Below are 267,154 nucleotides of genomic sequence, written 5' to 3' on the forward strand. Positions count from 1 at the left end.
ATGATTAAATATTTCGATCAGTGAATGCAGGGTTGAAGGTGTTTTTAATTTAACAGAGATTTTAAAAAACTCGAGCACGCTGCTCAAGTCTTCCTTGGTATTTATCCAGAGATTTAACCTCTCTTAAACCCTCATTGATTGGATAATAACTGTAAATCTGACATAAGGCTGCTGCTTCTTGAGAATAACAGAGACAAGGAATGTTGTGCTTCCGCTGATCTGTGGGTCTCGATCCGATAAAGATCACTCCGACTATCAAGCCCCTCGGTCTGTGTTCGGAGCCCTGCATTTTAATGCTGGTTTCATAACTGTGCCTTGACACAGGCGCACTCCTCCATGATAAACAGTTATGTAATGCAAACTGTTTTCTATGTGTTCTGTCGCAGTATTCTTTTCTCCTCAGCATCCAGTTTGTCGCATCAAATCAAATCACGGGTGAATTTATAGCTCCCCCGTACATTTTGCATTTTACACGCTGCACAGTTGAATTATGGTACATTCTGTACCAAGCAGTTTCATAATCATTGCAAATATGTTTTTTATTTTTGGTTGTAAGTCAGATTTTATAAGGTGTAATCCACGTCACATGCATGTTGGGCTGTTTGTGTCGTATTTGGTGATAACTTATAATGGTAACAAAAGTGAGATTTGCCCCCCCCAAAAAAATGACATTTAATTTTTTCCCTTCATTCTTTTTGCGGTTTTTCTTCTGTGCTCCTCCTGCCGTTGCTCTCCCTATCACTCCAGTGCAGGATGTGGTTTCCATTGAAGAATAATGTCCCTGTCTGTCTGTGCTGTTTGGCGTGTTTGACACATTCATGTCCAAAGAGCCCATTGTGGTTGTGTGAAGGAGCAGCTGAGCTGCACTCGACAGACCCCTTTTCTTATTTATGTGCTATTTAAAACTGCACCTTCACATCAGTGCAAAAGACTGGTGGGAATTGATTGTACTTCCTCTTCAAGGATTTGACTTTGCTCTGTAGAAGTTGGAGTATTTGGGGGATTTGGCCCCGTCTTTTAATGATTTTTGTCTAGATTCTCTTTTTTTTTTTTTCTTCATAAGGGCACGCTCTGTGTTGACATCAGCATTGCGACTCTCCTCCCAGACTTCAAATTCCAAGGTACCAAGAACTAAAAGACTGATCTGACCAGCCCGGAGCTGCTCCATTGACGACGTACAATGGCAGAAGCCTTAATCACCCCGTTCGCTAAATGTTTCACTGAAATTTAATCCAAATCCAAATGAGCTTCCAGGCTCATTTTTTTCCCTTCCCAGAAAATGTGCCATTATCCCTATGAAACTGGAGGACAGTAGATAGTATATGCAATCACCACTTTCATGCTTCCCAGAACATTCTCTACAGAACCGTAGTATCAGTGTGACAGTCTTTGCTCAGATTTGCATTTAAGGATTCTCATTAAAAATGACCCAAGGCGTGAGAGTCAGATTATTTGATGCGAAAACTGAGTTGAGTTAAACAAACTAGTTCAGGAAATGTTCAGCTCCGTAGCCTTGCAGTCACCGGCCTCAAGGCACGTTCAGATAAAACACAGACACAGAAACGGAGGAGCTGTCCTTTACCAGCTCACCTCTCAAGCATGAGTTTGTACATTAGACTCTCGTAGGATCTCCCACGGCTGAGCCAGAATACTGCCACTGTATTATACAGATGCCCGGAGGCAAAACAGCTCAGATCGATCCGAGGAATAAGCAAGTCAAGACCAAAGCGTTGATGAAGCAGACATTGATCTGACCGATCCCACGAGTCTGTGGAACGGCATTCGTGTTTCTCAAGTGCTTTTATTTCATTCCTCTGAAATGAGTCGAGTGTCTCTCTGCGGGCTCAGCAGGAAATAAATCTGAATTTACAGAGCCGCAGCGTTTCTCCTATTAGCTGGTAGGTATTGTCTCTGCTCAGTGACACTTTGAAATTGGCCAGATCTTCACAGTATTTAACAAATGGGCCACAGGGTTTTAAACCAGACGAGCAAGAGAAACACATTGCAACGATTGCTACAAAATATTAAGATATAAATATTTTCTCATTCGTTACTGTCAAACTGCCTGTGGTACCACTTTCTAATAAAGCATACTTTACTCTAAGAGTTTATTAGTCGTCAAGATTTATTAATGTTAATACACGATTTAGTAATATTTAGTTATATATTAAGTGTCAATATCTTTGCATGTGTATTTATGTCCCTGCAAAGTGATTATTGCTGGGTTCTGGACTGTTGGTCAGACTGTACAAGACATTTACTTCAGACTCTTGTAAACTGTGGAGGACTTTTTTTCTTCTTGTATGCTTGTTAGGGCAAAAAATATGAATAGAGATTAATAGAGAAAAGGATCAGCAGATTAATGGATGGTAGGAAAGCTGCAGCCTTAATGGTATCAACCGTCTCATAAATGTCAGAGGCAAATAAAGCAAAAAAAGTCAAACCATTAAATATATTTGTTTACTAAGCCAGACAGTCTTGAACACTCAATGCCCATTGCTATATTAAATCCCACATTAAATGAACATGGGGAAGAAGAGATATAACCTTTTGCACTCCCCCGTGTCTTACTGATCATTACTGATTCATGAGAGTTAATGAAGGGGAACATGTTTTCTATGAGGGTGAGTTTACAAGTTCCTCCCGCCATTTGTTTTAATTCTCACCCTGGCGGCAGAATATTGAAGGTTTGCAAAGACTCTCCTCTTAAAAATGTCACTGAGACATCCGAGAATGTCCTGGAAGGCTCAGCCCTTTTTTAAAATGTCCTCCGCTCCAGTTCCCCGTCTCCGTGTGGTTCAGGGGTGTTTGGTTTCATTCGAGCAGAAACTGATTGGCAGACCGGTGAGGAGGGGAAGCTGCAGACTGACGCTGATAATGAGCTCTTCACGTTTGTAACATCGGGCGAGACGACTACAGGGGACTGATTGGAGACTAACCTGACAACACTAGAAAATGAGTGTGACCGCTGAAATCGATGGCTCTGCCACGACCTTGGATGGAGAAGCCTTTATCTTGTGTTGGAATGTAGAGCGCAAAACAATAAAGATGGAGGAACACAAATGACATGTGGTGAAAAACAGTGGAAACACCAAAATGTAACTAGACTATTATTATATTATACACTCAGTTGTCAGTTTATCGGGGGACACAAGGTTATCAGGTGAGGGCACACGTCTCATGTGCATTAACGTCTTGAGCAGCAGGTCGTAAGTTCCACTCCCGTCCAGCCAGATCATCCATTGCATGTCTCTCCACTACTCTCCCATCCCTTTGCCCATCTATCTCAATCAGTAGATCCAGGTAGGATCTATTGCAGAACTGTAGCATTAGACTTCATTAATTCAGCTAGTTGTTCCTAATAATCGGAGTGTTTTTGAACATGTTAAACCTAACTGCTGGAGCGGACGTGATGTAGTTGTTAGAGTTGTCACTGGGCATCTGAGCTTGTCTCGAGTAAATCTCTGTCTCCAACGGTGGCAGCCTGTGACAACGATCAAACCCCTGTAGGCTTGTCATCCGGTGCAAATCCCATCCAGTGCAGTTTAAAAAAGACAAATTGAAATGCCTATTCCTCCGCAGCGTAACCCTCAAAATGCAGTTTCTCAAAATGCCTTGTTAAAACACACATCTTCTGGTTCTGTTCCGACCTCTTCTGTCAAGTGCGCTCCATTTCGACAACACAAACCACAGATGTTTTGATTCCCCACCTCTGGGGGTTTGCATAACCATAGTGCAGCAAGGACCCGTATTCAGTGCGTAAAAAGTTAACAATATCCCGGAGGAAAGACAGGCTATGGAAGGCAATTAGACTGTTTGCCTGAACCCACATTTAAGCAGCCAATAGTTTGACACTTGAGAGTCGGCTCTTATTAGATTCCTGCACTGTTGTATCAGTTGCTCCTGAGGATGTCAATAGATGGATTCGCCTCAGTTGTTTGCTTTTAAATGAGTCCGAGCACAGGGGGAGGCTCTGGATCCGCGTCGTGTTTATGTCGGTTGACTATCCTTTGAGGTTGTTTGTGTCTGAGCGGGTCCAAGAGGATATGCACCACTGCCTACGAGCATGGCAGCCACATCAGAGGCAGCGAGATTAGACACTTCGTTGTTGTTATCGTGTCATGGTGATGGAGTATAGTGTACACCGTGGCTTTAGAAGTCCTAGCTGTGCGAGCCTGGGCCAGCGGACAGCCGAGCAGCCTGCGGGCGGAGCTGCGCCCACGGAGCCGGGAGGCTGCGGATTTGGAAGGAAGTCTGAGGTCGCCGTGGCTCAATCTCATTAAAAGCACATTAGATTTCCACCTTCCCCCTGCACCACCCACTCAGCGACAGGACCTGCCCCTGTCTGACTCTGTCTCATCGAGAAGCCCCTCCTACGCCATCATAAGCGCGCAGATGAGAGGGCAGGGCTCCAGCAGGGGCAGGAAAACCCTCCTACAAGTTAGTCCAGGAGAACAAAAGTCAATGCTCATAATTAGCTTCATTACAGCAAAGTGCATTGACTGCACAGTTGTACAGTAAACCTTCTGTAGTCGCGAGTGTGCCAAGAATTGAAATCAATAATATTTGATTCAGCCAATGAATCTATTTACAGAAAACTAATTATTAAATATCAATCAAATAATCGGTTAATTGTCAAGCTGAGAAGGTCGATCATTTACTGGTTACAGCTACTTTGGGATGAGGATTTTCTGTTCATATCATTTTTAATTAGGCTTTTGACTGTTGGTCAGACAAGAAGAGCCATTTGAAGATGTCATCTAACTTTCATGGTAAAGGGGGACATTTTTCACTATTTTCTAACATTTTAATGACTCAACCTGAGCTTCCCAGACTTTTTGGCTCATTATCCCCGAAACCTGAGATATTTTTACTGTTACTTGTAGCATATATCTACAGGTAGTGGCCCAATTTACCAAAGAATGGAGAGGAATGAGGATTTTAAATACTTTATAGGGGCCTGAAGATGTTAAATGATTCAATAATTCATCAGCAAAAAGTATAGTTTATAACAAGAAGATTAATATATATATAATTTCTGAACTATTGATCATCTCACAATATATATTGCAGTTTCTTATAGGGCATTGAAACCGTAATATCATTTACCTTAATCGTGAATAAATAAATTATTAATTATTGACAGGATAACAAAATATCTAGATCAGCTTCAGCATTATGCAACTGCTGAGGCTGATCTAGATGTTTTGTTCTGTACATAATTATTGGAACCTTATGTGGCCAGATGACAATGTTGAGTCCAACAGACACAACAGATACAGTGAGAGTGCAATGAGGAGGGGGGAAAAGAAAAAAAGGCCATGAAACACAAAGAGCATGGAAGTGAGCGGCAATGAGCAAGCGTGAGGATATGAAGGAGGGAGAGATTTATTATAGCCTACTCCCGGAATCAATAGTCTTGGAATCACAGCCTCGGTGCTACAGATCTTTTTCTTTCCCCCTAACCGAGCGGAGAGGGTGACTGATGTCGAGAGCGCAGCCTCCCAGACAGAGAGAGATGCGAGGATAATCCTCGCTGTGCCTGAGGAAACGGGGACGAGCAAAGGCAAACAGACTAAGACAAAAGACAGGGTCGACTTCAGGCCGGTTAAACGCAGCGCTTTTCTCTTGTTTGTCGGCTTTTTTAAACAAGGTCTCCCCACACTTCCACCTCATCGTCGTTGGTTCGGCAGATGTCTTCGCTCTGACTTCCTCCGAGTCTAAATGCCAGTAAAACAAAGGGGGCTAATGCACTGCAGCAGGGTCTCTCTTAACCACTCCAGCAAGTCCTGCAGGCAGCTGCATTATAGCCCCCATGAATATTTGACCACCTTCTGGTATGGAGAGAACATTTTGTTTCATATTGCCCTGTGATATCGGCGAGGCAGCGAGGGTCACAGTGATCCAATCTGACAGGTGTGATAGTTATAGTGGTACCTTTCTCGAAGATGGATTCACCTTAAAACTATTGTGTGAAGTCATCTGGAATGAAATAGATGATCACTTGCCTTTATCACTCTTGTTTCTCTCCCAGTTATGACCCTCTTCAGTGTGTTCGTCCATCCATCATCGGCCCGTTTATCCTCCTCTCTGTCCCAAACAATATCTCCAAAGACCTCCATCAAACTCTGACAAAACCTAAAGGAAAAGTTATTGAAAATGCAAGTATTTGCTTTTTTTGGCTGAGAGATTCTGTTAATGAGAAGATTGGTTACTACCTTTGCATGTGTACAATACATATAATTCTGCTGGTCGGCCAACTTTGCTTTGCTTAAAGACTGGGAACTCCTTTCTTGGTTCTGTTCAACTCTAAAAAAAATACCAACGCGTCTCAAATTCACATGGTATAGCTTGTTTAATTCATACGAAGCTAAAGTATAAAATCTACAATTCGGCAATTAGGTTCATTTGCCAAATAGCTGGCTGCTGGCAATAACTTCATATTTAACATGAGCTGTTTTCAGACATGAGGTCTGAAAGCAGTTATATCGTCATCATGCTTCTCAACTAATTCTCAGCAAGGAAGCAAATACCAAATGACAAACCTTCCGTGTTTTGCTGCAGCGGTGCAGTTTGGTATTGATATTGATAATTTTCACTGTCTGCTACACAGCCCTTTACTATTTGACGAAAAACTTTGGACCAGATGAGATCCATTTGTGTTTGATCTGACAAGCACGATGTATATGGGCCAGATCCGGGCCGTGGCCAGAAGATACACACAAAGCATGTGGCCCAAATATGGGCAGGATTCATTTTGCTATCACAAAATACTTCAGACACAAGTGACCTGGTTTATGAAAATCCAAACAAAAGGATCCATATCCTGAACGCTCCTGAACCTCTCCTGTTTTCAATGGGTGCATCTACTACCCGGCTCAGAACAAGGTGACTCATTTGTTTCTCATTGGCTCCGTCGGCAGAGCAACTTGTTTACTTTTGCCTTTTTTGCTCTGATTTCCAAACACTTGGGAGAGAAGTGATTCCCGGAAACTGAAAACAGCTGGTGCCATTCAGTTGATGACATCCAGCCCGAGAAGCCAAATCTGCTGCTTGAGGGACTCGGACCAAGACACATTTAAGAGCAAATTCTGTGCATTATTCATTGCTACACTTTATACACTCTTATGATGAATGCTGTTTCTTTTTTTGCACACTTTGCAGTGTGGTACCTCATTACAGAGCCTTAAAAATCAATAACCTCTGTATCATTATGTAAACTTTGTTTGTTTGGAATGCGGACCGCTACAATGAGGAATTAATAAACTTTTACCTCCCTCTGCAACTGTTGCACATTTGTGCCTCAGAGATCCAACTTGTAAACAAAATGAACGTTGTTTTTGTCTCCTCTGTCACAGTCTGAAGACCACGCTGAAGAAGAAACTGTCTGGTGATGTGGTCAACCTCTCGGGCATCCCGCTGTCTGGCCGAGACGTCCACCGCGTGGCCTTCTACCTCCAGAGCAGCAGTGACGCGGTGACGGCCGTGGACCTGAGCTTCACTGAGCTCCAGGACGAGAGCTTGCGGCTGCTGCTGCCCTACCTCGGCGGCCTGCCGAAACTCACCATCCTCGCTGTGAACGGCAACCGTCTGACGATGGCAATCCTGAAAGACCTGACGGAGACAGTGAAGGATCCAAAGAAGTTCCCCTGCCTGGCCTGGATCGACATGGGCAACAACGTTGACATCTTCACCGTGCCGCAGCCGCTGCTCGTGGCCCTGCGGCGCCGCTTTGGCCTGCGCAGCAGCCTCCCCACCATCTATGAGTACAGCGAGGCGCAGGCGTTCAGCCGCTACAATCCAAACCTGGAGACCTCTGTGGAGGAGCCCAGTCTGTACGAGGAGGGAGAGGCAGAGGAGGACGATAGAGAGGAGGAGGTGGACAGGCTGGAGCTTCAAGCCTGGGGCTTTGGAGAAGTGAACGTGTCAAAAAATGTGCCACTGCACTTCTGTGGGAGGTGATCGCCCGGAGCTGCGTTCTCTTGGACTGGCAGCCCCTTATCCTCCTCTGTATCACCTGGCCCCGAGTGTAGCCTCCTGTGTGAGCAGGTGTCACTGTGGCAGAAGATGCTTGCAGTGATGCCCGTTTCTGAAAATAACTTTGAAAATAGGTAACTGTATTGTGATTCCCCCTCCGGATGCTCTGACCCGCTGAAATCCAGCAATGTGATGCGGACCGCTCTGTGTTTGTACAGACAGATTGACTTCACCTCCGTCCGTCCGGGAGAGGTCGTCGGACTGAACTGACGAGGCTTGCTGTTTCCCGTCGCTTAATGTTCTTAAAGTTTTTCTGCACTCAAACCTTGAAGCTTCCTAATATCTGTCACTATCCACTGGGGCAGCTGGGGGTTAAGTGCCTTGCACAAGGGCACCTCAGCAATAGCTGTTGAGGGAGAGAAGGAAGCGTTACTAATTCATTTATCTAGTCTGGCCTTTCTTACAACTTTGCCCCCGCTGCCCCCTTTCTGAGAAAAATCAAAGCAACTACTGTAAACATCTTCCTTACGAAATCAAACAGTTTAATTTCAGCTGATATTTTTGCTATGACATACAGTGGGGTTCAAAAGTCTGAGACCGCTCTCCAGTTCAAGTGAATTTTAAATTAAACACCAATGCAGATTATTTTTAGTCAGAGCTCACACCGAGATTTTGTTCACATCAGATGTTCTTCCAGTTTTGCCTCCAGTTGGGACACAGCAATTATTCAGGAATTGTTTTTTCAGATAAACTGTGACTTAGGGTGAATAAATGAAGCTGGCCAAAAAACATTTTTAATGACGCTTCAGTACACGCTGATGTTGCAGCCGCGCTGAGAAAAGCCAGATGCAGACGACACAGAGAGTGTTTATGCGAGAACCGCTGATGAACTGATCACTGCCTCGGCCGGGTCTCATTAGGCCCCTTCAGTCACAGATGGCGAGCGCTAGATCTATATTTTTTTCCCCGGCAAATAGGACTAGCCCCAGATAACTTTGTCCACTGGTGGTTCATGAATGATTCTATTTATGGTTCAGACCTTAAGCAACGAGAAACATGCCCATGCTGTTTTTAAAGGCACACACAGATTTGATAATGACACGATTACGAACCGCTCTTTTATCTTCTCCTGTGATAGTCTCCACATAAATCCTTGTTGTGGCATGAATAAATTGCTATAGTTTCTTTGTGACTATTCTTTTTTTTGTTGTTGCTGTTGTGTAGGTGTCATCTTTTAGTGCTGTTTTTAAAATGTGGACATGACTGTTTACTGTGGCTCAATATCAGATGCCACAGACAGAGTATGTTTATACAATCAGGTCCAAGAGTCTAACACCACTTTCCCATTCACTTAAATAGGAGAGTGCTCACAGACTATTGGACCCCACTGTAAATACTAATACATCAATAAATATCTCATAAATTTGAGTGTCTTTTGGGGGGATTCAATAAAAAAATTGTTGCATGTGAATGCAACTCTGCAAGAACACACACTGGATCCTGCCTACAGATATATTTTCCCCATGCTGTTATTCAGGAAAATCTGCTTATTTGTGTTTACAGGGATGTTAATGAACAGGATGTTGGTGTGTGTGTGCGTGTGTGAGTGTGTGTGTGTGTTTGTGTGTGTGTGTGTGTGCGCGCGCGTATGAGAGCATAATTAGAGTGTGCATCTGTGTGCATGAGCGTGTTTTGGACATGCAGAGTTAATTACTACCTTTGACCATAGAAATGAAATGTTTACTAATTAGCACTTTAAGGACATCTGCGTTCCTGCATACACAAGCTTTGTTTTTAGGGATTGCTGTTGTTGTTGTTGTTGACGACATAAGAACATACGGATTCAGTCACATCCTATCGCCTTTCAATGTGATAGATAAATCCTCAGCATTCATACAAATCACTGCCATGATGAAATCATTAGTAAATATTATTTAATGTCGTCTTCATGGCTCATGAAATCATGTCTCCCTTTTTAAGGGAAAACAATGTTTGCCTGCTGTTGCTTCTCAAATAAACATGACTTGAATAACAATAGCGTTTTGTGGACTCTTCTTCTTACACTGTCTGGGCATTATGAAATAATAAAGTTGTGTTTGGCAGCAGATGGAGATTCATTTATTGATGATAAATCTCCATCATTTTGATTTTGACTGCTGCAGGTTGTAAATCTTTTAACTAGAAAGATATATTTTTGGTGGTTATGAGGGCACATCTGAAATGTATTAGTTGAGCTTTTTAATAAATAAACGTTAAACTTGCATTAACCCTGGCAAAACTGTGACCTTTAAAACTTGGTAAACTGTTGCCTATTTACTCATCCAGCCGGTATAGAGCTAAATTTATTTGTTGTTTATTTGTTTCATGTTTCTGTCCATAGTAACAATAAGTTTTAGTTGTAGAGCACTTTTCTTACCAAAGTTACACAGTGCTTAACAAAAGGATCAAAAACTACAATAGACTTAAATAATTACATTAAAATAACATTAATTAAAATTCACAGAAATGGAAGCATTTCTGCAACTACAAGGTCTGTGCGAATAATCTTGGTATCTATATAAAGGTAACACTTACAAAAAAAAAAAAACATTAGTATAAATGTTACTGGGTCCGAGTAAATGAAAATGGAACACAACATAAATAAAAGATTTCATGTCTTCCTAAAAAAAAAAACTGAGTGAATATCCCCTCTGTAATCATGCAGATAAACCCAATAAACTTCTGAAAATTATCTGTGCCAGTAGGGACGTGTTCAGACAGACTCTCCAAATTGGAACAACTTGGCACAGCTGTTCCACGTGATGTTTCATGCGGCAAAACTCGTTTAATTTCACTTACTCTCTGTTAGTGTATTACATCTGTTTTAACAAAGACGAGTGCTCATCTGTCTCTTAAAAACGATCTTTGCAGTGCTGCGTAATGACGTCAGAGTCGAAATCCCCGTCAACAACACCATTCGCTAACTTTGAGAGGGGCGAACACGCTGTGAGGAATTTGATTGGTCGAAGCCGGTTTACGTTAGAAACACCAGCTTGGCGGCAAACAGCGCTGGAAACAGGCCGTTTAACATCTCAACGTGATGAGTAGCCTTTGTGCTAGCTTAGCGGAAGCAGATCAATGGATCACAACACAAGTTATCATGACAAAACATCAAAGGTAAGACATCATTTATGTATGTCGCTGTTTGATACAAACGTTTTTTTCTCTCTCTTCTTCGGCTACTTGTTCGATGACGGTTGGTCGAAGAGTGATACGACTAACAACGTTGGCATCTTCGCAGTCTGTGATATATGTAGCATTGTTAGCATGAAGTATCATGACGTCATATGTGGACATGGACATGTGCAATGGTTGTGTTTATGCCATGTGCTGATTTAGTTGCTTGGTGTTTGAAGTGTGTTTTTAGTTTAGGTTAAAACTGATGGTATTGGCGTGTAGCAGAGTTTCTCCCCGTCTGTGCGCATGCTGTGTAGCTAATGTTGTTTAATGGTTAGCATAATTAGATGCGACTTGTCTCAACTGGGTCGAAACCGAAACCAAACGTGGGCTCGTTGGATTAGGGCTCGGTTGTGTAAAACATTAAAAGTCATCAATGCGAAAACAAACATCTGATGAATCTCCTTTAGCTCTTTCCTGGTCTCTGGTCCTTCGGCAAATCTCCAGATACATAGCTGCCATGTAAATGCTCCGCTGTGTCGATCAGCTGGTCACTGACTCGGCAGGTGCTGCTCACTGGAGTTTTTCTTTTTGAGCTTTAATGAGCTGAAAGACAAAGCTTCATGGAGATGAGGGGAACTGGAGAGTCTGATGAGGATTCTCTGTGTATGAATCACTGCGACCAGCCGCTTTCACATTACAAGCAGTTTCAATTATGTAAATATTGATTATAGGGAAAATGAAGGGACTCCCACACCCACTTTCCTGGAGATGTGATATCTTTAATGTTTTTAGTTGTGTACGTTGTTGTGCAGGGTCCCAAGAATATTTTTGCTTTTTGAAAATCACCACCAAGGCTAAAACGTCCAACATATAACAATCAATCGATTTTGATTTCATATCATGTCGTTAAACAAAGAAAGGTGGGACCTGCTCTCACATTTTATGTTGATCAGAATAACTTTGTCCTGTATATACTCGAACCTACGTCAGGCATAATTTGGATATCATAGCTATGGAGGTTAGTAATTGCTTTAACCCTTCAGGGATAAATTGAAGTACCCATGCACCTAGTTTCCATGTCAGCATCTAATATTGTGTGTGTGGATGAGAACGGTGCCCGCCCTGTATGGACCTGTCAGATGCAGAATAATAGAAACATCCTGCTGACTTGTAGAAGCTTTGCTAGCGAGGCATTTTCCTGTTTGCAGGGGGAGAGCCTGAGGCCATCCATCTTCTACTCCCGTTTGTCCCTCTAAACAGAGGAGCGTCAAATTACACTGGATCGGTTTATAGCCAACGCTGAAACAACCTTCCGACTGATAGTGGTTCACATCCTTCACGTCTGTGCAGTCTGTCAGAGATAAACAGTGTCTCAAAGCATAAATATAAATGCGACAAAGCATATACTCCAGGAAATGTTATGTATGTACAGTTAAGTACAGCTTTGAGGTACTTCAGGAAATGTTATTCTCAAACTTCACATCATTTCAACAATAACTGTCTGACGACTTTTACTTTCGAAGTAAAACAGATTAATATCATATCAATGCTATTTGGTAGGGAGGGAAATTTATATAATGTATCTCGTGGGCTGTGGAAACAGCCCTGTTTTAGCTTGATGACAAAGGATCTCAAGGTGATATTTTTAAGAAAAGGGAAGAGGTTATAAAATGTCATTTAAATTCTCTAAGAGCACGTAACAATTCAGATTAATTAAAAGCAAAAAAAATTGCTTAATACTGCAAAAACTGAACGTGAAAATATAATGTGCTGTACTGCCAGAGTTAAAACTGACAAACAACAGCAAGAACAGTAAAATGGTACTTACATGTGAATTTGATGCCAAACTTTGAAATGGAGATTTTGAGAGCACGTTCCTCCACGTACTATACACTTAGACCTTTTGTCTTTGCTAAAGAGTTTTGTTAACAACTGGCATGTGCAAATGTTAAGATGATTAACTTTCCTCATTTAAAATTCTTTGCATTGATTTTTTTCAGATACACTTGTTTCCTAAACCAATGGTTCAGCGAAGTCACTTTTCATTGCCCTTGTTATCCGTGTGGGATGACCAATATCAGGCCACGTGCTGGTACACGCTGCTCGGCGATGTGGGAGGCGGAGGGAATGTTTTCTTTCGCAGTGCAACCGCTCACAACCTCCCTTCCCTGCAATAAAGAGGAGCTCTGTTAATACGGCGTGAGATTATAATGCAGTTTGTGCTGGCTTCTTGCACTGCAAAATACTCCATCACAAGTAAAAGTCCTGCATTCTCAAATGGACAGAAGTATTGTCAGCAAACTACTTAAAGGTTACGTACCATACATCCACTGCCACTAGATGTCGCACTTCATCGGCCACACAGGCTGGGGGGTCAGTGGTGAACTAACCCAGAGTCACAACTGACTAAAATGACCCAGTGTACAGCAGAGCTGACAACAAGAAAAAAAACCTGTCCAACTAGCTGACGGGCAAACTGGGAAAACTGGATCCCTTGCGTCCAATCCTCAGGTTGACGATCCTGTCAGTGTCTGTGGCAACGGGTGACGCCATTTGCTACTCTAATTATAAATGTTTACGTATTTGCCAGTAATGCCAAGTAGGTTGTGACTTCTCCAGAAATATAAATCTTAAATCAAACACACGATGAGCAGCAGAATCTTTTGGAAAGAATTCATGCGCCATCTAGTGGCACTTGTTGGCAGCACAGAACAGCTCCTCACCGTGTGTGTGTGTGTGTGTGTGTGTGTGTGTGTGTGTGTGTGTGTGTGTGTGTGTGTGTGTGTGTGTGTGTGTGTGTGTGTGTGTGTGTGTGTGTGTGTGTGTGTGTGTGGGGGGGGGGGGGGGGCAATGTACGTTCTGTTGCTCATATCTCACAAATCTGGAGACAATCTTGTTGGACTCGCTCCACCATTTTTTAGGAGCCAAAAATCCCCCTACAAAGTCTGAAGTCATCACCTGCTTCTTATCCAAGCTTGTAAAAACGTGTTGAGTCGTGTGTGGGGGAAAAACCCGATTTCCTAGTTGATATGTTGTAATGTTCAAATGTAGTTTCCATGACGTGGCTGCCTCTGTCATGAACTGCACAATTGGAAGCAGAGTTTAAGAATTGGACGATGCATCGGCTGAGTTGTGTAACTGCATGAACATTGGATGCAGCTGTGAGAGGAGGAAGCACTGACGGGATGAAGCGTGAGAAGAAAGAAAGTGTTTGAGAGTGTGCTATCTTAATTATTACGCTTCACTTAAATGATGAACAACTCTGAAGCTGCGGGGCTGAAACACCTAGGTGATCGATTGGCAGGAAAATTAGTCGATAACAATTTTGTTAATTGAGAGTTTATGTAATTGATTAAAACAAAATTGCCACGGTTCCAGCTTCCAGTTTTATATTATCATAAATGTAACATGTCAGGGGTTTCGCCAATCGATCAGGAAAAATAAGCATAATGAAGACGACACCTTGGACTCAGAGTAAATATGATGGGACATTTTTAACAATTTTTTGTCATCTGATAGTCCAAAAGATCTCTCCACACGGATGATGTATGTGTGCAGAGTTTGACACTAGAAGGTTGATTTCTTGTTACTCATCTGCTAAAGAGAGAAAAGCTCCTCTGTTGTCCCTCTAAATCTGAGTTCAACACATATAGGCCCACATGGGAGTGTGAGACATCAGTTAAACTTCAGATATGATTCAGTATGTGTGTGTTCATAGATTTTGGACTTTCCCATGAAGAACGGGGAGCAGATGTGATGTTTTTTTTACAAGATAACTGCATTTTGCGGTGGGTGAAAACTGAATGAAAACAAACAAAGATGCAAGAATAACAAAGGTTCGACACAAACAGGAAACAGATCAACAGACTAAGAGGATTCTCTTAACAGCACAAACAAATCACAGACGGACAGAGGGAGAGAGGGGGAGAGAGAGGGGGAAAGAGAGGGAGAGAGAGGGAGAGAGAGAGAGAAAGAGAGAGAGAACCTCTCTGCAGACTGTACCTTTCACCCACTGATGCATTCAGAGTCGATGCTGTAGATGTAAATGAATCGATATTTTTTTCTAAAACTTATTTTTATAATCTGCCATCCTGCCTCTGCTTTAGATTCATTATATTTTGTAGCCATCGCTAAAAAGGAGCATATTAATGTTTTATGATGTCACACACAATTTCATTCACCTCACTGTATTTGATGTCACACATCTCAGATTTCAAAACCTGGGCAAATAAAACCTGATGTATCTGCATTGCATGGCACTGTTATAAGTGGGGAAAAATAAGTTACATAGTCACATTCGTCATCTATCTGCAACTGGTTTTTCTGGAAAAATAATTTCACATGTGAGAAAAGAGTTTGTACACTTCCACATTCCAACACAACTTTGATGTTTGAACCCTGTGGGGGAATATTCAGGCCCGTTCCTAAAGCTCTAAAGTGTGTCACTCTTGGCCGGGGGCCACTACGGATCTTTTAATGTGGCTGTGTGAAATAAAATCCACGTAATAGCGCCACTGTTTGATGTCTACTGGAAATGGCAAGAGAATTTAAAGGGACTCGGGCAGAGCAGCAGCGTAATACAGTAGTTGCATCATCGCTGGTCGTGAAACAGACACCTTGCTTGTACTTTTGTCTCCTGCACAACTGCTGCAGCAACTACGCAGCCTTTGAATTCTGTGTGATTTTTTGGGATGCATTACAAAGCAGGAACAACACGAGGGGCCTTCCTCCCCCTGCGGCTCAGCAGTGTCTGAACGATGACAATACCGATGATGCAGCGCTATCTGCTGCCCCCTGCTGGCTCACAGTGGGTCGCACAGGCGCTGTGACGGAAGAAAACCCCTTTAATCTCCTCACTGCAGACAGCAGCCTCCTGTGCATACAGTACATTACACGCACGCGCACAGGCACGCGCACATGCATATGCAAAGGCTTAGTGGTTCGGTGAAGAAAAATAAGATTGTAGAGGCTTTTGCTTTTTGAATAAAACAAACAGAGATTACGTTTAATATCATGATGTATCGCTTGATTTTGCTTCCAGATGGAAATAAGACAATAATAAATATAGAGGCTCACGTTTATAAAGCTATAAATATATTTGTCCTCGCAACTAAGTCGATTATTTAAATTCCTAAACCTGAAAATAAAACTAAAACTAAAACTAATAAATAATAATATTAAAAATGAGCCAAATTTGAATCAGGGCCGCTGCAGCTGATCGCATTCCACTCACCACCACGCTTATTGTCGACTGGACATGTGAGACCGAGGCTGTGTGAGGATGGCATGACGCGTCCGTCAGGCTCGAACATGCGTCTTTACGCACGGCACGGAACGCCCACTCCGGCGACATGTGGAGGCGGATTGGCTGCTAAAGATAACGGCGCCTCTGTCCGCGCCGTGGTTGGCTGCGGCTCCGTTGGCCATTACGTTATGCCTACACTCCACACACACACACACACACACAAGTCGGGGGAGAGGGAAGACGTAATGGTTTGATTCCCCGTGCACTAGCCATGGTCGTCGTCCTGACATTACTCGGCAAATTCCTCACACGGGAGGCGCAATGAAGGTACGAGATATTCCACCTGCAATTCTTTATTTTATGGTGCGGATTCACTAACGAGGCCGACTGCTGGGGGGGGGGGGGGTGCTGTGTTTGCGCACGATGCTGCACCGAGAGGCAGAGGAATGCCTCCATCCTAATGTCAATTCGTGTTGTTTGTGTGCACTTAGTGGCCCTTGCGTCAACTGGCCTGCCTTTTAATGCCGAATCGACTGTTTCGTCGTGGTTCTGCCACTTGCCGCCGCTGCTCCTGCTCTTTTGTCGCTTGTCTTGGCGAGCGTGCAGCCTCGGAACCGCTTCCCCGCCGTGGTTCCGATAGACAGTAGGTCCAGTGTGTTGTCCCTTTTCTCTCTCTCTCTCTTTTCTTTATTAATGAGTCCGGTTTGACCTCCACCGGGATGGTTCAGTGGACTGGAGCCGGCGGAGCGACGTCCATTCATCGTCGGGCTCTTTAATCCGCTCTAACGAGATAGAGACTGCGGTCATTGAGAGAGTGCGGGGATGTTTGGGAGACGTCTCACGGTGCACAGAGAGAGGGGGGGGGATCACCTCTCAGGTCCGAGCTGTGTCAGGTTTCCACCGGGGGTCTCCTTCCTCTCTCCGTGGTGGAGGCTGCAGCAGCAGCACAGAGGAGAGAAGGTGATGCTGCGTGTTTCCGGCAGCTCGAGCTCAGGACTCGATCATAACCAAGATGATGGGCGATGATGTCATCGGTGCGCTGGTGGCGGCAGGTCTGTGCCACACGGGGAAAGGTTACAGTGCAGCAGGACCATCGTCACCGTCATCATACATCATGGATATCATCATACACAGGGGAAAAATATGGTGCTGCTGTCTGATGCATCTGACAGTTAATCACCTGTTATTGTTGTTTAGTGATCGGATGCGTCCTTTTTAAAGGTGACAGGCCTGATTTTGAAAAGTGAACACAGTCCATGCATTGACTCATTCTCATTCACCCTCTACTGCTTTGACGTACAGGGACTGTGTCTGAGCATTTATTATGTATTTATTTATTCAGATATCGTCCTGTGCCAGAACAGAGGGGTTCCCCCAAGCACCCACTGTAAATACTAAACACTCAGTCTGACAAAATTAGTAAGTGTTGCTATTAATTTGGGATGCAATAAAGATGACCAAATGTATCGCTTGAGTTGGATTGATTCACAAGTACCTCCTCAATGCAGCTGCAATAATTGCAATAATTCTAATCTTCACCTTCGGTTTTCAGTCAGGGTTGGAATTTTAGGAAAAAAATAATGATTGTTATTTTGTATTTTTGCTTCCATATTTGTAAATTACAGAAATGAGAAATGTCCCTTAGCTCCCCACTTTTTATCATAAAGTTCACTGCAGAACTATATATATATAAGTATAAGGTTTGTGGAAGACAAGAGGTTCTTAACCAGGGATGTAGCCCCATGACTTGATCTATGACATTTCATAATGCATATGCATCTATATATATATATATATATATATATACATGGATGCAAACACGTATCTCTGCTGAGATTATAAGATGTCACACTCCACAGTGGCTCATACCTTATTCCAGTCTGAGCCTCGGTTGACTTAGGGGCTGACTTCTAAAGTGGATGAAGAGGTCTGAAGCTATAAAGAGAGTCCGGGGGGCGCAGAAGATTTCTGGTGGTGGTTGTAAAACAGTCTGGTTATGCTTTAATATTCCAGGACAATCTCTGCAGCAGGCAATATCTGCTTGCATTGCTGAACCCAAAAAATATTCTCCAGGCTAAATCCTCCCCACGTTCTCCTCTGCCCAGCGGAGTTAACTGTTTAAAACTGTTATTTTTTCGCAGACAAAAATCCAAACTTAGCCGCTAGCCGGGGTTTATGTGCATATCTCTCCAGACTTCGCTGGGTGTGATGTCTGCAGGCTCCGGCCTCACATCACTGAATCGCGTGCAACCTCGCGCCCAATTGAGTGATGTTTTTCTAAATGAAAAATTACACTTTGAGTCTTATCATTTTAGACAAACGACAAAAAGGCTGAAAATGAATTTGTTTATTTTCAATATTGCTCCCCCGGTCTGAGCAGCCGGGCAGCCGAAATTCACTTGTCACAGCGTTGAGTGACATTTCCAGAGAAAAGCGGGACTCGGCAAACAGACAGAGGAAATGAAATGTGTGTGAGAGAGACAGTTCATGATGGAAATATGACGATGATGATGAATGATGACGCTCTCTACAAAACCCGCAGTTGTTAACACTGCAAGCATCACAATACTCTCACTTTGATATGTACTGTATCCGAGTATTGATCGCTATATCATGCTTGGTGGACATTGCCATTACATAGAGTTTGTAATCTGTCAGAGATTTTGTTTTACAGTATGCAGTCCTCCATCAATTTAGCACTGTATACCAACATTCAGACTAAAGAGGGACAGCGTAAAAAAGGATCACAATCGATGCCACGAGGCAATTTATCATGTGGTAGTAGTTCTCCCCAAGACCTGATATCACACTTTGATGTGTAAAATTTATGGAATTCCCTTTAAATAGCTCTATTTGGATGTGGTGGACACGTGTTGCACCTCAAGGACAATGGATTTATACAAATATTTGTTTTGATTTGATTTATTTTTTAAGCATTTCTCTTCTCTCTTTTCGAACCTATTGTGTTTAGATACAAGAAAGATAGAGTATGGCATGTGACAAAGGGATGTGGATGCTCCCCGTTATGTGGTCAAGTGCCGTAACCATTAGACAATCAGGCGACCTGGTTGTTTTCAGGTGTTTAATTCACTTGATTTAATAGACACTGACACTTACGATGCATTAATGACAAATCTGTGAAAGTGAACATTTTGTGCAGTAAATAAATCAGTGTCTCTCCATTCCTGACTCCTTTCAGTTCTAGTTAAAGGCTCCAACCTTCACGTGACCCACTTAGATTTTCTCTGGTTCTGTCCCGTATGGTTACACCATGTCTGTGTCAATACAGTTTTGGTGTTTTGATCCTCAAGAGTTATTTTTTTTATGGGGTCAGATCGCTGTTCGTCCACACAAGGGCCCTGAACACTGCTGATTTTCCTTCCGTGTGTCTAATTAAATCTGTGCCACAGTTACTTTTTGCTGCCTTTGCCCTCTCGGGTTTGTTTGTGCACAAACTGGGTCTCGGTGTGTTCGCTGTGTGACAAAATATCACAATTATTTGGCTCAGACGTGGCACTCAAAGTGTCCAGAGGTGATTGGGATGACAAAATAGGTTATTACAATGCAGCACTTGCAGAGGTGTGTGAAACACAAACGATACAACGAAGAGCAGTGTTAGTACATGTGATGTTTGCTCTTGTCACTTGTTTTGCCCGGGACTCCCTCCCCGTGGAGCTTACAGTGTGCTAATTGAAGTGACAGAGGGATCTCGTGCTGCTGGCTCGAAGCCAGACGACACCGTTTTCACTGGGAAGACAACTGCTGCGGTAACGCAGTAAATATTCCTTTTTACTGGCTTCACTCCCTCACGAGGAGGGTTGTGTCTGACCTGCAAGACTTTTTAACATCTGAACATCAGGTCAAGTTTAAGCCTCGGGCAAACAATTCAAGTGGTTTTATTGTGCGCATATATAGAAGCCAAGGGAGAAGCCAGGCGATAAACAGAAAATGTTTGATTACACACTTTTAGTCATGTATCAAACAAAGCAGACCTTCCACCTCCTCCACACCGTGACTCCACATATAGGGCCTTGTTCCTAAGATTACGTAACGGATCCCTAAGCAGATGGGTGAGGTCAGATCACAGGGTGTTTGTGACAAGTCGAGCGCAGAGCGCCGCCTTAAGGAGAGATGTGGCAGGACCGTGTGAACTCCATCACCTTCTGCACGGGGCCGGGCAACCACAGAGGGGCGTACATTATGCTCATGTCAGCTATTGATTCTGCAGGCTGGGGAACAACAGAAGACATATTCTCTCCTCGCTGACCTCCCCCTCCCACCCCGTCTCATCAGTATGCTCCAAGGAGCCGTGGCTCCCATCACGCCATCTTTGCTCCCTGTCTCTGGCCCGTCTCGTGCTCGGCAAACACGTCCGACTGATTCTCTCCGGGTGGGCTCTCGCCGTTACTTCACAGGCTGAATACTCTGACTTAAAGGTAGTCTGCAAGTTTCCTTAAGGACATCACAGAGTCAACACAACATGCCACATCTTCTTGTTTTGTTCTTGCTCAGACTCACATGCTCGCACATCATCTCGTTTCCGCGTGGCTTCATTTGTTTATCAGATTGTAGAAAATAATGCAGCGGCTGAGACTTTTAACCAGCAGATCTCTTTGGAGATTAATAGAAGCTTCTAAGGGTCTACTTCGGTCTAATTATCTCTAACCTCGAAGGGTCTTTCTAAAGAGCACTCTCGATAATGTGCTGCCGGTCTCTCTCTCCCCCTCCCTCCTCTCTTCCTCATCCATTCTCTTCCTCGTTTTACTCACTTAACCCTGTAAGGGACACCATCTCCCCGAGCCACACAAGGAAAAATATAATCTGTGATTGTAATAAGTACATTGTCTTCTAGTTTCTTGAAAAATAAAGAGAAATGACCAATGAAAAGATCATTTCATACAGGACATGAGGCCACTGAACTGTTTGATAATAATCATTTGCTCAACCTATATTTGAACAGGTGTTTCAGCAGCAGCCTTCTCTCCGAGGGTGTAATTTCCTCCGAGGATGAGAGAGGCATGTCCCCCCTGACTTCATTCACTAAAAAAGTTGCCTGCAGTTTTTATCACCATGTGCTCACGACATTTCAGGTTTGCAGTCAGTAGTGAATCATTTGACTTTTTCTTGCCCTGGATTTTTCTAGTCTCAGGCGACATACGAGCTGCCCTACTTTGTTTTGCGGAGGTTGTTGGGAGCCGAGCGCAGATTGCATACACGATCCAGGACTGAAAAAAGTATGAGAGTTATTTACAGATGATTCTCCCAAAAATACACGAGAGCCGATCATCAGAGAATAAAACCCATTGCTACTCTTTCTAGTTTAGATAGAAATAAAACATAATTTATATATATACACAGATCCCAAAATGTGCAAACACACCTCTAATTTGGTGGGTTTAGTATTTTGAAATTTTAATAAAACGACTTGTTGTATACATGCAGAAGATTCCGTTTAAGTGCAGCAATAACAAATATGGAGTTCAGGGATTAAATAATGAATAAGTAGAAGTATTGTTTAGCATCAATGAGGAGCTGGAACAAGCTGATTCATAATCATAATACATATGATACTGTCACAAAGTGTGGATTAAGGAGATTTTCTGACCTCGAAGCTGTGTGCAGTATATGATTCATTGTATGCATACCTGCAATGTTTATGTGCATGTTTTGATGCATGCCTTTCATTATTTACACTTTGTAATTATTTTAATATTACATATGCTTTATGTTTTGTCCTTTTCATGTTGCATGTGTTTTATTTTGACCTTGGGAAGCACTTTGTGCCTATTTGCTTCATAAATAAATAATAATAATGATTATTATTATTACTATTAAAGAGAAAAAAGTGGAAAATGTGTATTATATTTTCAGTGTCTCTGTTTGTGTTTTTTCACAGGCGGGGGCGTCGTCCATGTGGGCGTCATGCTGCGGGCTGCTGAACGAAGTGATGGGCACGGGCACAGTGCGGGCGCAGCAGCCAGGCTTTGGAGCAGGGGCGGGGCCCTTCCGCTTCGCCCCCAGCGCCGGCTACTCCACCTACCCACCCACCAGCTCAGGGAGCGCTGGGCAGCTGTGCAAGGCCTGCGGACTGGCCTTCTCCGTCTTCAGACGCAAGGTGAACGAGAGTTGTGCCGCGTGTAAAATGCTTTCAAAGACCAGTGACAAGTTCTTCAATACTGTTTGAAGCAGTAATCTACAGTATGGTGGCATTCAGCAACAATGGGAGCTGTTTTCTAAAATTGGAGACAGCGCATATGATGTTTTTGTTTTTTAAATTTAAAATCTTATGTTCAGAATTATTATACCAGCTGCCTGTTCCCCCCCAAGGTCGATGCTACAGTGCTACATTCAAATCAACTTGCAGTGACAGAACGTGCTTGAATAATCCTTCACATTCCACATTTACTCAGCGTTTTTTTTGTGTGTGCGCGTGTGAATTACGCAAACATTGCGTGCAGTTGTGAGAGGGACTGCTCATTCATGATGCATTCAAGGAAACACTGACATCCATAATTACTGATTCACTTTCTGAACAGTGACCTTTTTCATTTTAAAGTCTGCAAAATATATTTTTTTAAATTCAGTGTGAACCGAATCCAACAATTGTAAAGGCTGCATGTTGTTTTTCCGTCATCGGGTTAGGGTTAAGAGAGATTCAAGTCATGAATGTGCTTCATTTTGGGAGGTTGAAACAATACAATACACACCCTTTTCAAGAGTTAACGGAAATACAAATAACAGGAAGTTATTTCTTGAAGTAAAGTACATTTACTCAACTACTATATGGAAGTACAATTTGGAGGTACTTGTACTTAACTTGAGTATTTCCGGTTGATGTGACTCACTACACTTTACTTTTTACTCCATCGCATTTATCTGTCAACGGCAGTTACTACCTTTCACATTATCAGTTGCTACCATTTCCACCAAGGTTTGATATTTGTTCCAAATGTCTTTGATATTTTCATTTAAATCTTTCACCTGTGCAAAAAGAGGTTAAAGTATCCTTTTATTTTTAATCTTATGACCTCTCATATTCAATCCTGTGACCCTTGGGGGCCCAAAGGCTGATGGGAACCAGTGAACTAAACTAAATCAAGAAAAAACGAAGCTCTGTAGTTAAAAGTAGCTCCACCTTCACGCATAAAAGTTAAAATGCTGCTTACACATTCTCACTTAGTGTGATTTTGAATAAGGGCAAACAGTGTTGGGCTGTGTAGAGGGTTGTATTGGTATTTTTGCTCAAGTAAAACATCTGCGTATGTCTTTCACTACAGCTTGAAATTATAATGCAGCCTAAAAACTAAAAAGTCAGCTCAGGGAATGACAGTTAATTATCCCGTCAGGAACATACACCATACATATTCATCCTGGTATTTCCAGGAGCGGCCCATGTCAGAGTGTAACTGTGTCTGTCTGACAGTCAGATGCTTTGAGACACTGATGGAAACGCGGCAGTGCCCGCGTGCCCTTCCTCTGCGCTCGCAGCTTCAGATCGCACTATCGTCATCCACACACCGGGTGCCCGTCTGGCGGCGCGGGTCGATTCCCTCGATACACACGTTTGTGCGTGAGCGTGATATTTCCGGAATGAAAAGAGACGTGGCGGAGGATTAGCAGCAAATGACCGAAGGACGGTATCTGCTGCGGTGGAAATGTGCTCCTGGTGGACCGGAGCCTATGTGTGCACCACTGATAAGAAAAATGTTTACAGCCGTGGCCGACCTGCTTTCCAGCCCATTTGAAGTGTCAGTCCACTCCGCTGCTCTGCACCCGGAGACAGTCTTAAGCCTGTAAAATGTCAAACATCCCCAGGAACTATAGACAGTTTACATCTCTCTTCGTTATCCTTTCCTGGAGAATGACTGAGCATACAAGAAATGGTTTCTCCATTATTATTATTTTACATTTCCCAAGATCTTAAAAATGCATTTGTTCAACAGCGCAAAGATATTAAGTTTAGAATGCTAGAAAATAGCTAAATGCACCGAAAGCTGACATTTGAGGCAATTGATAAAAATGTCATCATGCTGGAATTCCACTGAAAATCAATACATTGTAAGTCAGGATTATCGCTCAGTATTAATCAACAATATCTTGCAAGTAAAACCATGGGTTGATCAGTTATTCTGGTGCAAACTAAAACATTGTGAACAGAAACTGCAGTGAGCTCAGTTCCATCATATGACCCATTTTCCATAGCTCAAATTAATCAAGTCCCTGCCATGGTTAATTTATTCATCTAAAGTGACGTGGAGGATTAATAGTTTAATATGCCAACAGAAGTCCGACATCGGGGCCTACTTAGAAATAATGAAAAACTTCACTTTCTTAAATGACATGTTTTGATGAATTTACTCTGCAGATGAGTTTGGTTGCTTCAGTCAGAAGAAAAAGAATCGCTGAGCACATCACGTCAACCACTGACTGTCTTCTTCTCCTCCTCCCTCCAGCACATCTGCTGCGACTGCAGGAAGAGTTTCTGCGCCCTGTGCTCGGTGCTGCAGGAGAACCTGCGCTGCTGCACAACCTGCCACCTGCTGCGCGGCACGGCTTTCCAGCGGCCGCGGCTCATGCAGCTCCGTGTGAAGGACCTGCGGCAGTACCTGCTGCTGCGCAACATCCCCACCGACATGTGCAGGGAGAAAGAGGACCTGGTGGACCTGGTGCTCTGTCATCAGGGAGCAAGGGAGACCCAGAGAGCGGTGTTGGAAGAGGACGACGAGGAGGAGGAGGACGAAGACGAGGAAGAGGAGGACACGCATGAGGAGGAAGAGGAAGAGGAGGAGGAGGAAGGGGGAGATGACACAGACAGTCTGCACTCGCACGCTGCCTCGCCCCGCTCTGCCACGCGCTCCGCCTCTGAACAGTCAGTCCTCTCCGCCTCTCAGGGAGACGTGCTCAGCCCAAGTGACAGCTCAGGGACCACCAGCCAGGTCTGACACACAGCTAACGTTCACACACACACACACACACACACACACACACACACACACACACACACACACACACACACACACACACACATGCATTCACTCATCCACATATGCCACACTTCCTTCACATCCGTCCTCATTCTATCGAAGACAATTAAATTCAAAGGTGAATCTATTAACAAGTTTCTCCGTGACGGCTTTAAGTCAGGCGAAGGCTTCTTCCTTTCAACTCCCTGACAAACAAATACCCCTAATGAAATTTGTCTATTTCATTCCTTTCTTCTTGTCTTTTACTTTGGCTCGTGGTGATTTGTGTTAGTAGTGTTTCTCCATGAAAATCCACAAAATGTGTCGATTTGATTTCCCTCCACTGACATTGGAAAAAACTCAGCACCACTGGCTTGTCTGATGTCCACGTGACATCTGGAAACAGCTGTGTTAGCTCTGCGTGCGTGTATGTGTGTGTGTACTTGTACTTCTATCTTTGATTTATAGGTTAATTGTTTAAAAGTTCACGTTGATGGTTAAGGGTTGGGTGAGGAGCTTGGGGGATGCATTATGTAAATCAGTGTCCTCACAAAAATAGAAGTTCAAGTGTGTGTGTGCGTGCGTGCGTGCGTGCGTGCGTGCGTGCGTGCGTGCGTGCGTGCGAGACACAGGCTGAGTCTGTTACGTAACAGCCACACAGGTTGAGAATCCCCACAGCATCACAGCTGCAGCTAAACAACACAAACACTATGGTCCAACCCTTTTTTTTACCCTCCTCTTTGTATGTCGGCTGTAAGTGTATTATTACTAAGGGATGTAACGATTCTCCAAAATGCATGGCTCAGTTCAGACCTACATTTATTTTTTTTTTTTAAGTCACGGTTCGGTTCATACATTTGGGACTCTGCATGTTCACTGATGACTTGAATGCACCGGGGGGGTTCTGCAGTTTCAGGGTGATATCCATCTTGAGCTAATTAAACTAGCCTGTCTTTTACCACGGGCGTGATCGCTCAAACGTAATTGGACCAAAATAGTGACATGACACATGCAGTTATGTGCAATGTGAAATATAATAATAATAATAGAGTTGCACTAAGTAGATCACATAAAAGCAGTTAAAAGCATTTATGATAAAATAGATGGAAAGAAAAAAGGAATTGAATTGAATTGAATATAAATAGCTGGTTAAAGGGGCAGTATGCGATTTTGAAGAGAGCTTGTTTCTTTCTCCTTGTTGTTGTTGTCATTTTACTGTTCTGGCCAGGGACCCACGACCTCAGGTACTGACCACTAGGCCAAAACTACGGAGCGCAGCGCCACCCGCTAGCACGTGTCTTAAGGTGTCGACGACAAATGATTTTTACAAACTGCCATCGCAGTGTTGTGAGGTGCAGTCTGCACCATTTATTTTTATTTGATGTATGGAGCCTGGGCTGAGCCGAAAACCCGTATTTTTTAAGTATTAGCTGATTTTTACAAACAGGATACTTTTAATACTTGTTAATGATAATGATAAATTATATTCTTTCAAACTACAAAATTCAAGGACATATTTTTTTTTTTCCGCATCATTTGACATTGACACTCAGGCTGTAAGCATGTTGGTCCCACACCACACACAAGTGGAGTGATTTGATAATTTGGGTGATGAATCAGTAAATATTCAATGTTTCAATAGGCTGAGCAGCTGTGACAAACTTGAATTGACTTGAGTGTGTCGATTTCCACCTACACAGGAGCACGAGGATACTCCAACAGCGTCCCTCTTGAACCTGGAGCCCACTGAAAATATCATAGAGGTGTGATGTTTTTTTGGTTTTTTTTACATATTTACAGAACTGAACAGTGTCAGTATCAGTCTTGATACTAGAAGTAAAAGAGCTGTTGCTGCTCATTTAGTGACTCTAGCACCTTTTCATGTTGTGAATTGTAGGTCAGCCCGGCGACACAGAGGAGGATCAGGGCGTCACTGTCCGATCTGGACAACGAAGCCGCGATAGAGAACCTCTCCGTCCGCCAGCTGAAAGAGATTCTCGCCAGGAACTTTGTCAATTACTCCGGCTGCTGCGAGAAGTGGGAGCTGCTGGAGCGAGTGCACCGACTCTACAGAGAGAACGAGCAGAACAGGAAATCCAGTAAGCGTTTTCCATTTTTTTATACAACTGTTTGACCTCTGGTTTTCTATATGATGAAAATAATAACCATTTTTGTCTCTTTTTTTCAGTGGAAAATGTGAGCATAACTGCAGGTAATTGTGCTTTTGATTATCATATTTGAGGTTGTGATACGACATGATGATATGTGACTTACTTGCCTTGTCTTATGTAACGCACAAAATCAAATCTGTTTTTCGTTCGCTGCTTCAGCGTTGTTGTTGTTTTTTATATTTATGGACAAATCCGTTGTTTCCTAAACTAATAGATTTTCTTTGTTATTGCCTTATTCTTATGTTTGAAGTGGTTGCATATCCTCCACCTCTCTGCAACAGTGGAGTTGGAGGTAAGATGTTTTTTTGTTTATTAAAAGCCACCTCTTGCATATCCGCCATGAACAGATACTGTACATTGCACTGATCATCTCACAGTGATAAACAGCATAAGCATGCCACAGCCTCTTGATCCTTCACATCATCCTGTATATTATCATATTATGGCCAATTGAGTCATTATCTCCCGTCTTTATCGGCATCTCCACGTTCCATCACTCTTCTCCCCTTTTCCATTGTGCATCATCTCATTCCATCCTGGAGAACGGCCTCTCGTTCCGTCATTAACGCACTAAGAGCTCTTACCTCTTGATGAGTCATCGTATTACTTGGGTGGCAGCGTGTCTTCGTCAGGTGTAATTACATTGTCAGACTTGCTCAGCGCTCTCTTGGTTGATAAGGGCTCGACGGTCACATTAACAGTCAGATGTGCCGGGACAGTGGACGGACTGCTGCTCTATTGGCTTTTTTAGAGAGGCGAGCGACAGGAGGCAGATTTAAGCCGGCGAGCGGATCAGTCAGCTGTCAGACATTCAACTCCCATTATCCAGTGCCATGATTGATTTGTGGCACTTGAGAAAAAATGTTTTTGTGTGTTTAGTTTTCTATAGTTATACAGATATATATAGTTCTATAGTTTTTTAATCAATTTAATGCTTTTGATAAAACATTCTCACCAACATGTCCACCGAGTAGCTGTTCTGTCACTCTCACATGATCTTCATCAGCAGACGGAGTTTTTACTTCTTGTCCATGGTGACTCAAAGACCTTCAGGTTCAGTTTAATGTTGTTGAAATGACTTGTTTTATATCTCAACTCAAATTGGAGATCTAAAACCTCTCTGACCCGTCTGCTGTTTTTGTTTTTCTTAATACCACTAAACCAAAGCCGTTTATGCGTAGCACATGTGGACATTATTAGATTTGGACAATGCTGAAAAAACATTTTCATAAAGATTTGGACTTAATGGCTGCAGTAACCCACTGGAGAGGAGAGATTTGGAAGTGAGACTCTCCAGCTGGTCACAGTAGAGCCCGGCAGAGGTGAACGATGTTCTGCTGAATAACCCTCGACTGCGAGAGCTTAAGCTTCGTGCGACATCACAACATCACTGAGCATCCGCACAGTTTGTTAATGAGCCTCGGAGAGAGAGAAGCCGTTGTCAATGGAACATAACTTCACATTTCCGTCCACAGATGGTGTCAAGGCTCAGCTGGCGGCCGACGAAAACTTGTGTCGCATCTGCATGGACGCCATCATCGACTGCGTGCTGCTGGAATGTGGTCACATGGTCACCTGCACCAAATGTGGCAAGAGGATGAGCGAGTGCCCCATCTGCAGGCAGTACGTGGTGCGGGCCGTGCATGTCTTCAAGTCTTAAAACTCTTGAGCGTGTGCGCGTGGCGGAGCCGCCCCTCGAGGCGTGTGCACGTGGCCCGAGCTCTGACTTTCTCACTGAGGATGAACTGCTGTGCATGACGTCTCGCAGGGCCGAATGCTGCAAGCAGGGCGCGAGCAACTTCCCGGTCTTTGAAATCAGACGGTTGCCTCTGGCCTACCACGGTTAACCCCCCCCCGCTCATACTTACTCATGTTCCAGTCGCACCTCTCCTCCCTGGCGGACAGTCATCAGCTGCACCGGGACACTCATTCTCTCTCTCCTGGGTCTGATAAACACACAGCAGAACCCCTGCCATCACTTTCTACTCGCCGTTCTGTGTTTAGATTCTGCTCACAGCAGAGGAGAGGAGAGGACAGTGGTCCTGTGGTTACTGGGAACGTGGATCGGATTTGTTCCGTGCGGTGAAGAGAAGCAGCGCAGAGAAAAATATAAGATCCCAGGGTTTGAGTCAATACGGTTTACACAGTCATGCCACATGACACCGTGTCATCTCCCTCAGTGTTCTTTAGGATGTGCAATATCAGACAAAAAAAAAAAAGAGAGACTTACACGTGTTTTTAGAAAATCTCTCTTTGTTCATTTGAGCACCACATGCACCGAGTCGTCTCGCCTCACGCGCGGGAGGCTGTGAGGTGCCAAACATTCTGCCTTTGATGGATATTTGGGTTCGAGTTTCACTGTAGCTACATGCATCTCATAACCAGCGAGCTTGGTGTGATAGTTTACTCTTTTTTTTCTTTTCCTGTTTTCTCAAATGAACTTCTTGGAAAACAAACATGTGTTTGTGTATACTTTTCGAACACCTACTGTGTGAATGGGAGTTGCCATTTTTTCCCGTCTAAAAAATTCAGTGCACAGATGTGATTTCTGCCGACAACACGAACAGTGTAACCGCCGCTCAGTCACGTCACACGCAGCGCTGCATTTACTGTTACATCGACTGAAGTGTGAAATAGACAGCAGTGCGACGTAAAACAAATCCAAACCTGTTTACTGACTTTTCCCGAGCTTTCGACCACAGTTCCCGGTCTTCCTCGGCGGATAGTTTCCTCTCGTGGCCCGAGGTGATGACATATGACTCTCCAGGGGGGAGACCATGAGATGCAGCTCAAAGAATTTTCAACTATATTTTGCAGACTCACTTCCTCTTTAATTTCAAATAACTTCCACCAAGCAATACCGTTTAATTTACAGGTCGAACCAAGTGTCGATGTTTCATTGTGTCGTCCGTCAACGTAGAATCTTAGCTAACAGGTGCTACTTCCTCTTTTCTGAGTGTCAACGTCAACATACCTTTTTCTTTTGTCATGTTGTCGACGCGTCCTTCCAAACATCCATCACACAGTGAGAGGTAGAAGACTCCTGGTTTACTTTGACCTTTGACCTGTTATGCAAATGAAACACGTTTTGTTTTTTTCATGAGATCCAGTTAACTCCGATGTCTCTAAAAATCCGTGTGTACAGTATGCCTGTGGTATGTAAAAAAAAAAAGAAGCTAATTTGCTGTTAAGTGAATCGCATACCGTAGATAGTTTATATTGTTGTTTACTGATAAGTTATTAAATGTATATTTTTCCATGTACCTGGGAGACGACATGATTTAAAATTCTAGTCAGTACAGAGGTTTAAGAATAAAGAATATACTGTTTTTTCCAGAATGTATTTCTGCTAGTTTTGGTCAGGAGAGTTCCTCAGTCCTCTCTCGCCATTAACGTTGCGCCATGGTCTCGCTTCCTAGCAACATCTCGTTGTCGTCCGCTTCGGATCAAAAACTGACACTGACACCGTGCACTGTAACAAACACTGTAACTCTGTAAGTCTGCGTGTTGATGCTGCTGTTTCTCAAAGATGTCATTCGTGGGGCAGCTACAGTATTATCAGAGTAGGAGGGTAACATGAGCACTCATAATCCTGGATCTTTATATTTTGGAATGTTGAACCTTTTTATTTTGGTAAACAAGAGAAAATGATTTATTAGATTCAATAAAATGCAGTACTACAAACCAGAACGTAAAAAAAAAAAATGCTCTTTATTTTAGAACCTGCCACACGTTTAGGTTGGTTTTGTTCGGACCACACTGCACCTGGCATGTTGTACACTTTTAAACTAACTGTTTTAATCTGTACGATTTTTATTTAACAACATATTTAAATACCATTAATGGTGGGCACCTTTTTTTTCCACCTGACACTCAACATATCTACATTCTGTTATTTCTTTTCCACGTGTTAGTGGTGGAGTCTGCCATCCCTGCCCAGGATTCACGCGTTCTACATGAGGTCATCCACTGACCACGAAGGTCGGTGGTTCCATCCTTGGTTCCTCCAGTCTGCGTGCCTAAGTGTCCTTGGGCAAGACACACTGTGAATGGTGTGTGACAGAGAAAGTGCTGTGTATCGAAGACGTGTATGAATGTGTGTGTGTGTGAATGGGTGAATGTGACTTGTAGTGTTAAGCACTTTAAGACCAGCCAAGTGCTATATAATTGTTGGATGTAGTATTAAATCAGTTGCCAGTGTTAACACGGGAACAGAAATCTTAAAAGTTTTTTTTAAAAGACCAAAACCACACACAGGTTCAGTATTTTAAATGAATTTAATATCCCAAAGGTTGACTTAACTTTTCCTAGAAGCTTTACATGTACATTATGTACAAAGGAACATTTACATTCACGTAGTAAAATATTTAAATGAGACACGGTCGTCTAATAAAAACAAATATGATTTAAATGTAAACCCATCCACTGAACTGTATCAACTGCCATTCAAAAGCTACACAAAATACTCCCGATAGCAAAATCTGTGATTTCTGTATCACGTTTAAATATTAGGATGATGAATACCGGCACACAGTAAGAACAATACTTCTGAAAAAATGCTACAAAATGATGCCATAGGTTGTGTTTTCTTGGCGGGGACAGAAAAGTAATAAAATTAAAAAACTCTTAAGAAACAATTTTTAAAAAAATGTCTTACTGGAATGTGTAACTAAGAATGAAGAATATACAAAAATCCCTTTTTACAAATTTCTCAGGAAATATGTTTTTGCAGGCTCTTCACATGTGTAGGTATAAGATGTATGGACATATGGAACCTATGAACCTCTCATGTCATTCTGTATTTCTTATGTTTTGCCTTAAAACATTTTTTTCTCTACCTTGTGGCCAGGATCCCATGATATTGATTTTTCTAGACTGATATACTAATATTGTCTTGATATGTTTTACATAAAAGATAAGGTTGTCTTTCACCTTTAGAAACCAGAATACATCACTAAGCTTTACTCAAATTATTGGAGTCATGGGTTTTTGGGATATAGCGTATAAACAGGGTCATGATGTTAAGAAAAGAAAAAAAAAAGAGTTGAGGAACAGTCATTTTACATTAATCATTTGGCCTCTTGTCTGTTTGACTGATTACACCTGAGCTACACCGTCTCATCTAAAAGATTTATGCAAATGTATTACCCTATATTCCTGGGCTTTGCTTATTCTTTATTACTTGCATAATTCAGCACTCTCTTTTTTAACATGGGGGTTCTGCTAAGGACATGAGTAAACAGATGGTGATAATATTTAACAGTTATTAAATCTACTGACTGTGTTGTAAACAGATTTCGTCTCTGCATGCAGCGCTGAAAACGCTTCCTTTCAACAACACTAAAGACTACATCGTGATGACGGACACCTTTGTATGCAGGTATGTCGTAATATAACTAGGAGCCGTTAGTAGAATTAGCAGAACATATTGAGTGTTGGAAAAATAGGCTTTATACACATCCATATTTACTGTATCAGTGCAAATAACATTTTTTAAACGTTTTTTCTACATATCTCATCCACAAGGACAAAGCAACATAACATGTAGTCTTATGAAAAAACAAAAATGTACAGTACCTTTGTCCATTTACAAACAGGGCACTGACACGTGTAATAAAATATAAAAAACACACCCACACAAACACAAGCTACCAGCCAACAGACTTTTGCCTTTCAACAATGACGAGCTCAACATTAACCGATTATCAATTTCAATGGAGTGACACTGTACACTGGTGCAGTCAATACTGCACATACATGTATGAAACACTTTCTGATACAAAAATATTACTCTATGCAATAAACTTTACATTGGAACAAAAAATAGTCTATGGCCACCGAAAAAAAGATAATCAAGATACGTCAATACAAAGAAATAAATAAATTATCAACAGGTGCAAATAACAAAAAAAAAAAAAATTGCAATATTGCCTTCACTGGACAAGATTTCCTTTTTTTTCTTTTCTTTTTTTTTTTTACATTCGAGCTTAGCAGCACAGTTTCCCTTTACGTCCGGCTGCACGGAAACAGGGAACTTCCTCACGTCTGGACAGAGTTCTCCGGGAGCACACGGTCGTCTGCTGCCTCCGTGTGGACAGTGGCTTCACCGCTCGTAAAATGTCAAACTGTCCCCCGCGCTCCTCTGTCTAGCTGATCTTTTGCAGCAGTTTCTCCTCTATCAGTTCAAACTGCACGCTGACTGACATTTCTGCGATGAACTGGTCGCACCCTTCCTTGGTCACCTGTTTGCAGTATCGCAGGTCGATATGACATATGCTTCCGCAGCGCTTGAAATAGGTCAGCGACTGGTCTGTGACCCTGTTACAGACTGCACCAGGAGAAATTTGGGTTAGAAGACGAGGAACAAATGATGCGTGATGGGACACCTGCACTGACAAAAGCCACGACATGGATTAATCAAACCCTCTGGGATATTTTTAGGACATGAAATCTAAAAGGCCTGATAATGCTGAGCAGTGTTTCGGGTTGGATGTGGAGACTGATGCACACAACAAAAAGCCAAAATTCCTTTCAACTGTTTCCATTATGGCCCATGATTCAATGCATTTCACATTTAATGGCAATCCTGAGAGACAACAAGTACACAACATGATTCTTTTTAGCTTTTTGTGCACTTTCCAGCGAATGGTAAAATCAATGTTTATGTAACTTAATACCTCTGATGGAACAGTTTGAAGTAACATCACAAACTACAGCTTCCAAATTGTTCATGAAGTTGAAACAACAGCTCTCTAGAACAGTTTCAACAAAAACGTTAAAGATTAAAGTCCTGAAGATGGGATTCATTACAGGCTAATTCAACAGTCCTGTTTTCCTAAGGTGCGCTACATAAAGTGGCGGTTTCAGTTTTAACAAATAATTCCCTGCTTCCTCCCTCACAAGTTTAAGTCTCTCTGGGCTGATTTCCCAACCGTGCTAACATGATATGACACAAGTCGCTGTCTGGAAGTGAAAACTAGGCATGTGCTTTGGAGAATGTTCTGCAGCAGTGTGTGTAAGTATATGATATTTGTTTTTAATGAGGTAAAAAAACACCAGTGTGTGGTCCTTCAGCTAAAGAGATGACACTTACAATATTGAGTAAATTCAAACTTCAGCCCTGAGCGGAGGCAAGTCAAATGTGGGCAGACGCACAGCCAACAAAGACAGGCCCGTACCTGACAGGTTGATGTCAGTGAGCGAGTCTCTGGTGGTCGTCCCTGCGGCCGTCAGGATGTTGACAGACTGGTCCGTCACGTGGTTGCAGTAGCTGAGGTCCAGCTTGGACAACAGGGGCATGTAACGGATGATGAGGCGCAGGGACGTGTCCGTGATGTCCAGCCCCGCCAGACGCAGGTCCTCCACGTTGCGGAGCTTACTCCTGTTGTCTAACTGACCTACAAAAGGGAAGGGGATTAACAGTGGGAGAGAGAAAAAGAGGGCGTTTACTCTATACAGTCAACATTAAAGTGTGTCTGACTGTATGAATTAGATGTCATTATAATCATGGGGAGTCTGGTGATATTCTATATTGTTCTTGTGATCAACAAATCCCACGAAAAGACTTAATATATACAATTCTGCTGCTGTTTATACTTAATATTAACAGTGAGTATTGTTTTAAGAATTGATTTTTAAACTTCTGAGGAATCAGACTTGAAATGTCGTTGCCTGTTTTTAAATCATCTCTCAAAACATACTTTTACCTAATTGTTTTTAGGCATTTCTTTATCATTTGTTTTTAAGGTCAGGAGATTTCACAACAACAAGAAAAGATATTGTCAGCCTTATGCTTTAAGTTTATGTGCAGATCAGAATCAATATCTTACCATTGTAGAACAATCCAGACACTTTGTGTCTTGACACTTGGCAACAATTCAGATGAAGAATCAAAATGTACTGAACTCATTCTGTCATGTCTCATACTAACTCATCCACTGATCTCTCGTACTGTTTAGTCAGAGCATGTGAGCAGCAGGTTAGTACCTGGTCTGTTATCTGTGGGAGGCGACAGCATGTCCCTCATCTGGGCGTCTTTCAGTCCCTCGACCCACTGAACGTCCAGAGTTCGCAGAAGGGGACAGCTGGACGTGCAGAGAGCAGAGACGGCCACCCAGGAGCATCCCGACAGCAGCAGCACACGCAGACCTGCAGGGTCAGCAAAACAGCATTGTGTTAACTCCAGCTACATTTGTTGTGTTCTTTTGTAAACTCTATTAGGTGTTATCTACGGGGCCACGAGCTGCAACACGGCACACTAAATATAGCGCTTATTTATCTCACATTCAGCCCCGTTAAGAAATATGCCCCATTTTTTTTAGGTTTTCTGTCTCCAGAGTTTTTGTTAGTCTGAGGTCACAACATCAACTCGCACAGATGCAGTGAATATTAATATCTAATTAGGTAAATGATCCAGCAGAGAGATTTACAAGTAAAGGGGAAAACCAATCTATCTGGCACATACACAACACACACTGCACGAAAAGTCTAAAGTGAACCATCTGAATTCAGGAGCCTCCGGGGAAACAATTATCCATATGGAGGAGCCATATGGGAGCATGATACCGAAACACTTGGCTCATATTCAAAAAGTTTACTGGAGACAATAGTTACTCTAACTTCTTAAACACATTTTTATCAACACTAGAAAAACATCAGTGTAACTCCCAAATTATACACGTTGATAAAAGCGCAAAAGGAAAATGAACTATATTTATTTTACCATCCGTGGTTAAATACATGGTTAATCGGCTTAAATGACTGCATGTGCTAATGGATATTTATGTAAGGTTGTGTCAAAGTGAGTCGCCACCTCTCTGTAATTAAGCTGTCAAGCTATATTATTTTAATCGTCACTAAGAAGCTGCCGGGTACAAAACTGGAATAATAAAACCCTCCGTTCATTCCACTTATTATGTTTTCATAACAAAGAATAATTATTTAATGAGATAAACTGAATTTGAAAATGATCCTTTTCAAAAGGACTTCTCGAGCTGTGGTGCATTGTTTAGTTTTTGTCTCCCTGTGATATTCAACAAACACAAAAAAACACAACAATGTCTGCAAGAGCACTTCCTGAATGTCATCTTCTCCTTCTCATGTACCGGCTGTTGATAAAAACACAAGTACAGTGCAGTGTTGTCACCTGGCAGTCTGTTGATCAGCCAGCTGAGCTGCTTCTTGGAGATGTTGGTCCAGCTGAGGTCCAGAGCGACCGGCTGTCTCCGGATGATGCCGCTCAGCATGAGAGGTGTGATGGACTTACAGCGGTTCAGGTTGATGTGCTTCCAAAGCCTCTTGTCACAGCACCTGGCGAGACACGGACACTTTCAGGAGGGCCGCGTGACGAAGTGTGGCCGACACGTTTGCACCTCTCACAGCACATCGTGTACTCACCATCTGTTCCAGGTCCTGCAGACGCGCATGCCGACACAGAGGTCTCTGTGAGTCAGGTGGCCGAACACAGCCATCCACATCTCTCGCCGCATCACGTGAGCTTCGTCGTCGTTCAGCGGCAGCCTGTCGGGCGGGGGGCTGATGGGAGGGGGCCGGATCACGTGGCGCTCCATTTGGATACATTTTGGCGGGGAGCGGCAGGGGAGCGGCCGGGGGCAAATCGGCGTGATTGGTGTGCTCCTGTTCCAGCCGAGCGGCGAGTAACCCCGCGGCGTCCCGTTCACCTCCCGCCCCCGATGTCGCAGCCAGTCGCCCAGGTCGCTGCCGCCATTGTTGAGAGGCCATCTGGGCTTCTGGTCCTCCCCTTCGTTCTCAGGCTCAGCTTTTATTGGCCTGTGGTTTTGATTGGCCAGACACTCCTCCGTTTTCAGTGGCCGTCTGTTTTGACTAGCCACACCCTCCTCCAGTTTAAGGGCCCTGCGGCTCTGATTGGTGGCCGAGTCTTCTGTTTTTAGTGGTTTACGGTTCTGATTGGACACAGAGTCCTCGTTCTTCACCGGCCGTCGACTGTGGTTGGCTGGACTGTCCTCTGCCTTCACCGAACCGTGGTTCTGGCTGCTCAGACAGTCCTCTGCGTTGGGAATCTCCTGTTTGAACTCTTTGCTAAGCTCTTTGTTGGGGAGGCGTCTGCGCTGATGGCGAGCCTTGTGCTGGGCAGAGCTCCTCTCCTGAGCGTCTCCCGACCCACCGCTCGGTCCAGCTCTGGGAGAGTTGGAGGACGACTGGTCACCTTCTCTGGCCACAGACGTCCTCAGCAGCGGACTTAACAAGATCTTGGCTTTGTTCTCTGCACTACTGTCTCTCTCTTTTTTCAGTGTCACCTCTTCCTCTTCCGTCTCATCCTCTTCTTGAACCTCATCGTCAAATTCGTTTGTCTCCTTCAAATGAATCCTGTCCAAGCAGAATCCATCTTCTTCATGATCCTCCTGCTCGTCTTCTTCGTCACCATAATCCTTCTCTGTTTTGATTTGACGAAGCAGTTTTGGCGTCATGGGATCATCAGGTTTTGAAAGTTTCTTCTAAGAAAGAAAAGAAGGAACATCATTTTTTTTTTTTCCCGCAGTTTTACATTGCTCAGTGTGTAATTGAGAATATACTCTAATTACAGTTTTTCATGTCAAATGACCTGCTAGATGTGTCTGACGTGTTATAGCACAAGGTCAACAAGGTTCTGGTGGAATATCTGCATCTTTTTGCAAATAGTTCCAGAGTGTGTTGTAAACAAGGTCACAATAATCGATGAGGGTATTACCTTCTTTTTCACAACAACAGGTTCATCATTGGTGTCAAAAAGTTTCCTCTTTTTCCGTAGTGGGTTGTCCTCGAGCCTCGGACGGGGTGTAGCATCCAGAGACAGCAAGGGGGGGCGCTTCTTGGGAGGCTCTTCATCTTTCCTCTTTGGGATTTCTTCCCGCTCTGCCTTTCTCTTCACAGCCGATGTGGTGGTCAAAGCAGTGACGACAGTTGCCGTGGCCACCATGGGAGGGTCAGGGTCCTCTTTTGTATCCCGGTTTAAGCGCGGTTCTTTCAGTAGTGAGCCAGGAAGGTTTGAAGCGTATTTAAACCCTGGCCCCCTTTTTTGCTTTGAGGCCAAAAGGTTAGAAAAAAAGAGAGCACAACTTTATTTTACTGGTTCTGAGAATCTGACGTACAGTCAACTATTTAATCATCTCACGATTCAGAATAAAGTCCATAGAGATGCTTACTTTCCCTGTTTTCCCAGCATGGTTGCACTTAGGGCACTCCCAGCAGTTTGGCAACTCATCATTGACGACTCCATTTGAATCTTTGACCTGGAACAAATGGAGCGTACACAGACTGCTGTGAAAGGAAACAAACAGCTCAATCATGCAAATAAAAATGGCGGCAATAGTAAATTACCTTGAGACAGTTTGGATGAACAATCTCGTTGCAGATGGAGCACTCCATGAGCATGAGGTTAAATTTTTCTTCCTCGTCCTCCACGGTGTCCTCCTTCCCGGCCTCTCCACAGACCAGACAAACTGCTGTGTGAGGCAGCACAGGCTGGAGACAAAACACAGGGTAGAAAAAAAGAGAAGGTTTTAGAAAAATTCTTCTCGTTGACCAAGTTGACAAACTTGCCAACCCACCGCCTCCTGATCCTGTCACTTACGTATTATCCATTCAGCTGAGTTCTATAACAACACTGTTGGCTATCTGCATCGTTTTGTGTAAACCATCTGTGGACTGAAATCTATATAAACACTACGTTTTTTTGAAATGTGAAGCAAAACGTGTTACAGTGATTTCAGAAAATGATATGGTTTGTAATCGCCTACTCACATCACTTAACTTACAGGCCAGAAAATTTAAAAAACAATCTGATTGATGAGATACTTATGTGAAGTTAAATGACAGTTTATATGGTAGAATACGATAAAGTTTAGTTCGTTTGACTACTTAAAGAATATTTGCTCTGAAAGCCTTTTATCGACTTTTATCTAATTATATTCGCCCCGAATCCAATTTTGTCATGAACTTTCAAAAACTTTGAACTTGTTTGTTTCAACTTGTTTGTTAACTTTTGTCAGTAGTAGAAAAACAAGCCAGATGAATGGGATCATGTGGCACTGATGAGGCAATGATGCCCTGTAGAGTATCCTCACATCAGGAGGGTTAAACACATTGGCATATCTTTGCTTAAGAACTTAAGACCACAAGAGCGGGGTATTGGGACAGATGCCACTTTACAGTGATCAATCATTCAAACTGAATCTATCCTGTCGTCTTTCTACACGACCCAGTCCTCACTACACGTCTCTGTCCATGGTGCTGAAACACTCAAGCACATGCTCCATGGCCCTTGGTGAGTCCTGCTCAAACTTCTGCTGCTGACACTACTTCTTGCTTTCTTACAACAACTTGTGTAACTACCACAATAAAATGAAAAAAAATTGCACCTAGCAATCAGCTAGCTACCACTCACATTGTACTGCCCTAACAACCATGTTTAACACTGTGGCAACAACCTCACAACCACAGACATACCAAAAGGCAAGTATTCAAAATGAAAGGAACCAGGACCATTAGGCCACCCTTAAAGGAACTGTTTGAGATGTTGGGAAATGCATTCAATGATTGATAACACCACTATAGCTGTTCACTAACAAACAGTCACTTACTGCTACCAGCTCCTCTAAAAATCACTGACTAGTGTGTATTTTAACAATCAATAATTTGTGAAATGTGTAGGTGTTCATAGGCACATGATTATTTAGATTTTTTTACCTTTGAACAGTGCCAGGCTAACCATTTCCAGACTTTATGCAACAAGAAAGGGTTTTTATCTTCTCATGTTTCACAGACTGTCAAATTGTCAAAAAGTTCACTATGAACAAGGAACTTACTGCGATGCACTGCCTCATGATGCAGGACTGCTTCATGCGCCCCGGCCCGCCAAACTTCTTCATGTCTTTGCAAAAGTGACACTCCCCGCATTCCGTCCGCATGCACGCCTCACACTTCCGACAGCGGGTCCTTCTTCTCCTGGCACCAGATGTTCCCCGACTCGCTGACAGCTTGACTGCTGACGCAGGAGAGGCTGCCATCTTGGGTTTTGGCCGATTGGGAGGCCGAGGCTAAAAAGGATGCGGAGGATAGAGTGTCAGGTGCCTAAAACCAATAGCCAACAAATATAACACAAGTGGATCTAAAGATCTGATTAATTTGTTTAATGCAGTATTTTTTATGTATATATATATATAAATGTTAGTCTCCTACCTATTAGGTATGCTACTAGAAATATATATATAAACTAATACAATTATAATAAGTGTATTAATATAAGTGCTATAAGGTTTATTAGGTTTAAATAATAAATGGTCATCAAACTTTTCTATTTTTTTTTTTTAAAGCAATATGGCCCAATAACAAGCACTTACAATAACGTTATATAATTAGAGTAAAACAAAACATTACAGTAAATTCAGCTGGGGGTTAGTTTTATGCTGGATGTAGGTGTTACTGCCATAACCTGTCAAGAGCAGCAAACATGACCCGCATCTATATATGCATACACATAAAATATATTTCCTCAATCAAACGCAAACCTGATTAAAAAAAAAATAATAATAATAGAAACACGCTGTGGATAAACACATTATTCGCGGCTGTTAAAGCACAAGATCTGGGAGAAAACAAACACATCAGGAGTGTCCCCAGAGGCATCTTCCAGATTTAGCACTTCACTCGCTCGCATGTTTCTACTTCAAAGAGAAGCTGCACTTATGGCTGCGTTTCTCACATGGATCACTAGCACCCATTATTCTGCAGTAGGGGGCGTGCAGACTGATTTATAACAGTACACGTAAAAAATGCTCTGATTAATAGAAGCAGGTCATGGAGATGAGACGCCTTTGATATGCATCATTATTGTTCTTGTGTTATCTAGTTTTTGCTTCTTTCCCAGCCACGGCAAGGTTTTGGTTTTTTTTCAACATGAAAATCACATGTCAAAATACTGCCAACCGTGCCACTAAGAAAACATGAGGCAATGTGTGAGATGAAATGAACAAGGGGGAGTGAAACGACACCGCAGCTCTCGGCAATGAAGATCAGATTTCTTTAGTTACATCGGCAGTGCAGATTTTTCCTGGCGTCAGCATAGCAACAGCCATATCCCGTTCCCTAACAGAACGGTCTATGACACACAGACTTGTAACCAATAAGAACAGTAATGAGACCCTCTAACAGAAAGAAGAAAGCCACCTCACTCTAAGTCATATTGCAATAATTTATTCTAACAATAGCCATCGAATAGACTGACACAGGCAGTCAGATATATGGTTGCCAGACAGGATTAAAGTGACATATTGGGGAGGGGAGACTGTTCTGGGGGAGGGGGAGAGGGGTTTACAAACAGGATGAACACTGAAATGAGCAAAAGAATCCCAGCACTGTGGTTTAAGCACCAAAATCTATAACCCCCGTTTTTCCCAGGTCCAACTGTCAGCATACAAATCGAACTTATGATCAATCTGCTTTACTTTACTAATTGTAATTTGAAATATAGGTTGAGGGGGTTATAATAAAGAAAAATTCAACCCAGGTCCATATTGTCCCCTAAGTCTCCTCTGAACCCCCCACCATCTGCTATGTGGGTGATCGCGAGAGCAGATATCCCTCTGACGGAATTAAATAACAGGAGAGGTTGACAACAACACTACTGATGGAATTAACTGCCTCTCAGATTGGGTAACTACCCTCTGTGGTGTTTCTGCAACAATATCTTGACAAGAAATCACAATACTTGTCGCTATTTCGTCAGTAATTGTTATATACACACACATGTTTACAGCACTTAGTGTATACATGTGCCGCTTTTGTGCAGTAACAAGGACAGTGCAAGTGACCATGGGAGTCATTTCTTGGCTCTTCAAAGCTCATTCAGCCTCTGATGTTCACCGACGCAGCCCTGGAACCTCTTGAGTTACTGTGCAGAACAGTGGAAATCAATTACTGTACATGTTCTTCACATCACCCTAAGGACAGAGCGTACAGATTGAAGAAACTGGACAAATTTTGGCGTTTTTTTTTTTTTAAAGCAGAGGGAATTTAAAATTAGATGGCTGGTTGCAACAGGAGTACACCTGAAGTCTTCATTGACATTAGCAGCTTTTAAGGATATTTCTCAAACTACTGTGATAAAAAATAAATCATAATTTTCTCTTTCTCTTGTCTTGGAAAATGCCAGGAAACAATTGACTTGGCAAGAAGTTGGGTTTGTGAGTTCCTGTAGGGATTACTTTCCTGATAAGCTTTAGAGGTGGCATATGTTGTGAAGCTGATGCTGCATGTGGAAAAAAACCCACACAAAAACATGTGATTGCTTCAGTCCACATGTGTTCAACCCATATTTTACCAGTGAGAAAAGGACAACTGGATCAAGTGTTATTGTACGCCAACTCAAAAAAAAACCTATGGTGTGTAATGTAACTCCAAAGCAGGGAGCGGTGTGTCAATAAGTTCAAACTTTAGTAATATGAACATCATGTTTTCAAGATGTTGAGAACATATTGTGCAAGGTGCTCCACTGTTGGTTTGACTTTTTTGGAGCTGCTGTGGATATTTTTAATTGATGTTCAAATAACTTCATTGTGACACCAAGAAAATGTGCATTCACACGACTGCAACAAACGGAATTGAAAATAACTTCAAAAGAGAAATGGATTCAGCATTTTCGAACACAACTGTGGTCACAACATTCATGTGAAGGGGTGTGGTTCAGAGTTAAGTAAGATAAATATTTAATTTAACAAACACGTTTCTTGCTGTGTAAGCAAGTCTCATCTCAGATCAACCTGACATTCACACTTAACAATATCAACTAGATCTTTTCATAATGACTGCCCTCACACTAGGACAATAACATTCACAGCCTCTGCTTTTACAATCAAACCATTACAGATTAATCTTCTGAATCTACGTGAATTCCCATTCCTCTGCTTCTCTTCTTTGAAACAACCAATAGCAGCCCCGAGGCTCTGAGCTGTATAAACACAGCCTTCTCCTATTGCTGGATTTACTGGACAAGAACACACAAGCATGCACACACACACACACACACACACACACAAACAAAAGAAAAACCTACAAAAAAACAAAGAATACAAATCAAACACCAGAAGGTTGACTGAATGCTTTTCTCTCCAGGTAGCTCCATTTACTCGCTGCCCTGTGATGCTGCACACTGCTCTGTCTGAGACCAGCATTCCTCTGGTGGCCTCACTATGCCTGCCTGCAGGGGTTTGATGTGCTAACCTGCTCAGAGTCTGAGTCGTAGTCCTCATCATCAGCGCTCAGCGACATGGCCATGGCTGGTTTTCACACACCGTCCAGCTCACAGCAAACTGACATGGCTGCAGTCTCCTCCTCCTCCTCCTACTCCTGCTACTGCTGTCTGGCCTACAGCCCTCCCCTCCCGCTCCAAAGCTCCACAATACCACAAGCAGATGCAGGAAACACAGACGAGCCTGCCTCATTAATATGGATCGACTCCCTGAGAGAAGAGGAGGGGTCCTGGGAGGTGCGGGGCCAATGGGAGGCTGCAGTGCATCAGAATATGTACCGGGGGGGCGTCTGCCTCCGTCCAGTGAAAAATGAAAATGCAGACATGGTGTTGTCAAATTCATGACGAGTGTATCACGGGAGGAGAGAGGAGAGCGGGCTCGGCGCAGCCAATAGAGCCAGATGGCATCTCATTACAAAAGGCAAACACAAAGAGGCCCCATGACCAGCAGCTGGCCTGTGGAAGGACGGGTGGGGGTGATCCAGAGGGTCCAACAAATACCATCCTCCCTCCTGTTGAGGCACAGTCCATGTGTCGTTCGGACAATAGAGTCATGACATGCTACATGCTGACAAGCGTCACTAGTTCAACTTTATATTTGACCTCTTTTTAGCTGACTAACTGTCTAACTGTCTGAGGACAAACTCTATTTTTCACCACCCCTACATTTATTTCTGCAGTAGGTGATTTTCATATTATGAGGAAATTGAAAATGAATACTCCACATCATAATTTCAGTAATTAGTGCTCTTACTCTCTAACCCCTGGATGAAGGGGTTAGAGAGTCATTGTAAACTTTTTATTTCCTTTTCCCATTTTACACAATTAAGGCAAAAATCTTGATTGTGACCCTCTCAGCGCCTCCCGCTTAGATCAAGACTCAGTGAAATCAAAGGATAAATTATATCGACATCAAGAGCCCTTAAAACCTGAAGACGTGTTTGCAGCTTCTCACAATATTTACATGTACTTCGCCTAAGGAGGTATTCTGAATAGAAAAATTATGCCAAAAATAAACACATGCATGAGTGGCACTTAACTAATGAGTATTAACACCGACTGAATAGCATGACAGAAAATGCCTCTTTTTAAATTGCACAATCATAAACGCAAGGTTTATTGTTTTCTGTAAAAACATTTATGCCATTTCATGTAAACTGTGACACGAACAGACACCACGTTAGCTTCAAATGTGACAGTAAACATGTGAGCTGTGAGGTGTGGATCTGCATTGGGTCCCAAAAATGTCTTATATAGTTGTTGTTCATGGGAAACAATTTTTTACATTGTCTACAGTTCACTCAGATGCTCGTTTTGTGAAAAGTGAGAAAAGGAAATTATCTTCACTCGAAAGGGGTAAAGAGGATTAATGTCAAGCAACAGAGAGCTTTACACGCTGCCTATTTCTTTATGATGATAAAAATGTACAAAAATGTACGTCAAGCAACTGATGCATAACATCAAATCTGTCAATCAATTTGGAGATATCAAAGATTATCTTGTTGTGTGAGGTGATAATCAAGCAACACTCTACTGTGTATTAAATATCTAGTCATTCAATTTTTTTCATTTACTTTCTCATCAAAGCAACACAATAAGTACAAATGGCATCAGAAAGTGTCGCAATACACACAAGGAAATATTCTTACCTTTATAGTTTTCTTGGGCCAGTACACCACAGGAAGTCCAGTGATCGCTAATTTGGGGTCATCACCAGCATGTTCTTTTAAGAGAACCTAGACGGCCACAAGGGACATAAAAAATGAAAAGAGAACCGTGTCATGTCTATTAAACGTGTTATATTATGTAAATGAATGTGTGTCACTCAAACAAATGTCATGTCTTTTTTATTTATTTCTGGGTTTTTTTACCTTGATGTCCTCCAGCAGGGCTTGTGGATTGTCTATTCCCTCTGGGACACATTTCTTGTTTTCGGGGAGCGACTCCAGCTTCTCCACCAGCGTCCTCAGTCCACTCAGCTCGAACTCTGTCAAATGAGTCCATTTATTCTGAGACTCTGAGGTCGGAGAGTCAGATGGGGTTTTGGGGAAATCTAGAGAAGCAGAGCCGGGATTGCAGCTGTCCTCGGAGTCGACGGATAGAACTCCTTTGAGGTGATGGCCCCTCCCGTGGTCGGGAGAGCAGGGGCCCTCCGGAGCAACTCTGTCCGACTTTTCACCCTGGTCCTCCCTAATGTGATTCTCGCACGAGTCCTCGTTCATGTCCTGGCTCCTTGAGTCAGAGGACGGGCTCTCTGTGTTTGCCTTTGACTCATAGTCTGACGGCACATGATAACAGAGAAATTGCACAATTTAATAACTTATTGCACAGTATGTCTCCACATTGTTTTTTCCCCCCAGTGATTTCAGGTGCAGAGAGATGTCAGAGAACGAATTATATGATCAAGCAAGGCATCTTTTTTTATGTCCAACAGTAATGAGGATATTTTTTTCAAAGACACTAGAAGCAGATGGGGAATATTTCCTACATTTCATATCTTAACTAGTGTTAGCTGGACTTTAAAAACAGGCTTGTACCCTCCAGCAGAAACAACACTAGAGATGAGTCTGCCTGTTTTCTCATAGTTCGTACCCCACTCCCCTAATGATTTCAAAGGTCTCGGTTCACAGGATTAAAGCAGTGAAAACATGGTACAGAATTAGACTTGGAAAGAAGGATGTGTGTTGAAAATGATGCCGCAGAGCCCGTTAGAATGCAGCAGGACGGATTGAGATCAGAAATATCATTCATTATTAACATCTAATAAGAGATTTAGTAACTTGAGAGAGCTAATTACAACTGCAGAACTAGATTTTAACAGTACCCGAAGGGCACGTGGTGCGCGAGAGATGACAAAAGAGCTTCACTCTTCACTGACCCATTAGTACAGGCTCTTTGCGGATCTCCAGAGAAAGGTAGGAGCGCTTGGTGAGGCAGTGCAGGTATCTCTCCAGGACATACCAGCAAATCTCATAGTAGAAGGGGAAACGAAACTTGGAATGAACCTGACAACAGAAACCAAAAAAATATGTATTTATATGCATGTTATTGTTGGTAACCCGATTTCTTAAATGCTAGTAGATAGTTTTAAAAAAAACAATTTACTTAATCGGTGTTGCTCGATTTCTGTAGGCATGAACTGATTTTGAGCCCATGTATACACTTTACATGTGTACAGGTGTATGACAGAGACAGGAAATGTATTGCTGACAACAGTGTGAAGGGATAAATAGGCATTCGTGCACAAAAACAAACTAAATGTGATTATTATTCTATTCAAAAATCTAACTTTAAAACTGTCATGAATAAAGTAAGTAATCTTCATAAGTTAAGATAAACCAGTATCTATTGCTATCTGCTTCTGAAAGAATAAAATCTTATTTCTAAAAAATATTTTTAGCTTTTCAATATAGAATTTAGTGATAATTATTAAACCCTTTCTGTCTATTTAAGGAAAAAAAATTACAATTCTGAATATTTTCTGCATCAACAGGTGGCAGTAAAATGTTTTTGTTTCCATTTCAAACTCTCTAATTACAACCACGACCACTGCCCCTCCATCCCTCTTTCCCTTTCAAGCCAACAACATCTCACAGGACATAAGTAAGTTTGGGAGCAAAATACCATCCCAACTTTTACATTTTTCTTCATCATATTTTTTCCCCTGCCAAATATGTTGCCGTTAGACTCTTCATCCCTTTTTTCAATCTCAATTACATTAAATCCTCCTCTGGTTTGCTAAGAAATGAATTTATCCCAGGTCGTGTTTATCCTATTAGTCAGAATTTAGCCACACAACAATGCAGCCTCCTACCTTGGTCCTGTTCTCTATCTCGTGGATGGTGAGCTGCATAGGGATGTTGAAGCTGTGCAGAATGTTGCCTCCAAACACCAGTGTGTCCTCAGGGGTGTAGACGGCATGAATCCACCCTTAATAAAGCAAATGTAAAATACATGCATAAAGACAGAGACGGATTATAGAGGATTCATCCAAATGTATATAGCTCAATATACTGTTTAATGGTCAGATAAAACTTCATGTTAGATTAAGTAGCAGCTAATCTATTCCTCCTGGTTTATTTAAACAAACACACCAGACGGGATGAAGAAAGTGTATCCTGGCTTAAGCTCCACCCTCTGGCATCCATCAACTCTGTCTCCCAGGAAGATGTCACTCTGCTTGCCTGACAGGACCCAGTCCTCATACAGGGCAAGGTTATGAATGGTGGGAGGCACCAGCCAGAAAACCTGAGGAGAGGCAGAGACTCTTATTTAGAGGAGAGATACTGTATGTGCAGACTGGATGGAGGAATCAAATCAGGAAATCTCCTTTGACGTTCACTGAAATCAATTACTAAGTGAAGTTTTGTGGCACTAAATATCAGATATGTTTTGAGCAACTAGAATGAACTTACTTTCTGTCCTTTGAATACGTGATACCAAACTGATGTTCCCCCGAAATCGATGTGGAAATCTGTGTAGCAGCCCTTCACACTCATCAAACAGTATCTATGAGAGAAGATTATATCCAAAAACGAATTAAAAAAGCACAAAAAAGCACAAAGTAGATAGTTAGGGTCTACAGCTTTAACATTCATGAAAATATAAACAAAAAAATAAAGAATGAAAAACACAATTCAACCACTTAGAAGGCCGCAGCATTCTCAGTTGTGTTTTAACGAAAAACTTTAACTACCAATAAAAACTCCTTCAGAAATCACTCACGCCGAGAACTGCAGCATGGAAGATTGTTCTTAATAAGACACAACTCCACCGGAAATTAATTGGGGAATCGTTAGCACTCCAAGACATAAATGATTCACTAATTTAGCTAAACAGAAGCAGCTCTATTCATTTGGTTCATCATGTTGCTTGTTTTGAGTTTTTTGCTTTTACTTAAATTACCTAACTCACTGCCAATCATTTTTTTCAGATAACCTTCATTCAGCTCTAATAATAATTATCCATCGACAAGTGACTTTTTGCACAATGTACACGATGTACACATGTGAGCATATCTTGCTCTGAATAAACCAAACTGTAAAAAGTATATACATCAATACAGCATATTAAATTCATGCCCAATATTTTGCACCTCTATGACAGAATGATTATATGCTGAAGGAGGGTGGAAGACAGCAGGGAATCTTTCAGGCAACATAGTGACAGGCAGCAATTTACAGGGACGCCTTCAAACATCAGCCTGCTGATGTAGAAATTGCAAAAGTAAAAACTGAAAGATGGAAACACCAAGTATTCCTTAAATAGTAAAAATACAGATGACTGAAATGAAAACTGCTCATATCTGCTCATATTTATTGGCTGAAATGATGATGGAAATTTGATTCTAAATATTGGTAAAAAAAAACCTAATCTTTAGTTATTCCATCCTGCAGCCCAATGCTACACACAATTACACACCTAACCTCAAAGAACAGCGTTTGACAAATATTGTCAGAATCATTAAATATGACTCAGGAGGGGGACAGAAAGGAAAATAGTGGGATTAGTGGGGGGCCTCTGTGTAATGGGAGGAAATACAAGGTTAAAAGGAACGACACGATTGGTTTAGATTCTTAGCTGTACTAATGCTGACAGCTGATTGGTCGAGAGGTTTCTGTGCAGTCAGACCACAGCTGTTAAAGATCGTCCTCCACCGTGGAAAAAACTCTGCTGCCTAGCAACAATCAGGAGCACTTACAGGAGGCGGATAACACTGATAGTATGCAGCACTCTACTGTTATGGAGAAATAAACATGATGTGCAGATGGCAGAAGAATTTTCATTATATGTCAAAGAGGAAGCAATTTGTCCAAGTGTTACAACATGCTCTACTATGTGTCGCTTTTCACTCACAGGTTGACTGTCTTACAGCTCCTTAAAGCCAAAACAGGAAAACTATTCAGTTCATTCATACCTTTGCACTTTAGGATACTTCATCTCCGAGATTACATTGGTGGCTTCTGTTTGGCTTTGTTTCAGGTCAGGAGGCCACATGTTGTCCACCCAGTCAACTTGATCCACCTGTGAGAGCAATGAGAACTTCACTTTTAGCCATTAATCAGAGTTTGTTGGTCAAATTTCTTTGAACATGGTACCAGATTTGTCACGTTAATAAAATCCCTACAGAGAGTGTCATGTTATGTTACCGCTGTGGGTCGCTTGATGAGGTTCTCCAGCTTGGTGTGGCTGAATTCCAGGCTGATGACATTGAAGAGTTTGTCCCGCTCTTCCTCTGGTGTCTCGTAGTATCGGACAAACTGAGCCATGCTCATTTCAGAGCCTTTCTGAGTACTCACGTCCATGACATCCACGGACCGACGACTGCCTGCAAGAAACAACCAGGACACCGGGTGGAATTCACTGACGAGCACTACCACCGTCATTAACATGTAATACAATCTGTAGGTTGGAATAAATAAAAATAATTACATGATATTTGAGATTTATACACAGAAAAATTTTGTATTGTTCATATTTGACAGATTACACTTTAAAACAAGATGCACTGAGAGAGCACAGACCTGCGCCAAGTCTGAGCAATCCCCCACATGTATGCTTTTATTATTTTTTAATGCTAGATATTACTCAAAATGTCAAGCCTTGTGGCAATGATGAAGAATCATTAAAAAAATAAATACTGGATAGAGATCCCAGAATTGAATCACCTGTTACCATACTCAAGACTAATGATTGATAAAAGGTTCATGCATATCTGCCCATAACGTTTTGAGTAATTCTGCGAACAAACAACCAATCAGACAAACCAAACAGATGACATAACCTACTTGGTGGAGGCAACGACTTCAACGTCTCATAAATGCCTGTAATTCACCATATTTTCCACTAGATGGCGCAACGACACCCCAATCCTGCCTTGACTTTAGTTCTGTAAGGCTTCACTTTCCAGTCAAATTCATATGCATTAGAAAATAATTGCAGTTGGGAGATTATAGATAGAAAAATACATATAGTTTTTAAAGGAGAGTGGACATGGCAAAACATTACGTGTGTGCGCTACATCAATAGCACTGTAAAAAGGATAAACAATAAACAAATGTCAGTATTACCACCGATACAAAATATGTAATTTATGTTATTTATGCACAATGTGACTACATTGTTTTACTTTTGTATTATGTCCATCTTCCTGATTACTTGTAGCAAAACACAGAAGTTTTTTTGTTTTTTTAGACACTTTCTTCCACTAGTTTCCACATGTTTTTGAACTCATCTTACTTCAGGGATTTGATCTGGCATGAACATTATTATGAAGCTCACTCACTCTCTGACTCTTTACTCCACCACCTCTTATTTGCTGGATAAGATGCTGGGACACGTTCCGCCTTTCAGATACATGAAAGTCTAGGTGCTACATCAGTAAAGCCTTTTTGCATTAACTTTAATGTGTGTGTTGTTGTTGTTTTGTGGCGTTCGACTTACCGACTAAACCTTTAATTTCACTAACGGTGAATTCTGGATCAGGCATTCTACATGAATCAAAGAGAGTGAAAGGGGATATTCAATTAATCTGTTAAAGGTTAAAAACAGAATTATACAGCAAGTATCATGAAAGAGTATTCTTATTATTCTGTAAACTGCTGATTTCACAGAAATGGTTCCTCACCTGATCCCTAGTCCATCTTTCTCTTTAAAGATGAGTGGGACCCTGAGAGCCTCCCTTTGCACATATTCATAATTGAAGTCTGCAACACAAAGCATGGGGGGTTTTAAGAAATTATAGAAAAGAAACTTGGAAAAAGGGTTAATATACACGCTACCTATCTTTTAAAACAAAAGAATGAAATACGATGTGATCTGTGATGTGATTCGTACATTACCTTTCCCCTCCATCGAGTGGACAAAGTTTGCATTGTAACTGTCACTGGCGAGCTTCTCCTCCACACTGAAACCTCTGATGTTGGCGATTTCTTCGACGTCGGACAGGTCCTCGTTTTCGTCATACATCCTCCGGCAGATGGAGCGCTGCCATTGGGAAAGAAAAAACAACAACAACAACAACACGCATATGACAAAAGTGAAACACGCGTGGAGAGGGAGAGGGAGCTCTCATGCCTCAGAGGCCTTTCTCTGCACATAAACACACTGTGTCACTGAACACGCGTTTTCATATCAAACTTAACAACATGATTAAGGGGTCATGGTTTTTTTTTTTCACAGAACATCACGTTACTATAGCAACACCATTTCTCCCTAAATGTGACGTCAAGTTCCATCTAACGGCACTTGGCTTGGTTCGAGACTGCGGGTTTGCGTTGGTACGTTATCCCACCACAACCATCTCCCATGTGAAGTGTTTTGCAGGATTTCCACTGATGCATCGTGTCTTGACGAGCTGCACTATTACAGATATTAAAGTTATGACACCTAAAATGGTGGCTCCGTCCCTCTTTTCCCGACTTGAGCAGCTTTTAGCGCCCCGACGAGCATCCCAGCGTTCATAGTTAGCTCGGCTAACTAATTAGCTCGCCTGCCAGTCTCGCCTCGGAAGCTAACGATAACACGGCGGATGGTTACACACCAGCCTGCGGCCGGACTCGGCGCACGTCTCCGCGGGCTGAGCCATCGTCTCTCCCGTCCAGCGCTTCCCCGGGCCGCTCAGTGTCGGGGGGTCATCTTCGTGCGTGGCGAAGTTAGAGGAGCACTTAGCACGCTGTTCGGGTTCAAAACAAGGGGAACCATGTTTTTGTGTATTACGTCACCGCCAGGAACCAAAACATTGTTGGACGGCGTCACATGGCATGTCAGCGTGTGCACCGCGTTTGGGGTTTTTTCACGCGCGTTTACGAACACATCCATCCACATATATGTGACATAATCATTGTTTGTTTGTGTCCGAAAAAAAAACGTTACGTTTAATTGAATAGTGGGGAATATTTAAGTGTGTGGGGGGGGGGGCAATGACAACAAGATTGTTCACGTGAAATTCTTTTTTATAGTTTTCATTAATTTCACAGTAGTAATATTTTTCTTATACGCTGGACGACGTGCATGACGTGTGTTGATGTAATGCTCAGTCCAACTGTTATTTAAAAAAAATAAAATTAATGCACATTCAAGGCGACAATTACACCATTATTATCGCACAAACGAGCCAAAGAAGTAGGAAGTAACCCCCCGTTTGAACGTGGCCGACTGTTCACTCAGCAGCGGATGTTGTCTCGGGTGCGCACTGCCTTGTGGGTAATGTTGAGGCGCAGGGCACGCGCCGGAGAGACTGCTGGCGAGAGAAGAAGAAGAAATAGCTTCCGCGTTTCAAGGCGAGGGTAAATGTTTTTTGTAAGTGAACACTGCTGGCATGTTGAACGTCTGCTTCTGTCGCGCCCCGTGAGAGTAGCGAGGTAACTGCCGCCGGCCACTGCTCGTCCACTCCTTCTCTCGCTCGAGGTACGACATGAGTCTGAACGAGCACTCGCTGCAGGCGCTGTCGTGGAGGAAGCTGTACCTGAGCCGGGCCAAACTGAAGGCTTCCAGTCGGACGTCAGCTCTGCTTTCTGGATTCGCCATGGTAACGCTGACTTTAAACGTCTTCCCACCACTTCTTGTAGATGAGATGAGTCAGATCACACTGTACTGTAGTAACATGTGTATAAAGTTGTGTGTTGCCTGTTCTCTTCCTCTCCAGGTGGCTATGGTGGAGGTGCAGCTGGACAACAGCTACCCATACCCCCCTGCCCTCCTCATTGCCTTCAGTGCCTGCACCACGGTCCTCGTGGCCGTCCACTTGTTCGCGCTCATGGTCAGCACCTGCATTTTGCCCAACATCGAGGCCGTGAGCAACGTCCACAACCTCAACTCCGTGAAGGAGTCCCCGCACGAGCGAATGCACCGGCACATTGAACTGGCGTGGGCCTTTTCCACGGTCATCGGTACTTTGCTCTTCCTGGCCGAGGTGGTTCTGCTCTGCTGGGTCAAATTTTTGCCCATCAAGCCCAACAAGTCCAGCAATAATACAGTTTCATCCGGCGTTGCCGCTGCGATTACATCCACCTCCATCATGGTCCCCTTCGGTTTGGTCTTCATCGTCTTTGCTGTGCATTTCTATCGCTCCTTGGTCAGCCACAAGACGGACAGACAGTTCCAGGAGCTGGAGGAGTTATCCAATCTTACCAGGCTTCAGAATGAGCTGGACAACAGAGGGGACTCTTCCATGTTGCAGTCTCCAAGTTCACATTTCCCATAGATTAGCACAGTGGAATTGTAGAACTCTGACTCCTTGGGATTTCTCTAACCCCCCCCCCCCCCCCCCCCCCCCCCCCCCCCCCCCCCACACACACACACACACACAGGAATGAAGATGTATATCTCTCACTTTACTTGTTGTGAAATTTTACTTGTGAAAAGTTTGACCCACTGTGAACACACAAAATCTGCCATAGTGCATGTAACTTGAAATTGTGACGTCTTAACTGTGATAGTTGCTTGATTTATCTCTTACATTATGGCAGATACATCTGAACAATAACTGGGCATCCTGTCTGTTGCCTGCTGCGTTTATTTATCAGTCAGTCAACACTGAATTTATTAATATACATCACCTTGTTGTGTTTTTTTGAACCACCAGTATTCAAATCCTTCCTTCTTGTTAGCTGTGCACATGATTTATTGTGAAGTTCACCACTTGCATTTATGATGCCTGTTGTTTGCCAAAACTTGAGTATCGACTGAGAATATTTGCTGACATGTTGTAGCACAGGCTGTAGTGCTATAATAAACACTTTTTTACCAAGTGACACTCACAGTTTCTGTGTTAAGAAAATTATTTTTGATTTTGCTCCTTGAAAACATTGTGTATCTGTACAACTTAAATACATCCTTTGACAAATTAAGCACATCTAGAACATATTACATTTGTGAGATTTATTACATCAATTTTTTTAATAGATTATTGACCGTATGATGTATAACCATTGGATGGTGAGTTTTCAGTTATTCTCCTGATTCTTAAAAATTCTGACTCATTACACATACTGCATAATCACATTTTGACTTCTGTGGAACACTTGTTGGTATTACACTCTCCTCTGCTTCATTTTGTTAAAACAGAGCCCTCCACTCATCTCTTATATCCTGAATTAGTATGTTGCTTTCAACATGCGTGCTGTTGTGCTTTTCCATCAGCAAAGGTTCTTCTAACTTGTTTCAAACTGCTGATAAAGCTGAGTCAGCAGTCTGTATTGGAGGAGGTAGAAGTTCAGATGTGGCTGGAGATCCATTTAGAAGTAAAGCAGGATGGGCTGGATGATACTTGTGTACAACAGTAGGAGAAGATGGGGGGATACATAGAGTTTTTTTAAGTGTCCGGATGACAGATAGCCTTTGATCGCTCCTTTTTTGTGTGTCCTTTCTGTGCTGTTCAAAGTTGTCTGGTGTTAGTCCAAGGTATTTGAAACTGTCAACTGTTCCGACTGTCTTCATTTCTCCCACTTGGTAAAGTGGGAGAGGATTCTGTGCTTGTTTTTTGTCAATATATGTGGTGGTGGGGTTGAAAGTTGTTGTGAATCCTCTTGTTGTTGCTCATCAATTCCAATCACAGTGGGCTGACTGGGCTTCCCTTAAAACCAACTCCACATCCAGCAGGTGTATCTTGAAAAAGAAAGATCAGGTTCATGTTAATCCTTAATATTGCACTGGATAAGTGTTTTCCTGTCCAAGATTATTATGTTGTGTCACTTAAGTAAGTGGGTAAGTAAAATCACATAACATTGAATTCAATGTGTGGTTGTTATAGTAGCCACAGTCATAATACCGTACATGTGGAATTGGATACTTTGTCGGTGTTGGTGCTTGATCCCTCCCAAAGTCAGACAGGGTTCCACATTTTGCAGAACCATCCACCCAAAAGCCTTCATAAAGTTGACCCTTGTCAGAATAGTAGAGCTTTCCATGACCGTTCTTCTTGCCTTCTTCCCAGGCGCCTTCATACCAGTTTCCATTTGCTTGGAAAGACAAGGATTCAACGTCACCATCTTTCTCCACTAAATTACAGTCTATCTTTGATAAAAATTCATGTAAAGCAAATTGTTCTTACCAAATCGAATGGTGCCCTGCCCATGACTCTTAGCCCTCATCCATTCTCCCTCGTAGATATCTCCATTCTCATAGTACATTCTTCCCCAGCCACTCCGATTGCCCTCACTCCACTCCCCTTCATAAACTGCAGAGTTATTGTAGAAGTATGTGCCAGAACCCTGAGGGGATAGAAAGTGTTGCAAAACATATCACAGTATACAACATATATAATTACACTTTGCTATCATGTGCATATATGGCTATATATCAGATACGTACATGCTTCTTTCCATTTTTCCACATTCCACTGTACTTCTTTTCATACTCCTTTGTCTCTGGCAGCAGAATGCTGTAGGTACCAAAGCCATCTGGTTTTCCAAATTGCCACTCTCCTTGATAAATGGCACCGGGCTTCTTCCAAACCTGAGTTCCCTTTCCTTGAAAAGATTTAAAGGCATTATATCAATTAACTATAGTGTAATTGACCTATATAATGTACGCCACAACTTCGTTTCTCACCATGCTTCTTGTTGTCCTGCCACTCTCCAGTGTATTCATTTCCATTGACTGAGAAAACTGTGTGCCGCACTGCACGCTTTTGTGACTTAACATCCACCGGTTTTGAGAGTGACTGTTTGATTTGAGATGTTTTAACATATGGCATAGCTGGAGGGAGCCTGACTAAAACATGAGGGGAAAAAAACACGTTAAGACCCAAGAAGCTTTACAGTTTAGCCTATTTTTGCCCCCAATATTTACAATAACATTACAAAAGGAGAAACTCCACATTGCCGGAAATGCAGGAAATGAATGCAGCCAACTGTCTACACAATAAATAATAACATCTTTTTTATTGAGTTCATAAAGACAGTGCTGATGACGTGCTGTAAAAACAAGAAAATATGGTGCAGGAACTCACATGTATCATCAAGTTAAATGAGTTAAGAGCAGGTTTTCTTCAGGGCCATCTCACGGCGATGTGTCCAGGACTGTGTTGTATTCCGCCTCCAGCTGCTTGTAGACACGGAATAAAACCAACAAAACAGGCTCGACCGCGAACAGCGTAGACTTTATTAACTGGAGTCCGGCATGTTGTATCCATAGCAACACAATTGCGCACCGTGATTGGTGCGGTGTACAATTCAATTAATAGTCCTTTTTAAAAAATCTTTGTTAGATGTGTCACGAAGACCCAGCTGATACGTCATTTATTTTTTATTTATTGGTGATACATTTGCATTTGGCATAACTTTATTCTCCGGGTCGATCGTGGTTCATGTAGCCTATACAACAGTTGTCGTGGCAACGGTTTACGCTGTGCGCATGCCCGTTGATGAGACCGTCTGAGTGAGGAAGTTGACGACTGATACCATGACAGAGGAGGAAGAGAGAGGAGGAGATACAGAAGGAAAGTCGACAGAACATGAAGTTGTGGATTGTCTGTCACAAGGTGATATAATGGGTGTCTGATGTGAAACTCATTTCAATGGAGACACATTCATGGGTGTTGATGTTCATTTGTTTGTTGTAGAGACAGACAGACTGCAGGTGATGGAGAGGCGAACTACACTGCATGAACTGTATCTGAAAACTGTGTGTGGAAGAAAAGGAATAGTCCAGTTAACTTATGTTAAGATAGATACATTTAACTGTTTTCCCAACAAATGATTGATGGCTGTGAAGTATTCTGTTTCTACTCAATAACTTACTAAAACTTTTACTAACAACTACTGCTATTTTTAATGTCACAATTCATAATTAATCTGGAAAGTAAACAAGAGTTTTTCAGGTACACATTTTCAATTTTTTCAATCTTTAAAACTTTGACTGAAAATAAGGTGCCAGAGTGCGTAAAAAAAATAAAAATAGAGCTTGTTTATCCAAAAGAATAGTGTGTTTAAATAGTAAGATTATAGTATGATTATTTAACATTTAGCTCTTTTGTTTCTGTGCACAGGATTGGGTGGTGATCATTTCCTGTTTCTGCTCCTAACTCGAGTTTGAAAGAATGGAAGAGGAGCTTAAACCACAAGAGGACATTGAATCAAAAGACATTCACATGATGTAATTCTTGATATGTTTTTGATATATCATGTTGATATATCAAATTTCACGTGCCTTAAAAGGATAAGGACACTTCCATGAGTAGCATCAGAAGGACTAATCTGGATGTTACTAATCTCTGCGCAGGCCTTCTTAATATGATACGAGGGGAAATTCTCATACCTGCCAGTTAACTCTGTTAGAATAGCGACAGCATGAAAGGGATATTGAACGAGATGAAATGTAAACAATTTGACCACATAACTGAAGGACAGGCTTTAAATAGCATCTGACTTTTAACATCATGCTGAGGGTAAACTGTCAATACTGTCCTTCCCTCTCTGTAATCTGAAATGTATAGTTGTACTTTGACCTTCAGGGCGTTTCTTGTTGTTGCTCATCAATTCCAAAAACTGACTGGGGTTCCTTCAATTCCAACTTGAAAAAGAAAGATCATGTTTATGTTAATCAACAATATTGCACTGGATAAGTGTTTTCCTGTCCATGATTATTTTGTTGTGTCATTTAAGTGGTGATAATTGTCTCATTAAATTCAATGTGTGGCTGTTACAGTAGCCAGTCATAATATCGTACCGGTGGAATTGGATACTTTGTCGGTTTTGGTGCTTGATCCCTCCCAAAGTCAGACAGGATCCCACATTTTGCTATTCCATCCGCCCAAAAGCCTTCATAAAGTTGGCCCTGGTCAGAAAAGTAGAATTTTCCATTACCGTTCCTCTTGCCATCTTCCCAGGCGCCTTCATACCAGTTTCCATTTGCTATGAGACAAGATAGAATGTCAAGATTTCAACTTCACCATCTTTCGTTTCAAGTTAAAGTCTATTCTTGATATTTAAAAAATTATGTAAAGCAAGTTGCTCTTACTATATTTAATGAGGCCTTGTCCATGACTCTTATCCCACATCCATTCTCCCTCGTAGATATCTCCATTATCATAGTACATTCTTCCCCAGCCACTCCGATTGCCCTCGCCCCACTCCCCTTCATAAACTGCTGAGTTTTTGTAGAAGTATGTGCCAGAACCCTGAGGGGATAGAAAGTGATGCAAAACATATCACAGAGTACAAGTACACTTTGCTATCATGTGCATATATGGCTATAAATCAGATACATACATGCTTCTTTCCATTTTTCCACATTCCACTGTACTTCTTTTCATACTCCTTTGTCTCTGGCAGCAGAACGCTGTAGGTACCACAGCCATCGGGTTTGCCAAATTTCCACTCTCCTTGATAAATGGCACTGGACTTCTTCCAAACTTGAGTTCCCATTCCTTTGAATAGATGGATAAACATAAACATCCTACTTGTAGTGTAATTCATCGATATGATGAACCACAACCAGGCGTTTACAAATAAAACACAGTCTCTCACCATGCTTCTCGTTGTTTTGCCACGCTCCAGTGTATGTATTCCCTTTGACTGAGTAAACTGTGCTCCGCACTTCCGATTCCTCTGAATTAACATCCATCAGTCTTGTGGGATTAACTGCAAACGATGAATGTACGAGTCATCCAGCTATACCTCTTAATAAGGTGATGTCACAGCAACGCATGTAGATGATAAAAACACACACACACACAAACATGTTAGTCCCATAAAGCTTTGCCTGTTTTACCCCTCAACGTACAATACCATTACAGAGGAAGCTAAACCTCTATACTGCTCTATGCAGCTAATGTGGGAAAACACATTAACTGTTATTTTTATTAATATTATTAAATAATATTGTACAGATCATGAGAATAGTTTTACAAAAACATATTCTTCACGATTCATTAACGAATAATTGTATTATCTTTGTATTTGTTTTAATACAGAGCTGATGAAATGTCCTGCAAAAACAAGAAAATATGGTGCAGGAACTCACATTTAGCATAAAGATAAAATGGGTTAAGGCAGGCTTTCTACAAGGCCATCTAACTCTTGATATTAACCTGAGTAACTAAATGGGGATATCAAACACTTTTCACTTAAAGCAAAGTGAGAGTACCTAAGCGATGTGTCCAGAGGACATAGGATGAATTACTTTGACTCAGTCGTTTTATAAACTCAGGTATACGCAGGGCTTTGATGTCTTTGATTGTGACGTGTCTTTGTTATTCAGGTGTCTTTGGTAATGACATGTCTTCGATACCTTACATTATTAGAAGAGAAGGATAGGGAGTTTATTGTGAATTCACATACCATGCAGGCATATATTGATGGTCACCACAGTTAGGTCCAGATCTACACAGACGCATCAGAGAATTTAGTGAATAAAACTTGACAGAAGTCGCATTTGTTGTTGCAGAATTTCATCTCAAACAAGGGGGAAAGGACCAATAACGAATCATCAGTTTACACATTAGAAATGCTTGCAACATTGTTAGCCGTGCAGTGGGTAGAGGATATGAGACCATTGAGAGCAATCATCTGATCAGACTCAAGCTCATCATTAGCCAGTTTAAAGCACAATGATTCCAACAGCGGACCAGACATTTTGATAAAAGTTCAACATGCATTATACATTATTCAAATGATGTGTCTGACAGTCATTTTGTTACGGGCACCACCAGCACATATTGATACATAAGGAAATGAAATGGCAGATAAGTTTGCAAAAAAGGCCACAGAATAATCACATTGATTTAGCAAGACAGAAACCAAGAGTATTATTAAACAGATTGAAGAAAAAGTGGCAACAGCAATGGGAGAATGAAAAGAGAGGACAAAGGTTTTATAGAGTTCAAAAGGAAAGTTGGAGAAATGAGGTGTGCAGAAAGGAACAGGAGACAATGCTATCAACACTTGGGTTTGGACACACCGGAACTAACAGTACACTATTCAAAATAGGTAAACATGAAGAAACAAGAAGAAACAATAGAGCACCGTCAGAAATATGACGCAGAAAGAAGGCCTCTGATTTAAAACCTCCCAAAGATAAAATAATCTACATATTACACAAAAGAACTAAAACGAAGGCTATCAAGTCATATTTCAGTATCTTAGACAAACTAATGTAATTAAGAAGATATGAGTGGTTTTTTGTGGGGGGGGGGGGGGGGGGTTTGTGAATAATAGTGATGCTGTTCCACACTCCACCAGTTGGTGGCGGTAATGCGCCAATGTGTTGTTTGCCAACCGCCAAAAAAAAAAAAAAGAAGAGCGGTCGGTCTTGAGGAGCTCTCCTCCTTCGATGCTTCAGATCAGCTGCTGGAATCGCAATGTCCAAACCGAAGTTCCAGACGGAGTGGGAGGAAATCGACGAGGAATATCAACAACTGCAGGTGACAGAAAGGACCGCGAACGAGCACGTCGTCCCGGGCAGAGTCGTTAGCTGTAGTGTGTCGTGGACTGGCAGTGACAGCAGACACTGGCGGGCTGCGTTAGTTTGGCTGCATCTTTCCCACTCGCCATCCATTCTTATGATGAGCCTCGAACGCAGCATCGAGCCCATAAACAGCGGTATTGTTATGGAAATCTTCGGTATGGATGATACTTCTCTCTTCTTTCTTTTTTTTGAAGATGCTAACGTTAGCAGGAGGTTGCTAGTGTGTTAGTATGCGGCGGAGAAGCAGCTACAGTAAGTTAGCTAACCACACACACACTGCAGCGCTGTACGACTGGTTGTTGTAAATCACTGCCACTAAAAGTCACTTACAGGTCCGTGAACTGCACGTGGCCGTTACTGTTGCTTCTGCTCGGGTGAAGGATTTCCTAGTTCCCACTTCCCAGGCATCATTACCACGCTAGCTCGTCTTAGCTAGCTGGCTAAACGTGAACACAACACAATACAGACAGGAGAGGATGAGGCAGGTGTAGCATTAACTTTGAGCTACAAAAGGCGTCATGTGGTCTGTGGGGCCGCCTCGTCCTCTCTCTCTCTCTCTCTCTCTCTCTCGTCAAGCATCAGACAGATAATAAAAGAAATGTGGAGCTGCTCCACAGGGAAACATGATGAAAGTGACTTGTCAGATGTCCTGGGAAATTCACCCCCCCCCAGTGAAGATCACATGTGTTGGAGAATAACTGATGCCAGATATTCCACCTGCACAACAACAGTCTCTCTCAATTCATAGTCAGCTGCACGCTTCCATTGTATTATTGTTATTGTATATCTTTACAGTTGTGTCTTTTCAGGGTTCAAGTCCCAAATCTCTGGTGTCAGTGTGTTTGAAGTGATTCCAACCTTTTGTTTGATTGACCTTAGGTGAACCTCTTGAGCGGTTACGTCCCTTTTCAGTTGACCGTGTGCACGTTGACATTGCTGCTGAGGGGGACAAACACGTGACCATGTGATTTACCTACATTGCGAACACATTGGTGATCACGGTGGGATTATCTGTCAGTTTGCTTTTCGATCTGAAAGGTCAGGATCTCTTTCTGCGTTTCTCAAGTGTTCCAACCTGAAAGCAGATTGCAGCTCGTGTAGTTTAGGTCCATAGCCGCCGAGAAACATTCTCCGGTGTTCCAAGTTTCTTTTTAATTTAGTGCATGAGCCAGTATTGTTTTATTTTTAGGAGCTACACATCACATAAAGTGCAGTTTCTACTGAAAGACGCAGTTGACAAAACACCTTTTGTTTAGGCCACTTCCTCCCATTGAAGTGTTTGAATGAAACATTGATAGGTCTTAGATTCTTCCCGGTCCCGCTCTGCGTGATCCAATCCAAATCTTTCTAGAGTCAAGGTGTGACAGTAAGTGTTGGAAGTACTGTAAAGTCAACAACTCCAAGGCTCCTGTGGGGAAAAAATGGGGAACCGGTGGTCTTGTCTTCCAGCGTAAGAGCATGCAAACAGGGATTGATGTGTCACCACCACATAAGAGGCTCGGACTGTTTGTATTGAGACAAAAGGGTGAAACAAGATTTCACAACGTGAAGCATTTCTCCATCCTCGCTGAATAGACACACTGTTCGCCGAGAGCTTGTCAGCGCTGTCCATTGAGAATGTTTAGAAACGCTCTGCAAAGATTTTTTTTGTGAGATGAGGACACATTTTCACTCTTTAAATTTAGTATTTTAAGTAAATTATGACCAAAAACTCTTCTATATTGATTGTACTCATCCTTTAACATTACTTTTGACATTTTGTTATGCGAGCTGATCAACGTTCCAACACTTACAGCTTTTAATTTAATTTACTTTGTGCATTTGTTTGATCCCCAGGAAACTCACAAGATATACAGACAAAAACTCGAGGAGCTCACCAATCTTCAGTCAACATGCAGCAGCGCCATCAGCAAACAGAGAAAATGCCTAAAAGACCTGAGGCACAGTTTGACCAGGTATGTTATCTCTCTATCAGCAATGCAGGACACCACATGTTCTTTTTGTTCTTGTGTTTTTTTTGGCTGACATACCACAGTCTGGGCGGCGCGGTAGTGGGGTGTGTGAGCCACTGTCTCTTCACAGCAAGAAGGTTGTTGGTTTGAATCCAAGTTCAGACCAACCCACCATCCAGTGGAGTGGATTTAGTAACTATTTAGAAGGTAGAAGTGAGTATGAAAGACGATATTTTATCAACACACAAGAAAGTGATTGTGCAACAAGGGGAGGAAACAGTTTATGATCCATGAATATTAATGGAAGGATATTTTTTTTTCTCTTTTCAAATAATTTTATTTTTTAATTATCTCTCAATTCGACAAGTGTATCATTCATAGAGAACGTCAGAGCCGTGAAACTGTTTGAAACAAGGTGCCCGAGCGAATCAGGTCAGCAGAGTCAGTGACCTCCTTTTAATCTCTTGTTCATATCAAAGAGCTTTTCATTCATTATATTGACAGCCCATATTACTTGATGCTAATAGGTCTCTTTGGATTTAATTTTCATTATTTGCTGCCGATTTTGCTGATGATTCTGTAATTTGGTTTTGTTTGTACTACAGTGAAAAAATACTGTAAATTATTTAAACTCGGTTGCCTTGAATGCCCCGCTTGTTTCCATTTGCTGCTGTGTGACGCAACTCGTAACATGGGTTTGGAGAAATAAAGATTATTATTATTATTATTATCATACTGAATCTTATCACGTGGAGGCTTACGATGTTCTTCCTCTTCATGATTACTTTTCCCCTTACTTTGCCTTTTCTTTACAGAGGTGCAAAAACATGTGACGAGAAAGACCTGGAACTGATAACGGACATCAGAACGCAAATCAAAGAGAAAGAGAATTTCTTCTTTGATATGGAAGCTTATTTGCCAAAGAGGAACGGGTCAGAACTTTTTCCATGTCGCCAGTTCATCACAGACACTGACCCTTATTTCTCAAATGTATTTTTATAATCATGTTGGGTTCTTTTGCTTCCTGTCTTTCCAGGCTGTACCTGAATTTGGTCCTGGGCAATGTGAACGTAACGCTTCTCAGCAACCAGGCAAAGTAAGAGAAGCATTGAGGGACAGCCTGAAAAAAGACAGGTTAAGATTCTGGATTTGTGTATAATTGTTGTCCGCTGCTCACTTCTCACCTCTCGTCATCTGTTTATTCACATAGATTTGCCTACAAAGACGAGTATGAGAAGTTCAAGCTTTACATGACAATAATCCTGATGTTTGGAGCCATAACCTGCCTCTTCTTTCTCAACTGTCGGTGAGTAGTTGAATAAATTAATGTTGTCGATGCTGCCACTTATCCAAGAGTGGCTCACCATTTAATATTACCTCTGTTTTGTTTAGTGTCACTGATGAAATCTTCAACTTTTTGCTGGTGTGGTACTACTGCACATTGACCATAAGGGAAAGCATCCTCATGAGCAATGGCTCCAGGTGAGTTGTGACATCCAACCAGACTGACTGCAGCTGAAACCGAGTTCTTGTTCTTGTTTATTTATACTGAAAGTGAGATTGCTGCAGTGTTTGCAGAATTCCCGAGGTTTACAGTTCTAGCGTTTTTTCTTCTTTCTTTTCTCCGTCTCCTCACAAACTCTGCGCGGTGTCCAGGATCAAGGGCTGGTGGGTGTCTCACCATTATGTGTCCACCTTTCTGTCGGGTGTAATGCTTACCTGGTGAGTTTTTGCCATTGCATTGTTTGAACTGCACATGTAGATATTAGTGGCTACCATGAACGTGTTCATATAATTTTTCCTTGTGACTATTCAACAGGCCAGAGGGGCCCATGTATCAGATGTTCAGAAGCCAGTTTCTTGCTTTCTCCATCTATCAGAGTAAGAACTTTGAATCCGTTTGCGAGATATGGGACAAAATTAGCAGATGGTACACTACTTTGTATTTATGTGGGCTTACTGAGGCTTGTGTGACAAAGGGTAATGTGGATTTTAGGTAACAAGGGTTTCATCATAAGGTTCAGACGCCGGCTGTAGAAGGAGAACTGTTGTTACAGTTGCGTCCTTGTCATCTGATACAAACTTTATTTGCTATTCAGCTAAATGAAAACCTGAATGTGGGACTGCAACTTTGTTTTCATTATCAGGTGATCAGCCAGGTATTTATAGAATAGAGAAGTGAAGTCACATCGCACTGGTGGTTACGCTTCAGTACATCACATGTGGACTCATAATGTGACAGCTGATGTGATGAGGCTTTCTGGTCATGGTTTTGGGTGTTGAGACGTCACCAGATCACAAATTCAGCCTAAACTGAGAACGTGAGGCTCTTTGTTGTTTTGTTTTTTTAGGACATAATGAAACCTTTTCTGTGTGTAAAGCTTCACATCACAGTCTACTGTTTACTTTTTGTTTTTGACTGTTTCTGGGGGACGGTAACTTTGTTTTGATGATAATGATGAAGACACACATAAAATAGATGATCTGAGATCTTCTCATGTCGACTGTGCTGTAAATCTGTGAATCCATTTGTCCTCCAGGCTTCGTTCAGTTCCTGCAGTATTACTACCAGAGCGGCTGCTTGTACCGGCTGCGAGCACTGGGAGAGAGGAATCAGCTGGACCTCACAGTGGGTGAGTTGTGGGCTATTTTCGGCGGTAGTCATTTCCATCACTTGAACTCTTGAGCCTTCTGGAACACTATGTCTGAGGGGGAAATAAAATAGGGTAAAGGTGAGAGATGGTGGCGACAGTTGCCAACACCAGTGTGCTGCCACACAAAAGATGTCACGGTAACTGCAGCGAGGCCTCGAACTAAGAGGGCACAGGGATCATCTGAGTCATAATGGTCCAAGGTCACTTGTTACAGTGTTCTGTCTCTGCAGAGGGATTTCAGTCCTGGATGTGGAGAGGCCTCACTTTTCTTTTGCCATTCCTCTTTTTTGGTCATGTAAGTAAAAAACCAAAACTCTTTTCTTTCTAATTTTTGTTTAAAATCACACTTCAGCTTTTATCGCCTTATTCCAGTCATTTTTAAACCAGGAGGTAATTATCTAAGGTCATGTAAGCTTGATGTGAATTTATATGTCGGTATATCCTATTTTTGATGTGATTTCTAATGGCTCAGGGAAATTAAATGGTCTTGCGTCTATTTTACACCTGTAGCTGTTTCTGGTCAGGATGTACTAGTTTTAAGATCACGTAGTTCAACAAACATTTTTTTCAAATAGACTCACTGTACCAGCCGAGGAGAAAGGTGTGGATCAAATGAAAATTGGCTTGTGCAAGAAGCGTTATGAAAGATGATGTGTCCTCTTCCTTTGCAGTTTTGGCAGCTTTACAACTCAGTGACCCTGTTTCGCTTGGCATTACATGAGGACTGTAAGGAGTGGCAGGTAAGGATCCCATCGGCACATCCACTGCCATCCAATGTCTAGAATAGAATACGTTTCTGTATCCGAGCAATGTCCACATAAGCACATTTGGGACTTATAGTGGACACTGGGGATTTCGTCTGTTCTTTTTTTATGGCATTTTATCTCCCCCTGCTTCAACTTGTCCTTGCCCCGCAACATATCAAAATACAGCTATAAAAATGCATGTCATCATTTGTCTTGAAATTAAACTTTCCTCTTTTTTCCCCTTTTTGTTCTCTTTCAGGTATTTATGCTGGCGCTGACATTTCTCGTCCTGTTCCTGGGAAATTTTCTCACCACGGTTAAAGTCGTCCACCAAAAAGTTCAGAAAAACCAGGAAAATGTGCAAAAAAATGACTGAGACATTGCGCTCCACAAGACACCTCATATCCTTCCAACGGCCAGTAATTTTTGAAGTAACGCACACAATCGGTAGTGAGACTGAAGCTCTTGGTCGATTAAAGTGGCGGCGGCCCGCCAGAGTGTCTGGGGAACCGGCTCTTTCTTTCCAATGACTTGTTGTTTATGTCGCTGCTCAGGCGGTCTCAACACAAAGCGTTGTTCACCTTTTTCTATAGAGGAACAGGCTTGTTGCTATATATCCTGTGCATATGAAGTGGGTGGAAGAGTGTATTTTTATTTGGGTGTTTGTGTCAGTGCATGAATGAGAGCCTTTGTTCAAATTGTATGCAACACGTGAAAGGAGGTAGGTAGCATCAGTAGGACAGATGTGTGACAAATTAAAGGATAAATAATGTGTTTAAGAAAGGTGTTGGGCAAACCCAGAACAGCTTCAGTGTGGCTTGGCATTGGTTCTCTGAAATCTCCTGGACGGATGAAACACCATTCCTCCTAACCATATTCCTTCATGATGGTTCTGGAGAGAGCTGCTCAAAATCCCCCCTAGGTGTTCAACTGGGTTGAGATCTGGTGACTGCAAAGGCCATAGCATCATTTTCATACTCAAATCGTTCAGTGGATCTTTCGTGACGTGGGGGAGGGGGGGCATTGCCATCCTATTTCTCAACTCCTTTTCCCGGTTTCGCCTTAAATTTGTCACCCGTCTGTAAATTGCCTTTTTGAAGACTTAACGTCTGTCATGCACATACTTCATACTTCTGTGAAGTAGTAAGAGTCAAACTGTCCCTGGCACCAACAAATGTGGACATGTTCAATTTGGCACTGCGCTTCATTTGTGGAATTTCCTAACTTTTGTTATGTATGGTTCTCAACTGCCCATTGTCTATTTCACTGCAACGTTTTTTTACCAAACAGGTTCAAATTTTTTTTAAAAACTACACAAAAACTGATACTTGACCATCAGGTAACCTAAGTTACCTTAATTTTCTTTTCTTTTTTGTGTCTGGAGTCAGTGGATTTTTGTAGTTGTCATTCTTCCCTAGAGCGAGTCAGGACGACAAGGGATTGCAACACTTTTTTTCCCTTAAGGCATTGTTGCAAAAGTTGCCTCAACTTGATTTTCTGGCTAAGTCACGCACATAAAGACGTCCTGTCACTCAAAATAACAGGGACGTTTTCTTGTGAACTCTTTCCCTAGCAGTTACACCTTTATGTTCTCAATAGTATTACGCTAACAGATTGTAATATGTACATAGGTTTATTATGTTCCACTAATGGTCTAAATTTTCACCTAGAGGAAAAGCTTCTTTTTTTTTCACAGAGCACTACATTTGGAAGAAATGTTCACGTTCAGAGTAACACTTGAAATCCACGTGCAGTTTTTTGGATTTGTCATTTCTGTGCTGCTATGGTTCCCGTTTTGTTCTGTGATGTTGCAGAAATGTTTTCTGATCAAACGCTGCTATTTGCACTGGTACTGTACAATACATGATGACTAATGTGCTGAATTTTTTTCCCCTCATTTCAATTAACAAACTAAATTAAATATTTATGATAATTACATCTATGGCCGGTTCTGGGGCTTTTGCGCTCCTGCACAGTAGTTTTTGTCAGGTTCACATTTCATTTTTGTTTTTCAGGGGGTTGGGTGGGTTCAAGTGATCAGCTGTAGTGGTGTCAGGGTCTCTGTTGCCTTATTCTCCCTCCAGCCCGTCACAGAAGGAAAAAAAACCTGCTCTTCTGTTTTGAAAATCCAAAGATGGTGGCAACACATTTGTCTTTTTTTTCCCACCCTCCACAACACAGTCATACTCCTGAATCGAATCAACATATTTTTTTGTGTCACTTTTATTGAATTTAATAGAAAATGGAAGCATGTTAAGTTACAGACCAAAATGTTACATGTAACGCGTGAGCTGCCAGGATGCACAAAACAATAAAGACTTCCATGTTTTTAACGATGTAGCTGATGATAAACGATGTACTTCATCAATCCTCTCAAGACTAACTGGTGCCTGAATATGATCAGTAACAAGAGACGGTTGACAATTTCTGTGTATGTTGTTGTAGAGACAAATTAAATGCCTAATTTGAAAAACAAAAGCAGCAATTTTCTGTGTTCCAGTTGCTCCTGATTCAACACCCTGGTGAATATCTGAGACATACAGTAACTATTCATTTGAATGTTGCATTTGCAGAGAAATTCTTTGACGCTTTCTCCAACACTAGTGGGCGCTGTTGGTAAAGATTAGAGCTGTGCTTCATTTGACAAGGCTTCAAAACTAATTTTAGCCCAGTGGTTTCTTCTTAACTAACCCTGTTCTTCCCCCTCAAGACTTAAAGCTTCAGTACCATTTTCAGTGACATTTTTAAAACAATATTTTATCAGGTTTCTTTTCCACCAGCAGATTTTAAACCACATTCGAAACTTATCTTCGAAATATCCAATTAGACTAGAAAAGAGCTAACTGTACTAATTCCTCCAATAAATATACTTTTTAATAAAACACTGCTTTCCAAGCAGTACAATGTTTTGCATTAGAGAAAATGATTAAAAAAATAAATCCTTAAACAAAAATTAGAAAAATACATTGACCAAAGGCATTTCAAGTTAGCCCTTTCAAATATCTCCATCCTGCATCTTCTTGCAAAATTGTCTTTCCTGTTGCGTCATTATCATTTGACGGTAAAGGGAGACAGTCATGATTCAGTGGGGCCCACGCATGCAGGGACGTGTCTGAATGTCCGGCCGCTCTGAATATGACACACCTTGGCACTCACCTGCATAGTGGGGTCCTCAAGCCTCCATCCTTGACTTTGACTTCAAAAAACCACACATTTCTTCTTCCTCCTACAGTGCCTTTGTTTTCGACCAAAGGCCAAAGCCGTCTTGGCGGCCTCTCTGAAAATGTCCTCTACGTGCTCCTGGTACTTGGCCGAACACTCGAGGTACAGCTCTGCGTTCATCTGCTGCCCAGTCTCCTCACCCTGAATCCAAACACCAACCCAACATTAACACGTGTGACTGTGATGTAAAGGTAATCAATACAATTACAGTAACCTTAAAATCAAAGGCCTGTTTTATAGATAAGCAAATGTCTGCAAACGTCTTCTCTCTTTACCTGTGTGTACGTGATGGGAGCCAGATCCAAGGCCCTCAGTTTTCTTGCACACTCCTTATCCTGCCTGAGGTCAGTCTTGCAGCCAATCAGGATGACCGGTTTGTCCGGACAGAAATGCTTCACCTCTGGGTACCACTGAATTTACAAAAAACACATTAAATGTCTCACACACCGGTTCAATATACAATGCTGTATATGTCAACTCTTTGTAACATAAGGATCACGTTCTCTGAACCCATTTCTCACACTGTTTGTAAGTTGCATGCACGGGGTCAATGTCCAAGACTGTATGAGTTAATCATAGCTCAAAGAATGCAGCTGACAAACTAGACTCCAACAATCATTTACAAACTGACTTTGAACAGCAAACCTGAAACTCCTGTTGAACGGTGACATTCTCGTTCCTGTTTGCCTGTATGCCGAACTCGACATGTTACTGCTCTGTAGAAATCTTTACCTTTATCAGGACGTTCTCAAAGCTGGTTGGGTTCGTCACGTCGAAGCAAACCAGAATCAGATTGGCCTCTTGGTAAGAGAGTGGCCGTAGTCTGTCATAGTCCTCCTGTCCTAGAAACAGGAAGGTGCGACCTATGTGTTAGCTGTTTAGTCAGAGTTTATGGGTGTAAATTATTGGCAGTTTTTAAGTGGTCTGTTTTGTATGCAACAATCTGAACATCCCCACGCAACATGTTTCAAAGTCTGAATAGATGAATGAAACCACATCCTGGCTTCAGCTTCCTGTTCCACTGATGTAAGGCGCCCTGTTGCAGTTTTACAAAAGATAAGTTGTCAAGACACTCTGTCACTGGGTTTCCTGAAATTGAAATTACTTTTAAAAGTTCCGTTCACATAGGAAACTCATGTTTTATGTCCCACAGAGATAAAACAGGTTGTGAAATTGGTGAAAGTTAATGTTTAAGTTGCAGTTTAAAATCCACCCTGTTGCCAAATGAACACCTCAGCTTACCACAAATAAAAAATGACACTGTTTTCTGAAACTGTATGTGCCAAATATGAACACACTTTTTTTCTACAGAAACCTTTGGTGTTTCATTTTGCTTCCACCCAAATAACTACAGGAACTCGGAATGGCAGCCTGACTTGTGTTTACATGTTCTCTCGGTGCAGTCATCTCCACGGCAGCTCGCGAGAACGCTGTCAGTTCCTGAAAGATGATTTAGATGATGCTCTGACGTTAACCACGACCTTTACCACTTCCCCCTGTGTCGCTCGGTGCGAGAACAACGAGATAAAGACAAACCGCACAGTGCTGAGGATGTCTGAACTAATGTCTGAAAAGATAAAAAACACGATAAAATAATTCCTCCCCCAGGGGCAGTAACATCAGCTTTGACCTCTGAGTCAGTATGTGTGCTCTTTATGTGCACAATGTTTCTTCTCCACCCGGTTGACACGGTGTGCGGTTCAACAGGCTCCAAACCCCCGGTCTTTTCACATTATGTAAAACGTTCTGATCCGTGGATGTTGAACACGGAGCTGATTTGTAATCAAGAGGCTTACCTGCTGTGTCATATAGCTTGAGTTTTATCTCTTTTCCTCCGAGAGAGATAGTGGTGACATATTTTTCAAACACTGATGGCGCATATTTCTGTTTTTGAGACAAGAGAAAGATGACATTTTTTTTGCGGTAAAGCTTTAAATTGACTTATTCTTTTATCTGTCAAACAACATTACATTTTTTCATTAGTTTACCCTTAAACACATGGAAATTTAGCTCATTTTTGAAGAGTAATTATTAAATTAGGTTTGAAAAGGGTCTGATCAGTTCAAATTTTAAACGTTATTAGTCTTTCACAGCTCCTCTTACCTCTGGAAAATCTCCTTTCGCATAAACCAGCAGAAGAGATGTTTTCCCGCAGCCTCCATCTCCGACAATCACAATTTTGAGCTCCTCTCCCTGTTTTGCGATACCTTTACCAGTCCCAGGACCGTTTTGTGTCATTTCGACCTCCACACAGTCAAACAGGTGCCAGGCAGGACGGGGCTGAAGAGACTCCCTCCAAATTTAAGTTAAATACATGACAACGCCTGGTGAATCTATATTTTGAGAGGCTGAGGTGGTTTGCAGGCAGTGTCATGATAGAGGAACAGAAGCGCCTCATCTTTTACCAGGCACAGCTCGCTCTGTTCACCACTTCCTGTTCCTGTCACATCGAAGCTCTTTCCAGTTGACCCCCCACAGACTCGTCTCCTGTCCTGTTACCCGTCTGCTCACTGAAGCAGCATCTCTGGGTATGAATAATGCAGCAGCGGCTAAGCTGCACATGTGATGCATCTGAGTCTGGCTGCTCCTACTTCCTCTAATGAATGTGCTGTCCCTTTTTCAACGCTATGGGGTGGGTTTACGCGCTCCGGAGTCCTGCCGCCGTCCACAGAAGTGTGCATGTGTGATAACACGACAAATGTTCCTTAATGCTGAGGATAGGTCAGCAGGTTTTGTTGTCAGGGAAAGTAATCGCAGTAAGTATCTTAAGATTCTTAACTGTGAAGTCACGTGTGGCCTAGAGAGATGCTCTGGTGACAGTGAATGGGTTCACTCACCAACACAATACAGGTAAAACCAGTGCAGGTCAAATGAAGATGAAGCACAAAATGATAACGTGACCCTTAATAAACCAGCTGCCTCACTTCTTTCAGAATCATTATACTGTATATGCAATACTGTATATGCATTTTGCCTGAACCTTTTCATTTTTATACATGGATCTTTATGGAAAACTCCTTTAAACATGACCCCATTACATATCATCTTGTTATAATATAGAATGATGGAGAGATTATATAATTATATTGTACAGAAGTATATAATTATAGAATTTCAGCTGATTGAATGTATACCTCTGAAAACATTATCTGGCAATGTTGTTATTCGATTAGATACAGATAACGGTGTGTTACAGATAACTGAGGTTCCATTTGTGTGATTAATTTGAATCCTCAGGGGAAGTTAAGAGGAAGATGTCATACGTCCATGTTCAGTCTGTTCGGCCCAACACGGTGGTGACATCACAGGTTGGGGCGTCAGACTACCCTATAGACTACAAACTACTCTCTCTCTCTCTCTCTCTCGTATCAGCGTGTGACGTACGGCATCTTATCAAGGAGAGATGAGCAAAATACAGTAACCGGGTCTGAGATAACATTCAGACTGGATGTGAATTAACATTACACTGCAACACGGTGTTTTTTAGAGGGGAACTAACCACTACCTTAGGGTGAGACGAATGATAACATGACACTAAATTAGATATCCCTTCGACACAGCGTCAGTTCTCTAATCCGGCATGAATGTTTCAAATCAGGGTTAGATCGTGTGCGGCTCAAACCCAACATCCAGGGTGATCTTATTAATTCTTGCCTTGGAGTTAACATTGGTTATCAAATTACCTGGATGCCCGGGAATTCTTTTTAACACTACATTATATGCAGTAAAGAACATTTTAATCTTAGGTTGGGAATTGTTTTAGCTATGCTAACAACCATATGGTGTCAGGAGGAGAGAGCAGATCATAGACATTGAACCAGCATAATCACGGGACACAAAAATGGTTGGAATATTATTTTCTCATGTCATTGAGGCAAACGCAAGCAGACTGGGCTACTGAGTCAAATTTAAAGGTTACATTTCAGCGGTCACTGGTAGGGCGTGTAGAGCAAACTGTCTCTTTAAGAGGATAAGATGACACTGCCCTTTGCCTATTTTAAGAAGACACACAGTCTGAAAAGTATTTATGCCTCAAAACACATGCACACACACACACACACACACAGTAGCAAGTGAATCAGAATTTTACCTCCTCCAGCCGTGTGGTCCTGCAGCAGGAACTATATGTCCACTGTGTTTTAGTGTGGTGTGCTTTCAATATGTCATGAAATACTGTTATAGACTAGGTCTAAAATCCATTTTAGAATGTTCATCCCCAAAAATACAACAATCTACTTCAGTTTCCACAACAACAAAAACATAAAGATGAGTGTATAGTCTATTTATTCAAACACCTTAAAACAGACAGACAGAGTGAGAGTATTGCCAAGTAAGAGACTAAGACACAAACCATACTGTGGAAAATTACACTAACATGCGAATATTTAAGAACTGGAAGAAATAATCAAATATACAGTACCACCAATCTGCATGGAACATCCTTGTGCCCATAAATATTTAAAAAAGAAACCCTAACGCACAAAGCGCCGAGGATACCTGCTTTGAATCAGAGAACAATCCATCAGAATAAAAGGCTGGTCATACAAAGAAAGACAGAGAACATGCATTGTCTGCCTGGCTGGTTTTCTGACTGCAGAGAAATAGCCACACACCGTTCTCATGTGCCCCATATGCTTTCACAGTACGTATTTCGCAGCAGAGGCTATGAAAAATCCCTGTATAATAATAATAGTAATTGCCTAATTTAAAAAAAAAAAGAGTGCTTGGTTGACTCACTGGCAGCCTGAGATATGAATAACTCTATAAAGGACTATAAAGGATATTAAAGTGTCCTGTAGGTGTACAAAATGTCCATACATGTAAAAGCCCCCCACCCTTTTTCAAATAATAAACAAAGAACAATTGTCAAAAAATTGTTGTTCGCCTTGCAGAGAGAGACAGCTGTCCTGCTGAAGAGAGGCCAATCCTCTGTGTGGAATATTCCAGTCTGTCAGCAGCGCGCAAAACTGAGTGGCGCAACCCACCGGGGAGGAGTTTTTTTTTCTTTTTTTCTCCTCTCAAACCAAGGCCTATAAATAACCCCAGTATGGCATTCGAACAGAAAGCCCCTAACTATAATGTTAAATGGTCACTTTTGTAACACAAACCAAATCTTGACAAATTGGTCGCCATCGCACCGGGACAAAAAAACAAATACACGCGCATTTGGAGTGAGGGAGTACTGAAGGTTCGAGAGAGAGAGAGGGGGGGGGGGGGGTTGTAGCCTCGTGACCTGCAAATGGAGGAATGCGCGCACTTGGCAGCCGGTGCCTGGGAGAGGAGAACAGGACAAACAGGCCTCGACTTAACACCGAAGGCTTTCTGTGTGTCCTCTGAACGCACAGCAGAGTGCGTAAAACAGGCACCATGTAGTGTCTGGAGACCCTTTTACGCACGCTAATTAAAAAAAAAAGATATTCTCCTCTCTCCTCCATGTTCAGCTCCTTCTACGAAAAAAACCCGGAGGTATCGCATCTTGTTTGTCATAACTGGCCTTCAACTCAATAAAAAAAACAAAAAAAAAACACGATGGTGCACCCGGTCTTTGTCTGGATCCGGAGAGAGCAGGCGCGGGAGACCGGATCAGCCCCCCGGTGATTATTCTCACCTAGATACAAATCTACAGGGCTGCTGCGGCGGCGGCGGATTCCTGTTGACCTTATATGGCAGTGTGGGGGAGCTGCACCACGCTCCGGCTCTCATGGCAACCGTCCAGAGCGCTCGGATTACTGCTTCACGAGGGCGAGTCAGCAGCCCGCCAACCGACGAGCCTGCGCGCGCTTGGCGACGCTTCCTCCCTCACTTTCGACTGCTTCTTCTTTTCTTTTTTTTAATACTAATTTGTCAAAAACATCCACCATTACGATGGGGGGGGGGGGGAAATCACTCATGTGTAGGTTGGTGCTTTTGAGAATCGCCGAGAAACGTCCCTCAGCGACAGGCTCTGTCTCTCTCCCCCCACCGAGCCTCACCCAGTTATGGCGCAGGCACATTTCACAGCACAGTGCTCTCCTTTGTCTGTGAAGAAGCCATTTTGAGACAGAGAACAGGCAGAGAAACCATTTGAACAAGTAGCCTACGTGCCAATTTTCAGGGTGTCTTCGAAACAAATGGAAGCAGTGAAATAGTACAAGATTTCTCCCCCTAAGATTCCTTTTGCTCGTTTTAAGACGTGGATTACATGGTTTGAATACTAACTGTAAGTCTACAACATCAATCAAATAAATACTGTTTACAGCTTTTTTCAAAAAAGAAAGTTTTGATGATAACGTTTGAATCAACATTTAATATCCTTTGTGTTGTCTTGTCCTCCATGAGAATATACTTACACGTAGACACAGAAGACGAGAAACATTTCAGTGAAATAGCTCAAAATCCATTACCTCTCAAGAACAACATTTCCTTGTGGTTTTGAACTGATGCAGCTCAGTTAAGAAATGTCGAAATGGAGGAGGTTATACTTGACTGGAATCCTGTCTTCAAGGAGAGAGAGCGTGTGTGTGAGAGAGAGAGACGAGATGGTTTGCATATTGCCCACACAGATGATGCTTGAAGATGCATATTCGCTGGCAGAGGCAACTGGTTTAGAAAAGAAAAAAGAGTTTTTCAAAGAGCTCTATCTGTCGTGCTAATGGATTCCTTCCTTCACAGGAGACGCTCTCTCGCCCCTTATCAATGCCAATATTAGAGGATCCGAAGATGGAGCTGAAAACATTCCTACCCCTGCGTTTAGGCCTGTTCACTGCATTTCACCCAAGTGCTGAGGTAAATATCTTCACCATGAGAGTTTTCCCTCCATCTGTTTCCTCCTACGTTTGACAGTCCTTTTTTTTTTTTTTTTTTTTTTTTTTTTTTAACTCTACTGTACTGTAAAAATAAAATTAAAATAAAGGCTACCTGACTGCTGGGCTTTAGAAATGCAGATATACCCTTGAAGCAAGGTCAACACGTCGTTTACAGTCTGGACGCATTTGGTCCATAAAAGCCAATTGGGACAGCACGAGTCCTAACCGTGTTTGCGGTTGTCTCCACGGTTGTAGGGTGGGTGCAGCACGAATCACCAGGGTAATAAGCGTTGCTGTCTTAAGAGGAAAGTGTCTGAAGTCATTAATCAAAGCAGAGGGAGATCAGTCAACAGTCAAAAATCGCAGGCAGCACAATAAACTAGTTTGTAAAAAAAAAAAGAGAAAAAAAGGAGGGGGTGGTTAGTTATGCATGGCCTGCTTTGTAATATTTGAAAGGCAAAGGTATATAAATTGTAGGCTGTATATTTATATGCCAGCACACCAGTGAACATATTGAATTAAGCCATCTGTTAAAAAAAATGCCACCATTTCTGTGCTCAAATTGATGATAAGCTCAGTGGATAGATTGACAGAAAATACCTTTAATACAATAACACAGTAACTGCATGCCTCACATTTTACATTACTAGATCATCAAAAACTGTTAAAAGTATTATAAAAGAGTTGAACTTACTCATTGCTACCCATATCCTAAAAGGCCACAAGTGCAATGCCAGCAATCAGCCATTACACCTTTTGTCACTTTAAGACTGTGTTTTTTCCTCTCTCTCCTCTCTCTAATCTCCCAAAACCATAAAGCTGTTTATTCACAACATTTTGGTTTTCTTTTCACTTCAGAAATATAAACACTGTTGTATGGGTGTGCCATGGCCTAGTTAAGACAAAGATGGATTCCAGGCAAGAGGAAAAAAGGCTCAAAATGTCACAGGCTATTACATCCAGTACATTCTCTTCCTTCTTCTCAATCCTTTAAAAGGAGGAATCATAGTTTTATCATAGTCCGTGAGAGATGAGGAAATCAAGTGTAAGATCCCTTTTTGGAACAAAGGAAACCCCATATAGGCCATTGAGTCCTGTATTTGTTTGTTAGGAAAATGGCTGCCGAGCGCGCTCGGCCCCCTCTCTCTGCTCTCTGTTGAAGGACTCGTGAGCCGTGCCTCTAATAGCAGACTGCTCCTCTGCTGCTGCGCTCTGATTGGCCCGCCGAGCCGCCGCTGTTAACCAGCCAATTGCCCGAGTACTGCAAAAAAACCACACACCAGGCAATGTCAAACAAAACCCACTTTATCCGCCTGTATATGGCTCCGGATATTCATATGTTTATGTATATGTGAAATAAAAAAATAATAATATTTTTTATTATTCTATTTAAAATTCCTGTAAAAAAAAACAAGGACGTACACACATCGGTGCGGCACTAGTTTGTTGGAGTGGATTAATGACTGACAGACATGCACATGCAGCGTAACAAAATCGCCGCATTCCGACGGTTATTAACATTTATCGTGCGCGTTCAAGTCAACGTAGGACAACCGAGCTTCCTCTGTTTGGAGCTTTCACGGTAACAGTTAGCGAATAGCTTCACAGCAGCGGACCACACACTTCTTATTATTATTTTCGTTTTAAGTTATCCGCAAACGACCGCGAGTCTGTACACAAAAACCTAAGGGCAGACTGTTTTTTATGAGTCCTCCGCGGCGGTTAGGAGGATATTATTGACCCCTGTGTACATCTTGTGTTTGCCATTTGGGTTAAATGCTGTCGGCAGATTCGACACACATACACAAAAAATGAGCGGTTTTGCGACACACGCCTTTTAAGCAAGCCCTGCGATATTGTGATATAAACACTCCGTGTCGGACATGAAGTCGCTTTACGCTCGGTGATTTTTAAACGCGATTAAATGACCGGCGGAGGGAGAAACAAGTTCGCGGCGAAAGTGCGACTGGCGTCTGCGGTGGGCAAAAGCCTAGCGGTGTATTGTGGGAGAGACAGGAGCCACAGACCAGAGGCACACAATATGTGTTGGCTCTCGCCGAAAAGGAGGCAGTATTCTTCAAGCTAAACCATGTAATGTAAGCGGCGAAAGGAAAGCGATTTTCGTCTTTTCATCAGTTAGAGAAAAAACCCCACGCGATCGGACGAGCCATGTCCAAGCCGGGGGAGCGAAACAGGTTTAACGAAGACCATGGCAGAAAGCAGAGTTCAAGTAAGCTTGTTCTTTTTTTTCTTCCTCCTCTTTCTCCAGCCCTCCTAATGCCTGTTTCCCGTAACTGGGATCTGTTCGATCCCGTATTTCGCCCTCGCTCGGGTTCACGTCCCCGGAGTCGTGCATCTGTAGCGTTCGGCTGTTTGTAAAGTGTCGGGGGTAACGGCTGTAACGTTCGCAGTAACGGCGACCGTGTTTTAACGGTTGCCTCACGAGCTCTGCTCCCCTCTCTCTCTCTCTCTCTCTCTCTCTCTCTCTCCCTCTCTCCCTGTCGCCCGCCTGTTCGATCCAGGTCTGGCGAACGGCATGGACAGTCATCCCGTCTGCGGCTCGGCGGAGAAGCGGAGTCACCACTGGAGAAGTTACAAGTTGATCATCGACCCGGCGCTGAAGAAGGGGCCGCACAAGCTCTACCGCTACGATGGACAGACGTTCAACATGCCCGTAAGTGGACCGCGACGGCTACAATAGTAACCGAGCAGCCGACCTCCATGACGGGGGCTACGATGTGGCCGTGTCGCCGGGGCCACCGGGGCATGCTCCGGCTCCGGCTCCGGCTCCGGCATCCGAAAGCGGCGCGCCGGGAGCCGTCGTCCTCGAGCCGAACACGCGCCCCGGTTCGCCGCGTGCGGGACTACTTTTGCAACAAGTTAGTGGAGTGTGAGGTTTGGCGGATGAGATGGATAACAGCATTGTGCCCCCCCCCTCCCCCCTCCCCCTCTCCCCCCACAGAACCCCGGGATTCCACCGGTGGATATTGTTCGAGACCCGAGGATCGGCCGCCTCTGGACTAAGTACAAAGAGACGGATCTACCGGTGCCGAAGTTTAAGGTACATTGCTCTCGACGAGAAGGTTTGGTTCTTCCGCATGGGAACATGGGGGGGGGGGGGGGGGGGGGTTGCTGTCAGAAGTCGCAGACACACCCCCCTCACTCGAGTGAAAGTGTGGTTGTCAGACGGGCCGATGCATGCTGCAGCCGGAGGTTTGCATGTTCATCGTGCACCGCCGTGGCACCGCCGTCCTTATCTCAGCTGTCACAAATGACCCCACGCGGTGCAACACTAGCCCGAGGCCCCGCCGCGACGTGAACCCTTCTCCTTCTCCTCCTCCTCCTCCTTCCTCCAGATCGACGAGTGCTACATCGGGCCCGTGCCCCCGAAGGAGGTGACGTTCGCGCGGCTCAACGACAACATCAGGGAAGGGTTCCTCACGGACATGTGCAAGAAGTTCGGCGACATCGAGCAGGTGGAGATCCTCTACAACCCGAAGAACAAGAAGCACCTGGGCATCGCCAAAGTGGTGTTCGAGAACGTGAAAGCGGCCAAAGTGGCCGTGCAGTCGCTCCACAACACGTCCGTCATGGGAAACATCATCCACGTGGAGCTGGACCCGAAAGGTAAACACACCCACAGTCGCGCTGCGGTCGTGGAGCGAGTCCCTCGGTGGGGCTCCGGGGACGGCTGGCGTTCGTGAAACCCGCGTTTCCTAAGGAACGTGGGGAAATTGAATTTCATTGAATGTCGCGCCTGATCCCATGAGGCCAGAGCCGAGGGGGGGGGGGTGCTGCTCCCTCTGTGCCTCATGTCGGGGCTGTACACAAACAGCTCCTCACCTGTTTTCTGTTCCAGTCGCGCTCTAATAGAAACGAGTTTCTCGGTCAGTAGAGCTGCAAACGTCTCTGTCGAGTCTGGCAACAGTTGTTCGTGTTTGACTTAACACAAAACAGCAACGTTAGTTCCTCTCGATGCAATGTTAAGTAACACCTTTGCACTTTTCATCAGAGAAATAACGACTTGTTGTTTTTATTGTGCACTGGTTTTATTGCGTAAGTGTTTTGACTTAAATTATTCTTATGATCCTATTTTCTTTGCATAACGCGTGGCTGTCTTCGTAAGAGTGATGCATTTTGTGTATAATATATACACACACATTTTTTTTGGGCCATGTTATTATTGCATGTCAATTACAGAACCTCCATGCATTGCTGATAATCTTGTACATTAACAATATTTACCGCATTGTGGTTTTTCACACTTCACACAATTCATTTTTAGGTAGACATTAACGCTGTTTGCAAACTAATAAGTTTACTCAGAGAGGAAACCATTTAATGTGTGTCATGTGTAGATTTTTGGTTTGTTTATCTACCATTGAATATTCACTGTTTTTACAGTCTTGCCTAATTGGTTTTGATAAAAACCCACTGGCATTAAACCCCTTCTGTAAACCTGGCATCATGTCCACTCATGTTTTTTGCTGTGATGCAGGTGAGAATCGCCTGAGGTACTTCCAGCTCCTGATGAATGGCAGCTACACTCCCAAGACCCTGCCCGTAGGCGGAGAGGATGCCAGGGACGTTTCCCCTCGTAGCCTGGCAGAGGCCATATTGGTAAAAAACAACATTGCTATTGCCAAAGTTTTACCCGTGGTTTATCACAAACCATGACCAAAAACTGTGACAATCGCTGTCAGATAATAACACATTTTTGTACAGTCTACGTTTTTTAACAAGGTCCGTCCGGAGAACAATTAAATATTATTGTGTGAATGCGATTACTTAATTGTTGTTACCTTGTAGACTTGTAGAAATGAAACAATTTGCTGACATACTCATCTGTAATCCATTTTATTGGTGCAGCAGGTGGTGGAGTAGAGCAGAGGAAATGTTGCCTGTGGACTGAAATCACAAAGTCACTGAAATATGCACTTTGGCCTTGTAGCATGAGATCCCCCAGGCATTGTGCCTACATACTCTTATCCACCAGTTTGGCCTTTGAAATGATCCTTACAGGTGTACACTGTGAAACATACCTATTAGTCACTTTTTTTTCCTTCCACAACTGCATTGATGTACAGTAGCTTTTAAATTGCAACCTGGAGACATTGATGTAGCTTTGTCCTGACCGTGTTTGTCTCTTCTCAGGCCTGCGAGCCCATCCGCAGGTTGTCCGAGAGCAGCGCCGGATCGACGGTGCCACCCAGCAGCTCCACCACTCCTCTCTCTCTAGAGACGGGCTACTCCAGCCTAAGGCAGGACACGCCGCAGTCCCAGGGAACCCCTCATACCCCACGCCAGACAAGTACGCCCTACTCTCAGGACTCCAACTACTCCAGTCGTCAGTCCACGCCTGCTTACCAGTCCAGCCGGCCTGAGAGCTCCGGAGGATACAAATCCCGGAGACACGAGAGTAAGTTCCAGGACGCGTACAATCGCAGACCGGAGAGGCCGCAATACCGCAGCAACATGTACCGGAGTACGACATCTGAACAAGCTCCCTTCAAACAGCACCAAGCCACCCCACCTGAACCTCCACCCTCCACCCCCCCTTACACTTACACAGCGCCTCCCCCTGCTACGCCAAACTTCTACCAGGCTCCCCTGCCTCCTGCATTCCCCCCGTCGGAGCCTACCTTCCATCACCCAGCCCAAAGGGAGGGTGAGTACCTCCGACCACCTCAGCCGCCACTGGCAGCTGCCACTGACTTTTTGCCCACCAAGGAGAGACCTGAAACCCCTCCGATTCCCGAGCCCCCACCAGAGCCTGAGGCACATCCCGCCACCCCTCCTCCTCCTCAAACACCAGAACGCTGCCCTTCACCTGCCTCCCCCACGCTGGATCTAGAGCGCAATAGCCTGGACTCCCGCATTGAGATGCTCCTCAAAGAGAAAAGGACAAAACTGCTGCCTTTCCTGGAGGAGCGAGATTCAGACACCGAGGTGCGAATGGAGGGAAGTCCGATTTCCTCCTCGTCCTCTCAGCTATCCCCAATTCCCCCGTACACGAGTGGCTCTCAGGGTGGCCCACAAAACTCCCGTCCCCAGAGCACGGGCTTGGAGGATATCAGTCCGACGCCGCTGCCAGACTCCGAGGATGAGGAGCCGATTCCCGGAACTGCCTCTCTGGTCAAGAGAATGAGTTCTCCTGTCCACGAGAAGATGAGCAACAGTGACCTCAAGGATGGACACTTTCGATGCCACACTCCCACTGATAACATGGAGATGGTAAGACACAGTTTTATTGATATTTATTTACAAACAAGTTCCATGTGTTAAGCTTGTCACATTTAGCTGGAAGCATCATCCTAAGGCGGCAAATGCTGCTTAAAAATGAGCTGACATTAATTGTCTCGATTGGTTGATTGTTGCATTGTGCTGATGTTTACGCTCCGTTGTGAATGACAGTTACACGGAGGACACAGGAAATGAAGTGTAGTTTCAGTGCAAGGTGGTAGTAGTAAACTTTCCTTTTTGTTTTGTTCTGCTTTGTTAAGGAAATTACGGTTTCACAGTTAAGGTACCGCCAGGAAAGAAGAGTTTGCTCTTTAATTTCACTACTGTTGTGTTGTGCAAATAATGAAAACAACTATAAAAACAGCTTTTGCCAAAGAAGTTCCTTTGAAAACATGTATTTTTTTTCAACACAATAGTTTCTGAATATGTAAACTTCAAAGTAAAAGTGCTGAAATTAATTATGCATGAAAAGTTTAGCACGCATAGCTTCACATTCATGTGAAACTGAGCTCCTGGACTGTAGTCACAGTTACACAATCTCGCCTGTGATGTTGTATTTCTACTCTTCCTGCTTCGCTTTGAAGGGAGAAATAAGAGCTGTTGGGGAATCGCACACTCTTGTTTCCTCTTTCTAACACTCGGCAGCACGCGCTCGCTCGGAGGAAAACACAGCTCGGCTGTTGGGCCCCATTCAACACCGCACTTCCTGCTTTTGCTGCGCCTGATAGTAAGGATTGGCCGCAGCATCTCTAAGTGTCACATTTCAAGTTATCACAAAGCAAATAGAGCAAACAGGTCATTTGAGTTACGACTCAACTCCCCATGCTGAGTTAACTCCGCTTGGTTTCATCTCGACAGCAGAGTGGTGTCATTTTATAAAAAATAAACAAAAGTGAAGAGAGTTTTGTGTTGTTACGTTTAACTGCACGAGTCTCTTGTTCATATTTGCTGCTATGGTTTTAGGTTCACACATTCTGATGCCTAAACAAACAGTGTCGTTTGGAAACATGCTGACCAGCGACTTGGGTCAGTTGTGTTTGACTGTGCTAGTGTGTAACTTAGAACTTTGAAGATCAGCAGTAAAATGCTTGTTGCTTTTATTGTGGATCACTCCTCAATACTTTTTCCCGCCGTAGTGACTGAATGTGTCCCTGGTATCGAAAACAGTCACATACTTTACTTTGGCATCCTATTGTTGTTTACAGACAGTGTTTGAGAACTTTGTTCATATTGGCACTGTAAGTAAAAATCAGGGTTTGTTTCAGCTCCAGTATTGAAAAATGTCAGGGGCAGATTTGACAAAATAATCTTACTTCCACTTACTAGCTTTTAACCAAGGTTTTCATAAGTAGACGATGTTTGTTCAGTTTTTCATGGAGATGAAATAGGCAGGTGATTGCACTCGTGTCCCCTGTGAAAAATAGATGTTCACTCAGCGCAGTCCTGACAGCCTGTCCCCTTTCTTGCACAGAGTCATCAGTCGTCGGGAGAAGACATGGAAATCTCCGACGACGAGATGCCCGGGAGTCCGATCGCCAGCGGGGAGTGTGGCAAGGGCATTGTCGTCAACTCTGCGGTGTCCCCGATGCAGACCATTCCCATGCCTCCCCCCGGCTTCCCCCCTCTGCCGCACCAAGCCAGCTATGCGATCACGCAGCACCACCTGGCCGCTCACTCTGCTGCCGCGGGACATCCCGCTCACCTGGCCGGTCATCCTGGAGTGCCTCACCACATGCTTGCACACATGGGCCCCTACCCACATGGCATGATGCCACTGGTGCAAATGGAGCTAATGAACTGCTTGCGGTGGGAGCAGTGGAGCACGGTTCCCATGTCGTTCCAGATGCAGCAGCAGATGCTGAGTCGCATCGCTCAGACGAGAGGGCCCTACCCATACCCACATTTTATGGACAGTGGTGCATCAGGGCCGTTTGCCGGGCCGTACCAACCCGTGTCCCTTGGTGCTGCGCCCTCGGCCGGCAATGCGGGGGCACCCGAACAACAACAACAACAACAACAACAATGGCAGCATCCCATTATACCAAAGTTCAACCCTACTGTTCCTCCTCCTGGATATGAGAGTAAAAAAGAGGATCCGCACAAGGCCACTGTTGATGGTGTGCTGCTGGTCATCGTCAAGGAGCTGAAGGCCATCATGAAGAGGGACCTCAACCGCAAGATGGTGGAGGTGGTGGCGTTCAGAGCCTTCGACGACTGGTGGGAGAAGAAGGAACGTTCGGCAAAGGTAAGACTTCCATGTCACCTCAAGATAAAAATACTTTTTTTTTTTCTTCATGTCAAATATATTTGCAACATGTCAGGTCCATATTATGTGAATTATTTATATATAATAGAGGCCATGGAGTGTGGTGACACGAGTGTCATTCAGTCTGGCCTTTTTTGCAGATTGTTAGATTATTTGACAAGTGCCATAACAAACTCAGGCCATCGTCCCTTAGACTTCGCAATGTGCATTTTAAAGACAAATCGATAAACTGATGAACTGATGTTGAAAATAAATCATGCATTTGCATTTAGATGTGAAGCGGCACACGTTTCATAAAAACTGCTCTGTAGACTGAATTGAGTTAAAAACACAACAAAACCAGAGGGGTGACTGACTTTTGACTAAAACTTATTTATTGAAACTGGCCCCTGTCTAGTTGTTCCCTCTCTCCTTTGTGTGTGTTTGTGTGCAAATGCTTATTATCTGGTACGTTTGTCGTTTAATTTTAAGAATCTGTCGTCTTGTAAAGCACTTTGTGACTTGCTCTGTGAAAGGTGCTATATCAAATAATCATTACTCGCTCACTGACACTACCTTGTTGTGTTTGCCAGGCATCCTTGACTCCGGTAAAGGGTGCGGAGGGGAAAGAGGAAGACAGACCCAAACCCAAAGAGACGATGGGTTCAAGTCTGCTGGAGAACTGGAACAAGGGCGAGGGACTGGGCTATGAGGGAATGGGGCTGGGAATCGGTTTGCGAGGCGCCATCCGCCTACCCTCCTTCAAGGTAAGCCTTTCGATTTTTTATTTTGGTAAACACGGAAAAGGAGGGAGCCTCTTTAATTCTCAAACTATTGCACTGCCTGTCGGTGTTTAATGGTCACATGATGATGTGCTCAGGTGAAAAGGAAAGACCCACCGGAGGCCGTGGCAGCAGGCGACAGTAAACGGGCCCGTCCCTCCACTCCAGTAGACGACGAGCTGGAGGATGAAGGTACAATGCAACAACAAATGCAAATCCACGCATCTCTCTATATTCTTTTCGAAAGCTGATATATCTTGCGGTTTATTCCTGTCAGACCGGGATCGAGACCCAGCTGAGCTCCCCTTGGACGATTCGAAAATGGACGCAGATGGCATGGCTGCAAAGCGACGGCACTCGCGGCCGCTCGAGCTGGACAGTGAAGGAGAGGAGGAGGGGGACACCTCAGGGAAGGAGGAGGAGTTTCTGTCCGACAGGGAGGACGAACCCGATGAGACAGAGGCCACAGACCGGCTGTCGTCAGACAAAGTACGCCTTCTCAAAAAATTATTGCTAATTGTAAGTGATGATTATATCATCGGTGCATTTCTAAATAAATTATATATCTGATCATCTCGTAGGAGAGTGGCGACGAGGAGGATGATGATGAAGACTCGTCCAGTGAGAGCGCTTCCTCCGATTCATCTGATGAAGGTACTTTAAATATCTGACAACAGCAGGCTCATTTGGTGCGTTTCCTGTAATTCATCATTTCTCCGCTCCGATTCATCCAGAAGCCGAGAGTTCCACTTCCTCCAAGGACAGCTCTGACTCCTCGGCAGAGAGCGCCGACTCGTCCGAGCACGAGTTGAGCTCAGAAGAGGAGGATGATATCGAGATGGGAGTGAAAGACGCCGAGGTTGATGTCAAAGAGGCCAAGGCGTCCTTGTCTTCTTCATCCTCAGCATCTTCATCTTCCGATGAAGAGGACGGGGAGGCAGAGGCAAGGCCACCAAGCCCACCTGCAGGACTGGTCCCAGATAAAGAGGAGAAAAGGAGCAAGGATATGCTGAGCAGCAAGTCCAAACGAAGACCTCCCAGTCCTAAGGAGGAGCCAATGGACGTGAAGCCCTCATCACCTAAAGGCGTCGCAGGTGAGCATCTTCTTCTGATTCTGTATCAATCATGTGAAACATTTCAAAGCTCAGATGAAGTAAATCTGTTTTCTTGTCTTTGTGGTCAAAGAGCGAGAAATCGGAGAGGATAACATTCCTGTAGTGAAGTCTGAACCTCAGGAGCGTGTGGCGAGCCTTCGGCCGCCCACTCCCACAGGCGCCGCCCCCGAAAGTGACCAGGAGTCAAAAGCCAAAGGTAAAACAGAGCCCGAGGAAGTAGCCTGCATCCCCAGTCGATTAGCCCCACCCACCCCAGACTCAAACACTTCTGTCCCCAAACCCGCCTCCGCATCTTTAATGCACCTCCCTCTTCCTCCTCACCCTGTGGTAGAAGGTCGCTCCCTCCTTCATCCGCCCCCTGGTCCCTTACCTGACCTCCCACAGCGGCCCAGGCTCCCCACAGACGAGGATATCCCCCGGACACCGGGTAGGGACCTGATGGACCGTGCCCGGGGTCTGGGGAAGTCCCAGAGCACGGACACGGTGCCCAACACACCCGGTAGTGATGCCCCACTTACAGGCAGTAGTATGTTGCTTAGCTCGCCTCACATCCCCGGTAGCCCCTTCTCCTATCCTGCTCAGTCCCCGGTCCTCAGTGCTGGAGTCCCCCGCACTCCAGGAAGAGACTTAACCTTCACCCCTGTCTTCCCCGACCCCACAGCACTAACTCTTAATAGAAAAGCATCCTCTGAGAGCCTGGATGATAGACCCGTTTTTAAGGAGCCGCCCATTAGTGCACTACCTAACCAAGCCCTGTCAGCTGGCGCAGAGCACTCAGCTAGTGTCCCTGAAGATCTGCCAGCCGGTCTCAATGTAGACGTCCCTTTGCCATCAGACACCGCTACATCCAAGAGGAAACCCGGACGACCCAAAGCCAAAAAGATCCCAGCCACCTCTGCGGCCGACGAGTCCCTCGAGCTCTCGTCGGAGTCCACCCCTCAGACCAACGACACGCATCTGGAAGATGTCGACGTGCAAACGGTGTCCGCCAAGTCGCCAGACAACCCAAGCCTGGACTTCCGGGAAGAAGAAGCGGCGCCTCGGACGGTCCTGCCCGCCGAAGACGGCTTCGTGTCCTACGAGGACGAGGCGCCCGTGGTCGTGAAGCCCGCTCGGAGGGCGCGGCGATGTTGGGAAGAGCTGCTGCTGAACAGCCTGTCCCCCGTCACCACGCCTCCCCGGCCGTACTTCAAGCGGCGCAGCAACTTTGAGGAGGTGACCATCCTGTACGACATCTGGAACGAGGGCATAGACGAAGAGGACATTCGGCTCCTGCAGATCACCTATGACAAGATGCTCCAGCAGGACAACGGCAATGACTGGCTCAACGACACACTCTGGGTCAATCACCCTTATATCCTTTACTGCTTAACATCTGCTGATAACTTGTTATCTGTGACATCATTCTGTATGTATGTCACCTTTCAAAAAGTGTCACTCCACAAAAGGGAGATATTTTACAAATGTGACAAATCATTTCAGGAGATCAGTTCACTTCTAAAAAAAAATTGTTATTATTGTCTTTTAAAGTTGTGTTGTTCCCTGTGTATTAAATGGCAGCCCCCTCTGGTGGTGAAACTGAGGAACTTTGTGAGCTGGGATTAACTGGCCCAGTATCTTATGAGCTGTAGTGTTGTGGCATCCAGCTGTGGCCTTTTCAGTTTCTTCCCTTGACTTCCCTGCACCTACCCACGTTCCCGGGGTGAAAAAGAAGAGGAGAGACGACGGAATGAGGGATCACATGACCGGCTGCGCCCGAAGCGAAGGCTATTACAAGATCGACAAGAAAGACAAGATCAAGTACCTCCAGAGCACACGGCTGCTGTCGGAGGAGCCGCCCGTCGACACACAGGTAGGCGGGAGATCACAAGTAGTGATGTGTGTGTGTGTGTGTGTGTGTGTGTGTGTGTGTGTGTGTGTGTGTAAAACCATCAGAATCGGACTATGTGTTGACCTCTGACTCCATCACCTCTGTGCAGGGTATGAGTATACCTGCGCAGGTCCACGCCTCCACCAGAGCTGGCTCGGAGCGGCGGTCAGAGCAGCGGCGCTTGCTGTCCTCTTTCGCATGCGACAGTGACCTGCTGAAGTTCAACCAGCTGAAGGTAAAAACCAAACAGAAACAAACAGAGCTTTGGTCAACAATAAGCACAGACTGTTGCTGATACGATGCAGATATTCAATAACTTTCTCAAATTTTCTCTTTCAGTTCCGTAAGAAGAGGATCAGATTCTGCAAGTCGCACATCCACGACTGGGGTCTGTTTGCCATGGAGCCCATCGCCGCCGATGAAATGGTGATCGAGTATGTCGGTCAGAACATCAGACAGGTGAGAGGCGGTTCACTTTGAAGTGGGGGTTTTGTGTGCATGTATTTAATCCAAATGTCAATCAATCTAACTCTAAAATATAGATAGTACAGTTACAGTTAGTATAGTTCGGCATATTTGCTTTGATCAGGATAACCAGGGCTGTTTGAATATGTGAATTCTGAAGGTGTTAATATGAGACTTCATCAGAGAAGAGAAACACAACTGACCAGTGAAATCATGGAGGGTTTTGATTTATCAAGCCATTTTCAGACACAAACTCCGCAACATCTGTCTTGCCTCGCTCTAATTCTCAAATAAAACTGTTAGTGTAAATTCAAAACTGTGTAACAAAATGACAATCTTCATTTCCAGGTGATTGCCGACATGCGGGAGAAGCGCTACGAGGAGGAGGGCATCGGCAGCAGCTACATGTTCCGCGTCGACCACGACACAATCATAGATGCTACGAAGTGCGGCAACTTCGCCCGTTTCATCAACCACAGCTGCAACGTAAGACAAACCGCCGCATGGTGCTGTTGTGTAAAAGTAACTAATTGTGTTTACTCAAGTACCTCAGTAGAGACTTGAGGTACTTTGGACCTGAATTGAGAATTTGCCTTTTCCATTTACTACACTATATTTCAGAGGGAAATATTGCTCTTTTGCGAAGTTGGGGGGAAAACATCCATTAGAAACATTTCAACCTGCAAATTAACTGATTTTAGGAATTCTAGTGCAGCAACCTTCCTTATTTGTCTTGTTTTGAAATAAATTCATGTCAAAAACTTTAAAATATCCTTACTATAATTAAGTTTTTAGGACATTCAGACAAACGTTTTTAAGATATTTAAGAATTGGAGGTTTTTGCCGATTAAACTGCCGACCACCTCCTCAAGTATTTACAATCGCCTTGAACTACTACAACAAAAATGCTGCTCACATATTCATGCATCAGTTATTAAAATCCTGAAAGGGGCAATATTGCACGAGGAGTACTAAAACCTTTTTTACTACTTTTACTTAAGGAAATGATAAGTGTATTTATTCCACTACCGTTCATGACCATGAACGTTAAACAGAATAACAGCCACAAAGCAATCAAGTGTGTCTGTTGGTTTTCTCTTTCAGCCCAACTGTTATGCGAAGGTCATCACCGTGGAGTCTCAGAAGAAGATCGTGATCTACTCCCGGCAGCCGATCAACGTCAACGAGGAGATCACGTACGACTACAAGTTCCCCATCGAGGACGAGAAGATCCCCTGTTTGTGCGGGGCAGAGAACTGTAGAGGAACACTGAATTAACGGGTCGGGACTGAGTCGGACGAATCTCCAACAAGGTGAAGAAGCTTTTTCCCCCTAAACGTTTCTTCTGTGTTCCCCGACACACACGGACTCCACGACCAGTCCTCAGACGAGGAGGAGGTGAAGATGGGAAAAGAAAAACCTGGGAGTCACCTGGAAAGAGTTAAAGCTGCCTGTATGGAACTCTTCACGTATTTAACTCTAGAATGTTTACGATTTATGGTGCTCTTGAAATGAAAAAAAAGCATAGTTTTTTATGTATGCCAGTGTCCCAGAATTTGAGGAAACACTTGACTTGCTGGAGCAGCATCTCCTCCCCTCTTCTCAGCGTCGGACAGTATTTCATCATGGCTCCTTCCACTTTGAGTCCTGGTTTGTACAGTTTTACACTTTTTTTCATTTGTCTCATAAGCTTTACATACACCACAGGTGATACAGAAAAACAAAAAAAAACCGACTCACATGATCAGCTGCTTACTAACAGTGTTTAGACGCACAAGCCCACCAGGGAAAACACACCTCGCTGTGGGGGAAGACGTGGTCGCCATCTGAGCAGATGGCAGATGACGCCGTGTCCACACAGCAGCGGGCAGGAGGACGGCGGCAGCGACGCTCCGCCGCCGCTGCCGCCGTCACGGACTGAAATCCTGCGTTATCGCTCCTACCTCCTCTGAACTGGTTTTCTCGGAAATAAATCAAACTGGTGAAAAATTCAATGCAACAAATAATGGATCAGTCCTGCCACAAAATCTTGATAATTTTTTTGAGGGGGAAACGACACCTGCTTTCACCAGCCACGACGTATCGCGCTGCTTCCTGTTAGTTTATGCAAAAGTTAGAAGATGAGCTGCAAAATTTCGTATTGATGATATTCCAGTGTTTTCCAGTTTTTTTTGTTTTCGGTAGATCTCGTCCTGCCTGTTTACTTCAAAGACGCTGTGTGTGTGTGTGTGTGTGTGTGTGTGTGTGTGTGTGTGTGTGTGTGTGTGTGTGTGTGTGTGTGTGTGTGTGTGTGTGTGTGTGTGTGTGTGTGTGTGTGTGTGTGTGTGTGTGTGTGTGTGTGTGTGTGTGTGTGTGTGTGTGTGTGTGTGTGTGTGTGTGAGAAAATGTGAGTGCACTGCCCCCTGTAGGCCGACCAATTATACAGTGCAAGAAAATGAAGATAGAATCCAGCGTCCACTGGGGCGGAATCTGAACATTCTGCCCCGGTGGAGTGTGTTGGGGTTTTAAGTGCCATACGAATGTGCAAAATTCTTTGTTTTACCTGCGCAGACAGTTGACGGGTAGAAAAGTCACTTGCCGCTGTTGTCACACACACGTGCACAGAGTCGCTGCCTATTTTCTCACCGTGGTGATGGTGATGATGTTTCCGCTGCCTTCACCTGTACCTGAGGTCTCGTGCCTCATAGATTCCTCTTCAACTGCGACACTTATTTCTCGACCAGTGTTCTAATGTTCCCTGCGAGACACTGGCGTTTCTACGACTCGGCGGACGTTGACGTTTGTCCGCGAGGGTTGTTCATTCTTTATAAAGTCGATATTGAAAGAAAGAAAAAAACCAAGAATAATTGTGAGAATGCACTCGAGGCTTGCACTTCTGCTTTCCACCCTCCTCAATCAGCCCGCTCCGCTTCCCCCCAAGACCAAGTCACTCATTGCTTTTTCATTCAGTTCGATTGATGATGGAGATTTCCTTTCTTTTTTTTTCACCAGTGATGTTGATGTTGTATATGATAACTTGTACAGAAGATCTAAAGCGTTTTTTATCTTCACAGGGTCAACACTTAAGACGCATCTTTCGCTCTGTTTTTGTTTGTTTGTTTTTTTTTAAACAGAAGACTGAGTATTTAAGACTATTTTTCAGGGATCAGTAATAAAGGAAAATCCGAGGGTTTAAAAAGTTTATTTAAAAAGAAAAGGTCCACTGTGTATGGGAAACGTCTCCACCTCCCTTTTGGAAAGATTGTTTCTTGTAGAAACGTCTTCAGTTTTCTGCCCATTTGCTTTATAATCCTAAAATGTGTAAATACTGTTACTGTGAATACTATATAAATATATATATTTTTGTTCCCCTGGGATTTGCTACACGAACACAGCTCGGAGGTCTTTGTAACATATGAGATGAGTGCTGAGCTGGTAGCAGGAAATTCAGCTTGTGTCAAGCTTTGTTTTTTTATTTCCGTTGTAAATTCTATGAAAATTTGTTTGCGGTGTTGAGAAAAAACAGGTGCAGAATCGGCATGGGGAGAGGATTGAGGAATCAGCCTGTCTCATGTCTATTTATTACACAACAAATGTATGAAAAGGAAGAGAAAAAAAATGGAAATAAAGCGATTTTGCATACATCCATAAACAGTTTTCATGAGGCATTGATTCACGGTTGATGGACTGAGATGAGCCCGCTCAGCCTGGCTGATGCTGGATTTTCATGAATGAAAACAGTGAGCAGCAGCTGACCAAGGAAACCTCTCCGTGTCGGGTTGGTTTGATCGAGGAACCAGGTCATGTGATTCACTCCCTTCTGGCAAAAGGAATCACGTCCAGGATGTTTCGTACACACACACACACACACACGCACACCACAGGAGGAGAATTTGCGTTGCGTCCAAACTCCATTGATTTCTAGAGCTGTGTGAAGTCTTACAAAGGGCAAGTGTGAAATCCACTCTCAGATCCTCGAGGGTTCCCAAATCTTCACCGACAAATGGCAAGCCGAGGTGCAAGTGGGGCGGAAAGTCACCAGTTTGATCCCAAGGAAGGATGAAACCCTCAGACTGAGGTGTTACTCGGGCATTTCCTCCCCTGGTTTTAGCTGTGGTAATTAATTCAATTACTTTTGTGCTTGATCTCAGGGAAAAATCTGCACCCTGACATCACCTACGCCCCAACGCTGGTCTCGTGTGTGTGTGTGTGTGTGTGTGTGTGTGTGTGTGTGTGTGTGTGTGTGTGTGTGTGTGTGTGTGTGTGTGTGTGTGTGTGTGTGTGTGTGTGTGTGTGTGTGTGTGTCGCCCCGAGTCCGTGACAGGAGGAGGATGGTGTGACCACAGAGAGGATGGGAGAGTCAGCCCAGAGAGGATGGGAGCCCAGTTCCACACTCATCTCCATCTGCTGAATGATATCAAACGCACCGACGGAGGAAGACCCACATGAAAGAAATCTTTCCCAGTAATCACAGTAGGTCTTTACTTCATTTTTAACAGGAAATAGTTTCACTGCTTCAAAACATCTTGACAAGAGTTTGGTCAGAGACTGATGTTCCCAAATGGTCACAGCACTTCTGTTAGTGTTATGCACTGAAGTAGATGATCACATTGTCAACTGTCAAACTCACACCAAGTCCCTCAGTTGTGACTCATCATAACTTTGATTTAAGTGTTCACATAGATTTTCCATTCGACACCTGTGGTGGCCTGCGGGGTCGTTGTGTTGTTTTCACATGTCACGCCAATGTTTCCACACATTTACAACTCACTCGGGCCTTTTTTACATCATTCGCACATCACTGCCTCGCGGAACTGGCAACAAGGCAGGGAGAGAGAAACAAAACAAAATGTCTATCAATATTCAGAAACGACAGCAAATGTGACACAGAATGATTTTATTGTGTGAATACAGACAATTCTTACAACATGTTCAATAAAATAAAAAAGTTGTGAACTTACACTGACATTTAAGTGTCAGTCTATGTATCATGATTTTATATTTTATTTGCATACTTGAAGTCTGTCTCGGCACGATGCTTAGTTTACATTGATGCAGATGGGTCAGGGCGAGATATGTTTAATAAATGTTCATGAATGAAAGAATGGTTTGCATGTTGGATGTAGGGGAGACGATTCTACTGTATTTTTTATTTCTGAAAATACGGAAATAAGCACTAAGAAAAATATTTGTGTTAACAAGAGCCAAACAGACAATATGACTAATGCTCACTTTTTCTACTTAGTATTTTTGGCCATGCAAGTGACACAAAAATAACTTGTCGTCTAGCGCCACCATCAGGTTCATATTTTATTTTGTTTAGTACTATGTTTTATGACCAAAAGAACTTGCAAGGAACATTAAAATTCCCATCCACCTCTATCAAAATTATCTATATCTTGTTTTTTTAAATGTATTTTCTTTTTAAATCTTTAATTATTAACAAGCTTTAATTTGAATGTTTAATGTTCAGCTACAAACAAACTCAGACCCAAAGTCAAATGAAAACTACCTAATATCATAGGATAGTGGCTTTTTCAGAACAAGCTACTGGACGGTGCAAAAGGCCTACAGTAGTAAATTCTCACATGATGGTGGCCTACCAGTGATCCATATTTCACATTATTATAAACTGTTAGTAACGCCTAAAAAAAACCCCTCTTTTACAGCAAAAGAAACTTGTTTGGTGTTTTGTGTCGTGAAAAGGAGGGGGCTAGAGTGTAGAGAAGAAGCTTCCCAGTAAAAACATCTGAAGCAGCTGCACTGACACAGCTGACCCGAGGGGACGACCGGCCGTCCCCGTGAGGAGTCTGGCCTCTTTGGACGCGGAGATGACGCGACTGAAGGTGGGGTGAACGTGCCGGAAGTTGTTCTGCAGGGGCGTCACCTGCTCCGCATCCTCCTTGGTGGAGAAGATCTGCGACGTAAACTGAGCCAACTGAGGGGGGAGGTTGGAGGATATCAAATAATAGAATTAATTCAAAGCACCCAGGAAGCCATTTGTCATTGAAAGTCTCCTTCTGAAGGCGTTAACAAACCCACTTGTGACCATGCGATATAGATGGGGACTTCATACAGAGTCCACACGACCACTTGCGAACACGGAGGGGTGGTGAGGCTGCCGTAGTAGCGGTAATACTGACTCATGTTGTGCTTCGGCAGAAGGCTCATCAGAGGGAAGGGCTTGATTTTAGAAGTTTGGCCTTGGGGGAAGGACACACACACAGCAGTGATGATGAGAACAGTTGTGCACAACAACGCGAGCAGAAGCGAATCGGTGTGCGTCTCCACGAACCTTTGTAAGCGACAGAGGAGAGTTTCTGTGATATGTGTCCAAAGTGCACATTGTCTGCGTAAACCACCTGCAGGCAAAGACGAAAAGCAGAGTGAATTCACATGGAAGCAACTACAAAGTCTTTGACTATTTCAATGAGCATCCACAAACGGACATCAATGAAGAACCCAAGAACGGCCAGTCCTGTCGGATCATCCAAGGCTGCCGTCAGATTCGGATGGATGGACTTCATGCTGACCACATGCATCTGGAAAATGAACACAGGGAGACATCAGGGGCACTGCGACGGTCTGCTACAGCACTCGGTCTGGGACAGTGTAGAGCTGTCTACTGACCGTACTGTACCTCCATTGGGTATCTGCGTCTGTCCACTGTGTGCTCGGAGCCATTGGTGGCCGGGCCTCCCCAGTGGAAGTGCAGCTGGATGGTGTGGTACACGTCCGGAAGACCTCCGCCACTCACTGACATGCCACTGCCGACCTGCAGCGCGACTGAAAACAAAGTCATCAACCAACGCCAATCGGCAAAAGAGCGGCAGTAATACACAATGTTCAGGAAAAGGCGCTGCAGCGTATTCACCGGAGTGTCCGTCGTTCCTCAGCGTCCAGTGGCCCGTTTGGACGGCGTCAAAGCCCTCCAGGTGTAGAGGCCCCAGAGAGCCATTTCTGGTCATGCGGTGATCCAGGTTGATGGGAGAGTGGTGCTCTTCAAGTAACGGGTGACAGGACGGGAACAGGTCTCCCCAGGCGTAAGGATCTGAGGACGGGAAACAAATACATGAGCTCAAATGAAAGACCAAAGGTGTATTATCTACACGGGGTCCCATGATGAATCTGTTGGGTGTTGAGATGATTAATGCAATAATCTTGGAAACAGGCCATTTAGTAACTGCTCTGGAGCTTTTGACCATATCACAAATTCCTCCTTAGCAGATGGAGTCTTCCCTGTTGTTACTGAATTACAGAGCTCTCGTCCTTGTTGGCTTCAAGGTTGAGATTGAATTGGGTTTCTTCGCTGTTCCAGAGCTCTCGACCATAACATGCCCCATTGCGCAGAAGTCACAAAATTGCACACGGGATGCTCATATGTTTCTTTCTTATTTCGTCAACGACTGTTTTCCAAGGAAAACATCTGCCCATGAAGAGTGTGCGGTGGGATCAGAAGCTCCAACAGCAACTAGATGAAGCAACAGCTACTAAATGGACCTAGTGGTGAGAAAAGTACCCGTGTAGAAATGTTTTTCATTGTTTGGTGTAAAACACTGGACAGTTCAGTCCAGGGGCCTGTCGCAGCAGAAACTCTCTTGAATGATTTGGTCACAAAAAGCCGAAATTGTAAAACTTCCCGGTCTATTTCAGTAGAATAATGTTTCCCGTTGGCCAGGGGTTTATTGCCTGGTTAGCATTTCTTTTACAATGATTTTTTTAGTAAGAAACCATAATCTGTAAGGAGCTGTCTGCTTCTTAAAAAATAATAATACAAAAAGGGTTCACAGGTTACTTACCACAATGTGGCTCATCGTAGCAGTAGTCCTCTGCAATATGAAAAACAGCTAAATGTTGACAAACATCATTTTCCCTCCCCTCCAATTGAATATGCGCGAAGGAAAGAGAAATCACAAATGGAAGTATTGTTTTCGTCGCATGAACCTAGAGCAGGTCCCTCACCAGAATCCGCGTACGGAACGACAATCACCAGGAAGGCAGCGGTCCAGATCATGGTGTGGGGTCCCGCAGCCGATGGCAGGCATCAGTATCTGAGGTAGACTGAGAATCGGTGCAAACCGCCGACTTAAATACCGACTGGGGGGGTGAAAGCCGAGTTCCACTCTCTCCGGCCTGATCGGTGGACTGTGTCATTGCCAGTCTAGTGGTCTTTTCTGATCAACAGGCTCATTGATGCAAAGACAGCTTCAACCCCCCCACCACCACCCATCGCTGCTGCCAGCGTCGATGCCCAGTGACTAGTAACAAGGCACATTCATCTCATGGGAAAGTCAGAGGATGTGTGGCGTTAGGAAGGAACAAGTGCATATTTATATGGCTCAGCATCTCCAATGACAGTTTTAATAGGATGGAAGATGTCGCAGGAGAAATTCCATCCTATCACTTGCTGTTCTGATGCAACAGTTATAATGAGCTTTCCTTTTAGTTTCAATTATTGTTACACAGCGGCAAAGATTTAAAGCACTGAAAGGAGAACCTCCGTTTTCTAAATACTTTGAATGTGCTGCTGAAGTGTTGTATTTTTTAAAAGTCTGGTGAAAATCTAGTTCTAACATCGAGTCCTTTGAGTGAACGGGGGCAGTATTGAAATGTTATGATGCTTTCACATGAACCTCCTGAACAATTTTTGCACCTGATTATTCAATAATCATGCTGCACATGGAATAAAGGTTAAGTTGCATGTATATATATAAATATATATTAATATATATAAATTAGAGCTGCAACATTTAATCAATTAGTAATCGACAACTATTTAGAAAATCGATTAATCAGTTCAAGTAGTTTTTATGGGAAAGAAATTCTCTGATTACAGTTGCTTAAATGTAAATATTTTCTAGTTTCTTTGCTCTTTTATGACAGTGAACTAAATACATTTTGTGTTTGGACAAAACAAAACATCATCTTGGGTTTTGGGAAACACATTCAACATTTTTTTGGACCAAACAACTAATCGATTAATCGAGAAAATAATCGACAGATGAATCGATAATGAAAATAATCGTTAGTTGCGGCCCTAATATAAATATATATTGGCTATTGACTACTGAAGCGGTTGCTCTGCTCCACTGTCTCATAAATCCAATCACGACTCGACTGAACAGCTCAGCTGGGAGTGTTGCGTCTCTGCCATCCAGCGATAGATTGTGTGATTCTGTCACTACTTGGCCCGTGTTGAACAAAGCCTCCTTTCTCCGGCGACAATGCCCCGCAGCAGGGTATCACTATCTCCGCTCCGCCGGCTGCCTCGTGAGTCACTGCAGCGGGCGGTCACTATATCCGCTTTCTTTAAATTATCTCAATCTTTTGACTGCCGTGGATTGGATTTATCCCACAACCTCTATCTCAATGTTGGGGAAGGAGGGAGGGGGGATTTCCCTGCATCCCACCTTAATCCTCTTTGACATTTGGTCACGACAGGGGGGTGATTTCTTCAGTGAGTCAAAGGACTCACAGAGCAGCTAAATGTCATGATCGATGAGGTGCAACGTGAGGTCCAGTATGTGTTCATAGCCACTGACACACGAGTCGTCCTTCGTGGTGCAATTTATTTGGCATTTTGATTAGATGTACATCTACCTCAGAAAAACACAAGCCCCGCCCGCCCGCCCGCCTCCTGCAAAAGAAGCATTTTGTAGTATTTAAAGAAATAAACAGACAATATAAACGGAGCCTTTGTCATATCATACATAAAACGTTTCGTATCCAATGAAGTTAGTTCTCACGCCACCGTAGTCTCGCTCAGAGACTACAGTGTGAATGCTGCTGTTCAGGTCGTGGGGCAGGTTTTTGGATTTGTACAGATATTTCAAACTATACGTCTTTGAACTTACTGTACAGGACACACGGTTTAGCTAAAAATATTTCCATCAAAAATAATAATAAAACAAAAAAAATATTAACAAATCTCTCAGCATGCCAGAGGATAAAATCATGCACTGCAGGTCCAAACGGCAGATTGAAAAATAAAACCAATAATACAATAAAACAATCTCAATGGGAGAAAGAAAAAAAATCAAACCCAGACCAGTACACCGTCTCCTTTACACACATGCAAGTTACTTTTTTTCTACAATTCATGAGATTTTGTTTGATGGATAATCCACTGGGGATTGTCAATATGCCAAAAAAAGGGGGAAAATAGCAATAACAATAATAAAAAAAATCAAGAAAATTCAAACATGATTTATGCGGACATGCACAGTCATTCAGACACATTTACAACAGGTCTGGAGTCAGATCACAAGTGTGTTGAATGCTGGTGGTTGTGGGTCGTCTCCGACTCTCTCGACTTATAAAAATTCATCATTTAAAGTGAGTCAAACGATTGTCGTCATAACAAGAGGTCTAACTCGTTCCAAATATACAGTTTACACTTTTTCTTTTATTCAAATTTTTTTTTTGAACTGCAAAACCCACTGAGAAACAAGAACAAGAACAGACTCGTCAACACCAAAACAAACGGTTCACATTTATAGTCAGTGACATCACCTTCATCAGTGGCTGAGAACAACCTCAACAACTGAGATATCAGATGTACTGCCCGAAGAGAGAGAAAAACACACACACACACACACACACACACACACACACACACACACACACACACACACACACACACACACACACACACACACACACACACACACACACACACACACACACACACACACACACACACACACACACACACACACACACACACACACACACACACACACACACACACGTCAGGGAATGGAGGGGCAGCATCCAAATGTGACAACTGACAAATTAGTTTCCAAATAAACAAAACCTGATTTAATCAGGGGATGAGTCAGTAAACAAGGACCCTGTGAAGAGTTGATGATGAAGTAATAAAACCGGGATCGTCTGCATGACCTAATGACTTCATGATTGAAACTGTGATCTCGAATAAATGTCTTTTTTTCTTTTCTTTCCAAACTTAATTACAGGATATCATCCCTGATCTTCTTTCGCTCACTGATCAGTTAGGAGATCAGGCTGCGTCTAATCCCACAATAAAGATTACAGCCTGCAGTAATAAATTATCATCGAAAAAGAAACACGTTACCAAATTCAGTATTTATCAATACCACAACATTTGCTGATAAATAAATGCCTTGGGTCAGCATTACCTAAGAAAAACCTTATCGGAAGAGGAAACTAATCATACCGTCTTAAAAGGTTAAAGCTCTTCACTACAAAACATCTTCTGCAGCAAAAACACTCTCGATAAACCTGGAAGACGGCTTCATGTATCGCACTACTGAGGAACTGATGGGACAGGTTTTCTGGATCTGGGACGTCCGGCGACACAAAGGCTGATGAGAACATTATTTGTAGCCTGTAGATCGACTCAGATGTGTCTGTTTAAATGATGCAGACAAAAATGCACAAGGAACAAAAGCTGGTGTCACTGTCCGTCCGTCTGTCTGTTTTTTGTTTTTTTTTGCCTTCTGCTGGATTGAAATGCCACAAGTATTACAAATTGGACTGGCACAGACCTGAGGGGGTATTTACATCAGGACTCTGAGATGTTTTCAAAAGCTTCGTTCAGTCAACACTAAAAGTAAAAGTGCATCTTTCTCAGCTTGAATGTAGTGTTTCTCTTCTCTGTACAGGAACAGTCCTCTCTGCTCCCTCGGATGCTGGTGAGAGAAAAAAAGAAAAAGAAAAAAGGCCCTTCAGAACGAGGGCATCCATCCGTCACGGGCTGCTCCACCTTCTGACGCGTCTGTACAAAACATTAACTCTCCTGTCAGCATTTCAGATACACGACACAGCAGTGTGCTGCGTCCTCTCCCGGTGCACGACGTCCTCGTGACTGTCATCCACTATCAGGCAGCGTCCGGGTGCAGCTCCCTGCCAGCCCACGGTCCTATACCATGGTGCTGAGGGAGGCGCAGTCTGCGGGCGCGGGGGCGGGGCCGTCTGTCGGAGTGTCGGGCCCCACCAGGAGGGTGCTGCTATCTATGGAGTCTTCCCTCTGCTGAGAGGACGGCGCCGAGCCTGGCACAGGAAAGGACGCGTTGGGAATATCTGCCTGGAGCCCGTCTCCCATGGCGTTCATATGGCTCGGCACCATGGAAACGCCACTACGTCCTGAGGGGAATCGACAAAGAGAGGAATCAGAAACTCAGTTTTGTGAAAACGGTAAGACACGTGAATAACAAGTCAAGGATCAGCGTGTACCGAGGTCCAAGTAGAGGAGGCTGTCTGGGTTGATGGAGGCCTCGTACGGAGGAGGGGGGTCGTCTGGGTGCTGGATGTCGGGGTATTTGTAGGCTACGTACGGCGGAGGGGGCTCCTGGAAATGGAAAGCGCCTCCCTCTCCGTCGTCAGACAGATGAAGTGGAGTGAGGCCAGTGCCAAAAGCATCCGGGCCGTACTCAAAGCCCGGGACTCGTCTTCCAAGGTTAAAGTGATGCACTGAGTAAATAAGACAGACGGACACAGATGATGATGGGAATTGACTGCTATGAAATACAATATTCACCTACATTAATTTAAAACTAATTTTAATGAATAAGCCTCATCACACAACTTCATTCTTATCAACCCGAGAGCGGTGAGAGTGTGTCAATGCTTACAGTTTCCTCCGATCAGGGTTTCAATGCGTTCACGTCTCCGCTGACGGAGTCTGTGCACCATGAAGAGCAGCAGGGAGAGGATGAGGAAGGACGAGATGCAGCTGACGATCAGTCTCATCCCACTGGCCATCGAGTCAAACAGACTGTTTCCATCTGAGGGGAAAGAGCAAAAACACGCGACAAAATACGATTGTAACAAATGTTTAAATTTCGCCCTCTCAAGTAGACAGTTGATGCCAAGTGTTTCTATAAACCAGGCTTTCTACAATACAAGTCTTAATTCTTTTTTAACTATCTCATTTATTAAATCTTTTTTTTTTCTGCATTCTTGCTCATCTTTTAAATGATTTGGAGAAAAAGAATCAGGAAACGGGGTGAGATAAAAGGGCAGAGACATGCAGTCAATGATCTGGTTGGCCGGGATCCGAACCAGGAACCTGCTTCTCAAGGCAAATGTGTCCATGTGGTTCGCATCCTAACCATTTTGGGTCGTGTCACCACTTATCAAATATTTTTAAATATCCTACTGTAGAATGAAAAAAACTAAACTAAACAGTAAATAAAATTCTACAGATCTGTGAGGAGCTCCACCTTGTGACTGTTACATTAAAATGTTTTCACGTCAAGCTCCAGGTATGACCAGTCCAAGTTTCTGTCATTTCACCAGCACAACCACCGGTGACTGAACTCAAAGGGGAGAATATTCTGCCAAAGTTAAAACGCCGCTCTGATCGGTGAGATGCACCAGGAGACGTCATTACCTGGGTCCAGGCAGGTGAACTTGCAGCACTCTTTGGGATCCTTGCGGAAGTGCTGGCAGCCCTGCGGCCGCTCGCACAGCGCCGCCACGCACATCTCGGGCTCGCCGTCGTGACACGTGCAGCTCAGACACGGGTCGTCCCCTTTGGGGGTGAAGTAGTAGCCCTCGTTCACGACGTTGTCTTTTATATCCACGCACGTTTGCCCTGTCGGGTGAAATATAACGTGAGGACAATGCAAAACAGAGAAAAACAAACATCACAAAACAAATAATGTTGCTGTTTTAGCACGTGGGCGGAAAAAGACAAAGTGAGCACATACTCCTCTTGCAGAGAAAGGGGAACTCTTTGTAGCAGTTCTCGGCGTGCCAACTGTGCAGGCCTCGCTCGTTCATGCTTTTGATCTGGAAGCGCTGCAGCTGGGCGCAGAAGACGTTGTCCTGGGTGGGAGACGCCTCCCCAAAATTGGTCAGATCCTCAGGCGGCAGAAACACCTGCATTGATCCTGTTGAAAAACATGACACCGCATATTTTTCAAAATTTCCAAAGCTTACATTTAGAAATTTGCTTCTTTTCATTCTTAAAAAGGGGCAGACAAAAGCAAACCTTACATACCTTTGTATGCCACCTCCCAGCGGCCCTCCAGAGAGTGGTTCTGATTGGTGATCACATACTGGTAGCCGACCCAAAACCTTCAAAACAAACAAACCCTTAAGTTTACAGTTGCTAATGGCCTATTTCAGGGTTTGTGCATTACGTCAATTTAAGGTGATTAAATTGGCACAATTGGCCACTAGATGGCCTACTACACACAACAAACCTCTGCTGGAAAAGGCTGTGATACATTTGATATGATTTTATATGATGGGAACAAAAAGAAAAGGTTAACAAAGATGAAGCACAAGTGAAACTTGATCTGAGGTCACGGAGTTTCCTCTTCTGTAACTACAAAGGCTTGACGGCAGAGATTACAAGCCTGCATGCAGGCAACTATTTACAGTGTAAATTACATGAAATATCTAATACGACCTCTTAATATAATCATGAGAAACCATTTATCACATCCTGTTAACTGGTAAAATAAACATCTGTAGTAAACCGCAAAGTTCTGATCAAACACCAAAACATCCAGGAAGTTCAGCTCCTGGAATTCTTAAGAAGGCTTCAGGGTTTTCACCTTTGCTTCTGTGTGTGGTTCAATCAGACTTTAGATCAGCTCATGATTTGTTTGGGCGAGTACGAACACAGGGATCTTCGTTCTGGTCACACCGAAACAACCATGCCAAGACCCGTAAGAGGGGGGGCACTCGATCTGTGCTCAAACTACTTCTAATGCAGTTTGCTCAAGGCGGGAACGTGATCCGACATGGATCCGACCCAACTACCAATATGTATTTGCAAGTTGGAGCTACACAGCTGCTGTGGCCACGTGTGCATTGCATTGTGGGATGCGACAAACCACACAAACTGAAGCAGCAACTGTTGCACCATGATAAATGAATGTTTCACCTAAATATGCACTAATCCCGAACACAGGACCTTGATTCCTGTGTTTACTTTTCTGGCTCCCGCCTCAGACACATCTGACCAATAAGGGACGTGAACATTCTCATGTGGTTTGTAGTGACGCATTTTGGTTTGCCTGGATTCTTCAGTGTTAAAAGAGGTGAAAACACGTGCACGTGACCAGACCGTAAACACTCACTTGCACTGGTCTCTGCGCTCGCAGACTTTGTCGTCGAAGTCCACCTCGATCTTCAGGATGAACTGCAGCTCCTCGTTGGTCACGAATGTCGCCAGTGAGCCGTTGACTTTCTGACACGTGTCCACCGCCTGCCAGTAGTTCTCATTCCGCAGGTACACCTTGTAGCAGCTGGCTGTCTTCTCGTAGTGGTGCCACCCGCTGGGGCATTTCTCTGTGGACCGAGAAGGAAACTTGAGCGTTGTGGTTGATCAGAGCTGGGTGCACAGTGCAGATCCAACAACTCTAAAATCCACAAAATAAAACGGGGAGAATACTTACTGTTGAAGCGCACAGGCTGAGCCACGCCGATGACGTCTTCCACCTGGTCATATCCGTTGCCAAACCGAAACCTCTCCTCCTTTATAGCTGCAAGAAATTCACTAAAGGTCAACAAATGTGTAGTTTAACAAATGTTTGATTTATATTTATTCTAAAAAGTTCTGTGGAGGTTATTTTTCAGTGCACACATTATTTTGTGTAGTGCTACCTGTGAAGAGTGTGTGACGTAACGAGCCACCGTCAGACCGTGCCTGTGTTCAAAGGTACGAATAAAACCTATTCATTTGCCTGATTAAATAATAAACTCATAAACCATCAGTGGGGCTCGTTTCTGCACCAGCTCTTCCAGGTAATTCATCACATGCTGAGATTCCTTTCTTATAACAGGAATTTGAAACATGCACGTTTTGCAATCTTGACAACAATCTAAACCTCAGAGAAGATCAAGGAAGTACACACAGATTTGAGGAAGATAAAAGCAGAACCTTGTATCTTCTTCTAAGCATTATCAGGATTTTACAGTGACTTGGATCTGGAGTAGGGGAAGAACCCCGCCATTGTGTAGACCTTTTTTTTTCCCTGGAACAATGTCAAAATGAGTCTCCTGCTGATAACTAATGATAAGACACAAACGGCTGCATCACTCAACAGACAAACTTTAGTTTGACCATAAAGCTTCACTAGTTGTTCATAGATAACAGCGTCAGAAACATAATAATCAACAAGAGAGAGTTGGTGTTCCACTGTTGCAGTGCAGTTCTCAGTTCTCAAACTAAGTCACAGCCTGAATTGAAAACTTCTGAGCATCTTTTAAAACTTTAAAAAAAATTCTTGAAATTTGTGTAACATTTCTAGTTTGTTCTTTCGGTCTTTTTGTGACCAAGTTATCAATGCATTCTTCATACAACAAATCTCTCTGGTTACATTCGAGTTCTCACAGTTATCGGTCTTAATCGTACGATAACTGGTCTTCAGTTTGCAACATGATTTACTTTGGTGCTGCCTGGCCATGTGTGTTCCATTTGCTAGTTGGATATTTTATAATGATTTCCTGTTTTTTATTTTCCAGTTTGTATTGACACTGTACAGTCCAACAGTTTGCTCTGGTGTTTGTCTTTCTCCGGCTAAAGGATCGCTGCATGTTATCCAACAAAGAGCTAATCCCAGGCATGAACATTGATTTCAGTGCGGGCTGTTGATTTAGCCGACACTGTTCACTGAGGCGTGGGTAAACACTGTTTGGCTCTTTTAATGGGATTTCTTTATGAAACCACAGATATGCTATACAGGCAGAATAATCAGCATTTGCTCCTGCAGAATGCAGAATATACTGTATGTGCATTTGTGAATGAACAAAGAAACTAGAGGACGTTTCTGCGTCAGCATTAATTGCCGTTGGTGATGTTTTAACAAACAATTCCGGCTCTTATTTCCCCGTTCGATAAATGAGTCCAGTGTACCAGTGAACCTTGCTCAGTCCACGGTGTTGTTGTCAGGCTGTCAACACGGAGCATGCACAGCTACTGTGCTGTATGGATGTCACATGCTGGACTCAATCCCTTCAATAATTCCCATTATGCGGTCAGAGATCTGGGGGGATAAGGTCTCTCCGGGTTTAGGAGGAAACAATAGGATTTTCGGTCAAAGGCTCAACACGGCATTATCTATGCCGTGTTGAAGAGATGAACGGACAGTTAACAAAAACACAGACACGTGCAGCCACTAAAATATACAACTGTCCGTCCGTCTGCCTTCTGCCGCCGTCAGTCCAGAGCCGCTAACCTCGTCCTGGAGGCAATCTGCTGTGCATCCACACCTGTATACAGATCTGCCCAGCTGTGATCCAATCGACCAGATGTGTAGCTATTCTTTTCCAGACATCAATCCTGCTGTGGGTGGTTTCGTAGCACAGCAGGTTGTAAAACAAAGGGGCTTCCGCGAGCTATACTCACAGGGACAGTCCATCTCGTCACTCTTGTCGTCACACGCTGTCCAGCCGTCGCACTGCCAGGACATCGGGATACACTTCATCTTCCCACTGTGGCAGGCAAACTGCCCAGGGCTGCAGCGCTGCTCTGAAACACAACCAGAGAGTTCGTGTGACGACGGCCTCTCTCAAACGAGAGACAACGATTTTATATTCCAGCGCAGGACCGAATGAGGACACTCGACATTTCATGATGGCAGTTGATAAAAATAATCTTGGATGGTGAAGGAGAATAAAATTGGAGTATGGAATATTGTTGAAGTGTTTCTAATGTTCTTGCTGATAGTGACCAGCTGCAATATGAGGGCATCTGGGTCAAATAAGACCACGACTACGACTGAAAGTGAATCTGAACACTTTAGTACAGCATTGAAGGGAAAAATTAGATCGTTAAGGGATCGTGTAAAAAGAAAAAAGACAACCCACAGCAGTTGGTAACAGAATAGTTTTACTTCACAAATATGAACCAGGACAAAGAGTCTCATGTCTGCCAAACTGGGTGTGCAATGCCCGAGTAATTTAAGATATTCCACAAAATCACACCACAGAGAATAAAACAAACAGGACTTTTGTAAGCGAGTCTTTAAATAACCGCTCCAAGTTATGAGGGCGACTAGAGCGAGGCAGCCTGAAACATACTCAACTACGTCTACAGGCTTATTGACTGTTTATATCCCTCAGCAACAGTTTGTGCTCAATAGTTCTCCAGCAACAGGAGCATCAGAGCCGACTGTGTCAAACCTTTTTCATGTGATGAAGGAACAAGTCTGTTGGCAAACGCAAATAAGTCAGTGCAGCAAAGGAGCATAAAAACTTTAAAGGGATCAACATAAAAACTATGCTTACTTACAAGAAAATTAAAGTTCGTCTAGAATAATATTAAGAAATGATCAGCCGGAGTCAGAGCTTAACTACAAAGAAGGCGTCTTCCATTGAAAAGCACTTAAAGGACATTAAGAGGAAGATAAAACAATCCAAGGTGTTTTCAAGATTTTAGGGTTTTTTTCTAAGGAGAACTTCTTTCCGTCTTATGAGCTTTAAAGCAAAAGGAAAAGGAAAAAAGGTTCAAACTAAAGCAGCTGCTGAAATAGTCCAACACAAAGCTCTGACCGCTACTACGCTAGAAGACATACTGCTTTCTTACCTGACAATAATCTTGCCAGAGCTAGCCGCGGACCTGAAACAAATACAAAAACAATATAGTGACTCTTCTGTCAGTGTCCTCTTGACAAACTTCAGTTTGATGCAAAAAATAACCACCTGTATCCAAGAGCAGCTGCCCTCTATGTTGTCTATAAGGAAATCTATTATTTCTACTCCAGAATAATTCTCTGGCGTTAGTCGGTGACCAGAGATCTCCCCCGACGCTCGCCCAGCAGCCTGAAAGTTGGACCATCTGTTCTTGGATACAGGTGGTTGTGTGGACCTCCAGTGGAAGTGGACCACCCACTCTGCTCTGAGCTATTTCAAGACCGTGACGGTTGTTTCACCTGTGTAACCCACCACCTTGTCTGATTTAAACCAAAAACAAAAAAAAGATTCCCAGCTTTGCTTGATCCCACAGAGCAAGGTCACAACCTTTAAGACAGTGATAGAAAAGATCTATATTTATACTGCGGTTCTGACTGCTGCACAATTAGCCTTGAAATGCACCGAAAAAATGATTCCATTTCAAAAGAGACTACACTGAAAGTTTCCCCATTGTTTCATTTAGAGGAAAGATCAATATGAATTTTTGGAGGCCATTGCCGAAACCTTTAAATCAGCTGATAAATGTTTCTCTTTAGAGTCCAAAGACAGCGTTGTCAAACTCTTGTGACAATGAAATGAAATTGAGGCTTGATTTTTAAACTTTATAATAAATAATTATGAACAAAAAGAAAACACAAATTCAATCGAATATATAGAACTTGAATTAAGAAAAACATATTTTGTTAAATTAAACATAGGGGCACATCCTTTTTGCAATGTGTATTCAGTAAAAATAAAAGTTCTCATATCCCCGCATAACAGCAAACATAAACACCGATACGATATGTCGGCCGATTTTAGTGGCCATCCGATAAATCAGCCGGGCTCTCGTTACATTACAATCATCCAGCGTAGTGCGGCATTTTCAATAAATTTAAATCTAACCATTCGGCCACAGCTTCTCACTTACTGAAGGATCTCACATTATCAAGTTGTTCCGCCGATCAAGTGAAATGGAATTAATATGCCAAAAAAATGATTGTCACTCTACCTATTATGTCATACGCTTCATAATTTAGGCCCTCATTGAATATGAATAATGAGGGGAAAAAACCCCACTTAAAGTGGACCCATCCTTTATGTCTGACCTCAACTTAAATTGTCTCCGCTCTGCCAAAAGGTGTTTTAAAAGCCCTCTAATGCGGAAGACGTCACTCTGTCTAAGTTAAGACTAAGTGGATTGAGACGCATTACCAACCCGTGTCCGTCTCCTGGGACCCTGTTGAGTCTGAACGTGTCAGGTTGATGACATTAGAGACCGTGGATCCCACATGCATTAGAGAGGATTTGTTGCTGACATTTATAATTACCATTTAGATTCCGAATGTATACTAATGTGAGTGGGTTAAAAATGTGTATGGCTTTCCAAGTCAATCCATTTTTCAGTGCTTCGCGAGACGCTAAAACAGTGTGAATATAATCTCTTTCATCTCTTTGCTTGGCTGCCAGGTAATTGCGTATGGCAGAGTAGAGACGTTTTCGAGGGGACCTTTGGTGGTGACAGGCCTAAAAATGTATCCTAAGACTTTCTAAGGACACGCCCCCACCCCACCCCACCCAGCATTGCAATAAGACTTGCTGCTTTGCTTCGTTAGCTTACAGGGAAACTAACTAGCACACAGAATCCAAATCAAGCTGGTTACTGCTTATTGAAAATGTGTTCAACATGAGAAGAAAAAACAACAAGCTCTGAGCTCTGTTTGAATAAAGACTTGCTGCCTGCACACATGCTGTCTGTGCTTCTCTGAAAACGGCTGCTGCTGCTGGAAAATCCAGGAAGGGAGAATTTATTCAGATCCCACTAGCCTGCTGCTTTAGGTTATCACATATTACCAGTTGAAGGCACCACTCGGGCATTTCCACATTATAACAGCCCCCGTCTATGAAGGCTTTGAGTAGAGGTTTGCTTCGTTGGTCATAATCTGAACATCCTGCTGATTGGGATGGAGAGTCTGAACCAGTTGTGGTCAATGAAGCTGCCTGAAAGCTCTTATTCCCCTTCCTGTTTGGTAGCGATTTCACTGTCGATGTTAAATATTTGATGAGGTGGTTAAGTTTTTTCAATTTTGGCAAATCAACAAATGGTTCACGTCTGATCACTGGGCAACTACTCCTGAGCCATGCTGCCCCATCACAGATGTCAGGGCGACCCCAAACCACCAAAAGGTTTTCGATGTAGATTTGAACCAAACCATGGATTTAGAGAACGGTGATTCGTGACATGCATGCACTCCTACTGTATCTTTGCAAGGATTAATGCTGCATATACTGTAACACGTCACAGTATTAAGGACTAATGAACGTCAAACAGGGTGGTTCTGAATTTTGCAGAGCAAGCAGGATACAATCAGTTCTTATTGAGGCCGTTTCTCTCACAAGCTTTGGATTTTGAGATGTCGAGTATATGTACGAGTGAACACTAGCTACGCTGGGAGACGTCAGCCTCTGCATCTCTTACATAACCGACAGAAAAATACAATGAAGAGAATGAAACTGCCCCAGCGCGGTCATACCCAAGTGTAAGGGAGCAATGAACTGTCCATGCATCATCTCCAGCCTCTGATGATTCACAACAGCTCTGAGGCTCATTGTTAAAGGCAGCGAGTGGGTAAAGGCCTTCATGTCCATTTCATTATAATAGCTCACATTTAAAACCAACATATTTCCCTCTGCTCAGCAAGGATAAAACCAGAGCAAAAAAAGAGCTGCAAAACATTTGACAAGTAGCCCGCATGAAAACAAAAAGCGTTTTGAACTAGGATATTGTTAATGTGGGTCAATTTTGCCATTTGAACTGGCTTCCAAAAAACTAAAAACTTTTTTTTGTTGTTTTTCCTGTTTTGCACTGAAAGAGTAAACACCGATGAACTGATTTGACACAGTTAATACTTAAAATGGTTAACATTCAAAAATTGACTATCACCAAGGTTCGCCAAATTGAAAGAAAAAGTTAATGCTGGTCATTTACAAATTAATAATAACAGTGTGTTTCAGTGATAACGACAGCAGGAGCAAGACGCTGCAAAAACAATTTCAGCTGTGACGGTGAGAAAGCGAGAAATGTGTCGAAGGTCGGGGCCACCTCACAGAACCCGGCAGCAGGAAATAAACTGTCTGTTTTCTCGTAACGCCTAATAACTTTTAGAGGTCGTTGGAGCTCATAAAAGACTATTTATAGGGCCGCACCAAAACATTTATTTCCCAAATTTTAATTAGTAACACTAAAAACACTTGCATTAAGTGGGTCACTTTTCCCTCCCAGTTCCAAACCAATGAGCCACTCAAAGATAAAAGTCACACTATGTTGAATAGAATGCTCTTCATTGAGCCAACACCGTTGCTGCTCTAAATCAATTATCTGAAGCAAACTGCTTACTGCCTTGTCCTTGGAAAAACTCCTCCTCTAATTACAAAAAGACACAGAAATCTATGGACTTTGTGCCTTTACAAAGAATAAAATTATGTTATGCTCAAGGTTGGAAACTTACATAAAAAGAAATGGGATTTTTTTCAAAGACCTACTTCGAAACCTGCATTGATATTTGGCAGAAATGCATCACTTCTTTTGACATCAAATCAACAACCAATAAAATGCCATTGGGCTTTTAAAAAAAAACAACCCAAAAAACATTTACTTTAGTACATTTAGTAGACTTCTCCATTTTGGTCACTGGAAGTTAACTGTCAACTATAACTGCAGTCTCGTCAGTGAAGTATCCAGTTAGAACAAATAGTGATGAACCAGCTGCTGGTGACGTTACACAGACGGACGGCTCAGCCTCAAAGGCAATGAACAAAGTTCTGCTGACTAGTTGCTCAAAGTTCTGGCCATGTTTACACAAAGGGAAAGAATGCAGGCTCTCTTAAGCCATTTTCATTAACTGAGCCAAACAAGACTCTGTTAACCTTTCCTGGTTTGATTATGATTTTTTAACCTACCAAAGATGCAAGGCACTAGAAGTCTGTCATGTGTAAAGCATATGATCACATACCTTTTTATACCACAGTTACGCATAATATTCATACATGAGGAATCATGAGGACTCGCGTTAATCGTAAATGTCTTTGTAATCAGTCAGAGGAATGGTTCTGATCATATTTGGAATCAAAAAAAACTCTGGTGTGCAAGAGTGAGTAAAGCCAAACCACAGTCAAATATTTTGACATTTTAATGTTGCCATTCTCACTGGCAAGCATCCAGACCTGGTTGTACAAGACTGAAGGCTTCTTACAAATCAAAGAAATGTGACATTTATGCACATCGTCAAGCAACTCAAGCAAAGTTTAAATGAAACCATAACCTTTAAGAGCAACTCATCCTGCCTCAGTAACCTGGTGTGGCACAAGTGAATTATGTTCCGAGAAAGTGGTTTGTTCTGTTTCTAAACCGCCTACCCATTTGGGCATCAGGCTTTTAGGAAGCTAGCACTAGATGTGCACCGGCATGCTCTACAAAAAAACACACCCACGCCGATGAAGCCAAGAGCAAGGAAACAGGTAGTCTCCTGCAGGAGCCCTGGGATGCGGGCCACAGCATTATACCACAAACAACAAGTGGTGATTTCCACACACAAAGTGAAACCCGGGCTTCTATTCAAATATGGACCACAGATCATTTCCAATCTAAAAGGTCTTAGGTCCACTTTGTAGCCTTTGATGAAAGATGAAAAATTACAGCTGTAATCGAGAGCCAGTGAACCACAAGAGCCTCCCGATATGAACTTCATATGTGCCCCACAAACAGGAACTCTGCGCAAAACACACAACAAGAAGAAGCAGACAGACTTTGTTTCCAGCCAAAACAACAGTGACAGGTACCCGTGAGCTGAACAGATAACTTTCTAATCTGCAACAATTGCCAGGATCACAAGGCCGGTGTGGAGCCAAAAAGTGATCGTCTGCCAGAAAGTGATTTTATGTGGCTCAAAACTCTCATAATGGGCACATATACACAAAGTTATGTCCATAGTAATATCAAAGATATGTCTTTGTGAAACTTTTAACGCTTCTTGTAAGAGAATAATCACAACTGTGGCCGCTGTGTTTGCCGTTCATAGCGTAATCAGGCAAGGTTTCCTCACAGGCAATACGATCCTATTGTTTTCAAGGTTTGTATGTCTAATATGATATGATATACGGTAATGAGTTATGCAAAAAAATAAAAAATGATTGAAATTATCCTTATAACTGCTTTATTTTTACCTGCTCTGTCTTAGATTATAACCCATGCAGTTTTTGTACCTGTTGAAATACCTTTAAATGGGCCGTACAACCCATAAAACTGTGTATCACCTGCCAAAAAGAACAGAAATCAGTTTCAAAAAGGTATGTGATCATATGCTTTACACGTGACAGACTTCTAGTGCCTTGACTCTTTGGTTGGTTCAAAAATCCAAATCTAAATCAAACCAGGGAAGGTTAACAGAGTCTTGTTTGGCTCAGTTAATGAAAATGGCTTAAGAGAGCCTGAAATCTTTCCCTTTGTGTAAACATGGCCAGAAATTTGAGCAACTAGTCTGGAAAGGGAGATGATTTAGTGACATTAGGTTCATAAAACACTGCCAGTTGGGAACAAACCGTGACACAAGAAGAGGGCTCCAGTGAACCAGGTACTGCACTCGAAGGGACTCGATGGATTTTATAACAATAGGCCGTGTATTTCATCTGCAGTACGCTGCAACAGAGACACGTCCATCAACTTCTCATTACACAAACAGAGGACCAGAAGCATCTAGGGGCCAAGTCGCGGCAGTTACATCGACGTGAGGTCCGTGGGTGAGACGCGTGACACCGGTGAGGTGGGAGGATGAATCTCTGACTCTCATTCCAAATGAGAGCCGCGGCTGAAGCGCGGACGCACGAGGGGACGAGGGGACGAGGTGGAGGGCAAACACGACCACTGAAGACCGACGTCTGTGCACCACGAGTCCCCAAATGCAGCTCTAGCGAGAAGTTGCCGATTGTTGATGAGCCGTGTTTGGAAAAGACTGAATATTGTCAAAGTGCTTTTCCTGGAAGTGTAGTTGCTGTGCAGACTCCGCGATGTGTGCTCGTCGCTAAATGATTTGACAACTCGTGGTTTCATCTGACCCACTTTTTGCCAAAGGAGAAGGACCGCTCCCATGTCGCCGCGCCGCGCGCCCCGGCCAACGCTGCACAGCGGCGGTTGGAAAAACCACCCGAGGCCGTGGTCTGCGCAGCAGGCCCCTCCGCCCGCTCCTCGCTGAACCTTCAGCCCTAATCGGTTTATCGCCACTTCCTCCACACGCACCCGCCTGCGGGAACGCGAGCGAAGGGAAGAAACACCCGGGTTAAGAGTTACCTGTGCGTGGTGGGTCCGTCACCGTGAGGACGAAGAGGAGAGAGAAGAGGACGAAACTGCTGCTGTCAGCCTTCGGCAACATTTATCCTCCATTCATAGTCACTCCTCTATCCAGAAATCAAAAAATATATGCCGAGGATCTGCACCGTCGTCCTCACCGGAACTATATCGAGGACCGCTCTGAGCCGTCCGTCCCCATGTCTTTATGCACTCAACCCCGCAGCTAACGGAGAAAAAGAGCGCGTGCCAAGCATTGTCGCACCGTGCGGCAAAACAACGAACACACACAGATCTCTCTGGTGTCGTGGGCCGAGGAGCCGACGTGGGCCAACTGTCTCCGCCGTGGACGTCGTCCGTCCTGGTCCCGCAGCTCGGTGTGGACTGAGCGGCGCAGATCCAAGATGGCTGCGGCCTCACATCACAACAATCCCGAACATGCAACACACTGATGACCAGCTGGAGGAGCCGCCGGGGCGGAGTTAGTCTGATTAAACCCGACGTGACGCTCGATAACCAGCTCGTGCGTGTGCGCGTGTCTCTCTCTCTCTCTCTCTCTCTCTCTGTGTGTGTGTGTGTGTGTGTACCCGATGAGATTAATGTGTGAAGAATCCAACCTTGAAAATACTATCACCGGTCCCACGGAGCAGACACAGGATGATGAATGGCGCAGCTTCATATTCGACATGACCCTGAGTCATCCATCACACCAGCTACAACCCCCCCCCCCCCTTAACACAGTCTCACCTGTTTCACTTTCTTCTACGGGTCAAACTCAAAGACTGCAATTATAATATCGGGCAAATCCTTGAGGAAATTTCTAATCATAACTGAAGAGATATCTTCATGTCTTTGACAGCAGCTTTTAGTATAGCACAATGTGCACATAATTTATGTGTCAAAATTCATACAACAGTTGGGACACAACACATGACCCCCGTACTACACATGAAATTAAAGTTGGATAATCCTAGAAAAGCAGGTTACAACTGCTTCTTGACATCCAAAACAGTTGTATTTGAAGCTGCCTCTTTGGCTCGGTAATTAACCTCAGATTCTCTGTATCATATACAGGTTGAAATGAAGCGCCGTTGCCATGACAAATCTTCAGGCTGAGACGTCTCAGTAAACATCCTAATGATGTAACAATAAAGATTAAATCCCCTTCTTACACATACATTTATTTTAAAAATCAAAGTCTGCATTAAAACAATTCTCTCACAGCAATATGTACATTGTTACTCCTTGTGTAAAAAAAAAAATTGCTTGGTAAAGTTCAGCTGAAGTTAATATGAAGTCGTTATCAGTCCGAGTTGGACATTAGGGTTTTTAATCCAAACAATAATCAGACAGAAAACAGCATCTGGGGGAAACAGACAAAAGGGGAATTTTGTGCAAAAAAAAAAAAAAGCCTCTACAGTCAGATGATACTCACTTCACTCAGGACTGCTGAGGCTTCATATTTGCTTCCGCTGAGGTTTGAGAAATTTTTTTTGCAGAGGAGGAGAGTCCGTCCTCCACCTCTTATGCTGGTGTTGCACTAAGCTTTATTGCCATTCAGTGACCATCGGTTCTTTCAATGAACCTATGGACATACAAGTACTGTTTTGAGACAGACTCAACAAAATGCAAACCTACCCATTCACTGCTTTTGCGACAAACCTACAGCAAAAAGTCTAATGCCTTTTCTTAAAAAGGATTAACATGTATATTAAGCAAAAGCAGTCCTTAAGTCAAATGAAAGGTAAACTTTAAGTTTGAAAACACAGATCCATGAAGTTGGACTCTCTAGTCCTAGTTGTGTGCTGATTTCCCAAACAGACAAAAATTGCCTTAGGGTTAACCTCAGATATTTCACAAAACACACTGAGTACACGTTGGAGAATTTCTGACAGTAGCCCAAATGCTGAACAGTATTTAAATGCATTTATATATGAGGTGAAGAGAGACACACTGAAATACCATGGCTGAATGTATCATGAACTGGGTGAAAGGCTATTGTATTGATGTGTATTAATCTAATTTGTATGTGTGATTCTTCAAAGTAATTATTGGACTATAATTATATTGGAAATCTCAGTTAAGCATGTGCTAGTGCTTACGTGGCAGGGAGAGAACAAAATGTTAAAAAAATATATGTATATGAATAAAAAAAAATTAAAATAAGAAAAACATAATTTAGAAGGAAATTTAGAAGCAATATTTCACCGGGATCTACATGACCCAATCTGCGCGAACATGTGACAAATAAATCCTTATAAATTACTTTATCCAGCTGAAAGATGTGCTCTTTGATCGAATTAAAAATCTGTCTGGGGAGTTTCTAATAAAAGTTCTCCACATTACAGAAACGTTTTATACAACCCAGGCAGAGGCACTGCTCCTTACTCAGAAAAAGTCTGAGGCTTTCCGTCTCTTGGGAAGTTGCAGTAGATTGTCTGTGAGTGATGTCACGTCCTGAGAGCTCGGTGTCTTGGCTTTGTTTGGCGTCGGCGTCCCTGACGGAGTAGATGGGCCACCAAAGGGAGACTTGCAGTCAGGGACAGAGTGTGAGGGAGATGGGGTGTAACTTGCTCTTAGTGCTTTGTCAGTGTATTTGCTGGATGTCCGATTTACGAGCCTCTGCAGAGCAGGGGTGAGGGCTGGGCTCAGGCCTTTAGGTGTAAGACTGAAACACAAACAATGATGTGCTTAGTTAGTTCATGACAAACATGACAAACAAAATACAGTGGAAGACTCGTGGTATTAAACACCTTTCCTTCTAAACTTTTCTCCAATTAAAAAGGAGCTGACAGAAGCAGTAGGGTGTTGTTACTTGCAGAGGCCAATAAAATCGACAATGCATAAAGGTTAAATGTCTTTACCTTGCAAGGTTCTCCGTGGCCTTTCGCAATGCCTCATGTTTCTTTGCACGGTTTTTAGCTGCAGCTTCATTAGCCATCTTTAAGCCCAACCTCTCTCGTCGTCCGGGTTCTGGAATCTATTAGAGACCATATTTTATATTAAACATTAGATTTTAAACATGAATATAACAGTCTACAACCCTTTTCTATGTCAAGATGCAGTGGTGTAATGGCATCCTGAACAAGTCACACTCCCTGTGTGTGTGTTGTAATCCAAGTTTCTCTGTTATTTGTTGTGGTAGCTGGTCCGGGAGCATGTTTGTGTTGGCGCAGGTTAGTCCCTCCCTGTGTAACCATTGGTCTCTAACATGTTTATAGAGTGAGACGGCTTCAGTCTTTCAGAGCCCACAAACACCGTAAACACACCCATCACCTGCCAACTACGGTTACAGTTAAACCAGAAAGGCTAGGCTAGACCTTATGCTTAAACAGCCCATGGGGTACACACAGCACGACCATGCTAACAATGCTTGGGTATCTTTTAGGTTACGTCATTCAGCTCACTTGCCACTTTCACTAGGTTTCACAACATCCATAGACTGTAGAGGCAACACCTTGTTCATTGGAATAAGGGAGGAGGGAAAGAAGTATTTGTTTTGGTCTGAGGTGCTGGTGCTAGTGCAACATCTAGTGGTGATGAATATCATACATTTATATAAATACATATCCTTAAAAGGCTCAGTTTAGGCGGTTGATCTTATAAGCAGATGGAAGGAGCTTCCTGTCCAACGTGTGCGGTAATTTCGTCCATATTTGTGCACGTCTTCTGAAAGCTTACGAAGAGGAAATTCTTCCACAGTCGCCATTGTTCATGTCAGAAAATCTTGACAATGTGCTGCCATCTAGTGGATTTTTTGGTTAACAATCATGCCAACATAAGGGCTGCATGGAAGTATGTGGGCGGTGAAGGGTTACATCGATTAAAATTAAAAAATCTCTTTTCATACATAAAGGCAGCCTTAAGTGTGAATATTTTACAAATTAACAAATAATAACAATATTATTTACAAAGCCTTCCAGAAACCACTCAGTACCTTGAATGATGGACCGTGATTCCTCTCAACAAAAGGGCTGTCTGATCCATCGAGACGAAAGGGGGTACTCTCGATCTCACCCCAGGTCATTAGAGGTGAGTCAGATACACCTGACAAATACAGACAAAAACAGCTTTCAGGAATCTACTCCAAATGTAGGCAGAAATCATTATTTCAATGCAACATTTATTTTCATCAGTGATCTCTGTGGAGGATTGTAAGTTGCCCTTACCAGGTGCAGGGGAAGGCGTCCTCTCAAAGCCAAATCCATTCACTGAAGGGGATTCGTGTGGGATGAGTTCTTTCCCATCAGGGCCGACTTTACCCTGTTTGAACTGGACAAAAAAACATGACATATCCCCTGCATCATTCATGTATTCAACTGAGGAATAACCTGCCATGCAGAGATATTTAATTCACCCGTATGGAGCATTTGGTCCAAAACAAAAGTACCCCAATAAAACTATCTCTGTTTTTTATGAACCATATTCCTTAACCTTACCTGTGCATTGAGAGCAGCCGCCTGTTGAATCTGGCTTTTGTTGAGAGCTTTGCTGAATGGGTCTCCAACAAAACGTGTGTTCTTGTGAACGACCTCCCTTGGCTTCTTAAAGAGAGCATCTTCATCTTCAACACCTGAATTCGAAAAAGTGTTTAGCGTATTCCATTCATTTTTTTTCCTCACAGAAAATGGGATCCATCTTTGCCTTTAATGGGGATTCAAGTTTTAACAGATCTTACCCTCTGGATAATACATTAAGGCATTCTTCGCTTTGTACTCCCACGTCTCCAATCCAGCTTTGACACATTCAAGTGCTGCCTTCTCTACTGATGGTAAAGCAAGGTTCTCCTCATGGCGCTGAAACATACAAAATGTTTATAAGGTTTTCATGCCCATCAGAGTTGCCAGTTAAATATAGGAAACAAGCTACAAACTCAAAGCCACATTTCAGGTTTACAGTTGGTGATTGCTTCATACTCAAAACATAAATAGTTCTATAATTAGCAATTTGGTCACTGCGAGTGAATAGCTGTAATGTCAGCAATCATATTCCATTTGTTTTTAATTAAACCAAAACCTGATCTGCAAATACATACCTGTTTGTATTCAGCCTCCGCCTCATATAACCAGGCATGCCTCACTTTCTCCTTGTCTTTTGCCAGATCCATTATCTGTTCAAATGATGCATTATCCTCACTGGTATTTTTAGCAAGGAAACGATCTAGACAGGGAAGCTCTTTTTCCTCCTCATCGTCTTTGCCTTCTGTAAATAAAACATTGATAGAAATAAGGTTTAATTACAGTTAAGCAGCTCTGTAAGTCCATTTGTTTCAGTATTACTGCCAAATATGTCTATTCATGAGACCAAATGAAGAGGATGTGAAATCATTTATGTAAGAGCCAAAAAAAGGGTGTTTAAAATGGGATACATGTTTCATGTAAACACACAAACAAAGCTAAGAACATTCCTTTACATTATTTATTAGTCAAATCTAATAATTAGACAACTTACCTCCATCTAAAGCTTTATTGCCACGAGTGGAGGAGGGAGACCCCGAGTGGCCCACTGGTGTCTCAAAGCTGGCTGGAGTAACATCTTACACACAGAATTAAACATAGTTGAAAAGCCCATTCATGGGGACCAGACCAATATCTTGACAGAACAATTTTCATCTCACATGGTATAGCGCCCAAAAGCTTGTAGAATCAATAACTTCATGCAAAGCAGCAAAAATGCACAAGATATACATTCTGCAATGTATAAAATCACTGGAATACAACGTTTGGATTCTCTCATCGTAGTACTCACAAGGTGCAGAAGATCGTGGAGTACATTTTGTCACAGACGATCCATATCGGATGGATATCTCTCTCATTCTCCCGAGGTCTCCAGTTTCCTCGGCTTCCAAATAGTCCTTCTGCGCTTGCAATTTTGTCACATCTGGGAAGAAATCCCTCTGGATGATCTTCTCCAAACTCTGTTAGAAGTACACAGGTAAGTTTATTTGACGTTAAGAGGACGATAATGAAATGTTCTTTGATATAGATAATGAAATGTTCTTTGATATTACAACAACAACAACAACAAGTCACTTCTTTACTCAATCCCATTTACTTGATTTGCAAGTTCCCAAAACTAAACAGGATGGTAAGACGGATGGTTAAACGACGTAAAAGAGAGAAAAGCCACATAATTCAGAGTTATTTGCCATAGATCATCAATACTGTTGACCTTATGTTTCTGTCACGTGTCATTAAACGATGAATTAAGGAACCAGTCTCACCGCTACATGTGTCAGAGCTGCATCAAGGATATTTTTGAACACAATATCATTGATGGACAAAAGGCTTGTTAATGTCAAATCATAATTGTATAGTCCTAGATCTTTCCTGGATAAGTTTAACCTCAAACACTGACGTGAATCCCAATTTCGTCTTTTCCTAGAAACTACAGAGGGGCAGGGGGCACCCATGGTCTTCAAGGCCAGTGCTTCAGTGTCGAGGTCTATTCGCACCACGGAGATGTTGTGTTCATTATTCAACGCCCTTGATACAAAGGACACAATGTTCAACACCATGAGAAATGTTTGTTGCAGTAAAATCTTAAAAATGCCTTCGGCTGTTTCTTTGCTAGCATCACCTTTGCTAAAACAACACTGCTGTTATCGCCCGAAAGCTCCAGATGAATAAAACCAATCCACACACGTGTTGTCTTCTTTGCCCATTTACTCACCTCGATGTACTCCTCCTCGTCGAGCACCTCTCTCTTCGGCTTCCCCGTCCCCTTCTCTTCGGGTTGCTGCTGCCGGAGAGCCACTGCTGTGGCCGCGGCAGAGACGAGCGTCCCGCAGAGCGCTGCCCTGACGCTGGCGCTGCCCTCCATTGTGGGGCCGTGTTAGCCTCCCGGGCTAACGGCGCTAACGGCGCTAACGGCGAGTGGTTCCACTTCACACACCGACTGCACGTAAACGCGCGACGGCGTTACTACCTCACAAACACCGTTTGGAAATGTTAACGATGTCGTCACAAAACAACACGTTTTGAAATCAGCTGTGAAGATAAACAACAGTAATGAACCAGCTAGCTCACTATGAGTCCAGCACAACGACAACAGAGGCGTACGACCGACGTAGTGTCGTAGTCCACAATGTTACGTCACCGGAAGTGGACTGTTTTTCTTCATTTTGACTTTCGTCATTTTTTTGGAGTTATACTACTACTACTACTAATAATAATAATAATAATACATTTTATTCATAGAGCACTTTTCATTGCTAAAAGCAATCTCGATTTATTTCGACTGTCGTGTTACGTTTTTACTCTGCTGTTCGTTTCTGTTCTCTCGTCAGACTCTGGTGTGTCTTTTGATAATGTGTATGCTGTCTTTTAAATAAAGGCAAAGAAAAAAGTAAAAAATAAAATCGTTGTATTTTTGTTATAACTTGTATTACAATACAAGTCATGTGTTCGTTCTATGGTCACTGTGATCAATACTTGAAATGGAAAATGTGAATCAATATTTTGGATAAGATCTACTCACTTGACAAAATATATAAATATTCTATGACAATATTGATGACGGATATAGTGTTGAATTTAAAGGTCACATATTGAAGTGTAATTTGGATTCCTTGTTTTAACACCAAATCAATAACCATGATACATGAAGACTTTGTTGATTTGCTAGGGACATTTTGATATTGTACTAGATATAGAGAAGACTTTTCAAATGAGGGGTTTCTCTCTCACCCCTGTTATCTGCCCCCTTACAGAATAAATGCTATATACAGTATTAATAATCCCTCTGTTTGTTGCCCGAGCCCCTCGGGCATTACTAATACCCAGACTGACCAATCTCTGAATTGACTAACTGATATGATGATCTGTCAGATGAATTCTGAAAGTTGTAGGACAATTTTGAACCCTTTTTTAAAAATTTAAATATAGACCTGAAGCTGAAAAAGTGAAATATTCAAATTCTAATCAGCAGTGATCACTGCATGTCATCTTTTAAATTGGTATGAGGCTTAATCTTGTGTGCATTGTGGATTGCATTGACAATGAAGTTCGTCCGTCTTTTTCAAAATAACTTTATTTGTTATCAAGGGCACTTTTGTCCACAACTGGTGCAAACTGGAACAAACCATTTACAAGCTGAATTTTTGAGTTTTCAGGATTCGTATGAGCATGTGCTACCAGTCCTTCTATCATGCACTCCACCAAACAGCTTCCTTAATAGGAATTGCTCAGGCCAAAGTCCCATGATTTGACTGTCACAAAAAGCTCCATGTTTGTTTATTGTCTGGGGGGAAAAAGGTTTTGACCGGCTGTCATATTTAATAACAGTAGCACGCAAGAATTCTGCTCTCACCCACTCACTCAGACACACACACACACACACACACACACACACACACTCATCCATACATAAGGTCCAAAATTTAGTTTTCTGTATTTCCAACACCAAATGATAGTCTTTTCTGACGCCTCCACTTTGCTCTTCGGTTTTTAAACCAAACCTAGCAGAAAAGTTATATTATATCCCTTTTTGAATACAGTACTTAAAATTGCACACAACTGTTACTTGTCATTAACATGATAATCATTAAAACCTGCATTAGTGTATAAACAGCATTATTATTCAATGGTAGGCTGAATGTGACACAGCAGACTTACCTCTACTCTTTCCTCTCTTAAGTGAGTGTGCTGTGCTAATTTCTCCCTTGTGTTCACATCCGGATACTGGTTCTGCAGGAACAGCTCCTCCAGTGCGTCCAGCTGCTCCTCCGTGAAAATGGTGCGGTGGCGTCTGGTCCGCCTCTGCACCTGACCGGCTAACTGCTCCTCTCTGTGAGCCTCTCCCAGCCTGCATGGGTTGGAGAACATCGCTGGGGGCCATCCATACTGACAGGCGGCAGGGAGGAAATCTGATTTGAAGTCAGGGAGGAGAATAAGTGACACAGGCGACAAAATCATTTTTTTTAAAAAACGCGTGCCAACAGAGAGGTGGTGGTATGGTCTTACCTTCGGGAATGAAATCAGTTCTGAATATGTCTCCACAGTGGGGGCAGTAGCAGCAGCAGCACATGCAGGCGTGAGGCACAGTCTCTGTCTGGTCTCCAACAGGACTCGCTGCCTTTTCTTTTAATCCAGCTCCACTTGTTCCACATGTCCAATTGTCACCATTACTGTTTGGATATTTACTCAATATGTTTTCAATGGTGAAAGGAAACTTTTGTCTCTCCATCCTGATCAGTCCATCCATCTCCAAAGAAATTCCAATAAAACACGAGCAATGATAATCACAAGATATTGACACACAGCGCTTTTCGATTGTTCAGGCTCGGCTGCCCTTCTCTTTCTCCCCTCTCCACAACAGTGCGTCAGGCCCTTATAGTGAAATTGGGAGGCAAAAAAAAGTAAAACCATAATCCCCCCTATGGACCAGACACATAAAACGGTTGAAACTTAATTCCTAGCTAATCTGGGCAGTTTTGTGAAGAGGTTAGGAGGGACGGCAGATTCAGTTAATCTTACCTCATTCCTTTCTCCAAAAGAAATCAGATTTCACTGCATAAAATGAGAAGTGGCGAGCTCTTAAGATCCTTATTGTTGGGGTTTTAGAGAAAAGGGGATTGCTCGGTATTAGAAACCCGGATTTAAAGATGAACGTTTTTTTGGTGTGGCCAGAGACTTGTGTATGCTGAATTGAAGGATTAGCTCCTTAAATTTATTTCACAATGTCATTTTTCCTACTTAGCCTTATCAACAAATGATCTTGTGCAAATTCATAGATATGTTTAGTAAATTACACAGGTTATGGCTGCACAGATAACAACAATAATTAAACCCGTTAATTTAGGAGTTGCAGATGAATGAATTACTAATTTTGCCAGTGCTAGTGACATGTCACTAATAGATTTGTATGTACTGTATAACTCAATACAGATAAGCAGATATGTCACGGGTAAATTCACAAAAGGGTTTCCTCCATCTAGTTTGTATTCACAATCATGCATCTTGTGTATTATCAGTGTGGTGCAGTCTGCTCAGTCCGACTCCTCTGACAATGTGCACCGCTGCGGTAAGGCTATTACAGGTTAAATTCATCTCCCCCGACAAATCCTGTGATTTCATACAAGGCAATATACGAATTAATGGATTCCCACAATCTATCTTAAGCTCCGCTTATAAGGGCTTTTGGAAACAGATAACAATAAACACCAACCCATCCTTTTCACCTGGGTTTAATGGCGTCCAGATTGTTGACATATAGTTTGAGGAGCATGTGAGATCACTATCTACCGTTATTGTGGCTCTCAAAAGAAGGAATTGTACCACATTGGTTCAAACAGCACAAAATTCATTACTGGGGATTAGATTGATAAAGGTTCATTTTGTTGTTGTAAGAGCAATATTTGGTACAAGAAGTAAAGTGAAGGAAACCACCATGCACAACCATCACAAGCCCACAGCTGATACAGTTTTCTGGACTTTTGAGGGGTTACTTGGACTGCCCTCTTCAATTTAAAGTGGTTTCACATGGAAACCCCAACACTAACGGTAAACAACGATTTTTCTATTATTAACATAATTAGTGGTGCAGGAAATAGTTTTAAGGATGCCTGCAGCAACCCTTCAATAACACCCTTAAGTGATATAAAGGGGAAACGGACAATATTTGATTGACTAATTGATTTGTCTGTGAAGATTCTCAGCCAACTAGGTCTTGGTTATTCAAGGATCCACAACCAAGTCCGGTTGCATATCAAATTTTTCTCGGACAGACAACGTACTCATTTTACTCTCTCATCGGAACAAAAGACAGCTTAACAACATAACAGATATATTGACAAAAGCATGAGCTTTACCAGGCCAAAGCTGAAAAAGAAATTCCACTCTATTCCTTTCTGTCTTATACTGTGACAATGTTGCACTTTTTATTAGATATTAGAAAAAATAAGAGCGTAGTAATAGATCTGGTGTAGCTGACCTGTGAGGTTCTTTTCAGTATAATCATCAGTGACTAACATGTTGTGCTGTGATCAGACATATCAAATGGTTATACTCAAATAGCATGTCAGTGGAAAAAAAAGAAAACATAAATAATGAATGACACAAATCAAATCAGGATTCTGAAATACACCCACACTGACTGTCGGTAAATGAGCAAGACAACACTGAATGGCATGAGACCATTCACGCGTGAAAAAGCTCAGTGTCTCTGCTTACTGCTGGACCGGGGCCCAGAACCTCCCGGGGGAATCGGAGATTGCAGCTGTGAGACCAGAAAATGCAGGAGGATCAACCCTCCGCTCTGTGTTTTTCTCCAGACTTGTGCAGGGAAAAACAGACTACATCCACAGTACCACGTACTACTACTACTAATAACTGTTGAAGCTTAAGAAAACAGTTGACAGATACCGATCCCCCCGGGGACTGGAGTGCAATCAAGAAAAACACTCAAAACTCCATATCTGATTGCTGTGCAAATACAAATATTATGTTTCTCCTCATATCGTTTCCTTGAAATGAGCACTGGGATTTGGTGTTTAGGGAGTTTACTCTGTCTGGCTTCGGTGTAGTCGCTCCCTCAGTCTGAACTGAGGTGGTGTTGAACTCACTGCGACCATATGTTTTTGTTATTTAAGGGGGTAGACTGAAATTGAACCACAGACTATAGTAGTAGAGTGAAAAGAAAGAAAAACCACTCCCATTTACCAGTATGTTCTCTCTCTGTCTTTATACTGCCTGTTTCATGTTTTCAACAGCTAAATATACAAATCAGTCATTTATATGACTCTATGACCCTTTTTTGATGTTTACCGTATTTCACACTGACTGCATTGCCAATATACTAGGGGCCAGTTTGTGGCCCATGTCTCTCTTATCCCTTTAAAACCCCAAAAGGAGCCAGAATACATGAACTATTGTGGAGGTAAGGGTTGTTGTATAATGTTAGATGTTTGAATTCGAACACAACCGTGACAAACTATATATATATATATATATATATATATATATATATATATATATTATTTGAAAGCACAGTGTCAGGATTCTACCTGTGTAAAATATTTAAAGATCCCTATATATCTCAAAAGATTTACAAAGACAAAATCCTTACTTTCAAACTGCAGTGTATACAAACAGATGACTATAAAAGTTTGAAAAAAAAATAAAGTTTGACAAATCTTGTGCAATATGTCTTACATGCTTATTCAGTGCATTTATAAATTTGAATCAGAACCACCAGGCACCACTACACTAATTCTGATTTCTCTCGACGATTACGTTCAGTTTGAGACCAGGACAAAGTTATCTAAAGGGTCGAAGAAAAAAAGAGCGCATGTTTTTGATATTCTATGTCAGTGTGTGACCTGCTGCTTAGCGATGTATTTTCAGTGCACAGTCGGGCGCCCCCTTGTGACCAGAGACCACAACGACCGCCGGTGACCGGCAGAGCGTCACCGCGCGGCAGACCGCCCCTCGCCGCCACTCGCGATAACTCGCGTTGCGTTGAGGCAGCAGCTGGGCGGAAAGGCGGGAGAAGACTGCCGCTTCCGCGTCCGCGCAGCACAGACACAGACACAGACACGACAGTGGGGGCAAAATGGACGATAAGTTAATATTGGCCGTTTTTAATTACCCAGAGCTGTACAACGTCACTTTGCCGAATTACCGCTGCACAGAAAGTCGGGCAAACGCCTGGAGAAACATCAGCATGGTCCTGGGTCTCCCGTGTGAGTATTCAATTGTTTTATTGGAGCCTGTCACAACTTTACTGCCGGTTATTATATCTGCATATAGCAGATATTAGCGGGGACGAGCAAACAGGAGCACGTGTCTGTAGAACACGCGGGTGTTCCACGTGTCTGTTGCGGACAGTTGTTGGATTTTAGATCCGCGCGAGGAGCAGCCCGGGCGGTGCGGCCGCGGCCGCGCGTGCCGTGCCGTGCTAGCGGAAGCAGCCGCTGCTCGCACCGCCTAGGCCGCGCTGCGCCGCAGGCTGCGCCGGGCGGGCGGCGCGGTCCGACTCCCGCGGCGCGACGCAGGAGGAGGAGGCCCCGCTCGGCGCGAAGGACCCGCGGTGAACACCGCGTGCCTCCCGTACACGCTCGCGACGTCTCGAGGAAGCGGCGGCGGCGGCGGCGGCGGCGGCGTCACGGATAAACATAGACCAGAGTCAGAACACACGTCCCCCCTGCCCTCGGTGCACGGCGGCATGCTCAACGACGGAGCGGCGTGAACCACAGAAACGTCCCGGTATTGATCGATTTTTGATTATCAAGATAAGCAGTCAATAATTTAATATCGAGGCAAAACCCAAAACATGACTTTGCTCCAGTGTTATTGCTTTTCTTCGTCTTATTGTTAAGTAAATCGAACATATTTGGGATTTGGACCATCAAGCAATTTGAAAGATTGGACATGAAAAGACGTTTACAGTTTTTTAGACCTCTTATAGAGAAAACTATGAATCCATTTATTGCCTAACTGAGCATAACTGAAGCAACAATAAACTAATTAATAAGACAATTAATTGAGCCAGATCTTTGGGGCCCGATGCTGATATTAGTGTCTAAAATATTGATTCCTATGTCGTTATCAAACCCTTATGACCAAAAGACCTTGCATTTTATAGTTTCACCATACGTTTTATTATAAATAACTAAATAAAAAGAAAGCACAAATATATATTTTTTTAAATGTGGTAATGTAAAACACAAAGCATGAATGCACATCTTTACTACATTGTTCATTCTGTAAAATGATGATATGTCTGTCATATCGGCTCATATCGGCCAATATTATGAGCCTCTAAAATTTGACACCTCAATGTCCAGGTTGCGTTCATCTTTGTTCCTATAAGTTTTCATTATTCCTGTGCAGTGTAAGTGATCAGGAGAATCGTGTGATTTACACTCTGATATTTTTACTTTCTAGCCGATGAGTGCAAAAGAAAATGGAAGAACATGAGAGACCGATATTTGAAGGAAGTTCGAATGGAGATCAAGAGCAAGAAGCAAGGGGAGGTCGTTCAGAGCAGGTGGAAATACAGGCAACTTATGAATTTTATTGCACCCTTCACCGGATCAAGAAGCGGAGTGGCAGAAATGTGTGGCAACGACGACGACGACGACAATCCTGACAATGAAACTGGCAGCATGGAGGGAGAAACCACATCGTCCGAGGCGGTCAAGACACCGCAGTCCATCATGAAGGCCCCCGTGAGTCAACCTGACCTCAAGCCCCAGGTGGCGTTTGTGACACAGGTTCCGTCGATGTCTCAAGACGCACAAATGGCCAAGTTGCCATCAAGCCCACAGATCACCCCCATCAGCAAAACTGGACGAAAGCGGCGGCTGATTCAAGAGTCACTCTCACTGCTGACCTCTCAAAGTACGCAGTCGCCTGCGAAATGGCTGCTCAAAGACAATGGTGCCTCATTTCCCGCCAGGCCACGGGACGAGGATGAACTATTTCTGCTGAGCTTTGTCCCTGCCTTGAAGCGACTTGCTCCACAGAAAAGATGCGAGACAAAAATAAGGATCCAGCAGATTATGTATGAAGCAGAATTCAACATCACACAGTCAGAGTCCCAAGAGAAACAGACAGAGCAAGAAACACAGGACTAAACCGAACTGACTTTTTGTACTTTATTCTGTTTTCTATAAACCTCTCCCACAAAATGATCTAAATATCTCCAATATTTTTTTTACAGCATAAAATGGTTAAAATAAACCCTTTTAACCCCTATGAAGATTGAAAAATGTCAGTACAGATGTTAGTATTGAGCAAGTAATTGAAATTTTCACCAAGTTGGTGTGACTTGGTTTGCATATTAATTGAACAGGTAAGGCTCATGTGAGCATGACGCATTCATAGGAAAACAGGTGGTGATTAACATTTTTTATTTACAAAGCTTTACTGTCAATAGCTTGAATTCACATTTAGAGTTATGGCTTCATGATAACCCACCAATCTCCATTTGAACTCTGTAGTTACAGTATTTTACATTTAATTACAGTAACATACGAAACTAAGCAAAGTAAAATATGTTACAATTTTGAAAGGAATACTGTTTCATAAGTTAATCTTTTGAATGCTTATATGCATCAATATAGTTCTTAAATAAAGACACAATGTTCGACATTGTCTTGATTTCACAAAGCATGTGAAGGATTTTGGCGACGTGATGCATAATTTGTAATTTGTTGGAGAAAAACAATGAACAAAAGTCTCGGTACATTATTGTAAAAGAGAGATGACATGGAGGAAAGCAAAGGCTCATGTTACGCATTTATCTCAGTATTACTTTTTTTTTAATTTAAAAGGCATTTTGACATGTTGCTGTAGGAAAAGCACAGGTGTAGATTGTAATATTAACTGTCAAACTGTCAATGTTTACAGAGTTGTGGGAAATACAACCAGTCCTGTACTTTTCTTACAAAAGCCGTTTTCAGACATGGAATGGAAAATGTCCGAGAATATGTGTTTACCGTTCACATCCAGAGAACACAGCAGGAGATTGTCCTGGTCAGAGGTGTTCACACCAACAGGAGCATTTCTGGAACATTCTGTGGTGTCTGGATAGAGTGTAGGTAGCATAATTTATAATTAAACTCCTATAATTTGGAAATACCTGCTTCATTCAAATCTCACATGGCTTGGTGAGAGAGAAAAAAATATCAAGAAGCAAATATATGCATGGAGGCAGAATCACATATGCCTTCATGTGTCCTCTTTGTCAGATCCTTTGGCTTGTCCCCGCAGGTCGTCTACCGGTGCGTTCACGCAATCAGCAGCCAAAACATAATCACCAGAGCGACAAATAGGAAGAGTCGAGACAGAAACTGTTCGTCCGTGTGCTGTGGCGTCCCAGGGGCTGCTGTTGAGAAAATGTGTTCAGCAGATGTTACTTTAATGTGTTGTTGATAAAAGATGCATCGTGGTGATGAGAAACACGTACAACATATATACCTGGAGGAGGTCTCCCATCGTTGATGTTAAAAGCTGTGGCAAAAATACCAAATGGAAAGGCACCAATTCCAAATGACATTTGGAAACCCCCATCTCCAAAACCAAACCCTTGAAATCCCTGTAAAACAAGAAAACGTCTGTTGGTTCTTTTTATGTATTAGACACAACATCTGATGTGCGGTTTATCCTATAGTAAGTCAGAAGTGACGCAACAGGTGGTGCAAATTGTGGTAATTCCCGAGAGACACCTACAACTCAGCACGTTATTTAATAGATCCCAGTGGGAATTGTGCTTTTGTCAATGAATAAAATGCAGGGCTGCAACACAGCACCATTCTATGAAATGATTTCATCATTAACGCATAAGATTACTAATCAGCTGACATTTCACTGAGAAACTACATTATGCTTCCAAACATGTTGACAAAATAATGACATTATATACTTTGTGTGATACTTACACCACGGTTTTCTGGCTCAGGCCTTTGCCCTTGTGGTCGAGGGGGTGTTCTCTCTCTTTAAAACAAAAACAACATTTGTAAAAGCCGACAACAATTTTTTTACTCTCACCCTCTCTTAAATAGTTCATTAAAAATGTGAACTTAACATATTTACCCTTGCATTATTATGTGGAGGAGGAATGCGATTATATAATACAAGAAGTTTAGGGTCAGCCTGACCTGTAAATAGAACACAAAAGTACCAACCTGGGGTCCTGTTGACCTGTGCTTCCACGGCCATACAAGGGGATAACTTTGTCTCGACTGATGCCAGCTTTACACACTGGACACACTTGTCTGCTGGGTCTGGTCTCCAACCACTGCAAAAAAGACAAATGCGTGTTTAGGCGCCGCTCTCTCGTTTGAAAATGGTGAAAAGGAAGAGAACAGAGCGTCAACTTACCTGATGCAAACAAGGCCAACTGATTGGGGGGGAAATGAAAATGAAGACGAGAGAGAGATGTTGGAGAGGGAAGATGTTTGATTAGTGAAACATTGCATCTGTTGAAACAACAACGTGACTTTGAAGATATTCAACATTAGCTAAATAATGAGCATTGAAAAATTGAGGGTGAATTTGGCTACGAGAGAGAGAAGAGACTGTCTTCCTTGCGCTGGGATTGACCTTATCTTTTTAAATGGTAAATTATGTTGGTAAAAAGACGCTGAATGAACAGAAGTTGGGTCACAGTTATATATTTGAAGAGGTGAACCTGAGTACAGAGGCTGGAAAGTGTAAATGAAACTAACCAAGATTATAAACCAAAACATGTTAGCATACACATGCAGTGTTACCCTGGTAGTGTATTTACAGACTGTAAAACAGGTTATAAATATAAACAGCAAAGTAAACATTGAAAGTAGGGGACAAGTGATATAATGACAAATATTGTGTGATATGTTTGTATGTGATATGGCATCCAAAATGATATACTTTTCAGATGATTTAATCTGTCGATTATTTTCTCGATTAATCGATTAGTTGTCTGGTTCATAAAATGTCAATCGTGTTTCCCAAAGGCCAAGATGATGTTTTGTTTTGTCCACACACCAAGAATATTTTGTTTACTGTCACAGAGGAGCAACGAAACCAGAAAATATTCAAAAACTGACCAAACCGATTAATCATTTACCAAAAAAGTTTGCAATTAATTTAGTTACCGATTAACTGTCGCAGCTCTCCTAAGAACATAGTCTACATGCTAATTTCAAAGTTGGACACATGTAAACAGGCTCGCTCCTGATTGTTGTTGGTGGTGGTGTCGTCAGCCACCACGACGTGTGATGATTTGCCACTTGTCTGTGTCTTGTTCAGTAACCAGAGAAGTAAGATGAGCTGGACTACAGCAGCTGCCTGTGGCCTTCATTCTCTGACTGAGGTTACACACGTAGAGTCTCACGGACGTGAACGTACCAGAAGAGGTGTCCACACAGGCTGATCACTGCATCCTTGGCGGTGTCCAGACATATGTTGCACTCGAAGGTGCTGTCCTGGTTGCCGCTGTCGGCCGCGGTCGAGCTGCTGGATCCGGGACTCGGGTTCTCGGTGGCCGCAGCGGTGCCAGAGGCTGGAGGGGGGGCAGCGGTGGCCATTTAAAAGCCAGATCCTCCGAACGAGCAGGTCCAGGTGGGGTGACTGCCTCCGCCGGGATCCAGCGTATCAGAATATGCACATATGGAACCCCAGGGTGGTGTGTGTGCGTCAAAAGACGGAGCTTCAAGCGAAGAATACGTAGAAAAATAAATGAATAAAACTGGCAACAGGGCTGCTAGCTGCTAACATGGGCTGCTAGCAACGGTGCGGAGTTGCTAACGTTAGCCAGAGGCGAAGACCGAGTTGGTAGGACCGAACTTTAACCGGATACTGAGCAACGGACAACAAACATGTGAGCGCTAATCGTTCAGCTGATTCATTGTTCTAAATGAAAGTGGTAACTTGTGAGAAGTCGAGGCGGATATCCTTACAGCTGATTGCATCACACATCCGCATCAGCGACCGGAAGTGGATCCCGTGTGGTGCCAAAAAGAGATTTCCGTCCGCGGGAGCGCGCGCGACCCCTTAAAGCTGTATCGCCCCGTTTATAAACGCGTACAGCTGCTTTCATCTGGATCAAACTCTGAAAACGGTCACATTCGTTTTTAAGAACATTTCATAGAAGGATGTCATCTGTGAAGGTCACCAAGCAGCTCAAACAAATAATAATATGTTGCAAATAATACATCAATATCATTAAATTCAATTTAAAGACTTTATTCATTCTGTGTGGGACAATTTGAAGCTGGTTTGCAAGTATGAAAAAACACAAAAACAATTAATTTACAGATATATAAAAAATAATCATATTTTATTTTAAAGTTGCAAGACATTAGTGAATGTTTGCACCCCACAGCTGAACAAGGTAGTCCAAATGACCAAACCTGATCACTGTGTCATAAAGTTTTTATATTGTGTAAAAATCAGTGAGGTTTTCTCATAATGAAGATCAATATTCAATTCATACAGTGTATAGGATATACTGTATAACCTTTAATCATCCAAGTTTAAAAGTGCCATTGCATATGACTCGATCTTTCAGCTCTGTATTCATGTTATATCCCGTCAATGATGAGAGTTTTAGATCATTTCCATTGACTTAGACCTTGAGTGACCCACTGTTCGGAAATCCTCCGCCATTGCCTCCTCTATCCTTGATGTCAAAGATTTCCTCAGGGTTTGTTTGAAGTCATTACCAATAAATACATATAGAACTGGGGATATGAAGCTGTTTGCTGCAGCCAGGGACGCTCCAACCTTCAATCCTGTTTGAAGTACTTCCACACGGTGGTTCTCCACATCTAACTCCAGAAGGACAAAGGCATGGTAGGGGACCCAGCAGAAGAAAAATGATAAGATGAGCGCCACCATGACTTTGTAAGGCTTTGTTGACTTAACAGTCAAACTTCTGAGCTTCACACCGAGCACTGAGCAGCAGACGACAATCATTAGGAAAGGGATCAGGAACCCGCAGATGAATCGAGTCAGAGCCACTGCCTTGTGGTTGGAGTCACCCCTGTATTCTGTGTAGCACTGAGTGACTGAGCCATGGACTGTGATTTGTTTGAAGATCAGCGAGGGCAATGTTAGGAGTGCAGAAAGGAGCCACATGAGAATGACAACTCCGAATGCTTTCCGCACTGTGCGGTGGTTATGTGACCAAATGGGAAATAAAATCATTACACAGCGATCAGTGCTGATCAGAACCAGCAGAAACACACTGCTGTACATGTTGAGAAACAGGGCGGAGGAGCAGAGCTTGCACAAGAGCAGTCCGAAAGGCCAGTGTGAGGTTATCAGGTAGAATACTTCCAGGGGCAGAAAAGCACAGAACAAAAAGTCTGAAATGGCCAGACTGATGTACCAGGTGTTGATGACCGTTCTTTTCATTTTACATCCACAAATCCAGATCACCAAGGAATTTCCTCCAAGACCAGCAACAATTATGAGGACGTTGAATGTCACTAGAACATGAGTGAATGACGACTGAGAACTGCTGAAATTCAGCAGCCCAGCTTTGATGGTGGTGGTGTTCTCAGTTTCATTGTCTGCAGTATAATCGTCAGCATATTCAACATAATCCACACCCATGCTTGTTGCTTTTCCTGTAATATTAAGCACAATGTCTTTCTTTATAAGCATAGATAATTATAGCAGTTCACAACTGTAGTATAAAAACATGTTTTTAGTTTATCATATGAAACATAATAATAAGTACTCACGTTTGTCTCGACGAGGAAACAAGCACTGTGCTGGTGCCTTCTTACTGATGACAATCCCTGCTGCTTGATGTCACTTCTCTCTTTTGTCGAGAAGAGAGAAGTGAGCAGCACCAGTGACGAAAGTGACGAAAACCAGTATAATTAAAAGGCGTTTATAACAGAGGGTAAAGTAACCAAAAAAGCTGTTCTTTTCTAAAGCTCTTTAAACGGGTATTTTGAGTCTTATAGCCCACTGTCGGAATATCACAAGGGGATCCCCTTCATATACAATGACACAAAAAGACAAAGCACCAGCTCACATTTATTATCCAAGTATAGGCTGTAAACCTCTTCACCATTTTACCTCACGGGTGTACCTCTGGTTGCCGTAAAAATCAAATGAATCATTTGTGAAGATAAATATTTCTGCTCTGTCTATGTTTAACCTTAGAAAGGATAAAAACTAAAACTATAGACATACATGTGTTTGTATCACTAACAGTCATTTTTAATACTGTGTCTCCAATGTACAGCGCAGAAATCGACTGAGCCTAAGTACGCATTTCTGTTCAGTTCCCCAAAAATATCATATGATCCAGTTGTGCAACCCATCTACACCCATCCTCTTGTATGCGTCACTTATTACAGAGTATTTAGATTAAAAAAAATTACGTAAAGATATAGCAATTAAAATATAGCAAAAAAAATTACACTTTCACTTAATTAAATCAATATCATGTTTTTTTTTGTAATTATTACCACTAAAATAAACTAAATCATCGAATGTAAAAGTAAGTACCTATGCAGAATGGGCCCTTTACCCTCTTAATGTTATAGTGTTGTTCTTACCTACAGTATATGTCTTCATGTGGAGGTCTTGGGTAGAACTCATTTTTCATAATATAAATGATCATAGAGTACAGTGGTGGGAGGTGCATTTGCTCAAGACTGACCAACAAGACGGACTCTTCCTGAATCTACTGCTTCATACTTCTACTACGCTGCCATTCAGAAATAGATATTACATTCTACTACATTAACCCACCGAATAAATCGCAGAGCAGGATTAATAAAATTTAATAAAAAGAAGCTCTCCCATAAAAACATGTTTTAAGAGTGGGTTAAAAAGATGTTGCTGACTCTGCCAGCCTGATTTATAATATATTGATAATACAAATAATGATAATAAAAAGAACTAAAGGTCTAATCGTTGATTGAAGACCCACTAAGAACTTTAAAATAAATAAAATCGGGTGCGTGGATGTTCACCATGGATATACACTACTTTTGTATTACAGGACCCGCCACTTGTTTACATAAACCGGGCATGCGCAGACGTGGCGCGCGCTAACCCCGCCCCCTGGCAGTGACGCGCCTCCCGCACCGGGCTCGAGCCGCTCTTCTCTTTCGAACTGCGTCATTCCGACTTGTTTCTCAACATGGCGCTGACCACGGCGAACAAGTGTCTCAGTCCTCTGTCGTTCCTCTCCCGGAGGCTCGCTGCTCCGGAGTTCATCACCCGCTGCTGCTACCACAAGAAGGTAAGACCTCCAGGTTCGTTACGGCCTCACCGACCGGGGGACGGGGCTGGCTCGCGGCCCCCGCGTGCTGGAGCTGCTGCTCGTGTTTACAAACGTTAAAAACGGAGACGTCACGCGACGCTGCAGTTCGATGACGGTCAGCTGGCTCGTGTGAACAGATGGAGCTCACAGACAGACAGCTAACAGGCAATCAGGATCACGATGAGAATGATCTTTATTGTTATTGTGACATGTCGCACGGCCTGTCTCATACAGGAAAGGAAATAACTAATAAGCAAGAGTTTAAAAAGGCACGATGAAACTAAAGAGTTACTCTTAACTACTGCAGGGAAGGACGGGAAAAGGATAACTGACACAGAATTGAGGGCGTTTTACACGAAGACATGAAGTGAAGTACAGGAATAGAATAGAAAATAAAAGGCTACAAAGCCTATTAAGATTTCTATCTTAAATATGGTTGTAGTAGGTATTAAATTACGTTGCACGTGGTATTGAATCGTTTTCAGTTTGATTTGATTTAACCCTTCTTGAGATAATGTCCAAGGTGACCTCCAGATGCTTCCACATGGACGAATTGTCACTTTTGAAAACAAGCACGACACGTCTAGTTTACATTATTTGTTCTAATGTAACGTCATGGAGAGTTCAATACTGAAATAACTGACTAATCTGCCCTCCAGCTGGCCACTGCTGCAGCTTTGATACTCCACTCACATCCGATTAATAAGCTCTAGCCGGCCGCCAGTGTGGTGACGGAGCACATTGTGCCGGACAATTTGCAAATGCTCTGTAATACCTGCGTGAGGGAGTTGTGTATTTTGCTTGCTGATGCCGGATATTTCAACTTTCCAACACTACATTCATACTCCCAAGTAGTTTGAGTTTCACTGTGTGAACTGTGTAAACAGAGAGGACGTGTGTGTTCCCTGGATGGTGAAATAGAACTTTATTGAAATGCTATTTTTTGATTGCAAAGTGCTGTTAACGTGTAATCCTGGCTTCAGAGTCGACATCCAGTCTGGCAAAGCAGTTACGTTCCTGCTGCTGCTGTTTGAGAATTTGCCCCAAAAAAAGATCCTTAAAGGGCTCTAAGATCATAAAGGATTTGATTAAACTAATTTCATTCTACATCCTAAATAAAAGGCTGAAAGATCATAACTATGTGAATGTATTAAATGTTGTGCTTCTTAGTATTTGCACTGCAGTCCTTGTTGTCGTGGTCAGAATGACTCAGCAGAAACCAGGGGGAGAGGCCAGGATGCAGGAGTTGGTATAGAGGACAATGAAATCCAGTCCTAATCTGTTTATTTCAGTGTCCCTTATGTAATGGAGGAAATACGTAGTTGTATAAGAGCAACAGACAACAGACATTTTCTGACTGTTCCAGAATGGAATGATCCTCCCAGGCGGCTGCTGTCGTCCGGGTTATCGTCATTTATTTCAGCCTTATGATATACGCTCAAAGATCCCACCCTGACTGCATTGTTTCCTTTTCTCTCGCTATCATCTGAAGGTGGTCGATCATTATGAGAACCCAAGAAATGTGGGCTCACTGGACAAAACCTCCAAGAACGTTGGGACCGGCTTGGTCGGAGCTCCAGCCTGTGGAGACGTGATGAAGCTCCAGGTACAGAGCATGGATGGATCACAGGATTATGTATACACTGAGAGCTTTTAGAGCTTTTTTTTGAGAGAAAGGGGGGAGGGGTGTAAACACACTGAGCAATTTACAGTAACAGGAGCAATTATTTTAGTTCAAAATGAAATTATTGCTTGTATTTTTGTAAAGATGAAAGAAAACTCTCATGTTGACAGATCGAGGTGGACGAACAGGGGAAGATTGTGGATGCCAGGTTCAAAACCTTCGGCTGCGGCTCTGCCATTGCCTCCAGCTCTCTGGCCACCGAGTGGGTGAAGGGCAAATCTGTGAGTGAACAACATTACACACACACACGACACTTCACGTCATTCGTTCTCCTTCTTTATTCTGCTCGGCTCATTGACTGGAGAGAGGGTTTTTTGTTTTTTCTCTTCAGGTGGATGAAGCTTTGACAATCAAGAACACTGACATCGCCAAAGAGCTCAGTCTTCCCCCGGTGAAACTCCACTGCTCCAGTAAGTCGTCAGTCAATTCTTCTAAGGATTTTCTGTGGAAACTGTTCAACCACACATGTTTGTATATTCAACCTTTATTCCCTGTTCCTCCCCAGTGCTTGCGGAGGACGCCATCAAGGCTGCTCTGGCCGACTATCGCCTCAAGCAGCAGGACGACCAGCAGGGGGCAGCCAGGGTCAGCCAGTAGACCGACCGCTCTCGCTCTGAGCCGGACGCCACTGCTTTACTCCCTGCTGCCAGAGAGAGAAGTAGCTGTAGTCCACTTTCCTGTAGTACCGATAACGCACACCTAATATGTTGATGACACGTACACCACCGTCAACCCTCTGTAGCAGTGTTACACCAGACTTAGTCTGTTGTCTTCTAACCCTGCACATCTCTCAGCCTGTCACATGAACGCACAATGTGAGCCCCCGTTTGAGTTGTTGGAACAAAGTTACAAAGTGAGCCTTATTTTTGAGATTGTGATATATTTTAAGATTTTGTGCTTCAGGAGTGTGTATCGAAAAGGTGTGATGGAGATATTGATTAAAGCTAAGAGCTGTGTGAGTGTCCTGTCTGCACCCTAAAGCATTGACCTTTTATATACGCAATTAAGCAAAGTGGCTTGAAACAATGAAAGGGTCCACTGGTTTTAAGTGTAATTTATGATTATTTAGTCATGCTTCTGTGGAAATGTATGCAATAAAAACTATCCTGAATCATATTTTGATTTGAGTGCAATTTATGACTTGGAACATCCTGAAAGTGTGTATTTAATTTGATAATGAAGTACAATTAATAATATGATGGTTATGGAAGCGGATCACCTCAATGAAATGCATTTCTGACAACGACAAGGTGAGGTCATTGAACTGAGCATCCATCATCCCTTTAGCTGAAATTACATAAAACCAAAACTGATATTAAAAAGTGGTTCAATCATAAACAGCAGAAAGTTGTCAATATTAAATGTTCAAGGTACAAGGTGACTGGGGCCCCATGCAGAAAAAAATAACCCCATAAAGGGTGAGAATGTTTGTAGCAGATATTAAAGACAGCAATCCATGTTTATAAACTGCCACATGGATAGATCCCATTGTAGAAAAGCATCTTTCCTGCACTGAACAAAAAAAGATTATTAAATGATCAGAACTTCAATGTCTTTCTGTAAATCTGTAGATATTTTTTGAAGTTTACTGGACAGATTGCCACTGGTGGAGAATACAGTCAAGTCACAGTGTTCAGAGGCGTCAGAAGGCCGTCTTCTCTCCTGCGATCAGCTGAAGTGTTGCGGAGTCATTGTGAATATGCAGAGAGGAGGGTCGGAGACTCCTGCCAATCAAAGGCTCCCGTGAATCATCTTTGTCTGGATGAAGCTGCTCTGAATCATCCTCCACTGGACGAGGATGCTCTGAATCATCCTCCACTGGACGAGGCTGCTCTGAATCGACTTCCTCTGGACGAGGCTGCTCTGAATCGTCCTCCTCTGGACGAGGCTGCTCTGAATCGTCCTCCATTGGATGAGCCTGCTCTGAATCGACTTCCTCTGGACGAGGCTGCTCTGAATCACCCTTCTCTGGAGGAGGCTGCTTTGAATCGACTTCCTCTGGACGAGGCTGCTCTGAATCGTCCTCCTCTGGACGATGCTGCTCTGAATCGTCCTCCATTGGACGAGGCTGCTCTGAAACGTCTTCCTCTGCACGAGGCTGCCCTGAAGAACTCGGCTCCGTTCTGCCTCTTGCTGTAGTCTCCTCATTGTCGGACAGCTCACATGGTTCCTTCTCCTCCGGGAAACTTGGCAGCTGCTGATCCAGGATGCTGCCACATGGCTTACAGTCGTCTTCAGGACTGTGGTCTGCTACTTTCTGACTCTTCTCCCTCCCCTCTGCTGCATCAACAGATTTATTTGGCGTGCGCAGGCTCTTGGCGGCCCTCATGATGTCGGCCTGGAGCTGCTTGTGAGAGTCCACTGGTTCACTTTCCTGCTCAGGAGCTGGTTTTCCTGGCACTTCATTAAAAGGCTTTGCACCTCCGGTCTTGTCCCTGTGGTCCACGTACATTTTTGAGGGGAAGGACGAGGGGTAGTAAGAGTTGACCTTTCGCCTGCGGCTCATGAATATCGCCCCGCAGATAATAAGGAAGATGAGAAGGATCAGAGTAGCTGCAACAAGGATGAGGAGCATGTTCACCTCCAGAAAGTTCACAATCTGACTCAGAAAGTCACTTTCCACATGCGTGGGGCCAACAGGTGTGGTCTGGTGGTCAGAGAGAGGGTAGCTGGTCGACAGAGAGGAAGTGAAGTTGCCGAGGTCTTCCTCATCTGCACTTCCCTCCAGAGAACTGTAAAAAGGTAGCGGTGCGGCCAAACCACCGCTGATGCAAAACACCACACACAGACCGGTCTGACGAAGGGCCAACATCGGGAGCATCGTTTCCCCTCGGGATCTGTAAATAACAGAAAACGTCAGAAACTGGAATGTCAGCGCCATATGTGGAGTTAGTTTGTGCCTCTCCTGTTTTGCCATTACATTTGAGTCGTACTGCTGGGCATCTGTTTTTCTTGAGAATGAATGATCTTAGAAAAAAAAAGTGCTGTTCAACAATGCGTACCACTGTTCTGAAGGTATTCCCAGAATCCTCAAAAAACTCCTCTGACCATCTGGATGGGAAATATATTCAGTCTTTCATCTTTCATCCATCTTGCAAAGTTGTGGCACTGTTTCCTAGTCTCAAAGAGGATGGTTGCCAGAAACTACACATGTCTGTGCTTGTGAAACATAAGTACGGATATATTTTATTATTTGTTATATTTGTCTTAAACAGGGTTCAATCGTATTTTATATATTTAACATAGGCGGGAAATGTGTGGGAAAAATAATAATTTTTCATCCTCGTGGTTCAACGAGTCTGAGGATTCTGGAAATATTCAGAATAGATTCTTTAACTCAAACGTAATAGTAACACATGAGGGGCTTATACTGATCCAAACTTCTACTTCCATGAACATATTTTGGCAGCATATCAACCGAGTTACTGAATGTTTAACATAATTTTCATGTGCAACGGGCAGCTACTAGATATGAGAATTTGTTTGAAGGTGGCAAACAGTTTAATTTAAACAAAACATAAATCAAATCAGTAGTGTATCTTTGTTTACCTAAAACCATAGTTAAATATAGTATGTTCAGCTCGGCCTGAGATGAGTCACCTGAAATGTCAAATAAAAGGGCAAATAAAATCAAAACAATCCATATGGCTACAGGGTTATAAATAAATTGGTCGAACTGACCCTTTAAACCCATCTTTAGCCTGCTATGGTTTTCAGTTTACAGTCAAAATCTGTCTGTGTCTGTGTCACTTTTGATCCTGAATCTCCTGCATCTGTGTGCAAGCTGGGCCACATGAAACTGCTCTCATCTGGAGGAGGAATGGTCAGAGTTTTTCTTTTTTTGTTTTCCTTCCCCCGAAATCCAATCAACTACTCCAAGACCCTCAGACCACATATACACGGCCACACATGCCTGTGCAATCAGACACATAATCATATGCACACGGGTCTTCACTCAACAGATGTCAACAAATCATCAATGGCATGTATAAGAATGACTTTTTCTCCATTTTCAATGTCTGAAACAGACTCAAAACTTTGGATAGTCATGTTCTTTTCATGCCGAGGCTGGAAACGGCCGTGAAGGCATCATGAGGCTGTCACATCCCTCATCGGAGGCAAAATGGTGTCAAGAAAAAACATAATTCTGCTTGTGTGTGCAACATTCAATGAAAAAAAATGAAAAAAACAAAGAAGGAATTTAGAGAAAGAGCTATACGAAATGACAAATGATTTTCACTCACCAGCCACTGTAGCAGAAGAAGAAGCGTTTCAGTTGGATTCACCTAAACCACTCTGGAAAAAGTGAACTGAGAGAGAGAGAGAGAGAGAGAGAGAGAGAGAGAGAGAGAGTACCACACCACTTCTCCAGTTTCAGATTTCAGGCCGGAGGTTTGTCTGGATAGTGCAAAAAAAAAAAGAAAAGAAAAAAGAAAGTCTTAAACCATGAGGACAAATCCCTCCTCTGCCTGTCCTCCCCCCTTCAGTTTCCCCAGAGTGTCTGAGCTCTCCGGCCTGCAAACAGATTGTTCTTGTTAGGCAGGAGTTTTTTTTATGTGCTGTGGGGGCAGGGTCCTTTCCTGCACCCTCCCGTGTGGCTCACTGGATGTGTTAGACAAAGAAAAATTAAAATGAAAAAAAATAACACTCAAACATCACCATCAGAAACTTGTCATGGATTATATATTTCTCCCAGGATTCCCTCTGTGACTGGCGACCTGACCTTCACTTTAACTTTGACTTGAAGCAGCTGACCTCTTGGGGTTGAAGAAAAAAAAAAAGGAGGCTGATTTTAGAGCAGCTTGTATGAGTGACCGGTTAATGCAGGAAGAGGTTAATGTTTCCTGTGTGGACAAAACACCCATGACGGCCAGGAGAAGGGGGGAGAACAGGGTCACACGCCGGAGACGTCGAGAAACAATGTGGAGTGTTTTTTCGTCTTCAGAGGCAAGCAATCAAACTCACATGGTGTGTGTGTGTGTGTGTGTGTGTGTGTGTGTGTGTGTGTGTGTGTGTGTGTATGACAATGTACTGTAGGAGCAAGGCAGCGAGTGATCTTGAACGCATTTTTGGCAAGTCCACCGTGTTTGTGATCAGTCAAGACACGTCTAACTTTATATGGTCACCGGGAGCAGGAGACGAGGTCCGGCATCCTCCAGGTTTACATTGCTCTCTGCTCTGTTGATAGTCACCAGCGGCTGTTTCAGCCACACTGTGTGTGCACAGAAAAAGAAAAAAAAAAAGGAAGAGAAGATGAAAAAAACCAACATGGCTTCACGGCTCTAATAAACATTCAGGCCTCTGTTTTCTTTTCGCAGGAGGGAAATGAGTATGAAATCCAGTCCAGGAGTAGAAGAAAAGCTTTGTATGAAGCCTTTCACAAATAAGGGAAGTGACTTGGGTTCACAGAGAACCTCAGAGACATGGAATAAAAAACTCCAGCTTGACTTATCTTTTAATAATCAGCTCAAATGACCCAGACTGCTCTCGACACAGCTAACTCAAACTAAAAGTGTCTGAACTTTGTCCTGATTACAAAATTCTCTCCAAGAAAGTTGTAAGAAACTATGACAGACCCACGAGAAAAAAGGGTTTAAATTAAAACATTAAATAAAACATTCCTTTAATAAATTATGCCAGAAGCTGCATTTCAACACAAACACCCACATAATCAGAGTCGCCTAAAGTTCATCATCAATCGAAATACACAAATACATTCATAGAATCAAGCCTCAGCTGCCACAGAGCAGCGTCTGTGAAGGACACTGTAACACCTTGACAAAACAAGCCTTCCTCTGTCTCGTCGCTAAGTGAAATACCATCGAGGCTGAGTTCAGGAAGTTGAAAAAAATGTGAAAAATACATTTTTTTTTATTCTGCTCCTCGTTCTGGTTTAAATTCTTCAGTGGAAGATGAGTGACAAATTATAGAAAACGTGTTTATTCTCTCTTATGATAGAAAATTCAGGACCTGACCTTATAGATATGGTTAATGGTACATGCACATGAATCAGAAACTCTGTGCGTGTGTGCGTGTGTGCATCAGTGGTGTCTGTGTCTCTACTTCCTGCACAGGAACAGGGGCGTGCATTGATCAAAGAGGAAGCACTGGTGTATTGAAACAGCAACTTGGGTCCACATCACTGACATCAGCCACATCCGTCTAAATTGAGGGTCTGATGAACGCGAACGTCAGTAACTATGATGAATCCATCTAAACGAAACGGTCATTCTCTGGAAGGAAGCTGCTGAGCGTGAGGTTATCTCCTCCGTCCTCGTCACTGTCTCCGCCGCTGGGGATCACCAGGACTCCGTTGGCGACCGGGTTCCGTTGCCTCGAGTAGTTGTAATTCCTCTCGGGCAGCAGGGCGGAGATGCACATCATCTCAGTCGACTGCGGAGGCCTCTTGACCTTGTACTTCCTCGATGACAGCTTGGTGCACAGGATGATGGTGGAGATCATGAAGATGGTGGCCAACACGGCCAGCGAGGCGATGGCGATCAGGCAGTGGTTCATCACTACGCGGGTGGAGCAGGGTTGGACCTCAGCGCCGGTTGGGCCCTTTGAGACCTCACAAGGTGCTGCCGTAGCTGCTGGGGTTGAACTGGACGACGGAGTTGGCGTCTGCTTGCGAGGGATCAGGATTCCTGCCACACTGGTAGAGACAACAGCGGTGGAGCCGGAGGAGCCGGAGGAGAACGTGGTAGCAGAGCTCGACCCTGCTGTGTCAAGAAACCGTGACGTGGACACGTGGGCTGTTGTGTCGGGAACGCGCCGAGACGCGGATGAAAGCTCGGCGCCGGTGGTGGATGTCTTTGTCGACGTGACAGGTGAAGAAATGAGGTCAAACCCAGAGGCGGGGTTCGGCATAGTCGCAGTAGAGGCTGATGGACTGCTCGTGACGCGTGGAGTCGAATTATGAGAAGTGGGGCTGGAAGTTAACCTGGATGTGACATCGGGCTGAGTGGTGTTTGCCGACCGCAGCAGCGTAAACACAGCCACTGATGCAGAAGGCGCTGCAGAAGCTGTCGCATCAGTAGTGGCGGTGGACGACTGTTGCTGTAAATGATCCTCTGTAGGTTTGGATGTCTGTGAGATCGTTGCCTTATGGGAAGGTTGTGCATCGCCTGCGGCCGTGGTAACCACTGTGGGGGTACTCAGCAACCCTGGCCCCGGGCTTGTCGAAGCCCTGCTGCCATTCGAGGAGTCACTCTGGCTGCTCACGACTGCCTCTTCTGTTTGCGTTGCTGGTGGCACAGTGGTGAAGGTTGTTGCAGTGGCAGTGACTTCTGCAGGTTTGAGAGTTGGAGTTGTTTCATGATCAGCCGCAGTGGTGGGCGGCCGGTTCGCCCCGTTCGGTTCAGCAGTAGCAGAGTTGCTGCTGCTGCTGCTGCTGCTGGTGCTGGTGGTGATGGTGCTGGTGGTGATGGAGGCACTCTCACTCTCCACAGAAAACAAAACAGATATTCCACACAGCAGAGTCAGAAGACATGCCTTCATGCTGAGAAGCATCATTGTCGGACAAAAGATCTGAAACGACAGAACAGATTCAAGTTTACAGGCTCCAATTGCAAGAGGCCGGCTAATGAGTCGAGTAAACAGTTGACACACGTGGGGAGAAATGTGTGTCATGTGTCTGCTGGCGACATCTGATGAAACAGTCATAAGTCTTTCACCACACCCGTTGCTGCAGTTTCACAGAAAAATATGCAGAACTGCTGCATTTGTAGAGTAAAACTCAAAGTTCCTTGAAAGTTGTCTATACAGGAAGAAAAAAAAACCCCCATCATATTAAATGATAATCTTTCAATCTAAAAAAGTTTCCACCACAGCAAAAGATTCATAATCGGACGTTGTGTAACGTCTGAGATGTCAACAAGTTAAGAATAAAACAAGGATTGAAGGTCTGAAGTAAACAACCCTAAATAAATCCATTTCCTTTTGTAGAAGAACTGCAGTTTTTGTAAATGTCCAACAGCATTACAAAGGGAAACGATATATGAACCCCACGACCAGAGACATTCAACCGGAACAAAGATTGTCTTTATGTCTGCGGACACATGTCACTGTCTTACCTTAACACCGGACGAGCAGAGCGATGGATGTGAGGATAAAAACTTTAACAAGTCGACTTCAGCTCATCTCAGTCTCTGAACAGCAACATGCTCGGAGCGCTGACATGTTGACTGGTTCACTGCCTGAGAGAAGAAACAGGAAATGTTCAGACTCTTTTTCAGATACGGTCACAGACTTCCCTAAACAATTTGCTACCATTCCCCCCCCTCCTCCCCTAAATGCTCAGCTTTGGTTGCATTAGTGAAGAAGTAACATTTATCAAAGGCTTATGTTTAAGGCTGTTGCTCAGCTCCATATCTTCAGATCTCGTATCTCTTCATTGGCAGGTGAAGCGTGTTACCTGTCTCTTCAGGTGGAGAGTTCAGGCGCTGCTGTGCGGAGCATCTGTTCGTCCCGATGTCCAGATCACTTTATAAAGTAGCGGGAAGTACTCGGTTCTGTAAACTGCTGGGATGCTGTTCTCAACTTTTGATCAGATTTCTGAAATTAAAAAATGTGTGTCATGCGGGGACATTAAGGTGGGAACTTTAAGGGTTCTGCGTAACTATCAGTACAAAACAAGGTCAACATTATGTCAAATGTAATACATGAAGGAATAATTTAAAAAAAAAGATAAATACATTTTCCACAATGATTGGTGTACATAAAATGAGCACCTCTGTCCATAGCATAAGACATAAATAGATCAGGGAATTGATAGACAAGTACATAAATAAGACAGAGAATAAAAACTAAATAATAAGTTTACATTTTGCTGCAATTCTACGATGAGCGATAACAACAGTAAAAGATACAGTAACAAAGCCGAAAATAATAAACTTTCAATATTATTTTGCTTCCCAACTCCAACCCCCATGGATCTTACTTTGAAATTCCACTACACGTCCAGGAAATTTCAGGTCAGTACATTATATAAAAATGAAATAAGACTCAAAAGTTTGTGTTTGAGTTACAGCTGCGGTGAGTGCCTCCGTCCCAGCTCCGGGCATAATCCGTCCTGCCCGGTTCATTCAAGGCCACTGACGGACAGAGAGAGTGTGCAGTGGCTGCCGCCCAACTGCCGTCATCTAATGAAATAAGATGAAATTACATTTAATCAGCCAGGGAGTACATTTAATCAAACAATCTGAAGTGTTGCGTCTGTGGTGACAACAACAGTCGAGATAGCAGAAGCTCGAACTCCCATGCTGCAGCCCAAGAGGAAATAGAAATGTTTCTTCTTGTCTGAAAATCACAACCGTCACTTCCTGTATACTTCTGAGTCATACTGAGATGTGGTTGTGAGAAAAACTATTGAGGAAATTAACATAGTTTTCAGTGTTTTGAACGTTACCATGCAATCAAAAAACAAGAACAAAGTGACCCTGATGTTGGTGTTGATTCTCTGTTCTGTTTATATCAGTGAGGTTTGTCTAAATGGCAGAAACATCTCTGTATATTACAACATGAGAGTTAAACATTGGCACCAACTACATCCTCCAACATGATCACATCTGTCTGTGGCGAAACACATATGCAACATGTCACATTATAGAACAGGCAGCAACGACCGACTCACTGCTTTGCTCTCACTCGGGGTGTTCTGGGAAATGTAGGCAGGCGTTAGCACAATGCTTAATGAGGCCAGTTTAGCTCAAGAGCACACGTGTGATAAAAAAATAAACTCTATTAATATAAAATATTCTGTCCCATGTAATGTTTCACCGACCTCATGGGTTGCTGCCATGACACCACCATCAGGCAAGAACAGGTACAGCTAATTGATCAAATCATTTTGGAATTAAAATATCCTCCAAATGCACAGTCTTCAATCATAGTGAATTAAATATCTTCAAATAACTCGTTTTGGTCCCAACGAGTTATTTCAGGCGGTTAACTAAGGTTCGACGAAAGTGACAAATATTTTTCAAAATATTTGGTTTTTTTCTGATAACAGATCAATCTATAGAACTAGAGGGTAGACTGATTAATAATGAAGAAAATGGTCTGTTGCAACTGTAGATGGAGAGAATTTCTTGTTTGATCTGAGGTGCAACCTCTCCCTCCATCACAAGTGCCTTGGCGGTGGAAGAAGAAGTATTCCGATCCAGGAAAGAAGAATTACCGCACTTAACCAGCCTGAAACGTTCAACTTTGACGTGTCTCTTCACTGCGGAACTAGCTGACGGCAGAAGAGAAACTGAGGTGATGCGAGACTCTCACTGACGTGCAGGGAAACGTGCTGATAGAAGCCAAAGAGTGAAGGTAGAATAGAGGTTTCCATGTGTAAAATCTTTATTATGTGCACAGAACTGTTTGTCAGGGGTTCGGTGAAACACAAGCTGGGTGAGTGGTCCCTTCCCAACACCAAATATGCACCGGAGAGGGCGACTTTAGTTCAACCCTTAACAGTGACAAGAGGCACCACTACATTTGCACAACATATACACCAGAGAGATGCAAACCCCCACCCCCACCCCCCTCCCTTTTAAAACCCAATGTTTTTTCAATCCCAAGAACAGGAACCAAATGTGTTTTGAAGGAACTCTTCCACATTCATAAATCTGATAGTTAACGATGAGCAAACTGGCAGGAGGGAAAAAAGTTCAACAGCTATTGTTTAAAATAAAAAAATCCAGCTTTACTAACTCAGTCTACCAGGTTGTGACTGGAATGTACAACAGGAGAGAACATAGATGTAAAAGCAGTGCATGAAACCGCACACGAGTCATATTTGGCGACACAAAAAATGAACAATGGAAATACTGATGCTACATACAGTTGTTGAGTAGTAAGTACAAACTTCACATAAGAATGTTTTACCACAAATTGAAAACAAAACAAAACAAAAAAAATGTTAAGACTTCTCCTTCAACCAAAATGTCTTTTCTTCAGATGTGTACTTGAGCTGTAAGAGTTTTTCCTTTTCTCAGCGTGTGTCGGGGCAAAGTGTGAAACCGGAGGCTTGATGGGGAAAATTAAAAGTTCATTTTGGAATGTAGGCTTGGACTCGTCACGGGGACGACGCCAAGCTGCATGAAGTCGAATCTTGTGAATTTGGCCGTGGCTGACGCTGTCCATTCGATTCTCTCCAAAACAACGGGAAGGGGCCGCGACTTACATGGCAACCTTGGCAACCTGCTCTTCCAGTCTGGCGATTCGACGGTCTTGAAGGATGACACGGTCCCTGAGTGACTTGAACTCTCGGAGCACCTCTTCCAGTTTATCTTCCATTTTCTAGTCAAAAATGGAAAAAGGTTACGTTGACAAAGGTATTTTCCACCCTTCGTTTGAAACTTAAGAGGCTGCCTTAACATTTCCAGAACCGCTTACAGGAGGTCTTGTAATATGTGTCTATTTACCTTATCATGTTCAAAACAATCTAGTTATTAATCCTGTTAAAATAAGCAGGGACCTCATTTGCAATGAAGCCCTGGAGCTGTTCACATTTTCCTTTGCTGCTCCACTGAATTGTGACCCAAATACCAAAGTATGTGCTGATGCATAACTTCTGTGAATTGTTCCAACCATAATAATTACTGTGAATGGGAGAGTCCAAATGTCAGCAAAAAAATTAAGAAGCTGTGTGCAACCTTTTTGAAATATTACCAAACTAATCATAATCTGTTTGAATAACCTAGTTATTAGTAGTAATAACAAACAGTTTTGAGCAAAAACACACTCACCACTGAGGGCTTTGGGGTAACGTGCTTCTGGACAGTCGGGGTGTTCTCTGCTTTTGTGGCTGCCTTGGTCTCCAGGGTGTTCGTCTTGACCACTTTTAGATCGCGGTTCTTTGCGGAGACGTAGCCGTCTTTGAGCGAGATGAGGATGGGGCCACCGTTCTTGCCAGCGAACCACTCGTCTGCCTCCAGGGCAGGGTCGGGCCCGGCTGTGTCGGGGTACAGGTCGTCCTGGAACAGGTCCGACTGGGCGGGTGAAGAGAGCGGGGAAGGACACAGGAAATGTCAGAAGGACAGGAGGGGACTGTGTAAAATGCGGAGGGGTTTGGATGGAGGAAAATGACACGGCATATTTATGACTTGATATAAACGGACTTACCTTACGTGGGACGGTCATGATGATTGGTTCACATTTTCTCTCATGTAATTTGTAAAACCTACCAAGACAACATTAAGAAGAGGTATATAAATTCAAACTTAATTTGTTATCTTAAAGGAATACATTAGCACTTCATTGTACAACATAGATGTTACCAGGCCAGATTATTGTCATCATCATAAATTAAAATAAATATGTAGAAATAAATCTAATCAGCAGATTTATGTAGTTTAACTATCCGTGTTCATTTTATGTTGACAATAAACTATAGTCATGTCTAGAACTGAAACAATAAGGCAGTTAATCAATTGGACCATTATCAGAAAATTAATCTGCAACACAATTTATAATCTGCTATCAAAAATGCTCCAAATTCAGCTTTTAATATTTGCTGCTTTTCATAAACTTCTATAATTCCAGACTAATTATCTTTGGGTTGTGACCTGTCGGTTGGTTAAAACAGCACAATATATATTTTTCACTACATTCATTTCACATAAACCAAATAATTTATATGTGGATAAATCAGTAAAGAAAAGAAAAAGAGTCCTAGTACTGTCCCCTTGCAGTTACCTTTGGCTGCGTGGACATATGACATGTAGGAAGACTATAAATTGTTTTAAACTTATCTGCTGTTGTAAAAATGTTTTACTCGTAGAGATTAATATCATATTAATCCACAGGAGCACACACGAACTGAACAAAGACAGAATTTGCCGGGGCTACCTTGCGATTTCACACTTGTTGACGTCCAGGCCTCGTTTGGGCATGTATCCCATGCCCCTCTGGGGCTCCTTGGTGGAAAAGGTGCTGAGGTAGTGAACAAACGGCGCCTCGTCTGTGATCTCAAAGTACCGAATGCTGCTGTCACCCTGACGACAGAGCTTATAGTGAGTCTTTGAACCTCATTGTTAGAATCAAAGCAGATACATCTTCATCATGAGGCGTCTCACCTTTCCACACAGGTAGACCACGTTGGTGTCGGGGTCATAGAAGGGCAGCAGAACTCCGTTACTGGTGTCCATCTCTTGAACACATATCGGCTCATCCATGTTGTCCTGGTGACACAAAATTCCGCATTTCAAGTAATGGTACAGCTTGGAGGAACCTAGAGTATATATAATTTACTGCCCATGATTATAAATTCAAATCAAGTGATTGGTGATTCGTCTGATTCTCTTGTTTCTTCATATGAACTGCCCCCTGCTGGAGCTGAGATGTTACAGACAAGTGAGGATGTTTATCTCACAGGAGCAACATTTTGACATACAATGATCAGCCACAACAGTCTGAAAATCAAAACTAAAACTGATTTCTGATTCAATGTCTCTATAAAAGTTCAACTTTTCACTTTAAAATCTGTAAAAGTGTTGCTGTGGGGAATCAGTGTGTTGAGGATCGAAAGAGATTCTGCTGAGCGACATACACTTTTCCACAGGGCTAGCTGGCGCTCGCTCATGCGGCTGAATCCGGTGGTGAAAATGTTTCCGTCTGCTAAAAAAATGGCTCTCATTGGTCGAGCTCCCTCGTGGGCTTTGTCCTTCTCCTGAAAATAGACAAAAACACCTGTCAGAGTGGTCAGCCATGTTTCTAGGCTTTGGTAGGCGATCCTGGGAAACAATATTCCACTCATCACGCATCAACCCCCCATTCAGCATTTTCACTTACTGCCACAATCTTTTGTTTACGGGGGTCGATGACGCGGACCTTCTTGTCCTTGCAGGCGGTGCAGAGCAGGTTGCCATTGCGGCTCCAGCTGACACTAAAGATAACATCAGGGTGCATGTCCTCCAGATTGATCATGGCCTGTCCTGTGCCCACATTCCAGACGATGATCTGGTTGTCACACCCTAAAATGGACACACACAGCAAGGCCTGACTGCACACACCTCTGCGTCCAAGTTTATTTTCGTCACTTTAGGTCACACAAAGCAACACGGCAGAAGGCGGCATACCCCTGAGATAACTGGTCCGATTTGGAGTTCAGCTGTGCACGGTGGACAAATGGCAGGCCAGTGACCCAAACAGACAGTATTACATTAGCTTGAGGGCATTGGCAGGACCAGAGGGTTCAGTCAAAGGTTACCTGCACTGAGGAGAACGTTGCGAGCGGTGGGATGCCAGGACACGATGCCGACCCTCTTAGAGTGGCCCTCCAACATGACCACAGGCTCTGAGAGGGGGGTCTCCAGCCCGTTCTCTGGGATCTGCCAGACCTAAATCAGAAAAAAAAAAAAAAAATGAATGTGTATGACTGGGCAGTTGGAAAGAACAGTAAGGACACAGGAAATGTCAGAAGGAAATTTCCTGTGTCATTCCTTCTAGAAGGAGAAATGTGTAAAATAATGGAAGGCAGCAACAAGCTTAACAGTGTTATACGTAGACAGGAAAACTCTGGTCACAAAAATATGAAAGTATTTTCCAAATTCAGGAAATCATCTACGGCAAAAAATATTTTACACTCCAGAAGTGACAAATATATATTGATGTCAACAAATATCAAACATTATTGCTTCAAAAAGGTACTAAAACAGTATATTATATGTTCTGTTGTTAATGTTTTATTATTATTCATAAAGTAAATTACGTCCCTTAGTAAATACATTTCGATGAATCTTTTAAAAATCATGTGACACAAAATATAGTGATACAAAATAAAATTGATTTAGAAACATTATAAAATCAACAAAGTATTTAGAATCAAGTTTTTCATGAAAGAAAATAACCCAAAAAGAAAATCTATGATCTGCACCAGATTTTTTTATTATTCTTAATACAGAACATCACGTCCGAGATCTAAAATCTCAAGTACAGGGGTTAATTAATCATTGACAAGTGAAATTGTTCAATAACGCTAATATAATAAACCTTGAAAAACTCAAAGCTCATGTGATGCTGTAGAGATTAACCACGACCTTACCATGACGGTGCAGTCCTCCGAGCCGCTCGCGATGACATGGTCGTTATGAGGACACCAGTCGATGTCCAACACTGGGCCCGTGTGACCACATACTGTCGGGTAGACCTTGTCTATGCGGCCAGTCTGCAAGACAAAGAACAACTTAGTTACAACGGGTTTTAAAGGCTGTGACCTGAAGTAAAGAAATAATGTTAAGTGCTATCTAGACACAAAACTGTTCATCACTTTTCTCTGACCATCACCAGCTGACTTCATTCTTGTCTATAGAACAATCTTTGTGCGCTCAAACAATAATTTTACACTTTTATATCCCGACGTTAACTCAAAGTTTATTTACTCTTATATCAAACCATATCTAGTTATGTAAAACCAGCAAACAGAGGAGCTCACATGTCCACAAATATTTCCCTTAAAATCAAATCAGTTGTGGTGATGAGAGAAAACAGGGAAGATTCAAACAGCACTTAACCTGATAACTGAATTCACTATGGACAAGATATCAGTTTATTTTGTGAGTATAAGTTCCATGTGAACACACCGTCAACAACTTGTTTACTGCTGTGATCTATTCTCATCAGCGGATGGACATAAGTGATTTCCACCTGACTGAAAGCAGCTTCTGCAGAGTTCGGCCATTACACAGTGAATATAAATTAATTAACGCAGTGGCCTCAGATAAAGACAGAGCAACCCCCTGGCCCCTGTGTGAGTATCATGTGCTGAGTGAGGGAACTGTAAATGGACACACACATCAGATGCCTTTACTATCAGGCAGATTTACAAATTGATTATCTGTGGTGGTTTGCTACAGATATTAGCCTCGGGGAACAGCGGGTCAGGGTCACAGCAGCAGCAGTGCACTGATGACCAGGCCAGTGGAATTGATTCAGCACATGTTCTACAACCTCTGGATGTGCGTTACAGCCTCCGTGTCCAGCTCTGGTCCTCAAGGGCCAGGCTCGTCACAGCCACTAAGTGTAGGGTTAGAGAATTTCTGACCTTGGTAAAGTAAAGTAAAAATGAAGAAACACAAAGCCATGAAACCCCTCTGTATAGGATGTGCAAATGTTGGAACAAGACAGCACATGTACAGTATCAACAGCACCAAGCCCATACAACGGATGCGCAGGTATAATATTGTTAATGTCACGGTGGGGCAAAACAAAAAAGTTGTTAGGATTCATTGTCTGCATAACATGAATGTCTGTACAAAAATTCCACAACAAATCCATCCAATAACTGCAAAGTGAGATATTTCAGTCAGGACCAGAACAATGGAGTTAGCATGTTGCTAACGTGGCTAAAATCATATACAAATTGTAATTTGACAATGTGTTCACGTTAATGAGATGGAAGGTAGAATCCCAGTGTTAAGACTCTCTTGACACTAGACAACTCAAGATGGTAACTGTTTAGTTTTATACTAATAACACATCTCTGGTGTTAAGTACGGCCGGTTATATGCAGAGTTGCACACCAAATAATCATTAATGAACAACAACAGCCCTCGAGGAGCACATTTGAAGAGCGGTGCTTTAAACCGTGTTAGTAGCGCATATTTATGTTAGCTGAGTTGAGTGTTTTATAACAAACTCATAGATAAAATAAAAGGGACCCTGTACTCGGACCTTAATTAACCCCCCATCCTTTCTAAATTCAATGTTTTTTGCAAATGTGGTTCTCACATTTCTTCGGAAATGCTCATCTCTTGGTGTCAACTAGAGGAAGAAGCGTAGCATCTGACCTTTTGTAGAGGGAGGACGAGAAAGGCTCCTCCCCCGCTGGCCTCTATGATGATGGCAACGAACTTGGGGTTGACGGCGCAGAAGGAGCTGTCCCATGTGACCCTGGAGACGCGGATGTCATCGTAGCTCTGGTCGTTCCTCACGGCCTGACCGAACACATGACGGAACTTGCTCTGTCGCACAACTCGCCGCAACATATCTGCAGAGAGAGAGATAAGAGTAAATACAGTACGCCAGAGCTCCTGGTCGTTCTGTCCACAGCTGTTCTCGTAAATGTCTTTGTTTGTAAAAAAAAAAAATAAAAAAAAATGTTTAAACACAAAAAAGCCTTAAGTGGCTGTTATAAAACCTGGAAAGGAGCATCCTTCTGTCACCACTGAGCATGCCGAGGGAACCTTGATGGGTAAGTTTGGTTTGCTGCCAGCACAGTCTGTCTGATGTGAGATTACATTTATTCGCTGTGACTCAGTTTGTTCCTGTGCAGAGGAATAAATTAGCTCTACCTACTGGAAAACATGAGACACGTTTTTTCTCTCTCCCCCAGCTGTGTTTACCTCCTTATCTCAGTGTCTGAGAGGAAAAAAAGTTCTGTAAACACCTTCATCCAGACTCCAGGTGTGTTTCAGTGAATTTTGGTCTTCTACTGTGTTAATGTGTGATTGAAATCAAGCAACAACATTTTGCTTTTTTGGCCCGTTTGACCAAGGGGCCAAGCTCTGTACAGTCTCAGCGGGGTTGTTTTTTATGTTGGTTATTTAGGTGGAAAGATTGATTTGAACAGAAAACAGGACAAAATTCAAGTTGAAACAATAACGGTGCAAATTTCACTGGGTGAAGCTTATTCACAAACTGTGGAAGAAAAAATGTTTTGCTGAAGTAGTGCAGTGTTGTTTGTGCTGAGTTTGGACAACACACCATATTTGCTTATGGATTAGCACACAGGAGGGTACGCAGGTTTTTCTGTTTTTCCATCAGTGATATTATATTGTATTTTTTTTTATAAGTGAGCATGCCACAGATGGTCTGATAGCTGCTATAAATGCTCTCAAATGTTGATCCACATTTAATGACCCCATCGCCTCCGCGCTCCTTCGCTCTCTTCTTGTTTCAGCAGAAGTAATTCAGCAAGTGCACACAAATGTTCCCATGGCAGATTCCACTGTTGGCTTCTTGAAATATGCTGCCACAACATGACAACCAAACAATAGAAATTCACCAAAAGCCAGAAATGTCTCCGCACCTTGAATTGTGGAGATGTTTTAATGTTTTTGTGACATGCTTTGCTGTGTAATTATGTGGAAAACATAGCCCCGCAGGACGGTAATTAAGTTGCCAGTCTGAAGCGACATACTGTGCCGTTACACAGGATGCTGCTGGATTCGTCTCCAGTTACCCACAGGTCTGTCATCACACCAAGCCACCTGCCTCTTCATATTCAATCGTAGATTATGAAAAATGGAAAAGCTGAGTCACAGCCTTCTGGATCCAATATAGAAACATGGATTTGCTTCTGGGCCCCAGAAGGCATTTTAAAGAGTTTTGGCAAAGAATTGGGACAAAATTTGCATCTTTGATTTCAAAGTTATCACTTAGAAAAAAATACCTTTGTTGCTCTGACTAAGATTATGTCAATTATACCCATGCAACTGTATTTTGATATTTAATTAAAATGCTTTTTTGTTGTTTAACTTACATTTTTTAACTTACATTTTCTATATGCCAAGGTATTCTGTTGTTTTTTTGTGAATGCAATGATTTTAAGAACGTGCATTATGTTACAGCACTAAATCTGAATTCAATAAAAGCCAATATATACTAACACACCCTCGCAGGTGCTTTTTAAGTTATTTGGCCTTAAAGAAGAAACATCTGAAGATGTCACAGTGGGTGTGTTGTGGGCAGTCAAACAACTAAATGGTGTTTTCATCCCAAATGACAAGTCTGACAAAAAAAACAAACACCCACATGCAAATAATGGGCACACACCAACATAACTTGACATATTTTCCACTTTCATCTTTGATAATCTGAGCCACCAGCCATGAGAGGGAATGATCAGTTTTTAAGTGGCATGCTGGTGGACACACAACACTTTTTTAATGAATCAAACACTCCCTCTTACAAAGGCCTCGATTCATAGACACAACGACCAGCGGAGCCATGCTCACCGACCACAGTGCCTGGACAGAACCGAACCGAACAGAACAGAACACGGGACGTGAGTCACTTTTACAGTGAGCAGAACAGCGTGTTCCCTCGGCCACAGTGTGAACAGACTCCGCTCGAGAGAAAGAAGCTCCTCTCTCCTCTCTCACACATGCATCTGAAGAGATGAGCAGATTTTAGCTGATGCCACACACACACACACACTTACAACATGCTGATCATGTTCCACAGCCAATCACCCAGCAGGACTGAGGCCCGCATGAAAGATGTGCACTCACTTGGCGGGCTGTTGTTACGGCAGTTGCACACTAATGCAAAGATGTTATGATTCAAGAAGAATCAGAAATCAATAAAGCGTAGTCAGCATCCCTGCAGGGGGGGAGGTCAGGAGTCTGCCCCCCCTCGTATGTTATTTCACTCTCACACCGTCTGGACATTGCGACTAACGCCGCCAAACACCCAACCGTACATTTAACCGTCGTGGCAGTTAGCCGCTTTAAACGCACGTGCCGGATAACGCGGCCTGATGCCAATCACCGGGAGGTGCGGACAGCCGCGCGCTGTGGCCGTTAAACAATGGTCGCCGCTGGCTAACGTTAGCTGCTGCCGTCACCACGAAGCTCCGTGTGTCCGCCCGCTCCTCCCCCGTTCAAACGAGAGGAGGGAGGCTGCGAATCACACTATCGAGGCGCTAACGAGACCCGGCGGGGACATGTACACGTTTGACAGACTATCGAAGCTGTACTTTCAGAACCGAGTCCATAACGGTTGGGTTCGGAACAACTTAGCTACGTTAGCAAACGTTACCGAAACAAGGGGGGGGGGGGGTACATTTTGGTGAATACGCCCCAGATGTGACTCTCACTAAAAAAAAACGCCACAAGGCATACGGTTTAATTGACTCAATTAATAATAATAAAAATGCTTTGATGATGAAGACGTATGTATAATATTAACGGGAGCGAGGGAGAAACAGTCGACCGTGTTCCGCCGCGCTGCCCCAGCCGCCTGCAAGGCAGCTGTGCCGGGGCTGGTCCCATCTCAACAGCCGCCGACACAGAGAGAGAGAGAGAGAGAGAGAGAGAGAGAGAGTCACCGCTAACAAGGGGGGAGATGGGGGGCGAGTGAAAGTCTTCTTTCATTTTCATGAACACCTGTTATCATGTGCCCTCGTGGAGCTGTGCCACCACAGGGACGTGTTCGATGCCCCTCCTCGAGCCCGCCCGTGTGCCTCTCATCCACGGTCCAGTTAAGCTAACATAGCCGCCTAGCTTAGCCTCGCTAGCCGTTAGCTGCGGTGGACCACAGCCAGCTGACGCTGGTGCAGATATTTCCACCCCAACGGGTTTTTTTTTTTTTTTTTGTTGGCTGCTCCCATTCTCAAACCCATCCAGCGAGCTACACGGCCGCTGCACGGCCGCGAGCGACGGATCACATGGGGGGGGAATGCACAATTCCGACATACTTCTCGGTGTCTCTTACCTCCTAAATCTATGCAAGATTTTCGTTCGCACGGGGGCAATCAATCACAACACATGAATCTGGTAGTTTAGGCGCGCCCTTATCCTGCAGGACGTTGCTCTAGTATCCCTTGTCTCCACACAAGAAGAAGAAGAAGAAGAAGAAGAAAAATAGCCGCCTTTGCACTTATTCCCCCTCACTGCTTGCAAATGTGTGGCCCCGGAGGCAATGTTTTAAACGCGGTGGTATTTCGGGATGCCGGTCGGCGAGCAGAGCATCTCCTGTCCACTCCTCACCTGCGGAAGACTAGCAATCGTCTATTCTCATCGTTATTAAAATTCAATAGGATTCTGTGACGAGCGACTGTGCGGCACATGCGCAAAACGAAAAGTCCGATTTCATTTTGCCCAAGGCTGTGGTTGGGGATGGGTCTGCAGGGAAACTGGAGTTCCTCCACGTGTCACCTTCGCGTCCCTTCTTGAAGCAGACTTACTGAATTAGCTGGTTATTTTTTTTTACTCAGCTGTACAGAAACGGTGGATTTCATAGCCAGCTACATCTTTTGTGTCAGCGTCCCTCCCCTCCCCCCTTGTTCCATCCCACTCCAGCCTGTCCAGTCCAGGCACAATGAAGAAACCCCTTCATCGTGTGTGATGCTGCCACACATCTCAAACATTCAGGAGACTCGACTGACAATCTTTCCCTCTGTATGCCTTTTCAGTAATTATGCTGCCTTTAAACACTTTTCCACACATAGTGTTTGTGTTCTGGCTAGAGATTTCGATAAGATAAAATGAGATATAACTACTTAAAGTAAAAGGATAAAATAAAAAAACGGAACTAAAATAGAAGAAGTGGGAGTGTAGTGGCAATGACAAAGGAGAAGAAGTAATGGTGATGATTAAAAATCATTATAAGACGCTAAAGACTCCAACCTGTTTGTCAATTATTATTTGATTAATGTCAAAACAATTTAGTGAACTCTTTTCAGATGAGTCCATTCTCCCCCTTCCCTCCTCTATTATGCTCATATACAGTATATATCTAGCACTGGAACCTGCCTTCCCAGTTCAAACTGGCCTACCAGGTCAAAACTCAAGTTTGCAAGGTTAATAACAACTATCATTTTTCCCCATCTCTTCACCATTCTTCATCAAGGTAAAAATATTTTTACTTTCATACTTAATTTTAAGTGCCAATGATGATGGATCACATCAGCTCCTGAGCTCACATGTCAACAGGTAGCTCTCTATGACATCTGAGAATACTTTCAGATGTGGTTAAAAAACTGGAACAAACTAGTAAGATGACCTTGAGTTGGATTTTTGCACGAAAATTGGTCTGAATTTTTGAAAATATAAAATTGTAGTTGTGATAAGTTACTGAGTAATTATCGATGAATATAATCAAATCTAAACTAATCTAACCTATACTTACTTTAAAAGAATAATAATATTTGTTTAAATGTAAATAAATCAACGTGGGATGTAGTTGAAAGAGGATTTATCTGTTTATTTCTTAAGCTGCTTGTTTCTGTGGGAAAGGGTCTTGGAGCCTGTCCCAGTATGAATCGACAGGAGGTGCGAAGACATCATGGACAGTTTCCAAGACCGCCTCTGGGATTATTAGAGAAGATAAACACATTAATACCCACATTTACACCTAGCAGGGAATTAGAGTCAATAGTTCACCCGGAGCTGCATGTGGTTTGAGTGTGGGAAAAATTTTGAGGTGAACGGGCTGAGTCGGAAATGATCCTGCTGCGTTCATCATACGTGAAAGGCGAGCTCCGGAGATCCGCATCCAGACACTTTCTGTTCATGTCTAGAAAGCACCTTGTAAATGCTTTGATAAACCACAGACTCATGAAAAAAAACGACAGAATTTACGTGTTCAAGCTCAGATAGTCCTAAGTGCTTACCTTTCTTTGGCGGTGGTTGAACTTCTGACGGTCTCTCCTTGGATCTCTTTGGGACATCAAAGGCATTCTTCATTACGGATACCTTCACACTTGGACCCTGCTCTGCCACTCGAACCTCAACTTTGGCCCCTTCAGGTTTGACCCGACCCTGATGTCTCTGCATTTGATTTGTTTCCTTGATAAGTTCTGCCACAGGCTTGAAAGAACCAACCTCGCTGCCATGTCCCGCATCCCTGTGACCAGTCACATCTTTACTGGAACCATAGTTAGCATGGTTGTCGTTGCTGACCTGAGTGTTGACTCTCTCAGACAGGGGCTCAGGGTAGATCTGTCTTTTCCCCGAACAAGCAGGTCTCGGTCTTTGGACTCCAATGTCCGACACAACCTCTGGTATGTGTAGAGTCTGTGTGGATGCAAAGGGATTTTGGGCCTTTTTCGCAACAGGAGGAGGTGAGCTTTTATATCTAGATCGTCTCTCCAGGGACATTCTTCTCTGCGACATGTCAAGGTTTTGAAGCTCTTCATCTGGACACAGGTTTGCCATGCGCACACAGTAGTCATAGTCGATCATGTCTCGATACTTATCATCCACGTGTCCGATTGAAAGATGTTGACCATATGGCCCAACATCAACGGAGAGCCTTCGTATGTTGGTTGGCAAGATGTAAGCGCCTCTTTCATCCCACAGCAAGCACATGTCCTGATTAGTTGGTTGGTTGCTGCTTGGAAAGTCTTTGTTAAAATGAAAAGTGTGTCTCCTCTTGACCCTCTCCTCAGTGGGCTGGTGATCTTTGACTCTTCTTTGCACATCAGTTGACATTAATTGTGCAGTTTTGAGCTTTATCAATGCATTTTTAGGTTTTTTGGGTACAGGTGGAGGTGGACCTCTGACTTTGAGCTTTTCTTTTGGCATAGACTCATCTTTGGTGGGCGTAGCTTCTGGCACCGTCTGTGAATTGAGCATACTGGTATCGAGCTGTGTTACCATCATTGTGTCTTTCTTAGACAACAGATTAGTTAAAGGTGGAGGGGTGACGATGGCAGAGAAGCAAACATGGTCCCTCTCCCTCTTTGAGTTTGCTGTCTGTATCTTTCCATCACAGCTTTCATTCCCCAGCAGTGGAACAGGCGGGATCAAATCGCTTTGTTCCTTTGAAAATGAGGAATGGTCTTGCTGTGGTATTTCAGATTTAAGGGGCTTGTCTGCTGCTCTACCGGAGGCTTGGCCACCCTCTTTTTTAGTAAATGAACTAACAGCTGCTTTGGCCCGCTTAGCGACAGCATCAAGAAACCTGTTCTGATAGGATTGACCAACTTGTGTTTTTTCTGCAATGAACTCTGAATTGTGACCCTCCTTATTCTCCCCGCCCACCTCTTCCTGTTTAATTAAACAACCTGCTTTATCAGTCATTTTTTCCAAATTCCTACTGCTGTTGCTTTGTGTTGACCGGTGTGTGGAAACTTGCCCCTTGCTCTGATCATTCATGTTTTGCTCCCTCTCTGCTTTTCCTCTCCCAGTTGTCTCGGTGTGGGCAGCTCCGACATTACCGGCTCCTTTTAGCTGACACCTGCTGCCTGTCACTTCAGCCAAACGTTGACGCATTTCGCTCTCCTCACAGGCAGCGGGTGAACTCCTAGCACGTGCTTCAACGCCGTCAGTTGTCACTAAAATTGTGTCGGACGTTCTTCTACTTTTATGCTCATGCCACTTTTCTTGAGGGGTATTCCTGGAAGGTTGTGGAGGTTTGTCATCACCGGAGGTAGCAGACGTGTCTTTCTCAGCTCTTCTTTTAATGGCTGCTTGAAGATTCTCTGTCTTCCTGTTGCCCAGGTTATCATTTTCTCCATCAAAAGACGTGCAATTTTCAAGCACCAAGTCCTCCTCATTAGTGGGATCGCACGTGGCTGTTAGACCCCTGGCTTGAGTGTCAGGACCTGACTTGCTGCAGCCAGTTTCCGATTTCCTCCCATTCCCCTGCTCCTCCATAGCTGTAGTCCAGGTTAAGGCCACAGCCTTACTCTCAGAGCCTTGCTTTTGGTTTGAAGTTTGTCTGGTCTCTTTAGGGCTCGGTACAGTCTCTGACTCCTCTACAGTTCGAGTGTCACTCCAGCTCTCCCCGTCTCCACCCACCCACTTTCCCCTGGTGTTGAAAGGGTGCTCCCGCCGACACAGAGGCCTGATTGGCTGCCCAGTTTGGGAATCAGTACGTGCAGAAGTGACTGTGTGCTCCCCGGTATGCCCAGTGACACTGATCCCATTAATCCCACCAGTACTCTGTGGGGTCGCAGAGCCGCCATCCTCCTGATCCCTGCTCTCATCTCGTTGTCCTGCCTCCGACTGTTCTGTCTCTCCAGTTTGCACAGAACATTCGGAATTATCGTGTGACTCTTCGTCTTTTTCCGACAGCTTCTCCAGCTTCTGGCCCATGGTTGTTGTCCTGTCTTTGCCTTGGCAAAAGAGAGAGACAAGTATCAAGACACAGCAGCAGATTTATAAGCAAGTCACAGGGGCTTAATGAGGATGGCTTGCCTCCCCATTCTAATGAAATCACACAACAGACACTGTTGTCTATCTCTGGCTATCATGAAACTTTCTCTATTTTTGTATATTATTCTATCTTCTCCTAACACTTGTCCTCCCATGGCCTCTCCGTCTATCTCTCCCTATTCTGTCAGAGAGGAATGCTGTGGTTGCTATAATTAAAGGTCCGACTGCTGCCTGTGAGTCAGCCGGCCAAAAAGGAAACAAGACAAGTGAGATAAGAGGTGAGCCGCCAGGTGCCAAGGTCAGATAAAATGCCCAGAGAGAATGTTTCCTATTAAATGCTGCCAGATCTATGGACATTACATGAAAAATTCTTCAATTACATCAAAGCCTTGGCTAAAATGATTTTGGGTTTAACAACCCGTTTTGTACAAACATGTCCCATTTTCGAGCCAGCACAGTGTGAGACATCATGCATAGTCAATTACCAGCTTGGAGACAAGGTTTCTTTGTGTCCCCCGTGTGCCCCCCTTCAAACCATCTCAATGTTTATGATTGTTTTGGTTACGGCAGGAGTCTATAGAAAGGTCACCTGGAATACATGAAGCAAGTCACGAGTGCTTTGACTGCTGAACAGATTTTTTTCGTGTGTGTCGAGCATGATGAGAGTTTAACCACCGACATGATGGATGGTTGAGATGGAAGAGAGATTATTACAAAAGGGAAAACGGCTCAACAGGCTTTGACGTGGCATTTGACGTGGCATTTGTATTGTATTTATAGGCTGCAAACCAACAACTAAATGTACAGGATGTGTACACATGTGCAGAAACATGCTCTGAAGTTTAAATGAATGTAACCCGTGAATTAGGCTTATGTTAAATTCAACCATATGAACCCTTTCTCCTTAACAGCCTGTGGTTTTGTGAGCTGAGAAGTGAGCGATGAAGGAGAGGCGACTGAACCTCTTCAATCATGTGCTCTGCCACTCATGAGTGACACTTGCCAGTCAAGTTCAAGTACATACTTGTCCACAGCACATAAATAAAACCATTCCCTTGATGTTTATTGGTTCCCTTATCTATTGATAATTTTTCTCTACACCAATACTTCAAAACCAGGGTTACTTGTACATGAAAAGTACAAGTACTTAAATTAAAAAAACAAACATACAAACAAAAAATTCATATTCATATATTGATCTGACTATATAACAAGTGAACACTAGGTGTTGAGAGCACATGAGCACCTTTGTAAAAGTATTTTTGCATTACCTGCCGCAGAATCCGACTGAATTATAGTGATGTGCATTTCAACGTGAGTAGTGTTTGCCTTGTCATGGCACAGACTCTGCCTTAGGCACCTGCTCTGTTTTTCTGTTATGATGTGGCTCGCATATAACCCAGTGCTCGACAGACACGTGGCCTTGAAGCTTTAGTGTATCTGAAGTGTTATTTTGGGATGGATGTGTTACAACAGCAGCATTGGAGGCATCTGTGACACTGACTTGTGAAACCCTCTCCCTCGTTCTCCCTCTGCCTCTCTCGCCGTCAACCGTTCATCTCATGCTTTCAATACTAAACGCGGTTCATCAGAGACTTGTGACTCAGAGTGCACGAACTATTAGCCCGCTCAATTAGTCCAAACTTTGTTTTTCTCTTACCAAATACACTGCCAGGCCTTTAGAACATGCAAGTGTATGACATAATGTAGCTCAAATTCAAATGGTCAGTTCAACAGGATGATATTCACACACATAATCTGGTCTGACAGTAAAATTTTCACCGCATTCTGCAAGGCAGGACTAAGGGTCATAAAAAAGATAAATGTGCTCACATTAAAGTAGCTAGATGGATTCATGCAACATCACAACTCGTAATAAGCGATATCTGTAGCTTGTACTTTATAGTTCAATTAAGTTAACCGCAGATATACACAATGTTACCTTATACAATACAGACATTGCGGTTTTAACACCCTATATTAAAGTAAATATGTATTTTTTACTGACCTTTAAAATTGAAGTTCTCCCTCTGACCTGTTGTTACTGTAGCATTCTCCATGGCAATCAAAACAGACTATTCTTATTAACACTTCCATTCAAAAAGCTTAACTGTTTGCAGTTTCAGAAGTTAATTAGTAAGCAGTAAAGTTACACTGATACAAAAATGAAACAGTAGCATAGAATATACTTACCGAGGCTGACGTTTAAAAATGATGCCCCTTGTCTGCCTGTTGTGTCAGACTCCTTCAACCGTCACCTACCCCATGATGTCAGGCAGACATCATTTGACTAATTCAATAAGATCTCTCTCTCTCTGCCCTGTCCATTGAACTCAGAGAGCAAGTCCAGCGGCGGACAGAGGCACTTCCCTCAGAGATATACAGGGATAGACGGATTCTCTCCTGATCATTTTTCACGTCAAATTTCTGTAGCATCATCATGTTGGAGTTATACAACCTCCCAAATAACTCCACGCAGATGCTTTATTTATAGTGAAAACGCTATAGTTAGTGCTGAACTGTCCATGCTTGATGCACAATAATCCAGGGGATTGTCTAATTATGCAGAGGAAATGGTTTATTTCCATGATAAACATTAGACTGGACATCCTTTTAACAAAATGTAAAAAAAAAAGTGCATTACACATGAACATTGGCAATGTACAGTACACAAAAGTTAACAAAGACAATCAACAAAATCTTACTCCCAGGTAGGTATTTCATGTTCTATATATTTTCCACCCATCTCATACTCACATGCTTTGGGGCAAACTTGTGCTCTATGAATACACTCCATAAATGCCCCCCCACCCCCTGAAATTACAGTATGTCTTAATGTCCTGCCTCAATCTCTGGCCCTTAAGTAGGATTGTCAGTGTGTTGCCTGCTGCCTGGGAATAATTCAATAAAAAAATAACCAATCATTTCCATTTTTAACGGAGCCTGAAGTCATTTGACTAAATTAGAGATGGCCCCCAAATTTTTTTTTTGCTGTGCTGGAAACACAAGAAGTAAATTTTAAGTATTTCGCAAGACACAGTAGCATTGTCAGTGCTTTTCTTAATATTGACCACATCTGCAAGCTAATGTACTCAATGGTAAATAGAAGAGAAAAATATATACAGCCTGGCAAATCTCAGAGACTTCAATCTTTCTTGTCCCTATGTTGAGTTTCAATGTAAATCATAGTTCTCCTTCCAGCAAGTAAGGTTCTTCAGCCAGCTATTGAACCAATACCGTGAACCACAAGTTTCAACAATATCAAACAATTACAATATTATTATAGGCTAATAATAAATGGAAGTGTATTGAGGGAGAGGAGGCTGCTGTGCATGAGATTATGTGTGTTTGCATACATCATATTATGTGCCAAGTTATACATTGCAAGGGAGCATGGTTATTATTGGGAGTGAGGATAAGTAATGTACAAAAAAATAAAAAATAAATCAGACCATCAACACACACACAAACTTTGCCAAGCCTGCGATGCTTTGTGGCGGAGCTAAGGCCGAGGTTAAGGCACTTAAATGCAAAAACAAATTCAACACATGAAGCAAACAACCAAACATCAGTGCTGTGGTCTGGGAACACAAAATGGAAGGACTTAGTGAGCGGTAACATCGCACGAATATCAAGCACCCTCGTCAGGCTCACCCGAAAACACTGGTTTGAATTAGAATTATACTAAGATTATATCGAGGGAATTATTTGAGGATTTTAAGACGCAGGTTTCATAGAGTTAGAGGAGATGATGTCTCTTTCTTGTGTTATCTTAAATGTGGAGTTGTAGCTGAAATGGAGAAACAGCTAACCTGGGTTTTTTCTATACAGTACAGTCAAAGGAAAATCTGCCTCAACAGCACCACTACATCTCACAGTTTTCGTACAAATTAAATATAAAGTATTAATTACCGAACTTTTAGAAGTGCCAGTCGGAGGACTTTTTGAAAACGTTCAGACAGAACCAGACTAGCTTTAATTCCCTTAATCCGTCTTTCACAGCCACAAGCAAGATCTCTCACTTTGTAACAGTTATTAATTCTTTATAGCTGCATTATTCATGGACTACCTTATGGCAACTGCAACCTTCTGCTCGAAACTTTCTGTAAGTGCTGTTGTCACGCCAGGCTCAAATGGCAACGTGAGGGGGAGAACAGGTTAAAGGCAAAACCACATTACTTAAATCTAACTAGTGGAGCAAACCTGCAGCTCCCTGTGATCCAGTTGAGGGAGGAGAAGGGGCAGAGGATGCATTACCGTCGTCTGTCTACACGGATCCATTTAAAGAAAAGCAAAATCTACACAAAATAACATAAATGTTGAAAAAAGGTGATTAAATGGCTTGCATTCATTCTTTGCACAGTTGCCATCTCTTCCGAAGCACTCGGATCTTTGAACACGGTATCAAAACTTGCATGTGCTTTTTCCCTGCAAACAGACATCGGCATCATTCAGGACCACTCGAGCACACCCAGTGTGTGGGCGACACAACATCGATCAAACAGATGAACTTGCAGATTAACTGTGGCACAGCAACTTTGGATTGGCGGCACAAATTTAAACAGAACAAGTTTAAAAATAGGCCTCAAGCTGTTTGAACATGTGAAGTATGAAAACAAAAGTTTAAATAGCAAATGAAGAAATGACTGACTGCAGGGGTAGAAGAGTAAGGCTTACTAAAAGCTTTGAAGCTGAGCTTTGCAGGTTCCTTGATAGGTTACTTGAAATATAAGGAAATCTAACATTCAGGAAATTAATGAATATTTTTTGTAATTATCACACTGTAAATGGAAGCATTTCATTTTGTAATTTGAAGGTCAGAATAATGGCAAGTTAACCAGAGTTTCATTCATGTTTTTACAAAAACAGTAAATTATCAACAAAAGTTTACGGCAGCATCTGCTGATGACTTTAGCCTTCCGATGATTGTTAGATTAAATAAATGACTCTTATAGGCAATGGACTCCACAGTAACCACTCTTAAGCATTTCGTAAATTTTTAATTTCCGATGTCTTGCTTTAGTGCTCTTAGATGAATTCTGGTTAAATGTAGCTTTGCATCTGAAATAAGCCTGTGCACTGTGCAAGTGGATACTAGAGTTGTGCTGAAGTGCTAAAGCTGTACACGATTGGTGTGCCATTGCAAACATTTGTGGGTTAGGGAAACGGAAGTTAGAAAAGCGTTTTTCCAACATATTACCAAAAGATAACCTGCGGAGCTACCGAGATAAATGGCTGCCCAGATTCAGACGTGGTAACAAGGTAAGAAAAGTAGGTTTAACTGGTCAAAGGAAACTGTGCCCTCTTCTTTATTGGCTATAATTGTGAAGGTGATTAAACTGAACCTGGCAACATGATATGGCTTTGGTTATCAGAGTTTATCTGACTAAGAGTGATATTTATTCTTATTCTTTCAGGCATAAAAGTGAAATAGAGTTTTTTTCTTCTTTTTTTTGATGCCATTTTTTCGTCTTGTGAATCATAAAATGTTTTAGTGTTTCAAAAACTTGGTGAAAATTAATGGTGACTTTCAACATGTGTGCTGCCTGTGCATGTTGAGGATATGCTTTGTAGTGCTGCAAAGTCATGCAAGGCTGAACTGAGCATTTGAAGGACATAATTACATTAACGCTAATGGACGGGTCATGGTGAACCAGCCACTGAGCAGAGACACACACACACACACACAAAAAAAAAAGTCTTTGACCAAAACAGTCCGAGATGCTTGTGGTCCGAGGTACACGCTTTTTCCAAGGTAGCATAAAAAATCTCATCCTTTTTGGAAAAAAAAGAAAGAAGATGATGACGTTCACATGGAGTGCCCAGTCATGTTGCAAAAGCAGCTGCAGCAGGGAAATGCAGGTGAAGTTGAGAGGGACATTTGTTTATCAGTGGTAACACAAGGAGATAGTGGCCGCAATCAAACAGGCTCAACGTCGAAAATTCATCGAGCTCCTTTTGATACTGTTGATGAGGTGGATTGTTAAAACATACAGTACACCGACAGCAGCGTGTTCACGCCAGGTATTTTTTTTGTCTCCATCAACATCAGTGTTAACTGCAGCTCTCCCAGGAGTCAGAAAGGAACAACAAGTAGATCTTATAAACCGCCACTATCTCCGCTGGCCTGTGGCGGAGTGTGATGATCCCGCGTGTGTGTGGTGGGGCGGGCTAGTCTGGAAGAGAACCAGACAGGCCTCGATCAGGTTTGTGAGACAAGCGAAGGACACAAGAAAGTCTTCAGTCCAGATTTAGCCAGAAGCATTCAAGCCTTTAGCATAATGTTGAAAACAAACCAGCCTCATCTTTATCTTTATGCCAGCAGATGCAAATGCACGGAGGACTGTTGCAGCTTGTTACAGTGGAGCTTGAGGCCAGAACACGACAGTACAGGTCAAAGTAGTGCTTCATTTCTGGTGCGACAACACAGCGGCAGTCACCTAAAGGGCCCTCAGCCATCGTAGTGTACCTGGTGGAGGCAGTGGTACGCCCCCATCCTCCTCCTCCAGCTCCCTCCTTTACGGCAGGGGCCCCACTGGGAGCTGGCCCTCCATGGCCAAGCTTGGCAGCTTTTCAAGCTGCTCCGCCCTCTGTCGCATCAGTTCCAGACCAAAGTCCATCCCCAGTCCTGGCATTCGCAGCTGGGCCAGAGCCTGCTGCTGGAGCTCCACTGCATCACCAGCTTGTAATTTTAAACCGTCTGCGGCAGAGGCCCTGATTGCCCCTGTACCCTCCCTCGATATTTGCACATCCACGTTATCCCCCTGCGGTCCGTCCATGTCCTCCGTCTCAACTGAGATGCAGCGAGGAGGCGTCTCCTCGCAGCTCATGGGCGAGACCAGTTTCTGGCGGTTGGCAGGCGGGCCGCCTGGGGCGCATGTGGCACAGCGGTAGAGGTGAGCACAGGGCTGGATCAAGTCGGGTGGGATGACAACGGGGGCTGGCAGGGACTGCAGAATGGGAGTGGAAGCAAAATGTGTCCCGGGCGGATCGATGCATATGGTAGGGACAGTGCAGTGGCGGGAGGCGTTAAGGCGGTGGGAGCGACCTCCTGCTGGACGGTCACAGCGCCGACCTTGTGGCAGACGCAGGCAGTCTTTACAGGACTGATAGGAGGGCTTCACTTTTAGGGGGTTTCCTGTGCTAGCACTGTCCTGTACGGAGTGAAATTGGAACAGAATACAGTATATGGTCAGTGGCATGAAGAATATTTGAAATCTTAACATTTCATATGCTTTTGACACTTTAAGCCATTTTAAAATATGTCGATGGACAAAAAACATGACTTTGCCACATTTAATACCAGCCCTCTCAACTCACGTCAAAAGCTGCAGGGCAGCTGCGCTTCGCAGCGAGCCGGTTGCTGTTGTTGGTGTTTAGGTTTGCGAGACCTAACCTGCTTTCCTCCGTCCTCTCAGCCTTCCCCTCTGAACTTCCAGGTGTTTGAGCCAAGGCCGCCATCTCGGCTTCCTCTTTCTTTGCCTCTTCCTCGTCCTCTTCCTCCAAAGTACTGATCTCGAGTCTCAGTCTCATGTCCTCCAGGGGGTCGAGGCGTCCACACGTCTGCGCCGCTGTGCCCTCACCGGGCAGGGCTAGGTGGGCCATGGGGAAACCCTCGTCCTCCAGCAGGGCATCTCTCTCCACGTCTTCAATCTCGATGAAAACTCTTTCCATACCCAGCAGCGGGGGGCCCCGCACTGGGGTGGAGGGCTCACTGTCTAATGCAGAGTCTGACAAACGCCTAAAATAGTAATTGTAATTAAGAGAGTCAAGGGGCTCCATCTCCAGACCTGTACCCCTGCAGGGAGATGCCCCGCAGCCTCCCCAGGCTTCCCCCTCTCTGGGCACTGGCGTCCCCTCCCCACCAGAGGCTTGCAGATCATCGGATCCCTCCTCATCGGCACCAGGCCTCCACAGCTTGCTGTGACGCTGTTTGCTGTGAAGGTACAGAAAGTACAGTTTTGTGTACAAGTGAGGAAAATGGCCAAACACACAAAGCAGCTTCACACTTTTTAAACACCATGTGCATAAAATCTACAGTTTTGCAAAGCAAACATGGATCCCTACCTGGCGTCCAGGATTCCCTCATACTCTGCCAGCTGTCTCATGAAACCGGCGTTCGGCTGAGCTATACTACGCTTCTGCTTGACAAAGTTGTAGGCTCTCTCCAGAGACCAGCCGTACTCCTTCATTGCATAGGCAATAACTGTCGAGGCAGACCGACTCACCCCCATCTTACAGTGCACCAGGCACTTGGAATTGTTCTTCCTATTGGACAGGAAGGAAATTCATTAAATATCCCATGGAGCAGCTGGAGCATTGAATTCCAGACAGGTTCCTGAAGTTTTCCGGAGTGTGTGTGTGTGTGTGTGTGTGTGTGTGTGTGTGTGTGTGAGAACGCAAATGTCCACAAATGTCGCTCTTTTGAGACTTTGCCTGCCAGCAGAAACAACAGAAACACTGCTTTCCGTAGCAGAATTATCATCTTGCCCTGCCTCCTGTCTGCTCTACCCAGACACCACAGAAACGTTCCAGAACATTTTTCCTGTTGGTGTGAACACGATGGACTCTGAAAAAATCCCCTGCAGTGTTCTTCACATGTGAAAGGAAAATGTCCAAACCCAATTTTCCAGCGTTCATGTCTGAAAGCAGCTTATTGAGCATTTTGCAAACATAAAAGATTATTAGATAAACTGAATGTGGGGATTTTTTTGAGGACTGTGCTGTATTAATGCTACACGTAACAAACTGCACACTCCACAGTAAAAACATCCTTTTTTTTTTTTTTTTTTTACTTCAGGTTAGGATGGTTAGACAGTTGCATAGCAACCAGACTGACTGCACCATTTCAGCTCTCTCTCTGTCACTGGCACAACGCACAGCTGTGTCTTGCATTTGGACACTAGAAAAATTTGTCCTGTGTGACCATGGCCGTGGTTCTCGGGCACAATGCATGATGGGAGACAGACGAACTGTGACGGCTTAAAATCTCCATCTATTAATACCAAAGTGCTGTAGGAGCACTTTTTCGATAACAGCACGGTGTTACAGTCCATATACCTGTATAATGTCTCCCTCCACTCTTCCCTTGCAAGTTCTGTCAAATGCGCCTAAAAAAAGGAACCGGCTCACATGGTTTAATTTTATGTGCAGCGTCTTACTTTGCTTTGACGATAAAGTTGTAGGTGTCATTCCAGTGGGCCAGCAGGTCAGTGGCATCCTCGTCGTACACGCGGACGTTGTGATACGAGAACATCCCTGGGAAGAAGTTGTCAATCTCTCTGGTAACGTTCAGAATGTGGCCAACTCTGCAACCATGGAAACAACACATCAGATTCTCTCTGTTTCTCAAATGGCAACATTCACACATGAGACAAACACACTCTCTTTTGGCTAACACAGTCTTTGACATACTTATAAATAAAGTACATTTTGCTTTTTGAACTAGGAGCTTAGATCATTTCCTATTGTATATTCGATAGTAACATACTTTATTGACTAAGAGCTGAAACAAATCAATGCATCAGCCAGATACTCTTAAAGTTAATCTCACAGGGGGCATAAATATGCATTTTTGGATAAAAGCGGTTTTCAGGTAAAGCTTTACATTCATAGCATTGTCTATACATGCAAAGCATTTACTGAATCATCTCTAAGAACACAGAATCTAATATTAAATCAGGAAAACATGATCATCAGCTCACCCGCAGTCACGTAGCTCTTCAAGGTTCGAAGCGTTCCACTCAGAGCCCTGCGAAGGTAAAGACACAGGAACCTTTCAATTAGAATAACTACAAGAATTTAACAATATATTATCGAGAAAAGAGCAAACCACGGCGAGACAGCCTGTGGGAAAAATGAAACATAAAATGTGAATGTATGATTTCAAATTCTCACCAAGTACACATGGTCAAAGATGAGTGTGGCCTTGTCCATCTGACCCAGGATCAACAGCATCTCGTTGTCTATGAACTCCTTGTACTCCTTGAGGTTGCAGCTCATATGCTGCTCCAGCTCGTTACGGATCTGATGACAAGGATGAAACACAGAAAAAAAAGATTCACTAAACAACCTTTCACAGAGCTTTTCCAACATAACATTTGCTTTGAACTGATGTTTGATTTCTTCTCTATTTGAATTATCCATGCACAAAGCCACAGTGAATTATTTCTAAGCTACATGTAACACTTCTTCAGAAACAAATATTTTCCACACACACACATGCTGATGAGCTGTTGTGTGACACATACCTCCTTCGACGTGATGTTCTCCAGGTCCTGAAACATCATGATGCTGCGTAGCTTGGCCGTGATGAGGCACTCTGTTCTCTCTCGCTCAGTCGGCCTGCACACAATGTGCCCAAACGTCAGTGGCGCCATTTGAATGAAAAATTAACAAAACACTGTAACATGGTTTTCACAGCTGAAAACAAAGGGCACTGACAAAAGGGGAAGAGGACATACACAAGGCAGGCGTGTTAGATGTGCCAGGTAAGACCAATACTTTGTGTTGAACTATGAGTCTCACACCAAAAAATCATTCAATTAAGTGTAGGTGTATTGCAGGTGAATCGTTTCCTATGCGATCTATGTGTCCCAATTTTCTCACAACATAAAGCTTCTATTTTGGTTGCGAGAAGACGCCTTGATGGGTCTCACCGGTCGACAAACATGGTGGGCGAGTCGGGCCGCGTGGTCTCCAGGTCGGTCATAGCGTTCCACTCATTGACGCAGCTTTGCTCCGACGTGATGCAGCTCTCGTAGAAGGCCATCCACGTGAGAGCGATGCCCCCGGGGAAGTAGTTGAACCGGCGCGACGCCTCGCACGCTTTGTGCAGCACCTGTAGGGCGGACCTGTGGCAAACACAGAGGAGGAGAAAAAAAACATGTCAAACACAAAAAACTCATCAGCACCGAGATACATGTAGATGTGCAGTTGTTGCAGGAGCAGATAGAAAAAAACAAGGGCAAACTTGTCTATTGGTAATTCTGATGGGTGACCAGCAGGTGGCATGCGGCTGCAAGAGGAGGTCTGAACAAATCATGTGTTAACAATGGCCAAAAGAGAGTTTCCTTGTGAGGGGAATAGTGGGAAATGAATATTAAAGTGTGGTAAAGTTGTTTGAAATGGAACCAAAGCAAGAAAATTAATATCCAATACATTTTAAGGACAGTTAAGGGTGAAGGCTGACGGCACTTTCCTGCAAACTTTACGGGACAAGCTTATAAATACATATTTTTCTGTGCTGTGAGATCAACCTGGTTCTATTAACTTGATGAATGTCTATGGGATAAACCACCTCCACCAAGTGGCAGGTTTCCATGTTGTAACGTATTCATAAAGTCACCAAAATACAATTCATGCCACATTTCTTGCTCTTATTTTTGTCATCCACATCTTATATCTTCTTGTAGTAGTTATCTGCTGCTAAGTGACTTTGTTAAGAAAAGTGCTGCATAAATAAAGTTTACTATCATATTCAAAATCAAATTAAAGAATGTACAAATTGTGATTCGATTTACCACTAGCGGAGGCAACAAACTGGGCATGTAACAACAACAATGACAACAACAACAACAACAACCACAACAACAACATGCCCTGAGGGTGGTACAACAGAGTCCATGATACGAAAGCCCACAGCACAAACACACAACAGTAATCCCAGGTAGACGTTAAAAATGTCCTCACCACATGGCCTGCACAGAAACAGGCTTGAAGACATGTGACCGCCCTGCAGTGTTCACGCTGAAACCTCTGGTGAGGAAGAAGAGGAGGAGGAGGAGAAGGAAGATCAGTGTGACTCGAGATGGAGATGAAGCGTGATGAGAGGGGATGTAAACACAGACTGGACGGGGCTCGTCCGTGGGACTCTATTCAGTCCACGGACCAGTGGAACATTCCTCCGGCGTACAGACACAGAGACAATGTTAACAGGTCAGCAACAACTGTTCTCACAGGGAGAGAGAAAAAAGAATGACTGTGATTCACTCATCTGCCACTGGTGGGCAGTGAAACCACCAACAAAACCCATGGCTAGTGCAATGATGCAGTTTCAAACCTGACTGAATCTGAGCAGAAAGTTTATACACGGCAAACTAGAATGTTTTTTTTCGAGAAGAAAAGATCTGATTTAACCATTAATTATTCCATCTTTCACGAAAGGACAACATTAAAACTTACCCATCTCCATCTAAATGTATGTTGGTATCACTCCACAGTGGCAGCACCATCCCAATGGAGCAATTTTTACTGAGGGTCAGAAAGAGTAAAGCATGTGAATATATCAAACAGTGTAAAGTGTGTTACATTGTGAGGCAGCAGAGAGACTATAATTACTTGTCTTTGTCTGTGAAGTCCATTCCCAGGACGATATTTTCCTCTGTATCTTGGTGGCCGTTGGTGTAGATAACAACCATGTAGCGCACCCGGTCCGACCATCCACTCTCTAACCGCACAGCCTGTGGAACAAAAAGGAGACATTGAAAGAAACTTTATCTGGGATAAAACATTCACTGTTTCCTGCTGCTGCCATGCACTTGTTGTGGCTGCAAGATAACCCCTGAACTGAAAATCAAACACACTGGAGTAAGGAGAAGTAGAAGAAACAACACGTGCACTATCAAGTCAATTAACAAAAAACATAAAATTATAAAACACTAGCTAAAAGTCAGACTAAATAGGCGGGCTTCTAATTTATATGTTTAAAAAAAATGTCGACATTTTCAGCTCATCCGAAGGCTGCTCCAGCAAATTGGGACCAAATGTTTCCGTTCTGCTTTGCATGAAGAGAAGAACCAGAGGACCCGAGTTCACAGACCACACACGCCTCTCTGATAAGAAGTCTGATGTAGTCCATGTCGTGCCTTATAAACTGATACAATTATTTGAAAATCACTAAGAAAACTCACTGGAAACCAGTGTAAAGATTGTAAAATAAAGTGACGTGTGTTCTCCCTGTAGTCTTAGTCAGCACTCGTACGGCAGAGAAATAAATAAATGAATGAAGTGTTTAGACATTGAACACAAACTCTGCATGAAACTCTTGCATGCAAGTGTCTGAGTAGAAGCAAAAACGAGTAGGAGTAAATATGAGAAATGAAGTGTATTATAAGTATTATAGGTATAAAAGTATTACTATATTATGAAAGTATTATACCAACCAGTTTGATGCGATCTTCAGATCGGAGGATCTTAAACATGACCTGCAGGTGTTGAGGTAAATCACCTGAAAGTGAAACATTAAAATGAGATTATGAAGCAGAATAAAACTGCCATCAATAATCTGAAGGATAAGATCCCACATAACAACATAGAGAAAAAATATCACACACTCAAAACTATTTAACAGGCTTCACTACAGAGCCACTCGTTCTGGGCTTTCTGAAAAAAAAAAACAATAAAAAAACCTGAAGGTCGCACACAAACAGACCATTCATCTTCTTCTTCTGTGCATTCATTGTTGCTTTTCTTTTCAAGTGGGAGGAAAAATGTTCGGCCCATTTCTGTCAATGAAGACAAATCTAAAAAACCCTGCGACCTGCCAGTGGTCCTCAGTTTCAGTGTTAGTGGGTCACACCTCAGTCGAGCACAGGCTGACTGTGAAATTTGATTTATTTTTAGATTGTGCATGACCATGACAAATGTTGATGCCACTGTGATGGGCAGACAAACGGCAGCCGTGGGTTTGTGGAATGACACGAATCTGTTTGGAGTCGATAAAAAAGAGACTAAAGTTGCAGAAAAACAGCACAAAATATCTGCAGTGAATTAGGCAACACAGATCTCGTCAATCACTGAGAGCTGCATGATGACATCAGCTTTGTTCTAGTTTGGAAGCTCAAAGAAGAGCGTGACAAAATCCAAAATCCAAATCAGTTTTAAAAAAGGAACATTCAAAAACATTTTATTCAGAAAATGTCTCTATGTTTCTTTGAAACAGCTTTGAAAACTGCTTTGGTTTTTTTTAAACTTTTTTGTTTGGGATGATTTGTGGCCGGGTCACTTGAGGTCACACCCAGCTCGGTAACAGTTTGGAATAAACACAGGCAAAGAGGGAAAAGTCACCTCAGCAAGTACAATGTTCATTTTGTCTGGAGCCCATTTGTGTGAAGAATATGGGCACAAGAACAAGAAAAAGACGCTTCTTGTACCTGTGTGTGTGTGTGTGTGTGTGTGTGTGTGTGTGTTTGCCTCCTACCTGCATGCTTGTGGTGGCTCGGGGTCTCGGGTCCTTGTGCATTGCCGCCCTGCTGGAGGAAGAGGGCGGCTCCTTTGACCATGAAGAAGCTCTCACTGAGGCTGGAGAAGAGGAGGAGTGCAAAAGAAATTGAAGGCAAGTGAAACAGTGAACCTAAGGAGGTGATTTACGTTCAATTGCCAAACAGGATACGTCCCGATTCAAACTAACTAGAAAAACAATAGAAGGCTTGGAAGCCAAAACATTTTAAGTTGTGGATAATTGTCCTTAAACAACAGCTACTCCGGAAACACTTCTCACACACATACTGTGCTATCATTCGTCCCTACATGACTTACGGTTCAGCTCGTGAATCTACACACCCAGGCAAAATGAGTATGATGTGTATCATCCTTTAAAGAAAAACATAATTGATCAAGCTACACCCATTTATCTTATTTCTAAAAGGGATTTAAATAGCAATAAAGAAAATAATGAGAGGGCCCGTGTTGTGTTTTCACACGGAAAGCTGCCCTTTCTTCCTGGGGGCCTCCACGTCCTGTAAATTCTTGGGTTGTCTTGCAATGTACTGCACGTTTGAGATCTCCCTCAAGTGTCTCAATGATATTGAGGTCAGGAGACTGTGATGCCCCGGAGACCATCGTCATGTGGAAAAGTCCAAGTGTGTCCCCATGTGCAGCTTTATCCGGCTGACGAGTGCAAACTGGCCTCCGATACTTCCTGAATGACACGTTGGATTCATCTCAACCATCCGTGTTGACTGAACTCCCTTTTTGTCATTAGTCCTTGTTGACTCTTACAATAGTGTTAATGGATGTGACACTAAAATTCTGTTCTGGTTTCAACTCCAAATGATTCAGGAGTTTTCAGGCCTGTTCAGGTGCTGTTTGTATATTGTATTGTTTGCTGTTTGTATATTGTATTTAAATCATACCAAGTTGAAACACAGGGAAATGAAAATGGCTTCAGTCAGGACACTGTATGTACGGTCAACAGCTGTGCACTTCTTAGGTCTTCATCAGTTCAGATTCAGAGAAGACGACAGGAGCCTCATCAGGAGTCCTGATCCAGCCACTTTTACAGCTCTGTGTTTTTACAGCGTGATGAGTCGACTCCTCTTGATTGGCCTTGCAGAGCTTTGATGAATCAAGCTTCAGCGTCTTTTTCCTCACACAGGGACAGGGTGCAGCTTTGTTTGACCACAGTCTGGTATGCCTGAGTGGGACCATCACAAGACCGTTTGTTCCAGCTCCCCTGCTACGTGGCGTCATTGTTTCTCTTTTCAAAATGTATGCAGACGACTGAGACATCGGGGGCGAAATTAACTACAAAGCTCGTAACATGAAACTGTCAAGAAATAAGTTTCGTTTGAACAGAACGACACTACGCTTGAGAAAAAAAGCTTGGTCATTATTCTATTATAGACAGAAATAGCCTCTCATTTCATTACCAAGATTAAAGCTTTTTAGCACTTGTTAATGTTAATATAAATGAATCACTGATGCCATGATATTACATAGTGTACTCAATATCAAGTGTTAATGTTTGCGCCGCTGTAAAAACTCACATGCGACAGATCTCCCTCCGAGTCAGAGCAGCTTTCTCCACAAAGTGAGGCAGCACGGTCAACATGGCTGTAGGTGAGGGTTTCACGACCAGATGCATCCCGCTGCTCGTTCTACTATTTACGATCTGATTAGAAAAACTCCATCGCCTCCAAAAGGCCCTTTTCTTATGAACATATTTCCAGTCAATCCTCTAAAAACCAGCATATTAGCTGCAGCCTCCCATGGCAACATATCTTGATTCAACGTGTCTCATCGTGGTCTTGGTCTCGGCACATCCCTCTTCGTCTCTCTCCTCCTCCTCCTCCTCCTCCCACAGCTCGGTCCTCAAAATCCTCCTCCTCAGTGGCGCTGCGTCTGCTCCCCGTCTCCTCTTCGCAGCACGTGCTTTCGGCAGTCGGCGTTCCCCTCTGCGACGCTCCGCGGCCACAACACCATCATTCACGGCGCAAGTGCGGGGAGGTGGTGGAAACTCAGTCTCAAGTTGGACATGCAGAATCTCTACAACTCTACACTGATGAATCACCGAGCCACAGGATCACGTCACAGGAGAGTCAGACAAAGCATGACAAGACTGTTTTCAACTGTGAATGAACCCCCCCCCCCCCACACACACACACACAAACACACACACACACACACACACACACACACACACACACACAGTGAGCACAATGAAAGAGTCAGTGCCAGAGCTTTGGTGACACAAATCATGGCTTCTGTGACGTCGTCGCTGATCAAAGAGAGGCTTTGTGAGCGAGCGGGGAACAGCTGTTTACGTGCTCACTGTTAATGTAACTGAGGAGAGGAAACATTATTTAAAAATCTGTCGAGTTGTTCAAACAGAAACGTCCAGCAGGTTTTTTAATCCTTGACAGTGAGAAACTGAGGGTCAGTTGGGGAAAAACTGTATGTACAAGAGAACAACGATCACATAATACGGAGTTTGAGTCTGTCGAACATGAATCATTTCAATTCTGTGAGATGTGACTATTGTCAGTGATTTGCACAGATCTGCGAGGAAGAGCACACAACGCTGGCTGGAATAAATCCACTTTGCACCACAGCCTTTCTATGCCAAATGATAAAACTTTTTTCACAACCTAGAAATGTACCTTAACGACGATTGTCGTTGAAGTTTTCACATAATGTTTTAGAAAAAACAAACACAAAACGACTGATACGTAGATGAACTGCTCACTAAGAGATTGTTGTTGTTGAGATCATGCTCCAACTTATTGGACAGCTCAAAAACGAAACGCAGCTGTTTTCAGTCATACAACGATCACAAATACAAATCATGGACTCGAGACGTCACTGCCTGTTGTGATCCCCCCTGGTTACTACAGCAGAGGCCCCACTGACCACAGAGACGGAACTAGAATACACTGCACAGGAAGAAACATTTTGTCTGACAACTCTGTCTCCACATAAAACTTCAAATAGAACACCTTCTCTTTTTTCTTTTTTTTTAAAAAAAACAGTGAGATCTTACCTCTGGTTAGTTTTCCGGTCATCGTCGCTTCCGAAATCCTGAAAGACAAAAGCAAAAACAAGACATTTTAAAAACACCGGCACAGTTATATGCTGCGTCAAATGTTTCTGAAGGGTCAAGAGAAGAGTTTACATTTTCTTCTCGTACTTAAAACAACTCTATTCGTGATTTCTAATACATGCGGTCCTGCGGAGCCGGCGTGGAGATCACGGCACTGTGCTTATTGTTTCATATGTTACACTGCTGCCAATAAGTGTTGATGAGGACCACGCAGTCCGTGACGAGGACTAGTCAATTGTAATAAAGTGTGCCGGCGCCATCTGCTGCTGCTCCCTGCTCAGTGCTGTGATCCCATCACAGAGCGGTCGGCTGCATCACCTGCACACGGCACAAGTTCAGCAAATAAAACCCCAAACACATTCAAACATCTCACACATCCACTTTTTTTTCCTGCCTGCTCACCGACTCTCATCGAAAAACCCACTTGTCACCAAAAGGAGGAATGTCACTGCTCACTCGGCTCAGTCGGCACACACAACATAATCCACTTTCCTTCAAACTAGAAAAAACTGGAGCACTGACTCTGATGTTTAGGATTTGACGGTGGTGTAAAAAAAAAATCTGGCCCTGCTCCATAGTTTGAATGTTTGTTTGGAGCTTTAAGATTTGGTTTAGCAGGAAGGGGGTTTACATCCTGATTTACAGAATCAGTGCTCTTATACTGCCCGTAGTCGGAGAGAGACGGACGGGTCAATGGGAACGACGAATGCTTGTACATGAGATTGTTTTATGTGGCAGCATCGCACACCCGCTTGAGTTGTGGGCCCCCACGCTGGGCATCACTCATCAATAGGCGTTTTCTCTCAAGCTCATAAAACACACAATTCAAAAAAAGAATTGGGTGGCATTGGCCTTTAGAGAGTCTCCTTCCCCAGCATTCAGGCTGCACTGCTGCCAATAAAAGAAGAGCCCCAACACCGAGGAGGAGGAGGGAGGAGGAGGAGGAGGAGGAAGAGGAGGGAGGACACAACCTGAACACAACGCAGCAAATGTTTGTGCAAAATGAGCACTTTGTTCTGACAGCTTAGCCCCCCCCCCCTTCCTCCTCACCACCCTCCTCCTCCTCCTCCTCCCCCCACCTCACCCACTCCTCCCACGATGCAGGATTTTGTTTACAAATCCGCTGCCACAGTTGCCACAGACAAATCTCTGCCCCTTGACAGTGCAACAATATATCAAGTTTTGCAACACACGCACGCACACACACACGCGCACACACGCACACGCACACACTCAGCAGGGACGGAAGTAAGGTTCCCCCTTTACGCATGATATTAAACACCACCCACACTGTGATGATGTACGGACTCGGCGTTTCCTCACGCCGCGTACACAAAGACCCCCAGCCCGCGGCGTTTCCACTCACCTCCCCCGCACTGCTGTTGGTCGTGCTGGCCGAGGATGCTGCACTGGGGGTGGGGGAGCGCTGCAGAGTGACCAGGGCCATGGTCAGCGCGCTGCAGCGGCGGCGGAGGGCAGGCAGCAGCGGAGGAGGAGGAGGAGGAGGAGGAGGGTGGATGGAGCGACAGGATGCCCCGCGGAGATTGGCTCTGTCACCGGGGAGAAAATTGCCTAGTCAGACGCTCTCCTCCGGCAGCGCCACCCGACTCCCGAGCCGCGGCGGTGGCTCCCTTTCGGTGCGGCTCGGCGCGCGTCCCTCTGCGGTTCCCTGGGTGCTCATGTGCGGCAGGTCACGAGAGATTTCCTCCGTTTGCAGCGGGCCAAGAGGAGCAGAAGCGGCGGCAGCAAACCCCGCGGTTCCATCTCTGGGGCGCAGACAGACAAACAAAACACGGCGCAGGTTGGACGCGGGGCAGAAATGACATGCAGCTCCGTCGGCCGCCTGTGATTGGCTGGCCTAGTTCGCGTGTGCGCTGTCATTGGGCCAATGTTGTCAAGGTGACTGGCCAGACTAGGAACTCCCAAATACAAATGTTGACGAGATTATGTTCTGCTCAAGTTATGAAACACAAGAGAGGATGGCAATTATTTAAAAAAATTGCCCCAATCAGACGGAAATTTTCTAAATCAATTATTTGCTCTCTATAAGATGACATCATAAAACAGTTAAAAATACCAAATATTTAAAATCCCTATTGTCCAAGGTATGTCATAAAATGCCATTTTGTTTTTGTCCGACCAAATAATCAGCCTTCTATAATGTTAACGCAAAAAAAATCAGCTAATCACATCTGAGCTTAAATAAAAGGATTTTATATTCTGTATAGTGATTCAGTAGGCTAAAACCATACAGTATATATACTGCATAACGTACATACATATATTATGTAGTAGGCCTATAGTTCGGTAATTAATTAGACAAATTTATTAATCATCTAATCGTTCACACAGAGCAAAAATAAAGGAAGTATGGTATAATTTGATTAATTAAAACAAAGCCTTAAACAGATTGAACAGCTTTAATAAAATTTTCAAAAAAACATTCGTATGAAATAATCTTTATCCACAATGTATAAATTAAACTTTTCCACTTCTTGACGGGCAAAGTTTGAAATGTGTAGCTGGAAGCAGAGCCTGCACATCAGGGTGTCATCATTTTCCAAAAATGTCCGCCACTTGCCTCCGTGGCTTAAACGAAAGAGTAGAGAAACGAACCAATCAGAACGTGAGAACGCTCCCGCTGTCATTGCACGGGCAGTAGTAAGCCTGTATCCTCGGTTATCACTGGCTGCTTGTGATGCGATTGTCCTCCGCCGCTCTTCACCCATCAGCGCTCATACAGTATGATTTCGTCAGGTGCGACGAGTATGACTGGCAGTGGCGCTCGCCTGCCCTCTGGCCTCCTCATCATGACCGGACTCCTGCAGACCCCTGCCTAACGTTTCAATGGGCAGGAGCAAGGAGGCGAAGCCGGCCAGCACGCTACAGCCACAGTACACCGACAGGGTCAAATACATTGACGTTCTGAGCATCACCTAAAAAAACACAAAAACACAAACACTGACGAGCCTGGCGAGGAAACGTACCGATTGATAGACTGATGATCTTATAATACAGCAGCATCACAATATTAAACAATGCATACAAGCTATTATTCAATGAAAAATTAGGACACGTTTACAATATGTCGCATAATATTCCTTCATACCTGTGCCACAAAGGGAGTGATGAGAGCACCCAACCTGGACATCGCACTGGAAGTCCCCATTGCTATGGCTCTGGTTTCTGTAGGAAACACCTGAGTTAAAAGAGGTGAGAACATATTATTTAAATTGGTTTAATGTCAAAAGAAAATGGTTAAAATGGTATGTGGACCTACTTCTGGTGTGTAAAGAAAAACAACTTGGTATCCTCCAGCGATGAAGGCTCTGGCAAGGAAGATGAAGATTGTAAGAGCCGTCCTTACATGAGAAAAAAGAAAAAGAAAAGAGAAACGCAGTGTTTAAATGAATTGTGTTTGTCCCAATGTGACGAAATAAGACGCGCAGAGACAAACTTACCTCCCAATACAAGCATATAAGGGCAGAATGCACAGAGAAAACATGAAGAAACACAGAGCCATGCTCTTCTTCCTGCCAATACACTCGACTGCCAGAAGGGTAACGATGAGACCTGAAAGAAACATGAACAACTTACAGTGAACTTCTGCGATCGACAGTTCATGAATGACAATTCAGCGGCCTCTCCCTTAAACAACACATATGGATTCGAGTCATGGAGAGATTTGCTGTAGGCGTGGGTGGTGTACACATACATGTGTGTAAGACTAAAACAAATAGATTCTGTTTTCTCACGAATGTCTAAATGTACATGTAGAGTAGCGCTATATGTGCACCAAATGTTGTGGCACAGCTAGATGCTCTTACCTTGCACTTAAGGTTCCTCAATTCTAACCTATGCATTCTCTGGAATTACAAAACGCAGTCACAAAATTCAGAAGGTCTTGACTTTCCTGAGTCGCCTCAGATTGTTTTGTTACAGTGAGGTAAGTAAGGAAGTTCCCTCTCGGCTTAGCACTGTTCTCGCCACAGCATCATGACATCATCTTTACCTTACAGTTCCGATTACACACCACGGCTGATAGGGAAAAAGTCTAATACGCAGCACTTCACCTGGGAATTCAGCCAAGCTTGTCCATAAAAGGTCTTTGTAGTCAGCCGATGTCAAATATTTGCATTCCAGACTACAGCTCGGGTCGATCTTGGCCCCTTGGGACGCTATGAGGAAGGAGAGTGGTTTTATTTAGGTGTTTTTTTTGCTCAAATTAGGACGAAAGTCTAAAAAGAAAAATAAAGCAGATCCACCTGGAGCAGCTGTCACTCACCCCCATACGAGTCCCCAGCTTGGAACATCTCAGTTGTCAAGAGGACTATCCCGTAGTAGGAGAAGGCATTTGCAAACCTGTAGATAAAATAATAATTTGGTTATATTCTAGAAACTTAGTCAAGCACAAGAGGTTTACGTATGGCTGGATCACCATGAGCCACCATCAACCCTCATTTGCTCCACACACCTTAAGTTGCCCATAATGGACAGTGCACAAAGCCGACTAAAAAGGAAATCTCAATGTTATTTTCCCATGTGCTCTATCACCTAAAAAAACACAAAAACACAAACACTGACGAGCCTGGCGAGGAAACGTACCAATTGATAGACTGATACTACAGCAGCATCACAATATTATGCAATGCATACAAGCTATTATTCAATAAATAATTAGGACACGTTTACAACCACTACTTCCGTAATACGACCTGGCCTTCAGGTTTTCGAAATTCTGGGAAATAAACAACATCAACTGACAGAAATAACAAATATTTAAACTATACTTGCAACAACCTGTACAAGGTAAGGTCATAATCTCAGTTTACATTTGGATAAATTGGTGCACACTCCCAAAGAACTGACCACAAACCAACTCATATACAGTGACCCTGGAGGTTTGCGAGGTAGTTGCCTGCTTTGCTCGGTTGGTAGTCCAAACTCGAATAAATAATATACTTTGATCAAGTAGAAAGTAGAAAGATGTTCCTTTAACTAACCATATAAACCACAGGAGAAGAGTAGTCTTCCGATACTGTGGAGTGAAGAGATCCTTGATCCGACCACGGTCATTCTGTCAAATTAAAAATGGAAGAACTACTTGTAAATATGAACAAAAAAGCACTGTATTGGACAGACACTTTTTAATTGTCGACATTCTATAGCACATCTTTCATCTCACCTGTTTATAAGCTATCATCTTCCCTGCGGGCATGGCCGTGCCATTCTGTTTGGCGATGGATGTTAAAGTTCCCACGGCTCTTTCTCTTTTCCCCGACAGCACGTCAAAACGAGGACTCTCAGGCAGCCACTGCGAAACACAGGAGGTTCAGTTGCGAGTTGGACTCCAGCTGGTTTTATTTTCAGGGGATCACTATTGAACATACGGTACATACCAAGCAAAAGCAAACGAAGATCGCCATCGGTAAAGTGGACAGGCCGAGCAGCCACCGCCAGCCGAGAGTGGGCATCACCCACAGGGCCAGGAGGACCTCGAACACAGTGCCAACTGCCCAGAAACTCTGACGCACACAAACACATCAACCAGGTGGGAATTAATGAACTGTTAACTTAATCGGTAAAGTAATGCATTAATAACAAAATCACCACAGTACCGCAATCAGCATGATGGAGATGCCTCTCGCCTTTGCTGGGAGGAATTCTGAGTAGAACGTCACCCTAAAAAAAAGACATCACAAATTGTTGTCTAAGCTTTAAATCATTAAGGGATGATCAAGGCATCTCGTCACGTATGAGGCAAGCACGTGAACTCACGACTGAGGAGTTCCTCCGAGACCAAAGCCCACGAGGGCCCGCAGGACCAAGAGCCAGCCGTACGCTGGAGCGAAGGCGCTCAACAGGCCGTAGTGCAGAGTCCAGCACATGCAGATGGTCAGACTCTGTTTTACCACAGAAACAGAAAAGTTTTACATGAGATCATGTACAGAAATCATACATGACGAACCGAGAAATGAGACTACTCACAACTCTTCTGCCGTACTTGTCGGACAAATTCCCCCATAAGGGAGAACTGATCCCCATCCCGAAAAAAACACACTGAGGCAGAAAGAGACAAAAAAAGTACTTGAGTACAGACGTCAACCTGCATACACACAAATCATCAAGCAACAGAGACTTTACCGATGTTAAGAGAGCCATCTTATAGCTGGGCAGCCTCCACTCACAGTGCAGCTGGGGCCCCAGGATGCTGAGGATCATCATCTCCATGGCGTCTCCTATCTGCACTCAGAGAGACACGGCGCGACATGAGAGACGCACAGTCACTGGGAGTCTGAGAGAGAGAGAGAGAGAGAGAGAGAGAGAGAGAGAGAGAGAGAGAGAGAGAGAGAGAGAGAGAGAGAGAGAGAGAGAGAGAGAGAGTGTCTTACCCATGACAGTCCGGTGAGGAGAGACATTTTCCACTGGAACGCTCCGAAACCGATGACTTCCAGCGCATCTTCTACCGTAAAGGTTTCTGTTAAAGGGACATGACAGTCACTGTCGGTTCACTCTCTCCTGTAAAATGTATACACACGTTTGTGTGCGTGTGTGTGTGCTGTAACATTTGGTATTACACACTCAGACAATATTGGCTGATAAGTGACTCCTGCACAACAGACGTCGGTTCAACTTTGCTGAATAAACAGACCTCGGCTCCAGTTCACAAACTCTACAGAGGGTTGTTGAGCTGGAGTTCAGGATTATTATTAATTTACCGTGGTGGGACGTAACTAAAGTATTGAACTCGAGTACATTCTAAAAAGTACTTGTGCATTTCCCTTTTTTATTCTACTTCTTCTCCACTCTGTTTCACTGGGAAACACGTTCACGTTTTACGCCACAGCACTTTCGCATTGCTCAAAATGAACGGAACACATAGTCAGTTGATCAAATATGATGCATTCTTTTAAACTACTTAAAAAAAAGTATTCGTACACAAACTAGTTTAAATGTATCCAACACGGCAAAGAAACACTGACAGCGGCATTATGAACACTTTTTGATTGGACCCTTTCAGATTGAGGCTACACAAGGATTGACTCCAACGGACCTCCAGTTCCATCAGGTCCACTGCTGGGTGCTGCCGACGGGACAGTGGTCACGGTGCAGGTCTCGTTGTCTGTGCCCAGGGACTCATCGCAGTGACCCCCGGACGACGCCTCACCCCTGAACGTCATGACGTCATAAGGAGAAGATTCGATCAGGGTTAAGATCCCACCGGAAATGACTGTATGTGCTAAATGCACTATAACATCGCCTCGTTGATTTACCGTTGCTCGGGGTTCCTCCACCGCCTGTAGGTGAACTGTGCGGATCCGAGGCAGTGGTCCATGACGTGGGTGCTGAGCAGCCGTGACACCCAACGCGCCGGTGTGTCGTTTCCAACAGTGCAGGTGGAGTCGCCTCGGAGATCCGGGCGACCTCTGCACCGTGAGGAGAGGGCGTCGCACAAACAAAACTCACCAGACCCGCTCTTTTGGGGTTCCGGCTTCACGGGAGACGCCCAATCAGAGGACAACACCTGCACAGGTGAAAGGGGCGGAGTTACACTGGTTAAAAAAAGGCATCTCTCCGCCTCACATGAGGCCAGGTTCATACAAATTATATATATATATATATATATATATGTATGATAAGGCGGAAAATAGAGAATTGACACTGAGCTTATTCTAATCTTAATCACATATTTCCCCTCAGGTGTATAGATGTCGACATGTGAAAAAAAATAAATGGTGTGCTCATGAAAACAACCACCAAGCCAGAAGTTTGATTATTTCTTTAATAAAATAAATAAATAAAAAATAAAATGATGGGGGGCTGAGTAACTGCTGTAGCCTGCGGCTGTCAGCAGGTTGTGCTCTCATACCACCAGGACTGTACGGTGTTTCTCCAACAACAAGCCCTGGATCGGTCCTGACATTAAGGGCCCTCCTTTAGGAGAAAAAGAGGGCCTCTAAGTCAGGAGACAAGGAGGAGCTGAAGACGGTGCAGAGGGAGCGGAGGAGGAAGATCAGAGAGGGGAAGAACGTGTACAAGAGGAAGACGGAGGACCAGCTGCAGCAGAACAACATCAGTGGAGTCGGGAGAGTCCTGAAGGTCACAAAAAGCCAGAGTCCCAGACTGCGGGGGACCAGAAGTGGGGGAACGACCTGAACTTGTCCTACAACAGGCACCTGGATAATCAACTACCTCACCAACCGCCCCCAGTATGTGAGGACAAGGGACTGTGTCTCTGATACAGTAGTCTGCAGCACAGGAGCGCCACAGGGAACAGTCTTGGCTCCCTTCCTGTTCACCCTGTACACTTCATGTACAGCACAGCCACCTGCCATCTGCAGAAGTTCTCTGACGACTCTGCCATCGTCGGCCTCATCGCAGATGACGATGACAGGGAGGTCAGAGAACTGACTCAGGACTTTGTGGACTGGTGCCAGTGGAACTGCCTCCAGATCAATGCGGGTAAAACCAAGGAGTTGGTTGTGGATTTCCGCAGGTGCAGTCACCCCCCTACAACACCGGTGAACATCCAGGGAAAGGTCATAGAGAGAGTGGTCTCTTATAAGTACCTGGGTGTTCACCTGAACAATAAACTGGACTGGACAGACAACACCATGGCACTGTACAAGAAGGGCCAGAGCAGACTGTACCTGCTCAGGAGACTCAGGTCCTTTGGAGTGCAGGGGGCGCTCCTCAAGACCTTCTTTGACACCGTGGTGGCATCAGCCATTTTCTATGGAGTGGTCTGCTGGAGCAGCAGCATGTCAACAGCTGACAGCAGGAGACTAGACAGACTGAACTAACAGTATCTCAAACTGGTGTCTAGTCTCTGCAGGCTCAAATAAACTGAAACCAGGGGCTGTGGCCCAATAACATATGTAATACAACGACACAAAAATACCCCCATTACAAGCAAAAGGTTTCCAATCCACAACCTATTGAGGAAAAATACAGACGTATCAAACTACAGAGGAAAAATGTCTCAGCTGTGACTTTTACTACTCCTCAAGCAGTTAGTTGTTAATGTTTATTTTATCCTCTATTTTGTACTATTACTTTACAGTGTGGTATCCTTGTGACCCATTTGTCTACAGCATATGTCACACAAAATGCAAAACTCCCCCAAACATTTATATGATTTTAACTTTTAACTTGCACGGTTGAAATGTACAGTGTTTGAAATAAAAATGCATATATAGCTGTTGGGGTCTTTCGGGCCCACTGCACACTCTCAAGTGAATAAGGCCAACCTGAAAATAAAAGCTACAGTAAAGTAGGACACAGTGAGGACATGCTGAGGCTGCTGCATTGTGGGACGGTCATAAATACAGTACAGGTAGAATTTACGGTACAGTCTCTCATCCTCACATCCTCTGTGGTCCGTCAGTCGCTCGGCCAGACTCTCACAGAACAACGCAGAGCCCCAGCAGAGCTTGGTTTACATAAAGAACCACGACATGGACTCAGAGGTAAGCTTCGATACGAACATGCTTGAAAACTAAATGCCACAATATTACGGTCCTGTGAGATGATTTTTTAAAAATTTTGTTCTATCCTGGTGACATATTTCAAAGATATAATTTCATTTGCATGCACAATCAGTTGGTTGTTAAAATCACTGCAATAGTTGGTTTTGTGATGCTGTACTTCAGGTACTGTGCCCTCTGTCCACTTCGGAAACTAATATCCTCACAGCTTGTTCTGGCCTTCGCAGTCCTGCCCCTGCGACAGCAATCTGTTTGCTCACATGAATAAAGGATAAGTTGGGAGTTTAGTAGTTTGGTTTGGGGCTAATTGTACCTGTGAATATTTATTTGGACAAGTAGTGGATCAAGGACATGTCTCCTTCTCTGCAGTATAGGCCAAATCATTTTAACTCTTATCAAATGTTGATATTTAGAGATGTGTGTTTATGCTTGCGTGTGGGAGTCCTTATCGTACAGTGTGTAGTTGGAAGGAAAAAGTATTTTACTTTTCTGATTATTGCGGTAGAGAAAATAATGCAGTGAAGGGAAGGACCACGTTTTTTTTACATCAACTCCGCAGTCGTTTCTCAGGACTGAATCTTTTCCAGCATAAATACCAAATGTAGTGCATGTAGATCATTTATACTTAGATTCTTAGTCTTCCTGAATTTTGATGCTCGTTTTTGAAAGCAAAATACTTTATTTAAAATATGATTTTATTATACTTTTATCATGTTAATGTGCATTTTAGAAGTTCAACTTAAAGTTTCACTGGAAACTGGATAGTGTTTATCAGATGTCTGATTCCCAGTAATCCTTTTTCTTTCATAATGGAGTATGTATCTGATATTTAAGCAAAGCTGTCAGAAACATTTTCAGTGCTTCACAGATGTATGGCAAACATGAGACTTGAATGTGTTTTCAAGCAGAAGGAGTTTTCAGCGCATTTACACTGTATAGTTTAACAGTTCATTTTTGGTCCATTTATCCCATTTAGTGATTTATTATATCTGTGTGGAATAACAGAAGAATTAGGAACAATATAGCAGTGTCAGCATCTGCACAAAAAATGTATGAATGTGCATTCTGATCATTGCCAAACACTTACAAGTGCTGTAAAGTGGTACATTCATATGAGATAATACTCAGCGTGAACACTAATCCTTTAGGGACCATTTGAGTTTTTCAAAAATGCACTGTAAATCAATAAGAGGAGACCATTAGCTTAGGTAAGTGTGTGTCTGTGTGTTTTATTAAGCACCACTTTGAGCAGTGTTCTACTTTAAAGATGGAGAAGTGGATCCTAGAAATCCCTCTCTATTTGCATAATGGATTACAATATGTTAATGGTGGTTTTTCCAGCGTGCTCTCTTATGTCACTGCGTGTTGTGCCGAACTTCAGGCAGTAACGTAAGACGCCTTTTGTCGATGCCTGCAGGAAGCCCAGTGTTAAAATTTAAACAGACGGAATGTGAGGGCAACGTGACGCTGCCCGCGGGCCTGTCACAACCTTACGAGCCGGACCATTACAAAAAGATATGAGATAAAAGAAACAAGATGTAATATTGCTTGTATTGATGTCAATTTAAACAACTGTCATAATGTACTCGAAGGTTTAGCGGTGTTAGTTTCATCTTTATCTCTTCTTCCTTTACATCTTAAAATAAAGGCAACCCCCCCCCCTCAAAAATACTTAAAACATTACATGTTTGTGGTATTTATGTTGACATATGTGTAGTAGTTGGTACACAACTTATTATAATTGGGTAATATTCATTCTACCATGTCATAACCCAATTGCTTGAATACTAATTAAAATGTTATTTGAGGTTTCATTACAAGATTCACAATAATTACATTAGCATACGACTTCGCCTGTGTAATTAATGTGATTTTGATAGCTGACGTCGGACAACCTGAAATAGTCTGACGAGGCAGCTAGTAATTAGTTTGAAATGCATCTGCCTAATCAAAGATCAGTAATAGAATACCTGTGCAGTAATTTTGTGGGGAGAAGGGTGAGGAGGGGTCTCTGGGATGATAGAGTTACCACATCCTTGTGTTACATCCCTGCGCGTGCACACACACACACACACACACACACACACACACACACACCCTTAAACACATGGCGGTAGCTGTTCAACACTCAGGTGGAGCGCTGAATGAACGTTTGCTTCCTGGGCTCCATGAATGTTTAACCAGCTCAGCGTTTCCAGAGCCAGGTAGCTCATTACTGCACCGTTACCTGCGATGGGACAGGGACACTAGCCCAACAGGAAGCAGCAGTGTCACCATCCTCCTCCTCCTCCTCCTCCTCCTCCTCCTGTCCTCTCTGTCGCAGGCCTGAGCCTGCTGCGAGCCACTATTTGAATCAGGGGCCGATGCAAACCTGAGTGGCACAGGAGAAAGAAGATTTGTGGTGTCACATCTGTGCTGACTTGGACACAGTGCGCAATGGGAGAACTTCTCCCCAACTAAAACCCCCCAAATTACAGGCCGTGTCTGTTTGAGTTGATTACCTGAAGACTGAAGTGCTGAACCGTTTGGATTCATCGGGCTGATCACACAGGACCGATTCAACCATGACTCACATGGCTTTGGAAGTGAAGGAGGTAATTACATGGACACGGCTTGTGTATGTACTTGGCTTCCATTGTGTTGTTGTACTTCAAGCCGCTATTGTAGATCTTTGTGTGATCATAGCATCTTTCAAAGTCACATTTTTTTTATTTGTAGAAAAATAAGACGGGTCACACAAATGGCCCATTCTTCGGTTACACATAACCAGCTTTAAAGTTGCACTAATTCATATCTTTATTGTATAAATGTATCAAATTGCCATGTGTAATGTCAACAATGTAATTTGTTGTGAAAAAGATTTTAGCCTCTTTCAGCTTGTTTTTTTGTTTGTTTTTCTGGGTCACAGCTACACACTTTTGGTCCGGTCTCACCACTCATCTGCATGCAGCATTAAGCAGTTAAAGAGCCACATACTGTAGTTGCCTCTTGAATGAGTGAAGACCAAAAACAGAGCTACAATGACAGTGAAACTGTACATTCACTTGGTGGCACACAATAAATGCACGCTAAAGTTGCTCAGTATCTGCTGAATGAGGAAATAGCGAATCGCGATAAAGTAAATCTTCCGTTTTAATTCATCGCGCCCAAGTGGCCAAAAAATAAACTAGCGCTGCTTTAAATAGACTTTAATTCGCTTTTACTGTCCAGCTTCAGTTCTTCACCATTCAGCAATGTTAAAATTCAGCCAAACAGGGTCATGAGATTGTAGCGTGTTATGTCACGAATGTTGGTGTGAAACAGTAGCATCGGAGGAGGTGCAGGGCTGGTGTGATGGAGGCCTGCTGACGGTCAGGTTTCTCTGGACACCTGGAGCCCCCTAAATGTGTGTTGCCCTGGGTGATGTGTGGTGTCAGTCAATGGCCCACGAGGAGTGCTATCTCTTTCAGGAGCCTAACTGCCACTTTGTGGCTGCGTAACAGGATCCTGCACCATACTGGATAGACAGGGACAATGGAGCGCCCTCTCGGGTGATGGTCTCTGGGTCAGGTAGACTTTCCTGTTCTGATGTAGCCTGAAATCAAAATGTGATATTTTTAACGATAGTAGCTTGTTTTGAATTTTTGTGTGTGTCACCTTACACGCACACATGACAGTGTTTTGTTCATCTGTGGTCATATGTTTTCCTTTAAACCCTGAAGGTTCTTTCCACTCACACAGTTGAATCAAATGCCAGTGTTGCCAAGAAAAGTCACCTCCTATCTTGTGATTCTTTGCTCTGGTAGAAGTGCCCATTGTCTTTTCAGGATAGTGTTGTTTTCCCATCTGCCATGTATTCAGCAGAGGTCAATGAATGGGAGAAAATCTCTGCCCCGTTGGCGCTCTGTGGGCACAGAGGCCTGAGCTGCTTTGCCTCTTATTGGAAGTGTTTGTTTTTACATTTGGTCCAATGGAACATTCACAGTAAAACCCAGTTGACCTGTCAGACGGCTGTTTTAAAGTGTTACACACAGACAATGATCAGGAAATTCCATCAACAAAGTTTCAGAAACAATTTTAAGTTTCTGGTTTTATTAATACCACTAACATCTTTTCAGCTTTAAATAATTGTTTAATCATCGTAGTAGGTATTCAGAAGCGTTTTACATATTTTGAAAGGATTTTAAAATGACTAAAGTTAAAGAATTCCTACCAGTTGCTGATGTGCTATTCTTTGCTCTTATTTACTGATGAAAGGCCTCCTCCTCTGACAAACAGGGAAAAGAAAAAAACTGTTAGCCCTTAAGCCTTTTTGCCTTTTATGCTGTAAAACACAATATGAATGTGGCATTACAAACATAAAAAATGATAAAATGAATATTCAAGCAAGGCAAAGGGCAGCACAAATGTTGAAGTTTTCAGATCTTGATATCATGTTCAAAAGATAATGTAATGTGATCATGGAACATCATGGTTGCGTGATTTGGACAGGAAGACCGATAACTTGAATTAATTATCAGCCGTGCCAATTTTCCACAATCCTAACTCAATGTGATTTAGATTTGAAAAAGCAGAAGCCTGTCATTAAGTTCAATTCAGTTTTTATCTATCATCTCATGGCATTTTACAGAGTAAGGTCACCTAATAATATTGAAAGGAACCCAAAAGTTCCCAAACTGAGCTGGCCCTCGGGAACAATGGAGGGGGAAAAAACTCAGTTTTAAAAGGGGGAAACCTCAGACAGAACTGGACTCAGGGTGAGAGGCGGCTGTCCGGCTGCATTGAGAGGAGAGAAAAGGGGGAGAGAGGAGACAGAGGAGGAGAGGGGAAGAGAGAGACCAGGAACAGAAACCAACACACAAACATATTGTATATGTGTCCAGGAAACGTCAAATTTATCTCTACACACAAACATACACACACATTCAGAATGGGATTTTCCTCCTCTCTTGGACACACATCACATTATTGATGGTTTCCCAGTGAAGGAAGCAGAGGCTGTGATCTGTCAGTGTTTCCTGACATACTAGTGTCCTTTCCCCTCAATAAAAGCAGCTGTTTAGTTCAGAAAAGGCCCAGAGGCACATGCATCAAGGACCTTCGCGGTAGGTAACGTCTCACATTTTTCCCCTTGTTGAACATTTTAACGATCACGTGTGTTTTTTTCAGGACATGTTGTATTGTGACATTTAGCAGGGGCCAGTAGATCAGCGGCTCGTTACACCGGTGAATGACTGTCAGTCACTCTGACTCGGTGACAGGTCAACTTGGCAGCGATGAGAGCCAAACCACTGAAGCATAACACCGGGTGGCTCTTTCATAGCACCGTAATTAAAGTGCATCGCATTTGCTGATTATTTCACTTGGCACTTCTTCAGTCGTGAATTAAAGTAGCAGAACAAATCCTGTGTGTGTGCGGATGTTATAATGGATCTAATTACATCTGGACTTGACTTGATTACGTTTATTCTGTATTTTGTGTTGGTTATTGCTGGAGGCCTTATTAATCTGTCATACACGTTATGGAGATTTGGGAGTATTTGGCGTCGCTCTGTCCTTGCCATGAGCATGAATAATGGCTCTTTAGAGAGCGCAGAACCAGATTAGATAGTGGCAGCTGAATTTAGGTTTGTCATGAGCATAAAGGATGCAGCCAAGGCCACAGCCAGCTCTGACTGGAAGTCACAGATATAGGGACAGACAGGCAGGAAATTAGTCAGTCTCCGGAAAATATATATCCCAGGGTATCCATAATGTTGTGCCTGTGTGTATGTGCTCTCGAGTGACAACTTCGGCAAAAGCAGATAACTTTTGAGGAAAACAGGAAACTAAGGAAGAGGTTGGGACATATAGCCCTGGACTTGACGGAGCCAAAATAATGAAATAATTTCTGTAGATTTTGTAAAAGAAAGGTGTCATAAAATGCACATTATAGGACTTGCTACTTGGTTTACTTGGTGATACCCTGTTTCCTTGTGATGCCACTGATGTCTTCTTGATCGGGAACAGAGCCTGGACGAGCGGTGTAACCGGATGCTGAGGAACATGGAGGCCTCCCTGACGGCCCGGGATCGCGTGGGCATCCAGGATTTTGTTCTCTTGGACGCCTACACGAGTGAGACTGCCTTCCTGGACAACCTGAAGAAGCGCTTCCATGAGAATCTCATTTACGTGAGTTTGATTTTGGATAACCGAGGCGCAATCCTTCCCTTGTACTCAAATTAAACTTTACGGCCTCGACCTCTAAATCCACCAGGTCCCAATGCTGCGTCGGCCTCTGCTGAATCTGGCACCTTGTGTTGCTGAAACAGCATCTCCTTTTCTTTTCATTTGCAGAGTGAGCACTGTAAAGGTCAATGGTGTCTGTGAGGTCATGACAAGTGATTAACCAAACTTATTGCTTTTGATAAGAGGAACACTTATCACTAGAAGGATGCATACACACCAGTCTGCAGGAGGCCTTTTTTTTAATGGCATGTCCTCTTTTGAGAAAAACAATCTCCTCCATCATCAAATGTGCAAAAGTTGCAGACCACAACTTCCTTTCCTTGTCTTCCTCTGCAGACCTACATTGGGACTCTCCTGGTGTCGGTCAATCCGTATAAAGAGTTAGACAACTACAGCAAGAAGCAAATGGATACCTACATGGGAGTTAACTTCTTTGAGCTGCCACCTCATATGTAAGATATTCTTTTACTCTGGAGTGTGTGTTGTCATACAGATTGTACCTAGGATGGGTGCTTTCATAGCCTCATTTGTGGTTTGCCATGAACCTCAAAGTCCCTGGTTTGCATCCAGCCAGGGTCCTTTATGGCGGGCCATTCACCATTTCTCTCTCCTCCTCATATTAGCAGTGTTGAAAGCTACAAACATTCAGGACAAACATGTACATTCAAGTTGTCTGATGGCAAAAGTCTGAATGTAAAATAGCATTCTGAAGTTGAACCGTCCTTGTACTTTCAGTTATGCTCTGGCAGACAACGTCTTCCGTACGATGCTGTCCGAGTTCAACAACCACTTCATCCTGATCTCAGGGGAGAGTGGGGCCGGCAAGACCGAGGCCTCCAAGAAAATCCTTCAGTACTACGCTGTGAGCTGCCCGAGTACCAGACTCCTAAACAACATTCGAGACAGACTACTCCTCTCCAATCCAGTGCTTGAGGTCAGTGACTTGGACATGTGTGACAAAGTTCATGCTGTGTACAACTATTTTAGAGAAAAATGGGATTTTAAAATCAGGCATTTCATTTATTTATTCTTTTATAACTTACAGGCTTTTGGAAATGCCAAAACCCTGAAGAATGACAACTCAAGCCGCTTTGGGAAATACATGGACATCCAGTTTGACCACCAGGTAGATAAAAAAAAATCTTCTTCATATAGCAGTATAACAGAGCAAAGTCCTAAACTGTCACACCTTGACCTTTCTTCCTCAGGGTGGCGCAGTCGGTGGCCACATCCTCAGCTACCTGCTGGAGAAGTCCCGCGTGGTCCACCAGAACCACGGAGAGAGAAACTTTCACATCTTCTATCAGCTGGTGGACGGAGGGGAGGACGATCTTCTCCGCTGGCTCGGCCTTCAGAGGAACTGCCAGCACTACAGTTATCTGGTGCAGGTCTGTGTAGAAAAATAAACACATCACAAATTATTATACACAATTTAATTAGACAGTGTGAAAGCCTCTTAAACTCTTGATTCCTTAATCTTAATCTTTGTCTTCTTCAGGGGGACTGTGCCAAAGTTAGCTCTATCAACGATAAAAGTGATTGGAGGACGGTGCGAAAAGCCCTCTCTGTCATAGAGTTCACTGAGAGCGATATTGAGGTGAGGCACTAGAGTGAACTCATTTCCACACCAAAGCTGGACAAGACCTTTTGAACCCACGTATGGAAACTTTGGCGAGACATTTGTAAACTAGCTTTCTCTCTCTGCAGCACCTGTTTGGAATCATCGCGAGTGTCCTCCACCTGGGTAACATCAAGTTTGAGGCAGATGTTCGAGGATATGCCACTCTCGACAACAACCAGGAGATGCACTGGGTGTCAAAGGTGAGACCCCTAACAAACTGCAGATAGTTTAGACCCTCTGTTGAAAAATGATATGAAATATTGGGTTTTATTCTTTCGTTTTATTCTGTACAGTTACTGGGGATTCCTGCTCAGGTGCTACAACAGGGCTTAACCCACAGGAAGATTGAAGCCAAAACGGAAGAGGTGACTTTATACATTCAGATATGACATGTGTTGAACTTATGCGTGAGGCTTATGCTAAATGATCTCCCTCATCCCAATGTTAAAGGTGCTCAGTCCCTTCTCCGTGGACCATGCAGTATATGCCAGGGATGCCCTTGCCAAAGCCATCTATGGCCGCACTTTCAACTGGCTGGTCAACAAGGTCAATGAGTCTTTAGCTAACAAGGTGAGTAAAAACAGGTACTATCTTTCTAATCTTGTCCAGTCAGATGTGTCCTATAAATCTCACTGGAATGGGGAGAAAATTGGCGAACAAGATTTTAGCGAGCCCGAGGCAGCCGTTTGATTAGTTGTGAGAGTGAAAACATCCAATTCTGGAACCAGCAAATCTGACTATTTTTTTTTTATTTTCAGACTTATTATCTTTGTACAAGCTCCAGTTAAAAACCGCCAAGCATGATTCTCCCTCTCCAAATTTAGGATTCCTCCAGAAAGACAGTGATTGGTCTGTTGGACATCTACGGGTTTGAGGTTTTCAACGTGAACAGGTAAGACCGGCAACAAGTCGGATTAGTCTTCACCAGCAGACGTGTGAAAGGAGGAACTGGATTCTGAGAGTGCCGGTGTTTTATTCCAGCTTTGAGCAGTTTTGCATCAACTATTGCAACGAGAAGCTGCAGCAGCTTTTCATCCGGCTGACCCTCAAATCAGAGCAGGAGGAGTACGAGATGGAAGGAATCGAAGTAACATCACTTTTTTCCCCCCCTTTATATTTGAGTGACATTAGTGATGGAAACTGCAACGAATGTGACATTTTTAAAAAATCCTTTCTTATATCCACAGTGGGAACCAGTGCCATATTTCAACAACAAGATCATATGTGACCTTGTGGAGGAGAAATACAGAGGAATCATCTCACTTTTGGTAAAGCTGCGACCCTTGGAAAAAAACATCAACAATATTGTGCCACAAAGGTAAAACGTGGATGCTCACCCTCTCACACAGGACGAGGAATGTTTACGTCCCGGAGAAGCCACAGATCTCACCTTCCTGGAGAAGATGGAGGAAAAGATCGGCGGTCACCCGCATTTCGTCACGTGAGTTTATCACCTTCTGCTTTACAGGATATACACACTCTGAAGGTGCGTGACCCAGCAGTCAAGCTAGCACATCCCATAACGACCGAACATCCTTATTATCTAAACATCGACTTTCTCCTTCCTGCAGACATAAACTTGCGGACCAAAAGACGAGGAAAACACTGGACAGAGGAGACTTCCGCCTCTTGCACTACGCTGGGGAAGTTACCTATTGTGTTGTTGGTGAGAGATGAAATACTTCTTTCTGAAATATAATGCCATTAAATGAGCCTATGAATGAAATGTAGTCCATACGCTATGCACCATATTCTATATGTATACCAGACAAGTAACCCTATTACTTATGAACTAAAATGTTTTTTGTAAGAGGAGAAATGTGTTGTTTCCATGCAATTTTTAAAGACTTTTCTTTGCTCTTGAAACTTTCAGGATTCTTGGACAAAAACAATGATCTCTTGTATCGAAATGGAAAAGAGGTAATTACTTTGACGCTGGGTCCTATAAAATCCGGGGTCGTGAGTTCTTGAAAATTTATGGAAAATGTATTTGAACCCAAATGCAATATTTGTTCTGGACATACTGTACTGTATGACTTCTAATGTCCTCCACTGCAGCCAAAAACACCAATACACAACTGACAAAATATTTGAGAGTAAAAGGGAGCGTGACTCTTACATTGCATCGCTATGAAAGGGACATGTGTCTGACGTGATGATACAGGTTTCCTGTTTTTCTTAAGGTCATGCGACAGTCCAAAAATGCCATCATCAGGCACTGTTTCCCCTCCACTGAGCCGGACAGCAAGAGGAGACCTGAAACTGTGAGACGTGGTTTCGATGGTGTTAAATCACCCACCTCATTTCATTATTTATAAAACTGCCATACTTGGGTTTTTTTCTGATATTCCCCTCAATTTCCCTGTTACTTTTCAGGTGGTGACTCAGTTTAAGAGCAGCCTAGTGGGCTTGACAGAGATCCTGATGTCCAAAGAGCCCTGGTACGTCCGCTGCATTAAACCCAACGAAGCCAAGCAGCCAGGTGAGGGCTCGTGTCCGCAAACAACCCACCTTTGACCCCGGAGATGTTAGAGGATTAGTCAAACATGTACTTACACCTTTGTTAGTTGTCAGTTAGGACCAGATACTTTTGACCCATGAACCCCAGCGTCTCGGCGTCTCCTGCAGGGCGCTTTGATGACGTGTTGGTGAGGCATCAGGTGAAGTACCTGGGGCTGATGGAGCACCTGAGGGTCAGGCGCGCTGGATTTGCTTACCGCCGCAAATACGAGATCTTCCTGCAGAGGTACTGAAGCACACATGCTATTACACTGCTCTTCTTGCTCTTTCAATCAAAAGGCATATGAATTTACTCTTTTTCTTGCAGATGACATAAAATACGCTCTCATGTTTCTCTGTGTGGCCACATACACAGCAGCTGCAGCTGGTATCAAACACGAAGCTGTGTGTGAGTGTGTGTTATTCGTCTGTGCTCAGGTATAAGCCTCTGTGTCCTGACACCTGGCCCAACTGGAAAGGTACGGCAGCAGAAGGCGTGCGGTGTCTGATCAAACACCTGGGCTACAAATCGAATGAGTACAAGATGGGCAGGTAAGCAGATGTTAACGGATGACTGACATAGACTGTCTATGATGGATGCTGGTTCACGAGGAGGGGAATACAGAATTGATTGTCTCGCCGTCTTTCCCTGGAGGACGAAAATCTTCATCCGCCACCCCAGAACTCTGTTTGCAACCGAAGACGCCTTTCAGGTCTGCAAACATAAGCTCGGTGAGATGTTGTTCTGTAAACCAATTTGTAATGCGGAGGACAGCACCAGAAACCTCTTCAGGGTGAAACTGTTGACTGTTACTGTTGCAGCGACAAGGATTCAGGCCAAGTACAAAGGCTACAGAGTGAAAGGAGACTACCTGAAACAGAAAGAAGCCGGTAAGTGGCAACTTGTCATCATGAAGCCACAAAATAAAAATATTTTCCTTGACTTACTGTTTCATAAGGCATGTCTTGTCTAAACAGCCACTAGGATTGAGACTTGCTGGAGAGGCCTGATGGCCAGAAAGGAGCGAGAAAAGAGATCTTGGGCTGTCAAGGTCATCAAGAAGTGAGTTGACATAATGAAATCTAATGTGAGGATGAAGAAGCATGGCAGTAAGGCTACGACCAAACAGTCAGATGGTCGCTGCGCTGTGAGGTCACCTGTCCGCTGATTTGTTCTAGGTTCATCAAAGGTTTCATGACCAGAAATCAGCCAGCCTGCTCTGAAAACACAGAGTACCTGGCGTATGTGAGGCAGAACTACCTCACGCGGCTCAAGGAAAACCTTCCCAAAACGGTCCTGGAGAAAGACTCTTGGCTCACCCCTCCCCCTATAATGCAGGAGGTAGGTTATTCTCCACGGTCCTGCCTGCACAGATGGGCAATGGTGTTGATCAGTGTGGATGTGTCAAAATTAAACTGAACTACAAAAATTGTATTTTGTTGTAGGTGTCCAAGCTCTTGAAGCAGATCTACATTCGCCTCATGGTAAAGAAGTACGTTCGAGGAATCACTCCACAGAGAAAAGCACAGGTACAATCCACCGTCGGTCACACACACACACACACACAGTGTTACATACATGAGTGTAAGAATATATATTATCATTCTTTATGTTTTTAACATTGTCCCCGCTTTTCCAGCTTCTGTTAAAATTGCAGACGAGCTCCATGTTCAAAGGAAAGAAAGAGAACTACCCGTTCAGTGTGTGCCGACCGTTCCTGGACACCAGGATCAGTAAGACTGCAGAATTCTTTTATTGCCACTGAATGTCCTTCAATCTACTAATTTTTATAATTTTTTGTGTGAAATCCTGTCTTGTAGATTATTAATAGATTTTGTTATTATTAAGGCATAGAGGACATAAACATCAAAGTGCTTCAGATGATACTGCACGAGCAAGTCAAGGTAAACTCATATCATTTACTTTAATATGGTATTTCAATATTGTTTGTATCCACTCTGACCTTGTGTGTCTTCTACCCACAGTACAGCGTACCAGTGGTCAAGTATGACCGGAACGGGTTCAGGCCTCGTCTGCGGCAGCTCATCTTCAGCCTGGAGGCCGCATACCTGGTAGAAGAGGCCAAGATCAAGCAGCGGATAGATTACAGTTTTCTGAAAGGTAACGAGTGAGTGCACCATTATCTGTAGGAGAGCTGTATACGCGCACACACACACACACGCACACACGTTAAATCTGTGTGATTCAAGCTTTTTAAAGGTTGCACTTTTTCTCTTGAGGTGTGTCCGTAAGCAACCTGAGCGACAACTTCCTGATCCTTCATGTCACATGTGACGATACAAAGAAAAAGGTACAGTAGGACAGTGAACAGGCCGCTGTCAACGATAGACATGGATGATTAAATTACTTTACCTTTTTTTGGGTCTAATTTGTTGTCGATGACATGTTAAATCTAGTTCCCCCTCCTGTTTTAGTGCTGTGTTTTCATGTTGGTCATAAAATTGTGTTGCACTATTACTTGAGAATCGAAGAAAAATCCATTTGTAAAATGTAAAAGTTTGTTTGTTTATTAGGTCGATCAATCCATCCTATAATCTGTGTGTAATTTGTTCAAATAAATTAAGAACTGTAAACTCAACAATTAGTCCATGACTTTCTGCGAGCGCAGCCATAAGCTGAAGCAGACTTTAGATCAGACCAGAGACATATTACCAGACTAACTTGTAAAATCTCCAGATCCAACAGCTTAATGACTGGTTATATTGGTTCTTTCAGGGGGATCTGGTTCTGCAGTGTGACTACCTGTTTGAGGCCCTGACCAAGCTGTGTGTTATTGCCAACAAGCAGAACTGCTTCAAAGTGGTCCAGGGCAGGTACTGGATCTGGACTTTGGGTTGTAACGATCATTTGAAAGCTAGAAATCTAAATAGCAAAAGATGAGTGAATACAATTTCATTTGGGGAATTGTAATTTTTTTATTATTGTCACTTTCAGCATACGATTTGACATCCAGCCCGGCAGAGAGGGGTTTGTGGACTTCAAGAGTGGTCAGGAGTCCATCGTCTACCGGGCAAAGAACGGCCATCTGACGGTGGTGAGGGCAGAGTTCAGACAGTGTTAAATTACTATTAATACTCCCAACAAGTGACCAAGCTCCGTATGTTTGTTTTTTTTTTCTTCAGGAATCGACAAGAACCAAGTCAAGATGATGATGCAATTAATGTGGAACAACAATGCTGCTCCTCTTAGTCTCAAACAGCCACGCTTGTTCTATAATCCTGCTCCATGGCTGTTGCCAATAACAGCCGAATTTATTCTTTTTGCATCTTTATGACACTGTAACACAATTTAGTTCTGTAGATGCTAATATTTTACAATTACTGCCAATACTTAAGCTGTATAGAATGCAAACACACTCATAGCAGAGCCTATTATATTGAATATCAGTGGCTCTGCTTGTTCTCTAATATTGTGAGTTTGAATCATCTTTATGTGAACAAACCGTCTCAGATTCATGTACATCGACCATCTTAAATATGAAGAGAAAAGCACTTGTAATTGATTTTATATTAAATGTATTTGAAATTTTGTCTAGATTTTAAGAGTAGAGAAAGATATTATTATGTGTGCAGCCATGACCATATGAATGTTTATAAAACCTCTCACATGCTGTACCTTTACATTAAAACATATTAAACCACAATTGACTCTGTTAACTATCTGTATTAACATCAGTACTAACATTTTTTTAATGGGTGTTTGACTATATTTACAGGTGGTCTATAGACTCAAAAATATTTAGGCCTAATATTTAATATTTATGTATTTTAATTGCATATAAAATGTCAACACATTTGTATTAAACAGATTTAACAAATTAATAAAGTAAATGTGATGCATATTTTCAGTCAAGCATAAATGAAACCAGCAAGACTGAAATGTACAATATTGTAGTGTTGTGTTTTAAATACACAATAACCAGATTTATACATTCATAACATAGATTCATAATTTTAATTTATTTCATATTTGTACACCTATTTGTTTAAAATCACATAAAGTTTATTAATGTGATTATGTTAAATCTCTTTCATCAAAATTGCCGAAATTTTTTAGGTGCAATTAAAATACATAAATCTAAAATTAGGCCTAAATATGTTCATGATGCATGAGACCGCAGCTCCGCTTACTGTTTTTAATATGAACCGGTGATTTGGTAAATATTTCCTTCTTCAAGAATAATGGGCAAATGTTGATACATAAAATATAAAAAAATAAGTCTGCATCTGCATAATGAGTGAGCCTCCTAATAAACCCAGCAACAAACTTACGATGACAAAAATGGTCACAACTAAAAAAATCAGGTGTGTTCATTCCAATGCAGTGAGGAATGCACAGACTTACAGTATGTACAGTATCAGTGAAACTTTATAACCATTGATCGAACATGTGTGGGGCTCAACACAGGAAGGCTCACTCCCCAGGTCAGGGATCATCAGTTTACCTTCAAGTGAGGGATAAGGGACACTCCTTCAATGACATCAGCGAGCATGTTTAAGGAGGGCGGGTGGGTTTGAACGGGGAATGAAGGATGTCGGCTCTACTTCAAAGTAGAGAAACCGTCCCTGAACACCGGAGGAGGTGCTGCCCTGTCATCCCTTCCCAGGAAATGTAACAACCAGTTATTAGTCTCCATGTCATGTGACCCACGGGCTCCAAACCAATGAGAAATTGTATTGCTACCATGGACAATTAGGAAACACATTTTTTTATTGGATCGTCTATAAAATATGACTTTCTATACGTTCATATAAATAAAAGAAGCACTAAAGTCCTTATCTGCAGTGAAAGTCTGTCAAATATCCAACCTAAAACTAACTTCACTAACTAACAGTGCAAATTTGTATTGGCTGTGTCAAGATGAGGGTGAGATTTGAGGGCGTACTCAGCTGAGACTGGTATCACAGTGGCTTCTGGCTGATGATTAAACAGATGTTTGTAAATGCATGTGATAAAAGGGCCAAGGTTTATAGAAATGCTGAGTGTGCTGTGTCTGTGCCTCGGACTCAGTTGTAGAACAAGCCTGGAGTGTGTTGCAGAAACCTCGGCTCACTCTGGCACAATGGAAAGATTCACAGCGATAATATTTGTCCTTCTGGTTGCATGTATCTGCAGGACATCAGGTTAGTACCCGCAAACCTCTAAATTGCTAAAACTAAAACAAAAAACTGTATTTAGTCGCTGACATTTTTTTATATTGTTGAAAAAGGGAAGATAATCTCTACGTGGTCAGAAACGAGAAGAGGAGAAATACTTATTATCTTATTAAAGTAAACAGAAAACAAATAAAAAATGGAAATGATAAAGCCGGAGAAACCTCAATTATGATGTGAAACATTATAAAAAAAGATGGATTAAGTCTATTCAATTTAAAACATTCCGTGAATTCAGTTTAAACCAAATAAACTATTCTCATTTCATTTGATTTATTTGCAAAGTAAAAAAAAAAAGCTCATTTAATTCTGTGATGAATAGAAGTTCTCTTTAATGTTTCACTTAAGACTTCTCTTGTTTGGACAGGACAGACCTGTGAAGGAAACTGTGGAACAAAACTAACCTCCTGTTCATGTCACCCGACGTGCACGGCTCTGAAGACCTGCTGCGCGGACTACAAAGCGTACTGTGTGGAAATCTCTCCGTATTCTGGGACCTCTTTTGGTGGGACAGATTTCATCGTCCTTGATGCGACTTTCAATATCAGTTCCCAGGTTGTGTGCAGGTAAGACTTTCTTTTTTATACCTCGTCTTGCATGTTCCCTAAAGCTGTTCCCACAGAGTGAGTGACTCGATAGACATCCGTAAAAAAACTTAGCTCAAGGTCCAATTTTAACTGCCTTTCTTTGCGCATATGCAGCCGATTGAAAAAAAAAAAAAAGTTTCTGAAGCCAAGGAATGAACCATCACGCTCAAGCTCAGTAGTCTTTTACATTTAACTGTGGAAGTCTGTACAGTTGCGACTCATTCTTTTAAAATTGCAGGTTCAACAATAATACCGATGCTGTGGGCTATGTGGATGAAAACAGTACAGGCCATTGCATCTCCCCACTGCTCTATGAAACCGGTTGGATCCCTTTGCACATCTCCTCAGATAATGGCACCACATTCAGCAGAGTTGGAGCCTGGCTTTCAGGTACTGCGATTGTCTGCGTAAGGGTTACTTAAAAAAGTCCAAATTGCATTAGTACATGATTTATTTGATCTGAATGTGTTGCTACAGTACATACCGGCAAGTTAGATTCACAGTTCAAGGCAGCTCTGGTCAACTCGACGAGGTGGCAGTACTACGGCACACCTAATGTTGGAGGCAGCCTTGAGATGACTTGGAATACGTCTTTGGTCAGAGCCGCGAGGGTCAATGTAGAGCTCTGGGGATACAGGGAGACCGGTGAGTACAACTATAATGTACATACGCACCTCGCCTAACCTCCTGTGGCCGGGGAAAACACTGAATATTTGTGAAATGCGTCTCTGCAGGAGAGCCCTACTCAGACCAGTGGCAGGGTGAGTGGGAGTATCTGTACTCGCTTGCAAAGGATCAGCCCAACAGCGGTTCCTTCAGCTTTTTGCCCAAACCGGCAGAGAAGGGCTTTTCAAGTTGGGAGCTCGGCTCTGTGCGCGTCAGCCCCAGCGCCTACCCTGACGGCATGTGGTATGATACTTAGCGATAAAGACTCTTCTCCCTGCTATTTAAAAATGGTTGTCACAGGACAAACTGATTATCTATTTCTAATATTTCAACAAAAATGTCCTTGTCGATACAAACAGTTATTTCAAGAGCTGTATTTCTCTTTCGCTCAGGAATGTACAAGCTGCGTGGACTGAGGATCACGCTCTGGCTTGGCACCTGGAGGAGAAGTTCAGGCAGAACTCAGCAGTTTGGGCCCTGGACAAATGTTTAGCTTGGGACCAGCTGGAAAATCAGCTGCCCAACTTCCTCAGCGAGATCATCGACTGCCCCTGCACCCTGGCTCAAGCGAGAGCCGACACTGGGAGGTTTCATGTAAGTGTGGCGAGCAGCAAATTTCAGAATTTTTGCCTTAGTGATTTTAAACGGCAGCGAAATCATCGCGAGATGCTCCAAATTGCCTCGTGTGAAAAAAAGCGATCAAGTAGCTTAAGAGGCACAAATTAAAGTTTCCGTCAAAAGCAAAAAAGAAGCTGTGTTACAGTCTGTAAATGTTCCGGAACTCAAAGCTGAAACAATAGGACAAAAGTACACTGGATCAAAAATAAAATCATAAAGACATAGTCATAATAAAACTATGAGATAAACTTGTGTGCCAGTTGTTCGGTGGATTGTTAAAAGGTTTCTGTTGCCTGATCAACATTTAAAAAAAATAAAATAAGACTTATATGAACTGTGTCCACATTTGTGCGCGAGCTGAGATGTACACATGGATCAACAGTACACCCGCTTTCTATCATTGTGTCAATGATTAAAAATGATAGTATGTAATTATTTTATATGTTTACGATTATATTTAGCCTGTTGCCAATGCTCAAAGCTTATCAGTTCAAAGTCAAGACGTCTCTTTTAATTATAGTATTTAAACGTTTCATCATAGATATTATTGTCTTTTATCTCACACATTTACCGTTATGGGTTTGGCAAAGTCATTAGAGGCCGCTAATGACAGAGAGCCTGATAAACATGAAGTCAAAACTGCAGGTTTGGAGCAAGTGACTAACCAAAAATGTCAAGTTTAATAGATAAGACGGAGCTGTGGCTATTGCAAAACTTCAACGTAACACAAAGTGGTGAAAGGGAGGAGGCAGCCTCCCGGGGACCAGGACAGGGGCAGGTCTTTTATGACCAACTGGGAGACAGTTGTCCAGCTGTTCCCATTTCCCTGACGGCCTCCAGCACAACACAACAATACCACAAAACACACAAGCCGAGGCCCCGGGGCCCTCACACTCATGCTTATGTTAGTTCAGTCAGCTACTCAATAGTTTTCAACCGACGGTTTGTGCAACATATTTTTTAATGTAGCGATTTGGAAACCTCCACTATAACCAAACAGATCCAGGCTTCGTTTTACGAGCCGGTGCAGCCAGTTCCTGAACTGTGGTTTATACATGAACACAGTGAAATGTACATTTGGCTGCCTGCCTCACGGACGCTCCATCTCTCTCTCTCTCTCTCTCTCTCTCTCTCTCTCTCTCTCTCTCCTCAGACCGATTATGGATGTGACATAGAGAAAGGGAGCGTGTGCACCTACCACCCAGGCAGTGTTCACTGTGTGAGGGCCATACAAGCCAGGTGAGTCACTCACTGCGACTCAACTGTTAATTTTATTTTATTCTGTAAGTTTATATTCTAGACAGCGTTGGTGTTAGCAACTGCCTCTGATAGCCATCTAGCCATCATTGTGTCTGTGACGTTTGGCAAAGGGGCAAAACCTGCAGTGTCCACTAATTCAGAATGAAATCAGAACGGAGAGATGGTTCAACTCACCGTCTTTCAGCAGATATCATCAGGTTTTCTCCTAATTAATGAAGCATGTGTCAAAAAAAAGACTTAAAATATTCACAACTAGTAAAAACAATACTTCAAATGACCTAATGTTAACATTTACAGTATTATGTCTATTTTTTGCCCTACAAATTAGGTTTTAGGGGACAAAACATCGGGAATATTTTTCATATATTTGCCCTTATACTGCACTTTAAAAAAGAAGAAGCTGTTATTATCTATGACCTGTTATCTATGACCTCATTGACATGGCCACACCTGGCCATTATGATTTCACCTTGACATTAAGCAGTAGTAAATCTTCTGCCTATTCTCCACCTCAGTTGCAAAATCACAAGTTAACTTCTAATGCTAAATTAACCTCTAATTCATGGCACCTGGAACAGTAAGATTACACCATGAAAACTGATTATTGGAGCTAATGAGACTAATTAACTAGTTAATCATAACTGTGCATTTTCACCTAAGATACATATCAAAGCATCCTGTAAATAAGTGCTAATATTATTGTGATTCGTGGCTTGGAAGTGGAATAATATGAGCTATGGAGGTAACTCATCTTCATACTATACCACTATGAATTTCATATAAACAAACTGATGTATGCAGCAGCTACACCTGTCGTAATCTATGTTGTTATAATTTATTCATGAAGCATTAATAAATGATTTTCTAGCCACCGACATGCATTAGTGATAACTTGTAATAAATAGGGTTAGGGCTCTGTATTTTATATATATATATAGGCCCAACAGGTCCCTCAGATCTGCCAGAGCTGATCAACTCGTGGTTCCTAGAAAAAATTGCACTTAAGCCACTATGCTGCCCACTGCTGGAACCAGCTCCCTTGTGGATATCAGATCTGCCCCAACAAGAAGCTGCCTTAAAAAGACATTGAATATGGTCCTATTTCCCCGATTTAATCCTGCACGTTAATCAGACATTACCTGTTTTATAATTTGTGCTTTTGTACAATCAAAAAAAAATATTTTTTATGTTTTACAACTTGTTAATGTTTTCTCGTGCTTCTTATCTGTACTTTTTATGCTCCTTTTATTTCTGTAAAGCAAACTTAATGACCTCCGTTTATGACAATGCACTAAATTCTTCTTTTTGATGTTTACCATCAGCATATTATTGACTGTTATGCTGCCGTCATGACTGATTCAATTGGTATCATGTCTTTTTGGCCCCAGCAGAGGTCATAGGTCTGACTGACAATGTTTTGGACCTGTACCCACAGCCCCATGTATGCAGCGGGACAACAGTGCTGCTATGACAGCACCGGCGCTCAGGTCCTGACGGCAGACTCGATCGGGGGCAGTACTCCAGACCGAGCGCACGACTGGGGCTCGCCTCCCTACAAGAGGCCTCCTCGTATCCCTGGACAGTCCCACTGGGTCTATGACGTCCTCAGCTTCTACTACTGCTGCCTGTGGTCGGACAACTGCCACTACTACTTCAATCACCGGCCGTCCAGCGACTGCAGGCGTTACCAGTCACCCAGCTCAGGTGAGTGAATCATTAGTCACGGAGCAGTTTATGGTTATTTAAAGAATAGTGTTCACTGTTGTGTCATGATGTCTTATGTGCAATAACAGCGGCGGTGTTTGGAGATCCACACTTCATAACATTCGATGGCGTCAGCTACTCCTTCAATGGCAAAGGGGAATACACTTTGGTGACCTCGGCGATGAAAAAGCTGACAATCCAAGGACGGACAGAATCTGTGAACGGTGAGCCGCTCAAACTGACGGTTGTCTGTCTTCGATATTTCCTTACAGTATTTCAATTTCCCTAAGACATTGATCTTTCACTATCAGGAACCGCAATAAAAGCGACACAGTTATCCGCTGTGGCCATGAAAGAAGCATCGTCTGATGTCATTGAGGTGCGGCTTGGCGCCGGTCACGATGGTCTCCAAGTGCTGCAGAATCAAAAAACCCTCTCGTTTACTGAGCAGAGCTGGATGGACCTGCACGGTGAGACCCTGAGTCACCCCACTGCTTCTGATTATCGATTTGATCACTTCTGCTCAAATCTTGTAAAATACATTTTACTTTGTTCATTTCATTTGACATGTAGTATGAATCCGCTGGATTGGTGACTCGTACCAGAGTGTAAAGATTGTAGATTTATACTGACAGTGCAGCCATAGATAAGTGGACCCATTGGGAAGGTACCTCACAAACCAGACTTTTTTGACAGTAGAGTTGTGTTCTGCCCTTAAACAAGGTACCCCTGTGACCTCAAAGCCCAGGAAAACACCACGGCCTTAAATCTCAAGTGTTTCTTGACAATATTAAGGGACTGCATTACAGTTGCTCTGGTTGTGAGGGAATCTTCTATTTCATCTTATAAAACAGCCAGACTGCTATTTCATCCTCATTATTTATAATTACGTCAAACCTCCGACAGTGACGTAAAATCCCACAACATACTAATGGAAAACCTAACAAAGTAGAAGTAAAGCTACATGAACATATGACAAAATATGACAAAATGAGTAAATCAGAAACTGTTTTGATGCTAATTTTACTACTTATTTCTAAAGAAAAGGATTTCAACACATGTTTCACTTCCGTAGAGGTGTGGAGTTGGAGTTCATGTTCTGTTCATGTTCATTGCTGATAAGTGAAACGGCTCTCAGGGCCTGCTCTCTTGTCTTGCCTTCACTTTGACCAAACCTCTCTTGCAGGCGTGTTTGTGTTTGCTCCTACCTCGGCGAATGTGACCGTAATGTTCCCCACTGGAGCCGGGGTGGAAGTGCGACTGATCCAGGGAACCATGACGACCACCGTGCTGCTGCCGGAGGAGTTCAAAGACTCCACTCGGGGACTGCTGGGAAAGATGAACGGCGACGCCAGCGACGACCTTGGCCTCAGCAACGGTCAAGCCGTGCAGAACCACAGCAATCCAGAGGAGCTGTTCAGCTTCGGGGCGAGCTGTAAGGAAATCAATGAAACCTCTGATTACTGGTCAGAATTCTCGGGATCCTGGTTGGAACTTACATATTTGTGTAGTAGCATGTGTGTCAATGTGGATTTAAAAAAAAAATCATGAGATATCACCCACTTGATGAGAAACAACAGAGTTTACCTTTTATTGTGTGAAATGGTGGAGAAGCTACAGTAACACAACTTTAGTTAATGACTTTAGACAAAACATTAGAAATGTACAAGTGCAAATGTTCAAAAGTAAAACTGAAGCCATGATGCATATATACATGGTGTGTGTGTGTGTGTGTGTGTGTGTGTGTGTATATATATATATTCTTAACTCACAGTAGAAATAATCTTAAGTGTGAGTAAGGAAGATTTAAACCCAGGTCACACAAGCTATAAAAAAGGTCCTTTTGCTCACCATTTCTTTCTTTGTCATTGTGCTTCCTGTTTGGGTCATGTCCCCTTCAAGTTAACCTTCCACGGTGGGAAAACACAGTTTTCTTTTGTCTTTTCATGCACATAACAGGTGTTTGTGTTTCAGAAAAACCACGCTCCTCTTATGAATTATCAGCACTGTTAGGTTACTACCTGAATTCCAACAAGTTTAATGGCACGTAGTAACTGTCCGTCTTTCTTTTTCGTCTTACAGGGGCTGTATCCAACATGTCTGCCTTGTTCACATACGACTCGGCGTATCTTCTGGACACATATTACCATGCTCCGAGGCACGACCACACTTTCATTCCAGTGTTTTCTGTCCCTGAGAGTCCAGACGATCCACTGGGCGAGCAGGCGTCTGAGATATGCTCTGGAGAGGGATCTCAGTTCTGTAGGTGAGTATGTTAGACAATAACAACAAAAAAATTATCTGCAATTGTTTTGATAAACATTTAACTTTTTTATAGTCGTGCAGAAATTGTGATAGTATGGCAGTCGTTCTCTGGGAGCATCGCTCCAATGTTCCTTTGTATAAATCGAATATTTTAAGCTTTTGAATTGTTGGTTCGAAACAACAACAACACATCTGAAGACATCGTCTTGGCTCTGAGAAATTTTTTGGGACAAAACCATTAATTAAAAAAAGATGCATTAGTTTGAACTGAAATGGGCATTAACCAGGCAAAGGTTTTCTGATGCTTCACATTTTCAGTGAAATTATTTGGATAGCTACTGTACAGCAGCTCATGTCCTGATCTCTGTTATGCAGGTTTGACATCCTGGTCGGTCGCAGTCCGAGAATGGGAAATGCTACCAGGGTGTCTTTCCAGAGTCACATTTCTCTAGTGGAGGATCTAAAGCCAGGTAAGTGTGCATGATGGAAAACGTCTATTGAAGTGTCCAGTGTGCAACTTTCATTTGGTTTCACAGTGTTAATTATTGTCCGATATGCAGTGACATCTTGTGGCTGGCTTTCACCGCCGATCAATGGGAAGAAGGCGGGCACCACATATTTACAAGGAGCGACGGTTCGACTTTCCTGCGACGATGGCTACACTCTCAGTGGGTCGGCGGAGCGCGTTTGCCAGCAGAGCGGCCTGTGGTCTGGCGAGGAGACGAGCTGCGTGGTTCCCAGTATGAATAAATTATGAAATCAGTCTTGTCCGATGATCTTCATTTTCACAAATCATGTGTGTGAGTGTGTCTTCGTGGCCATTCAATGATCCACTAAAATCAGCTCTGAAGTGCTGAGATGCACGAAAAATGAAATCACTCTCTTGACCTTTGATCTTTCCTCTAAGAGATATTGTACTTTTATGAATGTTTTCCTGTCTAAAACCTTGGACTAAAACTATCTATAAAAGGCCAAACAAATAAATCGAATCAAACCATTTAATGTTGAGCATCTCTGGCTCTGATACATCTCTGTCATATTTCAGGTAATCTCACAGGAATTGTGGCCGGTTCAGTCATTGGAGCTGTAGCACTGATTGTTATCATAACAACAATCGTACTCCTCTCCAGGAAACAGAAAAGGTACCGAATCTAAACTCTACTTTTTATCGAATTAATGAATAATAATAATAAATAAAATAATGAATAGAAAAATGAATTAAATGGAATTGGAAGGGCTTTGACAGACAGGTTGTGTTTTGCCGTTTCCTGCTAAAAAGCAAAAGTGACATTTCCCTCTTTTCTGTTCTTTTTTTATTTCAGAAAAGCTGCACGTGCAAATCAAACTTGCACGAGTGAGGCCTTCTAACCGCAATTTATGCTTCACTGTCTTACTGTAACATACATGTTCATATCTTTGAAATGTTTTGTTTATTTTAACAGTTAATTCATACATAAATACAAGCTTACGTAAGATTGAGCAAAGGTACCTCGGACACACGTAACTGCACACTACATCCTCCATAGCAGAAAAGTATTGATGGACTGAATTTTTAACCAGTGTTACACTTCTTCTATTTTTTTTTAATCACGCATTGTCTATCTAACATGGAGCAAAGTACCAACTGCAACTGTTTAAACACTCCATTATTATTAAAGTCATAGAACAAGACCTCCACAGAGTTTTTGTGTTTGAGCTACAGAAGTAGTGTGTTTGAAGCCATTTTTGCATCAGTTTTTTTTGTTTGCAGGAAACAGAAATAACAACTGTAAAATTAACTGAGTAACTCTGTATTGTTTATGTATGTGGAGCTGTGTATGTCCTCAAATGCTGATGAATATTATTTAACAGTTTCTTATTTTCAAATTTGGTGGACAATAAAGTTATTCTACTATTCTGCAGCTCAAATCTCTTTTATGACCCACTTGATCTGTTGCTATTGATCTAAAAAATTGATCTACAGTTAACTTAAGAGTGTCTTTATCATACTGTGCATATGTATTACATATTGCATGGTCAACCAGGGGAGTCTGACCCTTCCAGGTGTCATGAAATTAAAAATCTGAGGTGTCATGAAATGTGGCGAGAAAGTAAGAGAAGTAATAAAAATTATTCATTCAGATTTTTCTCTAATAATTGCTTTTTGTGAAATATAAAATGTTTCCCCTCAAAGACATATTCAAATGAAACGACCTGAAGTTTAGCAGAGTAACATAGATTCATTAATTTAAAATCTGTGAACATAAATGTAGCAGAGTACAGACATGGAAATACTCTACTTTTATAATTACACTTACATTTCTATGGTATTATTCTACAATATATATGCTACAACATATAGGCTGGAAAATAAAGTCAATTACAATTGTCAGATTTTATGAGAATGGTATAAGACTCAGCATTATGTAAAACTTACTCCAAACACTGTATGTCAATGTGTTGTTCAATATCTATCTGGTTAATACCTTTGACTAATGCTTTGGATGAGGGCTGATGGAAAGGTTACAGATATTGCCTCACTAATAAATATCATTCCCCTCTGATGGCGAATAGCTCATTGATTTATTACTCTAAAGCTCGTTTCATTATTTGTATGACATAACTCTCAGGCGGAGGATGCTGCAGATGTCAAATTCCTCACCAACACTTGACTGCGTCAGTCTCTCAGGCCTCCACGTTGTGCTGGATGTAAACATATCTGTAGGATTATGACATAGAATTATTTGACCCACATACTCATTTGTAAGATGATGTTTGTTTGGTATTGAGTTTTTTTGGAGGGGTTGTTTAGAAACTGGGACTGACTCTGGTTGTTTACTGTGTGACTGGATGTACATGCTGTTCCCTCACATAACACAAGGCTGAGATTCCTATGGACAAAGAGCACCAGTATGTGACAAGACTGCAGAGGCCGCTGCTGAATAAACTGTCCACTTGCCGCCTCCAGAGTCATTCCCCAGCAACTTGCCACAGACACTCCAGAGATATAAATACAAATAATTAGCATTATCCTATCCAGGTTCCAGGGCAACGGAGGAGTAATGACCCGGCCGAGGACATACCAAGACATTCTCATCACTTAAATCACACTCACTGCTGGACAAGTGTTAAAATGAGGCAACCGGATATTTATGCCAAATCAGCCTTTCCCTCCAACCCCCGGCTCACTCTCTGTTTGCGTTTGAGAATAAAAATACAGCTGCTCTGCTGTTCAGTGTCCAGGTCATCAATCCAGACTTGTTTGTCAGGGTGGAGCTACAGGCTTTGCAGTTTCAACATCCCTCTCCTTAAACTCTGAGCTTATTTTCAAGGATATGGGTGAACAAAATAAAATACTCTCTCGGCCCATTTTCCGCCGAGACGTCAGCTGGGATCCTTTCCCGAACTGGACACAGCCGAGCCGCATCTATGCGCAGGACTTTGGCCTCCCTCCTTTCTTGGAGCCCGGTGATCTGGAATGGTTGGACTGGGCAAAGAAGAGACTGGCTTCTTTCTCCTGGCCTGGGTACACACAAACTCCACTGCTGCCTCTGCTCAGTGGTCAGCCCCCTGCAGCAGGGAGCGGAAAGGGCCTGAGACAGCTGACAAGTGGAGTGTCAGAGGTCCGCACGGGGCAGGACAGCTGGAAGATTAACCTGGATGTCAATCACTTCTCGCCCGAGGACATTACAATCACAACCAAGGAGGGCTACCTGCAAATATCAGGTGCTGCGTGTGCTTCTCTTATTGACCACAACACAGATTTTAGATGAATTATGTGACGAAAACAAAGTGAATGCCTCATAACACTTTGTAAATGGACAGTTATGTCGTTTATTGAGACTTATTGAGAGTTTTTGTGACTATTTCTGTTATTTCATTGGAAGGAAATCATGAAGAAAGGCAAGATCGGCATGGATCAGTTTCAAGATGCTTCAACCGGAAATATAAGTAGGTCATCTCTGAAGAGTTTTGAGAAATAAACCTACATATGTTCATTTCCATTGCATAGGAAGAGGTCAATGAAAATAAGTATGCTGTAGCAAGCTGCCACATATTAACATTCCTGACGAATCTGTCAGAAATGTACACACCGTGGCAACAAAGAAAAGTTTGCTCAGCTACATTCAGCGACTGTAAGTTGAGTGTGCGTGAGTTGATGTGATGGTTGGTGAAAATGACTCTTCTTCGCTCGTCCAAGGTTGCCGCAGGGGGTGGACTTGCAGCACATCAGCTCGTCATTGTCCGGTGATGGAGTCCTGTCCGTCGAGGCCCCTGTTCCTGGGACATCCGTCAGCGAGCCGGCCAATGAGCTCGTCATACCTGTTCAGATCAGTCAGAGGCAGGACGAGAAGTGAAAAGTGAAACCGGCAGGGAGCAGAACTTGAGACAAGACTCAGATGAAATTGTGTCTAGCGACCTAAGTAGCACTGACACGAAAAGAAATAGAGACAAAGTTTGTTACAGCTTGATAAGTGTGATTTACTGTAACAACAAGCTTGTTTTCCTGTCAAGAGACACTATCTGCATCATCACCACTACAGTTTTAAAATTAAATGCAAACTCATCAAAGTGAGTAATTTTTGCATGTCATGGCATTTTAACTTTACTAGTTTTTCATGAACTTCCAATATCATCATGTCTTCTTTATAAACGGGGCAGTGTAGTCGAACAGAGGAATCAATTGTACTATTTTGCTTTTTAACACAGACAAACGCTGGAAAAGCTGCAGAATAGATTCACTTTGTGTGTTTGTACTGAGAGTTGTACGTTGATGTCTTCAATAACCAGCCGTGTGAAGCTCGTATCATTTAATCTTCAAGTGTATGAAACAGCTCCTGCCATATGAATAAAGAATAATGTAATTCTCTCCTTTCATTGACGATGCATTTTTTTGTGTGCAGATTATCAAAACCAAATAACAACTTTATTAATCCGCCAGGAACTCAATCAACAGTGGTAAGCACGACAATCGACAAAGCAATAAATAGTGTCAAAATAAAGATTAATAGGAAATCTATCTATCTATCTATCTATGTAGATTTTTACTAATCAGCCGAAACTATAGGTTCCTGAAAGATTGTCTTCACATCGAACTTCCATGTAAACATTCAGCTTCATCTCTGTCAATGCAGTGGAGGCTTTAAGGGTTAATCTAGTCGGATGAAGAACAAATCATTCAAAAGTAAACAGTGACATCTAGTGTTTGAATAGAGTACTGTACAATATATACTCGAATTTAAATAAGTTACTGTATGTGTCCTGTGTGCCATCACATGGAGGATACAGAAGATACATTAAAAATGTAGATGATATTGTCTGAAATACATAAATAAAATACATATAAAATAAAACGGATTCAGATTTATTTGATGACTTTCTTGACATAATTTGCTGATAATCCAACCAGTGGTCGGCTATAAAATGCAAATATTTACAAAATCGCTTGAGAGCATTGTGATGAAATAACTTCTTTTGATTTAATTTTCAGCTTGCAGTGCATTATAGAAAAGTGTCAGTCCTCTAATTTCTTCATGTGTTTAAAAAATAGGAAAATAACAGGAGATGGAGGTAAACTGTTGCTCTCGAAGGAAAGAACTTGACCTCTGAAAAGTTTAATTTGTTTCCTCCCTTTGTTCTTCCTGACCAGCACAGTGGGATCTTCGCCTCAATTAATGACGTGTCACTTTAGATAAAGACGAGCTTAGACTATGTTGTGAAAACACCTCGGACAAGGAGCTCTGGCCAAAAGACCATTAACTTTGAATCAATGCATTCGACAGTGACTCTGTGAAACTCAAGTGGCTCCTCTGCAGCCCTGTCAGTGATGTACATGTGCAGAAGCTTCATATTTCCTGCTAACCTTTGACCGTCAATCCTCAACCTCACTGCCACCAGCGAGAATTAAAGCATGTGCACTGTACATTCCATCACTGGGCCTTTCGTGTTTCACCAGCAACACCTCAATAAAAACCTCCTAGAAGACTTTTCAAATCCACTTTTCAGTGTTTCTCGTCAATTTTACAGTGTGTATAATCAACTTTGGTCTGTGACAATATCTAGGAGCCGAATTGTTTTTGTTATTTTGCAGGTACAAGTACAACAATTTCAAGAGGAGCAAACCTGAAGCCCACGGGCTTTTCTCACGGGGGCATCAGAGACAGTAGCTGGGCAGGAATTACACCTCCATCAGCACAAACCTGAAAAGTGAAAAACAGACAAATAAAAAACATCTTCAGAGGAAAAATCAAGGCACGACGCTGCTTTGATGAACATTTGCTGGTGATGCTGTGGATGACAGGTGGGGGGCTGCTGGATGGTGATGGGGATGTCACTAGATATGTCATCTGTGATTGGAAGAGTTGCTGTGGGGTCACTGGCTTGTTGACAAAAGGCGGTTGTGGTTGTTGTGAGGACGCTGCTCGCTGGCTGCTGAGGTGTCCCGTCTGCGGGGTCGCTTTGGTCGCGCTAGATGGTTGTTTGAGTGCTGGCTAAAGGGGTTCCTATGGATGTTAGGGTGCATGGGGTTGTTGCCATGGCAATTCCCTGTGGTTCCCCGGGAGTATTGCATGGTTTGACAAGGTGCAATTCTCCTTAACAACCGCAGGGAAGTCCTGTAGCACTGCTATTAATGATGCTGGAGGCAGCAGCTGTAGTGACAGTATGTATTTGATATAATGACAGATCGTAGATACAGAGGCTGCATTCAAACGTTTGTCTCCGTTGCCACATGAAGCAACAACACAGGGTTATGCTTTATGTCTCTGCTTCATTATTATTACGGCAAACTATAAGTGAGAGTTCACAGTCCCCAGAGGACGCTTTTAATCTGAGTGCTGTCAGGTATGGGTCTCACTTTCTCATTTCTCCCTGTGGAGTTTTGGAAAAGGCGTGTAAGTATGATGTCATTGTGGGATTTCAGTTCAACTGTATAACAATAATATGAAGAATGGTAATAATTAATTTAACACTTATACTGCTCATAATAACAATAATAACAATGATATTAATACTACATGAGTGACACCTACACAGTGTGAACACTCCACTACACAAACACCACTGTTCTCTCCGTCTGACATCGACTCATCAGTGATCACTGTGAGTTCCAAAATGTTCCAGTGTTGAGTGAGGTGTGAAACAGTTTGGGGTCTCGCCGAGCCCGAGCCCGTAGTATCGCGGTGTCTCTTTAAAGGAAGGGGGAGTGTGGCAGGGGGACAGAGCACAGAGATGAATAGAAGGCACCAGAACCACCTACCATGACCAAGTGCGCCGTAAATGTAGGACAGAGATTCGAGTGGAGCGCGAGCGGATCGTCAGGCGACACGTTCGAGGACGAAACATGTTCGGATGTGCCTCCTCTGACCGCAATCTCTTCGAACACGGGGCCACATGCGACCATGGGAGCACAGGAAAAGTGTTTTTCCTCCCAAACATTTCTTGCATTCTGAGACGGAAGAGGAGAGTGGCAGTAGAGTACACCCCTGCGCTATCCTTCTCCGGTTATCAATGGTAGGCATTGCATAATTCGCCCTTATTCCAGCGGAGCCATTTAGTTCCTCCTCTTTGGGATAAGAGGGGGGACGCCAGAAAAAAAAGAAAAAGAAAACCCCGACTCCATCCTGTAGCTTGCCTTTACGGTGCTGCCTGCAATTGTTTGGCAATGCCCTTTTCTCTCCTAGGAAGGACTTACAGACAGTAGCCGGGGAACGCGCAGGGGAATGATGCGTTTAACGCTGGATGTGTGCTGCATTCAGGGAGATTCGGCAGTAAAAGCGGCTCTAGCAGACACGGCGAGTGCGGAGGGCCTGGGAAGCACCCAGCCCCACTATCTCCTCCTTTTCCTCCCCCCCTGCAGGACCATGCTTGCGTGAGGGATGAGGCTGTGCACAGGGACACCAGGCCAGAGCTGCGGCCTACTTCTCACAAGAGCCGGTCGCTCGACCGCAAGACCCGTGAACACATTGCCACCATCAAATCAGCATCTTTGGTACGCAGCTCGCTCTCTCCTCCGTGTGCATACAAATGGGCTACGTGTGTGAGTGCGCGCGCGCGCGTTAATGTGTGCGCGTGTGTGCGCGCGCGCGTTTGTGTGTGTGTGTGTGTGTGTGTGTGTGTGTGTGTGTGCTGGCGGCAGGGGGTGAGGAGGGGAGGGAAGGGGTGTCTGTGTTCTCAGCTGTACATCTGTAGTCATGGCAACCGGATCCTGTTAATGGATGTCATTTTTCCATCCTCAGCTTCCCTCTCCGCCGCTGCTTTTATGTGTGTGTGTGTGTGTGTGTGTGTGCATTGCATTTATATGTATTCCATGTACAAATCTCTGCCCCGCTGTCTTGTCACTGATGAGATTTAGTTGATGTCATAGATTGTAAAAAGGTGCATTTCCACATCTCCTCGCGGTGTAGTCGTCTCAGACTGTTGGGTCACGCACGGGTCTTGATCATGATACAATCGAGATGTTACTTGCTCATTGGAAAGGAAACTGGAGCGATTGATTCATTCATGTTGCTTGATATTATAATGCATCATCTTAAATGGGATTCAAACAGCATTTCCCCTCTATATTGATCACAGTGAGACTTCTGCGTCACTTTTGACCCCCTTCTAAAGTCTTGGGTTATGTGGACATTCATAAAACTGATTTATTTTCTTTGAAAGAACAGTTTGCTGCCACTGTACTGCATGTGCTCTGTTTTTAGGCCATAACCTCTGACTTACAAGCTGTCTTTCTTCTTTTTAAAAAAAAAATTCTGTCCCCAACCATGGCAGTTGTGTCTCTCTGCCTGCTCTGTGTCTTTTACTTCCCGCCTCCTGTGTTGCTCTGTCTAGGTCATCAGGTAGATCCAGGAGCATGAGCAGGACTTTGAGCTGCGGGAGCAGATGTCTGGGTATAAGCGCATGCGGCGGCAGCACCAGAAGCAGCTGATCGCCCTGGAGAACAGGCTAAAGGCCGAGATGGATGAGCATAGGCTCCGGCTGCAGAAGGAATTAGAGACACAAGCGAACAACACTTACATTGAGCTGGAAAGACTGGCCAAACGGCACGCTGCCCAAACGGACAAAGAGGTACAGCCCCCCACAGCAGGTGTTACTTATGAATGAGGTGGAAACCACAGAGTGATTTCTTTCACAGTGTTCGTCAAGGCATATTTTTTGATATTTGAATGTCTCCTCGCAGATGAAGTCAGTTGCGTCAGAGGAGAGGAGGATCCAGCAACAGATTGTTGCCCAGCAAAAGAAGGAGCTGACTACTTTTTTAGAGAACCAGAAAAAGGAGTACAGGCACTGCAAAGACAAGATCAAAGAAGTAAATGGCACAAACAAACACAGTACAAAGTTTAGGAACTCCTCGCACGTCACATCTCTCAAATATGTAACGCACATTTTCAGAGACTCTCTTCTGTCTTCAGATCATGCAAACCCTATTCACTTAGTTCTGGTTTTTTTTGTTGTGTATGTGTTTTTGTATGTGCTAAGGAGATGAACGAAGACCCTTGCACGGACAAGGATGAGAAGCAGGAGCGTCTGTCCAGGCACAAAGAAACAATGCAGCGCTCTCAGGCCGAGGAGGAGGCTCATCTGCTGGCCCAGCAGAGGCTGGTCTACGACCGGAGCTGCAGGGCCCTCAAACGCCGGAGTCTGGTCAGGAAGCACGACTTTGAGCAGGAACAACTGAGAGAGGTAAGTGAGACTTCATGACATGACGTAACATAATGTGTAATCAGACTGTAAAACCAACAGCAAAACCAGTCATCACAATTTTAAGGATGAGTGCTGGTGTTTTTAGAAGAGGTTTTTTGTAAAATGACCATTGGTAGTGTGAATATTTTGCCCAGTCTGCTCAGATCATTGCCATCTATGTGCAGAATTCAATGTTGTATTTCATCTGTATATGTGCATATGTAAAAGACTAGATTTCCAAAAAACAAGCATGTGAAGTTACACCAACATTAACCAGTGGATGTACAGTAGTGCTCACATAAAGCAAAAGACGTACAAAGGTTTCTCCCCAGAGTTAAGAGAAACAATGTTGGAACACCGTGGCAATCAGAAATCAGTGTCCTCTCGTCTCCCAGGAGCTGAACAAGAAGAGGACCCAAAAAGAGATGGAGCACGCCCTGATGATCCGGCAGGACGAGTCCACGCAGGACATGGAGCGCAGGCAGCTGCAGATGCTGCAGAAGCTGCGCATCGAGCTCATGCGGCTGCAACATCAGACAGAGCTGGAAAACCAGGAGGAGTACAACGGCCGGCGGCAGAGAGAACTACACCGGAAACACAGTCTGGAGCAGCGGCAGCAGCCCAGAAACCTCAAGGTGCCTGGCGTGTTTTCTTCGCCTCTGTATGTGGTTATTTAGTAAGTCGGTGAACTTCGTGTCAAGAAAAGGTCCGCAGAAGCTCTGCAGGTCCTGCACATCTGTCCCCTCTGCCATCCTGCACATCTGACATTTGGTTAATCGAAAATGTACCTTTTGATTCTTACTCTGATTTTTCCAATTAGAAAACTGTAATGAAAAAACACTCTTTATCTATGAATCGACAGTATTGTTTAGTTTCAGCGATGGCACAGAGGAGATGTTAAAGCTCACTCATGCCAACTGAAAGGTCACTGAATTAACTGTTTATACAATAGCACTTTAAGAGTATTACAACATATCAACGTGCAGATTGAGAGCAGAGTAAAATTGAATGCATTTTGATTGTCTGAAAGTTCACTGACTCAAATCAGTAGTTTTATTGTTCTGTTGGACAGATTTTATATCCTTTTCAAAATTAACCAGTACAAAAAACTGGTTTGCCATAATTTAATCAGTTTTGAATTGTGTGAATCTGAATGAAACAGGATACTTACTAAGTTTTTCTCAACCCTCTGTAGATGCTGGAGATGCAGATCAAGAAACAGTTCCAGGATACTTGTAAGGTGCAGAACAAGCAGTACAAAGCCCTGAGGAACCATCAGCTGGAGGTCTCCCCGAAAGGCGACCACAAGATAATCCTGAAAAGCCTGAAAGAGGAGCAGACGCGCAAACTCGCTATCCTGGCCGAGCAGTACGAGCAGAGCATCAATGAGTTGATGGCTTCACAAGCGGTACGAGGGACCCTGAAAGCGTCTCCTCATGAGTTGCATGAGTGGACGAATCATTTCAACATATGTACGCTGTATATTTATCAGTGCAACACATTTGCATTTTTTTTATAGCTTCATCATGCATTTGAAAATCTGGAATGCTGTTTTGCTAAAAAAGACAAAAAAACAGTTTGCCTGAAGTTTGATAAACGAGGCCCAACCTTGGCTTGTTGCTAACTCCGTTGTGGTCTGCCTTCGTCTCTAGATGCGTTTAGAAGCAGAGCAGGAAACCGAGTGCCAAGCTCTGAAGCAGCAGCTGAAGCAAGAGATGGAGCTCCTGGACGCCTACCAGAGAAAAACCAAGTCACAGATGGAGGCCCAACATGAGCGAGAGCAGCAGAAACTTGAGCAGAAGGTCTCCATACGCAGAGCGCACCTTGAGCAGAAGGTAGGTTTAAGACGGACACCGTTCTAGAATACTTTGAATAAATAACAAACCGTATGAAAATGGCCTCAGCATAGGTCGACAGATAGATATATAAAAGGACATCTATTACTATTATGGCGGCAGTTGGAAGTTTTTTACAATATTGAGCCCTGTCAATGCCCCCTAGGGGCCGCAATGTGCATTACAACCCCAAATACAAACGGGGAATAAACAAACTCACAAATTTACTTCTCCTTGAACATGCCAGTAGTATATTTAAAAATACATATTTTTCTACTGCTTACCTGGACATGCTTATGCCTGCACTTTGTAGTTGGTAGTGGTTGGCTGGGATATCTGCTGATCTTATCTGCTGAGCCTGATCTTTGGCCTAAAGGTTGATGGTACAGAAAAGGTAAAGCTACAATATGGTACAAAATGAATGGGGACCATCCACCTGGGAGCATGAGCAAGCATAATGTACAGTACAGTTGATAAGTATGGCAGTCGGCTAATAGGATGTTTCTCTTCGGTTTAAGTTGACATGTCAATATGAGGTGGCTAACAACTGCAACAGACATTTTATTTAAATAATTGAGTAATTTGCCAATTCATTTTTCAAATAGCTTATTCTGTGAATTTGCTCTCACAAACTGTGAGACAAGGACAAGCAGCCAATTGTCACATTTGAGAAGCTATAATGTTGAGCAATGTTGCTTTAAAATGTAGGGTTTGAACCAATAATTACAATTTTGATAGAATAATTTTAGATAACTTCTTGATATATACACCAGTTATTTCAGCTTTAGCGCTAACACTGATATTTAGATTATTCCTTTAGGGTTTCTTACTGTGACATTGTTACTGGCAACAATACTGTCGTCATCGTGGAATAACTACCATCATATTTTTTTGGAATCGCAGATTGAAGAGGAGTTGGCCGCACTTCAGAAGGAGCGTACCGAAAAGATCAAGCACTTGTTCGAACGTCAGGACAGAGAAATGAACGCCTTTGACACAGAAAGTAGAAGTCTCGGCTTTGGAAGCCTGGGATCTCTGGACTTCCCCAAAGAAGACAACAGATGAAAGTGGACTTATCTTTAGAGGACGACATATCCGTGCCCTTTTCATGTCCACTCGACCTCGGTGACAAAGCTGGATAACTCTCTCCATTGCTTTTCTTCTCCCTTAGATATCGCATCTTTGAATCGAGGCGTCACGTGCAATGAGAACTTCTTTTGTGAAACTTGAAGGGGGGAAAGTAAAAACAAAAGAATCAACAACAACAACAACAACATGTCAATAAAAATCCAACCTAGTCAGTGTAACTCAAAAAAACTTACGTGTTAAAAAAAACAAAACAGACTCTTTTTTCCTCCATGCCATTTCCTCCTTTTGGTATGAAATGAATAAATCAGGAAATTTTAGTAAAATGGGCACTTTGATATGTTTAAGCAGATACCCATCATGTTCATATGATGCTAAATGTGTGTTACATGGAGGGACATTGTGGAATGTGAGCTGCGGACTCCCCCGTGGTGTTAAGCTGCTTTGTCTTTTTTAAATTTTTTTTTATCAGTTTTATTTCATTTTGTTATATTTATTTAAAATTAATTTTATGCTCTGAATGTGAATATTACTGTATGGGGGTCACTGGATAAAGTCAGAGTTTATTCATTTATTTTCTTTTGCCATACTTCCATATTGTGCTTATGCATACAGTATACTGTGGCCCCTCACGTTTCTAGGCAACATTTTTTTTTATTTGATATGTAGGATCAATTGGCATTAGCTTGATCATAATCTTATCACAACTCAAGATCCCACTTGGTAAAACTGCTTATTATTGCATGCACTTTAAGGACAAATTCAGGTTGTGAAGTGAAGCATGAATCTGTCAGAGATTTTAGCTGTTTGTAAATAAAAGTGGTCATAGCATTTTTTTTTTTTAAGCCTATGGATACTGGACATAAGCTCCATATTTGATATGATCATTTCACAAATGCCTTTATTTAAGTTGTGCCTGAAGCAGATTTTAGTTTCGTGTTTGTTATCTATTTTTTATTTACTGAGGCCGGCACCATTTTGTTTTTGGTTTCATCCAAACTTGTGAATCATTTAATGTTCACTAATCAGAGTTCTTGTAAAGGAAAAATGGTGAGAATTGTGCTGTATAACTTTTGATATCAATATTTGTACATGAGAATATAGCTAGAACACAGAGACACTGCTCTATTACTGATAACAGAGCTTAACGATAAAGATTTTGCTTCATTTTTTTTTGTTTTATAACAAAGATATGGTCAAATTATAGCTCAATATATTGCTAAGTCAAATGACTAGACTCTCAGATTGTATAAATGCTGGTGAATGGAACCACAGACTTCTTGTAATATCATTCCGATGATCTTTTATTGATCAGCGGATCTATAAAAACAGACGTGTGGATCCAGATTGCGTTCGAGTAAATAGTGTCTAATGATCAGATTTACATATTTTTTGCCATGTTCATTATGGTCATTGAACAGGTTGCACAATGTTTCCATTTATACTGAATGGAAAGATAATTGTTTGGTGCTTAATTTCTAATACCACCTTTAGCCTTGTAGTTTTTTGTCTTGGAGAGACGATTGATTTTTACAAAATGTGAACATGAAGCATTTTGAAACCCCCTCTGAGTCAAAACACTACTAAGTTTTTCAGACACTCATGACATATTTAGAGTACCCCATGCAGTGAAACCCTCTAAAAATGAAGTCTATGTATGAAAAAATAAATACTATTTTATCACGGGTCAGTTTTTGAAACATTGTTTAATGTGGTGGTCTTGAATGCAGCCCTGTTGTATTTTGACAGGCATTTCGTGACCTGTTCCTTTCTTTTCATTTCATAGCCACAGCCTGTATTGATGTTCAGTCGTATTCCTCACAGGGCTGAAAGGTGGAAGACGTCCCCCCGAATTAACAAAGTATTTTGAACAGAGGAATATATTGACATTCAAAATATAATTTTCTGATGGAAGTTGAACTTAAATGCTCCTTTTACACATGGAAACCTAAATTCTGAACTTGTTGTGTTTGACCAGAATGTGTTCTGAAGTGGAATGGCTCCTCTAGATTTTTCAGCCTTTTACATTTTCATAAACTTTTTGAAATTTGATGAAAAATGATCTCGTATGCAGTAAGGCCTTTTGTCTGGTCGCATATATAACTGAAGCCTTGTGGACAAACAGTTCCATTGAAAAGTGCTACTGGGGTGCTGGGATAAGGTTTGCCTGAGGGTCTTCAGAACAGTTATGAACCTTACAATTTGTGTGAATTTTAAGTTACCTGGAAGATGTATTTAGTTAGAATAAAGGGGACTTTCCTGAACAACCTTATTCACCGTTTCCTGTGCAGTTAAACACAAAATAAAAGAGATTCTGTTGAAAAAAAAGAAAAAGTCTCAGTCAACATCCTGCATCTTATGACAGTGCATTTCTTACTGTTTGTGGTTGAGTTTCCTTGTAATGCTTTGTTTTGTGGTGTCAAACTTCTCACTTTTGCTTTTCTTTGGTGCAATGTGACCGCCGTGACCCACATTGTGTCAAGTGATGTTCATCCTGATTTACCGTAGGCCTACAAACACACATGCAGCTCAAAGATAGACCTGTGAAAACCAGAACTTTGAAATGAGAGCAGGAGGTGAGAGGGAAGTTAAACTGCAGATCACCCGGTGTTTTATACAGGCCAGCCTACAGTTCTGGGTAAAATATGCTCGAGGTAAGGCGTTGATCGGTCGCTTTTTTTGGCATGTCTGTACCATATATGCTGGCAGGAATCCATCTGTAGTTTCCTTGAATCGTCGACGTCTGCAGCACCGTCTGCAGCAGTCCCCCTGCCTCACCACAGCCCCTCACTTATCCCCTGGGGCAACTGGAAAGCCCCGAGGAGAGCAGAGGAGTGGTTAGCCTTCACCTGAAGTAGTGCTGACAGGGCTGTGGTGCGTCGAGTTCCCCGTGTCTTTTCTCAAGTAGTCAGTGGTTTGACAGCAATGCAGCATCTAGTGTGGATGCTTGAAACCAAGACGGATTACCACAGAAAAACATGGAGATCGCATCGGCTCTCAGTGAGCTGTTTCAGCTCCAAAGCAACGCAGCGATGAGTTCCTGTCCCAGAACCTGACCTCCCATCAACCCTGTGATGCAGCCGGCTGACCAAACACATCTTAGGGTGTGTCAGAGCAGACGTGACCACCATTCCTAGAGGTTGGTGATGGTTTGTTGGAAAACACACGAAAACCCCAGTTTGCGATATTTTCACATTTTACACATTTCTCCAGTTCCTCTTCTCGATCTGACCAATCACTGGACTGGAGGACGCAACACCAATACATGTCAGGATGAAATCATCCCCTGAAATTGTGAGCCCAGTCAGCCAGAGGCTCAAACTTGTGACGTGGTAACACTGACTTACTGCATACTTCAGCTACGCAGGCCCGTCCCCTTTACGCACTTGTTAAGGTTTCGGATTGAGAAATGCATTTCCTGTCAGCTTCCCGCACACTGCCCCGATGAAAACATTGCTGCCAGAAGACATGAGCGGCCCCGAAGAGCACGTATTACAGTTTGGTTGATAATACAATTCGTGGTCTGGTACTTTTACTTTCTCAAGCGTCACCTTTGAATCTGACGATGATTGAATCGGGGTCAATTTCACGGGTAACCATTGTAGCATCTCAGCACCAATAACTGTGTGTAAGTACGTTGCTGTCATGTTTAAGCCAGAAGAGCCACTGAAATATCTGCATAAGTCCCTCACTGATATTAGTCATGGAACTTAACAGTTTTTTTTTAAAGATCTGTTTTATAATGTAGAAATCCTCATTATGCAGCTTTTTGCACTGTGTTGAGCTCACTTAGACTTTTTCACACTTAACTGAGTTGTCACCTTCTCACCCACTCTCTCTACAGGTTAGTAAGAAGGGTTGTGGGTGAACTGTGTCCAAGGGTTAACTGACCCCAGCGCTTGAACTATTTCCATGCATGTCTGACACGATTTTCTAAATTTAACAGGTTAATGTTCCCCAGGCGATTTAAATATATCACATATGTGAGTTTTTCCATGCTCAAATAAAAAGGAACTGCTATTATTATATCATTTTATTATTTCTTGCTATGGGGACACCTGTGATAATAATTAGACAATGTCCCTACATGCCTGCTCTGTGCACAGGCACGTAGGGACATTGACCACTTGTTTCATAGAGAAGAAGGGGCCAAAAAATGCACATCTGAAAAAAAGGAGGAAATTCTGGGGAATTTGGTTGCCTCACAAACTGCACGTCATTTCCTCCTATGACAAATGTGTGGTTTCTGTCTTTGAAAAAAAAAAAGAAGTTTTAAAGCAGTGTGATTATGACAAGTCCGCGCAATTTGCCTGCAATACTCAGAGGAGAATGAATGGTCATGTAAAGAGCATGCGTTTTCAACAGTTTATGGAACTGACAACAAGTAAGTTTGATTACATCTACTTTTTCTATTGAAATATCAGACAAGTGAACATAATAGCATCTTTTCTTTTCTTGCCATTGAGCATTATGTTGCTGTTGTGGATATTTGTTTCAAGCTGCTGTTAGACTTGCTGAAGTTTCACTTTAATTTGCTCAGTCTTACATATAAGAGTTGTATATGTGATACAGTCTATCATATATATATGTCTTACATATTTGAAATTTGTTCCTGCATCTGTGAAGCAAATCAATAAAGTTTGGAGAATCTGGCCAGTGTTTAAAGAGACTGACAAAGTGTGATGACATCTCAGCATTTAAATATAACTCCATTAAGTTGAATTAAATGTCTGAAGCGATAATATGGCAGTGTTATTCCTTCGACTTGCTGGGTGTTTTCAAAATCTATTTTTACCTCCGCTTCTAGCCACTTGTGGCTGCGGAAACAAAGTTCCCCTCATTGATGGGATGTAGGATAACCATAACTGACCAGTTCCTTTCTCCTCAGCATTACTCTCTCTCCTGCTGGTTATGGCTGTTGATTCAACAAGAACTGCTGCAGCGAGCAGGAACCAGCAGTGTGGGAATTCTCTGCAGCAGACTTGGAAGCTCACCAGACTCGCGCTGAAAGAATCTGTCGACCTAATCAGAACATATGTGAGTACAGGCGCAAAAGTGCTGTATTTTTATTTTGCTTCGACAAATCCCCTGTATGCTTGTTCAGTACTTTATATGCTATATGTTGACACAAAATAATATGTCGACTGTGTGTTCCTCTTTAAGAAAATCTCATTTTCTTTTATTCCATTTTTCTCTTTTCTTTTTCTTGTTGCAGAAAGCCTATCAAGGAGAGATGTCGGAGCGCTTCTGCAAGGTGCCAGTCAGCGACGTCCCTGACCCCAACATCTCCGGCCTGGAGCCCTCGGAGAGGATAGCGAGCATCTACACACACCTCCAGGCCTTCCTCGCACATTTCAAACGGGTGTACGAGCAGCAGACAGACTTGCAGTTGCCCACGAGCCCGCTGCTGACCGAGCTCACCATTGCCAGAGCTCGCGGCAGGAGCCTGGCTGCTCTGGTCAACAGCTTTTATCAGCGCCTCTTCCCAAACCTGCCTCTACCGGAGCCAGCAGGGGGGGCGACAGCGCTGCCTCCGCCTCAGAACGTGTTCCAGCAGAAGGTCTACGGCTGTGTGGTCCTGAAGACCTACAAAGAGTTGCTGTCAAATGCTTCCAGAGAACTGAGAATGCTAAAGAGCAAAGTATGCAGGAGGAGGATACAAATTAACACACCCATCTTCTGAGGATGACCTAAGGCTGGCCTTAGACCGTCAGTTTCCAACAATGCCTAATACTCACTGGGATTTGATAAAGACTTAAAAAGAGATGCGAGTTTGAAGGTGGCTGGTACATCAGTGTAATTGAGCCTATTTATGGTATTTAATATTTATTTTCTTGTGCGCTTCTGGTAAAAGGAATCCGGGTTCAAGGATTAGGAGTGTAAAAGTTATCTCTATGCAGGACATGTGTATTTAATACATCTATTATGTTATATAAAGATCTAATTTTGCTGACGTAAATGTATTAATGTATACAGAATTATTAAAAGAAACTTTACAACTGACCTTCCTTGTGATCTTTGATTTTCAAAGTCTCTGGGGAAAAAAAGAAGACAATCTCTAAAATGAAAGCAGATTTTTTTAGGCCTTACACGTGTCTTCTTATTTGTTGGACATATGTTTCTGCACAGTTAGAATCAGGTTTCCTTTGTTTCGAAAAAAATACTTCCATCAAAAGGAGTTAAAAGAAAATCAGGAAGCTGCTGAGACGCTGACTGAGCTGATATCAGCTCAGAATGACGCATGTGTTCAACACAAGGCTGCATCAGATAGGAAAAGATTTCATGACACTGGCGGGACGTCTGGCCGGTCACAAGGTGTGGATGGGTGTGGGTCAGACAACTGTATGTGTTCACCAGTTTGCATGCCTGCATCGTCATATGGATGGAGATGCAAGTGTGTGAAGGGTGGGACGGGGAAAACTCGTGAGGAGTTGAAATCAAACCTTTTTTTAAACCGATAAATAGCTGTGTACAAATGTGCCACATGTACACACATATGGGACAGTACATCGCAGACACTAAAAGTTTTTTTTTTTTTTTAAATGAAGCAATGCTAACTCAACTTTCCTGAAATCACAAGCTCTCGGGAAACTGGAAGTGGATAGGGGATTCACTCTAGGTCATGAATCAAGTTCCTGGTTATAGCTCTTTATTTAAGGCACTAACGCTGAGGGTACATTAGGGCAACACCAAATCCTCACTCGACATTATTACACCAACAGCACTGCACTGGACACTGAACCCTTTGCATTTGCTGTAACCAATTACTGACCTGTCATCAATCTACAGCATATTACTGATAAAATACATTGACTTCTGCTAAACATTTTATTTTTATTTTGTCTAACTACTGTTTCCAATGTCATTAGTGTAATTTTCTCTATAGGGGCACAGTGAAGGAGGGATGGATGCAGCAATTCTTTTTTATTATTTGTACAATACAATCAGCTTGGCAGAGCTTGATGCAAACAGTGTCTGCATCATAAATCAATTTAAATGCAAGACTGCCCTATCAATATGTAGAAAATTTGCTGTTTGCAGTCAACTTTGAAATCAGAGAGTCACACTATCAGAGTGACCTCAAGCTAGTCAGGTTTTTAGAAAAAAGATATTTGCAATATGGTATTGTTCTAGGAAATTACAGCAAAACTCTGAGGTCACTTCCCCATTTGTGGTTGAATAAGTAATGAATCAGGCTCAAGTTCATGCTCATTCAACAGGCTGTATATGTTTTGACCTGTGGGGGGCAGTGTGCGCCCATGTTTGAAGATATTGGCTGGAGTATGAAGTCAAAGTGCTGCTGGCTATGTTTACATTCTCAACATTCATCACTTGACATGTACAAACAGAGTTTATGTTAATGTTAAGTGTGAGTATAAAAGCAACAAGCAACACAGATTCAGTACCTGTCTGTACATTAACACCAAAATGGGGACTAAATAAAAAGGATGACAGGTGACTTAAATTTGAAAAAAGAAAAAAAACTATAGGTAGTGGAGTCAATACAGGCCAGCATATTTCATGACGTGAAAAAGATTTGTAAGATGGGGGGAACTGCTTCTGATTAACCATTTATAACTTCTTCTTACTTTGCTTTCATGTTTTTTTTCTCTTAATATTTTTCATTTTTCAATTAAGGATTTGGAGCCTTTTTAAAGGATTACATGAGATGACTGGGCTTGATGGACCAGACAAGTGGGGTTAAAAAGACTGATAATCCCTTGAGACGTCTGATTTGATGAAAATTTAAATTCGTTGTTCACACTTGTATTATATGCTGGAATAAAAAGCGCCGTGGTTTGAAATCGTAGTTACAGACTTTTCTGAGAAGGTAAACTGTGACCTGCTGAATGTTTTGTTTTCCAGGGTTCATCTACACTGATCTGCATTAGTCTGTTTGTTTCGACGTGTCTGTGTTCAATAGATTTTAATACAATAATTTTATATTATGACTTATCACATCCCTCTTTCTGAAATTAGAATTAATCAGATTCTGCCTTCAAACATTTAACCTTGCATGACCACAATCCCATTTCCTTTTTATCAGACATCAACCGGAGTCTGACCTGTTTCATGGGGTCCTTTTATTTGTGCAAATGTTTTGTGCACAGCATGCACCGTGTTAAATATGCTGCAGTGTCAGAGTGAAGGCATTTCACATTGTCATGTTATCATTTTTAGACATATATAGATACATTTAAAGACAAACCCTTATATCCCTGATTATTGACAGTTATTGACTTATGGCGATAACATTTGTAAAGGTTCATCTAGCATCCATATTTGCATGCATAGTCATACTGTCTGTTACTCCAGACATGGATATTTGATTATTGCTTTGTCCAAGTACTAACAGGCTGGTTATTATATCACTTATTGTCTCATATTATTGCTTCATGTCAAATTAAATACTCCTAATACATTCACAATGTACATATTTTCTTTGGAACTGCATAGTTGTTCAAACTTGAGTAAGGCATATAGTCAATGCAAGCGACACAAGTTGGTGTAGGATACAGGCAATAGTTGCTGTTGATGTGAAAACAATAATATTCGTCTTCGCCAAGTCACTAACTAGTTTAGCATACTGTACCAACCTCACTTACACAGGGTCGACGTGTCCATGTTCAAAAAGCGAATGTTCATTCTTGATTCAATTTCGAAGCCATCCAGCAACTGCGAAAATAGTTTTACTTTGATTAAAGTTGAGTCCTACCACTTCATTCAATATGACCATTTCAACTACACTTGAATATTAGAAACATAAAATATATGGTATATTATATTGCATGTTCAGGTGACCAACCTTGAGGAAATGCTCAAATGTAATTCCCTCATAGAATTCATCAGGTTCCTGTGTAAAGAATGAACAAACAAACAAACAAACAAGAGTTTATTGACACTGTCCAGACAAAGAGAGTGATTACAGTAAAACTTGAGATTCTTCATCTTACATACCATGTGACCCATCGAGATACTGGCCACCTCCAACATGGCGGCATCAGCAATGCTTTTGGCCGTTTCCTTCTCCAAAGCGCCGCTGCGCGATAACAGCTCCTCCACCACCTGGACAGATGTGAACAACAGTCATATTTAATAGTTTTTCTACAGCAACTACAAGACTCGTATCCCGGGTTTGTCTCGAGTCTCAGAGGAAGAGGCATGCCCCCTTCCCTTCCCCTATCATCTGCCAATCAAGTGTGTTGCAGGAATGCGGCTGACTCTCGAGCGGCGGAGGGGAGATGTCTGATAACCAAAAGTAGAGTTCAAAACACAGAGATAACTTTGCTCAGCCAAATCTGCATTTCAAAGTGTAAATAGAGATTTTTATGGCTTAAACTTGTCATTATGATGTTAAAACTGACACCATTCGCTCTTTTATTGGTCCCCGAAAGGCCTTGCTTTCACCCTGTCAATCGCTTGAATTAATGCCAGAAGCCAGGAAGTGATGTGGGAGCTTCAGTGTACAAACGTCTCTCTTCCCCTCAGTTATCTTCACAGTGGTGCTGACAACTTCCTCGGGAGCTCTGAGGAAAAGTACCAGAGTCCTTTCCGGCGTCTTGCCACGACAGTGACCAAACAATACTACCACCTGGATCCTCTTCCAATCACTTTCAAAATTCAGATGAAAACGATGATGATGCTGATGAATCAGACACAGACGGCAGTAAAATCAGACATGCACTGGTTATACGTGGACGTAAGTTCATTAAAAAGGTTCGAAACTACACGTGCAGAGCGGGTTTTTAGTTTTGTCAGGCTTACATGTCTGTATTCCTCAAGGGTTATTGTCCCATCGTTGTCTGTGTCATGCATGTTGAATACAACTGCAGGGACAAAACACAAGCATCAGTTCAACAGCCGTGTGACAGTCGCACATAATCACGAGCACATGCGAGCAATCACGCCACTGGTTTCAAGACACACATCTCAGTTTCTCCCTCCTGACGTTCTCACGCTGCTCCTCCGTCATGTGCAGAGACGGGGGCCTGAAATGGGACATGACCACCAGGAACTCCTCAAAGCCGATCTCCTCCACCGTCCCCTCGCCGTTCTGATGATAGTTTCTACAGAGATACACAATGACCAAATTGAAACTGCCCAAGTCTACAGTGGAGTGTTCCTTTTTAATTCAGCAGCGCGTGAAATCGTGAGATAACTGTTTGTGAAAGCAAAAGTAAACAAGTTCAGGTAACTTTTCAAACTCACGGTCACTGTACTGTACCTTCTGTCAAAGAAAGCCTCTATGATCTGTGCTCGGATGGGATTGCACGCAAGATCTGGGATTTCGTTGAAGTGACTCCTCCTGAGGGAGAAAATAAAAGGCTTTTGAGGGAGTGGCACGTGTTGTCACAGAAGAAATAGGTGTTGTCTCTAGGTGTTGTTAAGTGAGTCTTTGTTCCATCATGAAGCCTGTTAGGTGACTTTTCCAGTCCCAAAGAAAGTAGGCAGGAGAATGCACCAAGCCAATTCATTGGGGAAAGGGATCTGAAATGAATGACGTGAAAACAGGAACATGTAAATGACACTGACACAAATCAAATTACACCTCGAGCTCAACTTACCGCAGAGTTTCCTCATTGTGGCTCAGCTGTTTGAATCTTTCATGGAGCACTCGGATCTGTTCGAATGAGACTGAAGGAGGCGACTTTAGGACTAATGGCCTGTTTGCAGAGCAAGATTAACTGACAGGTTCATTTGGATATAGGCCTATACGTGCAAAGAAACTGACATACTGTAGGCCAGGAAAGAAACTTTCAATCCAATCAAGCATGAAATCAATTTGACATTTTAAATATGCAATGCGTTTGTTTCCAGTGAACAAGCAGCAGCCCTTTCACAAGTGCTGGTAAGCCTTCAGGGCAGTAGATTTGAATATTCATATTCTATGTAAAAACCCTCTGGGCTGTTGCCCCATGCAACTATTACACTCTGGGGAACGTGAATTATTCATTGGTGCTGCGCCACACAGGCTGCCTCCACTTACACCCAGAGACGTTGGACATGTATAATAATCAACAATCATCATCTCTTTTGCTCAACACAATAATTGCAGATAGATATTGCGATGGACTTCCCCTTTACAATGAGGCTGGATTGAAATTAGACTGAGTTGGAATGATAACTCCAACAGGGCGAGCTCGTCACACGTCTCCTCCACGCGTCGTCACGTGTAGGCGATACGTCAGATACGTCACCGTAAAAGGAAGTTTGATTTTTTTTTTTTTTTTTTGCAAAATAACAACAGTGAGCTCACTCACATCCCGTCTTCTCCGCCAGGTCGAGGTACTCCGGTCGACCGTGGAGAGACTGCAGCGCGCCCATTCCTCCGGGAGGCTCCCGCCGGGCCGCTGCGAGGGCCCGAGGTGAACCGAGAACCGCCGGCGTCGAGTCGGATCTCACAGGATTGTGCTTCGGCGACCACGCATCTCTCCGCACCACGGCGTGTCTGAGTGAGCTCTCGCGCCTGCCCCCTCCCCCTCCCTCCTCCTCTTCCTCCCTCCTCGCCCTCTTCCTCCTCTTCCTCCCTCTCCTCCTCCTCCTCTTCCTCCCCCTCCCTCTCCTCCTCCTCCTCCTCCTCTTCCTCCTCCTCCTCCTCCTCCTCTTCGTCCCTCTCCTCCTCCTCCTCCTCCTCGCGCGGTCGCCAGGCAGCTCAGTCTCATCCTCCGCAAACACCAACGGCCACTTCCGCAACGACCGGCCTGATGACGACACGCTTTAGGGAACAGCAGGCTGCAATTTGAATTATTGATTTAGACTCTTTAAAAAAAAAGAATATATATATATATATATATATATATATATATATATATATATATATATATATACATTATTTATTCAGAGGCTGAATGGCCATTGAGTGCAACCTGCTTATTGGCTGCAGGGAAGACGGAGAGAGATACTTGAGAGGAGAGGTGGTTCTCAAATATCACACAGACATATATTGTTTCATAGTACACCTGAATATGTAATTATAATGTATGTAATTATTTACAACATTAGGCTTTTTTTTTTTCTCACCATGATTTATGAAAATCCTAGTTCACTGCTTTGACCAATTTAATCTTGACATGACAGGTGGAACCACCTGTGCATCCTCATCTCCTGCAGCGACTGTACACCGGCGAAAAACCTCAGTTTGAATTTTGGGACAAGGCTTCCAAAATTACAAAACATGTCCAGCCGAACTACTGCGGAATCCTTTGAGAATAGTGTCGGCCCACAAGACATGTTCTCATGTGCCAGATATAAGGTCATTGGATATTAGAATACGAAAACAATCCCATGAAGCAGCTGCTTTTTCCAGTGTCGAGACTGAACTTTGAACCTCACTGAGAGAAGTTGGTCAACTGACAGAGCGTGACTTCATGTAACTTTGCAAGAAGTTGAAATATTTGTGGTAGTTATCAGGAGTTGGAAGTTTTAAACTTCTGACCTCTGCTTCTGACTCCATGAGTGCAGACTTCTCAACTACCAGAGCCAAACTAGACAATACACAAGAGTGACCCCAAATGACCCCATCCAGCTTAGACTGGTTTAGATTCGACTTTAATTCTACAGTCCCCCCCCCTCCCGAGGATCAATAAAGGGCGATTATTTAAATTGAAAGCTTGAGGCAGTAGTTCAGACTCTCATGCACGCTGCCATTCAAGCTAGTGTTTTCAGGAAAAGACCATATTGTGTTATCTCTTCTGGGGGCGTGGCCTGGAGTCAGACGTTTCAAACCACAGATCAGTCAACAGTATGTCTCTGCCCTGTGTGAGTCACTGTTAAGAGCCAGATCTCCCAAGACGTATTCAGACACGACATATGGGGAGTAAACAAGCTGGTTTTTTTTGGAAAAAACAAAAAGAAAGCATTAAGCTCTTTTTTTCCCCCGCCATCCGTGTGATCTCAAATTGCTCAGTCAGGTTTTGTAGGGAACTGTCCAGCCTGAGATTGTTACCAAAGCTTTTTCTGTTTTTACACAGACCTGCAATGTGAACGTGACAATACAAATGCAAGATGTATTCAAAACACAGTACCTGGTGATGGAAAGGTTTTCATCAATGATCTCTTCTTGATGGCTGTATATGCTCATGAACACAACACGACTGCATGTGCAATCCTTGGATTAAGAAAAAATGAGAGGAATTAAACTATCAAAAAGATTTATTATTGATTAAAACTATGTAGCGCTCATGTACACCACACAGTGGCAGCATTTTATCAACAACTGGATGAACATTAGCTCCTGACTGTAAAGAAACATCAGTTATTCTCAACGTCAGATTAATTTGTTTTCATATTCAATGTTAACTTCATTGAACGCATTGTAAATCACAGGGGAACTCATTTTCAGTATTATAATAAATAAATAATATGCTGTCGTCTCTCTTTCTTTCCTCATTTGCCAGACATTGTGTGGGTTCTTATCAAATTACAGTAAGCTCATCCCATCCCGTCCAATTTTCCTTCAGTCCAGTCATGAGGAATAGCTGTGATCGCTAATGGTATGGTGAATAAACAGGCACATTAAGCACAACACCACTGAACTGCTAGGAAAAAACATGAAATGTTTGGTTTTCCTTCTTCTACATATACCATTATCCAGGTTGATCTTAGAATTCAACCCCCAAAAATTAAACAAGATAAAATGTGTCCTTTAAGTGTCCTTTAATGGAAATTGCAAGTTTTTAAGTTTAAGCACTCAACAGGTTTCGTCCTCCTTTCTACTTGTACGCAGACTATCAGTAAATCTAGGCCCCATTACAACACTGTAGTCAATAATGGAGTAAATTTAGGTGCAGTCACAGAATATCATGAGCATTGGGAAGTTTCTTTGGACCCTTTCGACGTGTTTCAATATAATTTGGCTAATTACAGACCCCAACCCTCAAGCTACAATCATCTACTTGAGAGTTTTTTCTGGCCTCAGTGCAAGATTGTTTCACTCTGATGAAATGAAACCCGTGTCAAAGCGTTAGTCCCTGAACCATGACCAGACTAACTGGTTAGGGGGCCTGAGGGGAATAATTTGTGGACAGTTAGGGTTAGGGTTAGGCAATAGGCAGTTTTCTATTGGTGCCATGGGTGTTTTTCTGTTTCTGTTGCCACCGCTTCACGTCAAGAGCGGAATGGAGCCCCTGTGACATCCTCAACTCTGCAGGCGACAAGATGCTCGTCACACGGGGTGTGATGTGATAACTGAACGGGGATCTTGACAACCTGGTTTGCACTGCGTCACCCTTTTCATTCCCTCATTGAAGGTTTGGGCCACCATCTCTGTCAGTCCATTCAAGGACGGGTGGATTGGTGCTGACCTCATTACAGAAGCCATTCTGCTTCATGAACAGATTGAATTTGGCACTTGTGAAACAGACTCCATTGTCTGATAATGCCAATCCCGGCGGACACTGGGCGACAGGCGGGGTACACCCTGGACAGATCGCCAGCACATCACAGGGCAAACACACAGAGGCAAAAAAAACGATTCACTCTCACGTTCACACCTACAGTCAATTTAGAACTTCCAATCCACTTTACCCCAAACAGCATGTCTATACAGAGTACCGGGAGAAAACCCACGCAGACAAGGGGGGAACATGCAAACTCTGGATGGTCTGAACCTGGATTCAAACCAAGAACCTTCTTGTAGTGAGGCGACAGTGCTAACCACCACACCACACGCTGCCCCCTGGTTAATTGGTGACAAACACCAGTGTTCTACCCAACAAGGCAAGCAAATGTTGTATTCCTCTCAACAGTCAAGCATCATTAAGATACTTACAAAACAGCAGGTAAAGATTCCTGGAGAGTTTACATGTTTTAATTGCTTGGATACCACAAAGCCACTGGCCTCTTGACAGCTCGGCATGAAAAAAGGATGTCAGTAGTTGAAAAAGCTCGGATGAATCAGACCATGTTCATTTATTTTCTCTGTGCAAGGGGATTGATAGTAGTACAGAACCAATCTGGTCTGGAAAAACAACAATACATTTTCTTTTCATCATCAGTCTCTGCCCTTGAGATGTTCATTCGTCCCAAGATTGTCTCATTCGCCGCGTGTTGTGTTTGTGTGTGTGGTAACTATTACTGAGCGCACACCGTTAGATGGCTGGGGATTGATTTGAATAAAGGCTCCGCTTCAGAGAGAGAGGGGCAGAGTAAATAAGGAGGTGCCTGTTATATGCGGAGACGAAAAGGGGGCGGAAAAAAGCGTGGCCAAGGAGAGAGGGCAGCCTGCTTTGCATGCACGGGCGCTTGTGTGGGAGAGGGAGTTGACAGGGCGCCGCAGTGCTGCCTCCAGCTCTCAGACAACAGCTGCTCAGAAAGAGGAGATGTCCTGAGGGTGCTGCGACATGTCTCGCTCTTTCTCCATCCCTCTTTTCACCTGTCTGCCTCTTCCTTTCACCAAACAGACAGACGCTAGACAGTCTCCTTCTCAATGACACACACACACACACACACGCACGCACACACGCACGCACGCACGCACGCACGCGTAGGTTGTGAGATTCATAAGAGATTGGCAGGCTGCCTGTGCTCAAACAAAACACTGAAACTAAAATGATTTTTGATGCAATCACTTGTTTGCTCTGCTTGCTAAGAAAGAAGAGTAATTATCAGCAATTTAATTGAAATATGCTGCTGATGAAATAAATATGACCAGACAAACTTTTCTGTAAAAACATCAAAAACATATATATATATAAATTTGAATTGATTGTAATGAGTAATTTGGTTAATCAAGGCTTTTGTGTGTTATGAGCTTTTGATCTATTTCCGCCTCCAAAGAACATAAAGTATTGGAGTATTTTAATTCACAACAAGAGAACCATATTCACCACAACTTCTATGAGACTCAAAAAATAATATAATATATCAATAATATATTGTAAAGCATTGTAGACAAAACCTCTCAAAGATGTTTGAGGTTCCACTCCATCCGTTGCTCCATTTTATCAATCTGCGTTTCCTCAGAAGTTCTTGGTGTGACATGAAAAATTAAGGGAATATTTAATTTCAAATTAACACCAGTTAACTAATCCAAATGAGTGCATGGTTAATTAATAAATGGTCAACCCCCACATCTATAAAACCTGCTTTATGTTCATATAAATGGAGCCGAAATGAGAGTGAGAAGACAGGGTTTTGTTTTTACTTTTTAATTACTTTCAACACTTTAGAGGTGAAGTTTCAAATTAAAACATCCGGTCGGGGAGTGAGAAATAATCACCGCATCTCATGAGGGACACTAGCCGGAAATACCTTCTGTCTATGTGGTGGGAAAGAATAAAATATCATATACTGTATCAATCTTAGTGTTCACAAGCAAAGATTGAAGAATGAACCATGAGTAAGAATGTCAGTCCTGTATGTTGACTTAATCTCATGACTCATTCAAGTGCAATAAATAAGGAAAGTAAATTTCACAACTATTTTCAGATTGCTTTTGTATCGATAGCATATAAATAGACCAAATTTTTTTTTATCCTTGTTTGCTTTTTGCCCTTGTTTATCAATTCAGAAAAGGGATTGCAGAGGCATTAGGGACATGCTCTGATATCCAGACAGAAAGAAAAAAAAATCAATTTCAGAGTACAAGCAGTTCAGACACTGACAAAGACGAAGCTAGGTTACAGTATCAGACAATGTGAGGGTAGAAAGGTTTGAAAGTTTGTTGGTGACGTTTAGAAACATCAGAGTCATTGAATTTCAATCAGGAAGACCTATTATGTGTCTGCGGTCGTTTCTGGAGTGTCGTACCAGTTGGTCGTGCCTCAGGACACTTCCAAAAAAGAGCGTGGCATTTTCATGCAATGTCCAAGTCAGCTCGCTCCTCAAACTGGGAAGGAGCAGCGATTCAATGCCGAGGTTTTTCAGAACCAGCTCTTTTCAACAGGCAGATAAACCACAATAAACTCATATTTTTCTGTCGCTATTCAAAGATCATGACAACAGGTGAGGATTTGACACTCCATTAAGATTAGATTAAGCAGCTCAGGAGGACACATTAAATATAGACAACTGATAGGAGTTGAACGGACTGTTCACTCTGCCCCACCCTGGCTGAACTGTCTTGTTTCAAGCAGTCTCATTTCAGAATAAGAATGATTTTAAAGGGGTGTTAAATATGCACTAGATGCCAACATGCCATGCTCAAAGACTGAGCATAAAGCTGCATGTCAGTTTGCCAGATGTTAAAAAAAACCACACTGTCTTGTATTGCAGTGTCAAACTAGTTAGTCATTTTATTATAGTATGAGTTGCTCAAATCTTATTTCTTTGTATTTTCAACGCTGCCTCGTAGTTAGCTGCTAATGTTGAGAAAAACACGCTGATACATTCCTTCTCCCAATTTAAGTTATGAGGCTCCTGAATAAGCCTGGGACCCAGTCGAAGTCTGGGAGCTCATTTCACTTGCTCTGCCCGACTGGCATTTGAGTATTAGTCTGGCTACGCCAAGCTACTACTGAATAGGTTCAAATCGGTTGATTCCTTGAGCAGGCCATGCCCTCCAAATTATTATAAAGAGTATCACTCTCACCACAGCCTCATGCACAACGCCTTGCACGTGGACAAATGCCGTACCTAGTGAAGTTATGACCGTCTCCTTCCCCTGAAGTTACAAGCCAGAGTGGAAACTGAGAGTGGTTTAATTTGACACTAACTGAATAAAAGTCAGTTTGCCTGCTTGTCCCGGGTAACCCTGTGAGATATAATAAGTGAGCTGGTGTGCATCCAGCATACCCTTAAGATTGGGGTTGCTATGTCACCTAGAATGTTAATCGTTGAAGGGCATTAAGGCCTTGTTGTTAAGAAGGCATCTTACAACCAGTGTCTGAAAGACACTCAGGGCTCTTTAGTGAAGTCTTATTTATCCAAAATACCAAATGCAGAAAATAAATGTTTTTAATGCCCTGTGATGTTGCCTAAGTGGCCCATAATGGAAAGTTTCCAGAGATTACAAAGTGAGGGAATAGTGTTGATGCAGAAAGGTCACGTGGTGAAAGTGATAGCCTTGTTGTTTCATTAAGAACAATGCAGTTGCAGATCTCAAGGATTCCAGCCCATTGCTCTGACCTTACACTTAATCAAAGTCTATAACAGAAGTATTTACGACCTCTAGGCTCTGAATGTCAACACATTAACTTTCCTTTGGCATTAATTTGGAATAGATACTTAACTGCCTGAGCCCGAACCTGTCGTACGAGTTCATGCCAGCAACTTACGGTTTGTTTTGACGGGAAGCTAACACTTGCGCCGTTCCGGGCGGGGCTTCCATGCGATCGTGGCCCTTTCAGAACATTTGTAGTGCGGCCTGGAACTTCTGTGTCTTTTCGGAGACATTGTACAACATGTCCGTGATGATAAATCCAACATTGAATGACTTTTGTGATCATTTTTATCTCGTTTTTCAACATGTAGGAGGCTTCTGTTGTTGTTAGTGGACTTCTAGCTGTCCATCTTGGATACATTTGACCAATCAGAGGCTTTGTTACAGATTTGTACCAATCAGACGTGCGTTGACGACTGTTTTGAAAAAAACAAGATTTTACACTGAAAACAGGACCTCTCACTCCTCCTGTTTACTCCTACTACTACCACTGACACTCCTCTGTGTCACTGCAGACAGGAAGTGCTTTGCAGAATGGCTTTTGTGTGACTTTTTGGGTTGAAAAATCAACATAACTTTTGATTTGCATTAGTAAGGATGTTTTAAATTGTTTTCCCTTATAGCCAAGGCTTCAAGAACAGCTTTCAAGAGGGAAAAATCTTCATCACTGTTGTTTGGTGTGTCATTATAATGAATGTCTTTGAGATTCAATTTCCGTTTAGTTTTTTCTTTTGTCTTTATGGTCATATAACTATTTATACATTCATGGGATATCACTGTAGCATACATATTCTGATAGCTTAGGTTGTCCTGAAAAAATAGATGTATATAACTTTACAGTATATTACAGGGTTGAGGTTTGACAAGCATTATTACACGAGGTGACGCGGCGGACCAAAAATAGGCTTAGGGTTCAGAGGGTTAAACCAATTTATCCTCATAGATCTACCAGTGGATTCATTAGAAATTCAAATCATGGACCGAAACTTTGTGCAAGTCTACTGAACTCAAATGTCAAAACAAGTAATTAACCCAAAGAGTGATGCATTAGGTGTCACACTAAATTACAAGCAAATAAGCATAAAATGATGAACACATGAATTTTCCATCTGAAGTGATGGTATTGATAAAATAAAGTGGTAAATTGGATTTGAATCACAGAGGTGGTAGATTGTACACTGCAGATTGTATTCGTATTGGACCAATCTGGGCCAGGTTCTGTCCCCTGACTTGATCACTTAATTTAAAAGAGATTGAAGTTTGTTTAATTGTTTCTTTCTTTTTAAGAATGCCTCAGTTCCTTTGGTCTGATGTGACCCCCAAGCCAATCTGAAGTGAAAATGAAACACTGGTAATGAAAATGAAACACTAGACATATCTCAAACCATGCGGTTTGAGATATGTCTCAATGTCTCTATGTCTATATGTCTATATGTCTAGTGTCTAGTCTTAAAGAGCTTTAAGAAAACCATGCATATTCCCCCTGCTGTGTCTGCACCTATCACTCACTATGTAGGTTTTCCCATTAACACCAGTGCAACCAGTAATCTTATGTTGGAATAAATACTGTTGGGTTGTGTTCATTTCATTAAAAAGATTAAGATCAAGTATGTCCAAACCAAATTTTATGATAATCCAACCAAACAGTTGTCAAGACGTTTCATTCAAAACAATGAATATTAACCTTGTAATATCATTATGGATTCGTCCTCTGGTGACCATGACCGTAAGTGTAAAATGTCATGCGGCAATCTATTCAATGGTTTTTCGACCTTGTACTAAACAAACAGATTTCCATATATAGGGGCCACATTACTAGCCTGGCAAAAAAAAAAAAAAACTCATTAGGATCACACAAGCACAGTACATATTATTAAAGCTCCAAAACTAGATTTTGATGAAGAGCCCCTTTAAAAGATAGGGCCACAAAATTATCAAATACTGCAGAGCCTACCTCATACATCATACTTTATTGTTGCATACGTTCCCAAGCAAATATGCAATTAATCAAACTGCCCAAACCAACTGCCATGCAGTGAGCCCGGGAGCAAACTACATTTTGCACTTGATATTCAAAAACTGTAAAGCTGAAAACTATTTTTAAAGTTTTTCTGCAGCAGGTATAGGGAAGAGTTAGGAGTGACTGCTTCAGCCTCGGTTACTTCATCGGGTGTGATCAGGTTCATATCCCCCTTCTAAACTCTTTATGTCGGTCAAGAGTTGTTGTTTTTTAGTTCAAGTTGAAACTTTTTCATAAAACTGAGTTGTGTCTTGTTCTGAGGACATGCCAGGGTGTGGGTGATGGGAGGGGAGGTCTTTCAAATGCCATGTCGTTAAATGTGTAAAACAATTTAAGTGTGGGCTCCTGAATTATTCAGATCTTACAGGCCAACACCCAGGCCAAAGTCATCACTGTTGGTTTTTGTGCTTTCAACGAAATTTGCTGTGAGTGTTCACGGTCCTCTGGATATAAATCCTGATGATGCTGGTGATCCCCTGAACTTTGACTAACACCACCACTTTCTTTTTATCCAGAGCTGTATCACGGTCTAAGTGGCAGATTTAATACATTCAGCCAATTTAATAGCATAGTACAAAAATTTTTTTTTGCAGTCTACAGATTTTTAATGGCATTTTTATGTGACCGTTATACTGCGAATACATATACATATATATATAACTGTCGTAAACAATGGAAAATGTAATTCTGGTGAAGTCTTTTTCCACTCCCTTTTGATGTACAAACTTAACACTGACACATAAAATGTGTTTGAAAGGGCCATAATAAAACATAAGCAATGTATTTTAGTACTACTGAATATTCAGGCTCTATCTGTGTAACGTCCCATTGCTTTTCTTGAAAATTTAAAATAAACCACACACCTTATTGTCCTGGTCTGGGCACACCGTTCGTTGTATTTAACCTCACAAAGTAAACAACACTACATAAAAATGCATCGCCATGAGTCAAGGCCAGTACTGTATTAGTAATCACTCCTCCTCAGCCAAACCCGTCACTTACTTTACCTGTATTTTGCCAGACTTTAGAAAGACTAAGACTGCTTTATTTCAAACAGCGTTGATATTGCTCTAACACAGAGAATACAAAGTTAGGGTTATTTAAAATAATGTCTTCGCTCTCATTAAACAAAATCTGTAACTCTGGAGTAACACACATTCTACATTATGGTTAAGAGCAAGGCAGTGAGAACAGTGCTGGTATTAAACCGTCACCGTAATTTATTCAGCGCTGGTTATGACCCAGAGTAGCATAGTCTGTCTTCATCCTGATCGATTTCCAACCGGTGCGGCTCCCCGAAGGCGGAAGAGGAAGCTTCAAAAGAGGTCTGGTCATCAGGGGAGTTTCACCGCGCCTCGCTCTTGCCTTCCTGTTGCTCCCGTTTGTTGTTGCACACAGGACAGGGGGCAGTCCACAGAGAGGGCAGCTCTGTAGTCTGAAAGCGGCTGTGGTTAATATTTAAATCAAGCAAGAAATAATCAGTAGAATGTTTGTTTTCTAATTGTAATATCCTGACTTTTGATGGGTTGAGACCATGTACAAGTAGAAATATGAAAACTTGTGCGAAAGACCAGAGTTTGTGGTTTCGGTATAAAGAATGATAAATAGCTCCTTACTCTGGCTATTTCCTGGTGCCTTGAAAATGGATGTATGTCCGGTTAATGCCAGGTCCGTAGAGAACAGATGCTGTTTTGTATTCTCCCCTGGAGGAAATTCTTGGACTGGCTACAGACGGGGAAATTGGTTCACCTGAAAGATGCTGACTCATTGAGAGTCGAGAAGAAACGTCTGTCGCCTCCTGAGCATTTTTGTTTGTGACCCGTGTCTCCTCCTTTTCCCATCTATTCACTCTCACAGTGTTCTGTGAGTGGCTTGACGCGCCCCCTGCTTCGGCAGGAGAGATGGGCTCTCGAGGAGCTATATTATATTATCAGCGGCTTAGTCTGGGGATAATACCTGTTGTGTTGAGATAAAGGCCTGTATCACGCTGTGCCGGGGCCCAGCGGCGATCCGCTGGAATGTTTACCTGCTGCAATGCAGTCAAGGTCAGTGGATTGTAATGGCTGTGGCCCAATCCGTGGGCATCGGGCGAGGCCCGTGTGAGGTGAAGAGCTGTCGAGTTGTTATCATTGACAGAGACCGGCTTGCATTGGCTATTTCACCCACCACTGCAGAGAGCGCCGGACGGGGATCCGGTGTCGTTTCTAAGTGATTCTCCTGCAGGGTGACCATCAATCAAGCCTGACAGGCAGTGTCATACCTGTGGAACAATTTTACTTTTTCAAGTTCAAGCAGCTCCTGCACAAATTCCCCGTTCTGAATAAGGCTTCAGCCCCATTGTGCGAAACTTGCCAGCATGACGGCGTCTCTCAGAATGTGGTCTTGTGAAAGCCGCTTGTCGTTGGGCTTATTGACAATCTTTGCCGAAGAGCATTTAACTTCGAAGCACACTCGTCCGTTCAACTCATTCAGTTTACCTGCACGTTTCCAGCTGTAATGATGCTTGAGATTTGCCTCCTTTTTTTTATTACTGCGAGACCGTCACAGTAAACTAGGCGCACTGGCATCTCTCTGTCATTGGTCCATTTCTCTCGGAAAGCGTGACATTATGCATTTATTCTGCATTCCTTTTCTTGACAATCGCCTCATAACAGCTTTGTGTGTGTTTTGTTTCACCCTGACCGTGACAGGCATACAGTCAGTCTACAAACTTATGCTATTTTCTTTTACAATTAATTCAGTTTTGTATTTATGTATTGTCTCGCAGGCCGCATCCAATTATCTCACAAGCCATTTATGGCCCCAGAGGCCTGAGGTTCCCCACCCCTGCCAGAGAGCTCTTTTAGGGGATTATTGTCAGTTATTACAATTTACAGTGTGTAAACTCGACAGCATATCTTGAACCATCTAATGGGCTCACTTCTGGTTACCTCAGTGTGAACGTACAAACTATTGGACGCAGAAACCTGAGGAAGAGCATTGAGCATGTCACCTTCGCTGTCATTGCCGGCTGACATCCGTTGTGTTCTTGCTGCAAATAAAGATTGTAATTGTTTATCAGGGTCATTATCATTCAGTCGCCGACTGTGACGCTGGCAGTAGATCCATAATAAGGTAGCATCAGGGTAATCAATCACAGTGAGTCGGGCAGCGACACTTGACAAGTATCTAAAATCCAAAAATGCGAAAGCCACATACACACAAGTCTCTGCTGCTTTGACGCTGTTCCAAATTAGTCCCAAGAAGAAGCTTCAAGGAGAAATGTGCAGTGATGTTCAGATCTTTTCATATGGCATCGCAACTGGCCAATCCGATCTGGGCACCAGGTATACACATCTCATCCAAAGCCTATCCCAGCTGACATTGGGCGAGAGGCAGGGTACATCCTGGACAGGTCGCCTACACAGAGCCAACATACAAACAACCATTCACACGCACATTCACACCTACGGTCAATCTAGCGCCTCCAATTAACCTAACCCTAATTAAATATATATATAAATGATAAAACAAGTGTAGAATAACTAACGTGGGGGTGAAAAATAAGTCTGTTTTTTCGTCTGCACACGTTGTGCCACTCAAATGTTTGGTAAGAATTTTTATTGAGGAAATAATAGACCCACAATGCAACATGTGGTGTACAACTGTCGGTCACTTGCAAAGATGTATACATGGAATAGGGTCCAAAAGTCAGAATCTGTGGTCGTGCATCGCATAGATAAAACTAGAAGTCATGTGTAGTGAAGGAATCAAATAAAAGTGTGTTTCTCTAAGTGTGATGTCACAGTGTCCTTCTACGTATGGTCATCAAGTTCTAATCAGATAATTCTTGGGTGTAAGTGAACATTTGTGCCAAGGTGTTCCTGAGTGTGAAGGTGTTCCGGAGATATCGTGTTCAGGACAATGGCCCAGATAGATGTTAGGTCACAGTGACCCTTGACCTTTAAACCACCAAAATGTAATGAGTTCCCCCTAGAGTCCAAAATGTTTGTGCAAAACTTTGATAAAAGTTTTTTCCTGTGAAATTGACTCGACGAGAATGGGACAGCCGGGCGGACAACCTGAAAAAACGAGGCCCGCAGCCACAGCTGTCGCTGGCACGGATGCATAATCCGATGGCTGCCAGATAAGGGGAACAACCTGAGTAGTGTCTGACATTGTTTAATCTTACCATCTGACAAACCCTAGTCCTCTATATATAATTTTGGTTGCAATATTTTCTGAAAAAACTGCGTTTTGGCAAAAGTTACATTGAGCTTCCCACAACCCAAGTGTCTTTTATCTGTGAGCAACAGCTCGAAAGTTTGACCCCTGCTGTACTGCGTCACATCACAGGGACGTAAAGGATCTGGATTGTTGAATGGAGGTGTCGTGCTGCTGTGTTTACCGCTCAGTCAAACACTTGACAGAGAAGGAGAAGGTGCGTTTTTTTACTCCTTTTTGTGTGTCTGCAGCTTTCAGGGTGAAGCCGAGAGAACAGCCCGCCGAGTCTGCAGCTGGGGAAGAGTCACAGCAGGTGGATTTTTATACGTCAGGCCTCGGTCTGGATTAACACCTGCTGCTGAGTGAGATAGGTCTCTTTGTGGCATTCATGATGTAACTCATGAATAATTTGTCCTTTTTTTTCTCTCAAGGTGAGGAATTCTTTCAGGTGACGGCAAGACCCGCAGAATGAATGACTGACAGAGGAAACTGAGAAGCGTCTTTGTCGTCAGAATTAGAAATGCTCTATTGGCCAAACTAATTAGTTTTTCCCCTGATAGGAAGTATCATGAAATTAATAAGACCCGGGATCGACAGGACAAGGACTGGCCACTGTTTGCTTGTTGCATTTAAATCCACCGTGTGGTTGGATGTAACACCTTTGCGGGCGTCTATTGACAAGAATTACACGTTCACAACATTCTTTTGGGAATTTGGGGAGAAATCAAGTGAGAAGTTTAATTTGACTAATGCAGATAATTTCTCCCAGTTTAACCTTCTCCTGGTTGGTTAATTGACAAATTGATCAACAGCTGATGCCAGGATCAAGGTAAAAGAAGAAAAAAAAGAGGACACAATGTCGCCTGGAAAATAATAAATTAACATTAACGTGGATCTGGTAGAATGTGCAAAAATATATATTTTAATAAAATCCTAGTAAATTTTCTGTATGTTGAGTTGGATGTGTATAATATATATCTGCAAACTTTAAAACTAGTTTAATGTCAGGAATGCACACACACACACACACACACATACATACACACATTTAATCCAAAAAGGTATGCAGCATGCAGGGTTTGTGGATCCAGTCATCATTGTTCCGGATCATAGCACACACAAACTTCAGCCGGTGCTGCCGAGTATATGGTCTCGCCTTTTCATCTCGAGCCCCATTAAAGCATGGCAGTTTTCTGAAAGCAAAGGGAACTTGATGGGATACCATGAAGCCAATACTTGAGGGGTGAAAATCAAATTGTGGCACAACACCTTATCAATCAGATGCACAAAATTCTGAACATGAAAAGCATGATTTATGTGACAACTGTTTCATTCCATTTGCAAATGTGAGAGTCTGTTCAACTGCCAGACGGCACACGCTGAGGGAAAACACCTGGGGACTTAATACAATGTGCACTATGACAAAAAAAAATCTGCATTACAGTAAACTGACTTTTTTTTCAATAACTCATTGGTATTGGGGTTTTAAGTTTTTCTTTTTTTGTGTGTGTGAAGATGACTAACACCAAGTTTGGAACCCTCATAACCACACGATGAATATAAACCAGTTGGAGCGTGGTGTTTCATAATAATCAAGGGTGTAAATAGGCTGTGGTGGCAGCAAAGCACCTGTACACATGACAGATGGACTGAGGGGAGGAGCAGTGACACCCCCCCCTCGCTTGTTTGGAGGGAAACCACACTAATGTGGCAGGAAACAGATATTTTGAGAGACAGATTTTGGATTATATTAGTGGGCAGAGCAGAGGCAGGAAGGGGGAGGAAGCAGGAAAACACTGACTGGTTTTCTTCTTCCAGCATCGATTTATACAAAACTGTACCAGACTCCATTTGTGAGTTTAAAAATGCTGCCTCATGGTTTGTCATTATTTTTTCTTCCTCGAGGATTTTAATTAGCTAAACAAATGCCGATGAGTGTATTCATTTTGGATGATCAGGTGGTCTAAAAGAATGTGTTGCCCTGACAGATTTTAAAAACATTAAGCGAATTTAAACAACCAATTGTGTTTTATTTAGTTTTGATGACAGCATTGTATGATTTCATTTTGGAATGCCCGTGAAATGGCGCTGTCATCTTAAGCCTTTGGTTTTGGGGGAGGGAAATAGAAACCCAAAATGAGCTGCACCACTTTCTGGTTTTAAATTGCTTCAAAAAAAAAAAATTATATATACATTTTTTTTTCTTCTTTTTTACAGGACACACTCTTGAACCTTTAATGTCTTTGTTTCATATCACTTTCAGAAATGAAAACAATTGACCTCAAGTAACAGGGTCTTGGTGTTCTGATTCAAAAACACAATACAAAACGAATCCAGCGACACACACACGTACATGCAATCTACATGATTGCAACGCACAATCTGCAAGATTACATGAGCAACCAGTCTCGGAAAACTAATCCCTCTATATGTCATGTCTGGGCTTATGTGCATAGAGGAGAGTAATATGGCAATTGTGTTGAAATACCTACCTATTCATGAGAAGTGTTTTAATAGCCGTGATATATCTAAATCACACAGCTGCTGTTTGCACATAAATCTTCCCACTTCGATAGAGCGATGCCACATCGTAATAGGCAGGGTAGTATGGAAAGAATATAATCACCTGCAGGATGCATTACAAAAACAATGCATCGTTTGCATTCTTGTGGACAGGCGATGTGACTGAGTGAACAGTTTAGGGATTTACAGATTTACATTTTAAAGATTAAGAGATGATATACATGGAAATATGCAAAGATGAAAAACTAAAAAAAGGGAAATAAAGAGTAAATTAGAGACAGAGAGAAGTATGTAATGGCTTTTTCGGGTTGGGGTTTCACCATTGTTATTCATAGAATTGCATGCTTGGATTAGGAGCGGTCTCTCACACACACATAACATTCTCAAGGCCTGAAATTGCCACTTAATTCAATGATGGTTCAATGAGATCGGGCAAGATTAGAAAGAAAGAAGAAAAAAAAGACAGCACTGGCAAAGGAGCTGGATGGAATACCAGCGTTTTTGGTTAGTTTAAAAGGAAAGATGATTACACACTCACTCTTTGTTCTCTATTATTCGTGCACTTCTTTTTTTTGCATTTTGCAATTAAAAGTGGGGGCCAGACTGGAAACGCTGGGCAAGAAGGGGATTACAACAAAGTACCTGGGCCAGATTCAAACCCATGTCACAGTTTCATGGTTTGTATTTGAGCCCAGTGAGCCGGCGGGACACCATAATCTCTTCCCTCACACAGTTCCCCCTGAAATAAAAAAACGCTGTCATGGACCAAACCGAGCTCTAACAGAGTCCACTGACAGTGAAATCTTATTTAATGCATCTCTGATGATTTTTTAAATCCTGTAATGATCCTACTCCTGATTGATGTCTCAATATTTGACCCTGCTGAAGCAAGCACAGTCCAGAGAGTGTATCTATCATCATGCACATTCAAGATACAGGGTTTGCACTGAAATTGTTCTACAAACGTATGTTGGCTGCAAAAGTGTGCAACTTAACAGATGTTGGCCTAGAACTGCTGGAAAGGAAGTTTGAGCTTTTCATCCCAGCCTTTTTTTGCCCAGCCACCTCAGCACACTGAAATAAATCCCCGTATCAATCAAACGTGACTCTGTGTCTTTTGATAGGACCGATCGGTGTGTGAGTCGATCCTGAGAGTTATGAGGCCGAGTGTGTAAAGCTCAAACACAGCCAGATAATCTTCCCTGACCACGGTTTTTCTGGCAAAGCATCCGATCCCCTCCTCCCAGTGGGCACCGATGGCCAGTGTCTTATCAGGAGCAGCCCTTGTCCAGGGGCATGTTCCAGAGATAACAGACCCGCAGGAGAGCGGGGACAATAAGCAGAGGAAAGGTCTGGGAGGAGCCGAATACACACTGAGCTCAATAATATTGAATTTGCTGAACAAACTCCACATCTCAGAGAAAGCTTATTACGAATGCAAAAAGTGTACATTATTCGAAATGAAGATTTAAGAGCTCAGAGCCCGTATCGTACATGTGACTCTGTTTCATCTTGTCAACACGTAAAGTATATGCATCGGCAAAAGCTGCTTTGATCTTTTCTCCCAAGTGCATGAGATTTAATTAGCACATGTGAAAAAGTCCTGTAGCAACACCTGGCAGAAAAACATGAAGTCCATAAAAAAAAAATGCTGTTTACTTAGTTAAACTAAAATACAGAGGGACGTGTGTCTCGAAATGTGCAAGAGCAGAATTTAAATCCAAAGTGTTTCTGACTGCAGCAAATATATTTATATGCAAAAACAGCAAATAAACCATTGGCTCGAACACACACAAAAAAACCCATTCATGCACACATGCATAAATGCATAAATGAAACTATAAATTAAATTCGGTCTTCCTGAGGTGATCTTCATATAAATAAGTGTTGCAGCCTGAGACCCCGGCTCATTCAAAGCTGATGTATATCACTCCACTTCATAGGGTAACAACATTACTGCAACACCACAACATCTGCTTCATCTGTGTGTGTGTATGTGTGTGTGTGTGTGCGTGTGTGTGCGCGTGTGCGCGTGCTAGTGTGTGTCTACTGGCTGGACCTGCACAGACGGGATTTCCCATCCTGCCTCACTGTGGTAATTGAAACTATGCAGGTGTGAGGCTCAGTGCACAGGGACTTCATTAGTAAAGACAGAGATTTTACTTGACCCACTTTTTCAGAACACCCCGAGTGCTACAGAGAGCGTATCCGACATCCTCACTGCTGTTCTGACATGAAAGGGAAAGGCAATTAATTTATTGCTATGGTATCTTGATCCATAGAGAACATCTCGGGGTCATGTCCAGACCTTGAGTCATCGAGGTCTGAGAGGCCAAGGTTTTTATGACTGGTGATAAATCTTAAATATTTATCTTTTAAACCATGTCCAAATTCATGTTACTGTTTGTAATATCAATATATTGTGTTATTGGAAGTAAACAATGCTCTCTTATGAGAATATATGGGCGAGAAACTCAGACGGACATATGTGGATCTTTTAAACATCTCCCTGCTGATAGATTTATGCAGATGAGCAAATGGAATTGTCTTGTTTGGAAAAATCAGTTCCCTGTGAGCGGACTAGCTGGAAGGAAGCAGGCGGGCTTGGGCAGAATAGCAAGTGTTACACAGTTGGAAATCACTGTCATCTTATGAAATTAATATCATGGAATTCATTCAGATATTTTTCTTGCAATTTAAATCCATTGAATACATGAAAGCTAAATAAGATTTTTTGCATAACTGGATTTATTGTTTACCTGCAGAGAGGAATAAACCAAATGACAATGACCTTGGGCCCCATCTCACACCCAATGCAAAGCGGCTCTATATACTCACATGGGCACAATGCATTTGCTATTTAAGCAATGTGGCTGAAAGGGAAAATGACAACTGCGTCAGTTTGAAATTTGCAAAGCAACCTGTGTCGCATTGTCGCGCTGCTTTGCTACCGGTGTTAGATGTAGCGCCCTCAGATATAATAAGTCATTATTGAGAGAAGTGACACATCAAAGAAGTTGATTTCATTTGTTCTTCGTGAGAATCATTTGGTTAATGTGAAGAAGCCTGACACTCCACTGAAAATGTGTGACAATACAGCTGCATTTTGTAGAGATGTTGTGCATATTGTTGTGCAGACACTTCCAGGTGTGTTACCAAATCCATTTCCCTCTTCGTGTCTTATCAGTGGAAGAATCTCCAGTTCAAATCAATGTTCGACACAGAGAAGTGTGAAAACTACCCATTTTTCAGACAGTAACTGTCAACAGTGACCAAAGACTAACATTTGAAGCCCCTGACTACACAATGATTGTGATGCTGCTTCCTCTCCGCAAAAAAAAAATTAAATAAAAAAATTGTGCCCGCAAATTGTGGAAGATCCTTAATGAGTCTGGAGACGACAACGTGGCACAGACGTAATGGGTCATGAAAAGCTTATTTCATTCTGTGTCAACGAGGGAGGCAGATTTTAATTCATCCCAAATGTGACTGCCCAATTTGCATTTCAAAAGACAGCAGTCCTTCTAATTTCCATGAAATTGGGTGTCTATTAGAGGGGGACGTAGACACATGGAAGACGGCGGTCGGTCCAATGGGATTCCGACTTGGAGAATATCACACGTGGGAAATTACCATGCAGATTATTTATGTGTTAACCTCCTCTCTTGAGTTTCTTTTTATTTTCTTTTTTTAAACCATTAAGCAACATTAGCCCCCAAATCTTCATAGCCAATAACGCATCAGATACAAATTTAATGTTGCCTTTTTCTAACGACATTGCCAGGGGCTTCCTGCTGCAGAGCTGAAAACTTTTATGTTTTTTTAGATTAAGATTTAGAAGAACACGAGAACTGACCTCTCACGTGACTCTTCTCGGGTGGCATGCATCTCAGGACCCCCACAATCATCGGATCTACCTCCAATCACACAAACGACAAAAAAAAACGTGACAGACACTCTAATTAAAAAAACTTTCTGGTTCTGAAGTTTTCAATGATTTCTGAGAAGAGTCATGGGCGTATTATTTATGCTGGAGAGTGAAAATTAAAAATATGTCCCTTTCACCTCTTTTCCTCGTGTCTCTCGCTCTGCGTCTCCCCTTCATCTAACCCTCACAGTATGTGCTACGCTCACCGTCTGTCTGCTGGTTGCACCTTCATATTCAGCATACAAACGTGACCAAGAGCGTCATCAATCTGATCTAGCTCTCCAGAGGAAAAGTGAATGTGCAATTTCCAAAAAAGTGGAACTGTCCCTGTGGTTGGTATTTCGTTTTTAAACTCTTCTCTCAGTCAACCGGAGGCTTAAGCTGAAGAGAGTTTGTAGAAGAAGATGTCCAGGGCCAGATAAACGGGGCAAAAAAGACTATGATGAAGAAAGATACGAGAGCGGAGCTAACGGGAAGCATGGATTGCTTGAAGGCCAAGAGAGTACAGGAGATGGTGGAGGGAGATTGAAAGCGGGTAGAGTTGGGAATTCTGCTTTACAGACAGAGGAGGTTAATTAAACAGAGGGGGATAATGAAAACACACAATAACATCTTTGTGAAGAAAGCCAGTGTTTGAATCTAAACAATGTTTCACTTTCCAATTAAATCTCTTTGACAATGACAGACGGAAACAAAGGCCGCCTCGGAAGAGGAAGATAAAAGAAAACCAAAGTAGGCGATTATACAGGTGGGTTAAAGAAAAATTAAGGGGGCAACTCTTCTTTCGAGGGGTCGTCTGCAGCGCCAAAACTTAAATCATGACAAAGCTTTCTGTCGATGGCTGTTAGACCTTCTCCTCCTCAAATATGTTTTGAGCCAAACCATCGCATCTCTACGCCTGAGGGCAGAGGAGTCGCAGGTGTTTCTGTTGACACCCGTCAGAGATGAAGAAAAATAGTCCGAACAGTCCAAAGACCCCATTCTCCAAAAGAAATGGGCATTTTATTGGTTTTGGTCATTTTCTGAGGGTGGTTGGACAAGAAAATCAATATGATCTCGTCCTTTTCATATAGAGACGTCTATATGTTAACTTTTGGAAGGCGGGTTTCCGTGATAGTATCTTTCAGAGCTGATGGGCAAAACTTTCAAGTCCGTGTCCTTCACAGAGAGTTTTTGTCCCTGATGAGATCTGCATCAAGAGGACGTGATTGCTGATTATGATAAGCGGTTCAATTAAATATGGAGACTGTCCTTGTCTGGCCAAACAGCTGAGCAATCCGCGACACTTACGGCTAGAGGGATCCTTGAGGGCAAAACGAACATTTTATGAATCATTTCTGAGAACATGATAATTTACCGATGATCATTTAAAGGCGATAACTCAACTCGGGGCCATTTAAGAGCCTTTTAATTGAACACATCCTACAGCCCTCTTTGGTTCTTTCAGATGCTATTAAAAAGGCATTCAAGGAGATTTAATATGCTGAGTAGGAAATGTTTTAGCTTAATGCCCCACAAGAGCACGTGTGAGGCTATAAAATAAGATTTCCAACAATAAATCAGCTACACTGATGTTTTTAAAACAGTTTGGAGTTTCGCTGCTGATGGATAACTTCTCTCCGAGTGTAACAGGAGACAAAGCATATGTGTAAATGATGAACAAATGGCTGAATTACATTTCGCTTCTGTTTCAGATTTCTGGTACTGTTCATGCTCTTATGGCTTATGCTGCAATGCATAAACAGACCAGGGCGATAATTATCACCAACACATCTGCTTTTACTCCGATATATAAACTGCGTTGTGTCAGTACCTGTATCCCAAATCCACACGACATCATAATTCTGAGCAAGTTCTGAATATGCAGTGTGGTTGCACTGGAAACGCGACAAAATAAAGTATGTTCAAAGCTAAGATAGTACGCGTCCTAAAAAAGGAAACAAAAAAAAGTGTGTGAGTGTGCCTTTGATGTGTTATCACTCGATGGAAATGGAGGAGCCGCTCACAGTGGGGAGAAAAATGAAAAACCTAATTGGATGATGGTGGAAGAAGCTCTATGAATACTTCAAAACCCCAAAAGATAACCAGAATATTTCTTTGGAAAAATATTTTGGTGTCAGGTTTAATTAAGGAGAGGCGTTTTGAAGTCACAGTTTGATTGATTGAAAGTATTTTAGCATTTTGTATTTTTATTATATGCTAACTTGTAAAACTGTGATATAGTATAGTATACTGTGATATAGAATCAACATGTTGCACCAATACAGTACACAACAAATGTCTTTGGCACTGATATTTTGCACATATAGAAGGGGGGAAAGTGAAGGATAAACCGACTTTACAACTTATGAGTATCTTACATTTCCAGTTGTCTTTTAACCCCTCGCCTCTGTCTCTTTCCAACAGCTCGGTTCCAGCTGAGCACTCTTGTGTGCACTAGACACAAGCTCAACCCCTGCTGCACATTCTTCACATCTCCTACTCACCCCCACGGACAGGCGATGAACCCGGAGACCAAGAGGTGCAGTCGACCGAACACTGCTGTCCTTCTCCCCGCAGGTCGTGAGCCAGCCGGCCCCGGCGAGGTGGGTCGACGCTGGAGACCCCGCGTTGAGCTTGAGCGCACCAGACAACGCAGATCAGGAGGTCACGGAGACACGCCATGATGACGTGTCCGCTGTATGAAAAGACTCCTTGACCCCCCTTGAACTGTGATACACAAACTCATAAGCACACAAGCAGAAATGGGCAGGCAATTATATCTTTTTTGACACGTTAAATGCTTTTAAACTCCTTGAGTTTGTCGAAAATGTAGGGCAGTGGTCACAAATCTGTGGAAAACCTTTTATTTAACTATATACATTGCTACTGACTTATTGACAGCCGGCAGCTACCCTCTCCGTCCCTCCGTGCCCAGCGGTCGTCCCCAGTACCTGTCAGCTCCTCATCATCGCCCGATCACCTACTTGCGCACCCGCTCTTGATCATTGTAGAAATACCATTTCTCTAATCCCATTGGCGGGTTGTTTATTGTGCTTCCTGCTGTATTCTTGTCTCGCATTTTGCATGCTTTTGTTTTGATCTTCAGCTGCCTGCTTATGCCCCATTGGGCCTTGCTAGGAATTTTCTCCCTATGAGTTGTGCTTTCGATTCCACGCCTCGCTTGCCAAGGTTGTTATACAGACACAGTTATACACTAACAAAGGCAGCTGACAGCCGTGGTAACTTTGAATCTTAGTGTTACGTGTTAGTGATTGGCAGGATCCTAATGCAGACTCAGGAGCAAGGCAACTAGGAGACTGGTGGATTTAATGAACACGAGAAAGGGCCGACAGTCTTGAGAGCAGACGGATGCAGAACTGCATGCAAAACAGGAATTCCTCAAAAGCTCAATAATCTCAGGGGTAGGGTGGGAAACCAGACAAAGACAGGAGGCGAGTCGAGCAAAGACACACAAGGTCTGTGTTAATGAACTCAAAGGAGTCCAAAGACTAGAAATACAAAAAGAAAGTCCAAACACAATGTTTCAAAAAGTAAAAGTACAGTGAACACACTCCGTTTTCGGAAATTTAAAGCCAGCTCGTAGGTCATTGTCCTGAGAGGAACGTTTCTTCACACGCAGTATCATAATTAGCTTGATTCTTCTTCACTTTCAGGAACCAAAACTGCAGCTATGACACTTTGACACTTTGATAACGAATCAGACAGAGGTGACTGATTAGGCCGACAAGCATCTGACTGCACACCTTGTTCCAGTTTGTGTGTGTGCGTGAGTGCTGGCATTTCTTGAGAAACACAACATGAGACGATATGTTTTGATCCCTTAGAAAGAGGGGAGAAATGAAATAGTGGCAAATACATCACATCATCCTTTCGGTAGGAATGAGCTCAGAAAGAAGTTTCCCAAAGTGCTTACATCTCCAAAAAAAATTAATCAGTTTACAGCTTCCAATTTTCTATTGACTGGAAAGCGCAGTGCTGCTCATTTGTATGCACCATTATCACATACTATTGAAAAAAAGTGAATTGCTTTTGGTCCATCTTGTGCAGTGGAGAGGGAGATCAAGCCTGTGAAATTAAATGGGTCCTGTCCACGTCACAACCTTAGCTGCCCTAAATCAGCCCCCTTCCTTCCCGTTGTCTTCATACTGACACTGTCGTGTCTGAAATACGCCACAGACTTTATGTTATACGACAAATCTGTCAGTGCGTAAGGGTGCTATTTCTTTGTTTCAATAAAACCCATCACCCTGGAAAACCCCTTTAACTGAATGACGTCCCTGCAGTTGTCTGTTTTATATTGACATCCTGGCGGGAGGGAAACAGTTACCGCGGCTTCCCGGGTTGTAGCAACCCTCCAAATTGGATTGGAGCATCTGCTTCTCCGTTAAGAAATTCAGCCAGAGGAGGTTCATTCTGTGAAAACCAAGATCCACCGGACTTCATCTTGCAGAGTTTTCCTTTCTTAACAAAGACTATTTCGTCTAGATTCAGTGTTCCTTAACAAAGAAATTGTGTCCCTGAGGCCTAACAAACATATTTATTGCATTCCCAATCTGATATAACATTCGCTCAGCTATTTTTAATGACTCTGTAGTGTTTACATCTGCTTGCGGTCGTCTTATTTCCATTTACTGCCGAACAGCAGTGGATGCAAACAACTTATAGAGACCTGCTGCACAAAACCACTAGTGGTTGTAATCTTGAAATAAAAATAAAAAAACCTCACCAAAATCCCAATTTGAGTCTGAGTGGTGTCACCGTCTCAGTTTTCCAAGGACAACATCCAGCATGTTATCTGCTTCCCTATGCCTGTGATGGGCCGTCGGAGGACTCCACAAAAGAGCTGCATGACATGGGGCCAAAGAGGAGAGCGGGCTACCGACCCTGTGCAAACTAACCATCTGCCCCGAATACCTTGCTTTGAGAGACAGCGCTGACTCACCGAAATTAAATCAGGAGCTGGTACCTGACCCAACTAATTATTGTAAACACGTTCTTCACATTATCTCCTGGCAGCAAATGGGAGATATTTTAATTAATTTACTATAACAGTAAAGAACAATCGCTCAGCTACCATATCAGTCAAAACCAGAATCAACGAACCAGAAATTCAAATTTCTGCACACATACAGTGTGGGTCTCCTTAAAGCGTACCCCGACTGATCAACTGTAGACCGGAACATGTTGACATGCCCGCAGGATTATCAAACAAATTGCCTTAATATTTCCACCAGTGACTTGCGACGCAACAACTGAAGGGTGTGGGGGAGAATACAGCTTTATTACTCCAGAGGCAACCTAACCAAAGAACTGTAAAATTGGTCACAGAAACGGTATTGATCTGGTATTTCAAAGCGCCGTTGTGACTAGACTCATAATGCTCCCGTTGTTAATGGTCCCTTTCTTTTCTGTCTTATACCCACTCTACCAGCTGCATGTGACATCATGATACTGAGGGTGAGAAAGAAGATGCTGTTGTTGGATTTTGATTGAATGGCAGAGGTTGCATTGGTGTAATTAATTTGCTAAAGTAAAACTTATCTTTTAAAGCTTTGTATGTGATAAATAGTAAAGTTTTAGTCTTTGGGTAGTTTACTCACAGAAACATTGATAAAATCACTCGACTGACAAGCTCTTCAATGAAGGAGATTCCCTCTGAAAAGATTAAAAGTTTCCACAATTGATAATTTGTGTCTTGCATTGGTACATGGTACTGCCCATTCACAGAGCAGGGTGACCTTGTCGGAAGCAGGGAACGGTCCTCGCGCAGAACGACATGGGTTGCACGGTAATGAAATGGGAGACGGGGAGGATGAGCCAGTGCGACCATCTTGTGCAAGACAATGACTGATTGTCCGGGGAATGCTACCTTACATAATGCATTACCGCAATGTAATTGACTTTAGTGCAGGACAAGCTCCCCGAGGACTTACAAGGTCACGGTTTTGGGAAGAAAGCGTTGGAGCGCGAGGCGTCAGTGTCGAGAACAGGTGGACAAAAGAGTCGGAACAGACCGAGATCCGCTATCCTTAACCTTGTTTACAGCGGCCTGGATGAAAAAGCTTGGTTATCTACATCTCACAACAACTGTGGATCCTGACCTTCTACACCAACTCAAGAGCTTCTCTGAGAAAGTAAATATTCCATTTCCTGGGAATATCAATCTTTACAGCATTTGTTTTCCCCGGACAAAAACAAATAATGCAGAAATGCTTGAATACATTACTGCCATATGATTATTTCATCGGGAAATATGGTTGCGGAAGCTTCTTCTGACATTTAATGAGCCCCGCTGACTGCTGGCTTCAGTCTCCGGCCAAACGACAGCATATTTAGTGCCATCACCCATCATGCATCTGTCAGTCTGCTGTGCCTCTTACCCTGATGGATGGCCAGCCCCTGGTGTATAGTGAAAAGCGAGCCGTCCGACCACAGTGTCACTCTCTGTGGTTAATGACCCGCTCGAGGGCTCACATGACTGAACTGGGAGCAAAAGTTAGCGTGTCTGCACAGACCGTAACAACCAATAACAAACATGTACATAAAGTACATGCGGAAAAATGGAAGAACAACTAAATATTCTGGGCCACGCTCAACCACGGTGGAGTATAAGGGCCACTTAAAGGGAAAAAGAATCAAGAGATTTCAAGAAACAAGTCATAATAGAATACAGGAATTAAGTTGTAATTTAACAATAATGTAAAGATAAAATCTAATGGGGGAAAAAAGTCATAATGTAATTTTAGGCGTTGGGTCATTTTAGAGGGGGAATATCAGCAGATCAGCCGGTCGCCTCGTTAAAATGGGAAATGTGGAGCATGAAGTTATACTTTGATCGGTTTCACAAATAACAATATACTTAATCTTTAGGGACATCAGCACAACATTAAGTATCAGGACTCTGAAAAGATTGTGCAAGAAACTGTGTCTTTTCACAAGAAAGAAGCACAAGGACTTGGAGGATATCGCCTGTTTTGTGGAAGAGGAAATATTGTGCCTTTTTTCCCCACACTAAATTATGACTTTATTCTCAAAACCTCAGACTTTTTTCTTTCTTCAATATGGCCCTAAAACTCCGCTGTAACATGCTATGACAGCGGTTTGTGTAAAACTTTTTTTTTTCGTCTATCTGTCAGGTGTATCCTGGCATTTTATCCTGGGATTAGTCTGCAGCACAGTAAATCTGGCAGGAAGTCGGATTCATGTATTTACTTATGTAAAGTAAAAAGCCACCAACAGCTTTGTATGTTTATTCAGACTGTGAGATGAATGTGCACTTAACGCTCATTCTTGGTGAAGGTTAGATGCTGCTATTAATGTGTCATTGCATCGATGCGGCGGGTTACGAAGACGGACAGCCTCTCGTACCCAATAACTTGTCTCACTGGTAAAAATGTTTATTGATGGAATGATCTGTGCCATCATTTGCTGCTGTCAGGGACAAAGACATTATGCTTCAGGGAAGACCCATACTAATGGAAGAGTGGGTTTTCACACAGCGTTGATATTCCAGTCGGATCGCTACACTATGAAAGTGGATGGGGATTAAAGTTTTACTTGAATGTGGCAACAGAAATCTGTCTTAAGTCATCTGTAAAATGAACTCAAATCTTTAATCCCTGTTGGGTAAAACCCTGTAGCCATTCCAAAGATAAAGAGGAGAAACCCTCATTGGATATTGGAGTTAAATAGGAAAAGAAACAGGTGATGATTTTCACTCATATTCCATCACATCTAATATCAGATAAGTCACATTGTTTCCATTAAAATGAGAACAATGGCAGAGCAGTGGGGGCTGACCAAACTCAAGACTGGTTTCATTCTAGACTGATCAGCTATTCATACGTATGTAATTGAGAATAAGAGTAGAACAAAAGCAAAAGAGATTCAATAAAAGGAGAAAGCTTTTTTCTCACCCAGGTATTCTCTCCTTATGTGTCTTGCATCAGGGCCTTGCTATTGAACACGAAGGGCCCCTCAGAGCTGTTTTCCACCTGTCGGGATGTTTTGGGGTTTGCCGGGGTGGCAGCTGCCATGTTTTTCCTGATTGTGGGATTAAAGGGACGTGGGTAAGGATGCCAGCCCAGAGATAGCATCGGCACTCAACAACAACACGACGGCAGCCGTGTCACTTGATGTGTGCTGCACGGTGACTTCTCCATTTCTTTCCCCCAACGAACAGGTCCGATGGAACATGTTGATCGGACAGAAGAGACAGGACACATCGAGCGCACAAGCTCCCGTCAGGATTCAATTCGCCAGGGATGCCAGACATGTCGTACGGTGACACGTGGAACCATCTGACAGATACACCCATCGCTTGTGTATGGTTTAACGTGCAAGTAAACATTATGCGTTACATTAACTCACACACCACCTCTGCACACCCTGCCACGTTTTCTCCTGCACAACCTGTACGGTTGTAACTCTGCAGTGACAGATTGTTGTTAATATTTTCATTTTATACATACTTTTATATAATTTTGGCATATTTCCTTTTATTGTATAGTTTTTCGCTACTGCTTTAAAGTTCAACGTTTTCAATTTGTTTTGTCATGCAACTAGGCAACAAAATAAATTCCTTGTATGTGAAACTCACTTGGTAATACACATGATTTTGATTCTAAAAAGATCCTTATCATTATTTCCTAATTCCTCTTTTACACAAGCTGTTGAAATAATCATTTTATGAAACATGGAATCCAGGCATTATTAAATTAGTAAACAGGCAAATTTTCAACAATCACACGTCTTTCTGTGCAATTTTCGATATCTGATGTAAAAACCCATTACACTGTATATATTCTGTAAATATTCTGTTGACACTGTACACATTGGGTTTGCATTGTATATGTTATATTGCATGTTTACTGATCTATTGGTTTTTTACTATTGTTTCCATTTTTTTTATTTTTCCCTTTGCTGCTTTGAAACGGCAAATTTCCCCAGAGTTGGACATATAAGGAAAATCTTCTTATCTCAAAAGCAATGTTAATACAATCATAAATAATTTCCAACTTTGTATAATATATACATTTCGAGAAAGCTTTTGTAGATCTGTTATAGACAGAAATTGTCTATATTTGCATATTCATATATAAAAATATTTAATCTTCTAAAAGAACTTAAACCATTGTGTCTGCAGGTGAGGTTTAGTCTTGTCTTAGCAGAGATGTTGGAGGGCGTCAATATGGCCATGGACCAATCATAACTCTGGATTTCAGGGGTTGTACAATGGGTGGCTAATCAGATTTCTATGCCACACCTATAGTCAGTCCCCAGACAGACCTTCGGTGGTAAGATATATTCAGAAGGGCACAGCATGATGTCTTCATTATATTTTAATACATCACTTGAATACATGATGATCTGAAAATTCAATTAGCACTCTTAGGTGCCCTTCTCATTAGGCTCCAACGGAGGCTTCGAGAGGAAAATGAATTGCATCACCATTGGTCACGAAGATCTGTGATTAATATGTCATCGGGATGCCAGGGGATTGTCACAATTGCTGTCAGTGACAAAGCATGCCATCTGCCACGGCAACAGGTAATTCACGTAATCCATCGCAATCTGTTGTCAGACACACACGTGAGCAGAGAACGATACAGTGACACTGCAGACAGGCTGCAGACGGCACCCGAATGTCTGGTTGTCTGGTTGTTCGCTAAGGACAAGCAGTAAGTTTATATTTTGCACTCGAGATGTCGTTGCAGTCCGGTCTCATGTCTTCGAGCACTCATCGGTGAAAAGGAAGCATGAATAAAACATTCGAGGACTGAATTTTTTAACATCTCATTTCAATTGAACCCTATGTTTTACAGCATGATGACATCATTAGCCTCCTCCGTTGAATTAGACCCCTGGTTCACGTATAAACTGCTGCGTCTGACCCAGCCAAGGACAAATTAGTATTAGTTAGTTGCCCGGTCCAGATCAGGTACTCACGGTGCATGTGAAATGCGCTTAAGGATTTTTGCTATCAAATATTCATGAATCACCGCTCACCACGGCCCGTGATGTACGCCGATGTCTAATTGCCAATTACACTTGCGGCTCTCAGAGCGCGATGGTGAAAACGATAGTGAACACAACAACATAACATATTCCACACGCTGGGTCATCTCTTAATGCGTTTCCCATTTAATATATGCAACGCCCATAAAATATAATAAATATCTTATTAATCATGTTTTGAAGGACATTGAAGGATCTCTGTTGTTAGAAGATAAGTGCAAGAAGGTGACCTCAGGAGGAATTTAGTGGAGAGCGTCACGTCCATTCAGAAAAACACCAGCGATGGAGGGTAGGAGATATAACATCTACTGACATCTTAACAGCCTGCTTTATAGTGGTGAAACAAGTAATCACATGTCCTCTGCTGTCAGTGGTTGCCTTTTTATATGTGCGTGTATCCAGGTCACTTCTACACCCGATACGCCAAGAATACTCCTCTGCTCGAGGATACTTTAAACTGTACCCTTAAATTAAAGGTTCCCTTAAATTAAAGGTACCCTTAAATTTTATCTTGAAGAGATATTCACTAAGACTTTTCACCTGAGATTAAAACCACAGGTGACATGTTTCCTGTATAAACTGAATAAGAAAACAAGGCCAGCCATTTGACTGGACAATGAAAGCCGAATGTATGGTCTGGTGTCAGTACATCTTCTAAATCCATTTGAAAAAAATCAACACCACCAAAACTGGAGACATGTCCCTGTTTTCGTGTGACGACAATATGATAAAATATACAATTTGTTGGACTCACGAAATATCTTTATTCATCTACACTAAAAATTGTATAATTTTTTTCCCTACTGTATGACATATGCAAGAGGGATCCCTCACTGAAAAAATAAAATAGCTCGCAGACCGCAACTGGTAACACCCAGAGTTTGTTCAACTTAAATTTAACAATTGTCTTGTTAACTTCTTAACTTGTTCATTTAAATTTGAACAAACTGAAATGAATGTGTGTTACCAATTGAGGTTACTTCAGTGCTCCTGTGTTGCTCCTACTAATGTTTTTAAACTCCCTTTTTTAACAGCATGTGGAGTTTTTCCTGATTTTGGTCGACATAAATACAATTGACTTGATTAAATTCACCCCTGACTCAGTCACAAATGTACCACAGTAATTATTCAAAGCACTTTTTTGAGCCAAGCCTCTTAGAAAACCCAGATGAAATAAAAATTTAAAAAATCAATACATATCTAAAGCATTTCCTTTGTACACATTGGGGAGCTGTTTCAAGTCTGATCACATAAAAGCTGTCAGTGGTGTAACCTTGTATAGTCAATTACTAAACCCCAAATGAATCTTTGACGGTAAGCTGTTTTGATGCAGTGCCATTGATGAGATTTCTGGAACTTCTCTCTGCACTGTTAGTTTTATACATTGCATTTGCCATGCAGGGACAAACGCTGTTAGTTTAAAAAAAAAAAATTAAGATAAACTTGAATTTCATCACAAGGGGCTTTGATAGACATCTCCTCAACACTCGCAAGAAGTGGACAAAATAACACACCGCGGCACATGAATACAGAGTAATGGAACCTGATAAGTCACATCAATTTGATTCTGTTGTCTGGTGCGGGTTTTTACAACCGTCAACTGTGCATGGACCCCATGAGATAAGAGACCGGCAGATATCACTTCAAAGAGTTGCCTAATCGCCTCCAACATATTTAATAGCTGGAGAGCAGCCTTACAAAGGTAAAGACTTTGACTATTTTGCTAAGATCAAACTAGTATTTACTCCAACTCAAAACTTTCCAGCTCAGTGCTGACCTGACCTGGAGCAGAAATGAGCTGCTGTGGCTCCTCAGTGTACTTTCTTTAACTACGAGCAGAAACGACCGACAACGTCCTCACTGCTGTATATTTCTAAAAACGCTCCCTTCTCATTAACGGTGTTTAAAAAAATTTTGAGCCAAGTTTTGCTCTTTTCTTTTTTTCCCTT

At 42.9% G+C, this 267,154-nt stretch overlaps 28 protein-coding genes and 3 long non-coding RNA genes across 60 annotated transcripts in view; 13 read left to right on the forward strand and 18 right to left on the reverse strand.

Annotated features, from left to right (window-relative positions):
• The window catches only part of lrrc75bb (leucine rich repeat containing 75Bb), a 24,928-nt gene extending 14,916 nt beyond the window's left edge, over positions 1-10,012 (forward strand). Inside the window, exon 4 of the mRNA XM_035608464.2 lies at positions 7,359-10,012. Coding sequence (XP_035464357.2) covers positions 7,359-7,962 — 604 coding nt within the window. The 3' untranslated portion in view covers positions 7,963-10,012. The remainder of the gene's footprint in view (positions 1-7,358) is intronic.
• Positions 10,013-10,629: 617 nt separating this feature from the next.
• Positions 10,630-31,202, forward strand: rnf34b (ring finger protein 34b). 9 transcript variants are annotated; one of them, XM_035608447.2, is made up of 9 exons: positions 10,630-11,133; positions 21,342-21,397; positions 22,278-22,496; positions 24,835-25,317; positions 27,045-27,107; positions 27,242-27,443; positions 27,533-27,556; positions 27,766-27,807; positions 28,991-31,202. In XM_035608447.2, the coding sequence occupies exons 2-9, from the start codon at positions 21,389-21,391 to the stop codon at positions 29,173-29,175; spliced, it is 1,227 nt and encodes a 408-aa protein (XP_035464340.2). In that variant the 5' UTR covers positions 10,630-11,133; positions 21,342-21,388; the 3' UTR covers positions 29,176-31,202. The 9 variants fall into 9 exon arrangements, with proteins under 9 accessions (XP_035464340.2, XP_035464339.2, XP_035464335.2 ...); XM_035608442.2 differs by lacking the exon at positions 21,342-21,397 and adding an exon at positions 20,610-20,817 and having other exon boundaries at positions 11,055-11,133; XM_035608444.2 differs by having other exon boundaries at positions 11,102-11,133; positions 21,342-21,471.
• Positions 31,203-31,773: 571 nt separating this feature from the next.
• On the reverse strand, positions 31,774-52,509 carry LOC118285085 (lysine-specific demethylase 2B). 4 transcript variants are annotated; one of them, XM_035608425.2, is made up of 21 exons: positions 52,322-52,509; positions 51,621-51,765; positions 51,407-51,485; positions 51,223-51,269; positions 49,929-50,107; positions 49,697-49,803; positions 48,195-48,288; positions 47,874-48,027; positions 47,594-47,709; positions 46,658-46,784; positions 45,651-46,057; positions 45,429-45,515; positions 40,340-40,570; positions 38,853-38,996; positions 38,678-38,764; positions 38,224-38,553; positions 36,912-37,990; positions 36,661-36,824; positions 35,502-35,663; positions 34,694-34,912; positions 31,774-33,843 (listed from the first exon to the last, which is right to left on the reverse strand). In XM_035608425.2, exons 1-21 carry the CDS (start codon positions 52,364-52,366, stop codon positions 33,662-33,664), a joined length of 4,185 nt encoding a protein of 1,394 aa, XP_035464318.1. In that variant the 5' UTR covers positions 52,367-52,509; the 3' UTR covers positions 31,774-33,661. The 4 variants fall into 4 exon arrangements, with proteins under 4 accessions (XP_035464318.1, XP_035464317.1, XP_035464316.1 ...); XM_035608424.2 differs by having other exon boundaries at positions 36,912-37,987; positions 38,224-38,562; XM_035608423.2 differs by having other exon boundaries at positions 38,224-38,562.
• Positions 52,510-52,955: 446 nt separating this feature from the next.
• Positions 52,956-54,541, forward strand: orai1b (ORAI calcium release-activated calcium modulator 1b). Its single transcript, XM_035608481.2, has 3 exons — positions 52,956-53,308; positions 53,426-54,038; positions 54,071-54,541. The coding sequence occupies exons 1-2, from the start codon at positions 53,195-53,197 to the stop codon at positions 53,981-53,983; spliced, it is 672 nt and encodes a 223-aa protein (XP_035464374.2). The 5' UTR covers positions 52,956-53,194; the 3' UTR covers positions 53,984-54,038; positions 54,071-54,541.
• Positions 54,542-54,674: 133 nt separating this feature from the next.
• Positions 54,675-56,873, reverse strand: LOC118285110 (MORN repeat-containing protein 3). Of its 2 annotated transcripts, none has more exons than XM_035608474.2 (6): positions 56,732-56,873; positions 56,332-56,493; positions 56,092-56,249; positions 55,832-55,991; positions 55,555-55,739; positions 54,675-55,386 (listed from the first exon to the last, which is right to left on the reverse strand). In XM_035608474.2, exons 2-6 carry the CDS (start codon positions 56,474-56,476, stop codon positions 55,321-55,323), a joined length of 714 nt encoding a protein of 237 aa, XP_035464367.2. In that variant the 5' UTR covers positions 56,477-56,493; positions 56,732-56,873; the 3' UTR covers positions 54,675-55,320. The 2 variants fall into 2 exon arrangements, with proteins under 2 accessions (XP_035464367.2, XP_035464366.2); XM_035608473.2 differs by having other exon boundaries at positions 56,332-56,489; positions 56,732-56,872.
• Positions 56,874-57,009: 136 nt separating this feature from the next.
• On the reverse strand, positions 57,010-63,157 carry LOC118285111 (MORN repeat-containing protein 3-like). Of its 2 annotated transcripts, XM_035608476.2 has the most exons (8): positions 63,066-63,157; positions 60,063-60,104; positions 59,250-59,401; positions 58,992-59,149; positions 58,741-58,900; positions 58,450-58,634; positions 58,229-58,293; positions 57,010-57,403 (listed from the first exon to the last, which is right to left on the reverse strand). In XM_035608476.2, exons 3-7 carry the CDS (start codon positions 59,344-59,346, stop codon positions 58,231-58,233), a joined length of 663 nt encoding a protein of 220 aa, XP_035464369.1. In that variant the 5' UTR covers positions 59,347-59,401; positions 60,063-60,104; positions 63,066-63,157; the 3' UTR covers positions 57,010-57,403; positions 58,229-58,230. The 2 variants fall into 2 exon arrangements, with proteins under 2 accessions (XP_035464369.1, XP_035464368.1); XM_035608475.2 differs by having other exon boundaries at positions 57,010-58,293; positions 63,066-63,155.
• tmem120b (transmembrane protein 120B) lies at positions 61,010-69,018 on the forward strand. Its single transcript, XM_035608465.2, has 12 exons — positions 61,010-61,144; positions 63,025-63,143; positions 63,956-64,072; positions 64,177-64,236; positions 64,351-64,446; positions 64,533-64,622; positions 64,797-64,862; positions 64,960-65,021; positions 65,681-65,773; positions 66,025-66,089; positions 66,466-66,534; positions 66,800-69,018. Exons 1-12 carry the CDS (start codon positions 61,082-61,084, stop codon positions 66,914-66,916), a joined length of 1,017 nt encoding a protein of 338 aa, XP_035464358.1. The 5' UTR covers positions 61,010-61,081; the 3' UTR covers positions 66,917-69,018.
• On the reverse strand, positions 64,660-72,441 carry rhof (ras homolog family member F). 2 transcript variants are annotated; one of them, XM_035608478.2, is made up of 6 exons: positions 71,866-72,441; positions 71,559-71,646; positions 70,495-70,604; positions 70,038-70,172; positions 69,697-69,903; positions 64,660-65,845 (listed from the first exon to the last, which is right to left on the reverse strand). In XM_035608478.2, exons 1-5 carry the CDS (start codon positions 71,998-72,000, stop codon positions 69,739-69,741), a joined length of 633 nt encoding a protein of 210 aa, XP_035464371.1. In that variant the 5' UTR covers positions 72,001-72,441; the 3' UTR covers positions 64,660-65,845; positions 69,697-69,738. The 2 variants fall into 2 exon arrangements, with proteins under 2 accessions (XP_035464371.1, XP_035464370.1); XM_035608477.2 differs by lacking the exon at positions 64,660-65,845 and having other exon boundaries at positions 68,746-69,903; positions 71,866-72,438.
• A 2,866-nt stretch (positions 72,442-75,307) lies between these two features.
• setd1ba (SET domain containing 1B, histone lysine methyltransferase a) lies at positions 75,308-92,898 on the forward strand. 3 transcript variants are annotated; one of them, XM_035608421.2, is made up of 19 exons: positions 75,308-75,961; positions 76,414-76,527; positions 79,070-79,221; positions 79,510-79,608; positions 79,904-80,174; positions 81,046-81,167; positions 81,702-82,781; positions 84,262-85,035; positions 85,629-85,802; positions 85,916-86,009; positions 86,095-86,306; positions 86,399-86,471; positions 86,552-86,911; positions 87,003-88,286; positions 88,618-88,784; positions 88,912-89,037; positions 89,142-89,261; positions 89,616-89,753; positions 90,372-92,898. In XM_035608421.2, exons 3-19 carry the CDS (start codon positions 79,084-79,086, stop codon positions 90,543-90,545), a joined length of 5,406 nt encoding a protein of 1,801 aa, XP_035464314.2. In that variant the 5' UTR covers positions 75,308-75,961; positions 76,414-76,527; positions 79,070-79,083; the 3' UTR covers positions 90,546-92,898. The 3 variants fall into 3 exon arrangements, with proteins under 3 accessions (XP_035464314.2, XP_047185290.1, XP_035464313.2); XM_047329334.1 differs by lacking the exon at positions 75,308-75,961 and having other exon boundaries at positions 76,008-76,527; XM_035608420.2 differs by lacking the exons at positions 75,308-75,961; positions 76,414-76,527 and adding an exon at positions 78,158-78,777.
• A 1,228-nt stretch (positions 92,899-94,126) lies between these two features.
• On the reverse strand, positions 94,127-97,798 carry car15 (carbonic anhydrase 15). The gene is made up of 8 exons (XM_035608467.2): positions 97,209-97,798; positions 97,046-97,075; positions 96,121-96,297; positions 95,887-96,032; positions 95,696-95,788; positions 95,542-95,608; positions 95,289-95,449; positions 94,127-95,184 (listed from the first exon to the last, which is right to left on the reverse strand). The coding sequence occupies exons 1-8, from the start codon at positions 97,258-97,260 to the stop codon at positions 94,960-94,962; spliced, it is 951 nt and encodes a 316-aa protein (XP_035464360.1). The 5' UTR covers positions 97,261-97,798; the 3' UTR covers positions 94,127-94,959.
• A 1,489-nt stretch (positions 97,799-99,287) lies between these two features.
• dgcr2 (DiGeorge syndrome critical region gene 2) lies at positions 99,288-114,657 on the reverse strand. Of its 4 annotated transcripts, none has more exons than XM_047329419.1 (11): positions 114,202-114,657; positions 107,773-107,805; positions 106,594-106,716; positions 104,642-104,728; positions 104,324-104,534; positions 103,234-103,310; positions 102,941-103,123; positions 102,622-102,825; positions 101,861-102,010; positions 101,463-101,699; positions 99,288-101,372 (listed from the first exon to the last, which is right to left on the reverse strand). In XM_047329419.1, exons 1-11 carry the CDS (start codon positions 114,281-114,283, stop codon positions 101,149-101,151), a joined length of 1,611 nt encoding a protein of 536 aa, XP_047185375.1. In that variant the 5' UTR covers positions 114,284-114,657; the 3' UTR covers positions 99,288-101,148. The 4 variants fall into 4 exon arrangements, with proteins under 4 accessions (XP_047185375.1, XP_035464333.1, XP_047185376.1 ...); XM_035608440.2 differs by having other exon boundaries at positions 101,861-102,013; positions 114,202-114,656; XM_047329420.1 differs by lacking the exon at positions 107,773-107,805 and having other exon boundaries at positions 101,861-102,013; positions 114,202-114,655.
• A 706-nt stretch (positions 114,658-115,363) lies between these two features.
• On the reverse strand, positions 115,364-121,287 carry ess2 (ess-2 splicing factor homolog). Its single transcript, XM_035608452.2, has 10 exons — positions 120,871-121,287; positions 119,947-120,115; positions 119,650-119,733; positions 119,234-119,400; positions 118,877-118,994; positions 118,638-118,771; positions 118,368-118,470; positions 118,136-118,245; positions 117,063-117,178; positions 115,364-116,866 (listed from the first exon to the last, which is right to left on the reverse strand). Exons 1-10 carry the CDS (start codon positions 121,018-121,020, stop codon positions 116,587-116,589), a joined length of 1,431 nt encoding a protein of 476 aa, XP_035464345.1. The 5' UTR covers positions 121,021-121,287; the 3' UTR covers positions 115,364-116,586.
• Positions 121,288-122,774: 1,487 nt separating this feature from the next.
• LOC118285116 (homeobox protein goosecoid-2) lies at positions 122,775-123,482 on the reverse strand. The gene is made up of 2 exons (XM_035608485.2): positions 123,162-123,482; positions 122,775-123,064 (listed from the first exon to the last, which is right to left on the reverse strand). The coding sequence occupies exons 1-2, from the start codon at positions 123,400-123,402 to the stop codon at positions 122,775-122,777; spliced, it is 531 nt and encodes a 176-aa protein (XP_035464378.2). The 5' UTR covers positions 123,403-123,482.
• A 3,168-nt stretch (positions 123,483-126,650) lies between these two features.
• LOC118285109 lies at positions 126,651-128,833 on the forward strand. 2 transcript variants are annotated; one of them, XM_035608470.2, is made up of 2 exons: positions 126,651-126,880; positions 128,085-128,833. In XM_035608470.2, the coding sequence occupies exons 1-2, from the start codon at positions 126,751-126,753 to the stop codon at positions 128,774-128,776; spliced, it is 822 nt and encodes a 273-aa protein (XP_035464363.1). In that variant the 5' UTR covers positions 126,651-126,750; the 3' UTR covers positions 128,777-128,833. The 2 variants fall into 2 exon arrangements, with proteins under 2 accessions (XP_035464363.1, XP_035464364.1); XM_035608471.2 differs by lacking the exon at positions 126,651-126,880 and adding an exon at positions 126,963-127,403.
• Positions 128,834-129,035: 202 nt separating this feature from the next.
• Positions 129,036-132,640, reverse strand: rnf185 (ring finger protein 185). 3 transcript variants are annotated; one of them, XM_035608483.1, is made up of 6 exons: positions 132,036-132,640; positions 131,025-131,043; positions 130,829-130,941; positions 130,583-130,637; positions 130,122-130,239; positions 129,036-130,026 (listed from the first exon to the last, which is right to left on the reverse strand). In XM_035608483.1, the coding sequence occupies exons 1-6, from the start codon at positions 132,212-132,214 to the stop codon at positions 129,932-129,934; spliced, it is 579 nt and encodes a 192-aa protein (XP_035464376.1). In that variant the 5' UTR covers positions 132,215-132,640; the 3' UTR covers positions 129,036-129,931. The 3 variants fall into 3 exon arrangements, with proteins under 3 accessions (XP_035464376.1, XP_035464377.1, XP_035464375.1); XM_035608484.2 differs by having other exon boundaries at positions 130,111-130,239; XM_035608482.1 differs by having other exon boundaries at positions 129,036-130,029; positions 132,036-132,638.
• A 216-nt stretch (positions 132,641-132,856) lies between these two features.
• LOC118285106 (chemerin-like receptor 1) lies at positions 132,857-135,224 on the reverse strand. Its single transcript, XM_035608466.2, has 3 exons — positions 135,206-135,224; positions 134,378-134,457; positions 132,857-134,260 (listed from the first exon to the last, which is right to left on the reverse strand). Exon 3 carries the CDS (start codon positions 134,244-134,246, stop codon positions 133,236-133,238), a length of 1,011 nt encoding a protein of 336 aa, XP_035464359.1. The 5' UTR covers positions 134,247-134,260; positions 134,378-134,457; positions 135,206-135,224; the 3' UTR covers positions 132,857-133,235.
• Positions 135,225-135,727: 503 nt separating this feature from the next.
• Positions 135,728-138,718, forward strand: LOC118285117 (iron-sulfur cluster assembly scaffold protein IscU). The gene is made up of 5 exons (XM_035608486.2): positions 135,728-135,897; positions 137,411-137,524; positions 137,713-137,823; positions 137,934-138,012; positions 138,108-138,718. The coding sequence occupies exons 1-5, from the start codon at positions 135,796-135,798 to the stop codon at positions 138,197-138,199; spliced, it is 498 nt and encodes a 165-aa protein (XP_035464379.1). The 5' UTR covers positions 135,728-135,795; the 3' UTR covers positions 138,200-138,718.
• Positions 138,719-138,751: 33 nt separating this feature from the next.
• On the reverse strand, positions 138,752-143,052 carry tmem119b (transmembrane protein 119b). The gene is made up of 2 exons (XM_035608461.2): positions 141,847-143,052; positions 138,752-140,439 (listed from the first exon to the last, which is right to left on the reverse strand). The coding sequence occupies exon 2, from the start codon at positions 140,421-140,423 to the stop codon at positions 139,245-139,247; it is 1,179 nt and encodes a 392-aa protein (XP_035464354.2). The 5' UTR covers positions 140,424-140,439; positions 141,847-143,052; the 3' UTR covers positions 138,752-139,244.
• A 142-nt stretch (positions 143,053-143,194) lies between these two features.
• Positions 143,195-146,689, reverse strand: LOC118285102 (mucin-5AC). Its single transcript, XM_035608460.2, has 4 exons — positions 146,544-146,689; positions 146,019-146,158; positions 145,678-145,800; positions 143,195-145,132 (listed from the first exon to the last, which is right to left on the reverse strand). Exon 4 carries the CDS (start codon positions 145,115-145,117, stop codon positions 143,816-143,818), a length of 1,302 nt encoding a protein of 433 aa, XP_035464353.1. The 5' UTR covers positions 145,118-145,132; positions 145,678-145,800; positions 146,019-146,158; positions 146,544-146,689; the 3' UTR covers positions 143,195-143,815.
• A 1,241-nt stretch (positions 146,690-147,930) lies between these two features.
• On the reverse strand, positions 147,931-161,220 carry coro1cb (coronin, actin binding protein, 1Cb). 5 transcript variants are annotated; one of them, XM_035608433.2, is made up of 11 exons: positions 159,933-161,220; positions 154,384-154,583; positions 152,640-152,762; positions 151,806-151,935; positions 151,388-151,569; positions 151,146-151,265; positions 150,673-150,777; positions 150,446-150,591; positions 149,720-149,777; positions 149,344-149,586; positions 147,931-148,894 (listed from the first exon to the last, which is right to left on the reverse strand). In XM_035608433.2, exons 1-11 carry the CDS (start codon positions 160,921-160,923, stop codon positions 148,775-148,777), a joined length of 2,418 nt encoding a protein of 805 aa, XP_035464326.2. In that variant the 5' UTR covers positions 160,924-161,220; the 3' UTR covers positions 147,931-148,774. The 5 variants fall into 5 exon arrangements, with proteins under 5 accessions (XP_035464326.2, XP_047185653.1, XP_047185651.1 ...); XM_047329697.1 differs by lacking the exon at positions 159,933-161,220 and adding an exon at positions 158,308-158,461; XM_047329695.1 differs by lacking the exon at positions 159,933-161,220 and adding an exon at positions 158,033-158,301.
• A 3,760-nt stretch (positions 161,221-164,980) lies between these two features.
• ssh1b (slingshot protein phosphatase 1b) lies at positions 164,981-181,595 on the reverse strand. Of its 2 annotated transcripts, XM_035608429.2 has the most exons (15): positions 181,107-181,595; positions 179,681-179,718; positions 176,621-176,721; positions 175,584-175,648; positions 174,760-174,881; positions 174,604-174,672; positions 174,112-174,177; positions 173,079-173,273; positions 172,671-172,764; positions 172,318-172,446; positions 172,125-172,171; positions 171,582-171,728; positions 170,488-170,688; positions 169,741-170,356; positions 164,981-169,574 (listed from the first exon to the last, which is right to left on the reverse strand). In XM_035608429.2, the coding sequence occupies exons 1-15, from the start codon at positions 181,185-181,187 to the stop codon at positions 168,939-168,941; spliced, it is 2,607 nt and encodes an 868-aa protein (XP_035464322.2). In that variant the 5' UTR covers positions 181,188-181,595; the 3' UTR covers positions 164,981-168,938. The 2 variants fall into 2 exon arrangements, with proteins under 2 accessions (XP_035464322.2, XP_047185576.1); XM_047329620.1 differs by lacking the exons at positions 179,681-179,718; positions 181,107-181,595 and adding an exon at positions 178,188-178,746.
• Positions 181,596-182,141: 546 nt separating this feature from the next.
• svopb (SV2 related protein b) lies at positions 182,142-187,262 on the reverse strand. Its single transcript, XM_035608441.2, has 16 exons — positions 187,015-187,262; positions 186,795-186,910; positions 186,133-186,218; positions 185,885-185,983; positions 185,729-185,800; positions 185,519-185,643; positions 185,359-185,422; positions 185,140-185,265; positions 184,926-185,054; positions 184,744-184,817; positions 184,026-184,102; positions 183,814-183,918; positions 183,202-183,313; positions 183,021-183,102; positions 182,850-182,939; positions 182,142-182,676 (listed from the first exon to the last, which is right to left on the reverse strand). Exons 1-16 carry the CDS (start codon positions 187,074-187,076, stop codon positions 182,494-182,496), a joined length of 1,602 nt encoding a protein of 533 aa, XP_035464334.1. The 5' UTR covers positions 187,077-187,262; the 3' UTR covers positions 182,142-182,493.
• Positions 187,263-194,247: 6,985 nt separating this feature from the next.
• Positions 194,248-203,220, forward strand: myo1hb (myosin IHb). 2 transcript variants are annotated; one of them, XM_035608428.2, is made up of 32 exons: positions 194,248-194,312; positions 195,217-195,378; positions 195,772-195,887; positions 196,171-196,369; positions 196,481-196,561; positions 196,644-196,823; positions 196,934-197,032; positions 197,143-197,256; positions 197,350-197,421; positions 197,507-197,626; positions 197,881-197,948; positions 198,038-198,143; positions 198,244-198,324; positions 198,406-198,497; positions 198,628-198,722; positions 198,930-198,976; positions 199,240-199,320; positions 199,433-199,538; positions 199,685-199,802; positions 199,994-200,107; positions 200,211-200,287; positions 200,378-200,446; positions 200,534-200,618; positions 200,735-200,897; positions 201,002-201,085; positions 201,196-201,289; positions 201,405-201,460; positions 201,542-201,677; positions 201,797-201,867; positions 202,293-202,390; positions 202,512-202,611; positions 202,700-203,220. In XM_035608428.2, exons 2-32 carry the CDS (start codon positions 195,241-195,243, stop codon positions 202,724-202,726), a joined length of 3,087 nt encoding a protein of 1,028 aa, XP_035464321.2. In that variant the 5' UTR covers positions 194,248-194,312; positions 195,217-195,240; the 3' UTR covers positions 202,727-203,220. The 2 variants fall into 2 exon arrangements, with proteins under 2 accessions (XP_035464321.2, XP_035464320.2); XM_035608427.2 differs by having other exon boundaries at positions 200,211-200,446.
• Positions 196,269-200,217, reverse strand: LOC118285118. Its single transcript, XR_007030241.1, has 4 exons — positions 199,613-200,217; positions 199,176-199,318; positions 198,394-198,450; positions 196,269-196,825 (listed from the first exon to the last, which is right to left on the reverse strand). It is a non-coding gene; the product is annotated as an uncharacterized LOC118285118 (long non-coding RNA).
• Positions 203,221-204,537: 1,317 nt separating the features above from the next.
• On the forward strand, positions 204,538-213,731 carry LOC118285089 (sushi domain-containing protein 2). Its single transcript, XM_035608432.2, has 16 exons — positions 204,538-204,700; positions 205,098-205,296; positions 205,556-205,707; positions 205,795-205,962; positions 206,052-206,226; positions 206,376-206,577; positions 207,755-207,840; positions 209,297-209,565; positions 209,655-209,789; positions 209,877-210,035; positions 210,752-211,000; positions 211,648-211,831; positions 212,206-212,300; positions 212,391-212,570; positions 212,876-212,972; positions 213,153-213,731. Exons 1-16 carry the CDS (start codon positions 204,553-204,555, stop codon positions 213,196-213,198), a joined length of 2,544 nt encoding a protein of 847 aa, XP_035464325.2. The 5' UTR covers positions 204,538-204,552; the 3' UTR covers positions 213,199-213,731.
• Positions 213,732-214,981: 1,250 nt separating this feature from the next.
• Positions 214,982-216,679, forward strand: LOC118285113 (heat shock protein beta-1-like). The gene is made up of 3 exons (XM_035608479.2): positions 214,982-215,535; positions 215,697-215,760; positions 216,011-216,679. The coding sequence occupies exons 1-3, from the start codon at positions 215,145-215,147 to the stop codon at positions 216,165-216,167; spliced, it is 612 nt and encodes a 203-aa protein (XP_035464372.2). The 5' UTR covers positions 214,982-215,144; the 3' UTR covers positions 216,168-216,679.
• On the reverse strand, positions 215,686-219,184 carry LOC118285119. Its single transcript, XR_004785030.2, has 3 exons — positions 219,068-219,184; positions 217,933-218,009; positions 215,686-216,132 (listed from the first exon to the last, which is right to left on the reverse strand). It is a non-coding gene; the product is annotated as an uncharacterized LOC118285119 (long non-coding RNA).
• A 3-nt stretch (positions 219,185-219,187) lies between these two features.
• taok3b (TAO kinase 3b) lies at positions 219,188-226,683 on the forward strand. Its single transcript, XM_035608459.2, has 9 exons — positions 219,188-219,321; positions 219,492-219,799; positions 220,639-220,875; positions 220,988-221,116; positions 221,287-221,490; positions 221,886-222,125; positions 222,686-222,898; positions 223,143-223,325; positions 224,229-226,683. Exons 3-9 carry the CDS (start codon positions 220,690-220,692, stop codon positions 224,388-224,390), a joined length of 1,317 nt encoding a protein of 438 aa, XP_035464352.2. The 5' UTR covers positions 219,188-219,321; positions 219,492-219,799; positions 220,639-220,689; the 3' UTR covers positions 224,391-226,683.
• Positions 226,684-227,848: 1,165 nt separating this feature from the next.
• Positions 227,849-230,414, forward strand: m17 (IL-6 subfamily cytokine M17). Of its 2 annotated transcripts, none has more exons than XM_035608469.1 (3): positions 227,849-228,039; positions 229,300-229,448; positions 229,627-230,414. In XM_035608469.1, the coding sequence occupies exons 2-3, from the start codon at positions 229,323-229,325 to the stop codon at positions 230,092-230,094; spliced, it is 594 nt and encodes a 197-aa protein (XP_035464362.1). In that variant the 5' UTR covers positions 227,849-228,039; positions 229,300-229,322; the 3' UTR covers positions 230,095-230,414. The 2 variants fall into 2 exon arrangements, with proteins under 2 accessions (XP_035464362.1, XP_035464361.1); XM_035608468.2 differs by lacking the exon at positions 227,849-228,039 and adding an exon at positions 228,110-228,795.
• A 2,063-nt stretch (positions 230,415-232,477) lies between these two features.
• On the reverse strand, positions 232,478-235,900 carry tescb (tescalcin b). Its single transcript, XM_035609007.2, has 8 exons — positions 235,673-235,900; positions 234,977-235,046; positions 234,637-234,717; positions 234,339-234,478; positions 234,177-234,238; positions 233,370-233,477; positions 233,218-233,265; positions 232,478-233,087 (listed from the first exon to the last, which is right to left on the reverse strand). The coding sequence occupies exons 1-8, from the start codon at positions 235,734-235,736 to the stop codon at positions 233,010-233,012; spliced, it is 651 nt and encodes a 216-aa protein (XP_035464900.1). The 5' UTR covers positions 235,737-235,900; the 3' UTR covers positions 232,478-233,009.
• LOC118285384 lies at positions 235,735-237,777 on the forward strand. Its single transcript, XR_004785091.2, has 2 exons — positions 235,735-235,864; positions 236,490-237,777. It is a non-coding gene; the product is annotated as an uncharacterized LOC118285384 (long non-coding RNA).
• The last annotated feature ends 29,377 nt before the right edge of the window (positions 237,778-267,154 follow it).

Source organism: Scophthalmus maximus, chromosome 20 (assembly GCF_022379125.1).
Source record: "Scophthalmus maximus strain ysfricsl-2021 chromosome 20, ASM2237912v1, whole genome shotgun sequence".
Taxonomy (NCBI): domain Eukaryota; kingdom Metazoa; phylum Chordata; class Actinopteri; order Pleuronectiformes; family Scophthalmidae; genus Scophthalmus; species Scophthalmus maximus.

Bases quoted from the DNA above. Each gene is read 5' to 3' on its own strand.
- rnf34b (XM_035608442.2), top strand. From the start codon at position 11,057: ATGAGTAGCCTTTGTGCTAGCTTAGCGGAAGCAGATCAATGGATCACA. The intron at 27,444-27,532 runs GTAAGCGTTTTC...TCTTTTTTTCAG, and splicing joins CGAGCAGAACAGGAAATCCA to TGGAAAATGTGAGCATAACT. The intron at 27,557-27,765 runs GTAATTGTGCTT...TTATGTTTGAAG, and splicing joins AAATGTGAGCATAACTGCAG to TGGTTGCATATCCTCCACCT.
- LOC118285085 (XM_035608423.2), bottom strand. From the start codon at position 52,366: ATGGCTCAGCCCGCGGAGACGTGCGCCGAGTCCGGCCGCAGGCTG. The intron at 46,058-46,657 runs GTCAGTGAAGAG...ATGTGCCGTCAG, and splicing joins CAAAGAGCCTGTACTAATGG to ACTATGAGTCAAAGGCAAAC. The intron at 34,913-35,501 runs GTACTAACCTGC...TCCCTTTTGTAG, and splicing joins TCCCACAGATAACAGACCAG to GTCAGTTAGACAACAGGAGT.
- orai1b (XM_035608481.2), top strand. From the start codon at position 53,195: ATGAGTCTGAACGAGCACTCGCTGCAGGCGCTGTCGTGGAGGAAGCTG. The intron at 53,309-53,425 runs GTAACGCTGACT...CTTCCTCTCCAG, and splicing joins TGCTTTCTGGATTCGCCATG to GTGGCTATGGTGGAGGTGCA.
- LOC118285110 (XM_035608473.2), bottom strand. The intron at 55,740-55,831 runs GTAAGAACAATT...TGTCTTTCCAAG, and splicing joins GCAGGGCACCATTCGATTTG to CAAATGGAAACTGGTATGAA. The intron at 55,387-55,554 runs GTACGGTATTAT...TTCTTTTTCAAG, and splicing joins CAAAGTATCCAATTCCACAT to ATACACCTGCTGGATGTGGA.
- LOC118285111 (XM_035608476.2), bottom strand. From the start codon at position 59,346: ATGGATGTTAATTCAGAGGAATCGGAAGTGCGGAGCACAGTTTACTCA. The intron at 58,901-58,991 runs GTATGTATCTGA...CTATCCCCTCAG, and splicing joins GGAAAAATGGAAAGAAGCAT to GGTTCTGGCACATACTTCTA. The intron at 58,635-58,740 runs GTAAGAGCAACT...CTTGTCTCATAG, and splicing joins ACAAGGCCTCATTAAATATA to CAAATGGAAACTGGTATGAA.
- tmem120b (XM_035608465.2), top strand. From the start codon at position 61,082: ATGTCCAAACCGAAGTTCCAGACGGAGTGGGAGGAAATCGACGAGGAA. The intron at 64,447-64,532 runs GTGAGTAGTTGA...TGTTTTGTTTAG, and splicing joins CTCTTCTTTCTCAACTGTCG to TGTCACTGATGAAATCTTCA. The intron at 65,022-65,680 runs GTAAGAACTTTG...TTTGTCCTCCAG, and splicing joins TGCTTTCTCCATCTATCAGA to GCTTCGTTCAGTTCCTGCAG.
- rhof (XM_035608478.2), bottom strand. From the start codon at position 72,000: ATGACACAAAACGGTCCTGGGACTGGTAAAGGTATCGCAAAACAGGGA. The intron at 70,173-70,494 runs GTAAAGATTTCT...TTGTAAATTCAG, and splicing joins TTGAGAACGTCCTGATAAAG to TGGTACCCAGAGGTGAAGCA. The intron at 69,904-70,037 runs GTAAAGAGAGAA...GTTTGGATTCAG, and splicing joins CTCCCATCACGTACACACAG to GGTGAGGAGACTGGGCAGCA.
- setd1ba (XM_035608420.2), top strand. From the start codon at position 78,717: ATGTCCAAGCCGGGGGAGCGAAACAGGTTTAACGAAGACCATGGCAGA. The intron at 78,778-79,069 runs GTAAGCTTGTTC...TGTTCGATCCAG, and splicing joins TGGCAGAAAGCAGAGTTCAA to GTCTGGCGAACGGCATGGAC. The intron at 86,307-86,398 runs GTACGCCTTCTC...ATCATCTCGTAG, and splicing joins ACCGGCTGTCGTCAGACAAA to GAGAGTGGCGACGAGGAGGA.
- car15 (XM_035608467.2), bottom strand. From the start codon at position 97,260: ATGATCTGGACCGCTGCCTTCCTGGTGATTGTCGTTCCGTACGCGGAT. The intron at 95,789-95,886 runs GTACAGTACGGT...TTCATTTTCCAG, and splicing joins GACGCAGATACCCAATGGAG to ATGCATGTGGTCAGCATGAA. The intron at 95,185-95,288 runs GTGGGTTTGTTA...CTCCCCCCTCAG, and splicing joins TCTATATCGCATGGTCACAA to TTGGCTCAGTTTACGTCGCA.
- dgcr2 (XM_035608440.2), bottom strand. From the start codon at position 114,283: ATGTTGCCGAAGGCTGACAGCAGCAGTTTCGTCCTCTTCTCTCTCCTC. The intron at 106,717-107,772 runs GTAAGAAAGCAG...GTTGTGTTTCAG, and splicing joins TCTGGCAAGATTATTGTCAG to AGCAGCGCTGCAGCCCTGGG. The intron at 101,373-101,462 runs GTACACGCTGAT...GATTCCCCTCAG, and splicing joins CCTCCTCTACTTGGACCTCG to GACGTAGTGGCGTTTCCATG.
- ess2 (XM_035608452.2), bottom strand. From the start codon at position 121,020: ATGGAGGGCAGCGCCAGCGTCAGGGCAGCGCTCTGCGGGACGCTCGTC. The intron at 120,116-120,870 runs GTGAGTAAATGG...TACTTCTAACAG, and splicing joins ACGAGGAGGAGTACATCGAG to AGTTTGGAGAAGATCATCCA. The intron at 118,471-118,637 runs GTAAGGTTAAGG...TTTTTTGTCCAG, and splicing joins CGGCTGCTCTCAATGCACAG to TTCAAACAGGGTAAAGTCGG.
- LOC118285116 (XM_035608485.2), bottom strand. From the start codon at position 123,402: ATGGATGGACTGATCAGGATGGAGAGACAAAAGTTTCCTTTCACCATT. The intron at 123,065-123,161 runs GTAAGACCATAC...ACTTCAAATCAG, and splicing joins AACTGATTTCATTCCCGAAG to ATTTCCTCCCTGCCGCCTGT.
- LOC118285109 (XM_035608470.2), top strand. From the start codon at position 126,751: ATGGACGATAAGTTAATATTGGCCGTTTTTAATTACCCAGAGCTGTAC. The intron at 126,881-128,084 runs GTGAGTATTCAA...TTTACTTTCTAG, and splicing joins CATGGTCCTGGGTCTCCCGT to CCGATGAGTGCAAAAGAAAA.
- rnf185 (XM_035608482.1), bottom strand. From the start codon at position 132,214: ATGGCCACCGCTGCCCCCCCTCCAGCCTCTGGCACCGCTGCGGCCACC. The intron at 130,638-130,828 runs GTTGGTACTTTT...TTTGTTTTAAAG, and splicing joins ACAGGTCAACAGGACCCCAG to AGAGAGAACACCCCCTCGAC. The intron at 130,030-130,121 runs GTATATATGTTG...TTTTCTCAACAG, and splicing joins CGATGGGAGACCTCCTCCAG to CAGCCCCTGGGACGCCACAG.
- LOC118285106 (XM_035608466.2), bottom strand. From the start codon at position 134,246: ATGGGTGTGGATTATGTTGAATATGCTGACGATTATACTGCAGACAAT.
- LOC118285117 (XM_035608486.2), top strand. From the start codon at position 135,796: ATGGCGCTGACCACGGCGAACAAGTGTCTCAGTCCTCTGTCGTTCCTC. The intron at 135,898-137,410 runs GTAAGACCTCCA...TATCATCTGAAG, and splicing joins GCTGCTGCTACCACAAGAAG to GTGGTCGATCATTATGAGAA. The intron at 137,525-137,712 runs GTACAGAGCATG...TCATGTTGACAG, and splicing joins GAGACGTGATGAAGCTCCAG to ATCGAGGTGGACGAACAGGG.
- tmem119b (XM_035608461.2), bottom strand. From the start codon at position 140,423: ATGCTCCCGATGTTGGCCCTTCGTCAGACCGGTCTGTGTGTGGTGTTT.
- LOC118285102 (XM_035608460.2), bottom strand. From the start codon at position 145,117: ATGATGCTTCTCAGCATGAAGGCATGTCTTCTGACTCTGCTGTGTGGA.
- coro1cb (XM_035608433.2), bottom strand. From the start codon at position 160,923: ATGATGGTAACACAGCTCGATACCAGTATGCTCAATTCACAGACGGTG. The intron at 154,584-159,932 runs GTAAGCACTTAG...CTCTCTCTGCAG, and splicing joins TCAACCACCGCCAAAGAAAG to ATATGTTGCGGCGAGTTGTG. The intron at 150,778-151,145 runs GTATGTCGCTCA...TTGTGTCACCAG, and splicing joins AGCTAGCCCTGTGGAAAAGT to GACAACATGGATGAGCCGAT.
- ssh1b (XM_035608429.2), bottom strand. From the start codon at position 181,187: ATGGCCCTGGTCACTCTGCAGCGCTCCCCCACCCCCAGTGCAGCATCC. The intron at 174,673-174,759 runs GTAATTATAGTC...TCTGACCCTCAG, and splicing joins GACTTCACAGACAAAGACAA to TAAAAATTGCTCCATTGGGA. The intron at 169,575-169,740 runs GTGAGTTGAGAG...CACTCCGTACAG, and splicing joins GCTGCCCTGCAGCTTTTGAC to GACAGTGCTAGCACAGGAAA.
- svopb (XM_035608441.2), bottom strand. From the start codon at position 187,076: ATGGACCACTGCCTCGGATCCGCACAGTTCACCTACAGGCGGTGGAGG. The intron at 184,818-184,925 runs GTGAGATGAAAG...TTAATTTGACAG, and splicing joins AGATGATAGCTTATAAACAG to AATGACCGTGGTCGGATCAA. The intron at 183,314-183,813 runs GTGAAGTGCTGC...TGTTTCTTTCAG, and splicing joins AAGCTTGGCTGAATTCCCAG to GTCTCATCGTTACCCTTCTG.
- myo1hb (XM_035608427.2), top strand. From the start codon at position 195,241: ATGCTGAGGAACATGGAGGCCTCCCTGACGGCCCGGGATCGCGTGGGC. The intron at 197,033-197,142 runs GTGAGGCACTAG...CTCTCTCTGCAG, and splicing joins TCACTGAGAGCGATATTGAG to CACCTGTTTGGAATCATCGC. The intron at 197,627-197,880 runs GTGAGTAAAAAC...CTCCAAATTTAG, and splicing joins ATGAGTCTTTAGCTAACAAG to GATTCCTCCAGAAAGACAGT.
- LOC118285089 (XM_035608432.2), top strand. From the start codon at position 204,553: ATGCTGAGTGTGCTGTGTCTGTGCCTCGGACTCAGTTGTAGAACAAGC. The intron at 211,001-211,647 runs GTAAGGAAATCA...TTCGTCTTACAG, and splicing joins GTTCAGCTTCGGGGCGAGCT to GGGCTGTATCCAACATGTCT. The intron at 211,832-212,205 runs GTGAGTATGTTA...TCTGTTATGCAG, and splicing joins GAGGGATCTCAGTTCTGTAG to GTTTGACATCCTGGTCGGTC.
- LOC118285113 (XM_035608479.2), top strand. From the start codon at position 215,145: ATGGGTGAACAAAATAAAATACTCTCTCGGCCCATTTTCCGCCGAGAC. The intron at 215,536-215,696 runs GTGCTGCGTGTG...TTTCATTGGAAG, and splicing joins GGGCTACCTGCAAATATCAG to GAAATCATGAAGAAAGGCAA. The intron at 215,761-216,010 runs GTAGGTCATCTC...CGCTCGTCCAAG, and splicing joins TGCTTCAACCGGAAATATAA to GTTGCCGCAGGGGGTGGACT.
- taok3b (XM_035608459.2), top strand. From the start codon at position 220,690: ATGTCTGGGTATAAGCGCATGCGGCGGCAGCACCAGAAGCAGCTGATC. The intron at 220,876-220,987 runs GTACAGCCCCCC...GTCTCCTCGCAG, and splicing joins CTGCCCAAACGGACAAAGAG to ATGAAGTCAGTTGCGTCAGA. The intron at 222,126-222,685 runs GTGCCTGGCGTG...AACCCTCTGTAG, and splicing joins AGCAGCCCAGAAACCTCAAG to ATGCTGGAGATGCAGATCAA.
- m17 (XM_035608468.2), top strand. From the start codon at position 228,489: ATGTCCCTACATGCCTGCTCTGTGCACAGGCACGTAGGGACATTGACC. The intron at 228,796-229,299 runs GTAAGTTTGATT...CTTTCTCCTCAG, and splicing joins GTTTATGGAACTGACAACAA to CATTACTCTCTCTCCTGCTG. The intron at 229,449-229,626 runs GTGAGTACAGGC...TTCTTGTTGCAG, and splicing joins TCGACCTAATCAGAACATAT to AAAGCCTATCAAGGAGAGAT.
- tescb (XM_035609007.2), bottom strand. From the start codon at position 235,736: ATGGGCGCGCTGCAGTCTCTCCACGGTCGACCGGAGTACCTCGACCTG. The intron at 234,479-234,636 runs GTACAGTACAGT...GTATCTCTGTAG, and splicing joins GAGGCTTTCTTTGACAGAAG to AAACTATCATCAGAACGGCG. The intron at 233,478-234,176 runs GTAAGCCTGACA...ACATCTGTCCAG, and splicing joins CCCTTGAGGAATACAGACAT to GTGGTGGAGGAGCTGTTATC.